Source organism: Schistocerca serialis, chromosome 7, assembly GCF_023864345.2.
Source record: "Schistocerca serialis cubense isolate TAMUIC-IGC-003099 chromosome 7, iqSchSeri2.2, whole genome shotgun sequence".
In the NCBI taxonomy this organism is placed as follows: Eukaryota; Metazoa; Arthropoda; class Insecta; order Orthoptera; family Acrididae; genus Schistocerca; species Schistocerca serialis.
Genome location: NC_064644.1, coordinates 431,642,651 through 431,883,261, shown reverse-complemented (window position 1 = coordinate 431,883,261; position 240,611 = coordinate 431,642,651). Strand labels below are relative to the sequence as shown.

At 39.5% G+C, this 240,611-nt stretch overlaps 1 protein-coding gene and 1 non-coding gene across 2 annotated transcripts; both read left to right on the top strand.

Moving 5' to 3' along the window:
• Positions 1–36,398: 36,398 nt before the first annotated feature.
• On the top strand, positions 36,399–36,473 carry Trnat-ugu (transfer RNA threonine (anticodon UGU)). The gene has a single exon. It is a non-coding gene; the product is annotated as a tRNA-Thr (tRNA).
• Positions 36,474–56,571: 20,098 nt separating this feature from the next.
• On the top strand, positions 56,572–218,452 carry LOC126412226 (B-box type zinc finger protein ncl-1-like). The gene is made up of 16 exons (XM_050081715.1): positions 56,572–56,708; positions 57,165–57,400; positions 94,478–94,625; positions 117,085–117,264; positions 117,354–117,494; positions 119,158–119,489; positions 145,476–145,680; positions 150,618–150,953; positions 156,056–156,239; positions 164,748–164,882; positions 179,087–179,251; positions 179,349–179,599; positions 203,779–203,972; positions 204,106–204,269; positions 205,295–205,527; positions 212,560–218,452. Exons 2-16 carry the CDS (start codon positions 57,270–57,272, stop codon positions 212,662–212,664), a joined length of 2,904 nt encoding a protein of 967 aa, XP_049937672.1. The 5' UTR covers positions 56,572–56,708; positions 57,165–57,269; the 3' UTR covers positions 212,665–218,452.
• Positions 218,453–240,611: the final 22,159 nt, after the last annotated feature.

Genomic DNA, 240,611 nt, shown 5'->3' with positions numbered 1-240,611 from the left:
GGTTTTGAATGGTTTAGAAAATGTGGGATAGTTCATAGGCGATCTGGCGGATAGAGCAGTTGCAGAGTACAAGCGATTTACTCCATGCATATCTCTAAAAATGCTTATGGGCTACTTTGAGGACATGGGGCATATTATTTTGAATGCTAAGTAGGATCTCTTTCTGGTACAGAGTGCAACTGATAATAACTCATACATTCAAGGAGCTCAAAAGGGGAATATGATCACAATCAGCAAGATAATATGGAAAATGTCCCACATCAGTGTATCAGACGATGAGTGTTTCAACCTTTTAAAAGTCCTGAATTCCAGTACATTTCTATCACTAACACTTCACTGCCGACTGCAAGCATAGAAAGATGGCTATTAAAACCCTTAGCAGCTAGAGGCACCTAGCTTCATCGTACTTACATTTCAGACTGATAGAAGAGGCAATATAACAAATCATTCCACTGTATCTGACAACTGTAAGTTAACTAATAACAAAGACTACCTGAATTCAGAATTCTATCCATATGACAATTTACACATGCATCAGATGAAAATATATACAGTCTAGCATATTACATGTACGCAAGGTTTCGTGCTTCTTACTATGCAAGTGCTGAAGAAGAAGAAGAAGGAGTGTCAGTCTACATAAGAGACTATTCGAAATAGAACGAGATAATTAAGTCTGGACCTATAGATGTGGGAACTGAATTTGAATCTTCAGGAAATTTCCCAGAACACATTGCCACATATGCTCTAGTCCTACATGACCATGTGATAAGCTACTGCCCGCTCAGTGATGTTTTACAATGAGCTGTATAAATGAACAGGTGCTGAGCCATACCTAGATCATTCCACAATGGCACCTCAAGGTGTGAACATCATTGTTCATGCTCGGGGTTTCTATGACGACGAGTGTAGACAGTTCATATTTAAATATGTTACATTCATAGTGTACACAGAAGATGCAGGAATTATATATATATCTTTTTCCCACACATAGTCTATGTGTGTATATACATGTGAATACAGAACACATAAATATTTACACCACATACACACACACACACACACACACACACACACACACACACACACAAAACTATTTGCACTATGATAAAAGGATAATACCACTACTTTGAAGACCACTCTCAAACTACTACTGTGCAGACACACTCACTCTCTCCTCCTTTCCCTCTCTCATTCTTTTATTCTCACTCAGAGTCCCTCACCCCTTCTCTCGCTACAAGTCAGTAGTGTGAGTATGGGAGAGTTTCAGTCCCATCTTTGCAAATGACCCTTTTATCGTCATGAGGCGTCAGGCCAATTTTAGACTGTAGCACAGTGTACACCTCGTGTCCTCTCGATCGAATACTGGTCTGCCATACCATGTACGGTGGTTGCGGTGCAGCACCGCGAAAACCGCTGCACAGGCACCGCAAACAGCCTTCGATAGATACGGCTCTCGATGCCATACGATGCACACCCTTAGCCCAACTCTGGGTGGCACCTTCCAATGTGCGATACGCATACATTTTTGAGCGTAGACCTAAAAACTCCACAATCGGCAATCCATTCGCCTCGTCTTTCACAAGGCTGATAACCTTCTTATTTCTGTGGAACAATGCAATAAGGATCATCGACCTGTATGAGGCTGTGTCGATTTCATTACCATGGTACCTCATTACTTCGTATGGATTGCAGTTCTTCACCCGACAGATGAAGCTATCTGTTTCATATAAAGTAATTTAGGATCTGCAAAATGAGTTTTTCCAAACTCGCAATGAAAGCGGTACATGTGTAGTTTGGATAGGTCTAGTATGCACATCCCCACATAAATAGGTTTGTAAATTCTACTGCAGTCTTCGCCATCTCCACAGCAACCAAGTTCATATTGAATATACTGATCTGCTTAAAATTTGGTCTGGCAATCATTTTTTTTACACCATAACGCCCATCCTATTCGGTTCTAATCAAAATTTCACTTCTTTCCCTCAAAATCATCATTGTTTAACCGAAAATTGAATTATTAATTTGTAAAAGTCTTTCTCAAAGTCACACACCACAGAAGCTCTCTGTCTAGTATTCAGATCAATATACTCCTTCAACCAGGGGGACGGCTTGAAGGAGACAGCACAGGTGACTCTAACGAGATCAACACCCAAGCTGAGATACTGTTGGAGATTACGATAACGAATAATATACCTCCACTTATTCCGCAGCATTGTCATCAGTTTTGCTGTGGACCCTCCTCAGGGAACTAATTGCTCTGGAAACAGTGGCATATCGGCATGTGTATCGTGCAAACTAGTAGGGTATGTGAGTTCTGCGTCCACCACATACCCTACCTCAGAATCAGCTGCCATATCCCCCATGATTTTTCCAACTAATTCCTTTCATTCGTCTTGGGGCACCCATCGATCTCACCAATCGGCAGTGATTGCAGCATGGCATGCCAGTATAAGTTATTTACGTCCAGGAACATTATGTAACTTGAATCAAGGGATGTGTTGTGCCTGTCACCCATCCATAGGTTATTTGTCTTTGGATGCCTATGGACACATTGGCAAAGTCCCCCACAGATCCCTCACTCAAAGAAAAGTACTATCTCAGCATCGGTCAATAACACGATACTGCACTTCATTGTCTTGAGCAAGACAACCAAGGTGTCATGTGATAAAAGGCAGGATCCAGAGAATATGTGGCCAAGCATAGATTCCAGAATTTCTCGAAAATGTCCGCAAGCAAGTGCACGTCTGTGTCCATGTAAAACTGTGTTTACTATCCTGAAGTGGAGATGTTGAATTCCAGCCAGACATTCATGGCATGCTCATACTCGACATCTGTTATGGCATCGCCTGTTAGGTTTCTGTAGAATGCAGTTATGTCGGGTAGCCTGGTTTCATCAAGTTTCGCCATACTATCCACATACTCATATGGGAAAACCCCCTTCCTAGTCACAAGTTGAAAATTTTCCTCGTTGGAAATGCAGCCTGAGTGATGTGTATATCCCTCTGAGGTAGAGTTTCAACGAGTTTCTGAAGTGGCGCCTGTATAAAACGTAGCATATCAAGGAAGCGGAGCGTAATTCTTGGCGTCGTTCATTAAGAAAATGAAATGCAATTCTCGACGCTCTCAGGTAGGACACTGAACTGCTTTTTCTCCCAACCGAAATCAGCGTTTTATTTCTATAAAGGTGGTATGTGAGGCCACAAGGTCATCTTCACAGTGGGTCACAGGAGCGAGGAGGTATCGCTACAAATGGGCATCGCTCCTGGTGGTGAGCATTCTTAAACTTTATGAATTTTTTTTCCTCAGTAGGCATAATAACACATACCGGGTTCTTGGAAGAGTAGTCTACCAGATGCTCCGCTAATAACTTGTCTGAAGAAAAATAATTCAGGCATCTTAAGCAAATATGCTTTTTATGTTGATAATTACTCAACTGAGAGAATAGAAGGTGGGACATGTCTTTGAACAAAATGCAGTGATAATTATCACCTTCAGAGAAGAGCAGCATGTTTACATGCAATTGACACTCACTGGCAAATTTTGAGAAATAGATGGGACTGACGACAATATGCTTGTCTTGCTCATCTGACTTTCTTTTCTTCTACAGGCCATAAACATGAACCGATGTTCTGGTATTCTGCACCTCAAATTTAGACATGTCCTGGATCTTGACAGGGAACTCGATACCATCAAAGTTATAACACCCAGGAATATTATTACCTACGTTGTATGTACCGGGACACTCAGGATGATATCTATAATTGTAATTTCTCTCGCAAACCGGGACTGACCGTGCAAAACAAGCCAGGTCGGTTTTATTCTCGACATTACTGCATGTCCGCTTATTAGCTATAGGAAGGTTAGGGAGCTTGATTTAGCTAGACCTTCCATCTATCGGTTCATAGACATGTGTATGGATGTCCAGGTCTAGTATTCGGCTGAGTGCTTTAGCTGACCTGACTTCCATCTCGGAAAACTGGGACAGTATAGCACTCAAGGTGGATTGACGAAACCACTCCGCGTTATCATACCATTTTTCCTCCACCAGAATCAACTATGGGGAGTGCGATAGTTCGATGCAGAACACTGCAGTGCATTTAATGGCGGGATACAACGGATCATAGATTGCTTTGAGGAGCTCCAATTCAACGACAGGAAGTCACGCCCTTAAAAAACCAACAGGGCCGCGATACCCTCCTGCCGGGTTCTCGATCCTCGTGAACGAGATTCGCTCCTCAAAGGGGTCTGCAATCACCAAGTATTCTAACTCCAGTATGGTATCAATAACCTGATGTCCTTCACTAAAAGGACGGGAGAGGGATGTGCCACCAGCCACAGGATCTTCTTTATTGCTATTAACACTACTCTTTGTCCACCCCATTGGTGATGGTGCTGGGGAGGGGCAAAGTGGAATGCGCCAAGGGACACATACCTTGCGTTTACGCCGATTCTGACGAGGCTGACGTGATGATAATGACGGAGGAAGATGCTATGGTGCTACCAGGTCAGACCAACGGGAGCAGCCAGTCTGTGGCGATGGTTCCCGATGCTGTTGCTGCTGCTGCAGTCCTTACCTGGTAACTTGAGGTGTGGTAGATCGTTGGTCAGTCTGCGGACGCCAGAGCGGTGGTGCCGGGGTGGCGGCCGCGACCTTCTGGGCACGTATAGCAGCGCCCTTGTAGTCGAGGAATGCCTTACTGGGTGCCACTTTGGAGAGAAATGTTTAGCCATCACCATCGGTATGAGCGCCACACTGTGTTGCGGCTGTGGAGACATGACCACTGTAGAAGAAGAGATAAAGAAGTAATAATTAAGTACATTGCTTACCTGCCGGTGCAGGGCAAGAAAGAATACTGACTATGACAAGGTTACAAGCAGAGTGAGTAATTACCTTTTTCGCTCTGGCTCCGAGGGCAACTTCACCACACCCTCAAAGAAGTCATCATCATCGTCATCATCATATAATGGGGCCAGATCACAATGCCTTTACACCTCTGTTTCAGAGGCCCTTTGCCTGACCCTTTCAGGCACGTCATTATCCTCGTCAGATTCGGCATCTGGCAGTTGGTCTGTCTCCCCTACAACAAGAAACAAGATATATAAACCTATTTGTTGGAGAAAAAGGCTTCCTATACTACTACTACTAGTAGAGGCATGTAGAAATGGAATCTTTCTCAACTTACAAGTATGCTACTCGAGCATTTTGCTGGATGCTGTCACTGCATCTGCTGATGAAAGGCCTCAAGCTGCCTGTCCAACAAAGCTAACTTCTCCTTTACAGCTGTCCCTCTAACAGGACGAGACATAATTTTATTTATTTTGAATGTCGAGTCACACGGAAATATCACACATGGATATGTTTTTTCTACAGTTACGTGAGTGTTGCTGTTGGTTATCTACAGCTACAGGCTGTTCTACATAGCGTTGCTGCTGCTATAGTGGATAGTTCTTTTCAGCCTTCGCCTTTGGCTCGAGCTCATTTTTCATTTGCATCAATTGAGCTAGAGAAAAAAAAACAAGTACGAAATAAGCAAATTTTTGAACCGCTACTATACAGGAAAAAATTACAATGACCATTATATTCACAAGACACTCCTGGCTGTAAGTCCACAACAAAATGCTGGACTACCAGAGTCTGCCATGGTCCAGCCCCCTCCCGTCTCTCCTCACAATCCAACATAAAATCCGGGAGTTGTATTATAACAAGGAAACGGAATTTGTTGTAACCACAACAGGAACGGTCGCAGGGTTGCAGCTTACGAAAACGCAGCGGGACTGAACGGGAGCGGCCTGCGAATAAACAAGACTGACGAACGAGAATGGAAGGACAAGCACGACGACAGACAATAGAGCAAGACACCAAGATCAACAACATAGTATTAAGCAACGGTGTCACAAAAGATAACCTCACAAAATCAAAACAACGTCCACTCGTAAACGGAAAGTAATATATTTTTATATATATTTCTACACATTGATTTTGCCAAAAGCCGAGAAGCGATTCTTCTTAGTGTTTTAGCTCTCTGGGGCACTCTGGGATGCTCTCTGTGTGACTCTGGGATGCTCTCTGGGGCACTCTGGGATTCTCTCTGGGATAGTTTTGTATGCATTTTGTTTAGTATTTGCTTATTTATCTCACACCTTTTGATTTTTAATTTTTTTATTTTATTGGTCATTATAAAGTTGCGAAGCATCCTTATCTATCTCGTGAGACTTTTTTTTTTAAAGTCTACCTCTAATTTCATCTTAAATTCTTATCTTTTAGATCTCTAAATTAATTATTTATTAATTATAATATGTCTGTGGGTTGCAGGGGTTCCGACCCCTGGGGAGGTGGGTGGGTGTATGTGCATGGCTGTGTGCGCCGCGATATTGGCGGTTGACCTTTAACGAGCTTCGCTTGGCAGCCGCAGCGCCGCCGCGGATCGCGCTCTAGTTTTAACAGAGCGCGATCCGCTGGAAAATTCAGCTTCCGGCGCCGCCATCTTGGATTATCAGCGCGCTGCTTCCTGCCGCGCCCAGTTAGCTGCTAATTATGTCTGTAAGTGAGATATCAACCGATTGAACACGAATACCAGACTGACTCGCTGAGTGAGAGGCAGCCGCCTAAATACACGACAGGGCTTGTTGCTATTAGCCACTGGGACCACGTGCTCCATAGTGGCGCCCTCACGTTCGACTCGGGGCCAGGAGCGCGCGCATCCACGGCTTACGGCGCGACTGGTGCAAAGACCTCTATTGGTCATCGAGTTCCATGCCGTCTGGGGCGGATTCGAAACCCACGGTGCCCGGTACCAGAGAATTAATAAGGTGGATTTAACGTACACGGGAAAATTTACACTCAAAATACAAATTATTTACTCACTTGGTAATCCTGCCTCCAGAACTCTATGCTTCTTGTCGCTATAATCTGAATCGTTGCTGCTAGCTCTTTCATCTCGGAGACAAACATTTACGCACACACAGAGATGATAGTATACACAACAACGCGGACAGCAGCGGACTGATGACAATGGAGGTGGATTGTGGGTTTATACAGGGTGATTCACGAAGATATGCAAATATTTTAATATGTAGTTCTACAAGTAAAACTAAAGGAACAAGTTCATATAAACATTGCTCCACAAATGTTTAGTTACGGCTAATAAAAGATTTTGCCTGAAATGTAGAAACTTCACTAATATGAAGCTGTCGAAAACTGTACGAGATTAAACTAAAGCTCGATTTACATTAATATTGATGTTATTGGTCTGGTGAATCTAATGAAACACGTCCCAGACGTGTATCTGCAGTAGTTTACCAGAACATAGAGAGAAGCAAAGATCGTTATGCAAGTAAATTTGTTTACTTTCCATTAAGAATGTGCAAACGTTTTGTTATTGTTGGCAACCGTTAGTGAGTTGTTTCAGTCGTTTCCTAAGCTTGAAACGAGTTAGTTTTCTGTACAACAGTGTATTAAATGAAACCACGTAATAACTGTTGTAGTTTGTAGATTATTTATGAAATAGGGATGCCTTTCAAATTTACGACAGAGGAATACGGCGATATGGTGTTTATTTATGGCAAATGTGATGGTAAATGAATATCGCATACATTATGTAACTCAGAGAATTCCGAATGCACGAACCATTAGTGGAGTATTTCGAATGCTTTAGGAGACAGGTTCTCTACCTAGCGTTTATAATCAGTATGAGAGCTCGATACCTGAAGACGATGATGAGGATATTGTGAATGCTGTTCAACATAGCCCGGGTACCAGTACATGACGTATGTCTCAACGATTAGGCATTTCACAGTCTGAGGTATGGAGTACACTGAAGTACAATAATCTGTATCCTTACCATAGACAAAAAGTGCATCATTACATCCAGGAAATCCTGCCCTTCGCTTGCAGTAGTGCAACTGGTTATATACTAATCGGCAGTTACACAAATACATTTTATTTACTGATGAGACACAGTTTACTCGAGATGGTATAAACAATTTATATAACGAGCATGTATGGTCTGAAGCAAATCCACATGCAACAGTGCAACGTAATTTCCAGCAGCGATTTAGCATAAATCTACATCTACGTCTACATATATACTCCGCTAGCCACCAAGCGGTGTGTGGCGGAGGGCACAATTCTCGCGAAAGTCATATTTCCCCCTTCTGTTCTACTCGCGGATCGTGCGTGGCAAAACGACTGTCTGAACGCTTCAGTACGAGCTCTTATTTCCCTTATCTTTGAGTGGTGATCATTGCGCGATTTGAAAGTTGATAGTAATAATATACGCTCTACATCCTCGGTGATGATCGGATTTCGGAATTTAGTGAGCAGCCTCTTCCGTTTAGTGCGTCGTCTATCTGCAAGTGTGTCCCACTTCAAACTTTCAATGAGATTTGTAACGCTCTCGCGATGGCTAAATGTACCAGTCACGAATCTTGCCGCTCTTCTTTGGATCTTCTGAATCTCTTGAATCAGACCCAACTGGTAAGGGTCCCATACAGACGAACAATACTCCAAGACTGGACGAACTAACGTATTGTAAGCTATTTCCTTTGTTGAAGGACTGCATCGCTTCAGGATACTACCAATAACGCGCAATCTAGAGTTCGCCTTACCCATTACCTGTGTAATCTGATCATTCCAATTGAGATCATTTCAAATAGTCACACCCAGATACTTGACGGACGTTACTGCTTCCAAAGACTGGGCATTTATTTTGTACTGGTACATTAATGGGGATTTTCGCCTTGTTATACGCAGTAGGTTACACTTACTAATATTGAGAGATAACTGCCAGTCATTACACCACACATTTATTTTCTGCAAATCTTCATTGATTTGTTCACAATTTTCGTGTGATACTACTTTCCTGTAGACTGTAGCATCATCGGCAAACAGTCTAAGGCCGCTGTCAACATCATCAACCAGATCGTTTATGTAAATCGTAAAAAAGCAGAGGACGTATTACGCTGCCCTGCGGCACACCTGAAGTTACGCTTGTTTCTATTGAAGTCACCCCGTTCAGGACGACATACTGCTCCCTGTCTGTTAGAAAACTTCCTATGCAACCGCATATGTCATCGCATATACCGTAAGCGCGCACTTTTTGTAGCAAGCGACAGTGCGGAACTGAGTCGAACGCCTTTCGAAAGTCGAGAAATATGGCATCAACCTGGGAGCCAGTTTCTAGAGAATGCTGTATATCATCCACAAAGATGGCCAGCTGTGTCTCGCATGACCGCTGTTTCCCAAAATCGTGCTGGTTTCTGCAGATGAGCTTCTCAATTTTATCAAATCTATACCTCTCAAATCACTTCCACTAATGTCGTAACAGAGTGATCGTTCCTTACTACACAGGTTTACTAAACTGCTTACAAGTAACCACCATTAGTCTATAATAACCAACTGTTTAACAAAACTAGCCAATGTTTTTTTTACAATGGCTACATTACTGTATTCTTGTACATCGACTGTTCGAGCTTCTGACTGAAGTTTTGTTGAATGGCACTCCATGTACTATGGGAGACACTGTCTCTGCCATTCAAGGGGACTGTGCAGCAAAACATTTTATTTCAAGCATCCTCCTTGAATGATCATGAAATTTCGATATTAGAGATAAGATTACATCTCAGAAAATCAACTTCAGCTTTGTATCTAAATTATCTGTAATTTCTATTAAATAATAATGCTGTTTGAATTATTTTCTTTTTATAGTGGCAGCACAGTACGGAACCCTGCTTTGTTGTACTAATGAAATTGGTTTGGTGTAATTCTTGGCCTGTAAATTAGTTTGAAGGAGTTAGTTCAGTGATATGATGACAGCATGCCATAAGTGTGCTATCATCTTCCCTTGAACATTTGTAAGTTGAACCTGCAACTTATATTTTTAATGAAGTCCAACTGTGATTATTATTATCATGCAAAACTAACTTTCTTCATTAATAATTAACAATAACAAGCTCACCACTTTCCAATGATGACTGCTTGACTTAAAGCTAATTCTTGCATGAGAATGAAAGTAATTTTTAACAAATGTGAATTATTTTATGCCATAAGAAAACACGAAGCAAACCAATACCTTTTTGCCAATTTTATGAGTATCTGGTTTCTTTTCCTATCAGAAGTGATGTATCATTTCCTCTATAACGTTTTTACTCCTAATGGAACAGAAAGGAGATACATTACAAGACATCATGAATTGTTCATCACATGAAAGTATGGGATGCACTCTTAGTGAAATTATATTCAATATTGAACTGAAAACCATAGTGGAATTCTTACATGGTAAGAATATAATAACTGATGATGGTCGAAGTAGAGAGGATATAAAATGTAGGCTGGCAATGGCAAGGAAAGCGTTTCTGAAGAAGAGAAATTTGGTAACATCCAGTATTGATTTAAGTGTCAGGAAGTCATTTCTGAAAGTATTCGTATGGAGTGTAGCCATGTATGGAAGTGAAACATGGACGATAAATAGTTTGGACAAGAAGAGAATAGAAGCTTTCGAAATGTGGTGCTACAGAAGAATGCTGAAGATTAGATGGGTAGATCACATAACTAATGAGGAAGTATTGAATAGGATTGGGGAGAAGAGAAGTTTGTGGCACAACTTGACCAGAAGAAGGGATCGGTTGGTAGGACATGTTCTGAGGCATCAAGGGACCACCAATTTAGTATTAAAGGGCAGCGTGGAGGGTAAAAATCGTAGAGGGAGACCAAGAGATGAATACACTAAGCAGATTCAGAAGGATGTAGGTTGCAGTAGATACTGGGAGATGAAAAAGCTTGCACAGGATAGAGTAGCATGGAGAGCTGCATCAAACCAGTCTCAGGACTGAAGACCACAACAACAACAACAAGAATTTTTATATGGCAAGAATTAGACATGTAATAGAAGAAGGAATTGTTAAGGGAGAACATGCAGAAGTATGCTGAAGCAATGTTTAAAAGACATGTGAAGGTTCTTAAACCAGTAACCTTGAAAGCAGGCAATAAGGTACTCATTAAACTCTTTGAAAAAATCGAGTGAGATCATTATTAATATTTTTAAAGAAAACCCTAAGTTTAGAACCATTTCCATTTCACCTTTCAGGATTGAGAGTGTTCCTCACCCTGATGCTTTCTGTATGATATATGCACATTTGGGTAGAATACTGAGTATGCACAACACTGTAGAACTGAAGCTATTTTAGAACAGAAGTGATTGACTTTGTACAATATAATATTACATATCTGGGACTAAAGTATTTAACATATTTTTATGAGTATGTAAAAACAAGTTCATTTTGTGATGGTTTTGACTGAGGTGGTCCATAAAAATAATTTTAGTAAAAGCAAACAGCTGCTTGCTATAAGCTATGATACATAGAAAGCCAAGTTTAGTTAATAATAAAGTGGATAGCTTTAAATGGGTGATTGATACAAAACGTAAATTTAGGTGTAGTAAGACTTTCTGGACAAGTTGCAGGTTATATAAACTATTGGAAATGTAGAGGAACGAAGAATAAGTGTCTGTGAAAGATGTTTGGCAGGACATAGCTAACATGCATCTACTAAAGTTTAGAGGGGCTGGATGACAGTGAAGAAAAGGGATGAGATGGTGCTGAGCTAATGACTATCCCTTATTTTGGCTAAATGGGAAGAAATTTTAATGTAAGATATAAAAGAACACATTAGAGAGAGTGAAAATAATCAGTTGAGCTTCTTCCTGCACTTGAAAAATCAACATTAGACTGCTGATACGATCGAAAACACACCTTGGATATTGCACATAATACCAAAAGGTTTCGCAATGAATATTCATGAAGAATTAGAAATCTATATATACATGAGAAAATACACACAAGAAATATTAAATGAACATGCAGAATTTAGACAGAAATACTACCTCAAAAACGTTATTGAAATTCGGGTACACAAAAATAAAGTGGAAGTAGCATATGCAACAACCAAAGACAATTGTAACAAATTTTAGTTAATAAAATAATATTGATGTTCATCTGAACAATCTTTGTAAACATATAGGTCTGTAGGAGTGGAACTATCAAAACAGTTGTCATACCATAATTAACATTTATTTGCAACATATTTACATCATTTACCATCTTATTAAAATTAGTGACAGTTATAAGACAATTCATTAATGATGTAATATGGATACAGTATCAGTCTAGATATGAGTACAATATAGACACTTTAATATAAATCACTTTCACTTTTATACATGTTCTCACCAAAATTGTAAATGCAGGTACTTGACATTGGCGATATAGGCCGAAACAGTCTGTCATGAATAAAGGTTATTTATTATAAGCAGCTATTTGGTGCATATGTTCTAATAATTTCAGTGATAAAGAAGAACATTTTTTAAGCATTAATTAATTAACAAAAAAGCCCAATGTGGTAATTAAAAATGATGAGTACTATTATGTATTTGTTCAGATGAAAACACTCTCAAAATGTAATTAACTGCATACTACTTATGTAAATTTTTTGAAGCAGTTGCACTTAGAGTTTTTGAAGTCATTATTTTACATCAGTGTATACACCTGTGTTTGATTATTTATGTGATTAAATATTACACACTATCTATTTTGTTAAATGCAAAAACAATTTATTCAATTTTTTCGTAATGAATTTGTAACATGTTACATGTACATGTTTCTTTCTTTGTAGTGTTACATGCTGATCTATATGTACTACTACATTTGTCGCAAATTCAGATGATGCATCAAACATATAGACAACTGTGTTCCATGATATAGACTCTTCCTTGAGTAAGTTCTTGTCAAAACAGATAAAGGAAGCATATTGCACTTGTAGTACTACAAGTATATCAAACATTGATACCATGTTTGTTTTGTATTTCTCAATGTTGTTCTTTTAACATGAATCTATACATTTTCTGTGTTATATTGTCAGTGCTAATCAGTTGTCATATTATGAAGTAACTTTCATATAGACTATTGAAAACAATTTTATAAATGTTGTAAGCAGACACATTGGTGATGTCAGGACCTTGCGTCATATAACACTAGAGAAATAGTCTGAATGCTATCACCATCTATGGTATGCACAGAGTGGGAAGTTAGCTGTGATAAAGGCTGGACATGGTCATTATGCGACTGCAAGAAAAACATTCACAAATGATGGTTTGTCAATGTTGTGGTGAAAACCGATATAGCAAGCCTTTTTGAATGGCATGGGCATGCAGTTTGTGGGCCATTGTACAATGTATGTTAAAGAAGAAGCTTCAAGAGAATTATTAAAGGAAGTGTACTGTGTGACCAAAGTATGTTAACAGTTATCCACAAATTGGAGAAGAGCATTTGCTAAATAACTATTGAAGAGCATTTGCTAAATAACTATTGCCACTTGAATATCACACCAACAACTGCAATTCAAGTACATCTATCATTTCAGATGATAAGAACTGTAAAATACTTGCAATGTCATAGAATCATTTACAGAGCACTAAAGTGTGTACACAAAATTTAATCCTAATCTCATGTTAATCATTAACTCAAGTCATTATTACCATGAGCAGAATCTATTTCGTATCATCCCAAAAAACGAAAATCGCACGTGAGAAACGAAAATGACTTCACTTTAGAAGTATTAAATGTACTCTAAAGTAAAACTTAAATTTTTCTCTTCCACTTATAACGGTACAGCATTCCCCATGATTCATATAAAATGTCCAATACTACCTTTTATATATGCATCCAGATACTTATCAGACAATTCAGTGCTTCCTAAGGCTTTGTATGCGTGTTCTTATATATATATATATATATATATATATATATATATATATATATATATATATATATATATATATATACACATATATATATCATTCTGTCCTATTTGATAAGAAACTTGACATTCATTACGAAGGCGTGTGGAATGTTTTGGAAGGACATGTGTTGTCATAATTATTGGTAGATTAATGTCATTGATAAAATTATGTACATGTACTAATTTAAATAACTAATCAAGAAATTGAGGTAATAAGTCCTTAGAAATAAATAACTAGAGACTGCAGAGATGTTAGCATGAAAAATCAATACTTTTAATTAACAAAATTGTAATCAAAAAATCCAGTAACTGTAGACCACACTATCATTTGTTATTTATTTTTATGTCTTCCTCTCTAATTAATATTTTTTGTAATTAGATTTCTAATTAAATCTCCAATTGTTTACATCTCACAGTTTTCCAAATTCCAGAGTTTGAGGGTTTATTTGTACATTCTATGTATTTAATTGGATAAAGCGTGAGCTCTGTACTACCATTGCATGTTAGTAACCAAATTCAAACGATAATTTATTATATAACTAAAATAATACGAGAGATATTACTGCAATTAAAGTTCAGAATGAGTTTCTTATGCAAAACTAAAGATATTACTGTAAAAGATTGTCATTCAATATTCTATTTTATACCTTATTCAGCTGTTATCTCAGTTTCTTTACATTTTCTAAATTTTAATTGTAACATCAAAATTGTAAAAAATTAATAATATTTTATTTTGGAACCTATTGTTTATATTCTATATAAATCGCTGCAGCAAGGCTGTAAGTTAGTTGATGAGTTGTTGTTTTGTCAGTCAATATTAAAGTTACTTTTGGAAGTCTAAGAGATCAGTGAAGTCTGTCCAAGTTTTGTTTACATGGTGTGTGTCAGTTTGGATGTCAATTAATGTGAATAAAGTCTGTGAAGCATGAAAATTTCCCATTCATTCATTAATGGACCTGGCAGAAGAAACTTAAGTAACATTAAACATGAATCGTTACATTTGGTGAACCTGAGCTGGGATCGATGTTTGAAATGTGGAAATATGTTCAATAAGTGGCTGTTTCAGATGAATGAAAGACCAATGCCAAGCATAAATTGTCTTGAAAAATTTTGTGTTATGGATGCACAGAATGAATGGCTGTTGCTGCACGGAAAGAGTTGTTGTGGATAAAAAAGACCAAATTCTTGGACAGCACTGTCAACCATCAGATGAGTAACAGTTTATCTTTTTAATTAAATAGTTTTGTCACAGTGACGAACATTTGTGTGGGAAGTTTGTATATTTTGTAATTTACCATGACCGATAATGACAAGGTAAAAATGAGTGAGGAACCAATTGAAAACACTTTGGACCTAGGAGCAAGTATCAGTGAACTGTCGCCCAGTAGTAATCAAACTGTAGATCGAAGCTTTCGTGGAGAGGGTTCCAGTGAAAATGTCGCCATAAATACTCCAATTGCACAGGGATGAGTAAGCGGAGATGATTTGTTAATGTTATTAATGCAGCATATGAAAGAAGTAAAAGAACAGATGGGACAGATGAGGCAGGATATTGGTCAGCAAAGCCAACATTTGAGTCAGCAATTAAGTGAAAATACTGATCAGATAAGGGAAATCCAGGAGGGTTTCGCAGCACCAAAAATTACTGTTGAAACATGGCAGGTTGATCTCAATACTCATGTAGGAGCAGTAGAAGGAAGGTTAGAAATATTAGAAACTAATTTCACACAAGAGTTGTCAAAAAACGAGGAGAGATTCGAGAAACTAGATAAATATGTAGAAGTGGAAAACTCTAAACTTAAAGTAGAGGTTGTCCAGACTAGGAGAATTTTAGAAGAAAAAGTAGAATCTCACAAAAGGAAATCTGAGTCAAAACTTACAGACATTACTAATCAAATAAGTAGTGTAGAACTCAAATGTGATGAAAAAATAGATTTGTGTTAAATTAATGTTGTAGATTTCAGTAGGAAAGTTGCAGAACTAAAAGAGGGTTTAGCTCAAAAGAAATTTTGTTAGCAATACTAATTGTGTAGGGGTGGCATACATTTAAAATGCTTTCCAGGAGATGGTAAATTGCATCCTGTTGATTTTTTACAGCATTTTCAGGATAATTATAATAATGATATGACAGATATTGTTAAAATTAAATTTGTTGAGAGATTTTTGGATGGAGAAGCAATCTCATGGGCCAATCTGAATGTTAATTGTACCATGTCATATGATGAATTTGAAAGAAAGTTCTTAAATAAGTTTTGGTCTGAATTTGAGCAAGCTAGGATTAAAAGTGAGTTTTTGAATGATCGAATGTATAGCGAAGTCGACGGTAGCTCGAAGTGTTTTTGTGGAAACCAATAGAGGAAATTAGTACATTCAAACTTTTTTATGAACTAATACAAATAGATGCCTTAAAAAGGAGATTACCGAAAAGAGTACAGTGGAAGTTGATTTATGGACCAGACGGCTCTGTAGATCGGTTCTTGGGGTATGTAGATAAGCTGGATAGAGCCTTAGAGAGAAATGAGAGTTAAGTAATAGCAGATTTGGCAATCAACCATCTCGGTGGTAGAATCAGAGCAGGAATCAAGGCAGGAGGGACAATGAAAATCAGAATAATAATAATAATAGTAGTTACAACAGAAGTGATAATAGATGGATCAACCATAGAAATGGGAATGGAACAGAGGATATGACAAGAGGGAGAGACCTTGGGAGAATAATAACAGACAATTGGATAATCACCAATAAAGACCAGGCAATTTAAACTGACGGATGCCTTATTGGGAGCGTCAGTTTTGGGCGAGAAATAAGTACCAAAACCAGGGTAAACACCATCCGGCCTAGACACATCGAAAATAATTATAGAAGACAAAATATCCGAAGACATTGGAGTGGAAATGACAGAACTAATGTAAAAAGAGCACATTAGATTAGCAAATTACAGTTTGACAGTAAATTCTGGAAAAGTATAAATGAAAGTGTTGAAGATAGAGGTAATAGCATCTGTAAGAATGTTGAAGAAATTCTTTCAGAGGAGGAAACTATTTCAAGTCTATATAATCAGTGTGGCGAAGAAGTTTGCGAAAAAAATGTTGGTTCTGATGGTAATCTTGATGAGATTGGATTAAGTAAATGGAGGAAGAATCTTTCATTGTTAAGCACTCAAGTGATAAATGTAAATGTTGTGTTACTAGGGCCTCTTGTCAGGTAGACCATTCGCCGGGTGCAAATCTTTCGATTTGACGCCCCTTCGGCGACTCACACGTCGATGTGGATGAAATGATGACGATTAGGACAACGCAACACCCAGTCCCTGAGAGGAGAAAACCTCCAATCCAGCCGGGAATCGAACCTGGGCCCTTAGGATCGACATTCTGTCGCGCTGACCACTCAGCTACTGGGGCGGACGCTTAAGTGATGATACTTTCATTGGTGTACTTCTCTACAATTCTGATGATAATTGCAAAGCTGTTGTAGAAGTGCCTAGTATTGGAAATGATATGTGTGACGATGTCGATAGTGAACGTGACATTGGTAATGATGAATGGGAGGAAGAATTAGATGGCATGGTGCATATGAAGGTTAAAGAAGATTTAATTAATGGTGGGGAAGGTGATGTCAGTAGTATTTGTCAAGAATATGAGAACCAGAATGTACCAATGGGAACTGGGAAGGTATCAACAGATAAGGAACATGTGGACAGACATTATGACTTAGATGTGATGCTAGAAAATTTATGGGATACTTACAAGGGTTATAGCGACAGTGACAGAGAAAAAAGGGTCATCAAGATTATTTGTGAAGAATTGCATTTCAACTGGGAAGGTAGAGCCAATCAGCAGGCTTAAAATGAGATCAGTTCCGAGAAATGTAGACAGTGTGTAGAGGAGGGACGTGACATCAAGCAATCATCTGATGTAGCTCTAAGTAAAATTCAGACAAATAAGAGAAATTGTGCAGAAAAAATGGTATAAACGACTTGGACTTTAGAGAGATTGAGGATGACTTGTTGTATGATGATGAGTAAAGCAAAGAAGGGAAAAGTTTTGGGTTGCCCATATATACATATAAAAGTTGCAAATTATCAAGGAATCTGCCTATTAGACACGGGTAGTCCTGTCTGTGCCATTTCTGAAAACTTTAGAGACCAGATAATACATTGTGGTGACTTTCAAGAATATCCTGTTATTGCAATCAAAATTAAGGAAGCAACTGGTAGGCACAGCAAAGATGTAAACAGGTAAGCCCTAATATCTTTCACCATTAATAATGTACAATATAACCATAGATGTTTTGTAGTACCTGACTTCAATGAAAATATTTTGTTTCGAATGAATTGGATACAAGGAGTGCTGCAGATTTTGACTGAAATAACAAAAAGCTAAGGCTTACCAACCCAAAGATAGATGTAACACATGTGACTGAACTAATCATCCAAAATTGCCTAGAGAACAATTTCCAAATTAGTAGAGTGATTTATGAAAATGAAAAGACAGACGTTAATGAGGAAGACAATGAAGCAGAATGCAGTGAATACAAGTATGCTGAATTAGTGGCCACCAAACTAAAAGAGGCTGTAAGTCTAGATAAAGAACAGATAGATCAATTAGGTAGTTTGTCGTGGGACTATGAAGATGTGTTTAGTGAGAAACCTGAAAAAGTGAAAAACTATGAATGTAGACTTAATTTAAAACCTCATGAACCATTTCTTATCAAACCATATGGAGTAAGTGTCAAACACCAGGAAAAATAAGATGATGTAAAAGCCCTCAGGAGGACACATCTTTGTATCAATTGCATGGCGAGCACTAGGTCTCTGAGCTACGTAGCATTCTATTTTTCTTCTTTACGTTTTCGGATGCTACGCATTTTACTCATCTATAAACCTGTAATAAAGTTATCTCTTACTGAAAATACTATCCATTCTCTGTAGTATAAGTTTTCTGTATATAACATGACTATTGAGTGACATTATTTGAGGAATAATTTGAAAATGTAAACTGTATACTTTAGATTAGATTAGATTATATTTACATTCATTCCAATTGATCTGTAGTGAGGAGGTCCTCCAGGATGTAGAACATGTCAGAAAAACAACAATAACATGACAAATATTTACAACACAAACAAATAAGCTAATGTACCATTCCTCAGGTCCCAAATGGAATGATCGTTATTTTTTTATGAACACTGCATGAAAGAGTCATTTTACAAATACTAATACACTGAATTTAAAATAAAATTTTATTTGTTTATTTATAAGGTAATAAACGTGTAATACAACTACTACAATGCTTATTTACAATTAACACATTACTGCACTGAAATGGTGCAGAAGTTATATTGTACTTATATATATATACACACACACAAATCAGTTGGTTCTACTGAGAAAATCATTAATGGAGTAGAAGGAATTTGCCACCAATAAATCCTTTAGGCTTCTCTTAAACTGAATTTCATTGGTTGTTAAGGTTTTTATGGCTGCTGGCAAGTTATTGAAAATGTGTGTTCCTGAATAATGCACACCTTTTTGTACAAGACTAAGTGACTTTAAATCCTTGTGAAGATTATTCTTATTTCCAGTACTGATTCCATGAATTGAGCTGTTGGTTTGAAAAAAGTGATATATTTTTAATGACAAATTTCATTAAAGAATAAATATATTGGGAAGCAGTAGTTAGTATCCCTAGTTCCCTAAACAGGCTTCTGCAGGATGTTCTTGAGTTCACACCACATATAACTCTTACAGCACGTTTTTGTGCCTGGAAAACTTTAGCTTGGCTTGATGAATTACCCCATAAAATAATCGCAAATGACATTATGGAATGAAAGTAAGCATAGTACGCCAGCTTTTTCATTTTTATATCCCTTATGTCTGACACAATTCGCATTGCAAATAGAGATTTGTTAAGACGCTTCAGCAGTTCTGTGGTGTGCCTTTCCCAGTTGAATTTATTATCAAGTTGTAATCCCAAGAGTTTATCACTGTCCATTTCTTCTATCTGCTTGTTATCATATGTTAGGCATATACTTGTAGGACACCCCTTACAAGTTCTGAACTGCATGTAGTGGGTTTTTTCAAAGTTTAGTAACAAGGAATTGGCTAGGAACCACTGATTAATGTCCACAAATATTTTATTAGCTGATCTTTCAAAGACTACACTTGATTTACTATTTATTGCAATGTTTGTATCATCGGCAAACAAAATGAACTTGCCATCTGGTAATGTTACTGATGAAAGGTCATTGATATACACAAGAGAAAGCAAGGGCCCTAAAATGGAACCTTGTGGGAACCCACATGTAATTAGTTCTCAGTTGGATGATGCCTGATAGCTTGATACATGTCTCTTTCCTAATAACACCCTTTTTTCCTGCCAGAGATATAAGATTTGAACTATTTCGCAGCCTTTCCTGTTGCACTATAATATTCTAATTTACTTAAAAGGATATTGTGATTTACACAGTCAAATGCCTTTGACATATCACAAAATATGCCAGTTGCCTGCAATTTTTTATCTAATGAATTAGGCACATTTTCACTATAAGTGTAGATAGCCTTCTCAATATCAGAACCCTTTCGAAATCCGAACTGTGATTTTGACAGTATGTTATTTGAGACAAGATGGTTATAAAGCCCATTGTACATTACTTTTTCTAAAATCTTTGAGAATGCTGGCAAAAGTCAAACTGGACAGAAATTTTATGCTAGTTCGTTATCTCCCTTCCTAAACAGTGGCTTCACTTCAGCATATTCTAACCACTCAAGAAATATTACACTGATAAATAACTTGTTACACAGATAGCTTAATATGTTACTTAGAATCACATTCTTTAATTAGCTTTGTTGATATTTCATCATACCCAATAGATGTTTTTGATTTTAAAGATTTTATGATGGACATTATTTCTGCTAGGGTAGTGAGGGTCAAATTCATATTATGGAAGTTACTTGAAATGTCTGGTCTGAGGTATTCCATAGCAGTATCTACAGAACTGACAACTCCATCTTTTCAGTAACAGTCATAAAATGTTTGTTAAAAAGCTCTGCAACACTATACACATCTGTCACCAATGTATCATGTACTCTTAATGCTATTTGTCCCTCTAAATTTGGCTTTCCTACAACAATGATTGACCAATTATTGTAGTTATACTCTGTAGAGTATGTATTTGATTTTTGGGTGCTTCTTTGAGAATTACAGGCATGGTCATGATTTTATGAATTTGCTAATGAGATGAACAAGTGGACAATGGTAAATACAAATGTGTTACTAAATGGACAATTTGCCCTGTGACAAAAGACATTATGTAAAAAAATTTTTATTACAAGATGGTGTGGTGGTGAGCAGTCTGTGAGTTTGTTCGATATGATAAAGAGTTAAATGAGATCTGGGGGCTCAAATATACTGTATAGTGGAATATACTGAAATATTAATCAAAAAGAAATGCTACATACATAATTCATTTTTGGTTCATTGACTTTAATCTGTATACAGCTATATCTTTGCAGTTTAGAGACGCTGAATTTTGTGTGATTCAGTTTGTAAATATGCTAATAGTATAGGGTAATGTGTGAATGCTTTTGATATATTCATACCTGATATTACCTTAATTGTAACATACACGATGAAACGGAACTTGTTGTCCCTTTCCATATTTTTTCCAATAAACTCTGGTACAGGAGAACTATAGCCAGAGTTTTGACTCTGCAGAAGTAAATTTCGTGTATAACAAACAGAAGAGAATGGACCAAGTGGTGTTTATTTATTTATTTATTCATTTTATTTCATGTTACCACATTTCCTTGTATCCTTTCCTCTATGCGACCTCGGACTGAATGAATGAGATAGCATGTGATGTAGCAGAAAGCTCTGGTCAGAGGTCATAGCTTTGCAAGTGTAGAGTCGTTCTGTGGTAGTATTATACCAACCCCCTAAACGTGAACAAGTTTAGTAAAGATGGTGGGCAAGTCAGGTCAGAGAGATCGCAAAGGCCCTTAGTATTGCCTCCGTTAGGTTGGCGAACCATCCCCTCCACCACCTTTTGAACAAAGAACGGTTAGGTGAGGTGTCTGGTGGATCACTTGTTCCTGGATCGCGCCACTGGACAGACATGGAGACGCACCTCTCGTCTTGGTCATGTTAACATAGGTATTAGATTGTCTAAAATCTGCTCAGTAATGAAGTCCAGATGTTGAAATCAGATGCGAGATTACCACTAAACGCCATAAGGGGATTTATTTTCATAAGTTATTCGAATTTCAGTAGAACTTTGCGTATGCACCATGGGCCTTAAGCTCATAGTCATATTATTGCTCTGTGCTTAACGGAAATTCACTCATTCAATGTATTTTAATCTTCTCTTTCATTTACAGTAATATTTTCGGGTATTTTTTTTATTTATTTTCCATATGTTGTCTTTGTGAACTTGCTTTCGCGCCACGTGGTCGGTTGGAGCAACCCCAATATTGATAAATTGGAGTTTCACTCTGAAAATGTATTGTACATGATGAATAATGATACAATAGTCAGCAAGTGTGAAATAGGGAAGGAATAATCTTGTGTGTCCATAATTTTCTAGATTTCTGTTGGCTACCGAAACTTGGGCCACATGTGTTGAATAGCATTGAAGTGATGATGTTTCTTGTGCTCCCCCATAACTATTTGATTTGATGGCAATGTTGTGCAATAAGTAAAATACATGGTTTAAACTCATGCCACTAGGAAAAATATCAGATTTTAGTGCCCATTGATTTGATAAGGATTTGTGAAATACTCTTCCACCCTGACCTAGCTTTGCTTGTAGTGTCTTTGCTGAACTTGTTCTGAGTCACCTATAGTAATTGAATGTAATAAGCATAGGTTTAGGTATAATTGTGTGTGTGTATGAAATTACATTGAAAACAGGTCTGCGCTCCCCTGTCCCATTCCATAATCCCGTGGCAAAACTGAACCTTGTTAACTAGAGAGACTGGTTGTGATTATGTATGTTACAAGAAAAACATGACTAGTTGTAGAAATACCATCGGTACTGAATAAATATCAATTCATCTCTACGCTCGACTGATTATTTGCTCCCTCCATCATAAAGGATAGGTGAAAGTCAGTACCACGGTCGAATTCTGGGTCATGAAAGCAAATAAAAGCTATGTACTGCCTATTAAGCCCTGTATAAGTGCCTCCAGTAGTGGTTAAAAAAAATTGCATTATCTGTTGTGTGCAAATTTTTACTGGTTGGTGTTAAACCTTCCGCTAGAAATTATTAATACCTGGCAAAAACTCGCAGGGGCCAGTAATTCCGTGGACCACACGAATTTAAGAAACCATTTACTACAGACGGTAGCTTGCAGGAGCAGTAGGACATGACAAAGCGACGGTAATCTTCGTACTTAGGTAGAGTTTTACCACGACCAGTACTGGAAGGTTATGCTACACGTGGCGTCCCTGACCAGAATTTAAAGTCGCAGGTCCTTCTGATTAGTAATTAGAAAGTACTAATTATATCAAAATTTTTGTGTACTAATTATTATTTTTTCCTTGTACAGCTTAGCACAATTCTGATTGTGTTGACTACAGTGTTGTCGTCATTTGTGTTGTATTCTGTTGTTTTGTTTGTGTTGTGTTCCATTGTGAAATTGATGGTATTTTTTGGAATTTGAGTATAGATAATTACAATTTTTCATTTGTGTTCTGTGCTTGCATACTGTGTAAGGGGTAGGAAACAGTCGCTATAGCGGTACATATAGGTAATGAGTCAGATTATTACCAGGGCGCGCGCTAAAAGTGTAGTGGATATGTACATGCTTTGTGTCGGAAACTATAGTGGGAGAGCGCGCCGGCATTGCTGGTTGCAGCAGAGTCCGAAAGCGTGGCAAACAAACAGGTAGGCCCGGCGCGACACTAACGGAACCCAAGGTAGGGAGTGTGGGGGCGATCTTGGAGACTGCCACCATTGACAAGGGGGCGAGAAACGAAGCTGTGGAAGAACCACTTCCAAAGTCTTGGCAAGCGCGGGAAGCATGAACATAGAGAACCCGCTTCTAGCAAGCATTCTTCAGTTCATGAAACAGCAAACTGATGAGCAGAAAAGGGCTAATAATAACTTGACCTTCTTGATTCATGACTCCAATGAAGCATTAAGTGATAAATTGAAGAAGTCAAACAAAGCATTAAGTGAAGTATTAAGTGAGAAATTGAACAATTCAGCGAAAGCATTAAGTAATAAATTGAACGATTCAGAGAAAGCATTAAATAATAAATTGAATGAGTCAAATAAAACATTAAGTGATAACTTGAGATTTTTGCGAAATGACCTCACACGGAAATTGGCAGAGCAAGTAGGTGCAATGAACAGTCGATTTGACGAACAAGAATGCAAGCTAGGGAACCACAAGGAACGCCTAGATGCGTTAGAAACCAGAATGGAAACAGCAGCTGCTGGAAATCAGGCACTAGCTGACTCCATGTTAAAGGAGATAAAGTCTGTGCAAACCGAAGTCAGTGTTGCTACCGGCAGGCTTGAAAATCGTGTAATAGTTTTAGAAAACGAACTGTCCTCGCGAGAAATCATCATTCCTTCAGAGTCGCAAATAAGGAAGTCCTAGTAGACGTCTACAAGGAACAAGGAGAGACTGTTGCTAGTGTCAGCGAACAAGTGGCGGCTCAGGGTGCGAAGATTACGGCGCAAGAAGATGAGATTGAGAAAGTAATCAATCAGGTGGGCGCCATAACGAGTGCCGTAGAAAAGATCACGCTAACGAATGAGGCAGACTCAGACAGGACACAACCAGTCGCAATTGCGGAATTCGAAGAAGTGCAGTCACTGCTGCAATTTAGAAACGTGCAGGCAGACATGAACAAACGCAGTCGGGACCTGTTAGCTGACTTACATAACAAGCTGCGGGAAAACGAAAATGCAGAGAGCAGTGCTACTATTAGTAACACGGCTAGAGGAGCGGAAAGCACCAGCGGTAAGCGCAGGCGTGGAGAGGACGAGGTATGCCGTGGCTTCGAAGAGAGACTCTGTATTCCTAAATAAATGGGCAATGGATGCAACCGAAGAGACCTCTAACAGAACTATATTATCCCGCCAGAATAACGGGCAAAACCGAAGAGACCTCTAACAGAACTATGTTATCCCTCCAGAAAAACGGGCAAATGACGCAACCAAAGAGACCTCTAACAGAGAACGAATGAGTGTAGGTATAGTGTAGTGTAAGCTGTCCCTTTAGAGGACTTCTTGCATTACTAAGCGTCCTGCCAATGAAACGCAACCTTTGGCTCGCGTTCCCCACAATATTATCTATGTGGTCTAACTGAAGTTGTGGAAATTCGGCGCCACCTGTACTCACGGTGAACCGTAGTACGAATTACGATATTGACGAGGAAGAATGCATGAGACACTTCGTCTCTGTACAATCTTACTCTCTTTTTCCAGACCCAAATCACGACATAGCGCCCTCGATGTGGTTAAACCAGTTTTAGCACTCGTTACCTCGCTCATGGGGAGATGTGCTCAGAATAAAATTTGCGTGCAGTCACCTGAGGGGTGAAGCGGCAACCCAAATGCAAAAAATGCTTCAAGACTGTCGAATGTACGAGGAATTCAAAAAGGCTTTCCTCGACGAGTTCTGGCCACGGAGCATGCAAGAATGGGTAAAGTTATTCATCTTAATGCAAGAAAACTATGCTGAAAGTAAACACACGCACCCCGTGTAATTTTACAAAGAACTTGTGAAAAGTAATCAGTTTCTCGATGCACCACGTGATCCCAAGGAACTTAACGGAATTTATCTGACTAAACTTCCGAATAAATTGTGCAAAGATATTACAATTGCGGGAAGAGGTATGGTTGACGTTAGTGGTTTTCAGAATCTGCTGCAAGAATTAGGCACTGAAAGAAATGTAATTGAGCAGCAAAACGCAGTTACGTTCGAAGGTAATCATGAGGGGAATAACGGGCAAAGGCGCATCCAGAATTGGAGAACATAGTTTGGTCGCAATAACAATCGTGTTCGTGGTAATGACAGGCGTGGGCCTGGACCTTGGAGCCCACGGTGCATTGATAGAGGTTGGAGACTCTTTAGGGAAAATCGGCCCCGGCACGATAATGGCAATGTGTTGCACACAACGGACGGGAGGTCAGTGGAGCCACACGATAATTCCCGAGGCAACAATGTTAAGGAAAGTAGGGACGCGTGAATAGCAGTGACAGGAGCGAGTACATCTGCGATGCAGAATAATCGAACTTACGATGTCAACGCAATGTGCCTAGAACACGAAGACATCCGGGACGTGTTACTAGAGAAAACAGCAGTAGTAAACTCAGTCAAATGCCCCACAGTCAGCATAACAATTAACGAAATTACAATTCCCTTTCTACTTGACTCAGGAAGCGAAGCATCGGTGATTAGGGAAGATGTGTTTGCATGGTGCAGTGTGAAGAGTAAGTGGCCGGCGTTTCCGTTACAGAAAACAAGAGTGCGTGGTGCCATAGTGAATAAAAGCGTAGAGATGAAGCAGCAGGTGTACATTAATTTTAGTTGTCAGTCGCGCAACCTTACTGCTGTGTTCCTGATAGTGCCATCACTAGCGGTTGAGGCAGTGCTTGGCCTGGACTTTCTAAGACATTATAAGGCCGTTCTAGATTTTGATGGTATGTGCGTCCAGTTGCGCGATCACTAAACAAGAATAAGTGTTGTTTTCGATGAGGGACACGTAGAAGAAGGAGTGGGATGTGCTTCCCTTGGTGTACGCGTGATCTGCGAGTATGATGATGCCGAAGTGTGCTTATGCGTGCTAGGTACAGAGGAAAGAGATCGGGATAGCGAGAAAACAGTAGAGGAGGTAATACGCGAGAAAACGCGGCATTTGCGATCGACAAAGATAGGGGAACAACTAAGTGGGATTCATGGAAGGTACCAAACCGTTTTTCCAGATTTGGCTGGGCCCATATGTAATTTCAAATAGAAAGCACCAAGTAGGAGACGTAAAAGACAAATAACCTTTGAAGTAGGAGACAAAGTTCTCGTTAAAACTCATAGTTTGTCCAAAAGACACCAGTTCATTAGCAGCACATTTTTCGATGTCTATTCTGGACCCTTTCGGGTTAGGCATGTCGCTTATCAGAACGCATTTGAAACAGAAGCAATCAGGTCTCGTAGATCTAGGGGTTTATATCACGTAACTGATACCAAGAAATGGATGAAGTAAGAATTAGATGCAAAAGTGTCATCTTTTGTAAACAGGGGAATTGATTAGCTTTGTATAAAAATAGTAGTATACAACACAATGTGTAAGAGATTTGGTACTCTTTACTGTCTTTGCCTGGTCATCTATTAGGTATGAATCGTAAAAACGAGTGTCGAAGGAAGATATTCGTACGTTATGGTCGTGATTTGCTTTGGAGGAGCGATGATCACTTGCAAGGGAAACAAGAAGAAATTACTCTAGGAAAGGTAAACCTTTCGGAATGTACAATGATGGGGAAACGCGCCGTAGATGCGCTTATGTGTAGTAATGGTTCGCGCCGAAGGAGCGACGGGACCAGTTGTCGGTTGCTAAAGGCACCGAATTTTGCGAGTTGTTGTATTTGTGTTATAGTGGTGTGCAGACACAGTGTTACAAAGTGCTACTGACTTAGGCAGCGGTGACTTTGAGAGACCCCAAGGGAGAGCTGAACTCTTTATAGAGTACATGACAGACCATAGCGAGGAAAATCAAACGGAGGCAATTTAAGGATCCTGAAGGTAAACCATCCACAGGAATGAAGGCAGAACTAACTAAAGAGGAAGCCCATGGAGGTAACAGAAGGGGGTACTGGTTATAGTCATGAATAACATTTATTTAATGAAAGATGGTACTTGTAGAATAAGAAGATGTAAATTGGACCCCTTGTTTTATACTAGATGTATGTGATGTGCGGTATCTGTGCTTGATTTTTTTTGTTCACAGGGAATAAAAGGCACTAAAGAGGACGAGAATAACAAGAACTGGTCTAATAACTAAAGTGGAAGTATCATGTTTCTATGAGATTTTAAGTGAGCAACGCCATAGTGGTTTCCTTAACGAACTAAACTAGAGACAACGAAGAAAAAATGTCCGATTTGGATTATGTAAGAAGGTGATCCAAGTATTAAGAACTCCAAGTGGTATCGTTCCAATTAGTTTTGGTTTTATATATTTTCCTTGAACTGTGTAATTGTCTACTTGTCATTTGATGGTGTGTTTCCTGGTCACACCCTCATGGATGAGCAGATACGTCACCTGTTTTGATTCTCGTGTGTGGTATAAGTCCAGTAATGAGACATTTAACCTGTTTTGGAAGTAGATAACAAGAAAGGGTAATAATAAGACCATATTGGATTTGTAAATGTTTTGGATAATGATGTTGTTGTTGTTGTGGTCTTCAGTCCTGAGACTGGTTTGATGCAGCTCTCCATGCTACTCTATCCTGTGCAAGCTTTTTCATCTCCCAGTTCCTACTGCAACCTACATCCTTCTGAATCTGTTTAGTGTATTCATCTCTTGGTCTCCCTCTACGATTTTTACCCTCCACGCTGCCCTCCAATACTAAATTGGTGATCCCTTGATGCCTCAGAACATGTCCTACCAACCGATCCCATCTTCTGGTCAAGTTGTGCCACAAACTTCTCTTCTCCCCAATCCTATTCAATATTTCCTCATTAGTTATGTGATCTACCCATCTAATCTTCATCATTCTTCTGTAGCACCACATTTCGAAAGCTTCTATTCTCTTCTTGTTCAAATTATTTATCATCCATGTTTCACTTCCATACATGGCTACACTCCATACGAATACTTTCAGAAATGACTTCCTGACACTTAAATCAATACTGGATGTTAACAAATTTCTCTTCTTCAGAAACGCTTTCCTTGCCATTGCCAGCCTACATTTTATATCCTCTCTACTTCGACCATCATCAGTTATTTTGCTCCCCAAATAGCAAAACTCCTTTACTACTTTAAGTGCCTCATTTCCTAATCTAATTCCCTCAGCATCACCCGATTTAATTAGACTACATTCCATTATCCTTGTTTTGCTTTTGTTGATGTTCATCTTATATCCTCCTTTCAAGACACTGTCCATTCCATTCAACTGCTCTTCCAAGTCCTTTCCTGTCTCTAACAGAATTACAATGTCATCGGCGAACCTCAAGGTTTTTATTTCTTCTCCATGAATTTTAATACCTACTCCGAATTTTTCTTTTGTTTCCTTTACTGCATGCTCAATATACAGATTGAACAACATCGGGGAGAGGCTACAACCCTGTCTTACTCCCTTCCCAACCACTGCTTCCCTTTCATGTCCTTCGACTCTTATAGCTGCCATCTGGTTTCTGTACAAATTGTAAATAACCTTTCGCTCCCTGTATTTTACCCCTGCCACCTTTAGAATTTGAAAGAGAGTATTCCAGTCAACATTGTCAAAAGCTTTCTCTAAGTCTACAAATGCTAGAAACGTAGGTTTGCCTTTCCTTAATCTTTCTTCTAAGATAAGTCGTAAGGTCAGCATTGCCTCACGTGTTCCAGTGTTTCTACGGAATCCAAACTGATCTTCCCCGAGGTTGGCTTCTACTAGTTTTTCCATTCGTCTGTAAAGAATTCGTGTTAGTATTTTGCAGCTGTGACTTATTAAGCTGATAGTTCGGTAATTTTCACATCTGTCAACACCTGCTTTCTTTGGGATTGGAATTATTATATTCTTCTTGAAGTCTGAGGGTATTTCGCCTGTTTCATACATCTTGCTCACCAGATGGTAGAGTTTTGTCAGGACTGGCTCTCCCACGGCCGTCAGTAGTTCCAATGGAATATTGTCTACTCCGGGGGCCTTGTTTCGACTCAGGTCTTTCAGTGCTCTGTCAAACTCTTCACGCAGTATCATATCTCCCATTTCATCTTCATCTACATACTCTTCCATTTCCATAATATTGTCCTCAAGTACATCGCCCTTGTATAGACCCTCTATATACTCCTTCCACCTTTCTGCTTTCCCTTCTTTGCTTAGAACTGGGTTTCCATCTGAGCTCTTGATATTCATACAAGTCGTTCTCTTATCTCCAAAGGTCTCTTTAATTTTCCTGTAGGCGGTATCTATCTTAACCCTAGTGAGATAGGCCTCTACATCCTTACATTTGTCCTCTAGCCATCCCTGCTTAGCCATTTTGCACTTCCTGTCGATCTCATTTTTGAGACGTTTGTATTCCTTTTTGCCTGTTTCACTTACTGCATTTTTATATTTTCTCCTTTCATCAATTAAATTCAATATTTCTTCTGCTACCCAAGGATTTCTACTAGCCCTCGTCTTTTTACCTACTTGATCCTCTGCTGCCTTCACTACTTCATCCCTCAAAGCTACCCATTCTTCTTCTACTGTATTTATATCCCCCATTCCTGTCAATTGCTCCCTTATGCTCTCCCTGAATCTCTGTACAATCTCTGGTTCTTTCAGTTTATCCAGGTCCCATCTCCTTAAATTCCCACCTTTTTGCAGTTTCTTCAGTTTTAATCTACAGTTCATGACCAATAGATTGTGGTCAGAGTCCACATCTGCCCCTGGAAATGTCTTACAATTTAAAACCTGGTTCCTAAATCTCTGTCTTACCATTATATAATCTATCTGATACCTTTTAGTATCTCCAGGGTTCTTCCATGTATACAACCTTCTTTCATGATTCTTAAACCAAGTGTTAGTTATGATTATGTTGTGCTCTGAGCAAAATTCTACCAGGCGGCTTCCTCTCTCATTTCTGTCCCCCAATCCATATTCACCTACTATGTTTCCTTCTCTCCCTTTTCCTACACTCGAATTCCAGTCACCCATGACTATTAAATTTTCGTCTCCCTTCACAATCTGAATAATTTCTTTTATTTCATCATACATTTCTTCAATTTCTTCGTCATCTGCAGAGCTAGTTGGCATATAAACTTGTACTACTGCAGTAGGTGTGGGCTTCGTATCTATCTTGGCCACAATAATGCGTTCACTATGCTGTTTGTAGTAGCTTACTCGCATTCCTATTTTCCTATTCATGATTAAACCTACTCCTGCATTACCCCTATTTGAGTTTGTGTTTATAACCCTGTAGTCACCTGACCAGAAGTCTTGTTCCTCCTGCCACCGAACTTCACTAATTCCCACTATATCTAACTTCAACCTATCCATTTCCCTTTTTAAATTTTCTAACCTACCTGCCCGATTAAGGGATCTGACATTCCACGCTCCGATCCGTAGAACGCCAGTTTTCTTTCTCCTGATAACGACATCCTCTTGAGTAGTCCCCGCCCGGAGATCCGAATGGGGGACTATTTTACCTCCGGAATATTTTACCCAAGAGGACGCCATCATCATGTAATCATACAGTAAAGCTGCATGCCCTCGGGAAAAATGGATAATGATAAGTATGTAAATTAGACCCAGACAATATGAGATAGCAAGCATGCAGAAAGTTGGACATGGAGATGTAGATAGTGGTGGTGGTGTAGTGAACTGCGTACCAATTCTCACAACCCAAGATATCTATCCTAATTGATTCCACAATTTGTTCATTTATGGGCAATCGAATACCTTTTAAAATAAGAAATAGGATAGTTATTGTAGGACGTCACCAAATATTGTAAAGACTTCTAGAGACTATTTTCTTTATTCTGTCATTATTCAGAAATCAAAAGACCTTGTTTTAAGTGTAAAGTGCCTAACAGATGAGAATAGACATTTTAGAGGCCTATGTTTGTACGTGAATGTACAATACGTAGCAATTTAGGATTGTTGAGTTTTTGTTAATAACCATTCATCATTAATTGTAAAGTTCTAGCGAAATTCATAGATAATTAAATTTCGACATACAGCAGGTTAAGTGAAAATCGTACTTGGTACAAACAAGAGTAATTGAGGACTCCTAAGAGTAACTGACGACCACCAAAGTTTAAGGAAGTAACAACTGTTTCATTTTGATGTTGCAAGGTGACGGCAAGCAGCAAAGGGCAACTGGTCAGCTCTGGATGGTAAGGACATGGGACGACCCATCCTTGTCAAACAGCTGATCCCGTGGATGTGAGCTGCATGCTGGGTCTGGTGCTATCCTCCCCCTCCCTCCAAGCGACAGTGGCGGCGGCTGAAGGGCGACAGTGGCCTAGGTGTCTCGTGCTGATGCACGGCCCCAAGTTACGGCATGCAGTGCCGCTACCTATGGCAATGTCACGGCCGGTGAGAGTGACTAAACTCTTTCCACTACAAAGGAGACCCTTGTTGTTATCACTACAAGACATCTTGTCGGATGAAGATACCAATGTCACTCCACCAGGATACAGGAGGCGGCGACATTGGCAGTGGCTATTAGCACTACTGAAAATGTTAGTTGGTGACGGTTAACACTTTCACTTTTGCTAAAGTCAAGGGATAAAGTACAAACTACTAAGGGCTGCTAGCCTCATTAGTAACCCTTGTTGGATGCATGAACATGGAGTATAGGGAGAACGTGCTGTAGAACTTTCAAGGCAAAGACAGTGGACTTTGAATTTAGAAAGAGGGGACAGTTAAATAAACCGATATTTGAGTAAAATGTATGTGTATTCATGATGAACTTACGTTTTGATAATCCATGACAGTGAAGGGTAGGCACAGACAGCTGTGCCAGACAAAAAAAACTGTTCATCACAGAACTTATGCCCGTGAGCCAAGGCAAATTCCTGTTTAAAGAATTCAGAAGTAGACAGAGGACAGTAAAATAGGTCGACAACTTAAGGACGCGTACGTGCAGTGCAGTTGTTCAACTTATGGTTTTATTTGGATCACTGGAGCTGATGTACCATTAGTCCAGCCCATTCCACTCGTTGAGTTGCTCTAAGGCTAATACAAAAGGGCAACTGGTTTATGGTAGTGTGTTGACTGCAAATGGACAACTAGTTTGCTACCATAGTTTTGCAGAAAGTAATTGTCTATGGAACAATAAATTAAAGGAGACAATTGAGCTAGACAGTCGACAGAGTGCAATAGGCTACCTCCAAGTTCCTTTTGAAGAAATCCCTCCCCAACGATTACCCTAGATGGTGTGTGTGTGTGACTTCATAGTGCCATGAGACTACTCAAACGTATGACATGCCAAACAATAACTGAACTAGTGTGAGGGCTGGTCCTTTGAAAATGTTCATGGGGACTTTCGTCTAGATATTCTAATATTAATATCCTGTTTTTTTTTTGGTCATCAGTCTACCAACTGGTTTGATGCGGCCCGCCACGAATTCCTTTCCTGTGCTAACCTTTTCATCTCAGAGTAGCACTTGCAACCTACGTCCTCAATTATTTGCTTGACGTATTCCAATCTCTGTCTTCCTCTACAGTTTTTGCCCTCTACAGCTCCCTCTAGTATCATGGAAGTCATTCCCTCATGTCTTAGCAGATGTCCTATCATCCTGTCCCTTCTCCTTATTAGTGTTTTCCACATATTCCTTTGCTCTCGGATTCTGCGTAGAACTTCCTCATTCCTTACCTTATCAGTCCACCTAATTTTCAACATTCATCTATAGCACCACATCTCAAATGCTTCGATTCTCTTCTCTTCCGATTTTCCCACAGTCCATGTTTCACTACCATACAATGCTGGACTCCAGACGTACATCCTCAGAAATTTCTTCCTCAAATTAAGGCCAGTATTTGATATTAGTAGACTTCTCTTGGGCAGAAATGCCTTTTTTGCCATAGCGAGTCTGCTTTTGATGTCCTCCTTGCTCCGTCCGTCATTGGTTATTTTACTGCCTACGTAGCAGAATTCCTTAACTTCATTGACTTTGTGACCATCAATCCTGATGTTATGTTTCTCGCTGTTCTCATTTCTACTACTTCTCATTACCTTCATCTTTCTCCTATTTACCCTCAGACCATACTGTGTACTCATTAGACTGTTCATTCCGTTCAGCAGATCATTTAATTCTTCTTCACTTTCACTCAGGATAGCAATGTCATCAGCGAATCGTATCATTGATATCCTTTCACCTTGTATTTTAATTCCACTCCTGAACCTTACTTTTATTTCCATCATTGCTCCCTCGATGTACAGATTGAAGAGTATGGGCGAAAGGCCACAGGCTTGTCTTACACCCTTCTTAATATGAGCACTTCGTTCTTGACCATCCACTCTTATTATTCCCTCTTGGTTGTTGTACATATTGTATATGACCCGTCTCTCCCCATAGTTTACCCCTACTTTTTTCAGAATCTCGAACAGCTTGCACCATTTTATATTGTCGAACGCTTTTTCCAGGTCGACAAATCCTATGAAAGTGCCTTGATTTTTCTTTAGCCTCGCTTCCATTATTAGCTGTAACGTCAGAATTGCCTCTCTCGTCCCTTTACTTTTCCTAAAGCCAAACTGATCGCCACCTAGCGCATTCTCAATTTTCTTTTCCATTCTTCTGTATATTATTCTTGTAAGCAGCTTCGATGCATGAGCTGTTAAGCTGATAGTGCGATAATTCTCGCACTTGTCAGCTCTTGCCGTCTTCGGAATTGTGTGGATGATGCTTTTCCGAAAGTCAGATGGTATATCGCCAGACTCATATATTCTACACACCAACGTGAATAGTCGTTTTGTTGCCACTTCCCCCAATGATTTTAGAAATTCTGATGGAATGTTATCTTTATGACTTAGTTAAATATGTGGAGGATATGAAATGTTTGTCTTAGGTTAGTCATTTTATTTATTTCCTTTCTTAGGTGAATTGTTTTCTGTCATTGATCAGCCTGAAAATGGGGCAGTGAGATGATTAAAAGTTTGCTGGCTCAAGGCAAACTGTTGTCTAATATCTCAATCAGAAAGTAGATCGACGGTGTTTCCCTCATTCCTGTCTGACCAGACCTACATTTGTGGATTAACAAGAGGCCCTGAGTCTGAAAATAGTGGATATAACGTAGTCAAATGTTATCTGATCATAACGTTTAAAAAGAGTCCCACTCTGTGAGTTAACTAGACAAAGGTAGGTCATTACATTGGTTTCATGAGACATACATAACTTGATTGCTAGTTGGTGAAGAACAAATTAGATAAAATTAAATGTGTCAAAATACAAAGTTGCTCTTCTATGAAATTTGCGACCTACATAATGTGCTGCTATATAATTTTGTTCTAGTTTGATTTGAGATTTAGAGTTAATCAAAGATTAATTATTGAGAGTCCCATTCTGGACATAACGTAGTCAAGTGTTATCTGATCATAACGTTTAAAAGGAGTCCCACTCTGTGAGTTAACTAGATAAAGGTAGGTCATTACATTGGTTTCATGAGACATACATAACTTGATTGCTAATTGGTGAAGAACAAATTAGATAAAATTTAATGTGTCAGAATACAAAGTTGCTCTTCAATGAAATTTGCGACCTACCTAATGTGCTACTATATAATTTTGTTCTAGTTTGATTTGAGATTTAGAGTTAATCAAAGATTAATTATTGAGAGTCCCATTCTGGAATAACGTAGTCAAGTGTTATCTGATCATAACGTTTCAAAAGAGTCCCACTCTGTGAGTTAACTAGATAAAGGTAGGTCATTACATTGGTTTCATGAGACATGTATGGGCAAACATCTATTAGGTGCACTACGAACGTAGTGTTGTGGACATGTTGGGAATGTGGATCTCACGGGGAGCGTGCAAGGGTAAGTCCCTGCAGACGCACTATCCTCTGTGCCCGCGGTGGCTCAGATGGATAGAGCGTCTGCCATGTAAGAGGGAGATCCCGGGTTCGAGTCCCGGTCGGGGCACACATTTTCAACATGTCCCCAATGAAGTGTATCAACGCCTGCTTGCAGCTAGGGTGTCTGTTTAATTATCATTTTATTTCTAGCAAAGCTGCATGGTCATCCACGGTAACTGTTCTTTTGGGAACAGATACTACCATCATATATATAGTTAGACATACATAACTTGATTGCTAGTTGGTGAAGAACAAATTAGTTAAAATTTAATGTGTCAAAATACAAAGCTGCTCCTCTATGAAATTTGCGACCTACATAATGTGCTGCTATATAATTTTGTTCTAGTTTGATTTGAGATTTAGAGTTAATCAAAGATTAATTATTGAGAGTCCCATTCTGGACATAACGTAGTCAAGTGTTATCTGATCATAACGTTTAAAAAGAGTCCCACTCTGTGAGTTAACTAGATAAAGGTAGGTCATTACATTGGTTTCATGAGACATACATAACTTGATTGCTAATTGGTGAAGAACAAATTAGATAAAATTTAATGTGTCAGAATACAAAGTTGCTCTTCAATGAAATTTGCGACCTATCTAATGTGCTAATATATAATTTTGTTCTAGTTTGATTTGAGATTTAGAGTTAATCAAAGATTAATTATTGAGAGTCCCATTCTGGAATAACGTAGTCAAGTGATATCTGATCATAACATTTGAAAAGAGTCCCACTCTGTGAGTTAACTAGATAAAGGTAGGTCATTACATTGGTTTCATGAGACATGTATGGGCAAACATCTATTAGGTGCACTACGAATGTAGTGTTGTGGACATGTTGGGAATGTGGATCTCACGGGGAGCGTGCATGGGTAAGTCCCTGCAGACACACTATCCTCTGTGCCTGCGGTGGCTCAGATGGATAGAGCGTCTGCCATGTAAGCGGGAGATCCCGGGTTCGAGTCCCGGTCGGGGCACACATTTTCAACATGTCCCCAATGAAGTGTATCAACGCCTGCTTGCAGCTAGGGTGTCTATTTAATTATCATTTTATTTCTAGCAAAGCTGCATGGTCATCCACGGTAACTGTTCTTTCGGGAACAGATACTACCATCATATATATAGTTAGACATACATAACTTGATTGATAGTTGGTGAAGAACAAATTAGGTAAAATTTAATGTGTCAAAATACAAAGTTGCTCCTCTATGAAATTTGCGACCTACCTAATGTGTTACTATATAATTTTCTTCTAGTTTGATTTGAGATTTGGAGTTAATCAAAGATTAATTTTTGAGAGTCCCATTCTGAGTAAATAGTGTCAAGTAGGATCTGTTTCAAATAAGTCATTTCTTTATCAGAGTTTCTGATTGGTGACTAGAGAATATTCATAACAGTAAAAGTTTTATGGAGCTATTGAAGGCCTGGTGTTTAGTATTACTAATTATATTGAATGTTTACTTATTTTCCAATGTTTTGCACAATTGATGAATAGGTAATGGACATATCAGAAAATATTTTGTAGCTATTATAGGCTGAGTGTTTTTTCAATTCCTTGTATAGAATGTATAGTGTACTGTTGAGATACACTAACAGTCACCCTTGTTATCAGTATTTGATTATTATGTCATGGGATAATTTAATATTTACTTAATGAGTACCAACCTGCATTGGATATAAGTACTTTAATTGATTAAGTTGATTTCATTTATAGAATTTTTTGTAATATTATGAATATGCTTACATGAGTTCCAACCTGTGGTGGATCTAAGTGTGATTTATTAAGGTGATTTCATTTACACAATTTTTGTGATTTTATGAATATTTGTGGCAATGGCCTCTGTGTCAATGGTCTTGCAAGTTAACTATTTCAAATGACATATCTTGAACCTTCTCAAACATAACAAAAAAATCAATAACGGATTGGTGTAGCATGGACATTAGGGTCTCCTCCTCGTGGCACCAACTGAAAAATGTCTTGGACTGTCGTTCCATTGGAAAGACACCCCTGAGTCCATTTTCTTCAAAGATATCTGAGAGTGATGAAATGGAACTTATTGTCCCGTTCCACATTTTTTTCCAATAATTTCTGGTACAGGAGAACTATAGCCAGAGTGTTTTGACTCTCCAGAAGTAAATTCTGATTTGTTAAGATAAGGGTCGTTGAACATTATTTTAAGGTCACACTGCTTAGTCATTACTGTTTCATGAGAGATGATAAGTTAATTATCTTTTGTTTTTAATTAATTCTAACCTGTTGAATGTAATAATAACTGAACATCTAAATTCTGTGATAGCATGCATATTCAATCAAAGTCCTATGTGTGTAATGACCTTTATAGCGCATGTATATATAATTAATTATTACTTAAGTTCAAATTCAAACTAACATAATCAGTATTAAAACTATTGTCCACTTTAGGACTGGTAACCATGTTACATCACTTAATAAATAGCTTACCACTGAAGTGTAGTTTCATAACTAGAAATAAATTCAGTTAACTACTAAAAATCATGTGAGACCTGAATTTCCCCCAGGATGTACAATGTTTGGATAACTTATGAGAATGCAGCCAGGTGACATAATCGAGAACCATTGATATTTCTACAGATGCATCCCTGTCATTTTCATGGCAAAAGTGCAGAAAATAAGAGCTGTGCAAGTGAATTTAAAATCTCAGTTTCCAGAGCAGTTCCGGAAAGATAACACACACACACACACACACACACACACACACACACACACACACACACACACACACACACAAAACCACTGCAAACACTAGCACCACTACACAGGCAAATATGAATGATGCCAGAAATTAGCGATAGTGGAAATTATTAAACAATAGGTAATTTGGCATAAACTCTGTCCCCATATTTATTTGACAAGGCAGGCAGCAGGATTCCACGCAGAATTTAAGCAAAAACTTCCATCCTTATTTGCATGGTTACTCGCTAATTTAATCTCAACTGTTCCTTTAGTAACACTATCTCTATAGCTGGTGGTGCCTGCCAGAACCTCAATATTTTTATATTCCATAGGATGATCGGTGTCATGACCGTGTTCTGCAATAGCATCTCTGCTTGGATGTCATAAGCATTTGTGATTGTTATGCTCAGTACACCGGCCCTCCACATCCTGACAGTCCAACTATTATATCACATACCATAACTGTAAGGAATACAATAGGCATTTGCCTTATACAAACCAAACAAACAACATCCAAAAGTACCTTGAAAGCCCAATGACTGGTCGCAGTGTCATCCACAACCGTTAGGAGTCACTGGATGTGGATACAGAGGGGCATGTAGTCAGCTAATCTCTCCCCTGGCCATTGCCAGTTTTCGTGATCAGTGCCATTACTTCTCAATCAAGTAGCTCCTAAATTGGCCTCACAAGGGCTGAGTGTGTCCCACTTCTCAGCGCCACTTGGCAGACTTAGACAGTGATCCATCCAAGTGCTAGCCAAACCCAACAGAGCTTAACTTCAGTGATATGATGGGAACCAGTGTTACCCCTGCGGCAAGGCTGTTGGCATTTACGCAAACCAAGATCATCCTTAACAGAACCTAAAAGGACCCTAATCTTAGATGGAACTCGGTAAACATATTTCATGGAGATGCTCCAAAGCACAAAGGCCTTAGATCTTGGCGCCAACTCGGTGGTTTCATCACTAATCAGGTGTGTGGTTGGTCGACATTGCAACACAGGTCTGGTCTGTCAATCACTTCATCTATTCTGATGGAAGGTGACATCAAGATGAGTTAAACCAGCTGACAAACCCTCAGTGTCTCAAATGACATAAGCCCTGTGAACCAGGGTACGAAGTACCCCTTCACACTGAGCCACATGCTGACAGCTATCAGCCAGTAGATAGAAGTCAGTGAGATTAGGCTTCCTATAAACAGCATGTCCCAACATACCATCAACTTTCCTCCTAACCAACAAATCAAGGAAGGGAATTCAGCCTTTCTTTTCCACCATTATGAAACGAATCTTTGGGTAGATTGAATTCAGGTGTTCTAAAAAGTCGTTCGAATTCTCGCTGCCATGAGGCCAAACAACAAAAGTATCGTCAACAAACATGAAAAAAAAACATGCAGGACTCCCAGGTATGTCTCTCGAAGTCTTCCATAAAAAATTCGCAATAATAGCTTACTTTGGGCTTCCCATTGCAAGTCCATCTGTCTGCTCATAGTACAGCTCATTGAATAAAAATTGAGTGGACGTCAACACTTATCCAAACAGGTTTGTCAGTTCAACACTTTTCTTGGGAGGCTGTTAGTATACCTTCTTGTTGCAGTAGACTATCAAGAGTCTTGATACTTATTGTCCTGTTCCCCTTAGGTTATTTATTTATTTATTGTTCCGTGGGACCACATTAAGGAGAAGTCTCCATGGTCATGGGACGAGTCAATACATGAAATTATAACATGATATTAGAAACAGATAAAATGAAATAAAAAAAGAAACATATTCAGGTGACAAGTCGTAAGTTTAAATAAAGAAAATCAACAATGTAATACTGGAATTTGCTTAATTTCTTAGCTCTTCCAGGAGCTCCTCGACAGAATAGAAGGCGTGAGCCATGTGTAAACTCTTTAGTTTGGACTTAAAAGAGTTTGGGCTACTGCTAAGATTTTTGAATTCTTGTGGTAGCTTATTGAAAATGGATGCAGCAGAATACTGCACTCCTTTCAGTACAAGAGTCAAGGAAGTGCATTCCACAGCAGATTGGATTTCTGCATAGTATTAACTGAGTGAAAGCTGCTAACTCTTGGGAATAGGCTAATATTGCTAACAACAAACGACATTAAAGAAAATATATACTGTGAGGGCAATGTCAGAATTCCCAGACTATTGAACAGGGGTCGACAAGAGGTTCTCGAACTTACACCACATATAGCTCGAACAGCCCGTTTTTGAGCCAAAAATACCCTTTTTGAATCAGAAGAAATACCCCAAAAAATAATACCTTACGACATAAGCGTATGAAAATATACGAAGTAGACTACTTTTCGTGTTGAAGTGTCACTTATTTCAGATGCTGTTCTAATGGTAAATAAAGCAGTATTTAGTTTCTGAACAAGATCCTGGACATGGGCTTTCCACAACAGCTTACTATCTATCCAAACGCCTAGGAACTTGAACTGTTCCGTCTCGCTTATAATATGCCCATTCTGTCTGATCAAAATATCGGTTCTTGTTGAATTGTGAGTCAGAAACTGTAAAAACTGAGTCTTACTGTGATGTAGCATCAAATTATTTTCCACAAGCCACGAACTTATTTCATGAACTTCACTATCAAGCTGCTGTCATCAGCAAACAGAAATATTTTTGAATTACCTGTAATACTAGAAGGCATATCATTTATATAAATAAGAAACAGCAGTGGCCCCAGCACCGACCCTTGGGGAATGCCCCACTTAACAGTGCCCCATTGGGACTGAACATCACTACCACTCTCAATATTGCGGAGAATTACCTTCTGCTTTCTGTTCTTAAAGTAAGAGGCGAACCAATTGTAAGCTACTCCCCTTACTCCATAATGGTCCAACTTCTGCAGTAATATTTTGTGGTCAACACAGTCAAAAGCCTTCGTTAAATCAAAGAAAACACCTAGCGTTCGCAACCTCACAGAGAAAAGAGAATATAGCATTTTCAGTTGTTAAACCATTTCTAAAACCAAACTGAACATTTGACAGCAAATTATGTGAATTTAAATGCTCCAGTAACCTTGTATATACAACCTTCTCGATAACTTTAGCAAACACCGATGGCATAGAAATAGGTCTATAATTGTCAACATTATCCCTGTCTCCCTTTTTATAAAGTGGCTTCACAACCGAGTACTTTAATCGGTCAGGAAACCGACCACTCCTAAAGGAAAAGTTACAGATATGGCTAAGTACTGGGCTAACATAAATAGAACAATACTTCAGTATTCTGCTAGATACCCCGTCATATCCATGAGAGTTCTTGGTCTTTAGTGATTTAATTATTAACTCAATCTCCCTCTTGTCAATATCATGGAGGAGCATTTCAGGTAACAGTCTCGGGACACTTTTTTCTAAGTGTCCCTGTTGGGACTAGGTTTCTATTTAGTTCACCTGCTATATTCAGAAAGTGATTATTAAATACTGTACATATATGCGACTTATCAGTAACACGGACATTCCCACTACGCACTGATTCTATATCCTCGACCTGTCTCTGCAGACCAGCCACTTCCTTTACGACTGACCATATGGTTTTAATTTTATCCTGAGACTTAGCTATTCTATCTGCATACCACATACTTTTTGCCTTCCTAATAACATTTTTAAGCTCCTTACAATACTGTTTGTAATGTGCTGCTGCATTTAGATTTTGACTGTTTCTAACGTTTTGATATAATTGCCACTTTGTTCTACAAGATATTCTTATCCCTCTAGTCAGCCACCCAGGCTGCCTGTTTGTGCTAGTACGCTGTTTTGAACGTTCTAACGGAAAGCAACTTTCAAAGAGCACGAAAAAAGTCTTGAGAAAAGCATTATATTTATCATCTACTGTATTAGCACTATAATCATCTTGCCACTCTTGTTCCTTGATAAGGTTTACAAAGGTCTCTACAGCAACTGGAGCACCTTTCCTAAACAGCTGATGACTATATTTAACACGTGTTGCAGCACAAAAATCTTTTAGAGTTAAAATTTGTGCATCATGATCTGAAAGGCCATTCACATTTTTGCTAACAGAATGCCCTTCTAGTAATGAGGAATGAACAAAAATGTTGTCTATGGTTGTTCTACTGTTCCCTTGCACTCTCGTTGGAAAGAATACAGTTTGCATAAGATTATATGAATTAAAGAAGTCTACCAGCATCCTCTTCCTTGCACAATCACTTATACAATTAATATTGAAGTCACCACATATAACTAACTTTTTGTATTTCCTATAAAGTGAACCAAGAACCTCCTCTAGCTTTAGAAAAAATGTTGTGAAATCGGAGTCTGGGGATCTATAAATAACAACAGTTAGAAGTTTAGCTCTGTTAAATTTAACCACAGCTGCACAACATTCAAACACCTTTTCAGTGCAGTACTTTGAAACATCAATTGACTCAAATGGGATGCCGTTTTTCACATACATGGCTACTCCCCCACACCACAAAGAGCTCCTAGAAAATCTGCCAGCCAACCTGTATCCTGGTAAAGGAAGCCTCTGAATTATTTCCTTATTTAAGAAGTGTTCAGATATACCAATAATTTCAGAGTCAACATCTATAAGCAGTTCACTAACTTTACCTCTAATATCCTGTATATTTTCATGAAATATACCAATTCCCTCATTACTCGGATACCTGAGCTTTGTCAAAAGTGGTTCCTTTGTTAGAGAGACTTCCCTTAAGCAGGAATACCTATCAGCTGACTTCAATCTAAAAAAGGTGCAGCTCTAACACCCTCTACTGCAGGAATTTTTCCATGAGTGATCCCACCAACCCCACCTACGCTGTCACCTATAAGCTTTGCCAACCTCCCCTTCCCATACCTGTTGAGGTGCAGGACATGTCTAGTGAAACCCGTCCTGCTGACAAACTCCACCGACACCACCGAAATGTGACCCATGCTTTCTGTCATCAACGCACCCCCAAAGTCTCATGTTATTACGCCTGACGGCTGTATTAAGATGAGGCCGATCGTGACGCTGAAACAGTTCCACGAAATGCACATTTGTGTTGCCAGTCCGAGTGGCTATCTTTTCCAGGTCACCATCTATGTCATACTCCCCATCCCTATCAATACTATTACCAGCCCCACCCACTATCGCTACCTGGTCCTCTTTAGTAAAATCCCTACATAACCCCCCTATGTTAACAGTCACCTGAGCTAATCCTGCATTAGGCTTCACAATGCTGGTGACCTGGTACTCACTCCCCAGCACTTTCTGCAACTGCTGGCCTACACCTCTGCCATGAGAACTACCTAACAGCAGCTCCTTCTTTTTCCTCTTCGACTTTGCAACTGTTATAGCCACCGTAACTACTGAGGTCTGCTGCATACTTCCTACATCTACAGCTACTGGAGATCCCTCTCCACTAGACTCTGACAGTTGGTCATATCTATTGTAAACACCAATAGTGAAACTATCTGAAAATCTTCTTCTCCTAGCAGATCTCTTGCCAACAGCCAGCTCCCATTCCCCAACCCCCTTCTCCCTCCTCATCCTATCTAGCTCCTCCTGTGCGTTTTTCAACTGCACCTGAAGGGCACAGATCTTACGCTCCTGCTCCTCTATCAACTTACTCTTGCTACATAACCTGCAGTTCCAGGAGAGGATCTCATCAGAATGCCCACTGGCTTCCCCACTGCATTCCCCCCAGTGAAAAGACTTCGAACAAGTCTCACACCGCAATCCACTACTCACGAACCTACGGCAAAGCCCACACTTCTCACTCATGGTAAAATTTTACTTTTTCTAAGTTCCGCTACTACAATAAGAAGATGTTAAAGACCTGACTACAGTAATCACAAACTTACTCTACACGGGAAGTAACTACTATTATTAACAGTATTAATAAACAACAAATGTGAATGTAACAAAAGACTAATACAGAAAGAGAATCAAACGTCTAATGACACAGTAACGAAGCTGAAAACAGTTCCCAAAATGTTCTTCTGAAATTATTTCACCAGAAAACACAAAAAACTCCGGTTGAAGACTGCAAAAGTTCCTAAATAAACCACTATACACAAACAATTAATTAGTACTTAGCTTTCGATGCGCCGCTACAGCTGCAACTGGTCAACGGGGAATGTAAACACAGGTAAGATGTTACGTTGCTCGATACAAAACACTCACAAATATCAGATCACAACACAAGAAAGGCAGAGGTGAATGAAGAAACCACTAATAAGTCACTTATATAGTAAATATTATCACAAAAAACGTTAAAATATGTATCTGAAACCTAAAAATATATAAAAACTTGGAGAGCGATCTCACACGCAGTCACTCGCCAAGTATGACTTCCTGAAAATCCACAAAGAAGGGGTTCCTCTTCTTCAGTTCTCAGTAACATTGGTACTCTGACATACTGTGTAGCAAAATACCTTGCTAATCTGTTGAGTCCACTAGTTGGTCAGTGTGGGAATTACATAAAGAATTCGGCGGATTTCTTATATCGATTAGAGGGAATCCATTTCAATGACTCTGATATTCTAGTAAGTTCCGATGAAGCCTCTCATTTCACTTGTGTTCCTCTGTCTGATTTGTTACAATAAACTGAGATTAGCCGGCCGAAGTGGCCGTGCGGTTAAAGGCGCTGCAGTCTGGAACCGCAAGACCGCTACGGTCGCAGGTTCGAATCCTGCCTCGGGCATGGATGTTTGTGATGTCCTTAGGTTAGTTAGGTTTAACTAGTTCTAAGTTCTAGGGGACTAATGACCTCAGCAGTTGAGTCCCATAGTGCTCAGAGCCATTTTAAACTGAGATTATGTTTGTGTTAACTCCCACATACTTTCTATTCAAGGACCAGTAATATGAGCACACATATGGATTTGCAATGGGAAGCTCATTTCACCCATTATTGCAACTTTGTTTGTGGAAGATATTGAGGAACGTCGTTGGAGTCAGCGGCTTTGAAAAGTGTGTGTTTTTCAGACATCACTTTTTTTGTTTGGCCTCATGGCAGTGATAATTCGAACGACTTTTTAGAACACTTGTATCAGTCCACCCAAATATACGTTTATCACCATCTGCGATATAGTCCATATTCGTTTCATAATGTAGGATGGCTGCCTTCCTTTCCTAGATGTCTTGGTCGTAGGAAGGTTGATGGTACTTAGGAACATACTGTTCATTGGAAACGTACTCACACTGACTACAACCTACAGTGTTCGCCACGTGACTCAGTATGAAGAGGTACTTCGTACCTTTGTTCACAGGCTCCAAATCATTTCAAATACTGAGAGTTTGTCGCCTGAATTAACCTATCTTGAGGTTTCCTTCCATCAGAATGGATAAAGCGAATGACAGGTCATACATGCATTGCACTGTCGCTCAATCGTACACCAGGTGAATGACGATAATACCGAGTTGGCACCAAGACCTATGGCCTTTCTATCTCACTCAGGGAGCATCTCCAACAAATCGTTCGTATTTTGCAGAAATGTGATGTGAAATGTGTTTTCCGACCTACAGCTAAGATTAGCGTCCCTCGGCATAAGAGTCACTCATGCTTGCAAGAGCCAAGCAAATTGGCTACTGCAGAACATTGTCTTGGCACTGGGCATCTTATGGAATTAATAACATGGAGGTTCTGGTATGCACTCTCAGCTATTGGGATAGTGATATTGAGGAAGCAGTTGAGAATAAATTTGCAAGTAACCTTGTAAATAGAGATGGAGGTTTTTGCTTAAAGTCTGTATGGAATCCTGCTGTCTCCCTTGTTAAAAATACAGAGAGACAGAGTTCATGCCAACTCACCCATTGTTTAGTAATTTTCACTATCGATAACTCCTGGAGTAGACATCTTTGGTTGTGTAGTGTTGCTAGTGTTTACAGCGTGTGTGTGTGCGTGTGTGTTATCTTTATGGAATTGCCCTGCAAACCGAGGTTTTAAATTCACTTGCACAGTGCTTACTTGCTGCACCTTTGCCTTGAAAATTCTAAGGTGTGCACCCGTGGTATGCACTTTCAGCTACTGAGATAGTGATATTGAGGAAGCAGTTGAGAATGAATTAGCAAGTAACCTTGTAAACAGAGATGGAGGTTTTTGCTTAAAGTCTGTACGGAATCCTGCTGTCTCCCTTGTTAAAAATACAGAGAGACAGATTTCATGCCAACTCACCCATTGTTTAGTAATTTTCACTATCGATAACTCCTGGAGTAGTCATCTTTGGTTGTGTAGTGGTGCCAGTGTTTACAGCGCGCGGGTGTGTGTGTGTGTTATCTTTATGGAATTGTCCTGCAAACCAAGGTTTTAAATTCACTTGCACAGTGCTTATTTGCTGCACTTTTGCCTTGAAAATTATAAGGTGTGCACCCGTGAAAATATCGGCAGTTGTTGACGATGTCAACCAGCTGCATTCCCGTAAGTTATCAGAACATGATCAAAATCAGTTTTTGTAATTACACATAACTGAGTCAGACCCTTATTAGGGCAACATATTCTTGGTCATAGCAACAGTTAGTTGTACACTTTTCTACATTCTTTTGGCTTCTTTACTTTGGAACTGTCTTATCTGATAATTAGATACATTTAATCACTGTCAATTTCTAATGTACTGAAAATTATAGGGAGGTTACAGAGTGATTTATGCAAAGAAAAGCACTTGAAAAAATTGGCCGTCGCGCGAAATGATCATGAATGATTTACACAATCAAGGTATTTGAGAGAAATCTGTTAAAAAAAAGAAAAAGCTGACTGACAGAGAACTTGCAATTACACAGAGGAGAGTCACTAAGAGGAGACAATGACATCTCCAATGCAGGAAACCTTCTTGATCTCAAAAATGGCTCTGAGCACTATGGGACTTAACTACTGTGGTCATCAGTCCCCAAGAACTTAGAACTACTTAAACCTAACTAACCTAAGGACATCACACACATCCATGCCCGAGGCAGGATTCGAACCTGCGACCGTAGCAGTCGCGCGGTTCCGGACTGCGCGCCTAGAACCGCTAGACCACCGCGGCCGGCCCTTCTTGATCTATTGTATCTGATTGCCAATTTCCATTCTGCGATGAAAGAACACCTCATCGTTTGGAAAATCATCCGAGTACCATGTCCAACACTCTCCCACTTTTTCAAATAGGAACTGCTGTTCAACAGTCTACTAAGCAAGATCCATAAAGCTAAACACTCCTGATAAGAATATTGTGAGCGTATAACACAAGTTGTCAGATATGAAGATCAGGATTTTGAAGTTAAGACTACAGATATTCATGAGTACTTCCTTGGTTTCATCGAAATAAGCCAAAAGACGCTGAAAAACTTGAGAAGCGTCTTATGCCAATTGGAAAATGGCAGAATGGATATTCAGGATCGCAGTCACAGTGCTATGACAAGACTACTGTCGTGGATGGTCAAAAGAGTTAGGCAACAGATTTAGGATAAAAAAATATCCACCTCTCTCTGTGAACTATGCTAACGACTTTATGAAAGTACTGTATGTGCATTCAGCCAACAAAAACGTTTTGTTGTCGCCATTGTTTCCAAATATTCAAGCGCTCTACATTTTATATTCTTGCTTGACACTGCACTGCAGGCACTTAAAGAAAAGAAAAGTTGTGCCCATGGTTCTTAAATTACGATCTAAGACCGCATACACAGTGACAAGAGAAGCTGTGCATTCCATCAGATAGTTTCTTGAAAACTCATATCTAGCTCTCCGGAGTATGACAGAGGATAACCAAGTGAATAGTGAGACAAGATTGGATGCAAGTCAGCTGTGCAGCTTCATGTTGAGCTACCATTTCCTGATTCTGCTGGGATTCATGGACAAATTTCTCACCCACTTAGAGTACAAAAAGGACTCCAGGATCCTTCTGTGAACTTTCACCACTCTACACTTGAACTGAAAGTTCTACATGATAAGTTTAATAAAGAGTTACTGGCCTGGGCACTGCTGGAAGGATCACGCCTATCAGAGGAATGGCTTCTCGACATTGCTAGGCATAACAGACAATGTCAGTGGTTGGTGGGAAGTCCAGAGACTCACGACTGATGGCTGGGCAACAAATGAGTGAAACGAATGATGGACAGTCTCCAGAATGGAAGAGTCTTCCCATTGTAAAAAATAAATGAAAAATTTGGGCTTCTTGTTGGTACATGAGGACTACTGTATGATACTGATAAGGTGACTATGAAGACGAAAGGTGAAACTCTTGGCAAAATTTACTGCTGTTGTGTGCATAATGAACAGCTGTGTGCATAACTTTTGAACTGTTATCAAGTTGTGATTCTGATAAACTATCAAGATCAGAAGCAAATATGGAGTATCATGATGGATACAATACAGGGATTAGTGACCACAAGGTAGCTACGGCAAGACTAAATACTGTAACATTCAAATCCATCAAAAATAAACGCAAAATATATCAGTTCAAAAAATCAGACTCTAGGCACTTCCTTTCAGAACCATGCTGCTGCTACGGTTGCAGGTTCGAATCGTGCCTCAGGCATGGCTGTGTGTGATGTTTGTAGGTTAGTTAGGTTTAGGTAGTTCTAAGGCTATGGGACTGATACCTCAGATGTTAAGTCCCATAGTGCTTCGAGCCACTTGAACCATTATTTTTTAATCAGACAAAAATTCGTTTGACGCCTTCCTAAGAGACAGTTTTCACTCCTTTTAGTCTGATTATGTAAGCATAGACAAGTCGTGGTTTAAATTGAAAGAAATAGTACCGAGGGCAATTGAGAGATATATACCAAATAAATTAATAAGGATAATACTGAGTCCCAATGGCACACAAAACAGGTCAGAACACTCTTCTAGAGCAACGAAGAAAGGTTGCCAAATTTAAAAGAATGCGAAATCCCCAAGATTGTCGAAGTTTTACAGAAACTTAAATGCGGCTCGATTTTCAATGCAAGATGCTTTTACTAGTTTCCACAGCGAAACTTTGTATCGAAACCTGGCAGAAAACCCAAAGAGATTCGGGTCATATGTAAAGTACATTAGTGGCAAGACGCAATACCTTGAATCCGCAATAGCAATGGAAATTTTACTCAAGACAGTGTCACTGAAGCAAAATTACTAAACAGGGTTTTCCGAAATTCTTCCACTAAAGAAGACGAAGTAAATATTCCAGAATTCGAATCAAGAACAACACCACACTTAAGTAATTTAGACGCAGATATTCTTGGTGGAGCGAAGCAGCTTAAATCACTCTGCTCCAGATTGCATACCAGTTAGGTCCTTTCAGAGTATGCCGATACAATATCTCCATACTTGGCAACCATACACAAACTCTTGCCCTTCGAAAGATCTGTACCTAAAAAGTAGGAAGTTTCACAAGTCTCACCAATACTCAAGAAAGGGAAACAGGAGTAATCTGCTGAATTACAGACCTGTATTACTAATGTAGATTTACAGTAGGATCTTGGGACATATATTATGTTTGAATATTAAGAATTACCTCAAAGAAAACGAATTATTAGCAAATAACTAACTCTAATACAGAAAATATTGTTCTTGTGAAACACAGATAGCTCTTTATTCTCAGGAAGTAATGAGTGTTATCGACAGGGGATGTCAAATTGATTCCATAATTTTAGATTTCTAGAATGCTTTTGACACAGTTCCTCACAAGTGACTTTAATCAGACTGCATGCCTACGAAGAATCGTCTCAGTTGTGCGACAGGTTCGGTGATTTCTTGTCAAAAAGCTCATAGTCGTAGTAACTGATGGAAAGTCATCAAGTAAAACAGAAGTAATATCTGGCATTCCCAAAGGAAGTGTTACAGGCCCTCTAATGTTTCTGATCCATATAAACGATTAGGAGCCAATCTGAGCAGCCCTGTTAGACTGTTTACAGATGATGTTGTCATTTGCCATCTTGCAAATTCATCAGGTTATCAGAACCAACTGCAAAATGATTTAGACAAGATATCTGTATTGTGTGAAAACAGGCAACTGACTTTAAAAAATGAAAAGTGCAAAGTCACCCATGTGAGTAGGCCTACTAAAAGGAATCCGATAAATTTCGGTTATACGATAAATCATACAAATCTAACGCTACAAGTTCAACTAACTACTTAGGGATTACAATTCTGAATAACTTAAATTGGAATGATCACATAGATGATGTTGTTGGGAAAATGAGCCAAAGACTGCGATTTATTGGCAGAAAACTCAGCACATCTATTAAAGGGACTGCCTACACTATGGTTGTCTGTCCTCTTCTGGAGTATTGTTGAGCAGTGTCAGATTAGCATCAGATAGGATTGATGGACGACATTGAAGAAGTAAGAAGTTCAAAGGGTAGTTCGTTTTGTACTATCACTAAACGGGGGAAACAGTACCATGGATATGATAAACACTGGCCAAAGTGGGCGAGCTGTTCTAGGCGCTACAGTCTGGTACCACACTACCGCTATGGTCGCAGGTTCGAATCCTGCATCGGGCATGGATGTGTGTGATGTCATTAGGTTAGTTACCTTTAAGTAGTTCTAAGTTCTAGGGGACTGATGACCACAGCAGTTAAATCCCATAGTGGTCAGAGCCATTTGAACCATTTTTTGATATGATAAACGAAGTGGTGTGGAAATCATTAAAACATAGGTGTTTTTCGTTGCACCAGGATCTTCTAAAGAAATTTCAGTCATCAAATTTCTCCTCTGAATGCGAAGATATTTTTATGTCCACCTACATAGGAAGAATTGACCATCATCTGTGTAAATAAATTGTAATATAATTTGTTCATAACTGTGAATAAGAAAGTTCTTGACTGAATGCTTTGAAATATTGACACATCATTGCATTCTAATATGGGTGTGTTTTAGGTACCTCTTCCTTTAATATATATATATATATATATATATATATATATATATATATATATATATATATATATATGTGTGTGTGTGTGTGTGTGTGTGTGTGTGTGTGTAATTTTTTGAGTTCTTTGTAACAACATTCGCATATTATTATATTCATAAAAATTATATGTTACATATATTTAAAAATAGGTATAGAAAACATATGCATATTCCAGTGCAAACTGTGTCGAAAATTGCAAAGTATTTGGTCAATAACTTTCAGTGATTTGCGATCAGAAACATTTACAGTCTATATATAACCACACATATGGATGTTTGTTTCTTCAGAATGTCAGATATCCAAAAGTTCTTCGGGAACTGATTTCAAATTTTGACACAATATTGCAATCAAATTCTCGGGTGTTGTTATTTACCTACTGGAATACCATCTGGTATATATGTAATATAAACGGAAACGTTATAAAAATGTAAATGTTGATTTGTTCAAAATCATTTATCTCCAGAAAATTCTTGAACGATTGCTTTGAAATTTTGACAGTGTTCAATTGATATATGTATGTGGTTTTATTTACCTATTTTTTAAATATGTGTAAGAGACAAATTTATATAATTTTCTTAATAGGGACACAGTATACAATAGGGAAATGTTGTTAGAAAATGTGAAATTTGTATTCATGGTTTATTGATTTATGATAGGAGTCCAATTAGAATTTGAATTTGCAATATCAATAAAAAACTAAAAGTCAGGGAGAGGGGAGAAGAGGAGATGGCCAGAAGGTGCGAGGTAACTGACATAGAAAATGGGAAGGAGGAGATGGACAAAGAGAGGGGGCAGAAGGAGGTGGAGAGAGAGGAGGGAGGAGAAGATGGATAATAGGGGAGGAGGTGAGGGACAGAGAGAGAGGGGGGATAGAGAGGGGGCATGAGGAAATGGAGAAAGAGAGAGAGCATGGTGGAGATGATGGACAGAGAGAGGGGGAGCAGGTGGTGTGTAGAGAGAGGGAGAAAGAGGAAGAAGTGGACGAAGAAGGGAGGAGGTGGAGATCGACAGCGACAGGGGGGAGAAGGAGATTAATATGTATGTCAAATTCCTGTATGAATTAGAAACGTGGCTTCCTCTTTTCTTTTTTTTCATTTAAGAAGATTGAACCAGAGCAAAGTGTGGGAATGTAATAAAATAATGGAATTCGGAGCCTGCATGGAAAGAGTTAAGTGTTCGTTTTTACTAATGCGCTGTTTGAGAGTGGACTGGTAGAGGAATAGCTTGAAAGTCATTCGATGAACTCTCTACTAGGCTCTCAACTTTGAACTGCAAGGTAATCACGTTATGTAGAAGAACTCTTGCTGATCATTGCTAAACTCGATGCCAACTGGCCTATCAAGACCAGAAGAACTCCTGTTGTTCATCGTTAAATTAGGTGCCTTCCTGATCTTAAGAATATCATCAAAATCATGCTGAAGTTGCTGCTTTTGTCGCTAGCCGTGAGAAATCTATGTTTTCGTATATCACTGCACCTATAATAAAAAGTAGGCTCAGTGACATTGTTCTGTTAATATTTAAAGGAGGAAAGGTGTGACAGAGAAATGTGATTTTGAGAGAGTGATTGAGCAGTTTGCAGCAGTCGAGGTATGAGGGAATATTTTTATAAAGTCATCTCCCGTAAATAGAGAAATGGTTAAAGTTTGAAAAACTTTGCTCTTGTTAAAATTAAAAATTAGTATAATACAATCATTCACTGCAGCAAAAGTGCAGTCAGTGCTTCTGTTTTTTTTAATTTTTTTCTTTGGAAACTTTGATCTTCAGAGCTTTTAAGATACAAAGAATAAGACTAATACTTTCTATTGATTTTAAATGCCTTAAAAATAGAACGAATTTGGTTTTAATCACAGTTTTAATTTTTCTTCCAATCTGCATCAGTTAAAAAAAATAGTCGTTCTGAGGAGATACCACGCAACTGCCATGTTACATGGCCTCTAGCGTCGATAATGGACTCAATATCACCTTGAACGATAGTCTTTTGCGATGTAATCTACACCAGATGTTCATTGCATGCACTTTCCTCCATAATATTCGCTCGGAAACTGGTTGAAATGGACCTGCATTCGATGACTACATAAATTCTTGTCGTGTTTGGAACCGACTGGAGTGGCAAGGTGTGACATTCATCTCCAGTACTTATCGATTAGGGCCTGTTTAGACCAGTGATCTTACAACGTACTACATGGCTGCAAGTGGCACACTATTCCTTGTTTGGCTGCACCGCGTTTATACCGCAACAAATCTGGAAACTTCGTTCACGGTGTGGTCATGCGCACGTCTAAATACAATATCTTCTTTCAGCCTTTATATCACTTCTTCACTGCGATAGATTGCGTACATCCAACTGGTACATTCACATCACTTCGTATCAGTGCCAAGTCTTACATCATCGGTGGAGGGTCACATAACTACTTGGTAGAAGTTGTACACCACTGCATTACGTAAACCATTTTCCCAATATCGATTCCGGTTAATCATGTAACCTGTCTAAAACCGAGTCTGGAAATCGCATTCTAGTTACCGTTTTCCACTCCCGCAACCGATATTCGTTTCCTTGTAAACGCACAACCCTTTCTCAAATGTGCTTGGGTTGTCAGGTTACTTGTCCTTTTTTAAATATTTCCGGATAATATGGATGGAGTGACTTTTTGTACACAGATGGAGAAGTAGAAATATTAGGTTGAGCATGAAGCTGTCTGCACCTCTAATATTTATCTAAAGAGAAATAGCGATTGTGCAGAATAAATCAGAAACTGAAATAACTGCTTTCAAGACGCCATATCCGACTGTGGTAGAAAATCCGCTCCAGGCCTTTACATGCAAATATAACAGCAAAAACCGGTTTCCAAACTTTGCTTTTCGTCTTCCGGAAGATGTGTTGGATGCAAACGTAGTGAGTCCTTCAGTGCGACCAGTTATTTGGGTCTTGTCAGGAGGTGACTACTATTTTGCCTCATGGGATTAGTTGAGATGTAGCGTAATTTCACAAGTTCTTTTATTTAAAAAAAGATACAACAACGACGTAGCGGATAAGTCTTTTTATCTAGAAATTTGAGCTGTCGCTTTATGTTTTTCGTTTTAAAACATTACACAGACTGATTTTAAAAAATGAATTTTACTGTGTTTTCTTTTGGTGGGTAGATAACTAATTACCAATTTGTTGTTGCCAGATCATAATATTATTTAATTATAACTAATTCTGTAAGTATCATCTCACTGCATTATCGTAAAGATGTAAATAGCTTAGGCGTTAGTATCTGGAAGTTTGGTGACTTACTGTCGAAATAAATGAGTTCCAGACTTAATGTTGCTCTTGTCAAAAAAAGAAAAAGCTGTTAAACTGCAACACATGTGCATTGAAATATAACCAACTACTGCAAAGACAGATGGGACGGGTGGGTTGAAGATTATACAAACAACTGTAGAGAGAACTAGGGAAGTACGAAGCACAAGTTTGTTCCACGCGCGAGTTAACCAGGACATTGCTCACACTGAACACCTTTTCCATGCTCTAAATACGTCAACTTTTAAATTTCTTTTCATATGGGTGAGCATTTAGAAAAAATATTTTTTTTTGGGAAATCGATCATGTATTCATTTTAGGCAAAGGGCAGATTTTTAACACTGTGTAGCAGTGCAGTGTTAAGTAATGTGTGTGTCAAGCTTATTTGAGAAATTAACATACGTACATAACACTACTAAATACATCACATCGGAGAAAGACATCCTTAAAATATCCAGTCGATACTTTGACCAGTAAACGTTGCGCATTTGTTTAAGTTAGATTTCAACAATTAACTATTAAAAAAATGAATTAATGTGTACTCTTCTATTATAGTGTTATGGCAAGCATTAGCAGTGGTAACGTTGTTGATAATTCGTGACATTTGTGTACTGATTTTAGGATACTGGTACGTAAATAAGCACAATATTATAGCGGTATTGCGTAATTTTTTGTATTGATATTTAGATCGGTCTGTTTCCGACATGCGCTTGACACATTAATGAGTATACTGTTTGTATTTGAGTTAAAGATTTGAGGCTTCCAACGTCAAAAGAGATTTTATTTTCAGTCTTGAAATCTGACAATATGTTATTCTTCTTGTGCTGGATGAAAATCGTAAATTTAAGAAAGAACCGGTTCTATTATTGCGTGGAAAATATTTCGAGTTGATTACGCAGGTAATTAAAATTAAATTGATTTATCCATACTAGAGAAAGTATGTGTAAAAAGCTATCGCCTTTGTTAGGAGTTATGCGTCAATCTGTTTATCCATGGTGCCCACGAACACCCACTCACACACAAAGTATATAAATTTTTACCACAAATTCTCGAGAACTGTAACAATCGAGGAAAACATTCATAAGTAACACTACCTGAAACAATTACAAGATCTCGTTATCGCATGAACGAAAACTGTAGAACAATTTTTTCATCAACAACATAAACATAGTTGTGTGCAGTATAAGAGCCAAAGTTTTGTCATTTTTCTATAGGTGTTCACTGAAACAATATTTTTTGTTTCACTCTGTTAATGTAAATGGTTTCTGTAAATGTCAGAGGTAGAAAAACCCATCGAATTGATAACATATGCAGTAAAAAAATTTTTGCTATTCGGGAACTTCTTTCTGGTAGGGATGTAATAGTAAAAAACACCTCTGCTTCTTATTTTGAAGTATGCTACTCAGGTTGTTATTTTGTTCTGAATTGAACTTAAAAAGTTTTTATTGCCTATGTTAATTAGCCGCTATTAGAAAGTTGCCACCGAATTGTCGTTGAATTTAGAAAACAAATTTTCATCTAAAGACAACATGTAGCAGAATGCGAATGGGCCGTGTTACTATGTGTGTGTGTCAAGCTTATTTGAGAAATTAACATACGTACATAACACTACTAAATACATCACATCGGAGAAAGACATCCTTAAAATATCCAGTCGACTCTTTGACCCGTAACTGGACTCAAGTTGCATTGCAAGAATGTTGTGTTGTCTTGTGTTAATTCGTCTACACGCCTAATTGCTAGGATGGAAAGCAGTACACGAACACGATTTTCATAAAAATAGAGTACATTTTGTTTTCGGGAAACATTGGCAGAAAGCCTTAACAATAGATAGTCTTCGGGTGACTCCGTCTAGTTTTTGTCGCGAATTTTACATCTTTCGCTGTCCACGGTGCAGTTCGACAAGGCTCATGTCTATGTAACAGAGATTTCGAAATTACCTCATTCATGCAGACATTCTTGCGATGGTTGTTGATTTTTAAGCAATGCCAATGAATGTGCAATGGTCGTTGTTTTACAGCCTTCATTCTATTTCATTTCATGACTAGGAAAAATCATAAGTAAATTGTTGTCTGTTTATTTTTTATTTAAAAGACTGATACGCTCTTGTTTCCAACGATCTGCAATACAACTGGATTACCTAATGAACAAGACTGCTACCAGCAAGATCGGAACTGCCAACACAATTACATAATTTTTAGCATCGTTGTGGAGGTTATAAAGTTACTAAAACTTCCGTGCAGTAAATTCCTTCATTAAGTTTTCTAATATCATATATGCTGATTAAGTAGCCTGTATTGTGGTGCGCAGATGTCAAAATTTGCTTATCAATAGTCTGTTTAATGAGTGGGATACTCAGTTGCCGCATGATACGTTCGCGCCATTTGCCATGGCTGTGGTAAGTTCTTTCCGAGATAGTACACTACATTTGTGATGATTTTCCATTGTTAACAACAACCTGTTTAATTTTAAAATTTTATGGAGAGTTGCGTCTTTAGAATGCGAATATAAGAATATGGCAATTAAAGGCCAAACTCTTACGGTTTTGTGTTAAAGTGACGTCTGTGTTTGACCTCACAAACTCTGCCATTTGTAGCACCAGTCCGGTGCTGTTATGAGCTAAAAATGTTCGCGTAGTAAATAATTTGATGTTCAGTATTGTTAAAGTCTCTCTTGTTTCGTGGGTGATTCAAAGGCTTTTGAATTTTTTAATAAAGGAAAAAAGTTATAGTGCAGTTACATTATACGACACCTTCCAAGGACACCTAATGTCAATTTTTGTTGGTCTGAAATACGCAACTAAATGTACCGTTTGAAAAAGGATTCTGAAAATTGTATTATTCTTGATCTGCAGGTCTGCTTGACGCCACTCACAACTTCAGTTAAGGTGTGAATCGTTGCCAGGGAACTGCAGTAAATTCTCGCAGACTCGATTTATTGTTTGCGAGAAGGAAAGAACATGGATATGGTGGAAACAACCGAAGAAAACGACTTGGATCTTTTCGGCGAAGGCTTTAGCGGAAGTCGATCGAGCCCTTTAGAAGAATCTAGTCCGTCTGAAAACCGGGATCAAGTATGCAGTATTTGCAGGTTAGTGAATATTTGTTTGAGTTTTATTTAGATATATCTATATATTTAGTTTCGTATATGGCACCATGTGTAAGACGCACTGTTGCAATTGCTCTGTTGACTAGCCGTTACGAACTTATATGCGGTTGTATCAAAGTGAAACTTATTTACATTTTGCATATTTTAATAATTTCTAAGGTTTTAGCAAATGATGTAAGTCAGTGATGAGCCGTATATAATGGGGACGATTAACTATCATGATTCCTCATGTAATTCATAGATGATGCCAGAACCTTTGAATGGTGAATTTCGTTTTTCTTCCTGCTGGAACTACAAAGACACTGTGTTGTATCAGTGGATGTTTGTCAACAAACATTTCATGTACTAAGCATTTAAAATTTAAGTGTGGTGACATTCTTACTCACTTTACTATAGATCCACTTGAAAATAAAAGGAATAATTTATGTGATATCTTTTGTGCATAAATATTAGGACGTACATATATATATATATGGCTCTGTGGGAGAGTTGAGATTCAATTACAAATATGAAGGTCTGTGGTTCAGTCCTCAGTTCTGAGATGGTTTCTGTCATTTATCACTTCTTTCACCTCTGTTGATTATTAGTTAATCCAAAACATTCCAAGTTATGCAGAGTGTAGGAATCCATATTGAACTGTTGATCCTCACATAATTAATTGTGGAAGTGATAATTTTGTAAGTGTATATGTGTGTTTTGCTGTAACGTAGTAGGCACTATAACATTCACACATTCATCTTGCTTTTGCAGTTTCTGAAGAACTGCATGTAAATGGAAATGTGGAACAAATTAAATATGTAATAATTGACTGCTACACAATACATATATAAACATTACACAAAGGCTGTGAATAATTTAATAAAGCAAAGAACACCTCATTAGATTGTTCCTTGGATTGTAGAAGCTAGTTTTGAACACAGCCAGAGATAATTGCATACTTTTCACAATAATAAACTTTTCAGCAATGGAGTCACAATAGAATTATATCAGTTTTCACATTCGCATGTCCAGGTTACCTGGTGTAGAATGCATAATGGATGAATTAATACGTAAATTTGCAACTTCTGTAGCTTGTGTGGGGTCGACAGAAGCGTCCGATCCCACACGTTGGCTTTGACCCGTGACGTAAGGGTGTTGTCGTGTGTCATGTCATGATGGCGCGGAATTTGGTTTGTGAGTGTGGCGTGTTTGTAGATGTCGTCGTGTTGTGATTTGTTGTGCTCTCTGGTGGTATGTTCAGGGTTTTCGTTTGTGTGGTGTAATGGGCTCAGTTTGCTTTTGCTCATTATCCAGAATTGTTAGTGTCGGCTGTGTTTGTAGTGGAATTTGTTTCAGTGAGTTAACGATTTTCTGTGAAGGTTAGTTTAGCGTTGTTAGCTTTATGTCGTGTGGTAATTTTAGTAAAATTAATCGGTTGTTTTTTTTGTTCAGGAATGGATATGACGGATAAAATTAAGTGCGCAGGTCAAGGGAAGTGTTCGATCCCAATGTGTGGCTATGTATGTTGGTATTGGTATTGGGAGGTGTTTCTGAGCTATATAGGCCATTTTTTTTTGTATGAGGGAGGGTGTCCAAATTTGTTTATATTTAGTTTGACCCCACCCTAAAACACCCCATTTCCCGCGCTTGTCCCGTTAGTGTCATTAGGCTTTTTGTGGAAAGTGTGTGTGTGTGTGTGTGTGTGTGTGTGTGTGTGTGTGTGTGTGTGTGTGTGTGTGTGTGTGTGTGTGTGTGTTTTTATGTATTTTAGTCCTCATAATGTGTACGTAACGAGTTTATATGCGACATATTGGAATCGTGGTTTATGGTCGGTTCCGCCATATTTGTGACATCATGGGTCAAAGCAGATGGGCAGGATCGGACGCTTCCATATTTCCCTTGTGTGACATTGCACGAAGTGTGTGGCATGCTTTCATGTTGTAACAACACATTCTGCTTGTCATTGTGGATCCTACTTAAAATACTTTTCAAAGACATACTGTACGCTTGTAATGAGCTGAGTTTATTGTTGTCTCTTGTCTTAGGTAATCAACAAGGATGCCAACAAGTCTGTACGTGAACAATACGTGTAATAACTTTTCCAACATGTAGCATTCTTTACGTCATAATGAAGCATTATTATTATATAATTTGGAAATCATTAGTTTTGACACCATATATTATCATATCAATTGTTTTGAAAATTGTGGGCTTTTCCAAGTTAATTCTAGATAGTATTAACTGTGACAAGGTGGAAGAGCACTTAATAATTGCCACCAACAGACCGTACCGTTATTCATTTTCATTTAATACCACTATGAGCAAGCCAGCAGCTGCTATTCTAATAGCATGCGGTATTTCGTTACTGTCAGTTGCTCAAGTTTATGTACTACATTAGGCAGTCCTCCTCCTAGTTTTCTTCTTCCAGATGTGTTAAATGTCTTCTGCTTTCATAATCGTCCTTTTTTATATAGATAACTTATTTAGATCCATTGGTGATACGTTATTTTTGGCAATAACTCTTCTAGTGCTACGCTATTGATTTATTTATTTTGTACGTACTAGTTTCCAGGGTGAAAGTGTGTTGTCATGTGTTTGAACTCATCAAAGACAACAGGTTGTTGTCCTACATGCTACATACATGAATTGTATCATATTCACGAAGTCTCCTCAGTGGCCAAAATGTTATCTGATTCATGTTGTGCCAGGTAGTGCAATTTAAGCTTCGCAGACTTCACTGAACATGAATGCTTGCTAATTAAACTTTGGCCATGAAACCAGTAGTGACCAAAGCACTACGTAAATAGTGCAGGTGTTGTGGAGTTCTCGTTTTAAAAAAATTCTTAAACTTTTTTCTCGATTAGTCTGTTCATGTTCTTTTACAGTTCTCTTTTATCTGTGATTAATTTTAAGATTGTCAGTGAATTTTATTTTTTGGGAAATATGGCTAACTTACCACAGTTTAGAATGATTTTCTATGATGAAAAAGCCAAATTGAATGCAGACTCACAAGTGCCACCCAAAGAAAAAATGTAATGGGGTTCCGCAGGACCTTGGTGCTGGATCTGGTCTGTATACCAACCATTCCACACATTGTGCCAACTGCTGGAGAGTGGCCACTCAATAACAAACATGGAAAAATAAATAAAAAAATCAGATTTATGTTGTGTGAACATTATGCCGAAAAGTGCACCTTTCTACCTATTCCCATTTCTAAAATATAAAAGATCAAAGTTGTAAAGATCGTTTTGGAACACACCTTATGTGTATAGGAGAGCGCATAAGCATGTTCGCCACTGCAATTTCAACGGACTAAAATGAAGAAACACTCTATGGTTTTGTCTTCCTTTAGTGAATTATAACTAAGGTTTATTAAGTCTATTTCCAGTCAATCAAATTTCCATAGACACGTAGAAAGGTGCGGGTTTACCCTGGACAGTTGTATAAAAATCCCTTCGGCATGCCGCTGGACATCTTGAAAGTTAGGACCAATCCAGGGAAATATGGATGTATTGTATCGCTGATAGGGGATGTAAAGATGAGTGCATTGGATCCCTTAATGATATGTGAAAAAGAAAGGAGTCCTGTCTCATTTTAGAGACAGTTTGCATTTTGTTATAGGCAATGGGCAGTGATATCCACAAATGCAAAATTATTTGGAATATTTAGCCAATTATTTGTGTGGAAAGTAAATATTTTGTATAGAAAATTACGTCAGCAGCTACATACATGCCCTTGATGTTTTCAGTTTTACGCATAGTGTCATAACTATTAAAAATTCACGAGCTCAAATTTTCTGGACTGTCTGTATGACATAAGAAATCTGTATGGGGCTAGGAGAGATTATTTAATATTATTTAGTCCATTTTGAAACTGCTTAATATTAAAAAGTTGCTCTACTTAGTTATTTTCTGCCCTGTAGTCTCGTTTCTGTGAAATTTTTCAACTGATTTAAAACATTTTGGTGAGGTTACAACAGAGACATGTGGTAAACTCCAGGTTTATTTCGGTTTCTCTTAAACTGAGTCTACCAATGTATTGCTTCCTCATAGGTGTCTCTTGTAAAAAGGACAGAGAATCAAGCTCACAGGGAAGCTTAGCAGCTATCGTTCTTAAACTGTAAAACATTTGTGACTGGAACAAGGAAACAGGGAATCAGCAGTGGTACACTAAGTACTTATTCTCCGCTACACAAAAACAGAAGAGACAACGAGTTAATATTGTACTGTCATCCAGTTCTGAGCGAAGTTTTAAGTCTTAAGTTACAGGAAAGTTAGTTTAAACCCTCTGTACCAGACCTGTTTCATGTACCCGTCCCTAGAAACCAGGCAATTTTGTCAGTGTTTAGAAAATCATGGCATCGAATCTACTTTTTGGAGTGTGGCAAATTTGGTACCATTTTGAAGCTGCACTTTTCGTCATTAATTCTGTGGAAAAGAAACTACTTTGGAATGCACAGCTTTAAGGTACAGTTATAGAAATCGCATAGGTGTTTTTAAGAATTTAGAAAAGTCATACGGATAAGAAAATGCAATTGTTGTTTATTTTTAACTGATATTATGACACTACATAACATCTGTCAGTCTATAGTAATTGCATACAAATTTCACACAGAATCATATTGTTTTTTAGTGTGGGAAATTTTGAAGCAAGGTTCCAGGGAGACTGAAACACCACACTGTTCATTTTCATTCCGTGTGTCTTTGTGTGAAGCTTTGCCATTCTCTTTCTTACTCCTGGCACTGCGCACGTGACACACACAAGCAGCATATTTCTTTGTAGCTGGAGGTATGTGCTGCAAAAAATATCGCTTTGTTAGCCGACCTACAGTTTCTTCATTCCTTAGTATGACTTCAAGTGTATCATCTTCAACAAGCTGAGCTGCAAGCACTGTTATGAAGTGCGTTAGTTAGTTTCTTGTTGTGCACTGCATTGTAGAGCCAAAAAGCATTTGAGACTCCCATCAGCAGCAGATGGAAATATAATTTTCGCCACCATTGCACTGTTCTGTGCTGGAATGGATTGTACTGCAGGTGCTGGTCTCTGATAGCCACTCCAAGTTTATTCAGATTGTAATCCAGTACCTGAAGTGGTTTCATTACTACAGACCCATTTTTCTTAGTATGCGTAACAGATGTGGCCTGATGCCTTGTAGACAGTGCATACATGTCCCTCTTATCCTTCCACTTCATTGCTAATACATTATCGAAGAATTGTCAACAATGTGCTTAGCAGCATGAACTTCAAAGTTTACAACATAGCCACTACTGGCTTCAGCAACAGCATAAGCCTTCAGTCCATACTTATGAGGCTTATTTTGCATGTAAACACGGAAGCTCACATGACCTCGAAATGGACATATGCCTTCATCAGTTGTCAGTTTTTCTGAGGGACGATATGCCTGGATACATATGCCTGGATACATCGCTCCTTCAAATTCTTGTAATAAGGTAAAACTTAAAATGGTTGAAATCCAACTTCACCTAGTTTTTCTGTTCAGAATTGTCAACAAGATGCAAGCACGACAGTATCTGAGTAAAATACAAATGACTCATAACTTGGGGACAGAAGTTACAACTAAGAACAGGATTAGTGCTTCAGTGGTCCACAATTTTTGGCTTTCTTGAAATACATGTATGGAAACGCGTACCCAAGAAACGCCTCATCTCACTTGTAGTCACTGGCTTCCAGGAAGTCAAAACTGAATTAGGCTTGATGTTATTTCCTCTTCTTTTCTTCTGGATTGCCTGTGATGCATACAAATTTGTCTGTATCTTCAGTTCTTTTACGTCACTGTCAGTAAGGAACACTTTACTGCAATCCAGTACAGAATTTGAGTCATCAATATTCACTTGAATCTTCCTGGGTGTAGTGTTGACAGGCAGAGGTCGGTAGGTGTCAAATTCAGTCCAGTCAACATCTTAACTTTACACAACGAATTTAAAACATTACTAGGACCAACATCCTTTAATGGAACAACATTCATCTTTATCTCAATCTTCATTATAATACTATTCAGTAATTTTATAGGACTATTCCCTTACATTTTTACTAGAACAAGCCATTTAGCATTAACATTTGCAATTGTTCTGCCTATATGATTAAGATTTATATTATTTGGATGAATCCATCAGCTGGATTTGAAGTAACACTGTCAACATCACTTGAGTCTGCATCTGAAGACAAGCTGTTGCCGATCTCGCTCTCTAAAAGGAATATCACTTTATATGTAACTACATATATCTCTTACAGAAGACGTGTTCAGCAGAAATGTGTGTACTGCACAATTACGAGCAGTCATACGTCATTGAAAATTCGGGAATACGTACCTTCAAACACACCATTGTATTCAGAATCACTCTCTACATTATCCAGAGTGCCGCTATTATTAATCAGATCCCCGCCTCCCCGAGACATGATTACAAATATGAAATAACACGACGACTTAAGGAAGACTGAGAACGCAGAGATAAGTTTTAACATGAATTACAGTGCTGTACACAACGCTGCTGTGCCATCTATGGACGCATTTTGTTACTAAACATCTGTAAAATGTGTAACATTGGCGAAACCTGTAGAAATAACGTTGCAGTGTTTTACATTAAATTAAATGTAGCGTCCCGTAAATTTTATGGGTCTGGTGATTTTTGTGCGATCCTAGGCCCGTAAATTTTATGGGTTTGGTACTTAGTGTGTTAAAATCAATTGCAAAGTTTGTAGCGGACAGACAGACCGAAACACAAAGTACTCTCCGCTTCACACCAGACTTGAAAGAAAGTTAATAATGCAGTATCATCCAATTCTTACAGTTAAGAAAGTTAATAATGCAGTATCATCCAATTCTTACAGTTTCTTGTGACTGATGTTTTCGAAACCCATGCTTTTTGGCATGGAAGAGAGGTTATTCTGTTCAAGATAGTCCAGAATATGTTGTGAGATTCTACAACAAATTGATGTCAAGCATATTGGACAGTAGTTTGGTGGATCAAAACTACTATCCTTTCTGTGATGGTGATTCAGATGTGCAGGAGAACTACGGATGTGTGCAACGTAACTGGCCAGCAGCTGTGCACACTTAACCTGCAATGGAGGGACTCTGTCCTCCACAAGGACACTGGTTACCGGACTCATCCTAAAAGCTTCTGTCACTAGGCGAATGCCACAGTGGTGCAGTGGGTCGAGTAAACACAACGCTGAGGGCACCGCCAAACCATAAACCAGACTCCATAGTCAAGATGGGATTGAACAAGGGCTGAGTAGAGCTGCAGCAACGTAGAGCGATCTGCACCCCAGCTGGTGTTGCTCAGGCAGCAGAGGGCATTGAGGTGCTGCCAGCACTTCTGCTTAAGCTGCCGAAGGTGAGGAATCCAAGTCAATTGGGCGTCGAAAACCAGTCCTAAGAATCGGTATGTCTCCACTACAGTGAGTGGATCATCATTAAGGTAAAGTTGTGGTTCTGGATAAACGGTATGACGCTGACAGAAGTGCATCACACAAGACTTTGTGGCCGAAAACTGGAAAATGTGGGCTAGAGCTCATGACTGCACCTTGTGGATGGCTCCCGGTAGGTGCCGCTCAGCAACACCAGTACTGATGGAGCAGTACGAAATGCAGAAGTCGTCTGCATACAGAGAAGGTGAGATGGACGGCCCTACAGCGGCTGCTAGACCATTAATGGCCACTAAAAATAGAGAGACACTCAATACAGAGCCCTGCGGGATCCCATTCTCCTGGATATGGGGGGGGGGGGGGGGACAATGGGAGGCACAAACTTGGGCACGGAAAGTACGAAGCGACATGAAATTATGGATAAAAATCGGGAGTGGGCCTCTGAGACCCCACTTGTATAATGTGGCAAGGTGGTTCATCTCCCGCATCGGCGTCCTGGGTCAGGGCTTCCTATTGTGGTTCGTGTTCGATCCCTCCTTTACGAACTGGAGTCCTTGCCTTTACCATGTATACTTGAGGTCCATTCATATTCACCTCCATGGTGTACGCCTAGGCCACGGCTTCACTGGACCTTTCACATGGCCCTAAGGACTCAGTTAACCCTGCGGCTCTCCGCTGCCACTTCCTCTCAATTCTTGACATGTACCGAGGCCACAAAATGGTTTACACTGATGGCTTGATTGCTGATGCTCACGTCGGCTTTGCATATGTCCATGGAAGACATATTGAACAGCGTTCCTTGCCCGATGGCTGCAGTGTTTTCACTGTCGAGCTGGTGGCTGTATCTCGTGCTCTTGAGCACATCCGTTCATGCCCTGGGGAGTCGTTTCTTCTGTGTGCTGACTCCTTGAGGAGCCTACAAGCTATCGACCACTGCTACCCTTGTCATCCTTTGGTAGCGACCGTCTAGGAGTCCATCTATGTCCTGGAACACTCCAGTCATTAAGTGGTGTTTGTCTGGACCCTAGGTCCATTGGAATCCCAGGCAACGAACTTGCTGAAGGCTGGCCAAACACGCTACATGGAAACTGCTTATGGAGATTGGCTTGTCTGCAAACTGAACCGCGTTCAGTTACTACGCCGCAAGGTTTTGCGGCTTGGGGAGACGAAATGGCATAACCTCAGCACGCACAACAAACTGTGTTCCGTTAAGGAGACTACGAATGTGTATCAGTCCTCCATGTAGGCCTCTTGCAGGGACTCTGTGGTTCTCTGCCGGCTCCGCATTGGCCACACTTGGGTGACACACGGCTACCTCCCGCACCTTGATGACCCACCTCAGTGTCTGTGGCACCTGGCTGACAGCAGCCCATATCTTGGTGAGCTGTCCTTTAGCTGCCCTGTGACGGACTCTTCAGTTATTGGACTTGTTGCCATTAATTTTAGCTGACAACACCTCATTGGCTAATTTATGTTTTATATGTGATGGTGGGTTTTATCATTCAATATAAGTTTTACCGCATGTCGTTTGTCTCTTTGTGTCCTCCACTTCTAATGCTTTTTTGGCATTTCCTTTTTATTCTCGTGGCCGGCCAGCAGTGATCGTCTGCTCTCTTGTTTTTAGCTCTTCAGTTTCTTGCTTCTCGTCGTTCTTCTGGTTCTTCCTTTCTCCTGTTATTGTGGTGTACATCTCCTTTCTTTTCTTCTTTCCCTTGTGTAATTATTTTACTGGGAACAAGGGGCCAATGACCTTGCATTTTGTCCCCCCCCCCTTTTAAACCAACCAACTGTATTTTCCGAAAACTATTGGGAGCAGCCAGTTCGACAACCCAGGTGCAATGGATGGAAATATTTTAGGCTCTGTAGCTAGAAACAGGCATGACCTTATTGACAGTGACGCAGATTAATGGCTGAAATGTTACCATATAGACGATGGCTACCAAAGTTAATGAATCTGTCAAGTGTGCTAGGACAGTTTTTATGCTGGAAGTAGCAGATGAGCAATTGCTGGCATCCTACTTCACCAACGAATGGGTACTGTTTAATTCAAATATGATAAATGGACAGCAGTTACTGGCAGAGTTTGAACTGATTGTTAGTTGCACTCTGGAGAAGTATATACTGAGTAAGTGAATGATGATCAGAAAAGACCCAATGTTATTTAATAACAAAATTTGGAAAATGCTAAGGAAACTGGAATTTCTGCACCCTGTCCAAAAAAATATGCAGAATTGTTGACAGGTAAAATTTAACAGAAATTTGTGCGTCTAGAACAAGATTGATATGTGAAGCAAACAACTTCTACTGACATATGTTAGTGAATGGTCTTGCCAAGAACCTGAGAAAATTCTAGCCCTATGTAAAATGCTGAGCAGGTTGAAGGCTTCTATTCAGTCACTTGTCGTCAGTCTGGTGTGGCAGTAGAAGACATCAAAAGGAAAGCTAAAGCTTTGAATTTGTGTTTTAAAAAAATCATTCACACAGGAGGATCATGCAGGTACATTGAGGTGACATTAGTTAGTGATATACACATATACAGATGGTGGTAATATCGCTTACATAAGGTGTAAAAGGGCAGTGCATTGGCAGAGCAGTCATTTGTATGCTGGTGATTCATGTGAAAAGGTTTCCCCCGTGGTGGGAGTTAGCAGACTTTCAACTGGAATGGTACCGTATCCTACGGACTATAAGATGCTACAGACTATAAAACGCACTTCTAATTTTTAAGCAATTAAAAAAAAAATTTGCTATTTTTATTAGTTTGCAAAGTCAGATTAAAAAACTTAGTTTATAAAACCAAAGTGGCCTTTAAAATCACTGAAAATCATCTGAACTTTCTTCTTCTTCCTCCTCCTCCTCCTCCTCCTCCTCCTCCATCCCCCCCCCCCACCCACCACACCCCCACAATTTCTTCTTGCTCTTCTTTGATGGAGCTAGGTGGTGCAGTGGTTAGCACACTGGACTCGCATTTGGGCGGACAACGGTTCAAACCTGTATCCAGCCATCTTGATTTAGGTGTTCTGTGATTTCCCTAGATCGCTTCAGGCAAATGCTGGGATTGTTCCTTTAAAAGGGCATGGCTGATTTCCTTCCCCATTCTTCCCTAACCTGAGCTTCTGCTTTGTCTCTAACGACTTCGTTGTCGACGGGATGTTAAACACTGATCTGCTCTTGCTCTTCTTTGTCATTGTTGTCCTCTTCATATATAAGATGGTCTGCACTGCCATCGAGAGTGTTACATATGCCACACTTCTTGACAGATTTAACAAAAATGTCTGGTTTTACTCTAGATCACGACTGTTTTATCCACTGACAGACTTGTTGGATTGTAGGTCGATTTAAAGCTCCAGGACGCGATGGAATCCCTGTCAGATTCTCTACTGAATTTGGGGCTGAGTTAGCCCCTCTTCTCGACTATAATCTATCGTAGATATGTTGAACAAAAAACCATGCTCAGTTTTTGGAAAAAGGCGCAGATCACACCCTTCTACAAGAAGGGTAGTGGGAGTGATCCACAAAACTACCACCCAACGTCCTTGACATCGTTTTGTTTTAAAATCTTGCTACATATTCCGAGTTCAAATGTAATGAGGTATTTTGAAGGGGGATGACTGGTGTCAGCTGCATCAGGACATTGAGCGGAATCAGCGACAATGAGCGAAAAAGGGGACCAGACCGCGATTTGAACTTGGGATTTCCTGCTTACTAGGCAGGTGCGATAACTACTGCGCCATCCGGGACACAGCTTTATCGCGACTGCACAGACCATTTGGTGCACCTTATGGGTGATCCACACTCCCACCAAACGCCACCTACCTGCAGTCCCTGTCCATTATATTCCTGTTCACTATTAAGTACTAGATTTCAGGTATTACCTCTCGTCATAGCCAATGCAATGGCTGACGGCCTTCATGTAATGACAAAGAGCAATGGCCTTTGTATAGAGTTGTCAGAGCTAACAGACAAGCAGCATTGTGTGAAATCAATCTACGATGTACGACGAATGTATCCGTTAGGACAGTGTGGCTAAATCTGGCTTTAGTAGGCTATGGTAGCAGATGACCAATGTGAATACCTTTGCTAACAGCATGCCTGCAATGCCTCTCCTGGACTTGTGACCATGTCAGTTGGACCCTAGAGGACTGGACATGTAGTGATGCCCCCAAGTTGTCAACAAGGCACTGTGCAAGTGGGTTGTGGCTCCATAATGGTTTAAGTCCTCTGGTCCAACTGAACCAATCATTGACTGGAAATGGTTATGTTCGACTGTTTGGACCCCGCAGGGGCTCAGAATTCATTTGCTGAGTACGGGCTTGGCGACCCCGAGGTCCTGAGCTGGGGACTGGCAAGCGCCGCCAGTCTCCTGTCACCGTAACCCCCGGACATGCTTCGGCGACCACCGCATGGCGCGGCGGTGGAATGTTGTGTGCTGCGGGGAATGATAATCTTGGCTTGACCGCCTGGATTGCGAGGAAGGTAAACCTCTATAAAAGCCCCTCAATCTTACGGTGTGCTGCGCGCCTATAAGATGCATGGCTGTTGGGGTGGAACAGTTGCAGGCGGGCAACCTCTGGGGCACCTGCCGCACCCCAGTTGTATAAGGCTTACTCAGGCACGCGGGGCTCTCTCTCAGCGGACCTTTAGTTCCCTAGCTGCTCGTGGGACCACAATGGACCCTTCGACCTCTACATTTTCCCCTACCAGTGGATTGGGTGGGCCACTGGTAGGAAAACACACCCCATCGAAAAAGCGACTTCGTGCTGCGATTCCTCCAGCGCCTGGTGTAACTAGAGATTTATCAGACTGTCGTAACAGAGCACATGCTGATAACCAGAATGTGTTTTTGATTGTCAAACGGAAGGAAGGTAGCTTTGAGAGGGTTTCTCCCTTTTACATCCACAAGGGTCTTGAGGGAATTGCAAGAACACTGAAATCTGTGAAGCGACTGCGCAATGGGACTCTGTTAGTTGAAACTTCTAGTTCCCATCAAGTCACTTCTCTTCGGAAAGCAACCTTTCTTGGAGAGTACGCTATCGAGACCGAGCTCCACTCCACTTTGAACTATAGTAAGGGTGTTGTGATATGTAGGGACTTGGTGGATATCCCCAAGCACGAGTTGAAATCTGAGTGGGCTGACGAAGGTATTGTCGACGTGCAGCATATTATGAAACGAGTCGATGGGGACCTAGTCAAATCCGACTCGTTTATTCTCACGTTCAATTGTCCGAGACTCCCAGAGTGTGTTAAAGCGGGTTTCTTAAGTTTGCCAGTACGGCCATATTTCCCCAACCCAATGCGCTGTTTTAAATGTCAGTGCTTTGGGCATACTACGTTGGGGTGCAATGGGATAGCCACTTGTGGTAAATGTGGTCAGCCTGCCCATGAAGGAGCCGATTGTTCATCGCCTGTGAAGTGCGTGAATTGCTCTGGGAGTCACCCTGTCTGGAGCCGGGTCTGCCCCATCTATCTCGAGGAACGGAAGATACAGGAGATCAAAACATCTAAGCGCATCCCCTATGGTGAAGCCAAGAAGCTCTTTAAGGCCATGCAGCCTCCTGTGTTTACAATATCTTTCGCTTCCGCTCTGCAGAAACCGGTACAGTTGGCCACTGTTGCTACACATACGGAGGTTGCTAGTGTCAGCACTAATACCTGCGTTTGCCAGTGCACTTGTGCTGCTGCGGTTGTTTTGCAACCTGCAGCTCTTCCCACAACGTCGGACAAGGCTGTGGTTGCTGACATTGGGGTACTTCCTGCCCCTCCCCATATGGCGCCTTCTGCCCAGGCGAATAAAGCTCCAACTGTTGACGAGGTTCTGCATTCTAAGCCCCCCAAGACGAAGACGCTGGAGGTGAAGGTTTTGCCACCTGAGGAGACTAGTCAGGGTCAGTCCTATGACGATGCCATCATACTGTCTGACATCTCCCTTGGGTCGCCATCGGAGCTGATGGACATTGATGTCGACCGGGGGCGATATTCTCGCCCCAGGAATAAATCTCCGGCCAGTACAGGCTCTCCTCCAAAGCACAGAGGCAGGGTGAAAATTCAGCCACCCTGATCACTGGCTCCCATATTACAGTGGAACCTGAATGGGTTCAGGACGCATGTGACCGAATTACTACTCCTTGTACGAGAGCACCCCTTGTGCTTATGTCTCCAGGAGAGACATTTTCGGTCCACTGGTGCTCCTTCTTTACGGGGCTATACTGTGTATCGAAAAGATTATCTGATGGGGGAAAGTGCAAAGGGTGGTGTTGCGGTTTTTGTCCATGACATGCACAACTCATCTGAGCTCCCTCTCGTTACGGACTTGCAAGCAGTTGCAGTTGACCTTCTTGTGGGGCGGAGGCTCACAATCTGCTCCGTTTACTTACTGCCTCAGGATGCAATAGACTCTGAGGCTCTCACAGACCTTATTAGCCAACTGCCCCGCCCATTTCTCCTTCTGGGGGACTTCAATGTTCATAATGTCTTATGGGGCTCTACGACTACTTGCCCCAGGGGTCGCATTCTGGAAAGCCTCATGGCGTCCGAAGAACTGTGCATCCTCAGCTCTGGTGCTCCCACTCATTTCTGTACTGCTTCTGGGTCGTCGTCAGCTATTAACCTTTCCTTTTGCTCTCCAGCACTCGCGGATTCTGCTTTGTGGGAGGTTGCTGCTGACCTCCATTCTAGTGACCACTTCCCCATTTGGATTCGCCTCCTGGATGAGGCTGTGGCATTACCAGTGCCGCCCAGGTGGCACCTCTGCAGAGCTGACTGGACACTTTTCAGCCATTTAGCTGTTTTGGAACACCGTGCCAGCGTCCACGAATGGGTCGACCATGTTACAGCCGTGATCTCCCATGTTGCTGAATTGTCGATCCCATGGTCCTCAAGTCATCCCAAGAGGTGTCCTGTCCCTTGGTGGACCACTGAGTGCCGCTCAGCCATCCGAGACCGCCGTGCAGCTCTGCGCCGCTTCAAGTGCTGTCCCTCAGCTGACAATCTTGCGGCCTTTCGGGTGGCAAGGGCCAAGGCGCGGCGAGTGATTAAAGAGAGCAAACGACGGTCATGGCAATCGTTCTTGAACTCCATCTCCTGCTCCACTAGTTCTACGAAAGTATGGGAAGCCATCAGGAGGATTTCCGGGAAATGCAGCCAACTACCTGTCACAGCATTGCTGCATCAGGGATGTCTCCTCACGGCGCCAAGAGACATTGCCCAGACACTGGCCATGCATTTTGCGGAATCTACTGCCACTATTAACTGTGATCCAGATTTCTGCCGCTACCGCACTGCCATCGAGAGGGATCACTTGGACTTCCCGTCTCCAAATTCTGAACCCTACAACTGCCCTTTCACAATGTGCTGTCTGTGGCTCATGATACTGCGCCAGGTGATGATCAAATCCTGTACAGCACGCTGCAGCACTTGTTGCTGCCATCCAAGGAAGTTCTCCTGAATTGTTTTAATATGATATGGTCATCCGGCACGTTCCCTGACTCGTGGAGGGAGGCGATTTTGATTCCCCTCCTCAAACCGGGAAAGGACCGAATTCATCCCAGTAGTTATCGGAGTATTGCTTTGACGAGCTGTGTCGGGAAGACATTGGAACGCATGGTCAACCGTCGCCTGGTTTGGCTGCTCGAGATCAGGCAGCTCCTTAGCCACTCTCAGTATGGCTTTCGGAGATGTCGTTCAACTATAGACAACTTGACCCTGCTTGAGGCGGCCATCCAGCAGGCTTTCCTACGTAACCAGCATTGTCTAGGTGTATTCTTTGACATTAATAAGGTGCATGACACTACTTGGCGCCGCCTTATCCTCAATCAACTCCATCAGTGGGGCTTTCGTGGCCATCTCCCCATCTTCATTCGGTCCTTTCTTTCCCGCCGCCTCTTTCGATATCGGGTTGGTAATGTGCTATCTGATTTGTACGTGCAGGAGAATGGTGTTCCTCAGGGAAGCGTTTTAAGTGTCACCCTCTTTGCCGTCGCCATTAACAGTATCACGTCCACTATCAGGAGTCTGGCCCAGTGCTCCTTGTTTTTGGACGATTTTGCTGTTTTCTGTTCTTTCTCCAGTCTTGTCACTGCTAGTCGGCAGCTGCAGCTTACGATAAAGTGATTTGATGCATGGACTGCGAAGACGGGTTTTACCTTTTCTGCAGACAAATGTGTGTGTGTTCATTTTAATCGTTCTCGACGTGCTTTTACCTCCCCTGAATTGCGTCTGAGGGACACCATTCTTCCTTTTAGACACACTGTGAGGTTCCTGGGCCTCACTTTTGATTCCAAGTTGTCGTGGTGGCCGCACCTTAAAGACCTCAAGGTGCGGGCCCTGAAGGCACTGAATATTTTGAAGTGTCTGAGCCATCGGTCCTGGGGAGCAGATCGGGTGCGTCTGCTGCAATTTTATAGGGCTTTCGTCCGATCGCGTCTTGACTATGGTTGCACCGTGTATGGGTCAGCAAGGCCTTCGTATCTGAAGATTCTTGACGCAGTACACCATGAGGGTATCAGGCTGGCCACTGGTGCCTTCCGTACTAGTCCCATCCCCAGCCTGTGTGCTGAGGCAGGGGAACCGCCGCTCGCCATCCGGCGGAAACTCCTCATGGTGCGATGGGTGTGTCAATTCCTTGCCTGTCCTACCTCCCCTGCGTACCCTACCGTTGCCCGACCGCCTATGGAACGTCTCTTTTCCAGTCGTCCCAGGGCAACGAGACCATTTGGGATTCGTGCCAAGCATGTGCTTGCGTCTCTTGGTGTGGAGCGTGTGGCCCCCCAACGACTGGGTTTTACCTGTCTCCCTCCCTGGTTGCTCCAGAGGCCCAGCGTGCTTTTAGACTTGTCAGAGTACCGGAGGAGCTGCACTCCTGCGTTTGTTTTTACCTCCTTATTTTCCGATATTTTAAACTAGCATCCCGACCATGTACCAGTATTTACGGATGGCTCTAAACAGGGGGACTCTGTTGGTTGTGCTGTTGTTTTCCCTGATCGAGTCGTCAAGTTACGGCTTCCTGCGGCGTTTCCCATCTTTGATGCCGAATTGTTTGCGATCGTGCGGGCATTGGAGCAGATGAGATGTGTTCCCAGTCTTAAGTTTCTCATCTGTTCTGACTCCCTGAGTGCCCTTCAGACCATTCAACACTTGTACCCAGCGGATACGGTTGTCCAGAACATCCATGATGCCCTACACCACCTGCAACGGCAGGGGAAGGAGGTTTCTTTCTGCTGGGTGTCGGGGCACGTGGGTATTAGGGGAAATGAACTGGCGGATGTGGCTGCCAAAGATGCATGTTCCCTCCCTCACGTTGTTGAATGTGCTGTCCCCCTCCATGCTGTTACCTCCCTTTTGCGTTTTCGTGTTATACGTCAATGGGAAGAGGAGTGGTTGGCAGTCGGTGAAAATAAGCTGCGTCTGGTCAAGACCACTACGCAGCCATGGCGTACGTCCTACCAGTCATGCAGGCGGGATGAGGTTCTCCTCACTCGCCTCCACATCGGGCACAGTCCCTTAACGCATGGTTTTTTACTCCGGCGAGAGGATCCTCCAATCTGCAGTGCTTGTGGTGTCCAGATTACTGTCCGCCACATTTTACTTGACTGTCCTTTATTCTCTGACCAGATGGCGGTGGTTTCCTTGCCACCGGATTTGCCCTCTATTTAGCAAGACGACGCAACGACTGTGGTTAAGGTCTTAACGGTTTTGTGTCTTGTATTTGTTGCCTCGGATTTTAGGGAGAGGATTTTAATGTGCTGCTGGGTGACTGGCTCACCCAGGCTTTAGGTAAGAGGTCCGCCAGTCACACTCGACTGTTTGGAGACCATCTGCAGCCAAACAATATTTTTTTTTAATTAATTTATTTATTTATTTTTTTAAATAAAGAACATTCTTATGTACAATTTGAGCCAATGATTTGGCCACCCAGGTCTCCTGACAATTATTGATGGCTGTGGAGATAGTATGGCTCAGTATTTCTGAATGGGACTTCCAGTGACTTGTTGAGTCCATGCCATGTAGAGTTGATGCACGACGCCACGGAGGGGGAAGTCTCACACGATGTTAGGAGGTATTCCAAGATTTTTGTCATCTCTTTGTATACCATTGTTTGACCATTGCATGTACTCAAATTCACTTTTGAGGGGTACTGCTGAATACTGTTCGTATTGGCCTCTTACTTAGCTTGCATTTATCAAAAATGTCTTGTCCAGCGCAAAGTCCCAAGTGACTGGAAAAACCTCAGATGAGTACTTAAAAGAAGGGTAAAAAAACAGATCCAGAAAAGAATTCTACAGCAAACCTGTTTTCAGGGGCCAAGATCCTTAATGTTGGTTTGCTACAGAATTCTTGAGCATGTTCTTAGTTAGAATATAGTAAAGTTCTTGACACAGAAAATCTTCTGTCCAAACATGAATTTAGAAAGCATTGCTCTTGTGAAACCCAGTTTGCCCGTTTCTGAAGTGATACCCTATGAAATATGGATGTATGGCAGCTCCCACATTTATAGATTTCTGGAAAGCATTGGACACAGCACCCCACTGCAAACAGTAGATAAATGTGTGAGAATACAGAATAGGTTCTCAGATATGTGAGTGGATTGAATATTACTTAAGTATTTGAAACCAGTGTGTTGTCCTTGATGGGAAATACTGAGTGGGGTAGTGCAGATTGGCACACTGGACTCGCGTTTGCCAGGATGGTGGTTTAAACCCACGTCAGGCCATCCAGATTTAGATTTTCCATCATTTTCTTGAATCACTTAAGGCAAATGCCGGGAGGGTTCTTTTGAAAGAGTTCTGCTGCTCACTTTCCTTCTCCATCCTTCCGTAATCCGAGGTTGTGCTGCATCCCTAATGACCTCATTGTTGATGGGATGCTAAACACTAATCTCCTCCTCCTTCGATGTCAAACTCTCATCAGAGACAAGGGTATTGTAATGTGTACCCTAGGGAAGTATGATAGGTCTTATTCTCTGTGCACATAAATTATCTGACTCGCAGGCTGAGCAGTAATCTGTGACTGTTTGCAGATGATGCCATAGTGTACAGGAAAGTGTCGTCTTTTGAGTCACTGCAGGATGATACAGTACAGATGTAAGATAGTACATATGAATAGGAAAGACAATTCTGTAATGTTCAAATACAGTATTAGTGCTTGGCACAGTCATGTCAATTAAATGTGTAGATGTAAAGTTGCAAAGTGCAACTTCAGTTTATTGGGAAAGTTGTGGGAAAGGTAGCTCAACAAATATTGAATCAGTAATTAGGTCTTCTGTCTAATTTTCAATTCAGATTGTGGGAGGTACTGTCCACAAGAAAAACTGATAGCCTTTCTATTTCTCCAGTTATTTAGTGCTAGTCTGCCCACATTGTAGTATCCTTCATACGTGGAAGAATGGAGGGCCTATAGTCTCACTGTTCCTGCATTTAGATGACTTTCATATTTACTGCAGTTTTGAACCACAGGTGCTGAGTGTGCCGTATGGAAAAACAGTTGTTGGCTCACATCAGTTGTTTCCAGTTTTCCACTGTTCCACTGCCAAAACACGTTACGCACTTCTGCCATCAGAAAAGTATTGATATTGCACTACTAAATGTGGTAGAGTAACCTCACTTTTTGGTACTTCAATTTGATGCCCAGTTGGCACAGGTGCCAATAGGAATATGACACACTGTGCTCAAACTTCCTGTGTTGTGTGCGTCTGGGGGACACCATTCTTCCTTTTAAAGACACTGTGAGGTTCCTGAGCCTCACTTTTGATTCCAAGTTGTCGTGGTTGCCTCACCTTAAAGACCTCAAGGTGCGGGCCCTGAAGGCACTGAATATTTTGAAGTGTCTGAGCCATCGGTCCTGGGGAGCAGATCGGGCGCGTCTGCTGCAATTTTATAGGGCTTTTGTCCGATCGCGTCTTGACTATGGTTGCACCGTGTATGGGTCAGCAAGGCCTTCGTATCTGAAGATTCTTGACGCAGTACACCATGAGGGTATCAGGCTGGCCACTGGTGCCGTCCGTACTAGTCCCATCCCCAGCCTGTGTGCTGAGGCAGGGGAACCGCCGCTCGCCATCCGGCGGAAACTCCTCATGGTGCGATGGGTGTGTCAATTCCTTGCCTGTCCTACCTCCCCTGCGTACCCTACCGTTGCCCGACCGCCTATGGAACGTCTCTTTTCCAGTCGTCCCAGGGCAACGAGACCATTTGGGATTCGTGCCAAGCATGTGCTTGCGTCTCTTGGTGTGGAGCGTGTGGCCCCCCAACGACTGGGTTTTACCCGTCTCCGTCCCTGGTTGCTCCAGAGGCCCAGCGTGCTTTTAGACTTGTCGGAGTACCGGAGGAGCTGCACTCCTGCGTTTGCTTTTACCTCCTTATTTTCCGATATTTTAAACCAGCATCCCGACCATGTACCAGTATTTACGGATGGCTCTAAACAGGGGGACTCTGTTGGTTGTGCTGTTGTTTTCCCTGATCGAGTCGTCAAGTTACAGCTTCCTGCGGCGTTTCCCATCTTTGATGCCGAATTGTTTGCGATCTTGCGGGCATTGGAGCAGATGAGATGCGTTCCCAGTCTTAAGTTTCTCATCTGTTCTGACTCCCTGAGTTCCCTTCAGACCATTCAACACTTGTACCCAGTGGATACGGTCGTCCAGAACATCCATGATGCCCTACTCCACCTGCAACGGCAGGGGAAGGAGGTTTCTTTCTGCTGGGTGTCGGGGCACGTGGGTATTAGGGGAAACGAACTGGCAGATGTGGCTGCCAAAGATGCATGTTCCCTCCCTCACGTTGTTGAATGTGCTGTCCCCCTCCATGCTGTTACCTCCCTTTTGCGTTTTCGTGTTATGCGTCAATGGGAAGAGGAGTGGTTGGCAGTCGCTGAAAATATGCTGTGTCTGGTCAAGGCCACCACGCGGCTTGGCGTACGTCCTACCAGTCATGCAGGCGGGATGAGGTTCTCCTCACTCGCCTCCGCATCGGGCACAGTCCCTTCACACATGGTTTTTTACTCCGGCGGGAAGATCCCCCAATCTGTAGTGCTTGTGGGGTCCAGATTACTGTCCGCCACATTTTACTTGACTCCTTTATTCTCTGACCAGAGGGCGGTGGTTTCTTTGCCACCGGATTTGCCCTCTATTTTGCAAGACTAAGCAACGTCTGTGGTTAAGGTTTTACGGTTTTGTGTCCTGTCCAATTTGTTGCCTCGGATTTTAGGGAGAGGGTTTTAATGTGCTGCTGGATGACTGGCTCACCCAGATTTTAGGTAAGAGGTCCGCCAGTCACGAATACCTCCTTGTTTCCCTTCGGTTTCTGTCCTCCTTCCTTGTGTTTCCTTTCCTATTTTTAGTGCATTCCTTCTCCTCTTGTTTTGCCTCTGTATGTGAGGATTTGGAACTGCATCAGGTCTGTGTCTTTTAGCTGCTCCCCTTGTTCGCTGTCCGTCTTAGTCCCTTCACTGCATGTATTCCTGTTTTTATGCGTTTGGGCGCTGATGACCCCGCTGTTTAGCGCCCGTAAACCTCAAACACACACACACACTTCCTGTGTTGTGGACCTCTTTGAGTGTCTTCGTCCTGACAAACCTCTCTTTCTACTTTTGGGTTATGGGAGGTTGACTGACGGATCAACAGCACCTTAGGTGTTAATGGGACTTGATCCAGTGCACCAGTATGGAATCTGACTTGCGACTGGTGCCTTTTGGATGAGCTTTGTGGTCAGTCTCCTAGCAGATGATGGCATTCCTCCTCTACATATCAGACGCAACATTGCTACTGAATTATGCAATATTTGTCTACAGTTGCCTGTACACTCAAGACTACTACACCCGTATTCCTGATAAGGGGATTCACGTCCTACGACGACTAACCTAAGTTTGGAGTTGCAGTTCATCTGGTCTCTCTTCACTATGACCTATGTCGTCTTAAGTTCTTGTCAAATCCTCATGCAGTCTCGTCACCCTGTTCCTCATATGTCGTTGGAGGATCTGTCTGGATCTGGATCAATCTAAATGAAGTGGTCCAACAAAAATTAAGTTGGTCGCTTGTCCATTTTTAAATATTTTAATTTTTTATATGTGACTACTCTATAAGTTATTAGAACAGTGATGTGCGAAAAACGGAAGTAGAAATAAAGTGAAAGTTATAATTCTATAATTCTATAATTGAGAAGTTCAAAACAGTTTTAAAAAAAAAATTTTAAGTTTCACCTTTACTGAATGTGCGCGATGTTTCAGTTTAGAGATGTGAGCAAAAATATGAATATCTCTGCACTGGGTTAGGTTACAGCATTGCAGTTGACATGATAGTTTTGAAAAGTGTCCTCTAAAACATTGTCTATTACACAAAGTACCCTAAATTAAAAAATAACCAGCCAAAATGACCTCCAAAGTTTGGTATCCAAATTTTCAAAAATTCACTCTTTAGGCCCAAAAATAACAAGGAGTGATTTATGAGAGTCTACTTTTCCTATAGTTAGATAGTGTACACTACTAGCCTCATACAGAGCAAGAACACTTACAAATGTTTCCTTAATTTTATAGGAATTTTTGGAATTAGAAAATTTTCATTTTTTGTAAAGTTTGGGGTTAGTTATCTCAGGTGGGACTGAATATGAAAATTTGATTTTTGCACGGTTTGTACACCTATATGATAGCAACATTCTGTAAAAATTTCAACATTGATATCTGACTATGAACAAAGACATGAATTTTTGAAAATGAGGAGATAACTCACATTACTCTACAACTGATGTTATGGCTGTTGCCTATTAATGTGTGATATTGGTGGGATATAATCAATTATTATTGAAGTAAGGTACTGAATTATATAAAAACAGTGGGAAAAATCACTGAAATTAACATTTATATTATGTTGACATACTTAAAATAAAAATTTTCAATTAACATCTTTTGAGATTCCTAAACCTGGTGGTGAATGTTAAGAACACTTATTTCTTCAGACAGCTTCTGTGATATAGAATAAGACCTCCCATTTGCTGTGGTAAGTACAAGCACTGGAAGTTTCCTTAAAACATTTTTCATTGGTATTCTTTACAGATGAATGGAAAAACTGGTAGAAGCTGACCTTGGGGAAGATCAGTTTGGATTCCGTAGAAATGTTGGAACACGTGAGGCAATACTGACCCTACGACTTATTTTAGAAGAAAGATTAAGGAAAGCAAACCTATGTTTCTAGCATTTGTAGACTTAGAGAAAGCTTTTGACAACGTTGACTGGAATACTCTCTTTCAAATTCTGAAGGTGGCAGGGGTAAAATACAGGGAGCGAAGGCTATTTACAATTTGTACAGAAACCAGATGGCAGTTGTGAGAGTTGAGGAGCATGGAAGGGAAGCATTGGTTTGGAAGGTGAGTGAGACAGGGTTGTAGCCTATCCCCAATGTTATTCAATCTGTATATTGAGCAAGCAGTAAAGGAAACAAAAGAAAAATTCGGAGTAGGAATTAAAATCCATGGAGAAGAAATAAAAACTTTGAAGTTCGCCGATGACAACGTAATTCTGTCAGAGATAGCAAAGGACCTGGAAAAGCAGCTGAACGGAATGGACAGTGTCTTGAATGGAGGATATAAGATGAACATCAACCAAAGCAAAATGAGGATAATGGAATCTAGTCGAATTAAATCGGGTGATGTTGAGGGAATTAGATTAGGAAATAAGACACTTAAAGTAGTAAAGGAGTTTTGCAATTTGGGAAGCATAATAACTGATGATGGTCGAAGTAGAGAGGATATAAAATGTAGACTGACAATGGCAAGGAAAGTGTTTCTGAAGAAGAGAAATTTGTTAACATCAAGTATAGATTTAAGAAGTCGTTTCTGAAAGTATTTGTAAGGAGTGTAGCCATGTATGGAAGTGAAACGTGGACGATAAATAGTTTAGACAAGAAGAGAATAGAAGCTTTCAAAATGTGGTGCTACAGAAGAATGCTGAATACTGAAGATTAGATGGGTAGATCAAGTAACTAATGAGGAGGTATTGAATAGAATTTGAGACGAAGAGAAATTTGTGGCTCAACTTGACTAGAAGAAGGTATCGGTTGGTAGGGAATATTCGGAGGCATCAAGGGATCACCAATTTAGTATTGAAGGGCAGCGTGGAGGGTAAAAATTGTAGAGGGAGACCAAGAGATGAATACATTAAACAGATTCAGAAGGATGTAGGTTGCAGTAGGTACTGGGAGATGAAGAAGCTTGCACAGGGTAGAATAGCGTGGAGAGCTGCATGAAACCAGTCTCTGGACGGAAGACAACAACAACAACAACAACAACCCAAACAGTCACTAGTAGATTTCTTGAATGATGTTCTTGGGCCAGCAGCGTGGCAAAAATGGACAAAAACATTGTTTTCCAAACTTATTCTTTCAATCTCTGCAAGCCACCACTGTCCATCATACTCACGTGCCACTATGTCATTCAATGTCTGTCATTACATAGCATCGAACTAAGTTCTTTGCAATGCCAAGGAATTTGTGGAAGTGCCCTGTTCCTTTTATTGCTATTCAGTTTTCAAATCTGGTTTGAAGTGTTGTTTTCATATGCGGAACCACTTCTTCTTTCTTGATCAGAAAATAGGTAATGCCTTTAATATTATCCTTGCAAAAGACATACATGCCTTGTACTGTGAGAATTTGGTCTGTGGTTGGTCTTTGTAGGCTAGCTTTATTTACTTCACATTTTGTTGTACCTCTTACTCCATCACATGCATTTTTACCATGGCAAGATGCAAAAAAGTGCCATTTAGCCTCCAATTGAAAGTCTTCTTTGTGGTTGCACAGATTTGAAAAATTATTTTTGTTCTTCTACTGACTCCCTCTTCCATCTGAAAAGTATATCAGCTTATCAAACTTGGGAAAATTTTCTTTATGTAATTTGTTACATACTTTTGAAACACATGTACGGCCAAAGTGTTGTGCTCCAAGTAGTCACTTAGGATGCAAATTGAAGAACTGCAAACTTCATCTTTCTCATTTTTAAAGTAGAGAATAAATGGATGCACTGTTGCCTGGTCATTGACCCAGTGGTACCCTTGTATTGCATCCTGAATCACTAATGGAAAATTTTCTGCAAAATCAGCTAGCACTATGCACTCAGTTTCATGAAGTTGTGGATTTTTGTCCTTCAAAAACTTACTTTGGATTTTAGAAACATAGTGGTGACTTTTGAGTTTTTGTAAGTTATTCATTAAAGATTTCAAGTACTCTTCCTGAGGTTTAACCACTGTTATCATTTCTGTCCTGTCAGTTGTGACCCACTGTTTGAAGGTAATACTGTCCGGCATTTCCTCATCATATTTGTGAAAAAATTCAATAACAGTTTCTTTACCAGGGCATTTATTGCACAAAATCATCATGCGGTCGTAACTTAGTGTCACAGACCATTAAATCTTGTAACTCTTTGTAGTTAAGATCACCGAGTTTTGCACTCACAATAATCAGTTTGACATTTTGATGATGTAACTAACACATGCGGAGTGTGTCCCTTAGGTTCCAGCCAAAATACACCACTTAGGGTGGAGGTCACAAAATTTTGACCTTCCAGTTTTGCATTCAGGATGAGAATTTTTGAAAGCTACATAAAGTTCATTTAAATTTGACAGCACTAGTTGTTTCTGCTTTGTTACTTTAACTCCATTTATAACAACTGTTTTTCTATCTTTGCAACCTGGGCACATTCTACTGTTTCATCATCTTCAAAAAACTGCTGGATGTTTATAATTGTTTCTTATACTTACTCCTTTCTTCTTTCCTAAAACTGGAAGAATGCCTTGCTCATTCACTAATTTTTGGGTTAGTTTAACCAAATGATGAGAATCGTTAAATTCATGAACAATTTTTTTCTCTTGACAATGAGTCAGGGAGCAAACTTAAAATGTTTAGCTTTTCCTCTTTAGATTTCACTGAACATTTAATTTTTAATTTCTCCATTAAGCTCAAATATTCAGGGTCAGATGATGCTGGTGGTAGGTTTTCTTCTTCTTCAGAAATAATGTTGGTATCTGTATTATTAAAGCATGATTTCAAGTCTTTTCTAATTTTGTCTGAAAATTGTTGTACCTTATTTTCAATAGCTTCATTTCGTTTTCTGCTACTTAATTGTATTATTTTCGAAGCAGGAGATACGTCTAACTTCGAACAAGCAAAATCCAATATGCTAACAACTTCCTCATTAGGAATATAAATGCCATTAACAAGGTTGCGTGATTCTGGTTCTGGATTCACAACGAATATTTTTGAGTAACAATTTTGGCACAGGGAATTTTCAGGAATGACATAACGTTTCACTTGGGAAGCTGTTTCACTCTCACATAACAAGGACAGATGTTCAAGTTTTATTTCCCTCAAACCTTTAGTAATAGTCTTTTTATGAACTTCAAGTGGATCACAGCACTTTCTTCCAAAAATGTGGTTGTACTTCAGAATATATTTCTTCTCATGCACAATTGTGTGCGGATCCTCGCCAGCCCACACATGTTGATTGTGAAAATTTACAATTTGATCACGTTGGAATGAAGCCTCATCTGTAAAGAGAACATTTGCACTGAAATGAGGATTGACACATTGTTGGATGAATCATTCGCAGAAGTGTACCCGTGGAGGCCAATCAGCTGCTGATAGTGCCTGCACATGCTGTACAAGGTACGGCAACAACTGATTCTCCCGTAGCACTCTCCATACAGTGACGTGGTCAACTTTACCTTGTACAGCAGCAACTTCTCTGACTCTGACATTAGGGTTATCGTCGACTGCACGAAGAATTGCCTCGTCCGTTGCAGGTGTCCTCGTCGCTCTAGGTCTTCCCCAGTCGCGAGTCATAGGCTGGAATGTTCCGTGCTCCCTTTGACGCCGATCAATTGCTTCAAACATCTTCCTTTCGGGACACCTTCATTCTGGAAATCTGTCTCGATACAAACGTACCGCGCCACGGCTATTGCCCCGTGCTAATCCTTACATCAAATGGGCATCTGCCAACTCCGCATTTGCAAACATTGCACTGAGTGCAAAACCACGTTCGTGATGAACACTAACCTGTTGATGCTACGTACTGATGTTCTTGATGCTAGTACTGTAGAGCAATGGGTCGCATGTCAACACAAGCACCGAAGTCAACATTACCTTCCTTCAATTGGGCCAACTGGCGGTGAATCGAGGAAGTACAGTACATACTGACGAAACTAAAATGAGCTCTAACATGGAAATTAAGCGTTTCTGGACGCATGTCCACATAACATCTTTTCTTTATTTGTGTGTGAGGAATGTTTCCTGAAAGTTTGGCCGTACCTTTTTGTAACACACTGTATACATCCACTGTAACAGAGGTTTCAGAACATACCGACTGCAACAATGCCACATCCAGCAATAATTGTATTATTACTACAATGCCACACCCAGCTATAATGTACTTCTTTATTGACAATAAACCTAAATGTAAATGGGCATTTTTATTACCATAGAACAAAAGCGAAAGCTCCTATTGTTTAATATTGCATTATTAAAAATAAATAAACTTAATGAATTTTGGGTGATAGTGTTAGCTAAATATATGTCACAGTTAAATTTTATAACAACAGCCATAAGATCAGTTGTAGAGTAATGTGAATTATTTCCTCATTTTCAAAATTTCTTCTTTGTTCAGTCAGATATCAGTGTTGAAATTTTTACAGTACGTTGCTATCATATAGGTGTACAAACTGTGCAAAAATCATATTTTTATATTCAGTCCCATCCGAGATAACTAACCCCCAACTTAAAATTTGTAAACAATTAAGGAAACATTTGTAAGTGTTCTTGCTCTATATGAGACTAGTAGTGTATGATATCTAACTATAGGAAAAAATAGACTCTCATAAATCACTCCTTGTTTGTTATTTTTGGGCCTAAAAAGTGGATTTTTGAAAATTTGGATACCAAACTTTGGAGGTCATTTTGACTGGTTATTTTTTTAATTTAGGGTATTTTGTGCAGTAGTCAGTGTTGTAGAGGACACTTCTAAAAACAATCATGTCAATTGAAATGTTGTAACTTAACCCAGTGCAAAGATATTAAAATTTTTGCTAGTGTCTCCAGACTGAAAAATCGTCGTGCACCTACAAATAAAAATTGGCGCCATTCAGTAAAGGTGCAAGATAAATTATTTTAAAAAACTGTTTTGAACTTCTCAAATATAGGGCAATCACATATAAAAAAATCAAAATATTTAAAGATGGTCAAGCAACCATCACTGGACTACTTCATATGGATTGACCCATCTGTACTTCGGGCTAAATGAAATAGTTGATCTCTCTGGGTTCCAGGGTATTTATCTCTCAATTCTTGATGAATTTTCAGGTTCAAAGCTCATCCATATGTAGAGCTTTGAAGGTCAGTGATCCCATCAGCTTAGCTTTCATACAATCTTGGGTTCACAAAGGACACTTCCTGTTGCACGGCTGTAGCGTTTTTTCAGCAGAATTAGCACCTGGTATCAGAATCCATTCACTCAACCTCAAAAAAATTTCCTAGCCTGTGACCAACAATCTACAGCTCATTAACCAATGCTAGGCGTGGAACCTGATGGTCTTTCACCATTCGTTATATTTTCACTGATCTCCACATTACTAGGACTTAGATTTTATTTCTCTGGATGCAAAGTAATATTTTAATTTCAGGGAATGAACTTGTTGGTCAGTTAGAGGAGGAGGCTACTAAGATCAAAATTTTGGAGATTTGGATACTGGGATCAAGCTTGTGATCGACAATGTGTCTTTGATTTTGGAGGCTGGGAACCGGGGGATGGTTCACTGTAGTCACCGGAAACAAGCTATAAAAAATAAGATTCCACTGCTGCATGGCAATCTTTCCTTTGTCTTCATTTGAAGTTTATCACCATGTTTTTGTCACCTTTCTGCCACTCTGTGATGATTATTGTGTGGACTGACTAGAATTGGTACTCTCTGGTGTTTAATCATAGGTCTGTATCTGCTTGAGCTCATTTGGTTTTCATAGCAATTGGAAACTGCAAAAATTATGTCCAACAAGTCGACATAAAAGTTAATGAATTACATAGTTCAAATTTGAGAATGACTTGCGTCAGCAAATATCAATGTAGAAGGGGATGTAGGCAGTTTAATATGAACATTTGAGTTAGCTTAGTATGTGGCTTCTGAGCCTCCCTACATTTGGGTTTAAGAATTGTGAAAACCTGTTCACAAGCATAGTGGTCTCTCAGAATGAAAAAATATTAATGAGGCATACCGGATGGTTATAATTAAACTGACTGTATTCCGAGTGCTTCAGTGGGAGCTGTATACATCCGCAGGATGCTGAAACATCACATCACTTGGCTATGCATGTTAGATTTCTTTTGTGAAGTAACTATTTTTGTAAACGTTTAAAAAGATTAAAGTTTTCCACATTAACGCAGTGGCTATTGAGAAGAAAGACCGTGCCCTGCTGGTAAAGTTGTTTTATCAGAATGGCATCAATAGCAGTGCTGCAGTGTGGCAATAGCAAGACAGAAACAGCTACAAAAAGGCTCCATTCAATAAATGAACTGAAGAATATGATCACAAAATTTGAAGAAATGGGTGGATAAGTGGTGCGGCAAAGAGAGGGAGGCAGCCCATTCCCGTGGCAATTGTTGATGAAATTGGTGTTGCTGGAGTGGACTGTGCAGCAAGTGCCTCAAATTCTGCATCCAGTGCTTGAACTGTGTCATGGGAATTATTTCTGCCCTGGTCAACAGTTCAAAAGCTTTTGCGGTGCATTTTACAGTGGTACCCTTCAAGATTGACAAATGTACACTAAACAAAGCCTCAAGATGGTCTGCAATGCCATGACTTTGCCCTTAATTTTTTGGCCGGGGAATATTCTGAGAGTGGATAAGGCACATTTTACTCAGCGCTGTACCATGAAAGCACGGCTGTCGCATACGGAGTTTTACTCCGCCATGTGTTTGAAGGAACATCCATTGCACCCATCTTACGTGACTGTGATATGGTTTCACCAGCTCCTTTATTCTTGGTCTGTTTTTCTTTGAGGGGATGACATCTTGTCGGCTGTTAGGTGTACAGTGAAATATGCATATTATAAGGGCATACTTGTGCAACATATGATTCTAGCTTTGCAAGATCGCAGCTTCATCCACACCACTATTTTCATGCAAGATGGGGTGACCCCTACATGTCGCTTGCTAGGTAAATTATTTGATTTGAGAAATGTTCATTAGCGATCACTTCATCACCTGACAGTTAAGAGTGTGGCCTTGCAGATCACCTGACCTAAGTCCATTTGACTTCTGGTTGTGAGTCCATCTGAAAGCTCATGTGTTTCAGTGATGTATCCAGACTCTTCGTGATGCGAAGGACAGCATATGAGGACATATTGCTCTGACTACACGGGCAACTGTCGACAGTGCCATGTTAGTGGATGCACCATGTTGTGGAGTCGGGAGACCGTGTTGAACGCATGTTGTAACTTGTGACTATGTCCTAATAAAAGTGCCAGAACCACTGTTATCATGTGTTTGACCGTTTCTCCATTTTTCCTGCACCCACACCACATTCTGACTGCTTACAGCACCATATTTTCTCGTGACGGCAGAAAGTGGAACTATTATTTTTTTCCAGCATATTTCATAAGTGCACTGATCAGTGAACATACCTGCAACATTTCAGTATCTTGCGATGTCTACAGCCCGCACTGCAGCGTTTGAAACACCATCAGTTTAATTATAACCACCCGATGCTTGTAAATTCGATATGCGTTCTCAATGATGAACTGATGCATCTGATTCAACCTAATGATCACAAGTTGAAAACAAGTAAACTCTTATATTGAAATGTATTTTAATTTGTTTCATTGCTGACTTCATTTCAATGCTGGGAAAATATGTGAACACAGTGAGCTATTACATTGCTTACTACTTGTATAGCTGTTGACACAGCTGTGATATACTGCTTACACCCAAAGAATGATGTTGAGAACCTCTTAGAATTCCCCAAGAAGTCACATATCTGAAATAAAAACCCACTACTTAAAGAATGTTGAGAAGCTTAAATACTTTTTTATGCCACTTGAAAGTAAAAAACTTTCATCAACCGGAAGGTTGATTCAAACACTACACTGTTTTACTAGACATGGTCCTGTTGGAGATGGTATGCCATAGCCTTTCTCAAACCTTTGAGCTGATTTACTCAGCAAGCTATTGGGAGGACCTACAGTTTAACGGGGACTATGAATCATGGTGCAAGTGGCAAAAGAAAAAGGAGAGATAGTGACGTACTGAACTCAGTCTGTGGTGCAGCTCAGTGTATTTCACACATTTTGGTTTTGAGTGGATAGTGCCACATGAACAGTAAAACCATAAGGTGTACAACTTTGCGTCCGCCGTTTGCCGATAGGTGGCGACAACGGTAAGTAGCAGTCGAAATAAACAGATTGCAGATGTCAGGCAGTTAGCTTGGACCTCGGTCAACATAACCTCATTCAGACATTAGTCTACTTTTGTCTGCATCATAAAGTTGTTCTTGATTTGAAAATTTCAGTGTACGAGCCTAATTCTCGTCATTTGCGGGAGGTGTTACTATGAAGAAAACAGCGGCTGTCTCATTGAACGCTCTCAAGTATGTATGGTAAGGATGCTGATCGTGAAAGAACGTGTCGTGAGTGGTTTCAAAGCTTATAGAACAGTGATTTTAATGTCTTATATCGTCATAGTGGTGGAAGAGAGAATGTTTTCGAAGATGCAGAATTGGAGACATTCCTGAGTGAATACTCATGTCAAACTCAAGAAGAATTGGCACTATTAGTGGGAGTGACACAGCAAGTCATTTCAAAACGTCTCAAGGCTTATGGGTATGATTCAGGAAGAAGGAACTTGGGCCCATGTGAGCTGAAACCAAGAGACATTGAACGGCGTTTGTGTGTTTGTGAAAAGTTGCTTCAGAGGCAAAAAACAAAAGGGATTTCTGCTTTGCATTGTGAACGGGGACGAAAAATGGGTTCATTACGATGGCCAAATCGAATATTCATGGCTCCAAGATCTTGCTCTGCATTTGGTGGGACCAGCTCGGCGTCATGTACTATGAGGTGAGGTGTTAAAACCAAGTGAAACAATCACAGGTGCTTGTTATCGAACCCAACTAATTCGTTTGAGCAGAGCATTAAAAGACAACTGGCCGCAATACAGCGAAAGGCAAGATAACGTGATTTTGCAGCACGACAACGCTTGACCCCACGTTGCGACAGAGATGAAAACATACTTGGAAACATTAAAATGGGTAGTCCTACCCCACCCGCCATATTCTCCAGACATTGCTCCCTCTGACTATTACCTGTTTAGATCAATGGTGCATGGCCTGGCTGACCAACACTTCCGATCTCATGAAGAAGTCACAAATTTGATTGATTTGTGGATCGCTTCAAAAGATGATCAATTTTTTTGACCCGGGATTTGTACACTGCCCGAAAGGTGGGAGAAAGTAGTGGCCTGCGATGGAAAATACTTCGAATGATACATGTATAACCAATGTGTTTCATTAAAGTCTCAATTGTTGGGGAAAAAACAGTGGAAGCAAAGTTGTACGCCTTGTATATGTACCTGATAAAATATGTTTGAAGCTCTTGCCCTTATGCGCAAGGCATAGTGCTTGTAATATTTATTATAAAGGGTTACTTGAAAATCTGCTTTGCTGTGTTAAGACTTACCTGAAATGGGCATCAGAATGTTTACGGTATTTATCTGAAATTTTTCAGTGGCCATTATTTGCATGAAGTTATGCAGTGTAATTAAAAATATTTATGCAGTAGCTTCTACATTTCTTTCCTGTGGGTTATGTGGCAACAGATAATGTCACAAATAGATATGTGTAGTGGTGAGATGCTCAACGGCACTACATTATTGGTATAATACCCAGTCTTGTGAAGTACATTTGAACACAAGTTTTCCAAAAGTAGTCTTGAGCAGCTTTTTAGACAGCCGACACAAAAAGGAAATATTTTAGACTTATGTAGCTTCTAACATGTCTGGCTGTATGACAGTGTCAATTAAGAGACAGGATTACTCATCATGATGTCATTATTGTGACAATGGTTACTGAAGTTAACAAATCCATCAAGAAGGCGTGGAGAGTGTTTTTGCTGGGAAGAGGTGTTTGCATCTCACTTAGACAATGAATGGACGTCATTTTGTTCCAGCATTATGGTTGTAGAGAGGTTATGGCCAAAGTTTAAACAGATTGTAAATTGTGCCATGGACAAGGATATGCTGAGCAAAGTTTACTAAGGATGGAAAAGACTCGCAGTGGTTTAACCCTTTGATCGCTGTGGGTGAGTTACCTTGTCATGCTCCACTGCTCCCCGGTGCTGAGGACATAGCCTCTGGGTTTTCTTGAGCACTATTCATGAGTTTACATGTTCTGTTCCACCATATAAAAAGTTTAGAGTATTCATCGTACAACATGTGTGCCTTCTTCGCATGCCATCACTTGCAAAAAATGTTTCAGTATCTTGAACTGTTCACAAAATATGAATATTGTCACAACTACATGATTCCTTATATGCAGGGATGGCACCAAGGGTTGAAAACAAATAAGTAGAGTTCTATATGCCAGTGGCCACTTTCTTGGCTTGCATTTGTTGCAAATCACTCAGTGAAAAGTCCTAAGTGAATGGAAAAAAAAACCACCACCAGGTGTCTACTGTATGTGAGAAGGGTGTAGAACAGACCCACAAAATTACAAACCAATATCCTAAACAATGATTTGCTGCAAAGTTCTCGAACATACTCTCAATTTGAGTAAAGTAAATTTCATTGAAACTGAGAAGCTTTTGTCTGTAAATCAGCTTGGATTTTTGAAAGCTATTCTAGGTGTGTTGGACAATATTTCAAACAGAATATATGTCATTTTAGGGCTTGATTTTAGGAAGTCGTGGCTCTGTCAAAGTAGCTGATTAACACATTCCACACCAGGATAATACAAAGTCACCAATGGTGTGCTCTGGACTACTACTTTACCTTTGAGGGGCAGACATACAGACAGATCAGGGGTACAGCTATGGGAACCAGGATGGCTCCTTCCTATGTCAACCTTTTCATGGGTCACTTGGAGGGGGCTTTCCTGAGATCCATGTCATCAGCCCCTGGTTTGGTTTAGTTGCATTGATGTCATCTTTACCATATGGACTCATGGTGTAGCGGACCTGCTAAAATTTCTTGAATCTCTGAATAGCTTCTCCAAATTAAATTTCACATGGTCCTATTCAGAATCCCATGCCACTTTCCTTGATGTTGATCTCGTCCTCACCGAAGGCCAGCTACACATTTCTGTCCACATTAAACCTACCAACAAACAACAGTACTTAACATTTTGACAGTTACCATCTTTTCCATGTCAAACATTCCCTCCCATACAGCCTTGGTATCTGAAGCAAATGTATTTGTTCGGATGCAGACTCTTTACAGCAGTACACCACCATTCTCACCTCAGACTTCTCTGCATGTAATTACTCCATCAGCTTAGTTAAAAAGCAGATTTCCCCTGCCATCACATCCAATCCTGGTACTGCTGATCCCTTCAAAAAACAACTTTGGAGCACACCATTGGTGACTCTGTATTATCCTGGTCTGGAATGTGTTAATCATCTACTCCAACAGGGCCATGACTTCCTGAAATCGTGCCCTGAAATAAGATCCAGTCTATCTGAAATTTTGCCCACCACACCTAGAATAGCTTTCCGTTGCCCTCCCAATCTCGGCAATATTCTGGTCAGACCCTACGCTCCTTATGCACCCATCTCCCTACACTATGGCTGCTACCCCTGTGACAGTCCCCAGTGCAAGACTTGACCTATGCACCCTACTACTACCACCACCTAAAACAGCCCTGTAACTGCCAGAATGTATGCTATCAAAGGGAGAGCCACCTGTGAAACAACACGTCATATACCAGCTGTTGTAAACACTGTCCGGCCTTCGACATCGGCATGACTACCACCAAATTATCGATTAGGATGAATTGGACATAGGCAGAGGGTGTATAATGGCAACTCTCAATATCCTGTTGCAGAGCATGCTGTACAACATGACATTTGTGACCTCGGCGCCTGTTTCACCACACAGACCATCTGGATTCTTCCCCCAAACAAAAGTTTCTCAGAACTCCGCAGGTGGGAACTAGCACTTCAACGTGTCCTTGGTTCTCGCCACCCACCTGGCCTAAATTTACATTAATTTCTTCTGTCTCAGCATTTCTTCCCTGTAACTGCTATTTGCTTCACTCCGTTTTAGTTTTCTACAACTTTCATTGTCTTTCCCATCTGTTTTGCACCCCCCCCCCCCCCCCTCCCACATCTGTTACGTACAATGCACTTAGCTTTTCACTCTTATTAACTCATGCATGATGTTGAATCAGTAACCTCTGTCTGCATATTACCTTGTCTTCAACCTTTAAGCTCGCAGGTTTCCAAATCTCGTCCGATACAGTCCCCAACAATCAGTCTTTCCTTCTCGTCCCGTATGGTAAGGCTCGCCTGACCCACGGCTCAGGATGACTTTCCAGAAATCTTCCCCTTTTCCTAGACCTCTCCAGTCCATTTCCTTCACCCCTCTTCCTTTCCCTTCAACCCTTCTGTCTGAAGGAGGAGCCACTGGCTCCGAAAGCTTGCAATTACAAGTGTTTTTTATGTGTTCGTTCTGCCACTACTTGGTGAGTAGATTTTTTATTTAGCGAATTAAATAAACTTGCCAGTGACAATGCCTCAGAATTGTGGATTTCAAAGTTTTCTTCACAGTTTCTGTATTACAGATTGCAGGAGGCTCGGAAAAAGCATGAATGTCTACCATGGCAAACTAGTAGTAGTAGTTACTATTTCAATATCAGTGCTTTATTGTACAGAATCTTAATTATCACAGGATCTGTATCAGTATAGGGTATAACATAGTTGTTTTCATGAGCATGTTAGCTTAGATTGAATGCAACAGAATTGAACTAACAGTAGTATCGTACAATTGATAACTTTCTCATCACATATACTTTACTGTATGTTCCACATATGAAGTAGCATGTTTGCTGCCTCTGTTGCGTTTGCAGGGCAGATATTAACTTTTTCTCATGTTTTACTCTGAAGTTTAGAAAAAACACATTCTCTCTTACTAGCCAAACTACCAATATCGGATCCCTAATCCAGCCTACTTAGAGATAGAATGTTGATATGTGTTTCAGAAATTTATCTTGTTTTTCACAAAATTCTTGATTCCTGACACAATGTCAGCTAGTCACAGTGCATCTTCAAGAATGTAATTCTGACATTTTGAATGCTTCTTACTCATGTTTACATGGATACTTCTTCTTCTTCTGATGATGATGATGATGATGATTAAATGAATGGAAAATAATGAAATAACTTCTGAACAGAAAAAATCTCTGTAGAGTTTGATCTGCATTGCCAAACTAACTTAATGGGAATGTTATCCATGGTATAAATAACTAGGGAGTAAACTGGTGTCATACAATGCATTACTTGAATTTATATCATAGTTAGCCTATTCCACAAATATCTGTTCCTGGTGTTTTACCATGATCTGTCAGTGACCTTAGATACTAAAGATAAGGGAATGCAGATGTCAGTTGTACATTGAAGACCTCTGTGATTGTAAAGAGAGTCCAGAAGTACTGTCCGTAATGAACTCAATGTTGATGTGACGGTAAACCCAATCTTCCTTCCTTCCTTCCAGAGAGAATGCTGTATGAGAAATATTGAAGAACAATGAAGGAAATGGGAAAACTTAGAACACAAAAAAAAAAAAAAATTGAGAGAAATGAATACGAGAGTTAGTTTCGTGGGTTGACATAGTTGAAAGTAAGGAAGATCTTATAACTGTTAATTGAAATATCCTCCGTGCTCTGCTATCGGCACTGTTTAGGTTCAGATTAAATAGAACAAAGATGGAAGGGATAAAAATAGTATAAAGGAGAACAGTTATCAACATAACTGTGTGTGTGTGTGTGTGTGTGTGTGTGTGTGTGTGTGTGTGTGTGTGAAAAGGGGAGGGGGGGTGCAGGGGGTTAAAAATCCCAAGTGGACATGTAAAGTATGAATTAAAGATGTTCTTTAAAGAAAGAGTAGAGAATAAAGGTTAAGGAACTGCCCAGCTAAATGCAGAACATCTTCTGAAATTAATTTTACTCTGAAAGAAGCCATATAATGAGGAATAGGGAGGACATAGTAAATATAGAATATTTGAAACAGCTATTCAAAGTATGTTTATATAGTAGGGGTGGGAATCCCAAATAATTGTTTTAGAACATGGAAGTACATTCAGCTTTTTTAGATGGCCCTTATTTACTTTGCCAGCATTCTTCGACAAATCTTTTATATAAACAAACATCACACTAAGACATATAATAAAAGTAACCCAGTACACCATCAAAGATTTTTATAAAAAATATTTGATGAAAATCATTTACAGTGTAATGTGGGCTTAAGTGCCAAATTAGCTGTTTCTAAGGCAACTGGTATGGTTTGCTAGAATAATGCAGTACTTGCTTTTTGAAATGAAATGTGCAAATGGATTGTTTGCAAAAGTGGAGTAAAATAAGGATAGTTGTAATTTAACTGCACTTGTGAGCATGTTGGCTTACCCAAAGACACCATAGAGAAAATAAAGTGTGTTAACAATAATTTTGTATGTGTGTAACTGCATTCCTCTTGTGTTCCAGTATGAAGTTCACGAATCCCCGTGTTCTGTCATGCCTGCACGTCTTCTGTGAATCGTGTATCGATAAGTTACTTATTGATGAGTCTGGAGATTCTGGAAAACGGGACAGTATTGTTACATGTCCGAAGTGCAAGCAGGAAACAAAAATAGTAAGTTATAATGTTATTTATTATGAAGAGTACTTCTTTTTTTAAATCACATGTTCCTATAAATTAAACAAATTTATATGAAATAATAGAAATTCAAGGCTGCAATAATATTATGAAAAGGATAGATTGCTACTCATATATAGTGGACATGTTGAGTCGTAGACAGGCACAACAGAGAAACTGCTAAACAAAAGTCGCACACACACACACACGCACACACACACACACACACGCACACACACACACACACACACACACACACACACACACACACAAATGATGCAACTAACATACACATGACCACTATCTCAGGCTGCCGAAGACAATCTGGCCTCGGCATCCTGAGACAGTGATCATGTGTGCGTGTGTTGCATTTTCGTGAATATGTCTGCGTGTGTGCGTGCGTTTTCTTAATTCAGAAGCAGGCTTTTTGGGAGAAAACTTACTGTTCAGCAGTCTTGTTGTTGTGCCTGTCTGTGACTCAACACTTCCATTATATCCTTTTCATAATTTTATCACAAATTGACGTGAACAGTTTACCAAGCAGTGGTGGGACAAAACACACACAAAGGTTAAAGAATTGTGCAATCTTTGGGTTGAAGGGGAAGGAATTGGGATGGAGGAAAACAACTGGCGAGGTTTAGGGTGTGTGGAGAGTTCGGTAAAGTCGTCCAGAACTCCAAGTTCTGGGTGACCTACCAGACGGGCTGAGAAGAAAGTCAAGTCTCCCTGACGCAGGGTTCTGGGTGACTTATCTGAACTCTAACGATTTTCTTAATCTCACTAGTCCGTTTCCTTCACCCCTATTCCTTTCTCTACCGACTTTCTGCCAGGAACAGCTGCCACTGGCTCCAAAAGATTGCACATTTCTTTTATATGTCTGTTTTCTCTTGCTGCCTTTTGGGGAGTAGACTTTTTATGTATACAATTAAATTATGTTTTCAATAATTGATTATTTCCATTGATAAATTCGTTATTGTTGCTAAATTTTCTTGGGCTTTCATCTTTGAGACCAAGCCATCATATTTTTTTTATTTCATGCTGTTCTTACAGTTAACATTATTATTGCTAAGATTGAAGAGTTGTTTCTAATAACTATAAAAATGATATTGAGAGAGATAAGCCTATGCTCCCAGTTGCAGGAATCTTGTTCAGAAGTATAATATCTTCTGAAAACAATATAGTTGTTGAATCTTAGCTTGTGTTAGAATTTCTGTTTTATGTGACTTCAGTATCAAGATGACTTAGAATCCAAAGGGAAGATGCGGAGTCTGTGAATTGCGAAGAGAAGGGGGGAGACACAGAATGAGAAGGATCAGACAGACGATAACCAATTGTAGAAAATATTTGGGGAAGGGGCAGTAGGAGGGAGAGATAGTAAAAAAGCCAAAGATAGATAATGCTAAAAGAAAATAGAGAAGGGAAATAAGGAAAGAATAAGGTATATTAGGAGGATTTCAGAGATTATCATAAAAGAGTTGTATACTGCAGCAGGTGTGTTGTTGTCTTTCGCCGCGCGGGTTAGCCGAGCGGTCTAAGGCGCTGCAGTCATGGACTGTGCGGCTGGTCCCGGCGGAGGTTCGAGTCCTCCCTTGTGTGTGTGTGTGTGTGTCCCCTTAGGATAATTTAGGTTATTTGTTGTCTTTCCCTTACACCAACCTCATCTAATCATTCCAAAAATGTGCCTTTTGTTCATTTTCAACCTGTCACTTGCAGACTTCTACACATTATTTATTACAAATAGCTGGGAAAAAAAAGAGTTATTAAACATTAGTTGCAACTTCTGTTCTGAATATTTTGCCTTGGGATGTAGATGACCTGTGCTGGTCATGCAAATAATAATAATAATAATAATAATAATAATAATAATAATTCAGTGATTCTGTTAAGTTTGATCCACGTCAAGTAAGTGCCAACTTTATGAAAAATACTTTTTAACTTAAAAGCCTCTGCTTTTGTGTACTGGTGAATAAGAATGTATTACGGATTAGCCTTTTTAAATACATTTGGCCACAGCTACACTTCTTCAAAAATGGCAGAAAATCATTGTGAGCCTTGAAAGGCACAGCTTTAACCAGCCATAAATTGTAATTTTATGGATGAATTCAACAAGAATTGGCAATATGATACACATGCATGCTGACTTCTGCTTTTTGCACTATAGCCTCTCCTCTATGAAAACTTTTGGGTGCCAAATTTTGAGCAGTTATGTAGTCCATATATCAATTGCACGTTCTTTGGTATTTTTAATCTTTCTATGTATAGAAAGAGTGTTCTTTAAGCTTCAGAAGCTATATAGTTAAATTTTAGACCCAGGCCTACTAATGGATGAAATGATCCCCCAAAAGAGCAGTGAAAGCAGCCAACCAGAGAAACCTTGCCTCAATATCACATCATCCTATAGACTGTCTTGTCATGTGTGACGAATTGAGTGGTGGCTAAGTGGGAATGCCAGTGGCTGGAAGTGGGTAACAAGAATCTGCGTCCAGTCAAGCTGACTATTCGCCACATGGCACATATCCTTTCCGACTCTTCTGAGGGCAAAGTGATCCTCACTTGCCTCTGTATCGGTCACTGCCCAATGATACATACATAGCTTTTGTGGCAAGAAGACCCACTGGGATCCAGTGTTCTTATGTAGCGTAACACTCATGATGGACTTTGTTTTAACACCCGTATGTGTTGTATGCTGATAAGAGGGAAGCTTTTGGTCTGTTGAGGGACTTAATGTCCATTTTAGGTGATCATAAACCATCGGCACAATAATTGTTGGATGTTTTGTGTGGTGTCAGGATTCCTGCCCAGTTTACTGTGAAACCCCTATTTTATCGTGCTGTCCAGGCTTAAAAAAATGCAAAACTGAGGAAAATGTTAAAAGCCCGCAAAATACTGGAAAAAACACATGTAATTGGCATACGTGGTTAAAAATCGCAATCCTCTCCAATGCTTTGTATAAAATCTGTCTAAGTGAAGGAAATTACCCAGTGCAATGTTTATACGATAATGTGTGGTAATGAATTTCATGAGTTCTTAAAAAATCACAGATGTGTCTTAAAAAATCACATACATGTAACAGCAAGGGAAAACTTGTCATAGAATTGGAATTGGTATCTGGGTACAAGGTAATCCAGCTATTTTCCATCATGCTATGACTAAAAGTTATATGTTTGGAACACACATTCTTTAGAGATCATCCTTTGTACTTACCCAGAAAAAAAGCAAAAATTGATGAACATGTTGAATTAAACCAAAAACCTCATAGCAGCTGTGTGATTAAATAGTAAGCATAAATGCAGACATCTGCTTCATGACAAACTTTGTCACCATTTCTGTTATTGTTTAATGCTTTTCATATGAGCCACACTTCATATGCTCACCTTCATTAAAGTGTTATTTTAGGCCCGATGAGAGAAAAAGAGAGGCGTGAAAAAATGAGTTTACTTCCGCAAGTGACATTAAAAGCTTATTAGAAGTCGGCTTGGTGAATTTCTGCACACTATGTAAAATGTAAATTTGAAAGAAAGTTCATGTGCTTCAGTTTCGATTCAGGACCTCTATCACTGCTGCCAATCTTTACCGTCTACAGTGTGTTTGGTGCTAAGTACATACATGAGTAGTTAGTGTATGTAGTTGTTGCAACTGTATAATGTTTGATTTGAACAGGAAAGTCTTCAAAATATGCTATCGCAAAACTCTTGTTCTATTTCCATGTGAAATATCTGCCATAGTGCATCATCTGGATGAAAAGTACTGTTTCAGCACTCCACAAAATGCTTTCACCTCTGCCTGCACTCCCATCATTGAAGGGCTGTTCTCCCTTTCCACACATCCCATAGGCGTGCTCATTTTACATGTGGTAGTGTGGTGTGATGGCTGCACTGGCTATCGGGTAACTTAACAAGTCGCTAGTCAAAAAGAGTTCACTAGCTGGAAATGGGTGATGTTTTCTCGATTGCGACTGAGCATATGCTTTGAGACTCGATGTTTGAATTTAAAAGGTTGATGATTGATATTGTTGCTGAATACAGTACATCGGGAATACATTCAAAAGGATGAGGCAATTACGAGTGGCACAAGAAAAGGTGATGGCTGGGCCCCTTCATCATGTATTGGCTTGGTCTGGAACACATCGCGTTGACTGTCTTGTTTTTCCATTACTGCTGCTACCTGGCAGTAGTAGTACCATAATTGCGCAGTGAAGCTAAATGTTGCAAGTTGCGTTGGCAATCGTTCGTGGATTACATCAGCATTTCCTCTCTCACGTGCCCCCTCTCCACAATGGCCTAAAAAATTCCCTTAACTCTGCCACCACCTGTGGTGGGAACCATCTGTCTTTTGTCACTTATAACTTGTTCAGCTACATTGAATGTCAATAGGAAGAAAATGGGACATAGTCAAGCCAGACATCGAGTAATAACTAAGAATCAAGGTAAACCTTACTAGGAAGAAATGTAAAATCAGGGAATTTTTAGCATTGATCACAAGGGTTTTTCACAGGGGCTATGCATGTATAGTGTAGAATTGCGAAAAATGTAATATGGAGGTTCCACTGTAATTGGATGGAGGTTTTAATGTGATTTTTAGTGGGTGGCTCATCTTTTTAGTTCTGTGATCAACCTGCCCTATTACTGATTTTTCCCTGTTTTATTTATTCTTTTGACATGTGACAATGGTATGACTAGATCTGGTAGCCCTTGTATGTGGCATTTTCTATTGCTGTGGCAATCGTTATATGGCCTTCAGTTACTGTTTCAGCAAGAATACACTTCATTCACTACTATCATGATCTTGTGAAAGAGCACTGATGATAAAGCTGTTTAGCGCCCAACAATTTTAAATCTTTCCATCCATTCAAGCTTCAGAAGAAGTATACTTTAATTTGTGGGGACGTAACCCTGTGGAGTCACCTTGAATGAACCTCTCTGGACCTGCAGTTAATTCACTCTGATCAATGTTTGTGACAGTATGCTTTGTATCTTGTAGGACTATAAAACATATTTGACTATAAAACATATTTTGATTCCAAGTACTGTACTTACTACAAATTTTTTGATTTGTGCCTGCTTATGGCTGAAAAAACAGCACTCGAAGGTATTACTTTTCATGCGCAGTGTATATGCTCGAATGTGACAGTGGGTAAACAGAAAGTAAAATTACCTTTTATGTCAATAAAATACAAGTGTAATTATGAAGAAATAAATTTCCAAGGAATAAGCTCTAATGAAACAAATATAAATCCATGCCTACTTACAGATGAAATTACTCCGGAAAGGTTTTTTTAAATTTATTCCTGAAGAAATTTCAGTCATCTTCATTTAGGACATTTTTGGAATTATTGTTGAATATGCTGCCAAGACACTGTTAGACCAAGGTTTTAAATCTTGCACTGTCTGGAAAGAATGTCTTTTAAGCTTCAGGATCTATATAGTCAAATTTTAGACCCATGTGTACTTAGGGTTGAAATGACCCCCCCCCCCCCCCCCCCCAAAAGGTTTTATAAATTTATTACTGATTTCTTTTTTCTTCATTGTTATTGAAAACAATATTGAAAATACTGCCAAAATGTTTTTACACCATTGTTGAAGGAATATATTTGCCTTTGAACGGTAAGTTCCTTTTTCATTGCATAGTGGGTTAGCTTGCTTTTTGACAGTTTTGTGACTGAAGTAATTTGTGTTTTATGTCTTTTGTGAAGCAAACCAAGAAGTTGTGGTCGAGGTTGCACTGACTCTCATAAGTCTTCACCATTTTACTGTGTTGAAGTCAGCTTAAGCCAGTAAAAGAAATGTAATTGTTCGACAGAGAGCGTGTAAAACTTAAATCTCCACATCACGTTACAAGAGATGAGCAAATTTGTTCATACCATAATGCTCTGCTGGTGGTAAAATTTCAATCTCTGCAAAATACGTGCTCTAATCCATTTGGTAAGAAGAAATATAAATTTAGGATAGGTGTATATCCGGTTAGCATTGCTCATGTTGAAAAGTTGAAATTGTTGACTAATAGTTTTCAAGCCTGGCAGTACATTTCATCAGAGATATAGACAAGGACTTGCTCATAAGAAATTATAGCCCCAGGATGAGTAAGAATCAACATATAGGTGTTATATGGATGCAGTTGATGCCTGCTTCACAGTGAATGCTTCACTACCAACTCCTGAAGATTCGCCTTTAAAGCTTCAACAGATTAGCAAACGTGATGCAATGTATTAACATAAGGCAGAAAGTTCAGAAAGTACAGGGTGCAGTCACCAAGTATATAGCAGCAGCTGCTGACGAGGGAACACATATGGTAAAGCAATGCCAGAAATGTAAAGATATGGTTATTTTAATTAATGAACTAAAATTAAAGTATATCATTCAAGTCATTCTGGTAAAGTTCAAGTTTTGACCCTGGCTTCTGGCAGCTGGAGTATAGATGAAACAGAAAAGGTATTTAGTATTCCCGCAAGAGTGGTGAATCGGGGCATCTTGGCAGTACCTGCAAAATGGTATGGAAAAAGTCTCTCTGATCAAATCAAACATCAAGTTCTCAGCTGTGCCTGGCAAAAATGATTACATGTCAGTAACATTGGGTGGTGAAAAAGTTCATACACAGAAACACCCCCTACCTTGGTATTTGAAAGAAATGTTCATAGCCAGTTGTAAGCAACATGGCAGTGATGGGGCTTCTTGCAGTTTCGCCAATGCAGACCAAAATGGGATATTGCAGTTGGTGCTGATGCTGCACTCTGTGTGTGTGTGTGTGTGTGTGTGTGTGTGTTGTAAGAGGTCTGTTCAAAAAAATTCCTGAACTTTGTCCACAAAATTTTTCTGCTATTGCCTTTCACTTATTGTGCATGGTCTCCATGGAAATACTCTCCTCCACAATTGATACACCACTTCCAATGTTGTTTCCCCATCCAGAAGCAGTTTTGGTACGCCTCTTGCTGGATCGCGTGAAGTGCCATCTGCAAATTGTCTTTTATCCCGTCTACTGTTGCAAATCTTCATCCTTTCGATGAGGTTTTTAACTTTGGAACTAAAAAAAAAGGTGGCAGGGGGCTAGGTCTGGAGAATACAGAGGATGAGGCAACACAGTGATTTCAGTTTTTGTGCAATAGTTATACACCAACCAGGGATGAATGTATGGGTGTGTTCTTTAGATGCAAGAGCCATGAATTGTTTCACCACATTTCAGGCTGTTTACTTCTCACATTTTCTCGCAGGCGTCGCAACGCATCCCGATAGTACTATCACTTAACAGTTTGTCTCTGTGGCACAAATTCATAATGGTGAACTAATCCTTCAAAGTCAGAGGAAACTATCAGCATGGCTTTGATATTTGACCCGATCTGATGAGCTTTTTTTGGTCTTGGAGAATCTTTCCCAATCCATTGTAAAGACTGAAACTTGGTCTCAACATCATAACTGTAGACTGCGTTTCATCACCAGTCAACTATTTCTCTTAAGGAGCTTCTCATTCTCATTTGCATGATCCAAAAGCTCTTCAAAGATTGTGAGACAAAGGGGGGGGGGCACCAAATTCATATTATTGAGGAAAAAGACCTTGTTTCACAAAGCGCCTAGCATCCAGCGCACGTTGGTCTATCGATTACTCATATGATTTTGAACGCATCCCTGTTGGTTTTTGAACTCTTTTGATCAAATTCTAGATTGATTTCTGAATGAATCGTAAATTGATTTTTGAATGCGTGCGTACTGTACGCAATGTCTCTGCCAGGGGAATCCCCGTTGCATCTAGAAAAATACTTTCCTGCAGACAAAAGGGGACGGGTCGATATGAGCTGAGTGAATAAAGCTGAGAGGGTGAATGACAATCGCTGTAAACTGTTCCTGGTTGACTGGGTTTGCAAATCATCAGCGTTGTTATAATTACTAGCGAATTCCATCGATTCGGGCTACCAGAGTGGAAATTAACGACTAACAGGAATAACAGGCAACTAAGATTACGTGTTGTCTTCTCCGTGTATCCAAGAAAATGAAATTTTGGCAGAAAATTTTTGGCCAGACCGGTACACTACAGTCCCCGGCTAACAGCCGCTAAAGTTCTATTCTGGGAGTAGCGCGGAAAACGCGTTGTACGAGCTCTTAATAATGCATAACCGGAGAACAAATGGGGATAACTAAACCGGTGATTGTGGCAGGGTTAGTGAAGTTAACCAGAGAAAAATTTTGACACTGGCAGGAATAGTTACAGAATTAGTGATGACAAGATTGTTTGTTAGAATGAGGAAGGAGAACAAACAGAGACTGATTCCAAATTTATATAAAAATTACATACTACTACTTTTCGATCTCATGCTTCTGAAGCTAGAGAGTATGAATGAAATGTGAAATTATTTCCTAACATAAAACTTTTTGCTTGTAGTAGGCCTAATGGGCTTTTGATATTGGTGCTTCCTGAATTATATTCTGTCGTGTTATAAAAATGACCATTTGTGCCAAAACAAGTCTCGTTTATTTGGTGTGTGTAACAACTGCTGCAATATTAGGCAGGCCTATTTCGTTTTATCTAGCAGACAGTGACAAAATACACGTAATCAGATCGAGAAACCACACCAGTCTTGGGTACTATTTGTATTAACAGCTTTTCTGATATTAGACAACGACATTTCGTTTTTTCATGTTGCAAAACTTTGACGAACTTTGATGGCGTAATAGATTCTTTCCCAGAAAGGAAAGTATGCCATATAAAGCTGCGGCAAGATTAGAGACGAAAAAAATGCTAGGACTTAAGGATTGAAGAAATGTGTACTGTCTTGCTTGTCTCTTGTCTTTGCTCATTTTATGTATCCTATATATAATTTTATGTCACACAGAACAGCAAGTTATTAGCTAATAGGCAGTTAAGACTGCAAATTTTGTGAAGAGTTCTTGTTCTGCTGGTCACAAATAATCCCACCCAGTATTAACTGCGAAGGTGTTTTTTTTTAAAAAAAGAGAGGTAAGATGTCAAACCGGTCGACTGGGATCGGGAGAGGCATGACAGGGCATTTTAATTTCCACTGTCCTCAATACAGGTTTGATGACATCCATTACAAAGTACTACATGTTTGAATTCCACAGAGCGAAATACAGTGACGTGCCGTAGAAGAATGCTGTATGAAGAGGCGTGGCATTGCACTTAGACACGCTTAAGACCAAATAACGTGTCTTACGTTGCCTCGATGATATATGTTTTATGTATCAGACACTTCAGAAAGATGTGCGCTACAATATTAAGATATTTTTTAAAAGTCGATTTTTGTAAATTTTTGGCGTCCTACCTCAAACCCTCGAGGGATGGGGAGTGCCACTATCTAATATTGGCCCGGTTCGGAAATATCGTAGATCCGGACGTGGTGCACAGAGCAGTCTGAGTTCTATTGGGGAGGTGGTAGTCTCTACGTGACCCATGTTTACGTTAAGTGATTTTGCTGTTTCCTCTTCGTTTATTGCTCTCACGTCAAACAAAAACAAAACAGATTTCTGTGGTCGGGAGCTATCAAGTGAATTAAAATACATACTCATAATTACGGAAGGCTAAAATAAGTTATTAGTTTCAGATTATGTTTTGTTTATACCTTTTATGACAGTCAAGCATTAATCGCCTTGCAGAACAATGAAGTTATCTTTGTTGGTTTGTTAAAGAAATTTGACTTTAATTAATTTTTTCTGCTGAGGCAGTCAATTTATTTGAAACGAAGTGTTTAATTCGACACTATTGCCTAGTTTCAACTGTTCGCCACATTTCAAGTGCACGTTTTCATCGTCTAGCAAGTACGGCATTATGCCATAATAAAGAACCAATTATGAGATAATACAGTACTGATACATCTGAATCTGGACATACGAATGTGCACTTTAAGCCGAATTATGCATTTTAGTAGGGTTCACAAAATTCCCATGCTCTTGGAGTATCCTCTAATGCAGGGCTTCCCAACCTTTTCAGCTGGCGAACCGGTTCTTCAGTCGAAAATCCATGGCGGACCCCTAGTCAGTCAAGAGCACAGCAACTTTAAATTTCAGAGCGAAACCCATGGGAATTGAAAACTTCTTAATGCAAGTGCCATATTCCCAATGCCCCCCCCCCCTCCCCTCCCCCCGAAGTATCAATAGTCTTTGGTTTAGAGGTGAATGAAAACAACATGAAATTAACGATCCAATTTGAGTTCCCACTTTATCTAGATACTTACTAGTGGATTCACTCCCTTTGTTCAACACACTATAGCCTGATTAAAATTACATGGTAATTGAAATTTCACATGATGGAGCTGTCTTCCTCCAAGTGCAATCAACGTCACATCCAAACTGTTTGCTGTTGACAAGCTGCCGCTTATGGTCTGTTCACTTCCACTATTTGGCTACTGTTGTGTAAGGAGCATGCATATTTCGTAACAGTGGTGTGTGTGTGTGTGTGTGTGTGTGTGTGTGTGTGTGTGTGTGTGTGTGTGTGTGTATGTGTGTGTGTGTGTGTGTGTGTGTGTGTTTTCATGAAATCCGAAGAAAAATGTTCAAATGTATGTAAAGTCTTCCTTTGGTCGTCCTTCCTCCTCATTCATTTCATCTGGAAACTTTCCTTGTTGTGAAGGCGATAGAGAAACTGCACTCTGCTTCAATGATCCTGACTTCATCCACCGATCCATGTTAGACGTAATAAACTGATCAAAAATCGACGTATGAAATATGTAGTGCACTGACAAAGCAAGTTTAACATTTAATGATGCCTGGGGCCGCATACATGCCAGCGAGCACTGTGACTGGTCGACAAAGCTCGCTCTGCGCATGTGTAAAAGGTTTCAGTGCATCTAGCGTCGTGAGCCGGCGCACAAACGACCCCCGTATTGTTGCGAAACAGTCGATCAGAGAAGCCGCATGGAACCGCAAAGGCTGCTTGGGGATACGACCTGAAGTAAAAGTACACACGTTTTTCACACGAAAAAAAAGTAGTTACGAATTTGATTTCCACATTTTTATTCAATAATTTTACTCATAATTTTACACGATTTGGTGAAAGGTGGCCGCGGACCCCCTAGAAAGAGCCGGCGGACCCCTAACTGGTCCGCGGACGACAGGTTGGGAAGGCCTGCTCTAACGTCTTGTTTCTTTTATGACATAATGTAAGATCTTTCAATGTTTTACACATACGAACCTAGGGGCTTCCTGCGTCATCGTAGCTGCTCAAGCACGGCGACGTTTGTCATCTGGTGTAACTGCTGAAACGAATATAACGTCGCGGGAAAATATTCCGAATGCTTGTTTGAAAAGCGTTACTTTCAAGTAAAGTAAATTTCCTTTTACACAAGACGAACTCTGTGCGCAAATGTCCGATGAATTTCTTAAAACAGAGCGTTTTGACTCTCATTCAAAATTCAAATATTTGAGAACGACCATTTAGAATATTTTCGAGCCCAGAAGGTCAGACATTTATGTCGTTGTTAAAAATCTTACTGGCACATTTCTGTGATGCATCTTGAAGTGAAACACGCTCAAAAAAGATCAACATTACGTGTGAAAGCCTAGCTTCTCTTGCAGCTTAATAATCTTAGAGGCCAATATTATAGAGTACGTGAAAGCTTTTCTTTTCTTTTAGCAACACTATATATATTAATTTATACCATTACCTTTCCCGATTTCTTTGTTCGCGCTGCTTAACAGTGATGTTGCTATTGGCTGACTACATCACGTGTCCTATGCTCTGAATATCCGCTGTCATCGACTGGCGAGATCGCTTGACATGACCTACAACCGGCTTACAAAAGAGCATTGCAATCTCGATTTCAATTCTACGGAAAGTAACATGCGGTGTTTGGTGGAATTAGAATTTATACTTTCGTAATACGAAATATGCAGTGTACATGTTGCTGCACATCAGACATCTTTCCAAAACGTGTTTTTCCCCCGGAGTTTAGTTTTCTAAAGTGCCGGGAAATTCTACGCCGGTTTAAGACCACAACCACTGAAAGGATTGATAAGTTTTACAGTTCCGAGGAAAAGTATACTGTTACTTAACAAGGAAAAAGTGTATTTTCATCTGGGAGAAAGTGTATTTTTAACCGGGAAATCCGGGAAAAATCCGTAAATTTTTTTCGTCGTCCACGTATACACCCTGTGAGGGCTCTGCTGTCCAGTAAAAGAATTTTAACAGTTTATGTCTCCATAAAAAGGATTTGGTTTCTCTGCTGAGTGGAATTTCTTTGCAATCAGCCATGGAAAATCTCCTTGTGATGGAACTGAAGGAATAGTTAGAGATACTGGCTGCTCATACTAGTTTGCAGAGGCCTTTAGATAACCAGATTTTGGCACCTCTTGAACTGTTTCAGTTCTGCACTGATATTTTAGTCATAATTAAAAAAAAAATAGTTACACAGAAAGAAATTGAGCAAATTCAGTTTGACCAGGAAAGATTTGTTAAAGGCCACACAGTTGTGACTGAAGGAAATCACCTGTTGATCCCCATTGGTTTAAACAGGATCAGAGTTAGCAGAGTTTCCAATGACGCTGCAGCAGTCACAGTTAAAACAATTGACAAAATCCAGCTTTTTCAACAACAGTGTTAAAACCCGAGCAGTATGTTAGTTGCATGTATGGCAATGCTTGGTGAGTGTGAAATGTATGTAAACAGGGTGGTGATTCTTATGGAAAACATTGAATTCTCGGGGAATTACATTTTACTTGCAAAAATCAGGGAGATCAGAGGCAGCTTCAGGAATTTCATAAAATCTTGGGGAATTCTGCATTTTTAACCTAGCATTAAAATTGAATTTTATTGTGTTCTATAAATCACAAATTTTAAAATGCTTAATATTTCATTAAATGTGTTAATTATATACATATTATTCCACATAAAGTATTGATGTTTAAAAACTGTGGTTAAACTCCTGCTTATGGCTGGTATATAATTCAGCTGAGAGGAAAGAAAAGTAATTATTGTGGTATGCTGCCACCCTCTCCTCACCATTAATTTCTCGGGAGCTTAATGACACCATCTTCCTCTTCATACCTAGAATGCTCAGGAGTTTTTTTCCCCAAGTTTGAGTAGCCATCCTGGTAAATTCCATTGAGGGGAGGAGAACCTTGGTCAGCTTTATGCATCCCTGTGCTCTCCCCCATTTCTTCTCCCTACTAAAGATATTTTCTGGGTTCCAAAGCAGCATATATTTAAAATCATGAAAGCACCGTAAAGAAGCTCAGGAAGACAATATATTTACTCAGAATCTGAACAAGACAGTATTGGCAGTTATTATTCCAGTTGCACAGTGCGTGTAAAAGTTGTAACTTTCTGGATTTTAATTTGGTTTATTGCTTGAAGTTTATTTATAAATAACTACCTTTGTATTTTTGACATTTGTTTCCACTGATTTTAGTTTCTGTTTGCTCTTCAATATCACATATACATGGTGTACGAAAAGTAACAACTTCAAGTACTGTTTTCCATACATAAGCAGGCAGAGTTCAAAAATGAAACTATATAGCTTCTGAAGCTTAAAAGAATATTCTTTGTAGATACAGCAACATAAAAAATATTAAAGAACATACGATTACGATATGGGCAACCAAAACTACATGATTTTTGCCAGTGAAAATGCTTACACCAAATTTGCAGGTGGATGTATTTCGATAGAGGAGGACAGAGGCTATTTACAAAAAGCACATGGCAGAGTGGATGTGTGTCATACTATAAATTCTAGCCTGAATTTGAAGGAGTGCAACTGTCACCAGATAGTTGCACCAGATGTATTTAACTGTCTGTTTAGCACAAACAGTTGTTTTAAGTGCGCAAAAGCATGGACTTGGAAGATAAAAGTATCTTTCATAAAATATAGCCAAAGTTGGCAACTTGAACATGAGTGTAGGTGGTGCAAACTTGGGATCCCTACCTATGACAGGCTGTAGAAATGGAACGGAACGAGATATCGAGATAAAGCTTTGGACATATCGATCCAAGACAATTTTGAAGTTACTGAAAAAATTTCACTGGATTTGCGAATGGTTGACTGTGACCACTTCTGAAACTAGTCCTCTTTAATGGAGTATCCCAGCAAGTGTGTTTCCTTACCTCAGGTTGAATGAGTGGGAAATGCTGCCTCTCTGAAATACTTACCTTGTATAGAAATTCCATTTGTTTTGCCTCCATGTATTACTCTAAGCCATTCTCACGTGGGACATGTATCCCATTGTGAAGTGCACTAGACATTGGTCTGTCATGGTTGCTGCATGCTCTGCAATGACCTGCTACAGATCACAGGAAGAGCTCCTCATCATGATTTGTGATCTCGGCTCTCTCCAGTGGCAGTCTGGGCATCTGCTGGGTAAATCGCACATCTCTTTACGAAAATGGATGAGCATAAAATAGCTGTGTTAACTCTGTTAGTGATTGTCAACAAAAGTGGAGGAAGTAGCAACTACAATGCTGGACTTGTTCATGGCTTGAACAGCAAATAATGCTGTAAATCAGTGTGCCATACATACCAGAAGAAGTTATTTGTTAGCTCAGTTGAATTTTTCTGATTTTCAGTATTCAGTTGAATATATTTGTAGTGTCTTGTCAGCTTGTACATGCATGATATCCATATTGTTACAATCACACTGGCTTCACCATATAGATTTCAAGACTGAGATTAGTTTCATAACTCCATTTGAATGGAAGAGATCTTTTTCTCCCAAAGTTGCTCACCATAATTAAAAATCATATTTACTGACATGATACAAATATTAAGCAGTCCATAAAACCAAAAGACAGGTAAATATATGTTACATGAAGTTTCATTAAAGCAAAAACTTCCAGTGTGTAACTTTTTTGCTTGCAGTTATGTTCAGATTTCTGGCTACTGGGGAAATGTTCCAGTCGCTGGTCTTTGCAACAAGAATTGCAGCAGCAAATGTGTTTGCTTATATTAAAAAAAAAAATAGACTGCTACAGGTTGTACTTCTATGAAATTAATAGGAAAGAGCCAGAATCTTTAAGAGAAAGGAAAGTGATTTTGTGTGTGTGTGTGTGTGTGTGTGTGTGTGTGTGTGTGTGTGCAGAAGTGGTGGACGCAAATAAGCAACCTTGAGCTTCACTGCCCATAACGCTGTCAACTTAGCTATGTCCTCAACGTGGCTTCCTGGCCACCAATAATGGGCTGTCTAAAGACTGTATCTACAAGTTTCCGTATTTGATATTTTAACTGTAACAAATTTTATCAAAACGACACGCTTTTGAGAGATCATCATTGCGCTGTAGCATTGATCGGTTTACTATCATAACACACAACTTACAATCATAAAAACATCAAATACAGGAGGCCATAATATGCCGATATGTAGTTTACTGTTACGAAAATAACAAATTGTGATGAAAATGATAAAATTGAGTGTTTTCAAGAGATCGTCACTTTGGTGATGTTTTGAAACAGCTTATATTGTGAAACAGCTATATATATACTCCGTTCATCATAAGAATAAACCTTATGTAAACATTACACCATGTATGCTTCTGCGTTTGCTTGAGTCTCATTGGATTTTGTTTCATTTGGAGTGGAAACCAAGCTGTGTCCGGTACAGTCAAGTACGATCATAGGGATACGCTCTATGCTGTGTTACACGCACATAGACTGAGCGATTACGCTGGACAACAGCTTTACTGGTGCATTAAACTTTGACAGCGCTGGCCAGCCAGTGGTCCAACTAAACTGCAGTGGTGTGAGGAGTTGCAATTCGGATGTAAAAGGAGACGATCAAAGAAACAATTTAGCTTTGAATGTCATTTTTAAACAGAGTGAAACAATAATTGTCAAAATTTCAGCACTACCGCGTGGTTCTTAGGTGGCCAAACGGAAAACATGAAATGCTCTTGTGCTCCAACGAAGGTATTAATTACACATTTGTGTGCTGTGCTCGATGCTGTGAAAATGATTGCTTTTTGTTTCTACGAGACTCATCTACATCTGTGGTATAAAACAACGGACATAGTTCAAATAAAGGGTATATTTGGTTTTTCATTTTTGCCTTACAAAATTAAATGGTTATGTTTTCTTAATTTAAGCAACCTTTATTAACAGTCTTTCGTAAAATATCGATAATTAAGAACGTATATTTGAAATGAAAACAAGAATTTCGCATGCAGTATGTAATTAGAAACAAGATGATGTCCATTATTCATATAAAAATGATGACGAATTATACAATTACGAGATGTAGGTATTTCAAATTGAACAAGAAAAAAATAATGATGTAGGTGAAACTTGAACCAGCAAATTAAGAACTGGTATGACCTATCTCTCTACTACACTACAGATTCCACTATAAATGAACTGTGAGCTTAGGTCTCGACTGTATATGATACAGTCCCTCGGAAAATTTGAAAGCTGAGTACCTCTGTAAATTTACAAAAAAACATTAAGAACAACATATTTCCTGGCACTTATTAACTGTGTTCCATACGCATGTTTCAGTATGGAAGTGTAAGCAGCCTCAGCCATTTTCATATTGCGTATTAACGGCATGACAATCGGAGTACAACAGTGGATAGGCTGTGACTGTACACAATTTTTGAAATAAAAGCTACATAACTAAAACGTGATTAGGAAATACGTTGATGGCTGTTAATACATTCCTGGAAATTGAAATAAGAACACCGTGAATTCATTGTCCCAGGAAGGGGAAACTTTATTGATACACTCCTGGGGTCAGATACATCACATGATCACACTGACAGAACCACAGGCACATAGACACAGGCAACAGAGCATGCACAATGTCGGCACTAGTACAGTGTATATCCACCTTTCGCAGCAGTGCAGGCTGCTATTCTCCCATGGAGACGATCGTAGAGATGCTGGATGTAGTCCTGTGGAACGGCTTGCCATGCCATTTCCACCTGGCGCCTCAGTTGGACCAGCGTTCGTGCTGGACGTGCAGACCGCGTGAGACGACGCTTCATCCAGTCCCAAACATGCTCAATGGGGGACAGATCCGGAGATCTTGCTGGCCAGGGTAGTTGACTTACACCTTCTAGAGCACGTTGGGTGGCACGGGATACATGCGGACGTGCATTGTCCTGTTGGAACAGCAAGTTCCCTTGCCGATCTAGGAATGGTAGAACGATGGGTTCGATGACGGTTTGGATGTACCGTGCACTATTCAGTGTCCCCTCGACGATCACCAGTGGTGTACGGCCAGTGTAGGAGATCGCTCCCCACACCATGATGCCGGGTGTTGGCCCTGTGTGCCTCGGTCGTATGCAGTCCTGATTGTGGCGCTCACCTGCACGGCGCCAAACACGCATACGACCATCATTGGCACCAAGGCAGAAGCGACTCTCATCGCTGAAGACGACACGTCTCCATTCGTCCCTCCATTCACGCCTGTCGCGACACCACTGGAGGCGGGCTGCACGATGTTGGGGCGTGAGCGGAAGACGGCCTAACGGTGTGCGGGACCGTAGCCCAGCTTCATGGAGACGGTTGCGAATGGTCCTCGCCGATACCCCAGGAGCAACAGTGTCCCTAATTTGCTGGGAAGTGGCGGTGCGGTCCCCTACGGCACTGCGTAGGATCCTACGGTCTTGGCGTGCATCCGTGCGTCGCTGCGGTCCGGTCCCAGGTCGACGGGCACGTGCACCTTCCGCCGACCACTGGCGACAACATCGATGTACTGTGGAGACCTCATGCCCCACGTGTTGAGCAATTCGGCGGTACGTCCACCCGGCCTCCCGCATGCCCACTATACGCCCTCGCTCAAAGTCCGTCAACTGCACATACGGTTCACGTCCACGCTGTCGCGGCATGCTACCAGTGTTAAAGACTGCGATGGAGCTCCGTATGCCACGGCAAACTGGCTGACACTGACGGCAGCGGTGCACAAATGCTGCGCAGCTAGCGCCATTCGACGGCCAACACCGCGGTTCCTGGTGTGTCCGCTGTGCCGTGCGTGTGATCATTGCTTGTACAGCCCTCTCGCAGTGTCCGGAGCAAGTATGGTGGGTCTGACACACCGGTGTCAATGTGTTCTTTTTTCCATTTCCAGGAGTGTATATTTGAATATCTTAAAGTGTCTTTAAGTAGAACCTACTTCGAAGAGCGTAACAACACCAGTGTAGGGGTGCTACGGCTTCTGACCAGTTACCGCGTTCGTGTACATCAGGTTTATTTGTATGATAAACAGAGTATAGTGTATTCTGTGACAAAGAAGACCTACCAACTCTGTAGTTAACTCAATACAATATGGCGACTCCTCAGATCTGCTTGTCATGTAAAATGATCATCTCATTGGTGACATTGCTTTCCACTATGCTAAAATCTGACATGCCACGTTCTTCATTTGCACTCATGTCATGCGAGAGGACGGCTTTACTGTTGTCTACCCTCAGATCATCTTGTGCTATTTTTCACAAGTTTTTCTCCTTTCTTTTTACCTCCCATTTTCTAAATATATGCGCTGTTTCCCACTAAGGATATGTGTTTATCATTCTCAAATTTTTGTCCATTCTGCCAGTTTTTTGTTGATCAATCCGGTATTTGATTTGTTGTTTTGCAATAGTTGTGTATAATTGTATGTTTGTCCATCATGCTTACTCTGCTTTTCAGTAACCACGAAGCATGGTACTCAGTGGTTTCGACACATACTTGCAATTGAGAAGATAGCAGCTCGATTCCCTCAGTGACCACCGAAATTTAGATTTTCTTTGGCTTCCATAAATTACTTAAGGCAAATGTTTGATATATTTGAAAAGCACATAGTTGGTTTCCTTTATCAGTGTGCACTTGTGGTCCATCTCTAATAAACTCATCATTGACAGATGTTGTTGTTGTGGTCTTCAGTCCTGAGACTGGTTTGATGCAGCTCTCCATGCTACTCTATCCTGTGCAAGCTTTTTCATCTCCCAGTACCTACTGCAACCTACATCCTTCTGAATCTGCTTAGTGTATTCATCTCTTGGTCTCCCTCTACGATTTTTACCCTCCACGCTGCCCTCCAATACTAAATTGGTGATCCCTTGATGCCTCAGAACATGTCCTACCAACCGATCCCTTCTTCTGGTCAAGTTGTGCCACAAACTTCTCTTCTCCCCAATCCTATTCAATACTTCCTCATTAGTTATGTGATCTACCCATCTAATCTTCAGCATTCTTCTGTAGCACCACATTTCGAAAGCTTCTATTCTCTTCTTGTCCAAACTATTTATCGTCCATGTTTCACTTCCATACATGGCTACACTCCATACAAATACTTTCAGAAATGACTTCCTGACACTTAAATCAATACTGGATGTTAACAAATTTCTCTTCTTCAGAAACGCTTTCCTTGCCATTGCCAGCCTACATTTTATATCCTCTCTACTTCGACCATCATCAGTTATTTTGCTCCCCAAATAGCAAAACTCCTTTACTACTTTAAGTGCCTCATTTCCTAATCTAATTCCCTCAGCATCACCCGACTTAATTAGACTACATTCCATTATCCTCATTTTGCTTTTGTTGATGTTCATCTTATATCCTCCTTTCAAGACACTGTCCATTCCATTCAACTGCTCTTCCAAGTCCTTTGCTGTCTCTGACAGAATTACAATGTCATCGGTGAACCTCAAAGTTTTTATTTCTTCTCCATGAATTTTAATACCTAATCCGAATTTTTCTTTTGTTTCCTTTACTGCTTGCTCAATATACAGATTGAACAACATCGGGGAGAGGCTACAACCCTGTCTTACTCCCTTCCCAACCACTGCTTCCCTTTCATGTCCCTCGACTCTTATAACTGCCATCTGGTTTCTGTACAAATTGTAAATAGCCTTTCGCTCCCTGTATTTTACCCCTGCCACCTTTAGAATTTGAAAGAGAGTATTCCAGTCAACATTGTCAAAAGCTTTCTCTAAGTTTACAAATGCTAGAAACGTAGGTTTGCCTTTCCTTAATCTTTCTTCTAAGATAAGTTGTAAGGTGAGTATTGCCTCACGTGTTCCAGTGTTTCTACGGAATCCAAACTGATCTTCCCCGAGGTTGGCTTCTACTAGTTTTTCCATTCGTCTGTAAAGAATTCGTGTTAGTATTTTGCAACTGTGACTTATTAAGCTGATAGTTCGGTAATTTTCACATCTGTCAACACCTGCTTTCTTTGGGATTGGAATTATTATATTCTTCTTGAAGTCTGAGGGTATTTCACCTGTTTCATACATCTTGCTCACCAGGTGGTAGAGTTTTGTCAGGACTGGCTCTCCCACGGCCGTCAGTAGTTCCAATGGAATATTGTCTACTCCGGGGGCCTTGTTTCGACTCAGGTCTTTCAGTGCTCTGTCAAACTCTTCACGCAGTATCGTATCTCCCATTTCATCTTCATCTACATCCTCTTCCATTTCCATAATATTGTCCTCAAGTACATCGCCCTTGTATAGACCCTCTATATACTCCTTCCACCTTTCTGCTTTCCCTTCTTTGCTTAGAACTGGGTTTCCATCTGAGCTCTTGATATTCATACAAGTCGTTCTCTTATCTCCAAAGGTCTCTTTAATTTTCCTGTAGGCGGTATCTATCTTACCCCTAGTGAGATAGGCCTCTACATCCTTACATTTGTCCTCTAGCCATCCCTGCTTAGCCATTTTGCACTTCCTGTCGATCTCATTTTTGAGACGTTTGTATTCCTTTTTGCCTGTTTCACTTACTGCATTTTTATATTTTCTCCTTTCATCAATTAAATTCAATATTTCTTCTGTTACCCAAGGATTTCTACTAACCCTCGTCTTTTTACCTACTTGATCCTCTGCTGCCTTCACTACTTCATCCCTCAAAGCTACCCATTCTTCTTCTACTGTATTTATTTCCCCCATTCCTGTCAATTGCTCCCTTATGCTCTCCCTGAATCTCTGTACAACCTCTGGTTCTTTTAGTTTATCCAGGTCCCATCTCCTTAAATTCCCACCTTTTTGCAGTTTCTTCAGTTTTAATCTACAGGTCATAACCAATAGATTGTGGTCAGAGTCCACATCTGCCCCTGGAAATGTCTTACAATTTAAAACCTGGTTCCTAAATCTCTGTCTTACCATTATATAATCTATCTGATACCTTTTAGTATCTCCAGGGTTCTTCCATGTATACAACCTTCTTTCATGATTCTTAAACCAAGTGTTAGTTATGATTATGTTGTGCTCTGTGCAAAATTCTACCAGGCGGCTTCCTCTTTCATTTCTGTCCCCCAATCCATATTCACCTTCTATGTTTCCTTCTCTCCCTTTTCCTACACTCGAATTCCAGTCACCCATGACTATTAAATTTTCGTCTCCCTTCACAATCTGAATGATTTCTTTTATTTCATCATACATTTCTTCAATTTCTTCGTCATCTGCAGAGCTAGTTGGCATATAAACTTGTACTACAGTAGTAGGTGTGGGCTTTGTATCTCTCTTGGCCACAATAATGCGTTCACTATGCTGTTTGTAGTAGCTTACCCGCATTCCTATTTTCCTATTCATTATTAAACCTACTCCTGCATTACCCCTATTTGATTTTGTGTTTATAATCCTGTAGTCACCTGACCAGAAGTCTTGTTCCTCCTGCCACCGAACTTCACTAATTCCCACTATATCTAACTTCAACCTATCCATTTCCCTTTTTAAATTTTCTAACCTACCTGCCCAATTAAGGGATCTGACATTCCACGCTCCGATTCGTAGAACGCCAGTATTCTTTCTCCTGATAACGACATCCTCTTGAGTAGTCCCCGCCCGGAGATCCGAATGGGGGACTATTTTACCTCCGGAATATTTTACCCAAGAGGACGCCATCATCATGTAATCATACAGTAAAGCTGCATGCCCTCGGGACAAATTACGGCTGTAGTTTCCCCTTGCTTTCAGCCGTTCACAGTACCAGCACAGCAAGGCCGTTTTGGTTATTGTTACAAGGCCAGATCAGTCAATCATCCAGACTGTTGCCCTTGCAACTACTGAAAAGGCTGCTGCCCCTCTTCAGGAACCACACGTTTGTCTGGCCTCTCAACAGATACCCCTCCGTTGTGGTTGCATCTACGGTACGGCTATCTGTATCGCTGAGGCACGCAAGCCTCCCCACCAACGGCAAGGTCCATGGTTCATGGGGGGGCATTGACAGATATTAAAGCTTAATTTTCCTTCTGGAATTGAGTGTGATTTTGCAGTGCCCAATTTTATTAAGATTGTTTGCAGTTTCCTTAAATCACTCCAGGAGAATTCTGGGATTATTCTTTCATAAGTTGGCCATTAAATTTCATGCCTCATCCTTGTCCTGTCCAGGCTGTTCTTCACCCGTGATAAACACGACATGAAGATGATGTTACACCTTGAAATTCCTTCAGGATTCTCTTAATACGAACATTTCTTAGTTGTGTAAAAATTCCTCATTTCTTTTTTATATACTAGATTTTAACTTTATGGAAGATCGTCTAACATCTTCTGTAATAAGTAATCATAGAATAATTTTTCAAACAAAATTAGAAACAATGATGTATACCGTTTATGTCTTAAGGCAGGATCAAAGGGAGCTTCCTCTCTTCCATGTGACTATGTCCTTACAAATATATTGGACATGTCTGCTATTGAAAGCACTGCCGTATTATGCACGAGCTGTAAAGCAAAAGAAAAAGCTGTAGCTCGTTGCTCAGATTGTGCCCACTTCCTTTGCCCTAACTGCAACACAGCACATCAGGTAAGTAGGTTCATTGATTTACGTCAAATATCATTAACTGGTAGTTTAATTAATAATTTACTATATTGTTGCATTGCTTAATGTTACAGTTTATGCGCTGCTTTGAAAATCATCAGGTAGTACCATTTGAGGATTTACGAAGCTCAAGAGAAGTTGTCCCCATACACAAACCAATATTTTGTGACACTCATCCAGCTGAAAGTCTGAAGTTCTATTGTTTTAAGTGTCAGGTAAGCTTTATGTACAGTATTACCACTTAATTTTATGGTATAATGCTTGCTGGAAAATATGGAATGTTTGACAGAGGATACTGTCCATGTGAGTTCTCTTGTGTAGTGTGCACATTAGCTGTGACACACCATTTAATTATGTATATCTGGGACGAGGGGTGGTTACAGTTATAAAACTATGAACAACAAGAAGTGTTCTTTAAAATGCACAATAATCCCCAACACAGATGAATAGTCATATTTGATGATGATGATGATGATGATGATGATGATCATCATCATCATCAAATAACATTACAGTGCGTGCCTATAAAAAATTTGTAATTTTTGTTTACAGTAATCGTTAAACAGACTGCGTAGTATATACAAAATGCATTGGTGGCGGCTTCACAGTTTTCCAATGTATAAATCTGTGAAGATGACTTGCAAATTAGGGTTTGGTGTCCTCCTTTTAGCAAAATCTCAAGTTCATTTTACATTACATTTATGGTTTAATGTGACTTCCAGTGTCTCAAGATCTCTTGTGAAACCTTTTCCAAAATTAGGGGTAATTTTTTTAGTTGTGATGCACATCTTTGTTATTCATTAGGGGATTGTGTCTAGTCAGAATGGTGTAAAAATTTCATCTTCCACAAATCCTCAGAATTAATAATAAGAGTATGAGAAAATATGAACAAGGTGATCATGTCGCAGAGGCAGTTACGAACTTCATTAACATTGTGTGATAATGTGCCACCATTTTGGACGTGTATAACATGTTTTTGTAGTATTTCATCAGTCTGCAATTTTGCATTTGCTTTTGCTTGTGGCACAAAAAAAATTTAAGTTTGCAGCTGTCTCAAATTTTTGCACATTGCCACTACTCCAAAGTTTGGTAGTTATGTGTGTTTACTTTGCTGTTTAAGTGCAATAGTGTTTAATCGAATAAATTCAGTGTCCTGATTTCTGATGTACTCTTGACATAATTATTTTCAGGTTTCCAGTTGATTTACTCATTTCTGTGTTGCTCAAGAAAATCATTCATGTGTACTGTAAACTCATATTGTACCATAAAATTGCTTGTCTTCGTCCAGCTGGTTTAAGATATTAGCACAGAACTTTTTGTGAGTCCATTTTTCTGTGTGTCTTCATTCTTGATGTATTGTCAATGTTACTTTGACATGTGCAGACATTTTTGCAGTAAAAGTCTAACAGTTACAAGCAGAGTACCCAGTTCAAGAACGTTACACGGAGTTACTTTTGCAGAAGTGTTAAAACATTTTTGCCCTTATTACTCTCTTGTGTTGGATTAACACTTCCGTATGCTCAACAGAACACCTTTGCCACTTGTAAGTGGAAGGTGCATAAGTTCTGTATTGGAATGAAAATTCCCTTTTAGGATGCTCATACATCCAGTTTTTTTTTCGCTTCACGTTCTGGACCATTGAAAAGTGGCACGAGTCACTTCGAGTCAGCTCTTTATGTGCTTTATTAAAGACTAACACAAGAACCAGATACACGAGTGCACAATAAATTTATATACCATTGCAAGTTGTAAAACATTCATCGTGGCATATTGCGTGGCTCAACAGTTTTATATAAATTTTTTGATTGCTTGGTAAAGTCAATATCAATGAACACAGGTGCTTACTGTTGCTGATTCCAATGTCTTTGCTTTTTATAGATGCCTATATGTAACAATTGCATGGTGAGTGACCACAAAGCACCAGAACATCATTATGAGTGCCTAGCAGATGCAGAGGAGCAGCAGAAGGACGAATTAAAAAGTCTCATGGCAGAGAGCAAGTCAAAAATAGAGTTCTGTGAAAGTGCTTCAAACCATTTAGAAAGTGCTTTAGGTGAACTGCAGATACAGCATGATAATGCCAAAGATCTGATTCATGAAACATTTCATAGTTATAAGGCTGTGCTTGAGAAGTGCAGGGACAAAGCTTTAGAGGATTTGACTAAGATACATAAATCAAAAGAGTTGAAAATAATGGATACATATAACAGGTAAGGTTTGCATTATATTTGTATATGTTGTAAAGTAATATATGTCTTTGCTACTCAGACTGGTAATTTACGCCTTTGATGACAAAATTTTCTTTAAAACTAATGTTGAACACAAGGTACTAAAGTCTGGGCTTTTTGACAATATGAGTGTTACTAGCAGCCCCTGAATGAAGTCTATTCTGAACATTCGGAAAACTTCCAGTTATTAAAGGTGTTTTAATGCTTGAGTAAAGAAATGGGTGATAGTAAGTTTATTGTCCTTGGCTAACCAAGTATGTCTTTTGAATTCATCAAGATGGGTCTAAAGTAAGTGCTGTGGCCTGGTTAATTGTTGTAATACAGAATTAATGATTACAAAGCAACAAGTTGATTTTTGTCATTTTTTTGTTCTTCTGTGTTTTTAAATGCTTCTGTGATAGTGCTGTAAAGAGAATTAATTGTAAATACTCAATGGAGGCAGTATCATTTTTTTTTTCCCAAAATGAAGTGGCATTAGGGATTCTACCACTCACGTATAGCTGACTGATATGTGGCACATAGAAACTCACAAAAGACAACAGTATTAACAGTAGCTGGCTGAACCCTTGCCCTTTCTATAGTAGAAGTACACACATTCACACACTTAACTACATATACCCAAATGTGCACAAGTATGGCTGCTGCAAGGCTTACTGTCGATTATCAGTAGTGTCGGCGGATAGAAGTGTACTGCCCCCCCCCCCCCCCCCCCTCTCTCTCTCTCTCTCTCTCTCTCTCTCTCTCTCTCTCTCTCTCTCTCTCTCTCTATCCATCTTTCGTGTCCCCCCCCCCCCCCCCCCCTGCCTTGGGTGTCCTTCTCTAACTCCTCCTCACCTCCATCCTAGTCAGTCGGTGACCGCAGGTGTGTGTGTGTGTGTGTGTGTGTACTTCTGAAAGAGAAAGGCCAAAAGCTTGAAAGCTAGTGTTAATGCTGTTCTCTGTTGTGTGTTTCTGTGCACCCACGCATCTGTCAGTTGTAGGTGAGTGGTTGCTTTTTCTTTGTCATTTACCCACACAGAATGATAAAAAAGCTGCCGTTAATAATACTTAAAATGTTCACTCGTAGAGGACTGTTTTTAATGACGGTGCATTAAGTGAATTTCCCATTACTATTATGATGCCATCCAAATAAAAAAAATTGGAAATAGGTGTAAGGAAACTAGTAAGTGCTGGCTCCAGATTGGTGAGGATCATCATCCTGTTATGGTTGCCTCAGGTACTTTCAGAAACAGCATTATGTCAAACTAGGGGACAAAATGCAAACTGTACCCAGAACTTTGGCAAGGCTTTTACTAATCAAAGAGCAATATGTATTTTTAATTTAAAGTTAATGGTATTCCCTAAGAATAATCAGATGATTATCCTTCCTCTTCGCAAAATTGTGTCCTCATTTTTGGAACTATATCCAGTTACTGAGGCTCTGTGTCTTGAAACATTATTTCTCAATCTGTTCTGTATTTTTAGTTTTTGAAGAGATGCTGTTAAGAGTTCCTCAGGAACGTGGCTCAGTATTCTGTTGCAAGCTACCTTTTCAAAAAGTTGTGAGAATGCAGGAGGCAGGTGTGTCTGTAATTGTAGATGATTTGGTTCTCTCAGCTTTTATAAATTGGTCGGGCTACTGCATACATCATTTTTTTGGAAAAGCACATTTATTCACTGACAGACTACAAAAATAACTCTAGAGGGGTGCTATCAAATTAGCACAAAATTTAATAATCATGAAAGTTTAAGCTTTTCAGTGGCCTAATAGTTCTTGTAATTTCTTTGAGAATTGTTTTGGCAAAACTGATGTTTGATGGTAGACTAATAAGTGCCTGTCTAAGTTTGATGGGCCTGCTTTTGGTGGTACGTTTCTTTTCCCTGTTTTCAATTTACTGGTAGGCAGAATTCATTGATTTTAATGTCCAAATATTGGAATTCAACACCTGTTGCACTGCTATTTTTCATTGCTACTGGCTGTTGTTGACACTGCTGTGTCCAGCAGCAAGGTCTTATAACTGCCATAAATGATTTTGTTAGGGTTGAATTAAGTGGTGCTATGGTCTCTAGTGTTGTAAGAACTCTCTCTCTCTCTCTCTCTCTCTCTCTCTCTCTCTCTCTCTCTCTCTCTCTCTCTCACACACACACACACACACACACACACACACACACACACACACACACACACAGACACACACACACACACCCAATGAATTGTGCAGCTGCTGAATTAGGACTTCAGGATTCAGTCTGTAATGAATAGTCAGCTGTGTTAAGGCACCCAGCTTCTTATAATGAACAATAAAAAAGGCGGAAGTGGAAGTGGAAGGTCAAGGCGAGACACAGTACTGAGGAGGATACTTTCCTATAGGAATGTTGGAACTACTTTCACCAACTTTCAGCCCCATTACAATTACAAACTGTGGTGAAATGGCAAAGTGAGCACTTTGTTTGTGGTTGTTCAGTTCTAACTAGTTAGATTTATAAAGTTGATAAGTTACACTCTGTTGAGTGTGAGCTTAACACAGACGTAAACATTAGATATGTACCTTTCTGCATTACCTTTTCAAAAATGTTGGATCCAACTCTGAGGTATAAATTAACCACTCTCCATTTTGCACAGTAACAAATGATAACAGCAACACATCAAATAAATTTTATGTGCAACTTGTAAAAATGATGATAGACATTACAAATAAATATTCTACAAATGCTTTATAGTATAATTCATAAAACGGAAGTAATGCGTAGCAAAACTTGGTCAGTAAGTTTTTCAACTGACCAGATGTGAAAGTATGTCTGAATTGAGAAAATGCAGAAAAGGAAAGCCTGTAACAAACACAATTCATAAGAGTTATCTCAGAGTACAGGAAGAATCTTACTGATTACCACCTTATAACCAAACGTTATTGTCCCTAAAGGCATTACTGACGGCAAGAGACTCAGTAGTATTATACTCCATCTATTTTGAATCTGAATATTTATGACAGTTTCGTGTGTTAATTTTGGTACGTCTAGTATTCCTTGGTATGGTTGCAACCATGAAAATGCCTTGGGTCCCACTAGCAGTGTACCACTCGATATTAGCACTGGTGTGCTCAAACCTCATGCTGGTATGCTGATATTATAAACATTGTAGAGTGATCTTGAAACAAATTTCATTTGCCAAAACAATAGATATAGTGTTTGATGCGTTGTCATAGCTTTGATGTGACCTTGCAGTATAAAGCATTGAGAAAGCTTTTTTAATGCCCATCCCAGAATGTATGTGATCAGTCAGTTTCATACTTCCCCAAATTGTGATTTATTGGCATTGTAGTCAAGGGAACTTTTTTTATGTTCTGTGAAGTGCACAGTCTTGCATTTCAGAACATTAACAAAAAGCTTTCAGTCTTTACACTGCTTTGAAATCTTAAAACAAAACATGTGCTGACTATTTGTACAGGTTTTTCCAGACAATACTTAGTTACAGATAACGTATCATCTGCAAAACAAATCCGAAGTTACCATCATTGTTACCTCCCAGTGAACCTCGCATTGCTTCACAATTGCTAAATATGTATACACATAATCTCCTCCTCCTCCTCCTCCTCCTCCTCCATCTCTTCCACTGTCTCTCACTGTGCATTGCTTCCTCTCCTCTCGCTCGGCCCATCTCCTCATCCCTTCTATCCGTGTTTAATTTCTCCCCCTTCCTCTCTGTTTTCTTAATGCTCAATCTGACCTTGACCCTTGTTTATTGTTGTTTCAATTTACAAAAGAAACCTTCATTGGGGTCATTCCATGGTAACTCACATTACTAAGTGATGTTTATAATATAAGTTTTGGACAATTAACAGGAGGATATGTTTCTATTAAATATTTTTTATACCTCAAAACATACTTTATACAGAATGCTCTATAAACCCATATCACAGTAATTGTTACATTACTATATTTATAAAACCAAATCTTATCATTATTCTTAGTAACTCGAGTTACATTTCCAAGAAATGGCTTTTGCATATGATCAAGAAAATACGAAAGTCTGCTCTGTTTTATGTGAACATTTCATGTAAGTTTTACACACAATACCAGAAGATCTTATTAATATTTTCATAAAGTTCCAAACATTTAATCCTTAATAAAATAAATATTAAAACCATAATGAACACACAACTCACGTTGCAACATACGGTAACTCACGTTCTATTGCCACAGATCACAGTCAAACTTGAAAAAACCATGGGAATTTACAACACTTGGAGGGTTCACTTTTCTGACAATCTTGTCTTCAGTGTAGTACATTTCATCTTTAATTTCAGGCCACTTCTAAAACTTCCCATCTTTTATCATAACATCAACTTTAAACTCACCATTTTCAATTTTAGTAACATTACCAGGAAGATATGAATTGTTATATTTTGCCACCACCCAGTCATCTACTTGTATATTTAGTGAATTTTCTGTTCTGTTAGTGTTTTCCTCTGCAGCTGATACAGTGGTGTGTCCTACAACTTCATTATTATAGAGTTCCAAGTGATGAATTTTAGAAATGTTCAAGAAAGGCCTGCAGTTCTTGATTAAGACCGAGAGATGTAGTTTTTGCTTCTTTGGCTAAAGTCTTCTTCACCCATAAGAACTGCAGTCGCATTAGAAGAAGAATTCAAGAATGCTTTTACAAAATCTGTTGCATTATTCACAACACATTTCCTGCTTTTCACATGAGACCAAACTTGGCACTTGACAGCTCCACCAATTCCATCCACTGGCCCCTTCCCATGAGAAGTTGCAAAGTACTTCCATGTAATTCTTTTGGCATGACTCTTACTTAGAACTTTTATAGCCTCTGGAGTATATCTGTTTTTAAACTGGGAAGCAGGACCATCTGACCAGATTGTAACTTACCTAATATGTTTTGGTAGTTCTTCAAGAAGTTTATCAATACAGGGAATGACCGTATTTTTTGTGTGGTCCAGGGGTGAGAAGTACCTGAATGCCAAATCATGGCAGTAAAAATACTAATTTGATTCTGCTGCCAATGTGCACTTTGAATTTCATCTTGACTTACACATGTAAAATTTTCAGAAAAATCGATTTGCATCATGGCAGTTAGCATTGCAGAAGGCATTGATTCCTTATCACTCTGATAATTCTTTGATTGTTCTCTATTAAAGCAGCGGTGCTCTAAAAATTTAGGTCCCATGGGAAGAATATGATCAATAAGATTCTGTAATATACCTTCTTCCTCTACTTCCAAAACTCTGCCAACACTCTCCTGCCACACATACCACTTCACGCCATACTCTTGTACACCAGTACATAAACCAAGAAGTTTAGCTGTCAATAAATCTTTACATTTCATGCACTTTCCCAACCACGCAAAAAATTCTGGCCAGTTACTGGTGTACTTAAGTATTTGAGATACTGTGCTATGAAGAGAGTTAATGGCACAGATGAAATTCTCGTGTTATTTGCAGAGACACACGTTGTGAGGAAGTTTATTGGCAAGCATGACATGTTTGGGTCTTAATTCTTTGAATTTACTTTTACCATCACTTTGCCATTTTCTTCACAAAACATTGCATGGGTTTCTTTCAAAGGAAACATCAAGTGTCGTACTTGCAAATTACTCTTATCTTTCTCATCTTTTACAGTCACAACGTCTTTGCGTCCAGGGTCCTGTCTGCTAATGTCATCCCTTTCATAGAATTTTCTCACTGCACTTATTATTTCATCACTTATTTTTTGTTTAGAGATTCCTTCTACTTATAAAGGTTCAACAAATGTATGATACGACCTTCTAATAACACATTTTTGTTTTGTGGGTGATGCTGGAAGTACACGTTTCTCTTTCGATATGGCTTTTCCCAATGAGGACCATTTTTTTTATATGGTGGAGAGGCAGAACTACTTGGTGTAGCTGAAGATGCTTCCTTTAACCGCTTCCTGTACTTGGCGACTCTTTCTCTAACGTTCTGTTTCCTGTCTGCAGCAATCCTTTCTTGTTCTCTTTTACTCAAAAATTTCTCCTATTCCTGCTTCTTTTTCCTGAATTTTTTCATAGTTTCCTTGTGTCTGATTTTATACCCTTCATATCTGCCGTCATCTTTCAATTTCTTCTTCTTCTTCTTCTTCTTCTTCTTCTTCTTCTTCTTCTTCTCATATTTACAGCTGCACTTAAAGGCATTCTGCAAAAATTGCACATTGTTGTAAAGTAGAAATAGCTAGTCCCTATGGGATTTTATGTGGCATATGGAGATAAATATACATTAAATACAAAACTTCCTGGCAGATTAAAACTGTGTGCCCGACCGAGACTCGAACTCGGGACCTTTGCCTTTCGTGGGCAAGTGCTCTACCATCTGAGCTACCGAAGCACGACTCACGCCCGGCCTTCACAGCTTTACTTCTGCCAGTATCTCGTCTCCTACCTTCCAAACTTTACAGAAGCTCTCCTGCGAACCTTGCAGAACTAGCACTCCTGAAAGAAAGGATACTGCGGAGACATGGCTTAGCCACAGCCTGGGGGATGTTTCCAGAATGATATCTCATTCTGGATACATTAAATATGTTGAAATATATCGTTAGTTGTGTTGTATGTAATTCAGAACCAATCTGACTGCTCAAAATTATAATTAATCCTACAAAAATTATGGTAACTCATGTTACATAAATAAAGGTAACTCACGTTACGTTAATTAAATATCCTATACCAGGAGAAGGCTTCCAGGACGAAATTTATTTGAGACACCAAATTATCAGGTACACTTATGTGAAGGACAGCATGGCATATACGTTTCTACACTTTAATGTATTTTGTGAAAATCGTAAAAAATTGGCATTTGGTAAGTCATGTTACACTTTTGGGCTAGGTTATATAAATGTTTTTGTATTTATAATGCGCAAATCCTTTGCTTCTAAAAATATATGAAAAAGAAGTTGTTATGCACTTTAAAGTGATATATAAACCATAAAGAATTATTACAAATTTCATGATTTTTTTTCCTTTCCGTGACACTGATCAAATCTTCTGCATGAACAAACTCAACAATATAGTCTTCGAAACAATGGCTCCCACAAGTAAACAATAGGTTTTAGAGGGAAAAATCAATCTTGCCAACAAAATTCAATGCCCAACCTACACAGGTAACAGGGGGAAAATATTCCCACAGGAAAATTAATTTTTTATAATGTTTCCTCGTTTACATGGAATAACCCATTGGGAGTTGACGTTAGTTACAATGAATGGGTAACTTACAGTGAATGGGTAACTCAGTTGGAATCATTGGCATAGAGGTATGAGAGACACCTCTCCAGCTGGTGAATCTTTGAGGATAGTAGCTTCAGCGAGTGTGTTTCACAAAATTATAATTTGCTAGTGGCTAGTATTACAAAGTTTTGGATGATTCAGATTCCATAGTAGTATTCTGATCACAAGTTGATAAGCCATAAATACGAATTTGTTCTCTTTTAAAACTGACTGCAAGGAAGAAAACAAAAGCTGCACATTGTTGTATATATTTTTTTGTCTGGAATGATGTAGGGTGCTTGTCTAACTAGAAACTTTTTGGTGTAAAATCAGATATGCAATAAAAATGGAGAGTTCCTATTTGAGTTTAATATAGCAATTTCCTTTTCATTGTATGAAAAAAAGTTCCACCACTGTATGGGGGTCAGCTTTTTATTTTTAAAGGGGAACTCCCCTATTTTTATTGCAGATTCACATTCAACACAAAAAAAAGGCGGCAAGGATTAATCCAAAATAATTTTTTTCATTCATGGTAGATGGCGCTGTAATTGGTGCAAAAGATACTACAATTGGAAGGAAGAACACACTGATATCAGTCCCCCTCTTAGAGAGATTTGAGGGCACTCAATGAAATCAATCATCCTGATGATGCGGAGACTCAAAGAGAATTAACCCGAAGGGAGCAGAAAACTGTTACATTAAAAGTAGCTTATTTGCAAGACTTTTAAATGTCTTAAGTGAAAAAGTTTTACTATGCAATCCAATTTGCAGAACTAAATTAAATCTTTAGCAATAATATCAACTGTTAAGATCAAAAAGTTCCCATCTTTATAATTTTTTAAAATTAAGGATCCAACAAGTGGTTTTGAAAATTTTCATTCGTTCATTACCTATATTAGAAGGTACAATGCTATTAGCAAAACATCGATTATACATTATATTTTAATCAAAAATGTAAAGCAATGTAGAATCAAATGAGTCAGTTTTTAAATGTAAAAACTGGAATAACTTAATTTTGTTAATTACAGTGCCATCTACCACAAATTGAAAAAAATGTTTTGGGCAGGCCCCAGGTACTTTTTGGCGTAGAATCAGATATGCAAAAAACTGGGGAGTTCCTATTTGAGTTTAATATACCAATTTCCTTTTCATGCCAAACAAATAGTGCAGCTCAAAGGAAAGGTAGTTTTCCTCTTGTTTTGTTTGACATTGTGGGCCAACCAGAGTGCACATATGCTATATGTTGTGAAAGGAAGACCATACCTAAGTTTATAACTTAGCTTGTTGGCCCATTCAGCACATGTCTGAGCCTTTTTGTTGTCCTCAGATTCTTGAAGCACACTAGAATTTTGATATCAGATGTGTACTTACATTCCTGAGAATCTTATGGGACGACATGCTTTAGGAGAAATACATATAGAAGTTCTAGTTTTCACAGAGAACTAAACTGTGACCGTAAGTTTTAAAACTAATATTAGTCACTGTGCAGGCATGGTCTGCAGTAGCAAAAGTTGTTGGTGAAACTATTCGGTTTTGGGGCATTCGAGGTTTCACAACACACAGCAGTCTGTTGTGTATTTTTAGGTAGATGACCTGAGAAAGTTGTTGGTTTTTGGGCAGTTAGAAATAGAAAATTTAACATTTATGAAGTGAAATGCTTGATCCCTGAAAGTCGGAGACAAGAAACTTCTGTAATAGGTGGAATCATAATTATTCCAAACAGATTTGGCAATTGTTGATTTCATAATGTGATATGGGTACTGTCAGGATGAGGAATGAAAGTCTCCACTTGCCAAAAAAACTTGTTCTCCTGTTTCAATTCTGACAATAATGCTTCATGCATTAGTGTATCTTCTTTCACTACAGGATTTTGAACTATGTTACAATTTGTGAAAATTGTTCAGACATTTTTCTTAGTTGTTGAAGTAGTTATTGGAGTGATATACAAAAATTTCATTGCTGAGCACCTGAGCTGACATTTTCTATTTATCCAGTCACAAAATGAAACACTTGTGTGTTTTTAATGTAACTGGATAGATAAAAAATTTAGTCACCAAGTGGCAGCAGAACACACACATAAAAGGAGGTTATAATTTGGTAAGCTTTCAGAACCAGTGGCTCCTTCAGGCTGAAGGGTTGAAGGGGAAGGAAGAGGGGTGAAGGAAAAGAACTTAAGGGGTCTCGGAAAAGGGGTAGATTTCGGGAAAGTCACCCAGAACCACAGGTCAGGGGAGACTACCAGATGGGAGGAGAAGGAAGGACTGATTTTTGGGGACTGCACTGGACGAATTTGAAAAACTGAATCTTTTTTACCAAAAATTGATTGTTTTCATTGTTATACTTGTGTATTTTTGTACTTATTTCGGACAGACAAGCCCCAATTTCGCCACCACCAATGTAACTGCAACAGCTTTCGTTTCAAAGACAAAATGATGCATTGATACTCATAAAATGTCCGAACTGAAATGAGCATTGTTGCCATGTAGGCAGCCATTTATTAAAATAGTTTTGCAATGATGATTTCAAGAGAAGTTACGCAGCTTGGAGTGTCTGTCTAAATGAGGCTTAGTAATACCTGTACCAAACTGGAGGATGACGTTGAGGAGGTAAAAATTTTGAATTCTGCCTACCGAAAGTGTTTCACTGTGGATAATAGTACTGAGATAAAAGATTGGAGAATAGAAAATGGAGTGAAATTGCTGTCTAGAGGCAGGAAGACGATTTGACGGGGTATGTGCATCACTTGAAAAGAAAAGGGAAAGGAAAAGAAAAGAAAAGAAAAGAAAAGAGAAGAGAAGAGAAGCATTTGCTCATCTTTCAGCGGCAGATTATGATAGATCTACAAAATCTTCCAACTGATTGGAAAAAGGAACACGTCATTCTCGTTTTCAAGAATTCTCAGCCAGATTTGCACAGCTATAGGCTTGTATGATGTCACTCTGCTGTTGAATTGTGGAAAATGTTTTCTATATATTATAATCTTTATGGAAACAAATATTTTCCTCTATAGGAGTTAATGTAGGTTCTGTAAATGGTCTTGTGAAACTGGTTTCCTTTCTCTGTGAGATTCAGAAGGCATTGGTGGTGGTGTGCAGGTTGAGATAGTATTCTTTAACTTCTAGGTATCAGATACAGTTTCACAAAATCACACAGTGCACAAAAATATGACCTTCTGGATTCTTGGACCAGCTTTGTAATTGCTTTTCAGCTGTGGTGCTGCACATAATTATTAATGAGAGAATGTGTCGGATGTGAAAGTAGCTCTTGACATACCCCAGGGGAGAGTTATCATTAATGTTTCTGCTCTCTCTAAATGATGTAATGGAGAAAGTTTCAGGTCTGCAAGGTTATTCATGGATGGTACTATTAATAAAGAATAGGCCCAGTGTTATAAAATTGCAACAGACTGCAGGGAGATTTGCAGAGGATTGGTACATAGACTGGTAATTTGTAACATATCATTTCAGATTTTGCAGGGATAAGTGTTTGGGAGAATAGTTCCCCAATTTATTTTGTAACTGTGACAGTAATTTTACATTCTAGTCTCTGAGAAGGTAGACAGTAGTCTTAGCTTAACCATCAGCAATGCAAGGGCCTGTTGGATTTTCTGTAAGAGAATTCCAGGTTCTATGAGCCAGCAGTGCTCACGTTTGTGTGCAGCTGGGAACTGTTTGGCTCTGGAACTTAAAGAGTTTTCAGGGTCTACGCATACTACTACTCAAGAAATTTAAAAGTGGGAAAAATACAATGGAAGTATTTGTGCCAGGATTTAAATGTTTATCAGAGTAGCTCTTTTTCTCGAGAAAAGAAGTGATCAGTGGGAATGTTGGCATTGGGGTCAAAATCCGATTGTTCTGAAAGGCTTCAATGTTGAAACAATTTGCGATCTGCTTGGAGCTTGTCAGATATGTTGATCGAGCAGCCCACCTTGGTGTAGGCAGTATATTGGCCCTGTGGGGTGGAGGTGTAGTTTCCAAATGTTAGATGTTTGTGAAGTCAGAAGTTACTTGTTGACAATATTGTTTTTCAACTATTGAAGAATCACAAGAATTTACTAAGATTTTTATTTTTTTTCTGGTTTTTACAAGCAGGCATTGTGACTCAGTGTGTGTTTGTGTGATTAGTCAGTGGCAGCCTTAGATTAAATTGTAAAGTTATTACACAGGGCACATGAAAAAGAATCATGTGATTAAAATAAAAAAAAAAATCCTAACCGTTACGTTATTTGAGACATGTGCCTCAACAACATACTGTTGGAAAGAGCAAACACTCAAGTTTACATTGTTCCCACTAGGTAGCAGCAGTGTGCACCCACTTCAGTTCTAGTAAAAATGGTATCAGGACAACTGAAGTGGTTTTTTGTTCTCACAGTGCAAGTCGGTAATAACTGTTCAGCGTGACTTTCGTACTCGGTATGTTGTGGATACTCCTACAGCACAGGGCATTAGATGATGGCATGAACAATTCAGAGAAACAGGTTGTTTGCGTAAAGGCAAATTGCCGGCCGTCCCAAGTGTCTGACATAGACGTCAAACGCATCCGCCATAGTTTTGCAAGGAGTCCACAGAAATCCGTTTGCCATGCAGCTCGACACCTCAACATGCCCCTGGTGTCCATCTGGCATTTGTTGCGTCGACACTAACACATGAAACCATACAAAATTCAACTACTGCAAGCTCTTCGTGAAGGTGGCAAACAACGATGTGTGGAGGTCTGTAATTTCATTCGTGGGAAGATGGAGGATGATAGTTTTCTTCCGTGCTTAATGTTTAGTGATGAGGCAACATTCCACTTAAATGAAAAGGTGAAACATCGTAATATGAGAATATGAGGTTCGGAACAATCACATGAAGTTGTACAACATGTGAGACACTCTCCAAAATGTAATGTGTTTTGTGCAGTTTCACAGGTAAAGGTATATGCTCCATTTTGCTTTGTCGAGAACATTGCTACAGGAAGCACGTATCTCGATATGGTTGAGAACTTTCTTTTCCTACAGTTGGAGACTGATTCGAATGTCTACATCTACATCTACATGATTACTCTGCAATTCACATTTAAGTGCTTGGCAGAGGGTTCATCGAACCACAATCATACTATCTCTCTACCATTCCACTCCCGAACAGCAAGCGGGAAAAACTAACACCTAAACCTTTCTGTTCGAGCTCTGATTTCTCTTATTTTATTTTGATGATCATTCCTACCTATGTAAGTTGGGCTCAACAAAATATTTTCGCATTCGGAAGAGAAAGTTGGTGACTGAAATTTCGTAAATAGATCTCGCCGCGACGAAAAACGTCCTTGCTTTAATGACTTCCATCCCAACTCGCGTATCATATCTGCCACACTCTCTCCCCTATTATGCGATAATACGAAACGAGTTGCCCTTTTTTGCACCCTTTCGATGTCCTCCGTCAATCCCACCTGGTAAGGATCCCACACCGTGCAGAAATATTCTAACAGAGGACGAATGAGTGTAGTGTAAGCTGTCTCTTTAGTGGACTTGTTGCATCTTCTAAGTGTCCTGCCGATGAAACGCAACCTTTGGCTCGCCTTCCCCGGAATATTATCTATGTGGTCTTTCCAACTGAATTTGTTTGTAATTTTAACACCCAGGTACTTAGTTGAATTGACAGCCTTGAGAATTGTACTATTTATCGAGTAATCAAATTCCAACGGATTTCTTTTGGAACTCATGTGGATCACCTCACACTTTTCATTATTTAGCGTCAACTGCCACCTGCCACACCATACAGCAATCTTTTCTAAATCGCTTTGCAACTGATACTGGTCTTCGGATGACCTTATTAGATGGTAAATTACAGCATCATCTGCGAACAACCTAAGAGAACTGCTCAGATTGTCACCCAGGTCATTTATATAGATCAGGAACAGCAGAGGTCCCAGGACGCTTCCCTGGGGAACACCTGATATCACTTCAGTTTTACTCGATGATTTGCCGTCTATTACTACGAACTGCGACCTTCCTGACAGTAAATCACGAATCCAGTTGCACAACTGAGACGATACCCCATAGGCCCGCAACTTGATTAGAAGTCGCTTGTGAGGAACGGTGTCAAAAGCTTTCCGGAAATCTAGAAATACGGAATCAACTTGAGATCCCCTGTCGATAGCGGCCATAACTTCGTGCGAATAAAGAGCTAGCTGCGTTGCACAAGAACGATGTTTTCTGAAACCATGCTGATTACGTATCAATAGATCGTTCCCTTCGAGGTGATTCATAATGTTTGAATACAGTATATGCTCCAAAACCCTACTGCAAACAGACGTCAATGATACAGGTCTGTAGTTCGATGGATTACTCCTACTACCCTTCTTAAACACTGGTGCGACCTGCGCAATTCTCCAATCTGTAGGTACAAATCTATTGGTGAGCGAGCGGTTGTATATGATTGCTAAGTAGGGAGCTATTGTATCAGCGTAATCTGAAAGGAACCTAATCGGTATACAATCTGGCCCTGAAGACTTGCCCGTATCAAGCGATTTGAGTTGCTTCGCAACCCCTAAGGTATCTACTTCTAAGAAACTCATGCTAGCAGCTGTTCATGTTTCAGATTCTGGAATATTCCATTCGTCTTCCCTGGTGAAGGAATTTCGGAAAACTGCGTTCAATAACTCCGCTTTAGTGGCACAGTCGTCGGTAACAGTACCATCGGCACTGCGCAGAGAAGGTATTGACTGCGTCTTGCCGCTTGTGTACTTTACATACGACCAGAATGTCTTCGAATTTTCTACCAAATTTCGAGACAATGTTTCATTGCGGAACATATTAAAGGCGTCTCGCATTGAAGTCCGTGCCAAATTTCGCGTGTCTGTAAATTTTAGCCAATCTTCGGGATTTCGTGTTCTTCTGAATTTCGCATGCTTTTTCCGTTGCCTCTGCAACGGCATTTGGACCTGTTTTGTGTACCATGGGGGATCAGTTCCATCTCTTACCAATTTATGAGGTATGAATCTCTCAATTGCTGTTGTTACTATATCTTTGAATTTGAGCCACATCTTGTCTACATTTGCATTAGTTCAGAAGGAATGGAGATTGTCCCTTAGGAAGGCTTCTAGTGACACTTTATCCGCTTTTTTAAATAAAATTATTTTGCGTTTCTTTCTGGTGGATTTGGAAGAAACGGTATTGAGCCTAGCTACAGCGACCTTGTGATGCTCTCTATTAGCTCTAGATTGTTTGTGGCTAAGAGGTCAAGTGTCTTTTCGCAACCATTTACAATTCGTGTGGGTTCGTGGACTAACTGCTCGAATTAATTTTCTGAGAAAGCATTTAGGACAATCTCTGAAGATGTTTTCTGCCTACCACCGGTTTTGAACAAGTATTTTTGCCAACATATCGAGGGAAGGTTGAAGTCCCCACCAACTATAACTGTATGAGTGGGGTATTTATTTGTTACAAGACTCAAATTTTCTCTGAACTGTTCAGCAACGATATCATCGGAGTCTGGGGGTCGGTAGAAGGAGCCAACTTAGTTCGGATGTTAAGTATAACCTCCACCCATACCAATTCGCACGGAGTATCTACTTCGACTTCACTACAAGATAAACCACTACTGACAGACACAAATACTCCACCACCAATTCTGCCTAATCTATCTTTCCTGAACACCGTCTGAGACTTCGTAAAAATTTCTGCAGAACTTATTTCAGGCTTTAGCCAGCTTTCTGTTTCTATAATGATTCCAGCTTCTGTGCTTTCTATTAGCACTTGAAGCTCAGGGACTTTCCCAGCACAACTACAACAATTTACAACTACAATTCCGATTGTTCCTTGATCCAAGCATGTCCTGTATTTGCCATGCACCCTTTGAGATTGCAGCCCACCCCGTACTTTCCCGAGGCCTTCTAACCTAAAAAACCGCCCAGTCCACGCCACACAGCCTCCGCTACCCATGTAGCCGCCAGCTGAGTGTAGTGAACTCCTGACCTATTCAGCGGAACCCGAAACCCCATCATCCTATGGCACAAGTCAAAGAATCTGCAGCCAACACAGTCGCAAAGACCCTCCACCTGGCTCTGCACCAATGGTCCGCAGTCGGTTGTGTCAACTATGCTGCAGATGGTGAGCTCTGCCTTCATCTCGTAAGCAAGACCGGCAGCCTTCACCAAATCGGATAGCCGCTGGAATCCAGAGAGAATTTCCTCAGATCCAAAGCGACACACGACATGTGCCACCACCTGCAGCTGGCTGCACCCTGTGCTCTTCATGGCATCCGGAAGGACCCTTTCCACATCAGGGATGTCTCCACCCGGAATGCACACGGAGTGCACACTGGATTTCTTCCCCTCCTTAGCCGCCATATTCCTAAGGGGCCCCATTACGCGCCTAACATTGGAGCTCCCAACTACCAATAAGCCCACTCTCTGTGATTGCCCGGACCTTGAAGACTGAGACTCATCCTCTGAAACAAGGCAGGCATCTGCATCTGGCTCAGCCAGAGACAGTGCCTGAAACCTGTTTGTCAGACGCACCGGGGAGGCTTTCTGATCAGCCTCCGGGGATGTCTTTCGCTGCCTGCCACGCCTTGGAACAACCTCCCAATCAACCACAGGCGAGGGTTCAGCCCCACTGCGGGCAGCAATCGGGGCAACCACAGTGGCAGACCGATCTGGGGACAGACGGGACGAGGTTGATATCCACGTGATACCAAAGTCCGGCTCTCCACAGTGGTGCCCATTGGCAACAGCCTCAAGCTGCGCGACCGAAGTCAGCGCCGCTTGCAGCTGTGAGCGAAGGGATGCCAACGCAGCCCTCATCCGAACACAGCAATCACAGTCCCTGTCCATTCTAATCGATGTTTAACAACAGCTACTGAAACACGAGTCAGTGCCTAGATAACGCAAGGGAAACACGCAAAGAATGTATTAACTAACCTGTACAAATGCTTAACGACTGCGCTACAATCTGCCTGAATTTAAGATTACAGTAACTGAGACTCGAAATTACACCTCCTATACGAAACTCACACGCAATTTGTGTAAGAATCTACAAAGTAAACACTAAAGCGCGATGCTACAACTCTCAAATACTATAATACGCCCGAAATTTATGAATTAAACAATGCAAGTACCCAAAAACACGCAAAGAAATTAAGAATTAAACTATGTAACAAGTAAGTAAGCTAGGGGTATACGACTTGCTGCTGCAGCTGCTTATCCTACGGCGGCAGGGAACACACTCGGTGAAGTTTATTGAATTGAAAAGTATGTACCAGCCAGTGTCCCCCGGCCATAATGGACCGACAGAGACTTATGACGAACTGCAAGTTTAAACACAGCCAAAACCTCTCAGACAAACAGAGGCTAAACAATGTCAAAGTAAGTGCAAGGAGGGCTATGCGTGAAGTGTTCAGTGAATTCTTCTTTTAATTACTTGCAAATGAGGGCCCTACAGGGTGAATGGCTGCAGGGTGTGATACCTGAAACCTTAACCTACATCATTGTGTAGAAGTTGAAAAGTTGATCGCACCACTGGGAACCTCTCCTTGTTAGTGGTAAAGGTCAGACTACAAATCCAGAGGTTTTGCATTCGATCCGTGTTCAAACATAGGATTTTTATCTGTCTTCTTATGACTCTTTCACCTCTGACAATGTTTAGTGATGTGAAAAATGCCAAGCAATCTGTGGTCTGTGGTTTGGAATTCATGTTAAACTATAGGTCCCCCTATAACTAGCTAGGTAAGTCAGTTAAAAGGCAGTGCCATACCATCTCCAACAGGACCATGCCTAGCAAAGCACTGTATTGTTCAAAACAATCTTCAGAGTGATGACGGCTTTTCTTACTTGTAAGAAATTAACTGAAGACATGCCCTTGTACTACCTATGGAGATCCTCTAGTCCTTTCCTTCGTATCCTTTCCTGCTTATTCTCACTTATTTGGGTCTGAAACCCTCGATCATTCTGGTTCTGACATCTTTGACCACGCATCCAGCTTACATCCAAACATATGCAGTATCACCATTCTGAATTGTCATTAGACAGTCAGTTAAAGAATTTTTTCTTGTCTGTGTGTTTTTTTACATTGAAGAGCCAAAGAAACTGGTACGTATCATGTAGGGCTCCTGCGAGCAGACAGAAGTGCCACAACACGACGTGGCATGGACTCGACTAATGTCTGAAGTAGTGCTGGAGGGAACTGACACTGTGCATCCTGCATAAATCCGTAAGTGTACGAGGGAGTGGAGATCTCTTTTGAACAGCGCACTGCAAAGCATCTCAGATACAATAATGTTCATGTCTGGGCAGTTTGGTGGCCAGCAGAAGTGTTTAAACTTGGAAGATTGTTCCCAAAGCCACTCTGTAGCAATATTGGACGTATGCGGTCTCGCATCGTCCTGCTGGAATTGCCCAAGACCATTGGAATGCATAATGGACATGAATCAGTGTAGGCAATTGGACAGGATGCTTTCATATGTGCAACCTGTCAGTCGTATCTAGACGTATCAAGGGTCCCACATCGCTCCACTTACACATGCCCCACACCATTACAGAGCCTCCACCAGCTTGAAAAGTCCCCAGCTGACATGCGGGTCCATGGATTCATGAGGTTGTCTCCATACCCATACATGTTGAACCGGTCGATACAATTTGAAATGAGACTTCCAACCAGGCAACATGTTTCCAGTCATCAACAGTCCAACGTCGCTGTTGACGGGCCCAGGTGAGTTGTAAAGTTTGAGTCGTGCGGTTATCAAGAGTACATGAGTGGGCGTTCTGCTCAAAAAGCCTATATCGATGATATTTTGTTGAATGGTTCGCACACTGACTCTAGTTGATGGCCCAACATTGAAATCTGCAGCAGTTTGCAGAAGGGTTGCACTTCTGTCACATTGAATGATTCTCGTCAGTTGTTGTTGACACCGTTCTTGCAGGATCTTTTTCCAGCTGCAGGGATGATGATTTACTGTCTTCCTGATATCCACGGTGTTTTGTGTTCTTCGGTCCAGAGACTGGTTTGATGCAGCTCTCCATGGTGCTCTATCCTGGGCAAGCTTCTTCATCTCCAAGTAACTACTGCACCCTACATCCTTCCGAATCTGCTTAGTGTATTCATCTCTTGGTCTCTCTCTACGATTTTTACCCTCCGTGGTTGGTGATCCCTTGATGCCTCGGAACATGTTCTACCAACCGATCCCTTCTTCTAGTCAAGCTGTGCCACAAATTCCTCTTCTCTCCAATTCTATTCAGTACCTCCTCATTAGTTACGTGATCCACCCATCTAATCTTCAACATTCTTCTGTAGCACAATATTTGGAAAGTTTCTATTCTCTTCTTGTCTAAACTATTTATCGTCCCATGTTTCACTTCCATACGTGGCTACATTCCATAGAAATACTTTCAGAAACGACTTCCTGACACTTAAATCTATACTCGATGTTAACAAATTTCTCTTCTTCAGAAACGCTTTCTGTGCCATTACTAGTCTACATTTTATATCCTCTCTTCTTCGATCGTTGTCAATTATTTTGCTCCTCAAATAGCAAAACTCATTTACTACTTTAAGCATCTCATTTCCTAATCTAATTCCCTCAACATCACCTGATTTAATTAGACTGCATTCCATTCTCCTCATTTTGCTTTTGTTGATGTTCATCTTATATCCTCCTTTCAAGACGTTCCGTTCCATTCCATTCAACTGCTCTTCCAGGTCCATTGCTGTCTGTGACAGAATTACAATGTCATCGGAAAAACCTCAGTTTTTATTTCTTCTCTTGAGTTTTAATTGCTACTCCAAACTTTTCTTTTGTTTCCTTTACTGCTTGCTCACTACGCAGATCGAATAACATCGGGGCTAGTCTACAACCCTGTATCACTTCCTTCCCAACCGCTGCTTCCCAACTGCTGCTTCCGTTTCGTGCCCCTCGACTCTTACAACTGCCAAGTGGTTTCGGTACAAATTGTAAATAGCCTTTCGCTCCCTGTATTTGACCTCTGCCACCAATTTGAGATTATTCCAGTCGACATTGTCAAAAGCTTTCTCTATGTCTACATGTGCTAAAAATGTACCAGGTGTACCGGTATGAAATGAGCGTTTTTTTGCGAAAATGAAACACTAATTTTGAATTGAAAAGTAAAAACATGTTATTCAATGTACTGACCATTGCTTTCTATACATTTTGACCATCTGTCTGGCAATTTGTGGACACCACACCAATACAAACGTTTGTCGTTTGAAGCAAACCAATGAGACACCCCAATTTTCGACTTCTTTGTAGGCATCAAAGTGTCACATTTATGAAAACAAATGGTAGTCAGAAGGGCCAAGTCTGGTGAATACGGCGGGTGGGGTAGCAGCTCCCAGCCAAGTGCTTTGATTGTATCCTGAACTAGTTTTGCTTTGTGTGCAGGTGCATTGTCATGTAAAAAAAATTCTTTTGCCATGTCTTCTGGCCCATTCTGGTCTTTTTTTTGATCAATGCATAGTTCAAATTGATCATTTGTTGTCCATAGTATTCAGTTTCACCGGGTTTTAGAAGGTCATGATACACCACACCTTTCTGGTCCCACCAAACACACAGCATTGTCTTCTTGCCGAATCGATCTGGTTTTGCAGTCGATGTTGATGGTTGTGTCCCGGATTAACCCGTGATTTTTCCCGTTTAGGATTCTTAAAATAAACCCATTTTTCATGGCCAGTAACAATTCGATGCAAAATTGATTTTCTTTCATGTCTTTCAAGCAAAATTTGACAAATGGTTTTTCAGTTTTCCATCTCTCTTTCATTCAATTCATGTGGCACCCATTTCCACACTTTTGGATCTTTCCCATAGCTTTCAAACGGTCAGAAATTGTTTGTTGTGCAACATTTAGCATTGCTGCCATTTGCTTCTGACTCAAAGTATCATCTTCATCCAATATTGCTTGCAATTCGGAATCTTCGAACTTTTTTGGTGGTCTTCCACATTCTTCATTTCTTACATCAAAATCATTATTTCTGAACTGTTGAAACCATCTTTTGCATGTTGCTTCTGATAGAGCATGATCACCATAGGCCTCGACAAGCATTCAATGCGACTCTGCAACACTTTTTTTTTTACCCCCCAAATGAAAACAAAAAATTAATGCTTTCCGCAAATCATATCTTTCTGGTACAAAATTCGACATTGTTAACACGATGAAAACATACAATATTGTTTGTTCCATGACTTAATGTATACTAAATATCTTTGACAGATGTCATACCAACCAAACAAAAAATAATTAAGGCTCATTCACAACAAATTTTCCCTATCGACACATTTGTATCTTAACGCTCATTTCATACCCTTACACCTGGTAGGTTTGCCTTTCCATAACCTATCTTCTAAGGTAAGTCGTAGGGTCAGTATTGCCTCATGTGTTCCAACATTTATATGGAACCCAAACTGATCTTCCCCAAGGTCAGCTTCTACCAGTTTTTCCATTCTTCTGTAAAGAATGCATATGGTATTTTGCAGCCATGACTCATTAAACTGATAGTTCGGTAATTTTTCACACCTTTCAACACCTGCTTTCTGTGGGATCGGAATTACTTTATTCTTCTTGAAGTCTGAGGGTATTTCGCCTGTCTCGTACATCTTGCTCACCAGATGGTAGATTTTTTGTCATAGCTGACTCTGTCAAATTCTTTACACAGTATCATATCTCCCATTCCATCTTCACTTACGTCCTCTTCCATTTCCATAATATTGTCCTCAAGTACATCGCCCTTGTATAGACCCTCCATATACTCCTTCCATCTTTCTGCTTTCCCTTCTTTGCTTAGAACTGGGTTTCCATCTGAGCTTTTGATATTCATGCAAGTGGTTCTCTTTTCTCCAAAGGTGTCTTTAATTTTCCTGTAGGCAGTATCTATCTTACCCCTAGTGAGATAAGCCTCTACATCCTTACATTTGTCCTCTAGCCATCCCTGCTTAGCCATTTTGCACTTCCTGTCGATCTCATTTTTGAGACGATTGTATTCCTTTTTGCCTGCTTCATTTACTGCATTTTTATATTTTCTCCTTTCATCAATTAAATTCAATATTTCTTCTGTTACCCAAGGATTTCTATTAGCCCTCGTCTTTTTACCCACTTGATCCTCTGCTGCCTTCACTACTTCATCCCTCAAAGCTACCCATTCTTCTTCTACTGTATTTCTTTCCCCCATTCCTGTCAATTGTTCCCTTATGCTCTCCCTGAAACTCTGTACAACCTCTGGTTCTGTCAGTTTATCGAGATCCCATCTCCTTAAATTTCAACCTTTTTGCAGTTCCTTCAGTTTTAATCTACAGTTTATAACCGATAGATTGTGGTCAGGGTCCACATCTGCCCCTGCAAATGTCTTACAGTTTAAAACCTGGTTCCTAAATCTCTGTCTTACCATTATATAATCTATCTGAAACCTTCCATTGTCTCCACGCTTCTTCCACATATACAGCTTTCTTTTATGATTCTTAAACCAAATGTTAGCTGTTATCAAGTAATGCCCTGTGCAAAATTTTATCAGGTGCCTTCGTCTTTCATCCCTTACCCCATTCCATATTCACTTACTACTTTTCCTTCTCTTCCTTTTCCTACTATCGATTTCCAGTCCCCAATGACTATTTAATTTTCATCTCCCTTCACTATCTGAATAATTTCTTTTATCTCATCATAACATTTCTTCAATTTCTTCATCATCTGTTGAGCTAATTGGTGTACAAACTTGTACTACTGTGGTAGGCGTGTGCTTCGTGTCTATCTTTGCTAAAATAATGCGTTCACTATGCTGTTTGTAGTAGTTTACCTATTTTTTTATTCATTATTGAACCTACTCCTGCATTACCCCTATTTGATTTTGTATTTATAACGCTGTATTCACCTGACCAGACGTCTTGTTCCTCCTGCCACCGAACTTCACTAATTCCCACTATAACTTTAACCTATCCATTTCCCTTTTTATTCTTTCTCCATGGATTTTAATTCCTACTCCAAACTTTTCTTTTGTTTCCTTTACTGCTTGCTCACTACACAGATTGAATAACATCGGGGATAGGCTACAAACTACCTGCCTGATTAAGGGAACTGACATTCCATACTCCGATCTACAGAACTCCAATTTTCTTTCTCCTGGTAACGACATCCTCCTGAGTAGTCCCTGCCCGGAGATCCCAATGGGGGAGTTTTTACCTCTGGAATATTTTACTCAAGAAGATGCTATCATCATTTAACCATACAGTAAAGCTGCATGTACTCGGGAAAAATTAACGGCTGTAGTTTCCCCTTGCTTTTAACCGTTGGCAGTGCCAACACAGCAGGGCCGTTTTGGCTAATGTTACAGGGCCAGATAAGTCAGTCTTCCTGAGTGTTGACCATGCAACTACTGCTGCAACTCTTCAGGAACCACGCGTTTGTCTGGCCTCTCAACAGATAGCCTTCCATTGTGGTCGCACTTACGCAAGGTCCATGGGTCATTGGGGGGCGGGGGGTGGGGTGGGGGTGGGGGGGTGTATTCATGGTGCACTCATGGAAATGGTCACACGGGAAAATTCCCTCTTCATCGCTACCTCAGAGATGCTGCATCCCATCACTCATGTGCCAGCTGTAACACCACATTCAAACTCATTTAAATCACGATAAACTGCCATTTTGGCAGCAATAACTGATCTAACAGCTGTGCCAGACATATGGTGTTGTTTATAGGCGTTGCTGACCACAGTGCCCTTTTCTGCCTGTTTACTTCTATCTGTATTTGAATACGAATGCCTATATCACTCTCTGGTGCTTCAGTTAAGGTTGGGGGGGGGGGGGGGGGGGGGGGAGCCACTGTTACATAATTCCACTGCTCAGCCACTCCTCTTAACAGTAATTAAGAATTAGACACACTTTGAAAGGAAAAGAAAACAATAGAAATAACCAGTTGGTAAAGTAATTTGAGGAATCCTATATAAGAATGCGTGATACAATGCTTCTAGTACCCTTGACACAGATAGTAACATAAATCATAAAAGTAGTTACACCCTAAATTTTAACCCGTAAGCACACATCTGGTGTGAAATTTATCCCACTGTAGCATTGTTAGATAAATAGACATCTGTAACCTTCCACACACCTTTCAGTCAACGGTCCCTCCTTGAAACAGTATGGGAGTTCTCCAGTTCCACACATTGTCTTTTTGATTATAGATGTGTCTTCTAGTGTCCGGGTAAAAAGTACCCCGGGCATACGATAATGTAGCCACTGTATCAGTTATGATTCTGATTAGATATAAAAGACAAACACTCCTGAATATGTTGTTTTTGTGAGATTTTATTTTTGTCATTATGAGAAGTGAGTGCTTAAGTCATTAAATACATCTTTAAAATTCTGTAATGTTGTGATGTACACATGTATATTGCAATTCCCTTCACAGTTAGTTTTTTTTTTTTTTTTTTTTTTTTTTTTTTTTTTTTTTTTTTTTTTTTTTTACCCTGATTGGGTAAAAAATGCCCGACACGTGTAGTAATGTAAAAATTCACAGGTGCACCTACTTGTTGACAGAGAATAGGCTGCTCAATACATGGCATCTGATAATCTGTAACCATCCCAAATGCAAGAAAATTTTAATGTGCAAAGGAAAACAGTAAAAAATTGGGAAACAAATGTTATTTCACAGTACTTTAAAGAAAGTTGTCTCATATCATGTCAGTAAAGGGATTTACTGCAGAAAGGCAGTAGCTTTGTCCTGGAAGTAGTCCCATTCCGGGGTCGTTTGGTAAATCGTGTACTGTCTTGTTTTTGGGGGAAGGATGAAGAAGCTTTTCCATTCTGTCCAAGCAAGATGTAGCACCAGTTGTTAGTTCTCTTGTTACTCAAGAAATGGAATATTGTGTCAGAGTAGTGTGTTGCATAAAAGAGGTAGCTTATGTGATTATCTCTTTGCTGCATCAAATGACTGTTATTTGTTTGCAGGAACATTATGCAGCAGAATTATGAACATCGGAGTTGTTTTTCAGTTATGTCTTTCGTTTTGGTTTTCATAAATGTAATTGCATATAAAACTTCCTGGCAGTTTAAAACTGTGTGCCAGACCAAGACTAATTCGGGGCATTTGCCTTTATCAGACAAGTGCTCTACAAACTGAGCCACCCAAGCATGACTCACGATCTGTCGTCACAGCCGTACTTTGGCAGTACCTCGTCTCCTACCTTCCAACGTTCACAGAAGCTCTTTTGTGAACCTTGCAAAACTAGTGCCTCTGGAAGAAAGTTTGGAAGGTAGGAGATGAGGTTCTGGTGGAACGAGGGCTGTGAGGATGGATCGTGAGTCTTGCTGGGGCAGCTCAGTTCGTAGAGCACTTTCCCGTGAAAGGCAAAGGTTCTGAGTTTGAGTCTCGGTCTGGCACACAGTTTTAATTTGCCAGGGAGTTCCATATCAGTGCACACTCCGCTGCAGAATGAAAATTTCATTCTGGATAATTGCATATATTTCTGAAACAGTAGTGAGTGATTTGGAAGAGGGAACACCATTTCTTCTGAGTCTAGTGATTCATATGAGCGTGATAATGGGGAAGAAATCACTTTCAGCAAAAGCTTTATGAACACAAATAACTTCTCCCATTTGGATAATATTGAAAAGGTTTGAAATCTAGCATTGAGAAAGATAAGGAAATGATGGGTGGTTTGTGGAAAGACATGCAAAACTGTGAGTGTAAAAGATAAATTTTGACATGTTACTAACAGTTATTGTATGTGTAAATACCAATGTTTTGGTACATTTACTGAATATTAAAATATGTGCATACTAGTTACTTGAAGTAAACTGGAGAGATGATAAGAATGAGTTTGTAAGAAAGCATTTTAATCAATTCATGACACGCAATATTAAGGTTGCAGGTAGTATTTATGAAATCTGTTTCTTAGTAGATAGACTGTCTCGTCTGCTTTGCAGCAAAAGGAGAGAGCTGCAGCCATGAGACATATACCGCATGATGTGTAAAGGTACATTTATTAATTAAAATACCTTTTAAGTAAGAAGCATTAAGGAACTTATAAGCATTTCAATTTGGTAAATTCAAGCTACCTCTTTTTTTTCCAGCATGTTGCTCAATTTGTTTTTAAAGGCTTGTTTTCTTGCTATACATATTAATGTGAGATTGAGCAAATCAGCTATATATTTGTCTACACTGAAATTTAAAACACATTTGGGACATGTCTTCTGTTTTGTTGAAATTGTGCCGTGTTTCACTGATGATACATTATATGTAGAGTGTGTACAAAATAACTTGGCCCCCTACCTGTGCAAATGGAATGGCAGTGGATAGCTGTAGAGGTGGAGGTCCACTTGTGAACAGACACTGAATGTAGGGAAAAGGCAGTTTGACAGCTGAGGTCTTCACACAAATGTCTATCTTGCAGAACTTCAAGGTGCCGGTAGGAAGTCTCAAGCAGTCATATTAACTAATGATTGTAAACTAATAGTTTGATGAATAGAGACTTTGAAAATCAATAGTCTGTCTCGAGAGAGAGAGAGAGAGAGAGAGAGAGAGAGAGAGAGAGAGAGAGAGAGAGAGAGAGAAGGGGCAGACATGCCCATTTCTCAGAACAAGAATGTTTTCTGTGCATGATTGAAATTATTTTACACAAGCTCTACTTCAAAATCTGTGTTCCTTGTGATATTAATGCATAATAATGTTTTCCAGATAGTGAAGGGAGTGAGGCAACTCTGCCTTTAAGTTCAATTCTGTGATGTTGGAGACTTGAAAGAATGAAATATATTTATAATATGGAAAACTAAATGTTTTTTTTTTTCCCCAGCATTGAAAAGACAATGGAAAAAATAAATGATGCTTGCAAATTTACTTCTCGGCTCTTGGAGCATGGAAATATTGTAGAAATTCTGTCGCTAAAGAAGCTTGTTGGAGCTCAGTTGCTTTATTTAATCAATAACACGCCAAAACCAGATGTAACCACCACAATTGAGTTCAACACAGATATTAATAAATTTGAAGATGCTATCAAGGTGAGTTGATATTCGTTTTTATATTAGGTTTATGCATTAGTTTATAGTGTTTTTGTTTTGCATGTTGGTATTTTGGTTACTATAGTATTATTTATCAGTTTTTTTGTTAACTTTTGCCATCTGAGTTTACATATTGCTGTTTTGTCATTTGGAGATAGTGAGGGGAAGCTGTGGATGTCAAAAATAGGAGTGCCAAGTGGAGAAACCTAAACCTTTTGACATAATCATCTTTTTGAGTTCAGTAGAAGGGTGACAGCAGCAGCCGCAACCAAAAACATTCATGCCATGTGTGGGGATAATGCATTCGGTCAGAGCACGGCAATAAAATGGTTTTTTAATTTTTAGGAGGAGTCTTTCGACAAAAGTGGCTCAGGAAGATCTCAGAGGTTTGAAGAAGATCCACAGTGATACATGGCACTGTACTTGAGAACTGACAAATGTGATGCACTGTGATCATTCTACTATCATGCAATGTTTGCAAGCAATGGGGAAGGTTCGAAAGTTAGATGTATGGGTACCGCATCCTCTAAGCCAAAATCACAAAAATCTGCGGGTGGCCGAATGCTTGCTTGTCGTCAACTGACTCGTTAATTGATGGCCAGAAATGTTGTCTTTATGCTAACATAAGGAAAAGAAAGGTATAGTTGAGCCCAAACAAAGCAGGAATTTCTAGTACAAAGGCCTGCGTGCATCCACGTAAAAGAAGATTGCGTGAAGTGATGCTACTCCATGAGAACACCTGCCTGCATTCTGCTAGACTGACATAAAGCCCCATACGAGAGTTGGCTTGGGAAGTCATTCCGCTCTCACCCTATTCACCTGATCTTGCGCCCTCAAATTTTCATATTTTCCTCTTTGTACGAGCAACCTTCAAGGAACCTGCCTTCTGAATGAAAATATGCTCCAAACATAGCTTGATGATTTCTTCACATCAAAACGATGTTATTTCTACAGTTGCAAATTTTGAAAGTTACCCCAGCACTGGCAGACTGTTGTAAACAATGGAGACAGTATTATTGATGACTAAAGTCTGTTATGTGTATCTGTTGAGTTTATTAAACTTGCGCAAAAATACCACGAACTTATGCAGCATCCCAATAGTATCGGGCACAATTTTCTGTGAACTGGTTGAAGTTCAGATATTGTTGGTTTCTACCCAATACAGGGTGGCATTTTTATTTCTCTCATTTCATCAAAAGTTATATTAGGGATTTACATGTTGAAGTTTCAAATTTTCGAATGCTATTTTGGTTGTATGTCAGAGTATGGTTTGCTTTCTTGGTGCTTGTGGCAGGTAATCTTAATTTTTTCGAGTTGCCACATCACATGCAGAATTCTGTTAGAGATGGAAAGAGGATGTATAGAAAACAAGATTATTTAACTGTCATGAAATATCATTCAATTTTAAAAGTTTACTATGAGAAACTACTAAGTTTTGCAATTTTTTTTCTTTCTTACTGTAAATATGATTGCTTAGAGAAAATGAAACTAGAAATGGTAGGTGGTTCTTATTTCATGTTCTCTGATAGGTACTCTGTGTTTAAAGAGAAGCCCCACAACAACTCACAGTCCTGTGCTAGAGACAGAATCATTTTATCATTATGGGTTAAAAATTTTTCACACAGCTGCTCCAGAAATAGTCAGTGTTTCTGTGCGATAGGTTCACAGTGCATCAGTTATCCATGGCTATGTTAAAAAGTTTGTGGCTTTATCATATTAAGCCATCAGCTAGAGAACCTCAGTCAATTTCTAAACATATTAAAAGAAATGTTTTCAGTCGTTATTTGTTCATATCGAAGTAGTTTGAATTAGACTGAGATGGTGACACCTTGCAGCTTTTATCAACAGTTAAATCATCTGAGTATGTTGCAAACAAAATTTTTAATATGTTCTAACTTTTTAAAATCGAAAGTCGGGTATTGTGTATAAATGTAACTAATGGAACAGTTAACTGAAATTCTCAGCAGCCTAGTTTCACATCATATGCTAACAAAAAATAATGTGAATTTAGCATTCAATAGACAACAAAGGTACAAGTTTCTTTTGTTGCCTCCATTATGTATTTCTTGATGTGCAGAGTAACTGCAGTCGCCCTTTGTGCAACACTTGAATCTTCCAACCCATTGCCAGAATGAATAGTAACTGAAATATGATGATGAGAGCTTTTCACACAGCTGTGCCTTTGAATACATTGTGAAGGGTTCTAAAGTAAAAACCTGCATTTCAAAAAACAAAGAGAAATGATTTTAAATAATGTTGCAGAAAAAAAAGTCATGAAATAATATAGAGGCTGCGCCTAATCATGCAGGAAGAATTTTTAATTCTCATTAATTAAATTATTAACCCTACCTGTAGTAGTGTAGCCAAACACCAGAATGATAAAAACCAAACAATAGTTTATACATTAACAATAGTTCTTCAAATTATATCTTCAGTCATTGTTCTGTATCTCTCAAGATCAGTATTAGACAACAAATTTTTGCGGCAACATGTTTTCAAGAGACATCATTGTATGTAGTATTAATAGACTAGATTTGTATTGGTACAGGCATTTTTCACCCTGTTCCCATGGTTTGCTTTAAGCAAGGTGTACAGTAAAATCAGAAAAGTACCAGTTTCTATTGTAGTTAGTAAAAAGAAGAAGAAGAAGCCTGAGGATTGATTGCTTATCAGTGAAACATGTATATTAAAAAAGACTTTATTGGTTTTAAAAAATAATAATAATTGCACTCTTGCTTTTGTGTGGATAAGGAACTAAGAGATCACAGCATAGTTTAACTCTGATGTGCAGGTTACTTTCACAATTGAAGAATCTAAAAAACACACTTGGCTGCCAGAGAACAACTCCCACATTTAGTGAGCACCATAGAGGCATCTGTTTAAAAACCCTACCAACTCAAATCAGTACTGTGCCTTCCGTCATTTACCAACTCCACAACTTATTGATCTCCAAAAAAAATCCCATAGTATATTACCCTTTTTTCTCAATTTGTTTCCGCCAATGAATAATTTGAATCCCCAATGAGTCTTTGACTTCTTAAAGGCTTGGAAATGCTGGTAGGGCTTTTAAGATTCACTTTTAGTTCCCTGACCTTCAGAAGTAAAACCAGACTCGGGGAATTTTTAGTGATAAGTTTTAGCCTGTGAACATTAATTTTGTGATTGGAATTCATGGCAAATGAAAATATGCCTACTTAAATATCAAATAATGCCAGTGTTATTACAGTTGGAGTTCCATACAAATTAAGTGCAGAATGCAGTCATTGTAAAACAGAGTTGTAAAATATTTCTATTTGAAGATGAATGGCTACATTTAGCCTGAGAATTATCTCGTATCTCAGTTATCGCTCTGTGTATTGAACATTGACATGTTTTGTGACAAGTTATTTATTACATTTTAAATGAAAACAAAAATAATCAATTTTTGAAAATACAAGTAATTGGAAATTAAATGAAAATATGTTTAAGATTTTTTGAGTTATTCCACACCTGTAAGGACCGTTTCATGTGGGATGTATGGAAGGTACATTAGCATATTTGTTTTCTTTATAAATATTTATTTCTTGTTTTTCTAACCTTTTATACATCCTGGAGGATTCCTGACTATGGATTTATTGGAACAAAAAGTACACCTAGTCTAACCTAAATTTCTCCTATGTCGGGAATTTTTCTAGAAGGAAGGGAAGTCTAATGTTTTAACTTCAATCAGTAAGGGTCTTCAATTTGGGTTTATATTTGATAGAAGAAGACAGAAAAGGGGGGATTGGGGGTATGGACCTGTACCTGCTTGGACATGTCCATGTCCACTAACGCAGTGCTCCTACTGAACTTCATTTTACCCCATTCCAGCACTAGACATTTAACAGTGCATGTTCTGAAAACTGAAATATTAGGAGTGGTGTTTTCATTATTATTGATTCAGTTTATTCAGTTATTGTATGACGGTTGCCCAGAAAGTAAAGCACCACTTTTTTTCCCTTCCCTTCAGCCGAAAACAATGCTATGGTTACAAAATGTTACGTATGTATTATTTGAAATTTCCTGATTGAGCGTGCCAAGTTTCCATCACTTCCGACAGATAACGTAGCTGCAGGACAGTTTCAAAATGGCGTTTGTAGGTGATGTGTGTTACAAGCAATGTTCCATCATTGAATTTCTCACTGCAGAGAAAGAAACTGTGGGGAATATTGGCTGGCTGGTGTGGCCGTGCGGTTCTACGCGCTTCAGTCTGGAACCGCGTGACCGCTACCTTTGCAGGTTCGAATCCTGCCTCGGGCATGGATGTGTGTGATGTCCTTAGGTTAGTTGGTTTAAGTAGTTCTAAGTTCTAGGGGACTGTCGACCACAGATGTTAAGTCCCATAGTGCTCAGAGCCATTTGAACCATTTTTGGGGAATATTCACAAACACTTTTGCAAAGTCTATGGAGCATCAGCTGTCTACAGAAGTACAGTTAGTCGCTGGACACGGAGGGTGAGGTCATCGGAAGGTGGTTTGGTGGAGCTCAACAATTTGCAGCAGTCGAGGAGACCATCCACAGCTGTCACATATGACACACCTTGACCTAGCCTCCTCAGACTTGCACGTGTTGGACCATTGAAGGATGCCATTCGTAGACGTCAGTTTGGGGAAGATGAGGTGGTGATACACACATTAAAGCACTGGCTCTGCCACCAGGACAAGGATTGGTGCCGCCAGGGTATACTCGCCCTTGTTTTGCATTGGAGGAAGGCCATAGAATGGGATGGAGATTATGTGGAAAAATAGGGTGTTTAGATAAAACACCATTCTTTTCTTTAGTGTATGTAATTCTCATTATGTTCAATAAAGAATTGTTGAAGAAAAAAATACAGTGCATTACTTTCTGTGCAACCCTCGTATTTGCTTGATAATGTTTCTATTAGACATTAACAGTGAAAAATATGGAATTCTTTTCAGGCTACTTTTGGAACATTTACTACAGAGGTTGTATCCACATCAAAGGAACTATCGCCGCCAGCGACCTTGCCAGCACCAGTGCCATTGACTCTAAATAATGTGATGGCAGCAGCAGGAATGGGCTTGGTGACAGGTTGCCCAACAACAGTTACCACTACAAGTAGCCCTGTTTCAATTCATTCATCATTTGATGGTGAATTGGCAACTAACTTCACAATGGCCACAAATGTTCTCAACCAAGATGTTGCCCCAGTTGTGCCTCCAAGTACATTACATGGATTTACAAGTATTCAGGAATACAATCTGCAACAGTTAGCAAGCCTTGCAGAGAAAGAGGTTTGTATAATTCATTACGGTCTCAAATTATCTGGTCTGTGTATGGAAATTGCAAACTGTGTTAACATCTGTGTGTTGCCAGTTTCTGTGTGCTTGAATTTTCTTGGAAAGCGTTCGTGGCAATTGCCCTACTGCTCTGTTAAACAGTTCTGTTTGAAGGTTATTTAGAGGAGAGAGAGAGAGAGAGAGAGAGAGAGAGAGAGAGAGAGAGAGAGAGAGTGGTGAGTGAAATGTATGCGGAGTATTATATTACCGTGTGATTCCTTTCTATATACTTAAGTGGTGGTGGCAAGTGTCTGAAGGTGTTCGTCTGCAGTGTAACCATGTATGGAAGTAAAACATGGATGCTAAATAGTTTAGACAATAAGATAATAGAAGCTTTTGAAACGTCGTGCTACGGAAGAATGTTGAAGATGAAGTGGGTAGATAATATAGCTAATGAGGAGGTATTGAATAAAATTGGGGAGACAAGAAATTTGTGGCACAACTTGACTAAAGAAGGTATTTGTTGCATTCTGAGACATCAAGGGACACCAGTTTAGTACTGGAGGGAAGTGTGGCGGGTAAAACTCGTAGAGGGAGACAAGAGTTCAATACAGTAAGAAGATTCAGAAGGATGTGTAGGTTGCAGTAGTTATTCTGAGATGAAGAGGCTTGTATAGGATAGAGTAGCATGAAGAGGAAAACAATCTTCGGACTGAAGACTACCCCCACCACCACCATGATTCATTCACAACAAATTTTCTTGTATTAAGTCTTCTCAGTAAAATAATAGTATGAGTTTACAGTTTTAAACACTGCTGTGAGCCAGCAACAGTACAACAAAGTATTACACAGCCAACCGTTTGGCTGTATTTATGAATCGTATACGTGAGTTTTAGTAAAGAAAGGCCATTAAACATTTTGTTTTTGTTGCAACTGCTAGCAGGGTATTCTCTACTCGGGGGGTGAGGGTGGGGGGAGGGGTGGGGGGCAGCTCTAAAAGCGCTTCTTATTCCTAGTTAACATACACTGAGAAAAGAAAGTACTATTAAGATGGTCTAATTTGAAGGCGACTTACGAAACATGTACATTGTTTCACAACAAGACAGTCTGCAACCAAGAGCAATTTCACAAATATTGACTTTCATCACAAAAATATATTATCATCAGTTTTACTTTATATGTGCTTCTGAACTGAAGAGTACTTGCCACATTCTTTTAGTAATGCAGTCTGAAAACAGGGCTAGTTCCACTCAAATTTTTCAGCTTTCTCTGTTGTCAGTACTAAAAGTTTTTTTGATTACTATAAACAAAAAGAGGCTCTTTCTTTCATTCAAAGGTTAATTCCAGCAAGGCTCCCTGGTTTTGTCATTGTTAGATCAATGGCTACATTGACTGGTTCAGTAAACAATCTATAAAATTTCAGTAAATGTAACTTACCACATAATTGTCATGTGATTATTAATCATTGTCCAGCATTCATTTATTTTTAAAGGAGTGTTTAATGCTCAAGAATTATGACTTTTTTTGAGAACAAAAATCTCCTCTCTAAAAATCCACATGAATTCTGCAGACATATATCTTGTGAAACTCTACTCACTTTAGTTCGTCAGAGATCCATGGCACTGTAGGCATTGGCGTTCAGGGTGATGCTGTTTTTTCCACACTCCTGTTTAATGAAAAAAAATGAGCTTATTGAGTATCAGACCGGATTTGTGAGTGGATGCAAGACTTCTTTTCATATAGAACTCAACATGTCACTCATAATGGAACAAAATTATCAGATTTAAAAGTAATTTCCTATGTACCTCAAGGAAGTGTAATAAGACCATTATTGTTTACATGCATATAAATGATTTAGTTGAAAGTGCCGGATGCGCCTTTAAAACTGTTCGCAGATCAAGAGTTTGTACATAAGAATGTAGCAATGCCGGAAGGCAGTATCAGTTTGCAGAATAACCTGCAGAGGTTTGATGAATGTTTGTAGGCCCTGGCCATTGATCATGACTGTAAATAAATGTAACACATTGAACGTACATGGGAAAAGAAAGTCACCAGTGTAGAACTACACTGTTAATTGGGAAACAGTATCAAATGTAAAATGTCTAGGAGTAATTATTCAGAGCAAACTTAAGTGGAATAAATTAATGCCTCCTGATAGCAGCCGAATAATTTACATTCTAGTGTGGTCACCAGTAGGCACCTACACCCCGTACAAACGTGTACTATTTGATGATGTAGATTATATTGATGATTTACCGTACGTGGTAAGTGTCACTTGTGTGTGTTTATTTATTAGTATCCCATTTATTTATTATGAGTACTTCTCATTTTGTGAGTTTCAGAAATAATCTGCAGAGAACTGAGAGATGGATCAGTAAACAATCTTTACAATTTCAGTATACGGCACGTACCACGTAATTATCATGTGAATATTAATCATTGTTCTTCATTCATTTATTTTGCCTCAGGGCAGATCTGTTCATGGCAGCTAGCCAAAACTTGTAATCGGTATTAGAAATAATAATGTTGTGGCCAGGACTGAAAAATTTACGTTTGCTCAAGTGGAATAACAGAAAAAGAAGCAGCCAGATTGAGATTCATAGGAAGAATCTTACGCAAATGTAACTCATACACAAATGAAGTGGCTTTATAAAGTGCTTGTTCAACCAGTTCTTGAATATTGTTCATAAATATGGGGTCCTTATGAGTTAGTACTGATAGAAGAGGTAGAGAAGATCAAATGAAGACTGGTGTGTTTATCACTGGATTGTCTAGTCAGAGTGAGAGCATTACCGAGATGCTCAACAAACTCCATTGACAGACATTACAAGAGGCATTGTGCTTAGCAGAGGTTTACTATTGAAATTTCAAGAGAGCACTTTCAGGATGAGTTGACAACATATTACGTCCTCCCACATACATCTCACATAATGGCTACAATGGGAAAATTAAAGAAATTAGAACCAATACAGAGGCTTACCAACAATCATACTTTCCATGCACCATTTGCGTGTGAAATGGGGAAGGGGGTAATCAGTCAGTGGCACCAGAAGTATCCTCCACAACACACCATTAGGTGGCCTGTGGAGTATGATGTGGATGTAGATGATATTGACATAAAGGAATTAGAAGACTGTGATATCTGAAGCAGAGAATGATACACCTGCATCCTGTTCTTTGTTCTGTAGGCAGCTGTGGCAATACTATTAACATACAAACTCTTGCAATTCGTATTCACATATATTAAAATTTTGTAGATCAGTTTAATCTATTCGTTAGCTGGAACTTTGATGGACATACATATTCCCTGCCTGAATTTTCCTCTAATGAAGTCGGACCGTGTAATTCACATTCTATTGACTACGAACTTAGAGGCTGCATTTTAATACAATTTACCGTGTCATAATGTGATACATTCACTTTGGTACAGCTTTCTATTGTAATTAGTGAAATCAATTGTTAATTTGGTCCTCAATGTAATAAACTTTACTTTGTGTACTTACAAATACATTGAAGAGAAATATTGGGAGATTCACTTATTTTATGTTATTAGTGAAACACAAAACAGGAGTCAGAACATACAGTGGAAGTCCAAACGATGGAATGTCCTTGAATAGGCTTTATGTAACTTAGTTAAAGCTTCTGGTAATAGTGTAAGTGGCAGTTGTTAATGCAATTGAAACAGTGAATGACTTGGACATCAAGTGATCAAGTCTCAGTGTGGTTTTTTTTTTTTTTTCACTCCTCAAATTAAATTTGAAGTTATGATTAAGAAATCTGGGTAGGAGGAGGAAGAGGAAGAGGACAGCAGATGTTATGTGTGGTTGATCTATGATTGGTTTGAGTCCTGTTAAATTAAAAATTGACACAACAGTGAAGATGTGAAGAGAGAAAACTGTGATTTAGACCGAGCAATGTGATGCAGTGGAGTCTCATTTGGGAGGAATGAGATTAAAAGTTGAGCTATTACACAGCTATAGCCTTTTGGTTTCTTATATGCCCTTTGTTGCTCATTGAAGTACTATTGGGTTCAAACTGGCTGCAAAGTAATTTATAGTAGCTTTACTTCATGAAGCACACATTTTAAGCCAAGATCTTGTTTTAGAATTGGAAGGTGCATGCCTGTTCAAGATGGTGTTCACTATGTGTGTGTATGGCTGTGCATGCTTGGAATTGCATTTCACTTTATTCCAAAAGAACAATTAGGATTTTTGTAATAAATCTTAGCATAGCTCTGGTTTATTTGAAATATTTTAATTACACTAATGTTCATAAATTCATCTGTTGAGTGTACTGTGAGGGTTTGGTAAGATTATCCATTGTAGTACTACAGTTTTGCGAATAACTGCTGTACTATACTATTCCACCCCTATATGTCCACCCTTTCACATATTCTCATCCAGAAGTTTCATTGCACTTTACCAAAGTTTGTGCTATTGTCTCTTACGGCATAATATGACATGGTTTTACTTACAAGAAAATTTTCCTTGATGAAGGAGAAAGGAGTATGATATAATTCCCTGCATTTGATGGTAAGAGACTAACTGTAATGAGATTTGAATGTTGAGATTTGTCAATGTTTGAAGACAAGGAGGAGGGGGGGGGGGGGGGGTGTATGTATGTATGTATGTTAAGGTTCAACATACCATTGACAACAAGGTCATTAAGAGACAGAACGGAAGCTCAGATTTTGGAAGAAAATTGTTTGTGCCCATTTCAAAGGAACCATCCTATTATCCACACGAAGAATATTATGGAAACAATGGACAATGTAAATCTGGGTGGCTGGAAGGGAATTGTAGCTGCTTTCCTCCTGAGTACAGTGCCTTGCCACTGAGCTACTTTGCTCAGTTCAGTGATTGGGTTGTGAAACGTGTTTCCAAAATGTGAGAAAGACAAAACCACCATTTGACATACTTGCGCTTGTGTGGTATATAGTTAGAAACTACACAGTGTTTAAAGTTTAGGTATCTTCTCTTTCTTGGAGTTACGCATTGCAATATCGACATATGCATTTTTGGTAAGTAGGAAGGCTGTGCATGAAATCATGTTTGTTTGTTTGTTTGTTTTGTTGGTATATCAAACTGTTTGTATTAAAGAAGATGCTAATTTTTCAGGTTGCAGTCGGTGCCTCTGCAGTAAATGTAACTAGTACTCATCCGCCTGCTAGCTCAAATCCGAGCCCTACTCCATCATTCACATTAGCAGATTTGTTCTCTGGTGATTTCAGTTCAACAAACAATGCAATCAATAATCTTCAAGCGCTTGCAAAATTGGGGAGTGTCACACTCAACAACCAAGGTAGGTTTTCTCAAGTTCCATGTTCAGTAAATTTGAAGTGGAAATAACCAGAGGGATGTTACAGAACTGTTCGGAGGTGTAGCTACTACTCCACTTCCACAAATTACATTGCATAATTACAGGCAAAGCTTGTTTTTTTCATCCCTGTGTTTTTCGTCTCATCAATTGAAAGACATGCACGCTTCATTTCATCATTATATCTCATCAGTGCAACTATCTTAGGCAATCAATTTGCAACAAAAGGCATTAATTACCCAAGGTAAAGCTATACATCTCTGTAGAACTAACATTAGCAATAGGCTCCATGACACTAGTTAAACAAGCTGAGCTACCCCCTCCTCCCCCCTGGTTCACTCTTACTTGCCATGAGCCCGCCAGTTGCTCACTGCTTGGATGTGCATATGAGTGAGCAAACTTGCACAAACAGATCAGTGAACAGGCTGGACTTAGAGAATGTGGAAGGTTGATGTTAAATCTAGCCGGGATTAATCAAGTGTGCTGGCAGGAAGAACAGTATTTTTCTCAGGTGAATACTTGATTTTAAACTCTAAATCAAATAGCGATACTGCAGGAGAGCGTCTAATGATGATCAAGAAAATTTTAATGTGGGCGATCTACAAAAAAACGTAGTGAAGAGATACTCATAGCCAAAATATGCATTAAGTCACAACCCATCAAACTAGTACAATTTTGTATGGCTGCTCACAAGATGGAAAAACATATTTGATGAAATAATAATTCTGATATTACAATTTTGTATGGCTGCTCACAAGATGGAAAAACATATTTGATGAAATAATAATTCTGATATTGTTATATGATGAAATAAGTTATTCAGTATAATCAAACAATGGCAAATCCAAGATGGAATAACAGCAATATGGAAAGGGTGGATTACTACTCACCACATAGGGGAGGCATTGAGTCACAGAAGACACGATGATGAAGACTAACTTTCTCTCTTTCTTTCTTGCACATGTGTTTTAGTTCTGAAATACATTATCTTTACTACATGGTGAGTAGTTACTTTTATTCCTTCTATTATTTGAATTCCACTTAGGATTTCCATGATGTTTGTGTACTGTCTTATTTAATATATTGAGACTTTTAAATATGTGTACAGAGCATTTAATTAAAGTTTGTTCTTCAGTGGTATCAAAAAACTAAATGAGGTGAAGTGATAGCATATTAGTGTAACTCCCTCTCTTGTTAATATGCAGTATGCAGAAGCTATTTTGTTTGTTGCAACATGCTCTGTAGTTCTGTTGAGCTACGTCACTGTTGACTACTACATAATTAAATTAGTCCAAGTGAAGTAACTCTTATTTATTATAACTCACAAAGTGCCTTGACATGAACACTGGTACACAATATTCCATACAGACGCGAGATTAGTCGTGACAAGTTATCACTTCCATCAGTAATGTCCTCCAAAGACTAAGTTCACGTAGGCACTGTATCATTAGTGCTGTAGTGTCTGTCTATTGTCCACTACACTCCCAGGTAACTTCATAATTGCAATGGTAGTCTGTAGAACATGACTGTTGACTGTAGAATGAGACACTCGAAATTCAGCTGTGTTATAACTTGACGTAGGTGGCAGTATGGGAGCTGCGTGATTGGCTGTGTTGTCTGTGATAACGAGTTCATTGCCTCTGGCTCTCCTGGCCGGATGGTTTCATCATTGTCCTTTGTTAATGTCTGTGGGAGATGTGACGAAGTTCCTTTGTCGATGGCGACCTCTGTTGATCAGTTGCCGTGACTTGTTTTGTGATATGGGAAGGAATGTACCCAGTAGGAGGTGCCAGAGAATTCAACATCCCCTCCCCAGTCACGAGAGAGGAGGTGAAGCCTCTATGTCAGCCATTAGGGTTGTGGACGATGTCCATCTGCATCTTGGGCCTCTTTGTTGTCACTGACGAGGTCTGTGTCTGTTAACTCAGGAACTAGCAGGGTGTCTTGAGGTGGTAAATTGTGTGCCACTATCTGTCACGATGGTGAGGGGAAGTACTTCCACTGTGAAAATATGGTTCGGTGCTCTGACAGTTTGGGACATCCCTGTACTGTGCATTTATCAACATAAGAATAACTTGTGGAAGTTTCTACCAGAATGAGCCAATAACTTTTGGGAGGCTTGTACCAGAATGAGCGAATTAGTCCCAAGAAAGGGACAGCACATCATCTACATCTACGTGATTACTCTGCTTTCACAATTAAGTGCCTGGCAGAGGGTTCAATGAACCACCTTCAAGCTGTCTCTCTACTGTTCCACTCTCGAATAGAGCGCTGGGAGAAATGAGCACTTAAATTTTTCTGTGCGAGCCCTGATTTCTCTTATTTTATTGTGATGATCATATTTCCCTATGTAGTTGGGTGCCAACAGATTGTTTTCACAATTGGAGGTGAAAACTGGTGATTGAAATTTCATGAGAAGACTCTGTTGCAACGAAAAACGCCTTTGGTTTAATGATTGCCCCTCCAATTCATGTATCATGTCTGCGACACCATCTCCCCTATTTTGCGATAGTACAAAACGAGCTACCCATTTCATTTGAACTTTTTCGATGTCATCCGTCAGTTCCACCTGCTGCAGATCCCATACTGCATAGCAATACTCCAGAATAGGGTGGACAAGTGTAGTGTAAGCAGTCTCTTTAGTAGATCTGTTGCACCTCTTAAGTGTTCTGCCAATGAATCACAGTTTTTGGTTTGCTCTACCCACAACATTACCTTCGTGATTGTTCCAATTTAGCTTATTTGTAATTGTAATCCCTAAGAATTAGTTGAATTTACAGCTTTCAGATTTGTGTGACTTACCACGTAATCGAAATTTAGTAGATTTCTTTTAGTACTCAGGTGAATAACTCGCACTTTTCTTTATTCAGGGTCAGTTGCCACTTTTTGCACCATATAGATATCTTATCTAAATCATTTTGCAATTCATTTTGATCATCTGATGACTTTACAAGATGATAAATGACAACATCATCTACAAATAATCTAAGAGGGCTTCTCAGATTGTCTCCTGTGTTGTTAATATAGATCAGGAACAATAGAGGGCCTATAACACTTCCTTGAGGAACGCCGGATATTACTTCTGTTTTACTGTATGACTTTCCATTTATTACTATGAACTGTGATCTTTCTGACAGGAAATCATGAATCTAGTCGCACAACTGAGGTGATATTCCGTAGGCATGTGGTTTGGTTAGAAGATGCTTGAAAGGAATGATGTCGAAAGCCTTCTGGAAATCTAAAAATATGGAATCAATTTGACATCTCCTGTCGATAGCACTCATTACTTCATGAGTATAAAGAGCTAGTTGTGTTTCGCAAGAACGATATTTTCTGATTCTGTGCTGACTATGTGTCAATAAATCATTTTCTACGAGGTACTTCATAATGTTCGAATACAGTATATGTTCCAAAACCTTACTGCAAATCGACATTAGTGTTATGGGCCTGTAATTCAGTGGATTACTTCTACTTCCCTTTTTCAATATTGGTGTGACTTGAGCAATTTTCCAGTCTTTGGGTACGAATCTTTGTGTGAGCGGGCGGTTGTATGTAATTGCTAAATATGGAGCTATTGTATCAGCATACTCTGAGAGGAACCTGACTGGTATGCAATCTGGATGGGATTTATTAAGTGATTTAATCTGCTTTGCTACACCAAGGATATCTACTTATGTGGTTCTCATCTTGGCAGTTGTTCTTGATTGGAATTCAGGAATATTTACTTTGTCTTGTTTAGTGAAGGAGTTTCGGAAGACCGTGTTTAATAACTCTGCTTTAGTGGCACTGTTGTAAGTGACTTCACCATTGTTATCGCACAGAATCTCTTTGGGTTTTCTGCCAGATTCCGAGACAGATGTTCATAGTGCAAATTATTAAAAGCATCTCACATTGAAGCATATGCTATATTTGAAACTTCTGCAAACTTTGCCAATCTTGGGGATTTTTTGTTCTTTTAAAATTTGGCATGCTTTTTTCGTTGCTTCTGCAACAGCGATCTGACCAGTTTCGTGTACCATGGGGGATCAGTACCATCTCTTATTAATTTATGTGGTATATATCTCTCAATTGGTGTCAATACTATCTCTTTGAAATAATTCCACACCTTTTCTATGCTTACGTTATCAAATCGGAAGTCTAGATGTATCAATTCCAAGACTCCATTAGCCTAGGCCAGCGGAAATATGCTCTTAAGGGCATTGCCTGGTACTTGGAGTGGTTTGTGCAGGCCTTCCGGTACGTGTGTTGTTGAGCCATATGTTTGGCCATTAAAATGCCAGTGTCAGTGGTGCAGTAGCTTGAGGACATCTGCTCTGAAAGCTACTGCAACAACCACCCACAACTCGTCTCCCATGGAAGATGTTGACTCTCTAGTAAAGTGATAGAACTGCTAGGATATTCCAAAAATGTGTGAACTTGGAGTGGGTCAAGGTTGTCCTTGACATAGGCCACAGAATTTGCAAGAAGTGTTTGACTCACGAGAGGACTGTGTTGTTCGTAACAGCATTGGCAATGACCCTGGCATTGAGCAGAAGGCAGGTCAGAGCCTGGCTGGAGAAGGCGTTGACACTGGGACAAACATCAAGACATTCGTTAAATGAATCATTCCCTCCCACCAGCATGGTGTTTCTATGGTTGGATGATGTCCGGAGCTTATCTCATAATAAAAGGTTGATGGAAAGGAGAATAAAAAGCATGACCAGGGGTTTATGGTCTGTCTGCAGTAGGAATTTTCTCCCTTAGATGTCGTTATGGAATATTTGATGAGAAAAGTGAAGGGCAGGGCTTCTCTGTCAACTTCAGAGTAGCTGCACAGAGCCGTGTCAGCATTTTGGACATGAACGCTATTGGCTTATTTGCCATCCCTGTCCTGTGCGACAACACTGTCCCGATCTGCATGTCGCAAGGATCCGCAACCACAGTCAGAGTCTTGTGGGGGTTGTAGTACACCAAATGTTTGGAGTCCAGGACTCACTCAAATGCCCGTTGACCTTCAGAAGACCAGTCCCTGCATTTGTCTTTCAGTAGTAATTTGTGAAGGGGCTGTGTGATTGTGGCCACCACTGATAGGAACTTCTGGTAATATTCGACTTGCTCTAAGACAGAACGGAGTTGATTCTTGTTAGTGGGACCTGGGAGTCGGGCAATGGCCGGGAAGTATTTGGTTATGGGGCAGGTACTCAATTTCATTGTGGAAAAAAGAGCACTTGTCTGATGTAAGTTGTATAGCAGTGGATCCAAGTTGTCTAGGTGCTCATCAAACTGTAATTACAGACGTTCTCTTACCAAAATGCAGAACACAAAAACTTTATGCCCAAAAGTCATCATTTTGTGTATGTGGTGCTGCATCAGGGAAAACAACGTAACAGTTCTCATGCATGCCCTTGTCTAAAATTGTTTGCGGTACTCTTTGTGAGCTTGAACCAACACTCCGGTCAGGGTGCATGTGCCCCTGGACAACGGGAAAAACCCAGAAATTTTTTTGTCCAGGAAAAACTCTGTAATTCTTTAGAATTTCGGGAATTTTTGGTTTTCAGTTAAATTTTTATAATTTTGACTGGTAAGAAATGAGATTCTAACAAAGACTTTTACTTCAGCTGACTGCTGCAGAATAATACTACAGCAATAAAATATAAACGAGAGAATACACCAAAATAAAACTTGAATTGCAAAGAAAATGCGCCATTTACAACAAAAAAACACAGTGTACACACAAGCACCTGCAAACAGCAAAATGCATCAAGGGCTATAGGACAGAGACTATGCAGTACTTCATAACAACAAACTGCTCTCAAGGAATGTGACTTCACAACTGTTTACATTTCTATCAGGTCACGAGAAAATATGTGAATGGTGCATTGAGAAGTGTTACTTTCAAAGTAAATTTCCTTTTAAGCAAGGTGAATTAATATTATGTGTGAGAATGTGTGATGAATTTCTGAAATAGAGTTTTTTTAACTCTCATTTGACACTTAAAGAGAACCAGCCGTTTGGAAAAATCTTGGGCTCAGAAGACCAGCCATTTATGCCATTATTCAAAATTTTTTGAATTTGTTTCCTGAAGTGAAGTGCCGGGAAGTTGTAAAGTATATTGTCGCTTAACTTGGAAAACATGTATTTTCACCCAGGAAAAAGTGTATTTTTAAATGGAAAACCCATGATTTTTTTTTTTTTTCTTGTCTGCGTACACACTCTTACAATGCTTACAGTTGTTGCTATTAACATTTATAAGAGGGACATTCTTTTATGGACACCACGTATTCTGCTACATAAATGGCGGTGGAAAGGCAAGAATTCCTACGTATTAGCACTGGAAATGTCTTTAGACCTCCATTCTTCTCCTCGAAAAACTGCAGATATAAATCCTATCTGTTCGTAGTAGTCAAGAAAAACCCCTTTTACTTAGTTGCTGCAGAGATGAATGTTTGGAAAGTTCTTCTGAAAATACTTTGTAACCATGTTCTGCTTATGTGCCCAACAATGAAAAAGGCTCAAATGGTTTCCTATAACTGTTTTCAGAGAGATGACATGTTCCTTCATGTACCTAGCACCATCATTTATAATATGCTTTACATTGCCATCTTAATTATTATAGTCTTCTAAAGCATGAGCACGTTGTGTTGACTTCATTTTGTCGAGAGCCTGTACACGCGCAACAAGAAGTTTTTGATCTTTTCATGCCCAAACTGTCTCCAGCAACACAGTAAAAATATGACAGTTTCATTTTGTCAGTGGTCTCATTAGCGAACACAACATCGTTGCCAGTTAGTTGCTGCATCACTTCGTCCTTTCATTGTTTCTGTATTGAAGGGATAACCGTTACCTTCTTTATTTTGACTCGTGGAATGTCACCAGCAATGTTAAGAAAAACCACTGCTAGCATACTTAAACTGAATCTGTTTTTTTTTTTTTAAACTTCATTAAATGTGCAGTGGCAAATTGAAAACTATAATTTGATTATCGTACTGTTTACTGTCAGTAACCACAACTTAACTTCAATGAATTTGTTCATCCTGTGACGAAAAATCTTCGTTTTCTAGTTTGTGCAATAGGTTATAATCTTTCAAAGATATTTCCATGGTGCTTTGAGCCAGATATTCACAGTTGCTTAACTACTTCTTGGGCAGTTTAAAGCCGCTGCTAATTGAAGATCACTGCTTTATCTGCACGATGCAGCTCTTTGATCTGACACTCTGTCGTCACCAAACTATTACAAAATGTGTGGACATATATATGAGTCATCTTATCATAAGTTGTGAACACGAATTAAAAATTGGGATTAAAGCTAACTTTATGCACGACAGACATACTTTTTGATCATACTGTGGTGTGGCAATTCTGGCCAACACAGTGCTGTGGTAAGCACAAACCACTAAACTTGAATTCACTTTTAGATGTGGTTTGTGCTTGCCACATTAACGTGAAATTTTCCTGTCCTTGCGTATATCACAAAACGACAATATTTCTGTATAAATGCGTGTCTTCATGGCTGATATACACTGGTTAACTTTCCTTGAGCTTCCAACCATGTAAAGTGATTAAAAAAACTCAGATGAAATTAAGTTTGAAAATGCTTTGTGTGCATACTTGTTTGAGAATCATAGTTTTGTTGGACAGTAGAAGAAGAAATCTTATTGAAAGTGAAAGTGTAAATTTTAATCAGTTTTTGTGTCCCATTTAATTTCTGTGAAGCAATCCGTGTCATGGGAATAAGATAATGTATAAGGACCATAATGAGCACTTTAACAATAAAATAAAATGCTGTCCAACAACATGAAAATTTAGCAAAACTTAATATGAAATTAAACTAGTAATTTGACTTTATTTTTAATCTACATTGCCCTTTCCGATACGGCTTCTGAACTTTATTATTCTCGTATTTCTTTCTGCATTTTGGGAGCTGTAACAAAAAACTGAGAGCATTCATTCTGATTTTCAAAGCACATGTGAGTGACTGCATGTCGACTGTTTGTAGGGTGTGTGTACCCATCAGTGCGCAGACATGTCAGTATTACTGTCAGCTGATCATTGTACCATTTTCTGGTAGTAGTGCAGTCAAAATATGATAAATGCAGTTTCATGGACTGTTTAACAGTTAGACTAAAAGTTATCTGTTCATTCCTCGTATAACATTCAGTCTCTGTGCGTGGCATATCCTGGAAGGTGATTTGTCAATTAGCATTGGACGTAACTTGACAAAAATTACATCCGTCTTTGAATAGTTGAAGGGATTACGTTGTTAAACTGTCCAAATATTCATGAACTAGTACACTTCTTTAAGCTTGTAAGGAAAATGTCAGTGCTCTGCATTATTGCAGATAATTTGCTTTTAATAACTTTATTTGTTTAAAAGACAAAACAAGGAAAACAGCTAATGTTGCAACCCCATTTTCACTTTTTTGTTCTAATTAGTATATGGGAACACATTTACTTTGCTTAGAAAAGATCATATACATAAACATCATTCTGACATACTATCGTGCATATTTTCAGGGCAGATAGTGGTTACAGGAGACCCTGCAGTAAGCCTGGTGGATCCACTAACCACAGCAACAGCTGCAGCTGCTGCAGCAACTCACAGCTCTACCCCTACACCACCACCAGCAACTCTCGGAGCGCTGCTTAATGGTAGGTTGCATTGGTTACGTTCTGATTTCATGACACAGTGTCTGAAGAGAACTAACTGTGCATTACTAATACATTTACATTTGAGTTATCTGTTCCAGAATATAATCAGGACTGTGATATGAGATGTTAGAAAAGAAACCCCAGCTGTATCAGAATGTGGTCGTATTTTTCTTACTAATGAAAATTTACACACATTTTGTGACTAGCATTGATAATTTAGTCTGCAGCTGTAAACATTGAAGCAAGCGAAAGTCAGTTTTCTGAGGTTGCTTTCTGTCCACTTTGCTCAGGGCTTTTTCTACTATCACCTTTCTGACCTCCCCCCACCCCAGTGGCTCACCACTCTTTGGTGAGTTTGTGCTTGGCTACCGTGGGGCCTCAGCCTTTGCAGCGTCTCTTCAATTTCTGTGCTGCACATTTATCCTGCTGTCATTTTTCCCCTCCCTAGGGGAACATGTATGGGATATTTTTGGAAATGTATTCTGAAGGTTCGATAGCCTGGCATCAGAACAGTACATTGTCTGTTTTTTCCTTCTTTCTTCATTCTCCATCTCGTACCCTTCCTCTGCTTAGGAGTTGAGGTTCCTCTGTTTTTCTTCTTCCTCCCTGTGCACTCCTGAAAGCTGGCCCACATGTGTGACACATAACAGGTGACTGGGTAACTCATAATTCCCACTGTTTGGTTGACAGGTAGAGTTTGCATGTATCCCCTGGTATAGGCCAGGTCCAGGGAGGGGTTATTTCCTCAGCTGTGACCTTCCCGGTTCGCCAATTGGTCCTTGAGGTGTGAACAGTCACCTAAAGCGAGTGAGTCCCATTTTGAGAGGGGGCCCCTAAGTTGGAAGGAGCGTGTCATCAGAGGCACTGGCAATCTTCTACTTTTCTCTCCCCCCCCCCTCTCCCCCCCCTCTCTCTCCCCCCTCCCTCCCCCTCCCCTCCCCCACCCCCTCCCCCCTCTCCTCCCCCCCTCTCCCTAGTAAGCCACACACCTCCATCCCAGTCTCTGTCTATTAAATGTGAACAGAATGAGGTTAAAAATTCAAAGACTCTGCCGGTCACACCTTGGTTCCTCGTGGTATTATGTACTGAAGTAGGTCAGTTCTTTGGTACAGTTAATCTCTTTATTATTCAGAAAGGTGTAGATGCAGTTGCTGGCACTGTGAAATCTTACTCCCGTCTACATAATGGGACTTTTCTTTTGGAAACCAATGGTGATTTTCAAACCCAACAAGTGCTTACAGCTTCTGTCCTCTACGGCAATCCTTTTCTTGTCGAGACCCATTGAATGCTGAATTCCTCGCATGTTATTATTTACTCTTGGCTGCTTGCTGATATTGAGTGAGGGAGAATTTCAAACTTACCTCCCTGATCAGGGAGTCACTGCAGTGCATTTGGTAATGAAAATACCTTAATTCCGAAGCACACACTGTTTCTCACTTTTGATCGAGTAGTGCTTCCATCAAAGATCAAAGCAGGCTATGAAGTCATCACAGTACAACTGTACATTCCCAACTGGAAGTGTTGCTATCAATGTCAACGTTACAACCGCACTCAAATATCGTGTAAAAGTACCGCAATATGTTAATTGTGGTAGGGATGCTAATGAGGGCGATTGCCTGCCTCCTCCTCCTAGCTGTATCAGTTGTTTTGGACAGCATGCTGCCTCATCCCGAGAATGTTCTGTGTATCTCAGTGAGCGGACCACTCAGGAGATCCATGTGAAGGAAAAAAGTTGATAATCATACCGCTCTCAAGTTGTTGGCTAGTCGAAAACCCTGTGGTTTACCAATTGGCACTTACAGTACTGTTCTTGCTATGCCTCTCTCCACGAACGACATGGCCACACAGACTTGAAACCTCAAATTCAGCACTGCAGTTATGAAATAGCTAAGTTTCATGGTAGCATCCCCATCTCCTTCTCTTCCAGCTGTGCACCAAGCCACCAAGTCTTCACCCCCGGTGGCGAAATCCCCCACTTCACAATCGGCAGGCCAAAAAGACAAAAGAAACAATCCCATGAAGCCTTCTTACGTCCCTCCAGCCAACAAGCATCTGATTCTTCACCTGCCAGTCACAAAGGCTCCAAAAAATTGAACAAAGACAAATGGTCTTCTCCTTTGCAGACTTGGATGTCCTCTTCAGCGGAGTCGCCGTGTGATACCCAAGCCGACCAACCTCCGTTTCACCATTGTGCACCGCCAACTGTTTTTCTGCCATGTAATCTGCAGGCTGACCCAGGGAGAATGTCAATGACTCCTTAGATCCCATGTAACAGGATCCTCCAACCTCTGTGCCCTGTAGCAGTGAGTGTTCGAAGGCTAGCACTCAGCAGCCACTGAGATGACAACTTTTTTTTTTTTTTTTTCCTCCTCCCCTTGCCCTGTCATGTCTCCCCCCAAGTGGAACATCACAACTTTAAATCCTACAAGGAGGAATTATGATTATTCTTGGAATCACAGTGTCCGCTTGTTTTCTTCCTCCAGGAAACAAAATTGTGTCCTTGCAACTGCTTTGACTTCCTGCATTCCTTTCCAGTCTGCTTTGACCCCCCCCCCCCCCCCCCCCCCCTCCCTGCGAGAATGGCATTCCATCTCAGGGGGGTGTTGTGCTGCTCTTCCACCATGATGTTCATAGTCAAACCATCTCACTGAATACCTGGCTATGAGCCACTGCAGTCTGCATTTTCCTTCCTCGCTTGAAATTTTGTCTTTCCAACGTCTACATCTGTCCATCATTTGCTGTCATAGGGCAGACTTCCTCAAGCTTATTGCTCAACTCCTTTGCCCCTTTTTGCTACTAAGTGACTTTAATGCACGCCGTCCTCTCTGGGGCTCTTCCAGAACCTGTCCGAGAGGTGCCCTCTTTGCTGACAACTAAACCTCATTTGCTGTAACACTGGAGCACCTACGTTGCTTTCAGACTCAACACACATCTGTTCCTGTTTGGACTTCTCGTTGCGCACTGCCCAGCTTGCCTGTCATCTTGAGTGGTTCGTTCTCTCGGACACGTACTCGTGCGACCATTTCCTGTGTGCTGTCCTTTTGCTGACCTACCCCATCTTCATGTAAAACCATCTGGCAGCTTTCTAAGGCCAACTGGAGGCTTTACTCCTCCATGGTGACCGTTGTTGAACAACATTTCCCCAGTTGTGATGACCAAGTAGAATACCTTACGAACTTTATTCTTACTGCATCAGAACGTTCCGTTCCTCGTACTTCATCTTTATCGTGCGAGTGTCCTGGACCCTTATGTAGACTAGGGCATGCCGCAATGCAATTCGTGTGCAGAGATGTGCTCTCCATGTTTTTTAACTGCCATCCTACAATGGGGAGCTGTATTTATTACAAACAGTTGCTTGTGCAGTGTCATCACGTTCTTCAGGATAGCAAGAAAGCTCACTGGATTTCATTTACTAGTTATTCTAACGTTCCATTCCCTCTCCATCATGTGGACCAGCCTCCAGTGGCTCTCTGGGACCAAGGTTCATTCCCCAATATCCGGTCTGACCATTGCAGATGATATACCGTGGAACCCCATTGCTATCTCCAATGCCTTAGGCCGCTATTTTGTGGAGATTTTGAGCTATACCCACTATCACTCGAGCTTCCGCCAACAGAAACAAGGGGAGGTGGCTCGGGTTATAGACTCGTGAAAGCTACAATTCTGCTTTTACTCTGAGGGAGCTAGAGCGGTCTTCCGCCCCAAGGCCGGACGATGTTCAGAGTCAGATGTTGCAGCACCTTTCTCTTACGGGCAAGCACGTTCTCTTTCATATGTAAAGTTGCATATGGGCATATGGCATGCTTCCCAGATACTGGCTTGTAGCCACTGTCATACCCATACCTAAGCCCGGTAAGGACAAACACCTTTCCTATAGCCACCTCTCCATTTTTCTTGCCAGATGTTTTTGTAAGGTGATGGAATGTATGATTCATGCCCAGCTGGTATGGTGGCTCGAGTCTCACAGTGTACTAACCACTGCACAATGTGAATTTCGAGCATGCTGCTCTGCAGTTGACCATCTTGTCACTTTGTCAACCCATGTCATGAACAGTTTTCTGTGGAAATGCCAGACTGTGGCAGTGTTTTTTGATTTGGAGAAACCCTATGACATCTGCTGGAGAACTGGTATCCTCCGTACATTCTACACACAGGGCTTCCGAGGCCACCTGCCCCATTTCTTTCAGGCATATTTAAAAGGCAGAGTTTTCAAGGTACATGTTGGTTGTGCTTTGTCGGACACCTTTATCCAGGAAAATGGGGTGCCTTAGGGCTCCCTCCTGAGTGTCGTCTTCTTTGCTGTAGCCATTAACCCTATTATGGCATGTCTCCTGCCGGGCAACTCAAGCTCCCTTTCTGCCGACGATTTTGCAATCTATTGCAGTTCTCCAGAGACTTGTCAACTTGAGCCGCGTCTTCAGTTATGTCTTGATCACATTTGCTTGTGAAGCATCAACAATGGCTTTTGTTTTTCCACTGACAAAACCATTTGTATAAATTTATAGCAGTGCAGTGTATTTCTTGCACTGTCTTTACATCTTGCGCCTGTTGCTCTTCCATTCACTGAAACTACAAAATTCCTGCGGCTCATGCCAGATAGGAAAATTTCTTGGTCCTCCTGCGTGTCTTACCTGACCTCCTGCTGTACCTGCTCCCTCAATGTTCTACGTGTCTTAAGTGGTACTTCCTGGGGAGTGGACGGACCACCCTCCTCCATGTGTGCCGATCCCTTGACCGTTCAAAATGATATTATGGATGTTCAGTCTATGCATCTGGACGTCCGTCCATCTTATGCCTTCTAAATACAATCCATCATTGTGGAATTAGTTAGGTGTCAGGTTTCTTTTACATTAGCTCAGTTCAAATTCTCTGTGCAGAAGCTGCTGAACTACCACTGTCATAGCAGTGTGGTGTTCTACTCAGCAGATATACATCCGTTTGTCTGCGTGCCCTGCAACCCATCGTATGCCTCCTCCTTCAATGACTCCTTTTATTGCCAGTATTGGGCATGTCCCTCTTCTCTGTTACCTCCTGCAGTTTGCTTTTGGCTATTGCTCCAGCAGCTTAACCTCACGCTGCCTGCCACTTTCCCGATGGGTGTGAACCCTTCATCACCTTGGTTTTGTGCAGTGGCCCATGTTCATCTTGGACTTCATTTGCTTCCTAAGGAAACAGCGTAAGAATTGATCTATCGCTGTAAGTTCCTTGATCTTCGTGTGGACTTAGTGATAGTACATCTATTAACACTGATGGCTCTCGGACTGACCATAGTGTCGGGTGTGCCTTCTTCAGTGCCACAGATGATTTTTGGTATCAGCATGCAGAACACTGCTCAGTATTTACAGCAGAGCTCTTTGCCATCAGGCCACGCAATACATCCACTCCAATTCTCTCAGTGCCCTTCAGGGTTTTTGTGTGCTGTACTCAGTCCATAACTTATTGCAATGGGTCCAGGAAAGCTTCCACTTGCTCACTCTTGAGGGAGCCACTGTGATGTTTGTGAGTTGCTAGTTGCATTGGTCTGACAGGAAATGAGGCTGCTGACGCTGCTGCCAAGGCTGCTGTCCTCCTACCTCGACTCTTTAGTTCTTCCCTTACTTGCGGTGATCTCAGTGTTGCCATCTGTTAGGAGGTAATGTCACTTTGGTGTTACAACTGATCTTCCATTCATGGGAACAAGTTCCAGTGAATTAAACCTCTCCCAGGGGCTTGACCGGCATCATCTTGGCCCTCTTGCTGCGAGGAGATCATTTTAGCTAGGTTGTGGATAGGGCTCTGTCGTTTTAGCCATTGCCATTTGTTAAGTGGTGATCCCCCTCCACTTTGTGCTTATTGTCATAAAAGTTAGATGGCTTGCAGTTTCCTGAACAAATGCCCCTTTTTAACCACTTATGTTTTAATGTATGTTTGCTGTCTGAGTTATCGGCTGTTTTAACGAACAACGAGTGGCCTCTCGACCACATTTTACTTTTTATCTATCGTAGTAATATGGTGAAGGTCATTTAATTTGTAGTTTGGAAGCTCTGTTGCCTCTGCGGTATACTTTGTAGACCTTTATCCAAGAGGAAGTCATTGCTTTTACCTGTATTTCCTTGCACTGATTGGGCTTACGTATAGTCGTTTCAACTCCTTTCCTGTATTAGTGTTCTAAGGGTGTGACGTGGGCGCGTATGACCTTGTTTTTGTGCCCTAAAACAAAACAAATTTTTCGGTTATTTAGTTGACTAGTATTCCACGTCAGGATTTTGTCTGTTGAAGAGTAACAAGGAAACCATATGGATTGGCCCTCCATGTTTATTTTCTTTGTTCTAATTGGATTTGTAGGTCACTGCTCAGACAGAAATTTCTTAAAGCAGTATAAGATGCTTCTTAGAAATGGTCAACTAATTGAGTTCAAAGATTTTTAGGCACTCTGAAGATTGTGTGTGTGTGTGTGTGTGTGTGTGTGTGTGTGTGTGTGTGTGTGTGTGTGTGTTTGAAAAATAAAAAACTGAGCTTATCAGTGGATACACCTGTATCTACAGCCATAGTGTTCTAGCCTTGTAATTGCAAAGTTTTTGGTTTGGTTCTTGCTAGGTACGACAATGTTCTTTCACTTTTGAGTGCTGTATTTATCAAAGTGAAATGTTATGTAACAAACAATGAACCATAATTCTGTAACAAGAATATTAACTACTGATCACAGTAAAATACAAAAATTCTTTATAAATTAAAATTTGATACAAAAATGCGGAACTTCAAATTGAACTAAGACTATCTTATTTCTAGAGATAATGAACAGAATACATCTTTTTCACTTAACAATAACACATTCCAGATTTAAGTTCGAATTTTTAGTTTATTATGAAAATTAAAAATGTATCATTATTAAGAAATTATTACTTACATTGTGTCAATCAACATTAAGTTTTATATTAATCTGGAAAAAAGGGGTTGCACTTAGCAAGAATCAAGATAAGTGAGAGGTGCATGGTACTGATTTAGGAAATTGATGTCTATACACTGACCTTCAAATCACATACACTAAGTGATCAAGAGTATCCGGGCACCCCCAAAAACAAACATTTTTCATATTAGGTGCATTGTGCTGCCAGCTACTGCCAGGTACTCCATATCAGCGGCCTCAGTAGTCATTAGACATTGCTAGAGAGCAGAATGGGGCGCTCCACCCAACTTGTGGACTTGGAATGTGGTCAGGTGATTGGGTGTCATTTGTGTCATACATTTTTATGCGAGATTCTCACACTTCTAAACATCCCTAGGTCCACTGTTTCTGGTGTGATAGTGAAGTGGAAATGTGAAGAGACACGTACAGCACAAAAGCGTATAGGCCCACCTCATCTGTTGACTGACAGGGACTGCCGACCGTTTAAGAGGGTTGTAATGTGTAATAGGCAGACATCTATCCAGACCATCACACAGGAATTCCAAACTGCATCAGGATCCACAGCAAGTACTGTGACAGTCTGATGGGAGGTGAGGAAACTTGGATTTCATGGTTGAGCGGCTGCTCACAAGCCAAACATCACGCCGGTAAGTGCCAAACGACGCCTTGCTTGGTGTAAGGAGCTAAACATTGGACAATTGAACAGTGGGAAAATGTTGTGTGGGGTGTCGAATCACGGTACACAATGTGGCGATCCAATGGCAGGGTGTGGGTATGGCGAATGCACGGTGAACATCATCTACCAGCGTGTGTAGTGTCATCAGTAAAATTTGGAGATAGTGATGTTAGGGTGTGGTTGTGTTTTCTTTGGAGGGGGCTTGCATCCCTTGTTGTTTTGTGTGGCACTATCTCGGCACATACCTACATTAATGTTTTAAGCATCTTTTTGCCTCCCACTGTTGAAGAGCAATTCAGGGATGGGGCGATTTCATCTTTCAACATGATCGAGCACCTGTTCGTAACACACGGCCTGTGGTGGAGTGATTACACGACAATAACATCCCTGTAATGGACTGGCCTGCACAGAGTCCTGACTTGAATCCTATACAACACCTTGGGGATGTTTTGGAATGCCAACTTCGTGCCAGGTTTCACCGACAGGCATCGATACCTCTCCTCCGTGCAGCACTCTGTGAAGAATAGACTGCCATTCCACAAGAACCTTCCAGCACGCCATAGAATGTTTGCCTGAAGAGTGGAAGCTGTCATCAAGGCTACCTTGACATTTTTTAGTTCAGCTGTTGCAATGCAGTGTACCATATGCTCATGCAGTGGGTCTTATTTGTTCACTACAAGCAAAACAGAACATAGATTTTCATGACACTGTCAACCAAAGTGTAATCGTAGGGATTGTGCCATGTTGTGGTTTAGAGTTAGAAGAGGGAGCTTTTTAATCCTAATAAAGTAGGGAATTAAGTACCAACTAAGTCCCTTCATGTTACATAAATTGTTCGAAGTATTGAAACAAGGTTATTAGAAGGAAAATTTTCTGTTGCAGGTTGTTGTTGTTGTTGTTGTTGTGGTGGTCTTCAGTCCTGAGACTGGTTTGATGCAGCTCTCCATGCTACTCTATCCTGTGCAAGCTTCTTCATCTCCCAGTACCTACTGCAACCTACATCCTTCTGAATCTGCTTAGTGTATTGATCTCTTGGTCTCCCTCTACGATTTTTACCCTCCACGCTGCCCTCCAATGTTAAATTTGTGATCCCTTGATGCCTCAAAACATGTCCTACCAACCGATCCCTTCTTCTAGTCAAGTTGTGCCACAAACTTCTCTTCTCCCCAATCCTATTCAATACCTCCTTATTAGTTACGTGATCTACCCACCTTATCTTCAGCATTCTTCTGTAGCACCACATTTCGAAAGCTTCTATTCTCTTCTTGTCCAAACTGGTTATCGTCCATGTTTCACTTCCATACATGGCTACACTCCATACAAATACTTTCAGAAACGACTTCCTGACACTTAAATCTATACTCGATGTTAATAAATTTCTCTTCTTCAGAAACGATTTCCTTGCCATTGCCAGTCTACATTTTATGTGTGTCTCATTTCCTAATCTAATCCCCTCAGCATCACCCGATTTAATTTGACTACATTCCATTATCCTAGTTTTGCTTTTGTTGATGTTCATCTTATATCCTCCTTTCAAGACACTCTCCATTCCGTTCAACTGCTCTTCCAAGTCCTTTGCTGTCTCTGACAGAATTACAATGTCATCGGCGAACCTCAAAGTTTTTATTTCTTCTCCATGAATTTTAATACCTAATCCGAATTTTTCTTTTGTTTCCTTCACTGCTTCCTCAATATACAGATTGAATAAAATTGGGGACAGGCTACAACCCCGTCTCACTCCCTTCCCAACCACTGCTTCCCTTTCATGTCCCTTGACTCTTATAACTGCCATCTGGTTTCTGTACAAATTGTAAATAGCCTTTCGCTCCCTGTATTTTACCCCTGCCACCTTCAGAATTTGAAAGAGAGTATTCCAGTTAACGTTGTCAAAAGCTTTCTCTAAGTCTACAAATGCTAGAAACGTAGGTTTGCCTTTTCTTAATCTTTCTTCTAAGATAAGTCGTAAGGTTAGTATTGCCTCACGTGTTCCAACATTTCTACGGAATCCAAACTGATCTTCCCCGAGGTCTGCTTCTACCAGTTTTTCCATTCGTCTGTAAAGAATTCGCGTTAGTACTTTTCAGCTGTGACTTATTAAACTGATAGTTCGGTAATTTTCACATTTGTCAACACCTGCTTTGTTTGGGATTGGAATTATTATATTCTTCTTGAAGTCTGTGGGTATTTCGCCTGTCTCATACATCTTGCTCACCAGGTGGTAGAGTTTTGTCATGACTGGCTCTCCCAAGGCCATCAGTAGTTCTAATGGAATGTTGTCTACTCCCGGGGCCTTGTTTCGACTCAGGTCTTTCAGTGCTCTGTCAAACTCTTCACGCAGTATCTTATCTCCCATTTCTTCTTCATCTACATCCTCTTCCATTTCCATAATATTGTCCTCAAGTATATCGCCCTTGTATAAACCCTCTATATACTCCTTCCACCTTTCTGCCTTCCCTTCTTTGCTTAGAACTGGGTTTCCATCTGAGCTCTTGATATTCATACAAGTGGTTCTCTTCTCTCCAAAGGTCTCTTTAATTTTCCTGTAGGCAGTATCTATCTTACCCCTAGTGAGATAAGCCTCTACAGCCTTACATTTGTCCTCTAGCCATCCCTGCTTAGCCATTTTGCACTTCCTGTCGATCTCATTTTTGAGACGTTTGTATTCCTTTTTGCTTGCTTCATTTACTGCATTTTTATATTTTCTCCTTTCGTCAGTTAAATTCAATATTTCTTCTGTTACCCAAGGATTTCTATTAGCCCTCGTCTTTTTACCTACTTGATCCTCTGCTGCCTTCACTACTTCATCCCTCAAAGCTACCCATTCTTCTTCTACTGTATTTCTTTCCCCCATTCCTGTCAATTGTTCCCTTATGCTCTCCCTGAAACTCTCTACAACCTCTGGCTCTTTCAGTTTATCCAGGTCCCATCTCCTTAAATTCCTGCTTTTTTGCAGTTTCTTCAGTTTCAATCTGCAGTTCATAACCAATAGATTGTGGTCAGAATCCACATCTGTCCCTGGAAATGTCTTACAATTTAAAACCTGGTTCCTAAATCTCTGTCTTACCATTATGCAATCTATCTGATACCTTTTAGTATCTCCAGGATTCTTCCAGGTATACAACCTTCTTTCATGATTCTTGAACCAAGTGTTAGCTATGATTAAGTTATGCTCTGTGCAAAATTCTACAAGGCGGCTTCCTCTTTCATTTCTTCTCCCCAATCCATATTCACCTACTATGTTTCCTTCTCTCCCTTTTCTTACTGACGAATTCCAGTCACCCATGACTATTAAATTTTAGTCTCCCTTCACTACCTGAATAATTTCTTTTATCTCGTCATCCATTTCATCAATTTCTTCATCATCTGCAGAGTTAGTTTGCATATAAACTTGTACTACTGTAGTAGGCATGGGCTTTGTGTCTATCTTGGCCACAATAATGCGTTCACTATGCTGTTTGTAGTAGCTAACCTGCACTTCTATTTTTTTATTCATTATTAAACTGACTCCTGCATTACCCCTATTTGATTTTGTATTTATAACCCTGTAATCACCTGACCAAAAGTCTTGTTCCTCCTGCCACCGAACTTCACTAATTCCCACTATATCTAACTTTAACCTATCCATTTCCCTTTCTAAATTTTCTAACCTACCTGCCCGATTAAGGGATCTGACATTCCACGCTCCGATCCGTAGAATGCCAATTTTCTTTCTCCTGATAACGACGTCCTCTTGAGTAGGCCCCGCCCGGAGATCCGAATGGGGGACTATTTTACCTCCGGAATATTTTACCCAAGAGGACGCCATCATCATTTAACCATACAGTAAAGCTGCATGTCCTCGGGAAAAATTACGGCTGTAGTTTCCCCTTGCTTTCAGCCGTTCACAGTACCAGCACAGCAAGGCCGTTTTGGTTAATGTTACCAGGCCAGATCAGCCAATTATCCAGACTGTTGCCCCTGCAACTACTAAAAAGGCTGCTGCCCCTCTTCAGGAACCACATGTTTGTCTGGCCTCTCAACAGATACCCCTCCGTTGTGGTTGCACCTATGGTACGGCCATCTGTATCGCTGAGGCACGCAAGCCTCCCTACCAACGGCAAGGTCCATGGTTCATGGGGGGTTGCAGGTTAGTGCTTAAAATTTGTCCGCTAAGACGTTCCTATTGCTCCTCCACCACCCTCAAGGAGCTCAAAACCAGCCATTTGCTTTAAGAACTTCAAGTTTGTACGCAGATTATGGGGAATTGTGCTTCACAAGAACTAGTAAACCTGTAGCATTTTATTGACATTTAACTCCCTCTACTTTTAGCTATGATTATGACAAATAACAGTGTGACTCCTCTGATGTTTTTTCACAATGTCACACATTTGGAACGTTCTTCTTTCGGTGTAAGAGATACACCCATTGTCTATAACGATATATCCTTCTGTGGTGTGGTATATGATTAATGATAATTGGCAAAAGTCTACATGAATGTAGCCAAAAGCATTGGATGTAGAGAAAAACTATAATGAATTAATTTAAATAATTTTTTTTTTTTTTTTTTTTTTTTTTTTTTTTTTTTTTTTTTTTTAATTGAAATTGCTTATCAAATAACAAAATGAGCAAAAGTGTGTCTTGGTTGCTGTTACTGTTAAGCAGCACATAACTAACATACTTACATACTGGGCTGAGTTACTTGCAAATAGTGAAAAAACTAGCACTGCATTCCATCTGACCTGAGATTCTGTCATTATTGTTCTCATTACAAATGGATAGGGACTGGAAAATTTCGCATTTTGTGACAAAATTTAAAATAGATGCAAATTCTGCCATAAAAATGTAAAAACACGAAATTAGCTAATAGGCACTATTTCAATGCGAATTCTATCCAGACGAAATATTTTATCAGAGATAGTTTGGAAGCTCTGTTGCCTCTGCAGTATACTTTGTAGACCTTTACCCAAGAGGAAGTCATTGCTTTTACCTGTATTTCCTTGCATTGATTGGGCTTACGTATAGTCGTTTCAACTCCTTTTCTGTATTAGTGTTCTAAGGGTGTGACGTGGGCGCGTATGACCTTGTTTTTGTGCCCTAAAACAAAACAAATTTTTCGGTTATTTAGTTGACTAGTATTCCAGTATAGTTTGAAATTCTTTATTTTCTGCTTATAAATAAGTTTTCAGTTACTGGTATTGTACACCATCTAGCGAAGCCCAATTTGGAAAGATAATGTGTGCAAGAACTCGTTTGCAAAATAAAAAAAGTGCACTAATGCGATAATGTATCGGTGCACGTGACGTTCTGGTGCCGTGACAGTTGAGAATGGTTGAATGATTTATTTAAGATACATGATGCTAATGCAACTTAGTACTCAGCTGTGTGACCTAGCATTTTATTATAAAGAAATGTATGTTTGATTGTTAATTTACTTAAGTTCAAAAGTTGTTATAGTGCAAACACTTCAATGTGGCCAGTTAGGTGCTTGTGTCAAATACCGCAAGAATTTGGGCCTGAACTATGTCATTAACTATATGCTGCCAACATCAACAAGCAGTTGTGTGGTTACTGTTCCCAAATGCTTTGTGCTGTGCGTTGTTCGTTGTTTTCTTATTTTGAAGTCCATTAACAACTAATCCTTGTCCAAAACGGATTTAGAGTATGACCCTTGCGACATCACAAGAGATCGGTGATCTCTGTGTCAGTTCTGCTTTTGGAGAATGTGGGTATAGACTGCTGCCCTGGAAGAGGAAGGTGGAGCTTCCTTCCCACCCTGCACTCCCCATTGTAAATTGATGCATCGATTCCTGGCACTTCTTTTTAAATTGCAGTTTTGTTCGTTCCTACAAAACTGACATTCTTTAAGTTATTTTAATCAAAGTGCTGCAAAAGTAACCTTGAGATTTTGGAAAATAATGTTATATGAAAAGTAACTGTTTCACACTTGACTTCAGAGGATGGCTAGGACAACTTATGTGTAGTTAGGAAAGGAGGGTAAAGGGAAGAAGCATCTTGAGGAATGGTGGGGAGCCGTTCATAGAATGTACTCTTTAAGTAGTTGAGCCACAACAGCCATCAGTTTTGTGATTAAATAAATTGCAGTTGCAGGCATTGTGACACTGTGTGTAAAAATTGAACCGTCTCCCTCTCCATAACTTCATTGGAGATGAAACATAAATAGAACGAAGTCACCTTATGTGGGGGAAATTGCTTGGTTATTCCTCTTTTGTTGTTATTTAATAACATTTGAATTGGTCTCTGCTCTGTGCTGTATTTACTTTTCAGTACTCTGAAGCGTTGTAAGTGCACATACTAATGAACTTCTCCCTTGGCACATAAGTCTGCTTTGAAGTGCTATATATGGCAAGACTACATCTCCTAAAAGTCACCAATTCCTAAACATTAAACTGATTGCAAGTAGTTGACTGTTTAATAAATTTAACCTATAATGTATCCCATTTAGAAGCTGTTGAAGATAATTATTGTTTTGAAAATTGGGTTTCACTAAGAATGGCTTTTAACAATATACTTGGCCATTAACAGTTTTTGTGTGTGTGTGTGTGTGTGTGTGTGTGTGTGTGTGTGTGTGTGTTTTTGTTTTTGTGTAAAGATTGCACTTAAACTAAATAAATTTTTTATTTTTTATTTTTTATTTTTTTTTAGATCTGACAAATGGATCCCTTAACACAGGTCCTCCAGTTAGTTCTTCCTTGGTTTTGGGACGTGGAGCTTCGCCAAGTCTAGAAATAAACACTACTATTGCATCAGTAAATGGTGGACCTTACCAGTCACTTTCAGGATCGCCATCTCCTATTTTATCTCAACCTGGTAATGTAACAACCCTAATGTTTTTCTCTTAATTTTATTGATTCACAATATGTTAATCTATAGTTTGCATTGATTGTGTATTTCCTACAATATACAGATGAAATAGTTAATGACCCAATTCATAACATGCCTTTGCTGGTTGGAACGGGCACAGCTCCTCCACCACCACCACCCCCGAATAATTTTCACCATCCACGTGCAACTCCGGGAAAACTGCCTGCCATGCACATCAGACTGAAGTATGGACAGCTGGGACCTGGAAAGGGGCAGTTCAACTCTCCTCATGGCTTTTGTTTAGGCACAGAAGAGGATATAATAGTGGCAGACACAAACAATCACCGTATACAGGTAAGAAAAGGCGAAATAAAATAAATAAATGCAAATGCAAATAAATTGGTGTTAAAGGGTCATAGACTTGTATTTGTTCCCCGAATTCCATTGATAAATTATTAATATAACATATTAAGAGTTGTTAAAACATTGGGGCTATTTGACATAATTAATAATTCTCCACATTTTGGCTTTTAAATACGAATAACATATGTCACACATCAGCTCAGCGAACCATGGAAAAGAGCATGGCAGTGGGGTATGCTCCCTTGTACCAGTTATTAGACTTTTTTCCCAATCCATTCATGTATGGAGTGAGGGAAGACCATTCATGTATGGAGTGAGGGAAGAATAATTGCTTTGATGTCGTTGTTTGCACCGTAGTCAATCTTTCCTTCTTAATCCCTATGGGAGTGATATGTAGGGGGCTATAATATTGTATCTTCCTAGGTTTATAACTTAAACTTGGTTCTAGCAACTTTATGGGATACTTTGTGTCTTATCTTCAAGTGTCCGCCAGTTTGGTTCTTTTAAGTCACACACACACACACACACACACACACACACACACACACACACACACACACACACACTGCTTTGGGTCAAACCAACCTTTGACCATGTTGTCCTACTTTGTATCCATTTGATATGCCCTGATAGTCCTGTTTGCTATGGGTCCCACACACTTGAACAATATTGTACAATAGGTTGCACTAGTGTTCTGTATGCAGTTTTCTTTGTAGACGGATTGCATTTTCCTAATATTCTGGCAGTGAACCACAGCCTTTCACCTACGATTGACACTATGTGGCCATTCCACTTACCTTCCATCTTATTTAGTAACCACTTGAATGATTGTATTACACTCCTGGAAATGGAAAAAAGAACACATTGACACCGGTGTGTCAGACCCACCATACTTGCTCCGGACACTGCGAGAGGGCTGTACAAGCAATGATCACGCGCATGGCACAGCGGACACACCAGGAACCGCGGTGTTGGCCGTCGAATGGCGCTAGCTGCGCAGCATTTGTGCACCGCCGCTGTCAGTGTCAGCCAGTTTGCCGTGGCATACGGAGCTCCATCGCAGTCTTTAACACTGGTAGCATGCCGCGACAGCGTGGACGTGAACCGTATGTGCAGTTGACGGACTTTGAGCGAGGGCGTATAGTGGGCATGCGGGAGGCCGGGTGGACGTACCGCCGAATTGCTCAACACGTGGGGCGTGAGGTCTCCACAGTACATCGATGTTGTCGCCAGTGGTCGGCGGAAGGTGCAAGTGCCCGTAGACCTGGGACCGGACCGCAGCGACGCACGGATGCACGCCAAGACCGTAGGATCCTAAGCAGTGCCGTAGGGGACTGCACCGCCACTTCCCAGCAAATTAGGGACACTGTTGCTCCTGGGGTATCGGCGAGGACCATTCGCAACCGTCTCCATGAAGCTGGGCTACTGTCCCGCACACCGTTAGGCCGTCTTCCCTCACGCCCCAGCATCGTGCAGCCCGCCTCCAGTGGTGTCGCGACAGGCGTGAATGGAGGGACGAATGGAGACGTGTCGTCTTCAGAGATGAGAGTCACTTCTGCCTTGGTGCCAATGATGGTCGTATGCGTGTTTGGCGCCGTGCAGGTGAGCGCCACAATCAGGACTGCATACGACCGAGGCACACAGGGCCAACACCCGACATCATGGTGTGGGGAGCGATCTCCTACACTGGCCGTACACCACTGGTGATCGTCGAGGGGACACTGAATAGTGCACGGTACATCCAAACCGTCATCGAACCCATCGTTCTACCATTCCTAGACCGGCAAGGGAACTTGCTGTTCCAACAGGACAATGCACGTCCGCATGTATCCCGTGCCACCCAACGTGCTCTAGAAGGTGTAAGTCAACTACCCTGGCCAGCAAGATCCTCCGGATCTGTCCCGCATTGAGCATGTTTGGGACTGGATGAAGCGTCGTCTCACGCGGTCTGCACGTCCAGCACGAACGCTGGTCCAACTGAAGCGCCAGGTGGAAATGGCATGGGAAGCCGTTCCACAGGACTACATCCAGCATCTCTACGATCGTCTCCATGGGAGAATAGCAGCCTGCATTGCTGCGAAAGGTGAATATACACTGTACTAGTGCCGACATTGTGCATGCTCTGTTGCCTGTGTCAATGTGCCTGTGGTTCTGTCAGTGTGATCATGTGATGTATCTGACCCCAGGAATGTGTCAATAAAGTTTCCCCTTCCTGGGACAATGAATTCACGGTGTTCTTATTTCAATTTCCAGGAGTGTATATTCATAGGTTGCAAAATTAGTTGCTTGGCTGGTTGCAATTGCACTGATCATTGCTAGGACTTAGCAAGAGTTCTTTATTTGATATTTTTGTTTGATTGCCCCCCCCCCCCCCCCCCCCCCCCACCCCCCCACCCCAGTATCTCGTGAACTGTGGCAGTATTTTTTGGATCACCATTATGCTAAGGCCATTGGCCATTTCATTCTTCCGTCAGCAGTTGTATTGGTATGATTTGTTTTGTCCATAATTGTGCAAAAACATGGAAGCTAATGCATAAGTTGTGATGACAGTGTTTGTCGTTCATGGAAAAACTGTCGAAAGGTACTGACATAAGGTACGAGATGATGCTGTAGGTAATGTGACTGTCCTTTTGTGTTTTGGAGTGCTTCGAAAAATCTCATGCCAGAATAAGGCCATTTAATTTTTAAAAATTTGATAATGAAACATACACGGTGTTTATAATAAAGGTAAGCTTTCGAACCACTGTAGAAATAATACCATTGGTCAGAATGACGTCAAATTGCAATGGAATATTATTGGAGAAGGGGTGAAAATTTACAGCAGAAGAAAAATAAATAGTTACAAAATGTAGCAGTAGATGGCACTGTAAGCATCATAATTTAATAGTGGTAGACCACAAATGACAAATGAATAATACAACAATGCCTATGGTGTATGTTTCATGTTAAACAAACTGCACTACTCAGTGTGCGTGGTTGTACAGTTGTGATACTGTTAGTTACGTAAGCCCATCTACCACGGCAAGGTCATATCACATTGGATTGGAAAAATAGATTTTTAATTGTGCTGAGGCCAAAAACCGCATAAAAAGCATCACTCGCATCAGTTTTTAACTGTCCCAAAGCAAAAAACTGCATGAAAAGCATTAATCACGACGGTTTTTAATTGTCTTGAGACCAAAAGCAGCATAAAAAGCATAAATGAAAATCAGATTGGATTATTAATTTCCGTGTGACTGCCGCAAAACATGTTCAATATGCTATCCACCATTTTCTGTAAAAAGTTGAAATTGAGAAACAGTGTGTTCCACAAATGATCGAAATGTTTCCAGGGTCACGTTCAGAATCTTTTGCGCAACGTGTGCCTTAAGTGCAGTTAAGTTTGCAGTCGGAACACTGAACACAACATCTTTCTGATAGCCCCACAGCCAAAAGTCACACGGATTAAGATCAGGTGATCAGGACGGCTGATAATTCTAGAATTTCAGAAATGGTGCTTCAGCAGCTGTTGAACTGGATTTGCAATGTGCGGAGGTGTGCCATCTTGCATAAAAATGATCCCATCCAAGCTGTTTGAGAGCGGGAATGATGTGGTTGGGTAAAAGGCACTCATAGTGCTTACCAGTGATGGTACAGGCAACAGGACTGGAAGCACCCGTCTCTTCGAAAAAATATGGCCCTATGATAAATGGTGCCGTAAATCTGCACCATAGAGTGACCTCTTTCAGGATGAAGTGGTACTGGTTGACTTGGGTGTGGATTTTCCATTGCCCATGTTCGACAATTTTGTGTATTGACATATCCTGTCAGCTGAAAGTGGGCTTCGTCTGTCCACAAAATTTTCTACAGCGAATCATTGTCCAATTCCATGTGAGCAGGAAATTCTAAAGCAAAGGTCTCGCTTGCTGGCAGGTCAACAGGAAGTAACTCGTTAACATGGGTAATTTTGAATGGATCACAAAGAAGGATGTTTCGTAGGATTTTATGCACCATGCTCATGGGTATGTCCTATGTTTGGGCAATTCTCCATGCACTTCACGTTTGCACATCACCACTCATCTCCTCCTGCATTGCTGTTGCCACTGCTTTCACTGACGTCGAATCAATTTGTTTACTCCCTCTACCGGGTTGCAAAAGAACTCATCTTTTCGAATTTCGGAATAATGTTCTCCAAACCCATGGCAGTCATCGGACCAACACCTTTTTTCAAACCCTTCAGTGTCCGGAACATCTGCAGAGCAACATGTGCACAGCCATCATTCTTGTAATACAGCTTTACAGGCAGAGCGCTATCCTGCATTGAGACAGTCATGGCGAACACCGTGGCGCGAAAGAAGGAAAAGCCTTGTACCTGACGTGTTTGTACCAACTTCAGTGGGTCACGGTGACACGCGACAGGTGTTTTCATTTATGTATTCTTGACACACAGTGCCATCTATTGATCAGTTTTCACATTTTTTCCCCCCTTCTGCCATACTTTTTCTCCCTTCTCTGATAATATTCTGTTGCAATTTGAAGTCATTCTGACCAGTGTTGTTATTTCTACAATGTTTTGAAAGTTTAATTATCATCACCCTGTAATGTTCATAATTAGTGTGTTTAGTAGTGTCTCATGAGTAATTTCAATCAAATAACCTACTACACCTTATTTATGAGAGAGTGTTATTTTGTGCAACATGTTTCCTGTTCTTGTCATTGGACACCAATAACTATAAGTTCACAAACAACTGTCTCTGGCTGCCGAGACCATACTGGCCTCTCAGCAGGCAGAGACAGTGGTGATATGTGAAAGAGTGTAACCTATGTGATGATATCTCTTCAGTTCGGTAAAAGTTGAGATTCATTAGTGTTGTGAAATCGCATATTTCATTCAAAAGAGCCTTAATTTTTTTTTACTGATTTTGTTCTAATTTTCAATTTCTTTAGGAGAAAGGCAGAAAAATACCATCTTATCACTGTAACCAGATGATAAAATACATTTTTGAAGATTCAGTACTTCATATTCTACATTTTGGCTTTGTAAAAATATTGGTTTTGATACTGTCAGTGTATGTTTTTTGCCTTTAAAACTCACTGGCCCCAGGCCCAAATTCCTTCCATAAGATAACATGTTCACACAGTAAAAGACATAAGCCCCTTTGTACTGTCTTTTCTGTGTTACTTTTTTTTTATATATATTTTGTGCAATTAGCTGCTTCTGGTTCACTACAGGGGCCATAAGTTGCCTTTTTGGGAATGATGTTTTAACCTTCTAAATATGATACATTTCATCAGTTGATAATTCCTAAACAAAACACTGGTCCCAGTTTCCATTTCTCTGGGAAAAAGGGATTTAGTGTTTAATATTGTTATTTGCTGTCAAGTCAAAGCCAGTATTCCGCAATTGAGTTTAGGAATGGCAAACATCTGAGTATGCACAGTGTAGATATTTTAATTACTTTTTCAGCATACTTACAAAACTCAGGATAAGAAGAGTGCAGTTAAATTGTTCAAATTTATTTATTTATTTATTTATTTATTTTTTTTTTTTTTTTGGGAAGATGCTTATGTAGAAAAAAAATTAGCAGTGGAAACAAAAAATGGAAGTAATTGATTTTAATGATTTGAGGTTACTCAGAACTATGAAAGTTTAATGGTTGAGGCCGGAGTCAGTAATGCAGATTTGTTCTTTGTAAACCAGACTGAAATACCAGAGAGAAAACGACATTCAGTGGTTGCAGTTTTATTTTATTTAACTAGAAAGAGCAGATTTGAATCTGAAGACTTGGTTTTGTGAATAAAACTAGCTATATAGCTTAATTTACATGGATTGGATAAAAAGTCGTGGCAACACTTAAAATTCATACCAGACTTAATTACAAATATTCACCATATTACATACCCTCAACATAATGCCCCACATCTTGATCACCTTCCCCCACATAGGTGGAAGGAGTCGTACGCTGTCAATGTGTCCTCTTCTGTTCATGTTTTGACCACCCTATGGCACAGATGATGTCTTCTCTTGCGTTGTAGTACATGTTTCTTCACCTTGGTGAACAGATCGTAATCGCATGGACTTGTGAGCAGCATTTGAAAAGTCCGTGCAAAGTCCGAGAGATGGCACCACCGGCATGTATCGAGGTCATGTTTAGTCAGTAGCATCTTTGGAAAGAACGCACACAAACTTTCAGCCATATTGGTTTATTTCTTTGTGTTTGGCATTCGTGTGAATCAAGGAAGTCAAGTGAGTGTCAAAAAATGGATGAAGAAGAATTTCGCGTGGTATTTAAACATTACTTTATGAAAGGCCAAATGCCTCAGGAGACTAAAGAGAAGCTTGATAAACATTACGGTGACTCTCCACCTTCGATCAGAAAATTTATAATTGTTTTCAAAATTTTCAGAGTGACCATATGTGCACAGGTGATGCTGAATGTTCTGGATGCCCTGTGGAGGTTACAACTTCAGAAATCGTTGATAAAATCCATGATATGGTGATGGATGACAAAAGAGTTAAGGTGTGTGAGATTGCTAGTGCTGTGGGCATCTCGAATGAACGAGTACATAATATTTTGCATAAACATTTGAACATGAGAAAGCTATCTGCAAGATGGATTTCACAATTGCTCACGCTTGACCAAAAACAGAATGGTGTGAAGTGTTGCAAGGATGGTTTGCAGCTGTTCATGAAGGATCCGCAGGACTTTGTGCCGTTTCATCACTCTGAATGAAACATGGATACATTACTATACTCCTGAGACCAAACAACAATCTAAACAATGGGTTACCAAGGGAGAATATGCACCAAAAAAGGCGAAAACCGTTCCTTCAGCCAGAAAGGTTACGGTGACTGTCTTTTGGAATTCGAAATGGATAATCCTCATTGACTATCTGGAAAAGGATAAAACTACTACAGGTGCATATTATTCATCATTATTGGACCATTTGAAAACTGGGCTGGAAGAAAAATGCTGGCGAATGGACTGCAAAAAAGTCCTTTTCCATCACAACAATGCATCAGCACACACCCCAATTTGAAGAAATTGCTGGCGGGACGAAAATTTTATTCAAATGAGGAGGTGATTGCAGCAACTAATAGCTATTTTGCAGACTTGGACAATTCTTATTATTTGGAAGGGATCAACAACTTAGATCATTGTTCAGAGTGTATATGACCCGGGAAATCCGGGAAAAACCCGGGAATTTTTTCGTCCGGGAGAAAACTGGGAAACACCGAGGAATTGTTTAGAATTCCGGGAATTTTTCATTGTTTTAGTTATCAGTTAAATTTTTGTAATTTTGACTGGTAAGAACCAATTCTCTAAGGAAGGATATTACTGTATCCTGCTTCTGCAGAATAATACTGCAGCAACAAAACATGAACGAGGGGGTGGGGGGGACTTAAGAAGCAAGGGAAATGCGCCATATACAACAACAAAACACAGTGCTCATACAAGCGTCTGCCAACCAAAGTGTGTCAAAGGCTTTAGGAAGAATATGCAGTGCTTCGTAACAACAAATTGCCTCTGATGAGCATGATGTGACAGCTGTTTACATTAGATTCATTTGAGCAGTTGCGATTGGGCTCTTGTGCATGCGCAGTTGAGTCGCGTATGAGTAGTAGCTTCTCCCGTTTCTGGCTACAGATGTGTGGCTGGCTGCCACTATCTAAACTACTCCAGTTCGGAAATATCGTAGATCCGGACCTGATGCACAGAGCAGTCTGAGTTGTAGTGGGGAGGTGGGTAGTCTCCAGTGATGTTGCTGTTTCCTCTTCGTTTACACTCTCACATTAAATGAAAACAAAACCGATTTCTGTGGCCAGTATCTACCAAATGAATTAAAATACATTCACATAATTACGGAAGGCTAAAATATGTTGTTAGTTCCAGGTTTTATTTCCACCTTTTTGACAGTCAATCATTAATCGCCTTGCAGAACAATGAAGTTATTTTTGTCGGTTTGCTAAAGAGATTTGGCTTTTATTAATCCTCTGCACTGAGGCAGTCAATTTATTTGAAACGAAGTGTTTAATTTCACACTGTTGGCTAGATTCAACTGTTCGCTTTATTTCATGTGCACGTTTTCCATCTTCTAGTTCGTATGGCATTATGCCATAATAAATAACCAAACATGAAATACAGTACAGGTACTCAGGAGAATTTACATCCGAATCTGGACATAGGATTGTGCACTTTAAGCCAAATTATGCATTTTAGTATGGTTCACGAAATTCCGATGTTCTTGAAGTGCCCTTTGATGTCTTGTTTCTTTTATGACATAATACAAGATCTTTTTATGTTTTACACGTACGAACATGTGGGCTTCCTGCACCATCGTAGCTGCACAGGCGCAGTGACGCCTGTTATCTGGCGTGCTTTGGCAACTGCTGAAATGAACCAATTTCTAACAGGTCACGGGAAGATATTTTGAATGGAGGTTTGAAAAATGTTACTTTCAAAGTAAATTTCCTTTTACGCAAGATGAACTACCATATGTGCGAGAACGTACGATGAATTTCTTAAATCACAGAGTGTTTGACTCTTATTTAAAAATCAACTCTTTGAGGACAACCATCTAGAAGAATTTCAAGCCCAGAAGATCAGACATTTACGTTGTTATTAAAAATTTCACTGGCACATTTGTGTGATGTATCTTAAAGTGTAACACGCGCAAAAAGATCCACATTATATGTGGAAGCTTAGCTTCTCTTGCAGCTTATTAATCTTCGAGACCAATAATATTTGTGAAAGCTTTGTCTTTCTTGTAGCAACACTATGTGTGTTAATTTAAACCATTAACTTTTCTTTTTTGTGCATTTGTTCTACTTAAGAGTAATCTTGCCATTGGTTGACCACATCACGTGTCGTCCTATGCTGTCATCAGCTGGCGAGATCACGTGACATGAGCTATGACTGCCTTACAAAAGCGTGTCACAGTCTCGATTTCATTGATTCAGAAAGTAACATGCAGTGTTTGGTGGAAATCGAATTTATACCTCCGTAACATGAAAAAATGCAGCGTTCATGTTGCTGCACATCAAAGATCTTTCCAAAACATGGCCCCCCCCCCCCCCCCCCCCCCCCCCCCCCCCCGGGTTTCGTTTTCTAAAGTGCCGGCAAATTCTACGCCTGTGTAGAAAACCATAAACATTCTAAGGATTGATAAGTTTTACAGCGCTGAGGAAAAGTGTACTGTCACTTACGATGGAAAAAGTGTATTTTCACCCGGGAGAAAGTGCATTTTCAACCAGGAAAAATCCGGGAATTTTTTTTTTCCTTGTCCATGTATACACCCTGTTGTTGGACGAAGTGTTTAAGTCCAAAAGGAGACCATGTCGAAAAATAAAAAAAGGTTTACCCCAAACATGTAAGTAGTTTTTATTTTTGCACAGGCTTTTCAAATACCCATCGTATATCGGCTGAATATGGTGGATGTACCAGTATCATCTTCCCCCATATATGCAGGAGCACCTGCACTGGGTTCATTGTGTGGCATCGTGCCATTGTCATGAAGGATGATGGGATGCAGTGCCAAGAGGTGTTGTCGCTTTCTTTTTAGTGTGGTGTGAAGGTGATGTCGCAAGAAATGGCAGTGGCAGTCTGCTACAGTACTTGAACTGGTGTCCCGTGCTTTCAGACAATACACACTGCAACTAACTAAAGCACAGTCCTCACCGCTGACTACACTATTTCACATGACATTCTGCTGTCAGCTACAGACAGCGCACTTGCTATTTGATGCACATCCTTCAAGTTAGGGTACTGTTGCCACTACTTTCATCCACCCCTCGTAGTTCTGTATTTATTGCACTGTTTCGGCTACTTGCACCATCAGAGGTGTGAATAAGTTTAAAGAAACATAGAGGGATACAATTGCTTGGTATGCATCACCTGGCTACAATACATGAAAAATTAAGAAGATAATTTTTTCAAAAGTTCGCGCACCAAAACTTAAAACTTGCAAAATGAGATTCAGTGTCAGTATCAAAATCCTATGTCTAATTGGAGTGTCATCCTTCAACGTGATAAAAATATTATACAAAGGTATAAGGTCTAGCTGACTGGTGGTACTAGTTTGGGGAAATTGTTGCATTCAATCTGGTTTTCCCTTCATTATTATAAATACACTACTACAGTCATGTGAATCACATTTTTTATAAGATTAGCTTTTCAGATGGTGGCAATTAGTCCATGAGTGCTTCACCTAAATTTTACAAGAAGTATTCATCGAATCTGCTATGCAAAATATCTTCAGGATAGCCACATAAAATTAAATATTAAATGCACTTTGCATTAATATGATGTTATGACTATAAAAGTTGCACTTGCATTTATAATTATGTGTGTGTGATCAAAATCTGTGCCCTATGAACTAAAACTTCCCCTAACAGTGTACTAAAACATGTTGACTCATAAAACAGAATATAAGGAACAAAACAGTCTTGATTATGAAATTATAGCATTTTGGAAATCAGCTCCATCTTCCAGAAGAAAGAGTAACTTGCTCCTTGGGACAGGTTGATTGCCACAAGATTAGCAGGAGCTCCCCTGGCCCAGCATAAGTGATGCGAGGTGTGGCCCAGTGTGAGCAGCTGTAGCGCGTGTCACAATCAGCACACATCACTAGCAGTTTTCAAAAATCCAGTCCTGGTTAAATTTACTCAGTTTGTTGAAAATTGTTTGTGGAGCTCAGTTTTAGTGGGTAAAAATTACTAGGTCCTCTAGCTTAAGGTATGTTTGTGCTTTCACTCATCTGACCTAAAATGTGCGTCTGTGTTTTAAGTGTGTTGTCAATGTGCTACGTCTCCAACTGTAGGAGTACTCCTTTAACCTTGTTGGATTATTTGAATGCCTTTGTGCTTGGTGTAATTATTTTAATATTGTTCTCATGATCCGTATGTGAGCGATGTATAGGAGATTGTAGTATATCCCTAGTCATCATTTAAAGCCAGTTATTGAAACTTGGTTAAATGTCCGCATGGTAGTTTACATCTATCTTCAAGAGTCCACCAATTCAGCTTCTTCAGCATGTCTCTGAATCTTTCTATGAATAAAACAAACCTGTGACAATTCGTGCCACCCTTCTATGTATACATTCACTATCCCCTGTTAGTCCTGTTTGGTATGAGACCCACACACTTAAGCAATATTCTAGAATGGGTTGCATGAGTGATTTGCAAGCAATCTCCTTTGTAGACTGATTTGCACTTCCCCATTATTCCACCAATAAACTGAAGTCTGCCAAATGTTTTACCCACAACTGACTCTATGTGAACATTCCATTTCGTATCCCCATAAAGTACTACAGCCAGGTATTTATATGAATCGGCTGATTCCATATGTGTCTAATTGATATTAATTGATATTATAGTCATACAGTACTATGTTCTTTTGTTGTGTGAAGTGCAAATTATGCATTTCTGGGCATTTAAACAAGTTGCCTATCTTTGCACCACTTTGAAATCTTATCAAGATCTGACTGAATATTTATGTATCTTCTTTCTGTCAGTAGTTCACTACATGTAACTGAGTCATCTGCTGAAAGCCTGAGGTTACTATTAATATTGTCTGCAAGATCCTCAATCTATAACATAAACAACAGGGGTCCCAACACCCTTCCCTGGGTACACCTGAAGCTACTTTTGCATCTTACAATGACTCTCCATCCAAGATAACATGCTGCATCTTATCTATCAAAAAGTCTTCAGTCGAGTCACAAATTTTGCTTGATACCCCATATGATCGTACTTCGACAGTAAGCTTAGGTGTGGTACTCAGGCAAATGCTTTTTTTGGAAATCAAGAAATACTGCAGGTACTTGAGTGCCTTGATCCAAAGCTTTCGGTAGGTCATGTGAGAAAAGAGTGAATTTTGGTTTGATGTGATCAATGTTTTCAGAACTCATGCTGGTTAGCATGGAGGAGGTCATTCATTTTGAGATACCTCATTATGTTTGAGCTCAGATATGTTCTAAGATTCTACAACAAATTGGTGTTGGGAATATTGGATGATAGTTTTGTGGATCACTTTTACCACCATTCTTGTAGATGAGTGTGACCTGCTCTGTCTTCCAAATAATGGGCACAGTTGTTTGTTCGAGGTATCTACAATAGATTATACACTGAAGCACCAAAGAAACTGGTATAGGTATGCATATTCAAATACAGCGATATGTTATCAGGATTTAAGTGGGTTTGAACGTAGTGTTATAGTCGATGCACGAGCGGTGGACACAGCATCTCTGAGGTAGCGATGAAGTGGGAATTTTCTTGTACGACCATTCCAGGAGTGTACCGTGAATGTCAGGAATCTGGTAAAACATCAAATCTCAGACATCGCTGCAGCCGGAAAAAGATTCTGCAAGAACAGGACCGACGACGACTAAAGAGAATCGTTCAATGCAACAGATGTGCAATGCTTCTGCAGAGGGTTGCAGGTTTCGGTGCTGGGCAATCAACAAGTATCAGCATGCAAACCATTCAACAAGATATCATTGACATGGGCTTTCGGAATGGAAGGCCCACTCGTGTAACCTTGATGACTGCACAACACACAGCTTTACACCTTGCCTGCGTCCATCAACACTGACGTAGGACTGTTGATGACTGGAAACATGTTGCCTGGTCGGATGAGTCTCATTTCAAATTGTATTGACCGGATGGACATGCATGGGTATGGAGACAACCCCATGGATCCATGGACCCTGCATGTCAGCAGGGGACTGTTCAAGCTGGTGGAGGCTCTGTAATGGTGTTGGACATGTGCATTGGAGTGATATTGGACCCTTGATATGTCTAGATATGACTGACAGGTGACACATACGTAAGCATCTTCTCTTGATCACCTGCATCCATTTATGTCCATTGTGTATTCTGACAGACTTCGGCAATTCCAGCAGGACAGTGTTTTGCACTACATGTCCAGAATAGCTATAGAGTGGCTCCAGGAACACTCTCCTTAGTTTAAAAACTTCCGCTGGCCACCAAACTCCCCTTACATGAACATTATTGACCATATCTGTGATGCCTTGCGACATGCTGTTCAGAAGAGATCTCCACCCCCTCATACTCTTACGGACAGTCCTGCAGGATTCATGGTGTCAGTTCTCTCCAGCACTACTTCAGACATTAGTCAAGTCCATGCCACATCGTGTTATGGCACTTCTGTGTGCTCATGGAGTCCCTACACGATATTAGGCAGGTGTACCAGTTTCTTTGGCTCTTCAGTGTAGTTAGAAAGGGGCTAACTCAGCTGCCAATTCAATATAGAAACTGATAAAGATCCCATCGGGTCCTGTAGCTTTGTTCAGTTTTAATGGTTTCAGCTGTTTGTCAACACCAGTAACACTAATACTAATTTTCTTCAGCTTTTTAGTGGTCCAGGGATTAAATTGGAGCAGTTTTTCTGGGTTTTCCTTTGTAAAGGAACATTTGAAAGCAGAATTAAGCATTTTACCTGTAGCTTTGCTGCTCTCAGTTTCAGTTTGTCATTCACTAAGGACTGGACACGAATTTTGGTGCCACCAGCGGCCTTTGCAAGTGACCAGAATTTCTATGTGTTTTGTGAAAGTTGGTTCAATACTATTCTGCTACAGTCATTGAAGGCTTCACGAATTGCTTGCTTGACAATCAAATGCATTTCATTCACATCTCTGTAGTCCTATTCTTTGTTTTACACTTTATGTAGTAATTCCTGTTTCTTTAGAAGTTACTTTACAGTGGCTGAATACTATAGAGGGTCCCATCCATTATGAACTATTGTACTGGGTACATATCTATCCAGTGTATGTTCAAGAATTCTTTTAAACTTGAGCCAGTATTCATCTACATGTTTCTTCCCTGTGCTGAAAGTTTGAAGTTCGTCATTGAGATATGAAACTACTGATTTTTTTGTGTAATTTACTGAACATATGTATCTTTTTGCTTGTTTTAATTATTGTACTTAGGTAGTCATCGTTGCCACAACCACACTGCATCATGGTCAGTGATAACAGTTTCAATGTGGATGTCCTTGAAAGAGGTCAAGTCCACTTGTTGCCATTAGATCCAATATATTTCCATTGTGAGTGGGGTTCTGAACTATCTGTTCTAGGTAGTTTTCAGAGAAGGCATTTAGTAATGTTTCAGAGGATGTCTTTATAAAGCCCACCACTGAAGAAACTGTAATTTTCCCATTTGTTAGTTGCACGATTAAAAGTCTCCTCTGATGATTGCATTTATCATTGGGAAACGTTCAAAGAAGCGAACTGAGATTTGCTCTAAGGTTTTCGGTTACATCAGGAGATGAGTGGGGCAATAGAAGAATCCATTTATCATTTTGTGCCCAACTCTGATACTGAGTCTTGTCCAGTCAATCTCACATGCAGCTTCAATTTCTATCTCAGTGGATTTGAGTTTCTTGTGTACTGCTACAAATACACTATTACCACTACCCCTTAGCCTATCCTTTCGATATACACTTAAATTTTCCCAAAAATATCACGGCTATCAATTTCGGGTTCCAACCATCTTCCTCTACCAAGTTTCATGTGAGCTTCACTGCTTTCAAGTAGCACTTTGAACTCCGGCACTTTGCTGTGAATGCTTTGGCAGTTAACAATTAGGATTTTAATACTCCCACCCGTGCGAGCACCCCACACACTCAGTTAGCTACCTGTGTAGCGGCCTCCGATGTCTAGTGCGCACCAGAGCCATTTAGGGGAACCCTATTTTTCTCAACCCTATAGTGCAAGTCCAGGAAGTTACAGTATGGCTTGTCACAGAATCTTCAAAATCTCTAGTTCAGTCTTGCCACCTGAATGAGAACCAAGGGACTATGATCAGTTCTGATGACAAGGCTGCAAATTGTGAGCTTCATTGAAACTACATGTGCAGGGCTGGCCTTCTCAACCATCTCTGCCAGTCGCTGGGATGACCCAAGTATGACATCGCAGCCCAGACGACAGGCATCATTTGTTCAAACGTGCGCCACAATCCGCAGTTGGTTTTACCCTGTTCCCACAGTGGCTGCCAAAACAGCCTCTTCAACTTGTTGAGTGAGATCCCCAGACATACACACTGAGTGCACATGGTGTCCCTTGCTGCCATTTCCGTAAAGGGGTACCATAATTCTCTGTACATTTGAACTGTCAATAATTAATAGACCCTACCCTTTCTCATCCCCAAACAGGTGAAGTGAGTCCCACTGGTTCAATTTCAGTGAAAGACAGCACCTCGAACTTGTTGGTTATGGGCATTCGTATAACACCCTGAGCCCTCCCTCCTTCCCATCCACTCTGTACGGGACACACAGATTTACCATGGAAATGCCACTCGCAGTCAAGTGGATGAGTAATGACAGATCTCATACTTTCTGCAGAGGAGACAGGATCCACAGGAGAGGATAGTACTAGAGGTACTTTTAGTATCAGTACCACAGATACTCAACTCTCAAAAGCTCTTCCAACATACCCATTTGCAGCAGCTGTCAATAATATGAAAATAGTCAGAGCTATTTCCACTTGCTCACAAATGTCAACCAACTCAACCCGTCTTCGAGAAAAGCATTTACAGTGGGGCTGCATTTTGGCTGGTGCCCTGTATTACAGGCCAGTAACAAATAACTTTAAACCAAGCCTGCTGGCGAGACTACCAGCTGCGTCGGTGACGTAGCGCCCTCTGAAAGCGCCAATCTTTTACTCTGTTGAGCTAAAAAAATTACTAATTCCGTATAAGAATTAAAGTAAATAACATAAATAGAGATGTCTATTAAGTCAACATGAAAATAATGGTAAAAATTACTAGTTTTTGTGGTCGATTGTAGATGTTAGAAAAGTAGAAAATAGACTTAATTTACGATAAATGTAGATAATGTATATTCCTCTTTAAGGGGAAAGCTAGGTGTAACCAATATGCTAGTTACAATATCTGCTATAGAACTCAAAACACGAACACCTGTTTACTATAAATTAGAATATGCACAGGACGATAGTAACTTCCAAAAATTCTCAGAAATGCATGTTGATTTGTGTTGATACACTGAAAATTGGGGTGCTCTGTTCTTTGGCAGTAACTGTGAATCACAAATGCTGATTTGTTACGAAATAAGTTATCTAAAACACTTGTGTTGTGAAGCGTCCAAATATTCTCAAAAGCAACTTATTTCTCAAGTAATTCTGCAATGAAATTAGAGAATTATTTTGAATGAGCATAGGCCTACTGTTCTCAAATATTTTAAAAGCACCAATAAATTCAAATATACAGTTGACTATAATGGGGCAAGTTTATTGCGGCACTCATGAATGTTTGAAATTTCACAAGAAATCACAGTGCAAACAGGTATTGACACAATCAGTGAAAAACAATGTAGAAGCAACATGAACAGTAAACACGTGAATCTGGAGTTTGTCAACACATGAATCTTGCACACGTGATCTCATACTATGGAAATTCTGAAGTCTGCTTTTACATATAAACAAAAAAAAGGGAATTTCACAAATTTTTTACATAACTGTTTCTGTCCCAACTTCTACACTGCATGCCAAAGAACACTGCAGTGTGAGTTCATCTCAATCAAAATCGTGAAGATGTGGAGGGCCAACAAGGCATGTCTTGTGCATGTTGAAAAGGCATGTCTTCTGCATGTTGCAGCTAACAGTGCATAACAATCATTCTTTCCGCACTCCATATGTGAGTGAATGGGAAGAAGCCCCTAATAACTGGTACAATAGGACGTACCTTCTTGCATGCAGTTCACGGTGGTTTGCAAAGTATAGATGTAAATGTAGAACTTTTGGTTTTCGCTTATAAATTTTTTCACAATTGTTGCTGTTTATTATGTACTTTCTTAGTCACATTTTTTGTAATGCTGATGAACTAAAAGAAGTCACTAGGAAGATGACAGCAATTTACCCTAAAATTAACTTCATAGTTAACTACAAAAGAAAAAAAAAACATAATTCTGAACTTTCTAATATTAATAATGACGGGAGGCAAGAAACCACCCAACACCGATGTGATCATTAATGAAATCATGTTGTCCCCTAAAACAGAAGTACGGATTCTTCAGATCTGTGATACGCAGAACCTTGAAGTTTACCTTTGGATGAGGGTGATATCAAGAAAGACATTCAAATTTTGCTGAGACCTTGCAAAGGGATACATGAGTACCCATATCATCAAAATGTAGAAGAAAATTGAAGATAGAAAAAGTATATGGCCAGGTGTGCATCAGAAGAAAAAGTACATGGCCAGGTGTGCATCAGAATAATAGAAGTTTTCACGTATAGTAGTTCACATTCTGAAAGCATCACTCACAACATCAAGAAAGCTAATGTCTCTATAGGCCTTCACGCCAAGTAGCCTAGGAAATTTGTTACCCCACAAAAGTTGATGAAAATGTGACAAATGCAGTGAGTCTGGATTGTATAAAATAAACTACAATGACAGTGGAAAAAATGTATACAGGTAAAACCTGGAAGAAGTTCATGACAGGGCATAGGGTGCACTCCTACAATGGGAGGGGTAGTACATTGACAACACAATTAAAAACACAGAACATGTATCGAGAATTGCTAGAGTGATATATGCTGAATCTAGCATGCTCTCCTTCTGTTTGCTGGGCCAACCACACCTCACCTTGCGTCTACTGTGCACTGGACATTCTGTTGGTTGTGCAGTAACCTACCTGTGTCATGGAGAAAGTTACTGGTTCTTCTGCATGATCGAGCTGCCTTCCAAAATATTTTAATTTAAAAATTAAGTTTGCTTTGTTCTTTATAATCTGTTTTAGTTCATAGGCCATGGATTTTTATTTATTGGAAGGGGATGATTATAGTGGCCAATGGAACTTTTGTAGTATCATCATCATATTAATGCAACATTTATTTAATACTTTAGTTTCTGTGTCTGTCATGTAGATATTATTGTATGTAGATATTATTGTGTTGCAGATTCAATGTGTACTTGGAAACTTCAGGTGAAGTACATGGAGTAATTGAACCCCCCCCCCCCCCCCAACCCCCCCTCGATTTCTTGATAGTACATACCTGTCTACCCACCTTTGATCTTTGATCTTTCTCAATGCCTTTGTCAATCCTATATGGTAAGGATCCCTATATTGTGCTGTACCACTACAGAACAGGAAGGACAACCATAATGTAGGCAGTATCTTCAGTAGATTGGTTCTATGGCAAAATTATGAAAAGAATAGTTGCTACTCACCATATAGTAGAGATTCTGTAGAGGTGATGTTGAACTGCAGATAGGCACAACAAAAAAGACTATTCGCACGCGCGTGCACACAGAGTCTCTGGCTGCTGAGGCCAGACTGTGAGTGGCAGCGCTTGTAGGGAGAAGCAACTGGGTGGTGGAGGTAAGGAGGAGGCTGGAGCAGTGAGGGGGAGTGGCAGGGTAGGGGTGGTGTATAGTAAAGTGCTGCATGTGGGAGCATACAGGGATGAGGTGGAGAGACATAAGGGCATCTAAGTGTAGTCACTGTTAGACAGGCGGGTAGCGGAAAAGGAAAAAAGTAAAGAGACTGGATGTTTTGGTGGAATAGAGGGTTGTGTAGTGTTGGAATGGCAACACGGAAGGGGCAAGATAAGGAAAATGACTAACAAAGGTTGAGGCCAGGAGAGAGTTAACTGGAGTGTAGGATATATTGCAGGTAAGTTCCCACCAACACAGTTCAGAAAAGCTGGTGTTGGTGGGAAGGATCCAGATGTTACGGGTCCTGAAGCAGTCATTGAAATGTTGGGCAGCATGCTTAGCAACGGGATAGTCCAGCTGTGTCTTAGCCGCAGTTGGTGGTCATTCATGCACACAGGCAGCTTGTTGGTTGTCATGCCAACATAGAATGCAGCACAGTGCTTGCAGCTTAGCTCGTAGGTCACATGACTGGTGCTTGTAGGTCACATGAGTGGTTTCCACAAGTAGCCCTGCCTTTGGTGGGATAGGTGATGCTTGTGACTGGACTGGAGTAGGTGGTGGCGAGAGAATGAATGGAACAGGTCTTGCATCTAGATCTCTTACAGGGATATGATCCATGAGGCAAGGGGTTAGGAGCAGAGGTTGTGTAGGGATGGACAATGTTATGTAGGTTCTGTGGGCAGCAGAATATCACTGTGGGAGGGGTGAGAAGGATAATGGTCAGGACAGTGTTAAACCCTGCCTGACTCAGTTCACTCCTCCGTCCATCTGTGATTCACGCCCACTGACCCAGATCACCCCATTAACTTTCCAGAATTTCTTGACCTCTAACCTTATCTCACCATAACTCCTCAACATGCAAACTAATCTTACATTCACGGAAAGAAACACAATGTACTGCCTAGAAACTGATCCCTACATTATCATCCTACCTGCAGACAAAGCAAAACTGTTGTTTTGGACTGCAAGGATTACCTGACAGAGAGACTTTGCCAGATTCATCTACCTGCCACAGTGACCCCATTCCAGAAATCCAGCATTATCTCCAGTCTCTCCTCATATCTTCTGCGCACCCCAGAACCTCTCCCTGGAATCCATCCCCCCCCCCCCCCCCCCCAAAAAAAAAAAAAAAATCACCTGTACTACTACCCGCTCTCCTACCTTCTACATGATTCCTTAGTCCATAAACCCAAACAGCCAGGATGGCCAATTGTGGTCAGTTATTGTGCCCTCACTGAAAGAGTCTCTGCTCCCGTAGACCAACACCTTCAGTCTATTACCTGCAACATACCGTCCTGTATAAAAATATCAGCCATTCACTCCACCGACTCCCCATAGTTCCTGTTCCTTTACAACATGGTGCCTTGCTCGTCACCATTAATGCCATCTCCCTTTACACTAACATCTCTAATGCGCGTGAGCTTACCGCTGTTAAACACTACCTTTCATAATGCCCAACGGATTCACACCTACAACCTCCTTCCTAGTTGCCATGGCCAACTATATCCTCACCCACAATGACTTCTCCTTTGAAGGCATCAACTGCAAACAAATCTGGGGTATGGCTATGGGCACCCGCATGGCACCATCCTATGCCAGCCTGTTCACTGGCCATTTAGAGGAATCTTTCTTTAACACACACAATTCCAAACCCATCAAGTGGTTCAGATCCATTGATGACATCTCCTTGATCTGACGGAGGGTGAGGACATCCTACCCATTTTCATCCAGAACCTCAACACCTTTTCCCCATTCAGTTCACCTGGTCCTACTCAACCCAACAAGCCAGTTTCCTCGATGTTGACCTCCACCTCAAAGGTGGCTACATCAGTATCTCCGTCCATATCAAACCTACCAACCCCCAGCAATACCTCCACTTCACAGCTGCCACCCATTCTGTACCAAGAAATCCCTCCCATACAGTCTAACCACCTGCGGCTGTTGCATCTTCAGTGACAAGCAGCCCCTCTCAAAATACACCAAAGGTCTCACTGAGGCCTTCACAGACTGTAAATACCATCCCAGCATTGTACAAAAACAGATCCCCCTTGGCTTATCTAGTCAATTACCATATCCCAAAGTCCCCTCCATCTGGCCCAGAGGAACATTCCACTCGTGACTCACAAAGGATTGCAGCAACTGAATCACATTCTCTGCCATGGTTTTAACTACCTCTTGTCACGCCCTGAAATGAGCATGAACCTGCACAATATCCGTGTCCATCCCTACACAACCTCTGCTCCCAACTCCTTGTCTCATAAATCATATCTCTGTAATAGACCTAGATTCAAGACCCGTCCCATTCATTCTCCCATCACCAGCTACTAGAGTCCAGTCACGAGCCATCACCTATACCATCAAGTGCAGGGCTACCTGAGAAACCAGTCATATGATCTACAAGCTAAGCTGCAGCCATTGTGTTCCAGTGATGTGATCTACAAGCTAAGCTGCAACTGTGTTGCATTCTACGTGGACATGACAACCAACAAGCTGTCTGTCCACCTGGGTAGATACCAACAAACTGGCCTAAAAACACTGGATCACTCCGTTCCTGACCACATTGGCCAACACGGCGTTCTTCATTTCAATGACTGCTTCACAGCCCATGTCACCTTGATCCCACCAACACCAGCCTTTCTGAATTTTGCATGTGGGAATTCCATCCTACACCCCCATAACCCTTCTGGCATCAACCTTCGTTAGTCATTGCCCATACCTATCTAGCCTCTTCCTCATTCTCATTCCAACACTACACTGCCCTCTATTCCACCAACATACTCAGTCTTTTTTGCTTCTCTCCTTTTCCACTACCCCCTCCCCTCCCCTTCATCTAACCTCCCGGACCTTACCTAGCTGCCCTACCCCCTCTCCACCTCATACCTGTATGCTCCCACAAGCAGCACTTCACCATCTCCCACCACTAACCTGCTACCACTCCCTCTCCCCAGCCCCAGCCTCCTCCTTACCCTCACCATCTGGCATCTGGTTGCTTCTCCCATCATGTGCTGCCACTCAGTCTGGCCTCAACAGCCAGACTGTGGCCATGTGTATGAGAGTTGCATGTGTGTGTGTGTGTGTGTGTGTGTGTGTGTGTGTGTGTGTGTGTGTGTGTGTGTGTGATGCAGGCCCATTGGCTGAGAGCTTATTTTCTGACAGTCTTTTTGTGCCTATCTGTGTCTCAGCATCTCTACCATATGGTGAGTAGCAGCTATTATTTCCATAATTTTGTCATATTCCATGGATTTTTCATTGTACATTTGTTCTATGTCTTCTGCGAGTAAAATGTTGTCATTCACATGTGATGGCTCCAACTTTCTACCAGTAAAATGCAGTCTTTGGTTTGCTTTCTACACAACATTTCCCATGTGATGGCTCCAATTTAAGTTATCCGTAATTTAATTCCTAATTGGAACTGGGCTGTCGTCTTTTCATGAAAACAGCATTGTTAAAACAAACATTTTTATTGCTCAGAAAACTTCAACAGTTGTGAGAATGCATGGAGAAGCAAACGCCCCGCCAAAGCGTAAGCTGTACATGAAAGGTGAGAAGTTGCTGCAGTCAGTGAGTAGCTCGTCATCTCTGCTGACCCGTGGTGTTGCTTGGCCATTGAAGTGATGATGGCAGGACACTGATGTCATTAGTGTTTGGCATCCTGCGACACTGCTTTTGCACAGGATGGTGGCAGCCACGCAGCTCATGTCAGGGCGTCTGGGGCACACAGAATCACACCTTAGATCCAGCATGGAAGTGTGTGGCTCTTAGCAACAGCGCATGCCCATGCAAGTACAGGTGGACAACAAGGAGTTTGCTCACACACGCAGTGCTGACTGCACGGTCCCAGACCCGAGCAGTAGACCATCAGGGCAGGAGGTAAGCAGCTGCTGAAATAGGCTCACAAGTGGGCTACCGCTTGGAGGGCACTAAGTCAACAGCATTGACTCAGTGCAAACAGTAGGATTACAGCTAGCAGCAACAGCATACGGTGGAGGCAGCTTTTTTACTCATGTCATTGAAGTCCATTGTGATCCTCCCCTTGTAGCTGGCGGCTGTCAGGCTGCATGCTTCTGTTGAGAAATGAATAGTGTTTATAAAAGCTTGGCCCATCCTTGTTTTGCCTTGGCACCAATTTCCATCATACAAGCCCCAGTAGAGTAATAGCTCGGATGTGAAGCAATCAGGTCGCCAACACCTCAGCAGCTCATGCATTTCTGTTGCATTGATAATATTACAGTTCTGGTCCCTCTGCTTGGCTGGACTGTCTGGTAACTGCTCCATGCTGTGGTGACAGTACTTGTATCAGCAGGTCACTCCTGATGTGAGAGCCTGGCTAGCCCACGTCTCACCCATTTCCATGAGAATCGAGAATTAACTCTCATCTCCAGTTTATTCAGCTCTGCCAAGTAAATTAGTTGAGTTGCAACAGGAATCAACATGAATATTTTTAGTAATTTTAGTAGTTACTAATGTTGAGGACTTCATTCTTTTTATTGTTCCACTGTTGAAGTTTGTGCAAAAGTCCAGTCAAAAAGTGCACTATAAACACTGAAATTTTCACTCTGTAGCAGAGGGTGCGCCAGAATGAAATTTTCACTCTGTAGTGGAGTGTGGGCTGATATGAAACTTCCTGGCAGATTAAAACTGTGTGCCAGACCCAGACTAGAACTCGGGACCTTTGTTTTTGTGGGAAAGTGCTGTGGCAGAGTCATGTCTCTGCAATTTCCTGTCTTCCAGAAGTGCTAGTTCTGCAAGTTTTGCTGGAGAGCTTCTGTGAAGTTTGGAATGTAGTAGATGATGTACTGACAGAACTAAAGATGTGAGGACCGGTCATGAGTCGTGTCTGGTAGAGCACTTGCCTGCAAAAGACAAAGGTCCCAAGTTCGAGTCTTGGTCCAGCACACAGTTTTAATCTGCCAGTAAGCTTCATTGTTTTAACAGTCAGTTTCAAAGAATTAAGACTTTGTTTGTCGTGACTCATGTAGAGTAACATTTTAAATTTGTGCATCTAATCATTTACAAACAATTTCACAAAAATGATTTTTGACAAAAATACATTCTGCGTTTTGCGGTCTCTGGTAATTTGTATCATTAATCTGGAAAGTGTACTAGACAGTAAACACCATCATCATCATCTGCAAACAGTCCAAGAAGGCTGCTCAGGTGTCTTTGTAAATTTTTATGCGGGTCACAAACAGCAGATGGCCTGTAATGCTTACTCGAACACAATATATGTTCCATATTCCTCCTGCAAATTGATGTCAGTGAGAGAGTCAATAATTCCGCTGATGAGTTCAGTTTCCTTGGTATGGCCTGTGCAATGTTCCAGTCTTCAGGTACAGATTTATTGTCAAATGAGCAGTTACATATTATTGCTAAATATGTGGCTATCTCAAGAGCATGATGTAAAATGTGCTCATTCAATGAGAAGTAGAGATTTGAACATAACTACATTATGGTCAAGGTTTAACCTTTCACTTTACAATCCCTCCCCAATCGTAGGTGCAACATTTTGATGGGTGTTAAGCACCCACAAATGAAATGCATAAACTATTATGATATTGAGGCCTTAGTAATGTATCTCTCCTTAGTAAAAAAAGAAAAAGGTGATCTAATATACAGAATAAATTTGATGACAAAACTAAAATGCTTGTTGTAGCAGCAGACTGTGACATTGTTGTAGGTACAACTGTAAACATCATAACTTTTATTGTTCTCTTATTAACAAATATAATCTTTAATCGTCTCTGTGTGAAGCCATTCTTAATAGTATTTTTTTCTGTAGGTGTTTGAAAAAACTGGAACATTCAAATTTCAGTTTGGTATACCAGGAAGAGAGGAGGGCCAACTGTGGTATCCACGTAAAGTGGCTGTAATGAGAAATAGTGGAAAATTTGTGGTTTGTGATCGTGGCAATGAAAGGTCTCGAATGCAAATTTTTACAAAAAGTGGCCATTTTGTGAAGAAAATAGCAATCAGGTTAGACAGTCAGCAAAAATGTTAGACATTACCATTTAAACTAGTTATGGTAATTCAATGTAATACAAATAACTTAATATTTAATACTTTGTCTTTACTGTTGTGAGTGATAACTGGAAACTTTCTGTTTCAGGTACATAGATATTGTTGCTGGACTGGCAGTTACATCACAGAGTCATATTGTTGCAGTGGATAGTGTGTCCCCAACTGTCTTTGTTATATCAGAAGGTGGTGAACTCATTCATTGGTTTGACTGCAGTGAATATATGAGAGAACCATCAGATATTGCAATCAGTGGTAAGTAATTTCTCACTGTTGCAGCTTCCATAAAAAATAATTAATGCAAAAAGCAGCAACATGTAAAAATGTACACAACATGGAAAGGCAAAGCAATTGCAGAAATGTGAGAAATATTGTGAGTATTCACATACAGAAAATGTTCTTTGCACTTGCATGAATTACACTTTGGTGTGCCATCAACAGGAATTTGAGTTGCGCTCATGTGATCCTCTCTATTTTCAGCGCACCTACAAATTGACCATGTTCTTGAAAGTATTGCTTCTTAACAGGGCAGTGAGCAACACATAGACTTAAGCATTTCAAATTTTTATGGCCATATTACCAATATGGCTTATGTACCTGCAACATACTTGATGAATTTCATGTTTATTTTCTTTCCGCATCATTTGTTATGCTGAAATAACACAAACACTTATTTGAACCGATGAAAAATAGTGTTACACTTAATATTTCATTTCAGTGGCATGTATTAAACATAATCCTTGACCAGCTGGCTGCCAGTGATCATGCTGAGACTAATGTGATCAGCATCTTTTCCACATTCAGTCTCATAAAACATCACCAAGCAGATCTCCCATTTTTTTTTGGAACAATGGATTCCTTCATCAGAAAGCAAACCTCAGAAGAAAAAAGAAAGAATTATGCACATTAGTTGGCATACACAATCGGTTAATTGGCCACTTGTTTTGAAAGATATATGTGATACAAAGTGGGAAAGTAAAATTGAAATTCCCTATCAACTAGTGCAATTTTGATGTCATTTCTGGCATCCCGCGTCCCCTCTGCCATTTAAACATGGCCGTAGCTATTAACCCCCCTCCTTCATTTTTGGCCATCCGAGCTAGAGTTCCGTCCATAATGGTCTATACCAACGGGATATTAATCTCTGAGTTTCTCTCGTGCAATATTCCTCCATTCATGTTGCTAATCAATAATGAAGTTACTTTTGGTGATTGGATGTGTTTAATTTTTAAAGTAAAGTTTTATTACAAAAAGTTACTTTAGTTCTACTTCTTTTTCAGGTAAAGAGTACTTTGTATGTGATTTTAAAGGACATTGTGTTGTGGTATTCAATGAAGAAGGCCAGTTTTTGCGTCGCATTGGATATGAAAACATTACAAATTTTCCCAATGGAATAGACATATCAGATGCCGGTGATGTTTTAGTTGGCGATTCCCATGGAAATCGCTTTCATGTGGCTGTGTTCTCAAGAGATGGTGTTTTGCTATCAGAATTTGAATGCCCCCATGTCAAGGTAAGTTAAAGATAGAAATACTTTTTTTTACATAATATTAAGGCAGATAATTTTGGGACTATTTCAGTTTGTGTAATATGTGTATAAATTACACAATTATAGTGGTTGGTTGAGTGAGGCTCAATAAACCAAAATTTTGCTATGTTTCTCTACCATTTTAATTACTCTGTCTGTGTGACATAGAAGTGCCTTTTAAAATACTGTGTGGAGGGTGGCATTGTTGCCAGCATGTGTCTGAGGGGCCACACCTGTTTTCGGCACATGATTGTTCTGGCTGTCTTTGAAGCATTTTTAAGTAATAAACAAATAACAATTCTAAACAGGGCATTTACATTACTGAATACTTTCTAAATAGTTGCTAGTTGCAGTCTTGATGTAAATGGCACAATTTTTCTTCCTCTGACCGAGAACTGGTATTGGAACCAACAGAAATAATTATTTTTGCTATATTCAAGCAAACCTTTACAGATTCGTGTTCACTATCTTCGTGGTGTGGCTCACAACCCGAGACTAGTCCTGTTGGGTAACAATCACAATAGTTTCTTTGTCAGAATTTTCATCTCACTGGGAATAAACTTTTTATAGTTTGCTGCCAAATTACTTTTCACTTAGGGCAGTATGCAGGAAGCCTGATTAGTGTATATGTTTTCACTGCAGTCAGTTTGTCAATTACACAAGTGTGGCTTTTTTTTTCTTTGTACAGCCTATAAAGGTCCATCAGCTCCACTCTATTCATGCCAGGTTCAGTTTTCTATGTGGTACATTTTTATCTACCCAGAACAAAATACCCGTTCTCATCCACTGCATTTCTAGAATTTTTATCTAACAGAGCAGAGCGGAAAGCCACATTGTCCATTACTATTGTCGAATTTGAGGTATATTTTAGAGCAGATAATAGGAAAACATAGCTGAAAGTTGTAGGTGTTCACTCCAAGTAAGATATCATTGATATCCTTTCACCATGTATTTTAATTTCACCCTTGAACCTTTCTTTTATTTCCACAATTGCTTCTTCAGTGTACAGATTGAGCAGTAGGGGCGAAAGACTGCACGCGTCTTACTCCCTTTTTAATCCGAGCATATAGTTCTTGGTTGTTCACTGTTACTATTCTCTCTTGACTCTTGTACATAATGTATAAGGGTCGTTCAATAAGTAATGCCCAACATTTTTTTTCCACACAACATTTTTATTGTTAAGTGTCAGAATTTGGTGACAATATACATCAACATGTCTTGTCCATGTCCTATTTTTCTATGCAGTCTCCATTGCATTCTGTGGCTGTACGCCAACATTGTGGAAGAGCATGTATTCCCTGCTGGCGAAATCTCTTGTCCTGTAGGTGTACCCATGTTATCACTGCATGACTGACACTCGCGTCATCTTCAAAGTGCGTAGAGCCAGTTGTCAAGTTGTGGTGCGCTGGTCGGCACGAATAATGGCATCCACACGATTTAGCATGTTTGGAGCATTGGCTGTGACAGGACGTCCTGAACATGGATGACCATGGAGCTCTGTTTTTCCATTTCCTGAGGCAGTAATTTTCTTTACCCATCACCCAACTGTACTCCTATCAACTGCAGCATCGTCATACACTGCACACAAATGTTTATGGATGTTCATTGTGGTTTGTTTTTCTGCACACTAGAATTAAATAACATCATGCTGCTTGTAATGCAAGTCGTATGTAGATGCTGTTTTGATGCTGTGCTATGGATGTGGCACCTGCCAGAACAGTCCGAAACTTCTGGTGGCACACACAAAAAATACCACATGTGAAGCACCAGCAAGGGCGTCTCATATATTACCCGTCTCTCCCTACAACTTACTCCTGTTTTTCTCAGAATTTCGAACATCTTGCACCATTTTACAGTGTTGAACGCTTTTTCGAGGTCGACAGATCCAATGAACGTGTCTTGATTTTTCTTTAGTCTCGTTTCCATTATCAACCACAATGTCAAAATTGCCTCTCTGGTGCCTTTACCTTTCTGAAAACCAACTGATCCTCATCTAACACCTCCTCAGTTTTCTTCTCCATTCTTATGTATATTATTCTTGGGAGCAACTTGGATCCATGAGATGTTTAGCTGATTGTGCGATGATTCTCACACTTTCCAGCTCTTGCAGTCTTTGGAATTTTGTGGATGATATTTTTCCGAAAGTCAGATGGTATGTCACCAGACTCATACATTCTTCACACCAACGTGAATAACAGTTTTGTTGCCACTTCCCCCAATGATTTTAGAAATTCTGATGGAATGTTATCTATCTCTTTTGCCTCATTTGATTGGAAGTCCTCCAAAGCTCTCTTACATTCTGATTCATTTGATTGGAAGTCCTCCAAAGCTCTCTTACATTCTGATTCTAATACTGGATCCCCTCTCTCACCTAAATTGACACCTGCTTCTTCTTCTATTCCATTAGAGAAATCTTCCTCCTTGTAGAGGCCTTCAGTGTACTCTTTCCACCTATTCACTCTCTCATCTGCATTAAGCAGTGGAATTTCCATTACACTCTTAATGTTACCACCCTTGCTTTTATAATGTAACCACCCTTGCTCTTAACTTCACCGAAGGTTCTTTTGAGTTTCCTGTATGCTGAGTTGGTCCTTCTGACAATCATTACCTCCAGATGTCAGACACTCAGATCGGTACCAAATATTGTGTGTCGATAGAGTATCACCTAAAATACTGGATTAGTTCATGCTGCGTGCTGTCGTCCAGTAGAAGATGCGTAAATGGTAATTAAAAGTAACACTAGAACTACGGAGTATAGGAAAAGCATATGTGTAAGCTCTGAATGTAAAGTTCTCTGGTAGGTTAATTGGCAGAGCACCAAATCATTGTACCAATGGTTCAGAGTTCGAAACTCACTAAAGGTGACTTTTTTTAACAGTTTGTGTGTGAAATTGTTATTTATGATAACATTTTTCTGACATGTGAACAGACATTTCAGAGTTTGTAGCAGTGTTCTTTTGGCAGTATGCTTTCACTTCATGTGTTGGGACTACAATGTTGTAACATTCGCTACTCAATTTCTGTTTCTTTTTCATATTCCTTAAAAGTTGTAGATCACCTTTTGCACAATACAGTTTCTCCCTGATAACTTCAGAATTTCAGAGAATTCATTCTGTCAACGTTGTAAGAAGTTTTAAAATCTTCAAATTTTGTAAAATGTGGGTTGTCCTTTGTAACTCTCACTCCATCCTTCTGTTGATAGTGCATATTATTATTTTATGGATGTGACTTAAAACTGACGTTTTGGTAAACTTTACAATTCTCCATTTGTGTTTCGAGGAAGTACTCTGTATTTTGGACTTGAAGAGTTATCGTTTTAGCAAAACTACAGAACAGTGGATTGTATGTGTTGTCCAATTCTAGAGCTCTTTTCCATGGGAATTTGACTGTTTTGAATGCTATCTGGAGTACACCAAAGATATTGCATATTCTGGTATGAGAATGGAAAAAGTTATCTAAAATCACAAATTCCAAAGCATGAAAAAGTGTGAAAACAATTAAGACTTTCTTTGTGCAACAGAGAAACCTTGTGTCAAGCTACACTGAACTGCAACTATGTTTTATGAAACTGATATGTTAAACTTATACAGTGGCGGTCGAAATAATAGAGCCACCTCTATTGACGAGATTAAGAACTAGGATATCTATTAGTTCGCGAAATCGCCACGAGTGCCGTGTTGTCAGTTCCTTGTAGACAACATCAGGGAAGACGTTGCTGCTATCTTTAGTCGTCCGAAAGGAAGCGTTTGAGCTAGACGTGTGAAAAGAGGCATAAAGGTAAGAATCTTATGGGTCAAAATAATAGAGCCGCTTTACACATGTGCCTTTAAATTGATTTTTATGCAGTTGTTTTGTATGTAAATTGACGTGTGGTTTTGTTTACATTCGTCTAGATGGGCAGAGCAAAGCATACCAGTGAAGATGAGCGTATAGTAATGTTCCGGATGTTCAAAAGTGGGATGTCCATGAATAAAATAGCCAATGTCTTGCACGTTTCGCGAAAACGAGTCCAGAACGCCATGAGACGGTCAAAACAAACAAAGCCGCAGGTGGAGAACAGGGGGCGACCTCGTGTAACTACTCCTCGCGTAGACAGACTCATCACTAGGGAAGTGAAGAAAGACCCATTTTTGTCAACACCACGACTGAAAGCCATTTTGTTTAGCGACGAACATGATGTTCAACCATCAACCTCAACGATTCAAAGGCGACTGAGATCTGCAAAATTGAATGGGCGCATTGCAAGAAAGAAGCCACATGTTTCACAAGCTAATGTTCGGAAAAGGTTAGCCTTTGCCCGGAGAAATGAACAAAAACCTAATACTTGGTGGAGGAACATCCTTTGGTCCGATGAATCCAAGTTTAATAGGTTTGCCTCAGACGGAAAAGTCTATGTGCGCCGCCCACCAAACCAGGAATTTAATCCCAAGTACACTTTAAAAACTGTGAAATACGATGGCGGAAGTGTTATGGTATGGGGATGTTTTTCGTGGTACGGCATTGGTCCAATACACCGTATCAACGGCATAATGAACGCAGAAATGTACAAAGACATCTTGGCAAATGTGATGCTGCCTTATGCTGAAGAGGAAATGCCACTGAAATGGAAATTTCAGCACGATAACGATCCAAAGCAAACTGCAAGGATCATAAGGCAGTTTGTTCAAGAGCACAATATCGAAGTATTAGAGTGGCCACCTCCGTCCCCTGACGCATCACCCATTGAGAACTTATGGGAGATCTTAGACAAGAGAATTGACCGCTCAAAAGCTACATCGTCAGAAAAACTGTGGGAAGAAATCCAGAGAGCCTGGTATGCGATCAGTAGTGACGAATGCAGGCGTTTAGTAGACTCTATGGGTAAGAGGTGCGGGGCAATCCTCAAAAATAAGGGTTACCCCACGAAGTACTAATGCAGTCCTATGCAAAAAAGACTGTTCCTGTACGTTTCATAAGACTGAGATCAAGTACAATATATTTGTTTCAATTGGCTCTATTTTTTTGACCCTGTGGTCTGGTATTCTTTTGAATATTATCGATTATTACTGATTATTTTGTGTTGTGTTATCGATTTAACTGACTATAGTACAATGTGACTCGGTTGTAATGGTTTCCATCATAGTTCAAACATGTCAAGTAATAAATGTGCACTTTATTCCAAACCTCTGCCAGGTGGCTCTATTATTTTGACCACCACTGTATATATGTTTCTTGTCATTCATACCAAATAAAAGTAATGAAAATAAATAAAATAGTCAACCCTGTGGTATTAATTTAAACAATTCCTTATCATGTTCGCTTCTTTTGCACATGCATTTGGTTCAGACAATTCGACATCACACACATTAAAGCAGTAGAAGGGCAGTTTTAATGGCATCTCAAAGGAGGCCTTGGGGATGTCTGAATAAAAAAGAGAACATTCTTTGGAGAAGATTCTCAGAGCAAAAGAACATTCACTGAGAAAGTTCTCTGTTTCATATGAATAAAATAATTCAAAGCATGTTCTCTGATGGATGAGTGCTGTGAGAAAATGTGATGATGAGCATCTAAAAATGTCTGACACTGGCGTCTGGAGTCACACACTAGTCTGAAAACTCGGGTCTGTTAAATAGCACAAAAATGTTTTCATTTCTGCTTTATTTGATAGGCCGCCCCTCTCTACTTTCATAATTTTTGGGAAGGAAGTTTGTCAGCCAAATAATGTTTCTATTGTTTAACCTGTATAAACTTAAGACAGTTTCTCTCTTTAGTATTTCTTTTAACTGTATATTTTTTTACCTTTCAACCAACATAAATTCTGCTATTTTCACTTAAAAACCAGGTAAAACTTAAACCTCAACAGAACTTACTCAGCTCGAAGTATGTAAAAGAGCTCACTTCAATAAATGGAGGATGTTCTCTCTTGTGAGAAACTTATCTAATTTTATTCATGGAAAATCAACGAATGTTCTTCATGTTGAGTGATTTCCCCTCACCCATTTACTCAAAGTGAGAACATTCTCAGTGAAGTATATTCTCTGACTCGCTTTATTCATGTGAACATGAGAATGTTCTCTAAAATTCCAAGAATAAAGTTACATTCTATGTTTTATTCACATCTGCCGCATCCGGCATGGAAGAAATATTTCATTCAACTCGCTACAGCAGGCTAACTGTTCAGTGTACAAACATGGAACTGGCATCATTGTATTGTGCAAAAGATACACAACGCTTCAGTTTTGTCATATTTGTTACCAAGATGAGACAGTCGTAGATTACAGTTGTTTTCATAGGTTACAACTGTTGGTATTAATTGGTATAGACAAATAATTAATGAAACCTCCTTCAATTACGATGGCCAGAAGCTTTGTGTCCAAAAACACTTGCTGTTACTGCCAGAGTTCCTGATGTCATCTTATCACTCAGTGTTTCCTTTCAGTTGTTGATTGGTTACGAATATTAGTTCTATAATAAATAGCACTTCATTTACGAGAGGAAAAATATACTTACCCACAATCTGATGTAGTTTAGCTGGTTTTTGATCAGTAACTCTCATACACTGTTTTTACTGCTTTAGCAATTTTTGAAATAGTTGAGTGGCTTCATTTTCAGTAATTCCTTCTTCTTCTTCTTCTTCTTCTTCTTCTTCTTCTTCCCATACAACTTACACATATTGCTTATGTCAGTTTTCATCTATAGTCCTTAAGGGAAGCATTGAACACAGCAGTATTTCCAAAAGGTTTTCAGTTGTAATGACGTTGATGTAGATATATAATAAACTGTTTTACATGCCTCAGACTTATTCTGTTTGCAATGAGAGTTAAAACTGGTGACTTTTTAACTACACATTCACATTTTTTATATGTGTGTATTTGCCTGCTGTCTTCTGTACTGCCTAGATTCAGACTTCGGTTTGATGCTTTGTTACATCTTACAGGGCATTATAACTTCTGTTATAAGATGTTTATTATTGAATTAATTTAACTCATAATGAAAATAAAATTAGCATTAGTATACTTACTACACTATTTTCTGCAGGTGTCTCGTTGCTGTGGCCTAAAGATCACGTCAGAGGGTTATGTGGTCACTCTAGCTAAGAACAATCACCATGTGTTGGTTCTCAATACACTTTATATAATGTAGAAAATCATTAGTGATTGAAAAATGAAAGGACAATAGCTGTTGTGAGTAAGCCACAAATTAGATTTTAGTTCATTCGAATTACAGGGAGTTATAGATGATCTCGCATTAAAATGCTAATGATTATCAATAGCCAGTCAGGTAAAGAACAATAGATCTTTATTGTGAACACTATTGCCTGTTTAGGCTGTAAATTGTTTCAGATGAATGTGGGGGGGAATATATTTAGTATAGGCAGAAGTCTATTTTAAAACTGATTGATAAACTGTATTATTGTGGAAGTGCATTTAGCAAATTATCCAAATAGACAAATACTGGAGTTAAATATTTACACTAATTATTATTTTATATTTGTTGACTTTTACGAACTAAATTATTATAATTATTTAGTAGCAGCAGTAATATGGTTCCTAATTGTAAAGGCTTCAAGAAGCACTTTTTGTTTCTAAGTGTATGTGAGTGTATTATAATATGGCTGTGTGTCTGCATATGTGTGTGTTGAATATTTTTGTGTAACTAATAATTACAATACTTACTCAGGACATTTTATTTTCATCTTATTATGCTACATATATAACTTTTTTAATATGTGTGGTTGAAATTTTGATTTTATCTTAAAAAGAGAATTGTATTTAAAATGTTTGCTGTGACTTATTCAGCTGATAGGCTACTAAGCAAGAAGGAACTTGATCCTGATAATGTTTGGTCAGACAGTGCCATTTTTTACTCAACTGTTGACAGCAAATACGTTCTGTGTTTCCTACCCTTTGGCTCTGTGTGTGTGTGTGTGTGTGTGTGTGTTTTGTTTGAAGGTCATGTTTATGTGTACTCGCATACATGCTTGTACATTGTATGTCTGTGCAGTTCCCACTTTTCACATCTATCCCTCCTTTCACTTGGAGACCCAAACATCCCATCCTCATTTTAATTGCCACTTATGTCCCATTCTTCTCTTAATGGATATATTTTATTGTAGGATATACTTGTAGAATGTGAAAAAGAATGAGGTGTTTTATGCCTGCATTAATGTGCTAGTGTGGCAGACAATTTCCAAGGAGACAAATGTTGTTCTTGCAAATCCCATGTATTACTCTAAAGTGCTGTTTTACTGCACAACAGTTTTCCATTTTGTGTTTTGAGGAGTATGTTTTTAAATAATTCACTGATATTTTAAGTGCCTGTATGGTTAGGTGAAATATGTCCATCACATAGCCAGACTCCATAATTTGGTTTTCTATTGTATAAAGAATCAAAGAAAATTGGAAGCGAAATTATTTACACAAAAGGTGTAATTGGTTTCCTAACCTACGTCTTTTATGTATCATAGATGGTATGTTGAAGTTTTATTAGTGGTACCTAAATGACAAGGTTAATGGTCTCCCAAGGAAACCTCACCTCTACTTTAAAAATTTCATAAATTTATGTGGTTGACTACCATAAATTGAATGTGTTTAAGTGTCCTTAGTGTTCTAAAGTTAAGTTATTGTAAATAACTGTTAGTCAGTTTATGTATTGCATATTGAATATATTCGAGTCTGTGAATTGCTTACTTACACGCACATAGAACCATCTATTAACATAGTAATGACGTATTGCTGGTTTTTGTCATATCTTCATTTGAAAATAATTTCTGTGATAATATTATAAACTTAAAATTATAAAAACTAGTGCAGAGCAATTGAAGTATTTTGTTAGTAATTGTGATTCGTCCTTCCGTCTGATATTATCTACTGATTCTTTTGAAAACAACGAATTTTTCTATATAATTACATACAACATAGAATACTATTACTATGTGCGTAGATGGGCAATAAGACAAACACCTGTTTTGTGTTTCTGGCTAATCTAGAAGTCACAACCTCTTTATCAATCTGAGTTTAGCTTTCTAAAATGCTATTAAACTTTATTCTTATTTACCCAATTTTGTTTGTCCTAAGAAGCTGTTTTAAAAGTAACAATTCAAAATCACTTTTTAAAAATGCCTGTGATAATAGTATCTTCAGGATGAGTTGTGACCTTAGTATCTCGTTGTTTTATTATGCGCTGCCTGTATTTACTAGTGCGAAAACTTAGCAAGTAAGGTTTAAAAAAAATAGCCATAATGTTTCTATGAAACTGTATGTCTACAAAATTTTAAAAAAATCAAAGCTTAAATGTCTGTTTAGGACATATTTATGTGTATAATGTAGCTTCTCCTTCCTTTGAGGAAAGCAAACTGAAATGTTAAAGGGGTGCTTGTTTCCTTTCAAACCATTATGTCATGTTGACAGTGTCTTCTCTGTATAAATAAGGGACAAGTTCAAAATTATTAGTGAAGAAGTTTATTCTTCAATTTCAGTTTGTAAGGGGGTATCCATTGTTAATACAAATATCAGTATATTTTTGTTATTTGACTTAATTGAAGCAACAAAATTTTACACATACATACTCTCTCTTTAAAGATATACATATATACATTATATATATATTAAACCTGCTCAGAAACTTATACATGTTTTGGGTATATAAATATATTTACGAAACTTTTTGACCTTAATAGGTTGGGCATACCTTCTGAACCTTGCTGTACCACAGTGATTAATCAAAGAAGTTGTGCCTAACCTCCATTTTGATCCCCCTATGATTTACCTCAATAATGAGAAAATATATAAAAAAAATATTGTGGTAATTGTGATAGAATTTTTGATGGTTTTTACAAATCACAAGTCTTTTTCAATGTGTACAAAATGTGTTATTACTTTTTAGATAGCCACTCTGTATTGAGTAATTTTTCCACCCTAACTGCTAAACAAGTGAAATGAATATTGAAACAATAACACAGAATTCTTTAAATTGAAGCGAAGTTGCTTCAGGGGTGAGTTTGTACGTATGTTTCCCCACCAAATTCACTAGCAATAAATGTTGTTAGTTTTGTCAGTATTGAAATTATAAGAAAACAGTTGTAATTATCTACACTAATATTTGTATAGACCTTTGTTGTGTATCATTCCATCCATAATGGAACCAGTAGCCACGTGATTTCCTTCAAAGTTTTGATGCACAGAAGGAAATATGCCTTCAAAGGCTTATTTGGCATCCCTCAGATAAGTGTGCAGAAAAGTAGTGTGAACATTTAAATCCGTTATCCCTGGTTCCATCTTTGAAATTAGTCAGTGACTCACCGGTCATTGAGGCAGCTTAAACAGTGGCATAAAATCAGTATATTGATGTGCACTGCCCTTCGTGCTTTTCTGCCACAACCATTTGCACAGTCTAGATGGCTTGTTGGAAGGCAAAGATTATAATTCCAATACTCAGAAAATTGGATTAACATTTTGAGCTTCACTTAAACTGTATGAAGTACAGTTGTGTATACTTCAATTACTAGTGATGTGATTTGTGCGTGTGTGTGTGTGTGTGTGTGTGTGTGTGAGAGAGAGAGAGAGAGAGAGAGAGAGAGAGATGTCTTGATTTGACAGAATAACTCATACTGTCACGATTGGGAGTATAATGAAGCTGTGCAGGTGGTTGTCTTTCTCTTCCCTTAATTTAGTACGCTTAACATGTCATAGTCCAAGGTGGAATACCAACCACCAATGGAGTTTGTGCTATTGCACATATAATGTCAGTTGGGATGTTCAACAAGTTCATCCTGCTACATATTTTAGCACTATGGTTGTTAAATTTGAAGCAACCTAATTTTGTCTTCCTAGTTGCTAAGGAAAGTAATTTAGTAGTTAATTATAAAGAAGAATTTTTTAAATCTCAGAAAAAGTCTGTTATTTTTCATTATAGTTGCAGTTAAGTGAGTTTTATGGTTTCTGTTGTTCACTTATAGTTAACCACTCAAATTTCCAATATAATTTAGAACTTTTAATTGTTTTTCAATTTTATCATTTGTGTTATATGTCAAAGGCTTTTTTTATTGTCAAGTTTTTCATATACATCTTATTTAATATTTGAAAATTAGTTTTATAAAATTTTATGTAAAATATTGCGTTTTCAGTGGTCAAATGGCTGTTTAAAAATGCAAATGAAGGAGGAAATCAGTACTTCCCAAAAACGTTATTCAGAGCCTTTTTCACACTACCCCTTATTTCAGACTGGATCAGGCTGTTCCATAAGTTTTGTGGCATTTCATGGTGTTTGTTACTGGTTTCCTTTTTCAGTTGTTGCATTCTATATTATTATGACATGTGTCATAATGTTATTTCATCAAAATATATAAAAATAAAAAATATACAAATTATAAAAGTATTTTATGGAATTGACATTTTTGTTTCGGTGGATAAAATAACAGGAACTGCTTTATGAAGAAAACTTGTTACCTTGAGTAGTTCAGCCCTATTTCAGCAACAGTTTTCTGTACTGAGCAGTGACCGTAAAGTGCTATGACTTGCACCATTGAGAGTTCAACTCAGCCTGCCAACTGAAATGTAAATGTGTATGCATAAACTCTTAAATTTGTTTATTCTGTTACAGTGATGATAGAAATAACAAAAAGGAGATACATATGTTTAGGAAGCACTGTTTGGAAGTATTATTTGTATAATATTTATGGGGAAAATTTTGTGTGTATTGCCACTGTACCTATTTTTGTTCCACTGATGTTGAATGTTATTCCCCCTCTTCATTCGATGTGTACACATTGTAGTCTTGACATTGGATTTCATTCCTCTGCATTTGGATAAGGTGCTATCTATCAAGTGCTCAGAATAGCAATGTTGAAATGTCAACTTGGTGATAAGTAATTTAAAACATTTCAGTTGGCAGAATTAGTGATACAGTAGGCCCAGTATGTTAAAAATGGTTGTGAGATTTTATGTTGTACTTTTTCATGTTTGGAGAGTTCTGTCATTTCTATGCAGTTGTGCAATAATACCCGATTATAATTGTAAAAAGGAAAAAAAAAATTAAAAGTAAACCAGTGATAGGAAAAGGAACATAAAATTATACAATTTTACTTTGTGTTGTACACATTTGTAAATAATGCCAAAAGGTGATAATTTTTTAATGTTGAGCAATTGCATTCCAAGCCTTAAAATATAACTTTACCCATATGTTGAAAAGATGTTTCATTATCAGAGTCACAGGGTTCAGTGACTGAGGGGCCATCTGTGATCGTATTTAAGAAGTCTATTAATATAAATTCGAGCAAAAAGATTTATAATCTAATAATAATCTCAAAACTGCAGTTCCTCAAATTTTCATATTTTTCTTGAAGTAAGATCTGTGTTTTTCTTTGAGTTGACTTCAATATTGAAATTAGTAAGGTTTTCTCTGATGTACTTAGGTAAGATGTTTACAACTTTGCCCATCTTCATGGCTGTTGATTGCAGGTACACTCATACTTCATTCACTTTCTAATAAAATGTACATTTGTTTGAAAGTGTACTGGCAAGAGTAGGTCACAAGTTACATTATGTTTAGCCCCCCTACCCCCCCATTTGAACCTACTTCTTGCATTGTTGCCCATCACATTTAAGATTTAAATTTCTTGGTCGTCTTAATTATTTTAAAATGCACGGTACTTTTTGGGATCATAAAATTTTACAACTAATTAATTTATGAAGCACATATTTCCAAAATTTTTGGCTTTGTGTCGGTATTCTCTGTACTTCCATTTATGTTGTTAACGTGCATTTAGATTTTGTATGCACTTTCTGAGACAAACCGCCTCATTTTCTTTGTGGTATAGGTTACTCCTATGTGATGTGTAGTTTGATATTTTTATGAAACTATGCAGCACTATTAATAAACAACTGTAAACAATATTGTGGTGCTTCATATTTTCCAGTAATATATATATATATATATATATATATATATATATATATATATATATATATATATATATATAATTTTTTTCTCTCATGTAACTGATTCGTTGATCATACAATAGCACAAGATTTGCACTTTCCCCAAAATGTAAAGGGGGAAAACAGAAAACAGTATTATCTCGTTTTTAGAAGAAAAGGAAAAATAAATTCGTGTTTAGAAATATTCGCACAGGCATGTTTGAAGTATTCTTTCCCTAATATCGTTACATTGCTTTCAAAACAATGGAGTTGTTTTGGTAAGTATGTCATGTACATAAATGAGATGCATAAATGAACCAGAACTTTTTTAAAGGGGAAAAATTTGGATAATTCGCTGGTCTATACTTTTATGAATGAAGTTTAATGGAACAGACAAAGATTTTTAATAATTGGAGTTCATTAATATGTAGTATGAATGTACCTGCAGTTTTGCACAGCTGTATGTAGATAGCAGAGCAAATATTGGTTCTTATGACATTGTACTTAATAATGCACTGTTGTGGTGGTCCTGGGTTAGTTATTTGGAACCAGTGTTGCTTTTTAAGCAAAATTTTATGTAAGTGCCAAATAATTGATGTTCAGGTCCTATAGTTGCCGACAAATTGTTGAAGATGGCCCCTAAATAGATTGATTCATTGTTTAATTGGGCTCCTGAGAGTTATTGATTTACTGACTGATGATAATATGTATTGTTCACAATATTTTTTATTCAACTGTAAATTTATCACTTGTTATAGTCAGCTCAAGTACAAATTTTTGAAATAATTTACTGATAATCTGTAGATTATTTGAACTTTTTACATAGTTTTTTTTCTTATTGTTTATTTTATTGCAAAGAATTGCTGTTTTATGTCTGTTCAATATTGTATGACAGTGAGTCATGGCATTATCCACCTTTTTTTCTTTATTTGCTGTGCTTAATAGCATTTGCAGATCAGACAGACAGAGGGACACTGACTTTAGTCCTAAATTATTTTTTCTTCCTTGATGGAAAAATGGTATTTTTGTCCTAAGCATGCTCTGAGCACAGCTTTTAAACTGAGATTCAAGCTTTAACTCTTAAAATATTAATAATTACATTTTGTCTGATGTCACACTTTTCAAAATTGTTTGTATTTTGTGTGCTGTTCCAGTCAGGCAGTGCTGTTTTGCAAATAGATAATTCTACATCTGTACATAATCTTCATTTTGTTGCTGTATTCTGAGCATTAAGAAGGGTAATGAGTTAACAGAAATATTTATATTTTAATGTCATGACTCATGGATTCTTCCATTTGTCACTTGTGCTGTAGTTTATATTTTTCCCTGAGTCATGATTAACATATCAATTTATCAGTCCTGTCTCTATTGCTTTTGTGCTTGGAGTTTAAAAATCTAAAAATAAAAAAAATAAAAGCTCTAAATTTATAGGTGCACCAAATTATTATTTTCTCATGTAGATTGCTTTATATATTTTAAGAGTAGCAAAATGTTACGTAAAAGTATATATATAGTTTGTACAATATATATATATACATACACACATCTAAAATTACATTATGTGTGTTTGTAACTGAATGTAGCATCAGAAAGGTACATTTACAGTGCTCACATAAATTTTTTGTTACTAGTTCCTTACGGGAAAGTGGAAGTTTTTTGTTTTTAATGCAGACATGCTTTGCAGTTTTTTCTAGACCATATCTTCTTTATTGTGATACCTAGAATTTCATTGTTGGTAAATGGGATTTAACACATGTTCTAACAGAAGCTTCCAAAGGATATTACAGAAAAAAAACTAGTCTGTTACTTCATTGTCTTTCTCCACACTTCAATTTTTGCATAAATGTAAAGAACATGAAGTACATTATTTTTGTGTAATATATCTAATTATTTTAATGTTGTCACTATTTGACGAATTATATGTTTTTTTTTATATAAATACATTGTAATATTTGATGATATACACAATATCATTCATAGAATTATACAAAATAAAAAAAAAAATAAATATTGTAAGACATCTTGCATATTCATTGCCTTTATAAACAGTGATGTAAGATTAATATTGAAAGTCCTTACTTTATTACTTTTGAAAAAACCATCAGGGCCTAATCTAAATTTTAAAGTGAACCAGCATTTAAGAAAATTGGTTTTGTGTTATATATTGACACTTATTTTCCACTGTTTTGTCATTGATTGGTCAGGGTTCCTCTGTAAATTAATAGCTTTCATTACTATTTTTGGAATGAAAATTCTCATAAATATTGCCAAAATGTAATTATTTGTTTTGGAAATAAAGTCACCTATAATAGAGCACTATTGTCTCTTTAGTCTTGAAAATACCCTGCTCCCTACAAAATATCACTGAGTGCTGCAAGAAACACTTAACTGTGAACATTTAACTTATTTGCATCGTGAATTTCAGAAATGGATAAAGTATAACCCCCCCCCCCCCAGATGCATGTACCAAATATTGTTTGGTATTAGCTTCTCAAGAATACTTCATAGGATATCAAAAAATGCTGTCCCATTTTTAAAATGAAGTGGAAATATTATCAGAATCATTGCAGACTCAAGTCTGTTGCATGACATGGTGTCCAGTGGGTATTAACAAAATCAAGTGTGTGTGTGTGTGTGTGTGTGTGTGTGTGTGTGTGTGTGTGCGCGCGCGCAGACACACACACACACACACACACTCGGAATAGGAGTAGCAAATACTAATATCTAAAAATCCATCTCTCATGCATTGCAGGTTCTTATGGAGTATATATATATTGATGTAGGTTGCACTGATAGGAAATTTATGGTAAGTTCCTATGACCAAACTCCTGAGGTCATCGATCCCTAGGCTTACACACTACTTAATCTAACTTATGCTAAGGACGCGCACACACACACACACACACACACACACACACACACACACACACGCCTGAGTGAGTACTCAATCCTCCAACAGGGAAAGCTGCATGGACTGTGGCAAGGCGCCCCAGACCGCGTGGCTACCCTGTGTGGCTGCGCTGATAGCTTTGCAACCATAAGTGATCAATGCAAATATTTAATATTGTTGCTTCCAAATAAATAATTCAATTTAATCTGTAACAAACAAAACAATTTGCAATGTTTGCCGGTTCTTGCAGAGAGTGTCATTTGGTGAAAATAATTACCATGAAGTGTAACACTTCAGTTAGATCACACAAAATATTTAGAACCAGTAATGCCCACCCCACCACCACTACCACCACAGATTCTTTAGGGAGTCAAACTTACGTATAAAACAGCTTCAGATGTCTGATTACTTTTTGAATGAGTCAATGTTGACATTAAGCGTGTAAAACCTTTACAGTTGAAGACCCTGTAGCTTTTCAAGCGTCTCAGTGTTTATGATGACACATTCCTGAACAATGTGTACGACAATATTATTACCTTGTAGATACATTCAGTCTGATATGTGGATGCAAAATGTGTTGTGAATAGTGTTAGTATTAAGGAAGTAATAAATTAAAATGTCTTGTCTGATGCTAAAGTTTTACTCTGTGAACAGTGAAAATGTAAATGATAAACTTTTTCCTTTCATTATTTTGTGAAGTGTATCAGCAAGAAAGTTCTGAAATACGTGTGAAGTATGTTGGATGTCTCAAAATTCCCTCTCAAATATTGGAGGAATATAATCGAGGTAATTTTGTACAATACAAGTTAAGCTACCTCAAGACAAATACACAGTTTCTAACATGAATACTTGTCTTATCTGTGTTCCACCTTTAATGTTCTTAACCCTTAACCTGAAACATCAGTGTCTCAGACACCCCTCATTTATTTTAAATGTCGAATGTGGCAGCACCATACAAAAGCGCGGCTTCATTTTCCCAGTACCTTCGCCACACTACTTGCCGTGTGTAAAGCAGCAGTCAACAACCAGTTTTATTTCGTCAGTGAAGACGTACAGAGTATTGTTTAGAGGAGTGCGCCTGGGATACCACATGTTTCGTATTATGTACAAGAATTTCGTAGGTCCAATAGACCACATTTTTCTAATCACGACATATTCTGCTTTCAGTGGCTGTTATTTTATAGCATCTTCTTCTATGCGTGAATTTGTCATATTTTAGGTATAATGTGGATCAACTTTCTAAGAAGAGTAACATATCTGCAGCTAATCCAGATTTGGAAGCTCTGGTGCAAGCGCAGTTATGGGATTTAGATGAAGAGGAAAATGGGATTGATGACGACACGTTTAACGATTCTGATGATGATCCATATTTCGTGGTAGGTGATAGTCACCATGAAACAGAGAGAGATACTAGTGAACAAAATGTTTTATTGGAAGAAGAGCCTGGAGCGGTCTGTACTGCAGATGGTACCTCACAGCAAACACAGTATGTTTTTAGTAATAATAATTTCCAACGGGAACGTTCTGAGCCTGCTAGAACGAGAACAACACGAGCACAACATTCTGAAAGGAGGAATGCCTGGCCTAACAACCAAAAGTTGAAGTTTGGGACGAAGTCCTACTAAATCTCAAATATGGGAAAATTTGATGATGAGACGATAGATGAAATAGTTTTTCATACAAATGTGAAACTGAATACAATAATGGCAAAGTTGCGGAAACAACTAATCCATCCAGTTATAGAGATACTGACAACATTGAAATGGAAGCTTTCATAGACCTTCTAATGGTGGCATCAGTATTCAAATCGTCTCATGAAGATATGTTGTCTCTTTTCGAAAAGGATCTAACAGGTTGTCCTATATTTGTGGTGACAATGTCGGCAAAGCACTTTGAAATACTTCTAAGTAGCCTGAGACTTGATGATGCAACTACCAGAGACGAAAGAAAGAAGTCAGATCGTGCAGTTGCAATATCGAACATTTTTGAGAAATTTATTTTTAATTCTCAGCAATTATACTATGCAAAAGGCAACATTACAGTGGATGAAATGTTAGTACCATTCAGGGGAAAATGTCCTTTCTGCATTTATATGCCTAGCAACCAGCCAAATACGGCATAAAAACTGTGTCGGGCAGACTCTGGAAGCGCTTACCTCTTCAATACCTACATGTATTCAGGGACAGATAGTGATGGATGTGGCCTGACAGAAGAAGAGAGAAAGCTTGCCAAACACATTCGGGCTGTTATACGTCTGTGAAAACCAATAGAAGGAAGTAACAGAAACTGACAACTGGTTTACATCTATAGAACTTATTCGTGAGCTGAGAAAAAGAGGACTAACATATGTAGAAACAGTCAGAAAGAAAAAAACATGAAATTCCTCAAGCGATTTTAGCTGTTGGGTCAGCATTATATGGATTCTCTGAGAATACAACACTGGTTTCATTTGTTCCTAAGAGAATCAAGACAGTAATTCTCATGTCTTCATTGTATCACTCCATTGAAAATGATACCATAAAAAATAAGCCAGAAATTATTTGTTACTACTATAGAACGAAATCAGGAGTAGATTTGCTCGACATGAAATGCACCAATTATTTGTCAAACAGATGTACAAGGCGCTGGCCAATGGCAGTCTTTTATAAATTTGTAAACATCAGTTGTGTGAACAGTTTTGTTCTGTAACTGTGCTACAGAGGAAACCCCATGCTAACTCATCTCAAATTCACCAAAAGTCTGGCCATGGAGCTGATAGAGCTACATCTAAATTTACCTAGAAATATCAAGGAAATGATCCACAAAGTTTGGGAACACTCAGCAATCAAGTGAAGGCATACTAACAAGGGAACATCCCCATCGCACCCCCCTCAGATTTAGTTATAAGTTGGCACAGTGGATAGGCCTTGAAAAACTGAACACAGATCAATCGAGAAAACAGGAAGAAGTTGTGTGGAACTATGAAAAAATAAGCAAAATATACAAACTGGGTCGTCCATGCGTAAGATAGGCAACATTAAGGGCAATACAAGGCGAGGAGTGCCGTGGTCCCGTGGTTAGCGTGAACAGCTGCGGAACGAGAGGTCCTTGGTTCAAATCTGCCCTCGACTGAAAATTTTAACTTTTTATTTTCAGTTTATGTGAAAAACTCTTATGTTTTCATCACTTTTTTTGGAGTGATTATTACATCCACAAGAAAACCTAAATCTGGCAAGGTAGAAGAATCTTTTCACCCATTCGCCAAGTGTACTAGTTAGGTGGGTCGACAACATATTCCTGTCATGTGACGCACATGCTGTCATCAGTGTCGTATACAAAATATCAGACGTGTTTTCCTGTGGAGGAATCGGTTGACCTGTGACATTGCAATCAAATAAATGTTTTCAGTTCCCATTGGAGAGGCACATCCTTTCATCAACTAATCACACGGTTTTGCGGTGCGGTCGCAAAACACAGACACTAAACTTGTTACAGTGAACAGAGACGTCAATGAACGAACGGACAGATCATAACTTTGCGAAAATAAAGAAAGCAAAATTTTCAGTCGAGGGCAGATTTGAACCAAGGACCTCTCGTTCCGCAGATGTTCACACTAACCACGGGACCACGGCACTCCTCGGCTGACATGGCCCTTAATGTTGCCTATCTTACGCATGGACGACCCAGTTTGTATATTTTGCTTATTTTTTCATAGTTCCACACAACTTCTTCCTGTTTTCTCGATTGATCTGTGTTCAGTTTTTCAAGGCCTATCCACTGTGCCAACTTATAACTAAATCTGAGGGGGGTGCGATGGGGATGTTCCCTTGTAAGTGATAGAATGGACAAAAGGAAGACGTGTATGAAATGCCCTGCGTCCAAGAAGAGGAAAACGGTGAATAAGTGCATCAAATGTGGTCGCCCAGTTTGCCTGGAATGCAGCAGAAAGATGGATATCGACTGTGCAAAAGAGATGTGATTTAATATTTCAGTTCAGCTGATTATTATCCTTTTTACAGTTTCTACAATATTTTATTTATATTTAGGAGAATATTGTCTGGTATAACAGTGGTGAAAATCGTATGAAATCTGACACTGAATGATTGCACATACTGGTGATATTTTGTGTTTATTTTATATAATTTAAACAACAAAGTGTTTATATGGGCTGAAAGTATTAAATTTACTTGTAACATGAATTACTTGATTTCTGTCAACTTATGTGGAATTCTGTGATAAAAAATATTAGTTGGTCTGAGAGACTGCATGTTTCCAGTTACGTACATTTCATAGATGTTTCTGGTTAAGGGTTAATGAATAGATTGACAGCATTTTGAATTCAATCATTATATGAAATACTTCAAATTAAATTTTTGTAGCCCTTGGAAGGCATTAGATGGGCAACCTGTGACTGAGCCTAGGTAACCATTTCAGCATGTAGTAATATAGACGTGTTGCACCTTAATCTGTATGTCCATAATAGTTCATTTGGTTGGAAAGTCTGCAGATATCATACTGATGAAATGCGTTTGTGAATACAACCATTAAAATCCAAAATGTCATTCACAAACATAACAAATAGACTATCTAGTGGTCATCCTAGGTTGGTGGGTTCTGTGCAGACTGCTGGAAGAGCTTGGTGATTGGTTAGTATGAAGTAGATAAGTTGGGCCGCTGACCAACATTTGTAGTGAACATTGAAACTGAAGGTTTTTTTATTTTTCTATCCTTTATTGATTTTTCTCTCTCTACCCAGACACCACGTAAATTCAGTAATTCAAAAGTCTAGATACTGGCGGTTCTGCGTTGTTTGAATATTAGTGTGAGAAAGTGTAATATTCCATTAAAGAATGTATTCAGTACTGGAACATTTACATTCATAGATCTACTTACGGCACCCTTTTTTTCAAGGGTATTGGCAACTGAAATGTGGTATGATATGTGTACAGGAAAAACAATGCAGCTGCAAACTTCTCTGAATTCCATGCACTGTTCAAATTAGTATGTGAAGAATTATTTCTCGACTTCAATACACCTAATGAAAATAAATGGATAAGAGTGGGTATTAAAAACCTCCTCAGCTCCTTACAAAACACTGTATTAATCCAGAGCTACTAAATTATCATAGTTATAAAAGAGTATATGGGAAGAAACTGCTTCAGAAATATACAATGCAAAAACTAAAAGTAAAGTAGTATGAAATATTTCACAAGTCCAAGGCTTTTGACATTGATCATAAAGTATATCGAAGCCATAGAATCGTTATGAATAGTTGATGAATGCAGGAAATATGAGATGAAAGGTAGAAATAGCCCACACTTCAGAAGATAGTAAATTATTTGTGAAACAGTTATCAGACTCAAAAATATTAATGTAGGTGGTACTCAGGGTGGTGTATTAGTACCCTGTCAGTTCTTAGATATAGTTAATTACTTTTCAGACAGTGTAAAGCATGGAGAGAAAAATCCTCTTCTTTTGCTGTGATAGTAACATTATATTAGTTCATAAAAAATCCAGAGCTCTTAGTTGGGAAGGTAAACCGATGTTCTCGAGGATGTTTACAATTGGACAGCATTGAACATAAGAAAACTAAGACCATTAATGTAAATTTAAAGAGAGAAAAAAAAGCTTCCATTAGAGGTAAATGATAAATATTACTTAGTTGTATCTAGTGAGCATTTAACCAAATTTATGAATGTTACTGTTGTGTTGACTACAAATTTCATTCTGTTCCATCTACATTTAGTTCATAGCTGTGGGATTTTTTCATGGAATCACCACAAACCATAGAAACTATTTTCAAACTGCAAAACGCTCTGTAATGTATAAAATTAGTAGTCAGATTCATTGGAAGGAAATATTTCAAAAATGGGTCTTCACAAAAAATGGTTCAAATGGCTTTGAGCGCTATGGGACTTAACATCTGAGGTCATCAGTCCCCTAGATCTTGGAACTACTTAAACCTAACTAACCTAAGGACATCACACACATCCATACCCAAGGCAGGATTCGAACCTGCGACCGTAGCGATGGCGCAGTTCCAGACTGAAGCGCCTAGAACCGCTCGGCCACTCCGGCCGGCGGGTCTCCACATAGTGCCAAGTTACTTCAGCTAGCAATCTGTTGTGTGCATCAGGGAAGAAGAAGAAGAAGAAGAAGAAAAAGAAGAGAAAAAAAAGAAAAAAATGGAAGCATTTCACAAACATTTATGTCCATCATCATGGAACAAAAGCCAGTTTATTTCCATTTGCAAAGGAAAATGATGAAATATCATTTTCTCAACCATTAAAATAGGGTAATAACTTCCCCAAGCAAACTAAAGAAGTATAAAAAACTCATTTTTAATGAAGTCAGTCAAAACCTACCTTTTAAATAATGCGTACTACTCAGGGGAGAGGTTAATATAAAAACGTGACAACTAAAGTGCCTGTCACAGTAAAATGCAAGGGGTTTTCAGTAAGTAATGCAACACCCCCCCCCCCCCCTTTCCCCCTCCTTCCTCGGCTCACTTGAAACAGGAAACAAGACAGTGATCTGTGGAGTGTGGCTACAACAGCTCTCCTCCGAAGAAAAAGTGCAAAGCCGCACGGCTCGCCGGTAAAGTCATGGAGGCGGCCTTCTGGGACTCTGAAGGAGTTATTCCATTTGATTTCCTCTATCATGATACAACAATCAACTGTCCGGCGTGTTGTGGTACCTGCAGAAAATTGAAGAAACAAATTCAGCCTGTTCATCGCCACAAAAATGCAAACTTTTCCTTCTCTATAACAACACAAGGCCTCACAAGCCTTTGTCACAAAGTTCATTCGGGATTCTAAAAGGTCGTATGTTATATCGACGGCCCCAAGTATTAACATCGTAACTCAAAATTGTCAATTTTACAGGAGAAGCAAAAGAAAGTTTAAGCGAACATTGTAAATCAGAATTTATTTAAATTGTAATGAAACTTCACAGGTAAACAGCTATAAATGAAGAGATTTAAATGTACTATACTAATGTGCTCCACCCTTTTCCAAAAGTAGAGTTTTCGGACTTATGATGTTTTTCTCTGGAAAAATATACAGAATATTTCTATCTAAGTTCTGTTACAATTGCTTTATGATAACAAAAACGAACTAAATAAGGTATTAAAATTTTTTTGAGCACTTTTGACAATAGCTCATCATTCATCTGCACTTGACACATCATTGTCATGTTGTTCTGGTGTACCAGTTTGTGTTGAAACCAGGCTTTGATAAAATGGATGACAAACACTTGGGATGCACTTGCTCTCACGTAAGGACAAGAGATCCTTCAACTTCAGTTCACTTATCGGTAAGATTCCGTGATATGCCTGTTCAAGGATGTCGCAGGATAATAACTGTCATCCTCTAGAACGCTTCTGGACAAAGATACACTTTGCTTCTTCCTGGTAAGTGTACTTAAAGTACACTTCATATGGTGGGCCTTCAAAGACAGCAATTTCCCGTACTTTACTCTACATCACCTTATTTTGATTGGTGTCATACATCCACTGTTGCTTCTGCACTACTTTCTTGAAGTCATAAATTAAGTCCTCACTCATTTCATTACCTGTGTATGGCTTTCCAGTGATCTCACTCATTCTAATTAAAGTGACCCATTGATCTGGAACGTACACTGATTGCTACTTATTTTGATCAGAGCGTGCATTGGGTCACCTTCATTCTGGGAGTGACCCCATTCTGGAAAGCAATGTGTGATTGAAATTCCAAACTTAACAGAAGCAATGACGAACATTCAAAATAGGAATCTGTTCCTATTTTGGCCTCCACAGCTATCAGAGTACAGGTTGAATGTTTTTCCACCTTTGCAAGCTTTCATCTGCAAGAAATGTTAAAGACAGCTAGCTATTTCATTTGGACCACGGCGGGCAGTGGCCTCATGCCAAACATAGCAATGCCCTTCCTTTTTTCCCATGTCATATACTGTAAAATTGTAGGTGGACTATTTCCGTTTGTAGCAGTAAAGGCTGACATCAGACTGAGGAGTAGCCAACACTTTCTGCAGGTCGAAGCATGCACTAATAATGGACTTGTCAGAGATTGAACTCATTTTGTCTTTTTCTTTCAGATCCCTGACAAAGTTTTATTGGCAATGTGAGACATGTATTTGTCTTCCAACTTTGCTTTCTCCTCTCCAGAGGAACTGTCGTAAAGCTCACATAGTTGACACTTATCCTTTTCAGGCCGAAAGAATGACAAATTATATTCTTGGTTGAATATATCAGTGTACTAGCTGACCCGACAGACTTCGTCCTGTCAAAAAGATTTGTAATATGGCAGTTTTTTTGCCTACGTATTTAAAAAAATTCTCCTGAACAGAACCGTCACCCTGGTGATAGGGCGTTGTGAATAAAAAATAATTAAATAAAACATATATAAGGATTTAAAAGTAAGTAATCGCTTTATTGTTAATCATGTGAATCATAATTATTATTATTATCATTGTAGTGCTTTGTGGTATACGATGTTTTTTGTTTGATTACCTGGCGCATAGATAAACAAATCTGATGGTTTTCCAACACGGGAACAGGCAACATACAATTGACCATGTGAGAAACATGGGTTTTCTAGATTAATACCACAAACACTTAATGATTGCCCCTGGGACTTGTTTATAGTCATAGCAAAAGCAAGCCGCACTGGAAACTGTAGTCGTTTAAACTCAAATGGCACATCAGTCGGAATCATTGGGATGCGCGGTATGAGAACATCTTCTCCTTTATACTTTCCTTTGAGTATAGTTGCTTCTATCACATTGTTTAGTAATTTTTTTATCGCTAACCGTGTACCGTTGCAAAGACGCGGTTGGTTGATATTTCGCAACATTATAACCACCAATCCAACCTTTAATTGAAGATTGTGAGGTGGCAATCCTGGCAAATCCAGCGAGTTTAAAAAGTCCGGTGGATAGTTGACTACATCATCTTGATTAGTAGCCGAATCAACTGATTTATATATCCTCAATTCGCCTGTAATTTGTTCTTGAATTTTGAAATTTAATTCATTTACATCTATGTTTTTTGCAGCCAGTATAGCTCGTTCGCTCAACCAATCATGGTTTCTGTAATTTTGAGAAAAATCTGGAAACACCTTCTGAATAAGTTCATCTTTTGATCGAGTTAACTGACAAAAACTTTGAGGAAAGTTAATGCAGCCAGTCAACATGTCTATAGGAAATTTGCCATTACCAATGTCAATGAGTTGTTTAGAGAATATGTTTCCAGATTGGTCATTTCGCAACTCGACACGCATATTCTTGCTTAAATGAAGTACTTTGACATGTTTCCACAAATTGGAGGACTTTAGACGTGCATTGAGTTCATCAGCTGGCGTTGATCGTGGAATCACTGGCAATGTTTGACGAAAATCTCCTGCTAATAAAATCATTGCACCACCAAATCGGTTATTATTTCTCCGTAGCTCTTTTAAGGTTCTGTCTAAAGCCTCCAAAGATTTTTTATGTGCCATCGTGCATTCATCCCAAACAATCAATTTACATTGCTGCAAAACCTTTGCCATTGCAGAGTTCTTCGAAACGTTGCAGGTTGGAGTTTCATTGCTTTGCATATTTAATGGCAATTTTAGTGCTGAATGGGCTGTTCGACCACCTTCAAGCAAAGTTGCTGCGATTCCCGACGAAGCGAGTGCAAGTGCAATTTTATTTTGTGAGCGAATTGTTGCTAATATTAATGAAATCAAAAAAGTTTTTCCTGTACCACCAGGTGCATCTAAGAAGTAAATCCCTCCAGTTTCATCATTTGTTACTTTCATAAGAGTTTCAAATACATACTTCTGTTGTTCAGTTAACAGTGGAAGATTTGTTTGAATTAATTCTTTCAAAGCGTTGAGATCATACAGTTTTTCTCGATGCAACTCTTGGTTAAAAGCGTCATGCATTGGACGATTGGGCGCGGTCAGGCCTAATTGAATTAATAGTTTGTTTGACATTATCAAGCACATGTCCTCAATTGAAATCAATGCTTCATTGTAAATTTCTTCACTGATTTGTATATTTGGATTTCCCATTCTATTCCGTATTTGATACAAAATATCATCACACATATAATCTTTGTACTTGATCCACAAATCAATTGGGTTTGATGGGAAGCATGTAGATATGATTATAGAAAACAATGTTCGTATTTGATGAGCGTGTGATGATATTACAGCATCATTGAGAGTTTGCTCCCAATGAGCGTCATTTTCAAGCAATTGCAAACGTTGACAGGCTTCTCTGTAGGATCCACACAATTCACCATGAACAGTTCGTAACTGTTGGAATGATGTTGGGCCACGTACATTGACTAATAGCAGTCGTAAATAAAAACATTCATCATTGCTTGGATGTACTGAATAAATCCGGCCAATCGCATCGGTGGAATATACATCTGTATATCCTGGAACTGGTTTTCCTTGTTTCCGTCGTATAAATCTCCTTGAGGATTGATTCCAGGTATAATATTTTGGCATTTCAGAATATAGCAATGTTTGTGCGAAATGATCGTTTTGGCATGTCTCAAAAAAACTGGTTAATGTAGTAGATGGTGGCTGAGCAGCTCTTTGTACTGCGTTCTGTGCTGTAAAATACACTCTTTGTCCATTTTCTAAATGCACAGCTAAGTGAACAACAGAAGGGTGTCTCTCATGAATAGGAAAAGAAAATATTCGCCAAACTGCTTCATTACTACTGACATAGCGGCCCATTTGGTATTGGGTAACTTCATCATTGGAATTCTCTGCACCAATTCCAATCACAGCCATATCACTCCCTTTGGTTACATATTTGCAAATGTATTTAATAGATTTCACTGAATGGCAAGATTCAACGTTGATGTGTGCTTTGAATGTCTTTGATAAAATGGGTGAATATGGAACAATCCAACGATTATCTATTTCAATATCTTGTTGATTTAATTTGACAATTGTTGATTTTCCATTGTCTGCTGTCGATCTGCGACGATACAATGGATAACCGTCATTACCAGTAATTGTTTCCGATATTAATGTCCGTGGATATCGTTTTGAACATTTACCATCCATCATACACGGTGAATTTTGATTAAGAGTTCCACAGGGACCATGTATCATGTTTTTGATAACTACCTCATGCAATCCAGGATCTACTTGTACATTAGGGATTTCAGCTGATATCACTGCATCAACTTCATTTGGCCTTATCTTTTCAACCAACCAAATCAAAATGTGTGCATGTGGCAATCCTCGTTTCTGCCACTCCACAGAATACATCCAGCAGCGTGTCTCACCAAACACATTATGTTTTACGATGAAATCCATTAAAGATTTCAACTTTTGTCTAAAGACTCTGGCTGTAATATGACGATCAATGGGTGATTGCCCAGGGAATAACTCCTGCTTGATTTCTATCCATTGCGGATTGCATGTAAATGTGATGAACAAATCTGCTGTACCATAATGACGAACATACGACATGGCATCTTGAGCATACTCGTGCATATGCCGAGGGCTTCCGATGTATGTTGCTGGAAGAATAGTCATCCGACCGACATTCTGTGCATTTACATCAGTATTAATCGCATCTCGAAGGTGAATATACTCTTCAGATCGGAGTTTGGTTTGATTCAACCTGATGAATGTTAATCTCTCCGTTTCAATTTTTACATACATGTCAACAACATATTTGTGATATAATCGCCGACATTTCAATATGTGATTTTCTTCATTTTCCCGAATCATTAGGCGGTATGAATAATAGTTCATTGAACTGACTTTTTTGTTGGTTTCAGAACCTGTGAATAGATTTTCTTTTAATAACATTCAAATATAAAATTAAAATACATAATATAATGACTGAGATATTATCGCCATAGCTAAATTAATATTTTAGTTACCTGTAATGGGATTTATCATTTTTATTGAGAAATCGTAGCCATCTTCACCTTGCCAAAATATAATGGGATATTGCAGTGCATCATATGAGTGGTGTGTTTCCTTTATACGTTGTAATTGATCATTCCGACGATGTAAAACAATATCACGGGATTCCAAGTTTTCTCCAACTACAACGATAGCAACTTCATCAATAGTTGGTGCATTAAAACGTCTTGTATGTTGACCTGCAGGTGTTTTATCAGCTCTGATTACAATTTTGTGATTATCGGATGGCATCAGATCCAGGGCAGTTTTAAACAATATAATCAATTGATTGTGTTGATGAAATAAAGTTTGTAATTGTTCTACAATAGACCTCTTTACTAAATTGTTATGTGCACAACGCAGATCAATTTCTTGTGGTGAATTGCCCATAAAATAAATTTGCAGGAATTTGTTGTCGCTATCTGACACTGGTAACAGTGAACCTGCTCTGTGATATATTTGCCCTTGTATCTGTAAATAAAATAAAATATTATGGTGTGGTATAAATTTATGGATTGTCAGTGATCAAACTTAAATAATATTTGATCTTAAAAAGTATATATTTAGTTTGAACTAATATCTATCAAATATAAAATATAATAAAAGTGTCACTGAAACTGAATCACCATATAATATGATGACTAAGTGATATATAAGTGATTAAGAAATTGAAGATTAGTGACACATCTTAACTTTTGTGACAGAAAATTTTGTTCGCTAAAATAATTATGAGTAACTGCTATAATACATACCTTGAAAGTTGGCATAAAATTTTCCCGAACTACATTTGTTGCCCCAAATGAAGTCATTTGAAAGCAATTGTTATATTGTTGGATATGTGTCAAAAAGTGTATAGAATCTGTTCCTATTCCTGAAACCAATGAGTACAATGGTTCTGGTGGTGGGTCCAATGGTATCAATTTCACTTTACCATTTGCGCAACACAATCCATTGGCTTCGTTTTTGTATTTTAATGCCTTACAGTGTGAGCAAACCGAGTTCATAGAACCAATAACAACACATTGGTAGTTACTGTAGTCAATTGACACATCGTAACTGAAAGCAGCTCGATTCAAACTTGCGCGATTATTAGTTGAATGTCGCGCTCGCGCTTCACGCGTTTGTGATATCCGAATTCTTTCACGTTCATTTCCGTCGTCACGTTCTTGTGCCGTACGATTAGATCGGTAATTACCTTGGTTTGTAGCATTTCTGGTTCTTCTACCTAAATTGCTTCGTCTTATAGGAGGCATATCAAATATAAATTAGTTTTTCACTAATCACGAACTAAACAAACACTAACTAAGTAAACACTCTGCACAAAACACGAATTTGTTTCGTGTATCAGTTGACAAAAGCAAACTCAGTAGATTAGGTCACAGACAACTTTTTTTTTTTAAAAATTTTATATGACTTGAAGTCAAATCCTTTTAAGCTGTACGAATTGTAACGCGATTTTTGTTTGACTGATGTAATGACGTGGAAACTGATGCATTTTATCTCGCGTGCCGAAACTAATACAAAAGAAACGCGAGTTTCGGAACGCGACATTAAACTTCTCCAACTATGTATTCTGTGCTCCAACGCACACACGCACATTGTTTTGATAGATATGATCTTTGACGTTAGGAACACACCTACATTGCTTAGACAACAGTGAGTGCTTGTAATTTAATATGAACTTTATACCATAGCAATAAAGCTCAAATTGACTACGTTTTAGTTACAAATCATTTGTATAGGAAAAAGAAAAGGGCTATTTTTAGGGTTTTTCCAGCAATAATTCTAATTTTTCTCGCCGTAAAAACCATCCTTGAACTTCAACGAACATTTTAAAAAAAGATTTGGCCAAATTGGTCGAGGCGTTGTTGAGTTATGCGCTTACCAACACATTTTGCGATTCATTTTAATATGAACTTTATAGCATAGCAATAAAGCTCAAATTGACTACGTTTTGGTTACAAATCATTTGTATAGGAAAAAGAAAAGGGCTATTTTTAGGGTTTTTCCAGCAATAATTCTAATTTTTCTCGCCGTAAAAACCATCCTTGAACTTCAACGAACATTTTAAAAAAAGATTTGGCCAAATTGGTCGAGGCGTTGTTGAGTTATGCGCTTACCAACACATTTTGCGATTCATTTTTATATTATAGATGCCTTAATGTGGCAGGATATATGGTGGCATATTTTCTTTCCTTGATCCATTCCTGGTACATTCTGTGCATTTTTGCAATGCTCAGTTCTGTATCAAGGTATTTTCTGCTTGTTTCTTTTCTTGTGTAATGTGACTCTACACAAGGAAAGCTGTTTATATGCTCTCGCACTGACTCCTTTATTTGAGGCCCTATTGTATTCCCCCTTTTGGAGTGCTTTCCTCTCATTTCAGGTGACAGAATTCCATCTGTTCTCAGTTTTTGCATGGCAGTTCTCACCCACATATCCGTAATAGAGAGAGAGTGTGCTGAAACATTTGCTGACACACCTTAATGATATTCCCATCGACTGTTAGAGAATGCTGTCTTGAAAATGTTCTTCTTGATTCTGCCACATTTCGAATCTGTTTCCTGTTTACATTTTTCACATGTCGACATATGAACTCTCGTTGTCTGCTATGATCCCCCATCTGCCAGAACTGTTCAAAAATATCCTGCCTTTTTTTTAGTTAACTTATTAAGACATTTTAGTCTGCATAAGTTAGGATCGCATCCAGGCTTCATTACTCTTGCTTTTATTTCAGCACCTTTTTGACCAATGTGTGCAAAACCTCTGTTGAGAGATTCTTTTGCTCTATTTACTATCCATGAGGCCGGGTTCCTACTCCTTTTACAGGTCTTTTCATCCTTATTTTCACATCGTCGTGTGCTAACAGTGTTTGGTGAGGATATAGTTGTATTACGTTCCACTGTGGATATGGGTGGAGAAAGATTTAAGCGTTGCCCAGTAGTTTGCAAGGAGATCTCTCCTGCGATAAAAATGCGTAATTTTAAAATAAAATGCCTATATTATATTGTTTTGCGAAATGTACTCTGCTACAGAAACATTTATTATTTACCTTGGTCGTTGTTATGTTTCCCTTTGAACTTTTTTTCTCTTTTGCTCATTCTCATCACTTCTGCTTGATGAATCATCAGCTGTTGTGGCAACGAAGTCATGGTCAACAACACAGTCATCACTATTATCCAAACACGATGTATCAATTAATTTTGAGCTATTTCCTGTTGTCATCACTTCAGCTGTGCCATTATTGGGACGAATTAGAAAACCACGAACTGAGCACCCAGCATCATTGAGAAGTGGTTCCATTTTATTTGCACTTTCGTCTCCTGTAGAAAGATGAGAGTGGCGTCTAACAATAATTATTACTGCGACAACACAAATTATTTGTAGCATTAAATAGAACTGCAGCCAAAAATTTATGAAAAATATTCTTAATTTGTATATAAAACGAGAAATTGTAATTATTTTTGTTGTCTATAGAATTTTGGGGCTTTTTTAGGTTTTCAATTGTATATACGAAATTACATTCTTTATCATTGTTACAATAAAAGAAAATGAGTACTTACGTTCATCATCTTTCGTTGGGTTGAGAACCATGTCCATTATTTTTAATGCTATACTTCAGTACATAATTATCCAAAAAGTAATAAATGAAACTAATTACAAAAGCAGCACACTCTGAACCCGTTCACACATATGTTTATCAGTTAATGTGCTAAGCGCAATAACTGGTTATACTCGTACTGATGATCGCATCTACAATGAACATACTTATTGTTGGCTACAAACAACCCGGGACTACAATGCTACCAACTTAATGGGCGAGTGAAAAACGTCGCATGCATCTACACCAGAGGTTCCCAAACTTTTGTTTGTCACGCCCGCCTTCTGTGCCGAAAAGAAAACTTACATGCCCCCCCCCCCCCCCGTCCCCCCACCCCACCGCCCTTAAAAAAATATGGAGATTTTTATTAATTATAAAGAAACTATTGAAAAATTTGTGATGGTGATGTCATGTAACATGGTGGGCTGTTAATGTATCGAGTCGCAGTTATTACGTCATCAGTCTAGTCTAGTGATTATAAGCCACTCTGAAAGTAAAGAAAGTCCTTGGTAAACAAGGAAAAATATTTGCAACCTTTGCAGATTAGTGGATGCGAGCTATTATTTTAAGTTGAGTGTAGCTTATTACTTTCACTCATTATCAAAAATAGTCACTCAAGTCACCGTGTTAACGAACATCACTGATTTGTACGCCTATAGCGCTCCCTATTGTCATTGCGCATAGGTTGGCATTTATGTCAACGACGACAGCTACCGAACGGCGACAAAGGCCCAGTTCCCAGAACCAGACAAAAACTAAAAAATTAGTTTTACGCTATAATCGTGCAGACTACACAGAACTTTAAAAAATATGCTGTGTCTTCATCCAGAAGAAATACTATTATTAGTTGAAATAACATACCACACGTAACATCAGAATCCATAAGGATCACACGCAGTATTTATATTTAAATCAGATTCACTGTGTTTATTTTATATTGTTTCTTCGAAATAGTTTTTTATAATTTTACAGTATTACCTACATGTAAGGATAGTTAGGATGAAAATAACAAGTTCTCTTATAATGTGACGTTTTTATTATAAAAATATTATTTCCACACACACATGGCAAGAAACAAACAAATAAATCAATGTGAAGGATGAGCTTGCATATTTTTTACAAGACTTTGAATTCTTGGCTGAATAGTAGAAACTGCACAACGTAAATCATTGGCAATACTGAGTTTGCTTCTAAGCTTATTTTTTATTGCCACTACTGCTGAAAATGCTCTTTCACACAAATAAGTGCTTGAAAATGATAAATACAATTTAAGTGCTTATCTGCTGTGCTGGGATACACCGTGAGATATTTCACCCAAAATAAAGGCTTATCTATCTTCTCAAAGTCATACTTTGCTGCAGAATCATTTTTAATTTCTAAGACTTCCTCTTGTAGTCTGTCTGGCAACACACCCACGTCAACATGAAATGGATCCGTCGTTAACCTATAATAAATTTTATCATCACAACTGTTAGGGAAGTATCGTTTGAATTCATCAGTGAGGTGCTGCAAATGGTTTGATATTTTACTCTTAGTATCAGTATCCTCAAAATCGTTTTGAAATCGGGCTTCTTCCAGGATTCCAAACAATCTAGGAAAGCAGGAATAATTGCAGGCTAAAATTTTATGTTTCCATATTTGAAACTTATCAGTAAACGCTTTGATGGCATCACGATGAAAAATTGTTTGACTCTCCACCTTGTAATTTCAAACTCGATGTGTTTAAAGATTAGAAAATATCTGACAGATAAGCCAAGGCAACATGAACACCGGGCTTTCTAAATTCCACATACAATTCAGTTTGTTTGTTATTTTCCACAAACTGCATCACTTCGTCTCGAAGTTCAAATAATCTTCCTAGCATATTTCCTTTTGAGAGCCAGCGTACTTCTGTATGAAGTACTCTGCTGAGAATGAACACTTGTACTAGTTTCGCATTCACGTCGTGCACATTTTTCCGGTGACAAAGGGCGTAACCCTGGCGTCCAAATTATGAACCCGCCAGTTCATTTGAAGCGTATACGGTCTATTATAGTCACTGTAATCGCATCACATGAGGATCCGCGCGTTGACAGGGTAATAAAATGGCAGTTACGCAGTATAAGTGATTATTACTCTGATGAACATAGCCTACTACGGCTAAAAGTTATAACACGATTACGTTCACTTAATGTGTACAAATGTACGGAATAGTTAATACCTGACTTTTCTGTTTTCCAATTGTCAGAAGTAAGTTGTTTACAAATCTGATATATTAGAATTAACGCATATCGCCTTAGTAATTTTGAGAGTTTCTGTGTGTGACATTCTAAACATATCATTCTAAACGTGATCTTCAAAAGCTGTATGTTCTAGGATAGGTTATTGAGATAGGATTGCGGGAAGTGGGACGCCAAACGATTGCATTTAGCACCATAATCTATCATTAATACATGCACATTTATTTTTATTAAAATATCGATATTAAAAAGAAATATTAGGTTTATACCACTAACTCCACCCGCGCCCCCCTTGCAACATCATCACGCCCCCCCAGGGGGGCGTGCCCCCCAGTTTGGGAACCTCTGGTCTACACAATAAAATTTCCCTGTACAAACATCGTAGCTATGCATATGGTATTTGTTCCACTACAATTCTCCCAGGAAAAACATCGTAACATAACTTGCGATCATTATCATTGGTGAAAGAGCCCCTTAGCTGACTTACGATATTCTGAAGATTGCTATTGCTGCTTAAGTTGCGGCACTAGGGATACAATACTTATACAGGGGAAAAGTACGGAGGCAACAATTCTGCTGAGCATCATAACTCAATTTAGCCATTTTTGGACTTAATACTTGGAGTCATCGGTATATGTTACTTATTGAACGCCTTTCGTGTATGTTCTCAATATAATCCTTTTTACAGGAAATTCATACACCCAAAATTTGTAGAGCTTAATACTAATATCTCACCATAGTTTGGAGCTCTGATAAATCACTCATCGTATGGGCAAGCAGCCTGGTTTTTTTCAGACTGACGGGGGAGAATATATGGAAATAAAAACAGGTGTAGCACCACGGTCCTGAAGTCATACGTGTGTCTGGTGTTCGCAATAATAAGGGTTGATACATAGTAACCAGTGTGTATTCACACCTTATTATTTGTTCCAAATATGGAATAATGTTTTAGCTAATAGTTTTGTGAAGTTTTGTTGATATTGGTATTAGGTGTGGTGTAGTAGTATTAATACAAGTAATTGCTTTCTTAGTAGACAGAGACTTTCGAGATTGCTATTGTTAGTTCTGTAAATAGTTCTACTGGTGTAACTGAACCTAGGTAATGTAGACGTATAGTTTTTTTTTTTAGACTGGAGGCCTAGGTCAGTTACAAAGTCTAACAGAAAGAAGAAGGTTCTGCTGCTAGGTAGTTTGCATGGTAGAGGTGTGGGCGAGCAGTTGCAAGAAGTGTTGGAGAGTGACTACCAGTCACCAGTGTTGTGAAGCCTAGTGCAGGGTTGGCTCAGGTGGCTTACAGCATAGGGGAGTTATGTAGGAATTTTACTGGGTATCAGGTAGTAATAGTGGGTGGAGCAGGGAACAGTCTTGAAAGGGTGGGGAATATGATGTAGGTGGTGACCAGGTATTGATAGTTACTGAAACTGGTGGCACTAATGTACATTTCATACAACTGTTTCAGCATCATGATTGGCCTCATCCTAAAGCGGCTGTTAGGCACATTGACATGGGGCTGGGGAGGGTGCTGTTGGCAGAGGGCATGGCTTGCTTCTCAATAGGTATGGGAAG

Excerpts from the sequence above, each read along its gene's own strand:
- LOC126412226 (XM_050081715.1), top strand. The coding sequence starts at position 57,270 with ATGGATATGGTGGAAACAACCGAAGAAAACGACTTGGATCTTTTCGGC. Across the intron at positions 145,681-150,617 it reads AATTTGAAGATGCTATCAAG|GCTACTTTTGGAACATTTAC; the intron begins GTGAGTTGATAT and ends AATTCTTTTCAG. Across the intron at positions 205,528-212,559 it reads TTGAATGCCCCCATGTCAAG|GTGTCTCGTTGCTGTGGCCT; the intron begins GTAAGTTAAAGA and ends TATTTTCTGCAG.